Source organism: Oncorhynchus nerka, linkage group LG4 (assembly GCF_034236695.1).
Source record: "Oncorhynchus nerka isolate Pitt River linkage group LG4, Oner_Uvic_2.0, whole genome shotgun sequence".
NCBI classification, from domain to species: domain Eukaryota; kingdom Metazoa; phylum Chordata; class Actinopteri; order Salmoniformes; family Salmonidae; genus Oncorhynchus; species Oncorhynchus nerka.
The window spans coordinates 40,242,300-40,529,568 of NC_088399.1; the positions used below are offsets into that span (position 1 = coordinate 40,242,300).

General features: G+C 43.0%; 16 protein-coding genes and 1 long non-coding RNA gene across 35 annotated transcripts; 3 read left to right on the forward strand and 14 right to left on the reverse strand.

Annotated features, from left to right (window-relative positions):
- Positions 1-3,977: 3,977 nt before the first annotated feature.
- On the forward strand, positions 3,978-16,903 carry slc20a1b (solute carrier family 20 member 1b). The gene is made up of 11 exons (XM_029653557.2): positions 3,978-4,246; positions 5,987-6,675; positions 6,829-6,969; positions 7,137-7,222; positions 7,528-7,624; positions 12,042-12,161; positions 13,384-13,629; positions 13,761-14,298; positions 14,460-14,645; positions 14,772-14,856; positions 15,042-16,903. Exons 2-11 carry the CDS (start codon positions 6,315-6,317, stop codon positions 15,195-15,197), a joined length of 2,016 nt encoding a protein of 671 aa, XP_029509417.1. The 5' UTR covers positions 3,978-4,246; positions 5,987-6,314; the 3' UTR covers positions 15,198-16,903.
- A 6,210-nt stretch (positions 16,904-23,113) lies between these two features.
- Positions 23,114-29,013, reverse strand: LOC115124212 (prenylcysteine oxidase 1). The gene is made up of 7 exons (XM_029653597.2): positions 28,770-29,013; positions 28,269-28,413; positions 27,814-28,020; positions 27,527-27,701; positions 27,194-27,405; positions 26,558-26,710; positions 23,114-25,399 (listed from the first exon to the last, which is right to left on the reverse strand). The coding sequence occupies exons 2-7, from the start codon at positions 28,381-28,383 to the stop codon at positions 24,729-24,731; spliced, it is 1,533 nt and encodes a 510-aa protein (XP_029509457.1). The 5' UTR covers positions 28,384-28,413; positions 28,770-29,013; the 3' UTR covers positions 23,114-24,728.
- Positions 29,014-29,026: 13 nt separating this feature from the next.
- On the forward strand, positions 29,027-30,601 carry LOC115124224 (protein FAM136A-like). 2 transcript variants are annotated; one of them, XM_029653607.2, is made up of 3 exons: positions 29,027-29,325; positions 29,515-29,655; positions 29,760-30,601. In XM_029653607.2, the coding sequence occupies exons 1-3, from the start codon at positions 29,239-29,241 to the stop codon at positions 29,946-29,948; spliced, it is 417 nt and encodes a 138-aa protein (XP_029509467.1). In that variant the 5' UTR covers positions 29,027-29,238; the 3' UTR covers positions 29,949-30,601. The 2 variants fall into 2 exon arrangements, with proteins under 2 accessions (XP_029509467.1, XP_029509474.1); XM_029653614.2 differs by having other exon boundaries at positions 29,239-29,325; positions 29,476-29,655.
- Positions 30,602-30,698: 97 nt separating this feature from the next.
- On the reverse strand, positions 30,699-38,031 carry LOC115124189 (germ cell-less protein-like 1). Of its 4 annotated transcripts, none has more exons than XM_065017514.1 (16): positions 37,670-38,031; positions 35,876-36,065; positions 35,447-35,570; positions 35,247-35,343; positions 34,525-34,622; positions 34,254-34,366; positions 34,094-34,159; positions 33,766-33,822; positions 33,597-33,681; positions 33,390-33,480; positions 33,125-33,265; positions 32,958-33,027; positions 32,421-32,496; positions 32,153-32,298; positions 31,865-31,952; positions 30,699-31,735 (listed from the first exon to the last, which is right to left on the reverse strand). In XM_065017514.1, exons 2-16 carry the CDS (start codon positions 36,049-36,051, stop codon positions 31,595-31,597), a joined length of 1,569 nt encoding a protein of 522 aa, XP_064873586.1. In that variant the 5' UTR covers positions 36,052-36,065; positions 37,670-38,031; the 3' UTR covers positions 30,699-31,594. The 4 variants fall into 4 exon arrangements, with proteins under 4 accessions (XP_064873586.1, XP_064873587.1, XP_029509448.2 ...); XM_065017515.1 differs by having other exon boundaries at positions 35,876-36,070; XM_029653588.2 differs by lacking the exon at positions 33,766-33,822 and having other exon boundaries at positions 37,670-38,030.
- Positions 38,032-38,298: 267 nt separating this feature from the next.
- Positions 38,299-123,450, forward strand: LOC115124271 (prosaposin-like). 4 transcript variants are annotated; one of them, XM_029653703.2, is made up of 23 exons: positions 38,305-38,588; positions 38,922-39,128; positions 39,512-39,585; positions 40,978-41,056; positions 41,200-41,306; positions 41,410-41,557; positions 41,704-41,995; positions 46,050-46,183; positions 46,275-46,436; positions 47,464-47,594; positions 47,768-47,891; positions 49,622-49,839; positions 69,097-69,165; positions 117,564-117,619; positions 119,640-120,323; positions 120,422-120,535; positions 120,659-120,727; positions 120,830-121,013; positions 121,123-121,265; positions 121,352-121,432; positions 121,557-121,649; positions 121,822-121,892; positions 121,974-123,450. In XM_029653703.2, exons 15-22 carry the CDS (start codon positions 120,237-120,239, stop codon positions 121,855-121,857), a joined length of 807 nt encoding a protein of 268 aa, XP_029509563.1. In that variant the 5' UTR covers positions 38,305-38,588; positions 38,922-39,128; positions 39,512-39,585; positions 40,978-41,056; positions 41,200-41,306; positions 41,410-41,557; positions 41,704-41,995; positions 46,050-46,183; positions 46,275-46,436; positions 47,464-47,594; positions 47,768-47,891; positions 49,622-49,839; positions 69,097-69,165; positions 117,564-117,619; positions 119,640-120,236; the 3' UTR covers positions 121,858-121,892; positions 121,974-123,450. The 4 variants fall into 4 exon arrangements, with proteins under 4 accessions (XP_064873589.1, XP_064873591.1, XP_029509563.1 ...); XM_065017517.1 differs by having other exon boundaries at positions 38,299-38,588; positions 121,557-123,450; XM_065017519.1 differs by having other exon boundaries at positions 38,299-38,588; positions 41,410-41,995; positions 121,557-123,450.
- LOC115124305 (sorting nexin-24-like) lies at positions 52,129-60,408 on the reverse strand. 6 transcript variants are annotated; one of them, XM_029653714.2, is made up of 7 exons: positions 60,220-60,408; positions 59,642-59,725; positions 55,348-55,452; positions 55,111-55,205; positions 54,958-54,987; positions 53,983-54,047; positions 52,129-53,803 (listed from the first exon to the last, which is right to left on the reverse strand). In XM_029653714.2, the coding sequence occupies exons 1-7, from the start codon at positions 60,286-60,288 to the stop codon at positions 53,733-53,735; spliced, it is 519 nt and encodes a 172-aa protein (XP_029509574.1). In that variant the 5' UTR covers positions 60,289-60,408; the 3' UTR covers positions 52,129-53,732. The 6 variants fall into 6 exon arrangements, 4 of the variants coding, with proteins under 4 accessions (XP_029509574.1, XP_029509592.1, XP_029509584.1 ...); XR_003862758.2 differs by having other exon boundaries at positions 53,770-53,803; positions 53,983-54,579; positions 55,115-55,205; XR_003862759.2 differs by having other exon boundaries at positions 53,770-53,803; positions 53,983-54,579.
- On the reverse strand, positions 60,559-72,215 carry LOC115124253 (protein-lysine 6-oxidase-like). Its single transcript, XM_029653655.2, has 7 exons — positions 71,316-72,215; positions 71,023-71,131; positions 67,035-67,166; positions 63,739-63,892; positions 63,448-63,543; positions 63,093-63,208; positions 60,559-62,912 (listed from the first exon to the last, which is right to left on the reverse strand). Exons 1-7 carry the CDS (start codon positions 71,950-71,952, stop codon positions 62,906-62,908), a joined length of 1,251 nt encoding a protein of 416 aa, XP_029509515.1. The 5' UTR covers positions 71,953-72,215; the 3' UTR covers positions 60,559-62,905.
- LOC135571401 (uncharacterized) lies at positions 73,543-76,025 on the reverse strand. Of its 2 annotated transcripts, none has more exons than XR_010463773.1 (3): positions 75,872-76,025; positions 75,411-75,531; positions 73,543-75,277 (listed from the first exon to the last, which is right to left on the reverse strand). It is a non-coding gene; the product is annotated as an uncharacterized LOC135571401 (long non-coding RNA). The 2 variants fall into 2 exon arrangements; XR_010463774.1 differs by having other exon boundaries at positions 73,543-74,626; positions 75,872-76,023.
- On the reverse strand, positions 85,179-90,697 carry LOC115124236 (eosinophil peroxidase-like). Of its 2 annotated transcripts, XM_029653626.2 has the most exons (13): positions 90,490-90,697; positions 90,076-90,235; positions 89,388-89,572; positions 89,115-89,247; positions 88,774-88,903; positions 88,432-88,638; positions 87,925-88,288; positions 87,487-87,647; positions 87,011-87,269; positions 86,716-86,886; positions 86,277-86,514; positions 85,880-86,156; positions 85,179-85,800 (listed from the first exon to the last, which is right to left on the reverse strand). In XM_029653626.2, exons 2-13 carry the CDS (start codon positions 90,231-90,233, stop codon positions 85,786-85,788), a joined length of 2,298 nt encoding a protein of 765 aa, XP_029509486.1. In that variant the 5' UTR covers positions 90,234-90,235; positions 90,490-90,697; the 3' UTR covers positions 85,179-85,785. The 2 variants fall into 2 exon arrangements, with proteins under 2 accessions (XP_029509486.1, XP_029509496.1); XM_029653636.2 differs by lacking the exons at positions 90,076-90,235; positions 90,490-90,697 and adding an exon at positions 89,756-90,073.
- LOC115124262 (S-adenosylmethionine synthase-like) lies at positions 122,708-136,395 on the reverse strand. 2 transcript variants are annotated; one of them, XM_029653666.2, is made up of 9 exons: positions 136,087-136,395; positions 126,932-127,009; positions 126,590-126,712; positions 126,347-126,459; positions 126,076-126,219; positions 124,923-125,141; positions 124,557-124,739; positions 124,222-124,355; positions 122,708-124,033 (listed from the first exon to the last, which is right to left on the reverse strand). In XM_029653666.2, exons 1-9 carry the CDS (start codon positions 136,175-136,177, stop codon positions 123,931-123,933), a joined length of 1,188 nt encoding a protein of 395 aa, XP_029509526.1. In that variant the 5' UTR covers positions 136,178-136,395; the 3' UTR covers positions 122,708-123,930. The 2 variants fall into 2 exon arrangements, with proteins under 2 accessions (XP_029509526.1, XP_064873588.1); XM_065017516.1 differs by lacking the exon at positions 122,708-124,033 and having other exon boundaries at positions 124,218-124,355.
- Positions 136,396-138,756: 2,361 nt separating this feature from the next.
- LOC115124335 (inositol polyphosphate 5-phosphatase K-like) lies at positions 138,757-158,337 on the reverse strand. The gene is made up of 13 exons (XM_029653753.2): positions 157,635-158,337; positions 152,239-152,862; positions 150,130-150,237; positions 149,837-149,945; positions 149,589-149,705; positions 147,466-147,641; positions 143,303-143,414; positions 142,832-142,941; positions 141,791-142,001; positions 141,468-141,605; positions 141,278-141,343; positions 141,026-141,130; positions 138,757-140,864 (listed from the first exon to the last, which is right to left on the reverse strand). Exons 2-13 carry the CDS (start codon positions 152,856-152,858, stop codon positions 140,394-140,396), a joined length of 2,343 nt encoding a protein of 780 aa, XP_029509613.1. The 5' UTR covers positions 152,859-152,862; positions 157,635-158,337; the 3' UTR covers positions 138,757-140,393.
- Positions 158,338-160,744: 2,407 nt separating this feature from the next.
- LOC115124346 (smoothelin-like) lies at positions 160,745-173,117 on the reverse strand. Its single transcript, XM_029653763.2, has 8 exons — positions 172,560-173,117; positions 168,236-168,399; positions 168,061-168,136; positions 167,765-167,890; positions 167,534-167,588; positions 167,284-167,404; positions 161,506-161,657; positions 160,745-161,233 (listed from the first exon to the last, which is right to left on the reverse strand). The coding sequence occupies exons 2-8, from the start codon at positions 168,377-168,379 to the stop codon at positions 161,086-161,088; spliced, it is 822 nt and encodes a 273-aa protein (XP_029509623.1). The 5' UTR covers positions 168,380-168,399; positions 172,560-173,117; the 3' UTR covers positions 160,745-161,085.
- Positions 173,118-173,474: 357 nt separating this feature from the next.
- LOC115124362 (solute carrier family 35 member E4-like) lies at positions 173,475-189,499 on the reverse strand. 2 transcript variants are annotated; one of them, XM_029653782.2, is made up of 3 exons: positions 189,301-189,499; positions 181,927-182,540; positions 173,475-177,985 (listed from the first exon to the last, which is right to left on the reverse strand). In XM_029653782.2, exons 2-3 carry the CDS (start codon positions 182,519-182,521, stop codon positions 177,468-177,470), a joined length of 1,113 nt encoding a protein of 370 aa, XP_029509642.1. In that variant the 5' UTR covers positions 182,522-182,540; positions 189,301-189,499; the 3' UTR covers positions 173,475-177,467. The 2 variants fall into 2 exon arrangements, with proteins under 2 accessions (XP_029509642.1, XP_064873592.1); XM_065017520.1 differs by lacking the exon at positions 189,301-189,499 and having other exon boundaries at positions 181,927-182,557.
- A 9,973-nt stretch (positions 189,500-199,472) lies between these two features.
- LOC115124372 (oxysterol-binding protein 2-like) lies at positions 199,473-227,094 on the reverse strand. The gene is made up of 14 exons (XM_029653792.2): positions 226,346-227,094; positions 224,512-224,717; positions 211,588-211,838; positions 211,174-211,342; positions 209,797-209,920; positions 209,447-209,516; positions 209,145-209,279; positions 207,853-208,098; positions 205,472-205,592; positions 203,937-204,040; positions 203,452-203,547; positions 203,138-203,322; positions 202,721-202,941; positions 199,473-202,561 (listed from the first exon to the last, which is right to left on the reverse strand). The coding sequence occupies exons 1-14, from the start codon at positions 226,504-226,506 to the stop codon at positions 202,419-202,421; spliced, it is 2,232 nt and encodes a 743-aa protein (XP_029509652.1). The 5' UTR covers positions 226,507-227,094; the 3' UTR covers positions 199,473-202,418.
- Positions 227,095-244,705: 17,611 nt separating this feature from the next.
- Positions 244,706-254,509, reverse strand: LOC115124381 (V-type proton ATPase 116 kDa subunit a 2-like). 2 transcript variants are annotated; one of them, XM_029653802.2, is made up of 20 exons: positions 253,986-254,509; positions 253,209-253,287; positions 252,269-252,369; positions 251,894-252,031; positions 250,905-250,999; positions 250,672-250,798; positions 250,475-250,557; positions 250,259-250,352; positions 249,808-250,020; positions 249,549-249,699; positions 247,939-248,078; positions 247,670-247,827; positions 247,423-247,513; positions 247,121-247,239; positions 246,786-246,996; positions 246,523-246,642; positions 246,316-246,435; positions 246,110-246,227; positions 245,820-245,991; positions 244,706-245,585 (listed from the first exon to the last, which is right to left on the reverse strand). In XM_029653802.2, the coding sequence occupies exons 1-20, from the start codon at positions 254,100-254,102 to the stop codon at positions 245,483-245,485; spliced, it is 2,550 nt and encodes an 849-aa protein (XP_029509662.1). In that variant the 5' UTR covers positions 254,103-254,509; the 3' UTR covers positions 244,706-245,482. The 2 variants fall into 2 exon arrangements, with proteins under 2 accessions (XP_029509662.1, XP_029509669.1); XM_029653809.2 differs by lacking the exon at positions 253,986-254,509 and adding an exon at positions 253,488-253,595.
- Positions 254,510-255,851: 1,342 nt separating this feature from the next.
- On the reverse strand, positions 255,852-257,922 carry LOC115124399 (NF-kappa-B inhibitor-like protein 1). Of its 2 annotated transcripts, none has more exons than XM_029653821.2 (4): positions 257,301-257,922; positions 257,071-257,183; positions 256,843-256,954; positions 255,852-256,769 (listed from the first exon to the last, which is right to left on the reverse strand). In XM_029653821.2, the coding sequence occupies exons 1-4, from the start codon at positions 257,572-257,574 to the stop codon at positions 256,189-256,191; spliced, it is 1,080 nt and encodes a 359-aa protein (XP_029509681.1). In that variant the 5' UTR covers positions 257,575-257,922; the 3' UTR covers positions 255,852-256,188. The 2 variants fall into 2 exon arrangements, with proteins under 2 accessions (XP_029509681.1, XP_029509692.1); XM_029653832.2 differs by having other exon boundaries at positions 255,852-256,766; positions 257,301-257,920.
- A 12,775-nt stretch (positions 257,923-270,697) lies between these two features.
- On the reverse strand, positions 270,698-273,036 carry LOC115124408 (apelin receptor B-like). Its single transcript, XM_029653841.2, has one exon. The coding sequence runs from the start codon at positions 272,966-272,968 to the stop codon at positions 271,730-271,732; it is 1,239 nt and encodes a 412-aa protein (XP_029509701.1). The 5' UTR covers positions 272,969-273,036; the 3' UTR covers positions 270,698-271,729.
- Positions 273,037-287,269: the final 14,233 nt, after the last annotated feature.

Sequence of the window (287,269 nt, forward strand, 5' to 3'; positions counted from 1 at the left end):
ATAATTTTCTTCTTATCAACTATAATTGCAGCATTATTTATATAACTCAGGTTGCTTACCTCGAGTTGCATTCCAAATTTCCCAGTCAGAAACAAAGTTTGTTGCATGGAGTGCATGATGGCACAGGCACCAGAGAAAGTAATATTAGTGAGCACACAGTGGGAGAATCACACGGATTACCTATTTTGAAATTAAAATCTTGAATATCCTCAAAAAGGGGCAAGTTTGTACCCCTGCAGGTAATGCTCCCTATATTTTTTATGCATTTTTCCACTATAGGTGGGTAAATGCTTGCAAAAAAATAAATAAAAGGTATATAAACAGGGTTTTCGTGCGTTTCCCCTCTACTACACCACTAATCAGAACACTCCCTCCCTTGTTTTGGGCCACATGCTAAAGGCTGGATAAAATAAATAAATAAACATCCTGGAAGGAGTAGCTTGCCATATTAACTTTGATGCAGGAGTAAACAGCACACGGCTGATAGGAATGACTCCTGGGTCCCCAGGGGGAAAATCTGTGATGGCCCAAAATCTGAATCTTGTACATCTACCTCTCTGTCAAATTTGGTGCTTTTATCATCAAATGAACGATCAGTGTGGATATTTGAGTTTAGCCTCCCCACTACACTTCACAACAAATACTGTAAGATTTGAATAAGTATTAGTCTGAGCTGAAATGTAAGCTGACAAAGAAGGGATGTGACTCCAATGCAGATCAACCAGAAGGAGAATTGTCTATTTTCATAAAATGCATATCACAATTGCTTGAGAAATCATAATCTCTGCCTATCAAGTTGCAGTGATAAATTGTGATAAATAAAATTGTGATAAATAAAAAAGTATACCAGTCATTTAGGGACCCAAAAAATGACAGCTATGCCATATACAGTGCCTTGCGAAAGTATTCGGCCCCCTTGAACTTTGTGACCTTTTGCCACATTTCAGGCTTCAAACATAAAGATATAAAACTGTATTTTTTGTGAAGAATCAACAACAAGTGGGACACAATCATGAAGTGGAACGACATTTATTGGATATTTAAAACTTTTTTAACAAATCAAAAACTGAAAAATTGGGCGTGCAAAATTATTCAGCCCCTTTACTTTCAGTGCAGCAAACTCTCTCCAGAAGTTCAGTGAGGATCTCTGAATGATCCAATGTTGACCTAAATGACTAATGATGATAAATACAATCCACCTGTGTGTAATCAAGTCTCTGTATAAATGCACCTGCACTGTGATAGTCTCAGAGGTCTGTTAAAAGCGCAGAGAGCATCATGAAGAACAAGGAACACACCAGGCAGGTCCGAGATACTGTTGTGAAGAAGTTTAAAGCCGGATTTGGATACAAAAAGATTTCCCAAGCTTTAAACATCCCAAGGAGCGCTGTGCAAGCGATAATATTGAAATGGAAGGAGTATCAGACCACTGCAAATCTACCAAGACCTGGCCGTCCCTCTAAACTTTCAGCTCATACAAGGAGAAGACTGATCAGAGATGCAGCCAAGAGGCCCATGATCACTCTGGATGAACTGCAGAGATCTACAGCTGAGGTGGGAGACTCTGTCCATAGGACAACAATCAGTCGTATATTGCACAAATCTGGCTTTTATGGAAGAGTGGCAAGAAGAAAGCCATTTCTTAAAGATATCCATAAAAAGTGTTGTTTAAAGTTTGCCACAAGCCACCTGGGAGACACACCAAACATGTGGAAGAAGGTGCTCTGGTCAGATGAAACCAAAATTGAACATTTTGGCAACAATGCAAAACGTTATGTTTGGCGTAAAAGCAACACAGCTCATCACCCTGAACACACCATCCCCACTGTCAAACATGGTGGTGGCAGCATCATGGTTTGGGCCTGCTTTTCTTCAGCAGGGACAGGGAAGATGGTTAAAATTGATGGGAAGATGGATGGAGCCAAATACAGGACCATTCTGGAAGAAAACCTGATGGAGTCTGCAAAAGACCTGAGACTGGGACGGAGATTTGTCTTCCAACAAGACAATGATCCAAAACATAAAGCAAAATCTACAATGGAATGGTTCAAAAATAAACATATCCAGGTGTTAGAATGGCCAAGTCAAAGTCCAGACCTGAATCCAATCGAGAATCTGTGGAAAGAACTGAAAACTGCTGTTCACAAATGCTCTCCATCCAACCTCACTGAGCTCGAGCTGTTTTGCAAGGAGGAATTAGGAAAAAATTTCAGTCTCTCGATGTGCAAAACTGATAGAGACATACCCCAAGCGACTTACAGCTGTAATCGCAGCGAAAGGTGGCGCTACAAAGTATTAACTTAAGGGGGCTGAATAACTTTGCACGCCCAATTTTTCAGTTTTTGATTTGTTAAAAAAGTTTGAAATATCCAATAAATGTTGTTCCACTTCATGATTGTGTCCCACTTGTTTGTTGATTCTTCACAAAAAAAATACAGTTTTATATCTTTATGTTTGAAGCCTGAAATGTGGCAAAAGGTCGCAAAGTTCAAGGGGGCCGAATACTTTCGCAAGGCACTGTAGATTGCAAAAAAGTTGGGAAGAGATTTTCAATGTACCGATTCCGAGGCACATGGTTATAAACTGACACGCAAAAAACCACCGGATTCAAAACTTTAAATTGTTCAATTATAATTATTATACACAATTCTTGCAACCAATATAACTTTTTATATATATGTATCCCCATATATGGGGATACAACCGTCCCAGCTATGCAGATTTTGCTGCGAAGAGACAGAATCATTAGACCATTTGTTTTGGTACTGCCCATATGTAGCTTGTTTTTGGTTGCAGATCCAGGAATGGTTGAAGAATTGCAACATTTACCTGGAGCTAACTCTGCAAAAAGCACTGTTGGGTGATTTGAAAAGTCATATTCAATCGATCAATAATTTAATAATACTTTTAGCAAAAAAATGTATCTTCAATTTACAATCTGTAGAAACAATGAGAATAGAAAGGTTCAGAAATTTAGTGAAACAGCATAGTTAAAATTATATGGCAAATAGAAATCAAACTGGATCGTCTTCAGAGATAGATGAGAGGGGTTGAGGGTATCTAAAGGATGGGATTAAAAACAAACAGGGGTGATAGGGTTAGGGAAAATAAGAAAGGAAAATGTATTTTACAAAATATATATAATGCAATTTCATTGATGGAAGCTACAATCTATCTACCCCCTAAAATAGATATATACAGTACCAGTCAAAAGTTTGGACACACCTACTCATTCAAGGGTTTTTCTTTATTTTTTCTATTTTCTACATTGTAGAATAATAGTGAAGACACCAAAACTATGAAATAACACATATGGAATCATGTAGTAACCAAATAAGTGTTAAACAAATCTAAATATAATTTATATTTGAGATTCTTCAAAGTAGCCAGCCACACTTTGCCTTGATGACAGCTCTTGGCATTCTCCTAACCAGCTTCATGAGGTAGTCACCTGGTGTGCATTTCAATTAACAGGTGTGCCTTGTTAAAAGTTAAGAAAAACCCTTGAGTGAATAGGTGTGTCCAAACTTTTGACTGGTACTGTATAAAACATTTTTAAAAAGTTGCAGTCACGGGAAGTAATGCATTTTTTATGAAGAAGAAAAAATAATCTTAATGAAAATGTTGTGATTTTGAAAAAGATAGGCCTACTCCACTGCGGTCATAACAGTGATTTTAGAATGAGTTCAATTAGGCCTCCCACATGCTATTGGAAAATGTGGGTCTTGCCCATTTTGAGTTTGTACAATCTATAACATTGCACTTTATTGCGTGGGATGCTGCCATGAAGGCCGTCATTGTAAATAAGAATTTGTTCTTAACTGACTTGCCTAGTTTACATTTTTTTTTTATTAAGAGCCACACAACAGAACACTTTTCATCAATGAATCATGAGGTTACAGTGTAGGTCGATGATTGACAGGTTTTCAGGATGGGGCTGGGCATGACGATGGGTGTTACCAAAGCGCCACCCTCTGATGCTCCATAAAGACTAGCACCCGAAATGTATAAATGCGTCTATAACGGCTCTTGACGCAGTCAAACTCTGTTTTTACAGGAATATAACATACTAAACGGCAAGCGGTACGTTAATATACATTTTTTAATTTAGTTATATAAATATTTTAAAATTCAAACCAGTCGTTTTCCGTGATTGTTCGTTTCCTGATCCCGCGCGCGCTACTGAGCAAGTTATGCGCGGGCTGAACATGTCCTAGTCTTCTTCAACATTGACAACTAAAATGTGGTAAGTTAAACTTGTCATTATTTTTTTAAAATAGTGCGGTTTTAATTGGTAACTAATTAACGTTTTCGTAACGTTGGTTACGTTACTGTGACTGATATTTTTGTAAATAGCTTGCCGGCTAACGCTAGCAAACGTTTGTTCAATCATGATGATACTAGCTAATATTAACAAAAAAATAGTTCCTTACGTTACATCGTAAGGATTATAAAGTCAGCTACCGAGCTATACTTAGGTTAATTGTCATTCATTTATAATAACGAAGCGTCGCTAACAATAGATAGCTAAACTTAGCTTTCTAGTATAGCTTATATGGCGGGTATTGACTATTACATTGGTAAACCTAGTTAGGTAGACGACTGGCAATCGCTAAGGTGAGGTGGTTACGAACATTCGACATTGCCGGTCATGTTGCGGTGCGAGTCACGATTGAATGAATTCTGACACGTGCTCTGTGCGTCGTAGTTAGAATTAGATGTCTCTGCAGTTTTAACATATTACCAACTTTAGATAACTAACGTTGTTACCCATGTTAAATGTCTAGGCAATAGTTATGAACTTCACGATACCCGATGTTGAGTGCGGAGGCGATTCGTTTTTTGACCGAGTGTAACTTTAGCCTACCTCTGACTATAATTGAGTCGGTATCAGTCGATACTTTAGGCAGGCCGGCCTGTATGTAAATTATTGCATTACTATCGTGTAGCTCACTACCTATGTTTGTCCTGTGTAGTTGCAATATTATTCGTTGGGTGCTGCAATCCGTATTTTAAAAAATATATATATTTTAAAATCTACAATTTTACACGACCTCGGCTAAAGGAGCCGGCGTTATTTAACGCCGAATGGACAGCCCAGTCATCGCACGGCGCAATTTATAAGGTCACAAAGTTATCAAACTACGGATTGCAGAACCCAAAGAAAATAACTCCACTAGACACCGGACCAACAAGGGGTACAAGTTAACGTTGCGTATTAAATAATGGATATGTTTTACTGCAAGTATCGACTGATACCGACTCGGATGTAGTCGGAGGTAGCCTACACTCCGCCAAAACTCACCGCCTCCGAAGTCAACTCCATCGGTCATTGTGGAGTTGCGAATTCTTGGCTATCTAGCGTTAGATGGCTAGTGTTATGTTGCATTGTCATGTATACATTTCTCTGCTACGTTGGCAAAGAGTACATTGTCAATTTATGTTATGTTGTCTAGTTGCCTTTGGTTAGTCTCATCCTGCGACATCCCCCCCAAAATGGCTTCCTTATTGCATTGTCTTCAGGCAAGACAGACTGTATCTAGAGCGGTACCCATTCAGTCATTGCATGAAACATCCTGGGAACGACGTTGCCTCAATTGCAGACATAGTAGCTCATTTTGCTAAGTAGCGAGCGATGTTTTGGCGTTAAAAGGTGTTTTTCTTTATTGTTCACTGAAATTCTTATTGAATGACCAGGCCACACTTTAATTTCATATGAAGTGAATATGGTCAGGCTCCAGGTTTGCTATTGTTACTACTGCTGTTTTGAGTAGTGTTGCAAAATGGTTAACCATGTGTGTTTTTTTCGGGTTAGTGGAACCCTAGTTGCTGTGGTAGGATTTGACCATCATATATTTACCTGCAGCTGGTCTCTGATTTTAAGATTGTATATCAATTAATAATCTGAGGTACACTGTTATTGCTTTGTGAAGTTGGAAGAAGGGATGTTTACTTAATTTAGACATTTCTCCCTCTTATCTTTCAGGATGTTCTGTCATTCACCTACAGTGACTGTTGAGCAATGTGTGTCTGTTCAGTCTGTATGATTGCCCAAAGCCAAATAAACCCTAACAAAGTTGGTAAAATTACAGTATAGCAATACTTCACACTACCTCACCATTCATTTTATTGTTGTTCAGTCAGGGACAGCACATAGGCTACTCTCAGTAGGTTCGGTTAACCCTCAACCTTGAGGGTTAGGGTATACACACATTAATACCTAATTTAATTTTTCTGCTAGCAAATATCACATTTATTTTTGATATACATTCCCTTATCGTGACATCAATCTTTAGAGTAATCAATCACGCACAATGGTTTCGACAACTCTTGCCACCCTTACCCTGGTGGGCACCACACTAGGGATCACGGCCCAGGTCACTGGTGAACCACTGACAGACTACATGTGGCTTCTCATAGTTGGCTTTATCATCGCCTTCATCCTAGCCTTCTCTGTGGGTGCCAATGACGTGGCCAACTCGTTTGGCACGGCAGTGGGCTCTGGAGTGGTCACCTTGCGGCAGGCCTGCATCCTGGCCACTATCTTTGAGACCGTTGGATCTGTGCTTCTGGGAGCCAAGGTCAGCGAGACCATCCGCAAGGGCATCATTGACGTGGACATGTACAACGGCTCCGAACACATGCTTATGGCTGGCTCTGTCAGTGCCATGTTTGGTGAGTGAAACAAATTATTATAATACCATTTTGTAGGTAAGAAAATTATTTATTTCAATTTGGACATCTTGTATATGGTTGTACTATGATCTAACGTTGAAATGGAGCTGGAACTGTTTAAATGGTCAAGTTGGCTTTTATGCCGCTTCTTAGGTTCTGCTGTATGGCAATTGGTGGCCTCTTTTCTCAAGCTGCCCATCTCAGGGACCCACTGCATTGTTGGTGCTACCATTGGCTTCTCTCTGGTGGCCAAAGGTCAACAGGGGGTCAGGTGGCTGGAACTCCTTCGGATTGGTGAGTCAGCAGCTTCCGTTGACCACGGCTTACTTTGTGATCCCCGTAGGAAAATTAATAGCTTCTATTATGTGCAATGTTTTTATTCAGACAACTTTGTACGAGTAATGCAAGTGTCTGGTGTTCCTGAGAGCACTATGCAATGCTAATTTTTGTAATCTCCACAGTTGCCTCCTGGTTTCTCTCCCCCCTTCTGTCTGGCATCATGTCAGGTGTCCTTTTCTACTTTGTTCGTATGTTCATCTTGCACAAGGTAAGCTGACAAATCTGCTTCTATCTAAATCTAGATGTTCTTAAATTGTAGGAAGCTTCTTGTTGGAAATGGTTGTAGTCTGTGCCAGACCATAGATGTCCCAGACATCATAACAAGGTCATTATATTAAACAAATAAAGACACTCCTTGTTCTTTGGACAGGGGTAATATTCGCAGTGTAATCTCACAGGCCATTATGTTAGATAAAATGTACTGACACACCTTCTATTCTGATATCAAATGTAAGCTGACAGTACAATGGGGTGGTGTTTTGGTGTTTTTGATTTCTGTTTGTCCCTATGTAGAAAGACCCGGTGCCCAATGGTCTGAAGGCCCTGCCTGTCTTCTATGCTGTCACAATGATGATCAACCTATTCTCCATCATCTTCACTGGAGCTCCAAGTGAGTATCGTTGTCCCAGTCTACCTTTACCATGCATGCCTGCCTACAGCCTAAAATAATCTGCTCCCTTAGCCAGTCGGATACCTACACTTTTTTTCAAGACTGAAACGGACTGCTTACTGTTCTCGGAGAAGGCCTGTTATTTTAACCTGTTGTGTTTTGGGTCTTTTCTTGAATGTTTATGTCATCATGACATAATTAAATTACAGAGAGGAGCACTTCACAACAGGGAGCTGGAAATAGGATTTCTCATTATTCTTGACGACAGTGTATGTCCCTTTCCCACACAGAGGAGGAAAAGTGGAAGTAAAGAGGTTGTTAACTCTGCAACTGTGTCCCTTGCCTCCGTCAGTAGTCTCGTTGAGTAGGGCCATATAAAATCTGCGTTTCGGACAGACTCCAGACCTTAAAAAAATATAAAGTATGTGTGTAATTAATCAGAAGAGAAACAAAATGCAACAGTGATTTGTATTTTCCTGTGACTTTCTGAAACAGCAAAAATGCCCCTGTCGTCAGGTTGTATGTCTGGTCTATACTTTGTGTAGCGGTTAGCGACAATGCTAATGATATCTGTCTGTTGGTAGATGGCAAGACACTCCCCAAAACTCCCACTTAAATGTTAGCTACAATGTAGCATATGCCTACATAGCAGAATGAAATCATGATTACTTGCATCAATCCTTTGGCTATTTGTTTTGTAAACTCTGCAATCATGAGTGCTATAGAAACACTGCTAACCAAACAACGGTCTCTAGCTGGTGCACATTTGCATAAAAGGGTAATTACACCCACATTTCTTAGCTATTTCTTTCCTTAGACACCAAGTAGTTTACTGATGTGGTTTAAGCATTGGTGTGGACTTAGAACATCCAATTGAGTTTTTTTCTATTAAAAAGTGTGCTTTCTGGGAGCAGAAACCTGGAAGAAATTGATTTCATAGGACCCTAATTGAGAGCACTGTGAATATTAAGGTCTGTTATATTGTTCACTTTTTAGCTTTGAAACTCTAATTAAATGAGCAACTTTTGCTCCTTGTTTTCTTCTACCTACAGGACCGAACAGTTCAAGAATTCAACTGGCCTGGGCCATTAAATGAAGGCTACAGGCCAGAGTATGACTTGATGTGTATATACGCACATCTGCACACCCACTCAGAGGAGACCACATGCACTCACTCACATAATGTACTGTTGTCAGTCACACCTACATGTGAGTGTACTGTACATGGGGACCTTTTACTCTGGGGTACCTCACATGAAGTTCCATACAGAGATTGCATTCCAGGAATTCTGCTCAATATATTCCCACACAACTGAGAAGAGCTCAGGGAGTGATTAATTGGAGAACCAGATATTACATAATGATATGTAGGCCTACTGTATTAACACACGCACTGAGGAGGACGTATCTTTACACATACTGGCACACTTTTAGACTCTGGCCACTGCCTGTAACTGGAGCTGGCTTATTACGAGGCTAATCCTGATCTTTAGCCACTTGGTCGGTTAGTCACTCACTCATGTTATAAGCACCTGGATTAAGAATTCAAAACAAGATGAGTCTATGATTAGCCCCTTCCCCCACTTCCCTTTTTTTCACAATTCATTCAGGTGCATTGTATCCAAATGGGTTGTACTATTTCAGAACACATTTCAACTGTCCTCTTGTGAGAATCTTTTGAACCACAGAAATCACAGGATAAGTAATGGATTATGTCACCTTTTTTTGGCTGTATTTGGCTCTGGAGTTGTGTAACAGTAGTATAGTGGTGACTGATCTGCTAGTCTAATACAACTCCATTTAAACTCAATGGGTGAAGAGGAAGGTGGCCAAGACAGGGAACTGTACATTTTGTTTCCTGTTTTAGAACTCTTGTTTCTTTTGGTTTAACATGGTGGTGTGAAAGCACTCAGGCAATCCCCCAAGCGCGTTCCTATACACAATATAGCCAATCTTAGTGCCAGAGAGCTCAGTTGGAATGGGTGAAAAAAATGAATGCATCTCAGGCCTGAGAATTGAGGTCAAGAGTGGATAATTTATAGAAGAATTTATAGAATCACCCAAGTTATTTTAGCACAGCTCTATTTAGTCATTAGGAAGCTGTACTATAGAATGCTTTGCTGACAGAGGAAAGGGCAGTCACCATTTTATGAGCATGTCAACGTTTAGCCTACGTTTGATTTGTAGAACCAACCAAGCAAATACTGGTCCCCTCTAGTTAGAGAATCAAATATATTTCTTCACTCACTTGGATAACCTGCCTGGCCTTCACTACAAACTATTCACTTTCAAACAGTGGACACATCCCGTGTCCCTACATTTCAATATGCTTTAGCTAGAAGGCTAATTTTCTGCTTCGGTTACCCTTTGGAAAACAAACAGTGGGTGGCTTGGTTGCTTAGGTTACACTAAACAATTGGGAAAATGGAGATGACTGATCACAGTGGAGCAGCTGAGAAGAATGGGTTTAATAAACTGAACTCAGTATACACTGCATGCCAGAAATACGACAGTCTCTAAATGTCTGAATGGTACATCTTGATAATGCATATTGCCTGTTTACACAGATTAAACTTTTTGGTGGTGCTTAATAAGCGGACACCAGTTCATTATCGGAGTAAACGGCAATTGAGAGATTAGTTTATAGTTTTCTGTGGTATATGGCCCTTCAAATTACTGATTTTAGAACATGATAGATTCTGATAGGCAAGCAATGCTAAATGCAACATAGTTTTGAGTAGCCTACTTTTATGTTTTTAGTTAGGAAAAGTTGTGCTTTGACTTTTTAAAAATCTGGTTACTTTTTAGTTTATCAACATTGTTTATTCTACTAGTGGTAGGAGTGACACGAACTGGGACCATAAAGAGGATAATTGGCCAAAGCCACCCATCCCAACTATACAATTAACGGTCATGAGTGCTGGGGCTGAAATGCTCTTGGGGGAAAAACGACTAACCATATTGTGTAATGTAGGCCACGGGATGCAAAGGTTTAGAAGGGAGGGGTTTGGAACGCAGCAGTTGTTAAATTCCACTTCCTGCGACCTCCATTATTCATCCCACTGGATGGAGTGGTGTAGACTTGCCCCTTTTTTGTGGGTGTGTTTATTTTACGACTGGCCTGTTGCTAGTTTTTTTGCCTATTGTAAAAAAAATCTCTGGAAATGTAATCCACTATAGGTCATCAACACGTACTGTCAGCAAATGTCCCTCAGCACATACTGAATACAGACTCCATTCTCCTCTTTCAGGGACATATTTTTGCCCACTGTTAATTTGGCACCAGCCACTCCCTCCTACCCCACACAAATGTCTACTGGCCATACCTGTTTTGGGCTGTCCCACGGTCACTGAGTCATTCTAGACTAGTCTAATGGAAGAAGCCTCCGCTGTTCTTAGAAGAAAAACATTCTAACACCCCCTTCCCATTTCCTCTCCTCTGCCTCTCCCCTCCTGGAGGGGGTGAGTTTGTTGCGTAACTGAATACTCATTGCTCATGTGGCACAGCCTGCAAGCTAGTGCTGCAGCATGTGAGGATGAGTCAGTAGACTACACAGGAAAGAGCATGATGGACTCTGCCCTTCAATGAACACCACGATGAGACACCGTTATCTCAGGGCCCTGGCCTTCCATTTCCTTTAGTTTTTCGCATCCCAGCATAGTTAATTTTGATTAATGCGCGGTCAAGGTAACCGCAAACGTGTAGCTTTAATTTTAGTGACACTTTTGTTATTTACTCTTGTCTATGTTGCTGACTTTCCAACACGTCGTTTGCTACCCCCCCCCCAAACACTATCGCTCAGTCTTGGCACACAGATGTCTGTTATGCTACTGCGAACACTTAGGCTTCCTTCTGTTTAAGTCCTCTCCTAACCTTTTTTAAGGCACTCGCTGTGAATGCAACATCCCTCGTCATTCACATGCTCCTCACCCACAGCATTGTGTAACTTCAGATCTGTTGGCACGCTACCGTGCCATATTTAACTGGAACATGTGCCACTTGCTGTGGCCCATTCTTGTAGCTAGTGGTGAAGGTGTGTGTTTTTGGGTGATATTTTCCCTGGAAATATGACCATGTGCAATGAGTAGATAACCATGGATGTCCAAAGGAGCATTCTAGCATTTCACCCTCTTAAAATGTTTTTCTCTGTACTCAATATGTAAATTTGTTATCCTATTGAATCATTCTTTACTGTTACGGTTGATATTGTATAATTTAGATTTTTTTTTTTATGTGAATATTTATAATAGGAATGGGCTACTGTAATTCTACCAACTATAGATGAGGAGCCAGGTCCAGATAAAATATTAGTCTGAAGACTTACTGTAAACCTTTAGAAAGGTAGCTTCTGCTGCCTTGTTTTTCAAAACCATCTTTCCTCTCTTTCTCCTGTCTGTCACTGCTTGGTTACTCCAGTGCTTGGATTTGACAAGATCCCATGGTGGGGCACACTGCTCATCTCTTTGGCCTGTGGTGTGCTGACCGCCCTGTTGGTCTGGTTTATAGTCTGCCCACGCCTCAAGAAGAAGATTGAACGTAAGTACATTTTCTTTCTCATGTTTGGCACACCTTTTACAAAGCTGCTAATTTATGTTTTTATTTGATTAGAGAATTTGAAGTACTCCTTTCACGGTCTTACCTGGAAAATATGTTTGCTTGGGTGCTGTTAAACTGCTGCCTTACATTTGGGCACGGAAAGTGTCATAGGGATTAATACTGCATGTGTCTGTGGCTTCAACCGTTCACGCCAAGGTTTTAATCCAGCAAATGGATTCAGGGCTGCAGATATGTTGTTTTACACTAATTCTGTGTTCTGGCTTTTCTTGGAAGTACTCAAGTCTGATCTTTTTAAAACAAATCTGCATTGAGCTTAAAATGCAGTGTGATAATTGTGCTGGTCAAAAGTAGACCTGTCTATTAATAGTGAAAAGGAGTCTCATCACGTGGTCTGAAATCCAGGATGAAAAAGTTAACCCTTTTCTTAAATAGCCTCCCTTTTAAATGGGTACAAAAATGAAAAGTTAGATTTTATATTGTCTGTATTTTTATCTTAACTTCACTATGGGGCCAATGGTGGGTCTTGTGAAAGGTTAATATATTTGCGGATGATGTACAGCTGAAATATCCGTGATAGATCTGTCTGGTAGGGTCCTATTCTACTAAATAGAGGCTCTTAATTGGTTCATAGTGATCCACTCATTGGCCTTTACCTCAACTAGAATAGCCATGGGTTGACTTAAAGTATTGACGTGAAGTTGGCACTGAGTCACAGGGTTAAGACGGCAGGTGACTACTGACGTGGCTCAAGTCGAAAACAAACTGCTGCCGCCTCGACTCCTGTCCTAACTAGTTTGGATGACGCAATCAGGTCAACTGGCTAGATAGCAGACCAAACCGTTCTTAGGACTCACGAGGTGGACATATGTTTGCATTGAGTATCTGAAACTGCAAACCAAAAGTCATACAGGATACATCCACTTTCAGACCTTATCTACATAGGCCTACATGTAAAGGTTTTAGTCGATGGCACAATGTAAATATGCTAAAATTAGTACAGTCATTGGCCCTTTTTACCTGCTCTTATGAACATTTTGTCTCTCTCAAATTTGAATGCGTTTACCCCTATAGTAAATGCTTTTGTTTTTTCTCAGCTTAAATGTTGAGGTGTATACGAACCAAATGTGCATGTTTCCTCACTGTACCGTATTCTTGTTTGGTCTCAAGCCCAGGCAGTCTAACGCCACTCTTCCTCCTCCAGGAAAAATCAAGTCTTCCAGCCCCTCTGAGAGCCCCCTGATGGAAAAGAGGGAACTGAGGGAGGGGCCTGTACCCTGTACCATCCTGAAGCCTGTCCCTGAGGAGCCCCCTTTACCCCCCTCCCCTGCCTCCCACGCTGACCCAGACACCCTCTCCCAGCCTCCCCAAGAGGAGCGCAGGGTCACCTTTGGCATTGGAGATTCTGATGATTGCGACAAGGAAGGCAAGGAGTCTGAGACCGGCAATGGTGAGTCATGGGGAGGTTCTGGCTGCCTTGGTAAATGTGTTGGGAAAAGTTAGAAAATGGGATAAATATTCTGTGAATACTAATGGTAATCCATGACACTATTGCTTACTTTAAAGTCTATTTTTAATCAGTCCCAAAAGTGCAGTTCAGCAAGGATGTGCAGTTCAGTAACGGCCCGGCCCACATCCCCAGTAACGGTTACAGCCAGTACCACACGGTGCACAAGGACTCCGGACTCTACAAAGACCTGTTACACAAGCTCCACCTTGCCAAGGTGGGCGACTGCATGGGCGAGGCAGGCGACAGACCCATTCGCCGCAACAACAGCTACACCTCTTACACCATGGCCATCATCGGCATGCACGGGGACTTTCGGCCCAAAGAGGGCGAGTTCCACGCCAGCGAGGACAAAGGTACAGAGAAGAAGCGTGTACGCATGGACAGCTACACCAGCTACTGCAACGCTGTGGCTGAGCACGGGGCTCCTGAGGGCCTGGGGGAGGCAGAGGTGACTCTGGAGATGGGAGAGGAGGACGCTGGCAGCAGCCGCAGCTCTCTGGAAGAGGATGGCCATGACCATGACCGCCCAGAGGTCTCAGAGCTCTTCAGGTTCCTCCAGATCCTCACAGCCTGCTTTGGCTCCTTCGCCCACGGGGGCAACGATGTCAGGTAGGGAGATGTTCCATCTTGGATGATTTGTCAAGATGAATAGTCATTTTATTGCTGTTTAAGTGTTTTTGGACGAGTAGTTTGGTTGCTGCTTGTATGTTCATGTGAGGAACTTTTTGTACATAGTTTGTATTTGTGTAACCTAGTCTCTTCTCCTGCAGCAATGCCATTGGTCCATTGGTAGCGCTGTGGCTGGTGTACAATAGTGGTTCTGTGAACTCCAGTGCCCCCACACCCATCTGGCTGCTGTTGTACGGAGGAGTTGGCATCTGCCTCGGGCTCTGGGTGTGGGGTCGCAGGGTTATCCAGACCATGGGAAAGGACCTCACCCCAATCACTCCCTCCAGGTATGAACCGGACTGACAAATCCAAGTCAGTCAAATGGCACCTTTACAACATAATATTCCCCACAGACCTGAGACTTGGACAGACAACCAACCGTTCACTCAATTCTGGATTTCTTTTCCTTGCAGTGGTTTCAGCATTGAACTTGCCTCAGCCCTGACCGTTGTGGTTGCCTCCAACATTGGCCTGCCTGTCTCCACCACCCACTGCAAGGTAAGCTGTTCTTTTTTGGCAGTTCAAACTGGTTTTAATTTCCACTTTAAAACACTGAAAAGCAAGATAAAAACAGAATCCAGTCAGCTACTGTTAGGGGGAGTGTTGTCCATGTCTTAATGCGCCATGGTTCCTAAGTGTTTAACAAAGGTCAGTGCGTCAATCGTGTGTGTGTGTGTTGCCAGGTTGGCTCTGTGGTAGCGGTTGGCTGGCTGCGCTCCAGGAAGGGTGTGGACTGGCGTCTGTTCCGGAACATCTTCATGGCCTGGTTTGTGACTGTGCCCATCTCTGGTCTGATCAGCGCTGCCATCATGGCCCTCTTCTTCTATGTTATCCTGTAAGCCCAGGGCTTCCTGCACCCCACAACAGGGGAGGAGAAAGAACAAGCGCCCACTCGCACCAGGGGAGAGGGGGAGTGAAAAGGAGAAGGGGTTGGAAGGCAATTATATGCCCCTAACCAACATACCCGAAGGTAGAAATACATAAAGAAGAAATGTTAATGGAAAAAAGGATGTTGTGATATTGGCCTGTGGTTTTTGGCTGCGTCATTCTCAACCTTAAGTGATGGTTGTTGGTTCCGCCAGATTACTTCCAATGGGACATTAATTTTTTCCGACTTGGCTGTATTTTTTTTGCTTTTCAATGCTCATGATCTTGTAAATAACTAATCAAAGCATTTTTTGATTCTCCACTACTTCCATTTGTTTTATTGTGTAATTATGTACATACTACCATGTTCCTGTTCTTTAAAAAAAATCTTATTTTACAAGTTTGTATGACACAATTACAATGCAGTATTTGCCTTTATTGAAAGATCTTTCTCCTGACCTACATATTAAAAAATGCTCAAAGTAACCTAGAATAAGCAGTACTTTTAGGTTGAAAGTGAAGTTATTGGGTGTTCTCCACCTTTACATGCCATTGTCAAATGTGTTTGCGTGTCTTTTTGTCACTAAGTTTTAAGAATTGTGTGTGGAATTGGTTTTCCTCATGTGCAGGTGTGCTTGTTTTCCCCTCGCCCTTTCCTGATCGAACAGAGTTTGACTGTCATTCAGCCATTCAACAGAACCCTAGCCTGTAGAAGTACAAGAAACGATGCGCAAGCCCCTCTGAGCTGATTGTCTGAACTTGTTACAATGGTCCCTCAGATTTTCCGCTATTTTTTTAGGTCAGTCATTGGCTCAGCATTTATTATAATGCAATAGATTGCTTTGTGTCAGACTACCTAATTTAACTGAAATGTGCTCAACATGAAACCAGACTGAGTAGACTCCTTTGTTCCCCTACTTACATATGCTCTTTGAGCACAGAGCAGGTGTTACGGGACCTGACCTCACCTAGCTCTTACCACACTGGCTGGTGGGACAAATGATAATTTATTCTTTGGGAAAATGGCACATTTTTCTAAGTAATGTTTTGTGGTCTGAAACAGTCACACTTTCACATGGCTAGTTATTTTAAATACAATTGTTTTAAAGGCATTGTTCAAAACAATCTGGTACCATACATCAGTATATATTCTGAGTCAGCTTTGGCATTATTCATGGTGATAGCGGACCTCTGAACATGAGGTTACCTGAACAAATTTGCTGGTGGAATGTTGGTGAGGGGAAACACTCAAATGAAAAGACCATATATTTCCTGTTAAACTTGATTGCATCAAACTAGATGGTGCAATGTGTTAGTTCTGCTCAAGCCTTCTGTAGTCTCTTTGTTTTGCAATTTAACATCAGAAATGTTACTTCCCTGTACTCATGCTCTGTGGTATGTACACTTGCATACACATCGGGTTACTCTTGCCACGCTCTCTCAGCTAAATGTTTTTATATCTGGTTGATGAGATTAGTGTGGCAGGTTGCTACCCTAAACCTGGTGTGGGGACCTTGACCAGAGGCTCTGTTAGAAAAGGGGGGCTGTGATGCCACTGAGCGTTGCATAGATGCTTTAGTTGCCTTGTTTTTTTTAGGCACCAAAGAAAAGACTTGGTTTGTTAAGCACAGACAGTACTCAGACTGGACAAAGGAAAATAAATACAAATTGAAAGCTATTACCTTGTATTTTCATTTTCTATCTGTATTTAAGTTGTAATGTGCTTTGAAAGACTCACTTCTCATAAACCATGACATTTCAAATAAAGACCTATTGCATAAGGATAGTCACACAGCAGTGTAATAGAATGTTAAATGTTTCTCTTTATTGACAGTACTGTTCTGCTGCAGTGTTCCTCGGGTTCTGTAATGGGTCTGCAGGCTCCGCCTCCTCACATGATGCCTCCTGCAGGCTCACTCTACCTCAGCTGTGATACAGAGAGTGAGAATTGCTTCCTTTAGGTTATCTGACCATCACACACGTGTCCTACTCCCCCAGGAGTCTCAAAGCCACATGTATGACTCATCAACCAACCCCCATCGTCTCCTGACCTGAATCATTCTAGCACCGAAGCAGTGAAAAGTCATTGATACAGAACATTTGGGCTCCTTTTATGCCCAGTAAAGGGTAACCCCATGATCGAGAAACTAGTTGTAAATGATTACAATACATAACCATTTATTTTCAGGGATCAAGACCCAAAGCCTAAGATGGACTGAGCATGCAGACAAAGACCTTGGTCCTATATTTTGTCCAAAATGTGCCTTCGTTGACTCATACAGGCTAGGAAAGGAATGGTGCATCTCTGGTCCATAAATAACGCAGGACACAGCAGATGATGCAGAACTAATCAAGCACAGATGAGCATCTGGGGATAGGTGTCTTCGAGTGCCCTGGATTTCTGTCCTAAAAAGTCTAAAAGCAAGGGGGCCAATATTCAAACAAACAAATGTCGCTTCTGCTTTCAATGTCCTAGAAGTTGTGCAGTAAAACCTAGCACTTGTAGTTTAACTAATTCAACTAGTTTATTTTGTGACTTGTTCTAGGACAGTCTCTCCATGGAGTGTTTTGGTCATGAGGCTACTAATAAAGTGGTTTTCCCCATGAACTCAGAGAGAGGAAATCTTGACCATATAAAGAATGCTTGACAACCGGTGTAAAACGTTTATATTTTTTACAGTGACTCAGACTGGCTGGCATAGTTCACTTTTTTCACTGTCTTTTTGCAAAAGTAGCTTGTTAACTATTCAACATATGATGTTGATGTGCTCACTACAAAGCACAGTTTTTAGGACAACAAAGATGTCATTACTTGTTTGTATGAGTGTAATAAAAACATGTTTTCACTGCCAGGATGCTATTCTACAACTGTGGTAAATTTGTGCTTACTGTGTGTTGTAAGATTTCAGTTTCAACAGACTGAAATGTAGAGGGTAACTAGAGGGTAAACCGATGAAGCTCATTCCTTACCCGTCTATTTCATCCCACTTGGGACACAGTCTTTTCTGAATCAAGTTAAACCCCAGCATCCTCACATTTTATGAGTGGAAATATTCAACAGCTAGAGCAAACACATGCAGGCACACACACATTTTAATGGAACATGGATACTAGAGGGGTCAAATTAGGAAATGATCACCTTTGTCTCAAAAAACCATTGTCAGTTGTTCAAACTATGACATGTACTAACAAGTAGATATCGGTCATATCCTACCTAAATTGCCCATTTCATTGGCTTCAATGTTGGCTTCAAGGTATTCTAGGAAGGGACAGAAGACTTTAAAATCGTATTTTTAACACAAAATGTAATACCAGTGAGTGATTGGCTAGTATTGGTTTCAAATGTGTTGTGGATATTTTGTGTTACATTGGATATAATCATCTTCTCTGAGTAACTTGAGAAAACATGAGACTCATACCTGTGAGGAAAAAGGTAACCCAAGGTTATGAGGGTATGTGTTTTTACATGACACACTATATACAGTGCCTTTGGAAAGTATTCAGACCCCTTGACTTTTTCCACATTTTGTTACATTACCTTCTTATTCTAAAAATTGATGAAATAAAAAATTAAATCCTTAGCAATCTCAAATCAAATTTTATGTCACATACACATGGTTAGCAGATGTTGGTGCGAGTGTAGCGAAATGCTTGTGCTTCTAGTTCCGACAATGCAGTAATAACCAACAAGTAATCTAGCTAACAATTCCAAAACTACTACCTTATAGACACAAGTGTAAGGGGATAAAGAATATGTACATAAAGATATATGAATGAGTGATGGTACAGAGCGGCATAGGCAAGATACAGTAGATGGTATTGAGTGCAGTATATACATATGAGATGAGTATGTAAACAAAGTGGCATAGTTAAAGTGGCTAGTGATACATGTATTACATAATGATGCAGTAGATGATATAGAGTACAGTATATTCGTATACATATGAGATGAATAATGTAGGGAACATTATATTAGGTAGCATTGTTTAAAGTGGCTAGTGATATATTTTACATAATTTCCCATCAATTCCCATTATTAAAGTGGCTGGAGTTGAGTCAGTGTGTTGGCAGCAGCCACTCAATGTTAGTGGTGGCTGTTTAACAGTCTGATGGCCTTGAGATAGAAGCTGTTTTTCAGTCTCTCGGTCCCAGCTTTGATGCACTGTACTGTACTGACCTCGCCTTCTGGATGATAGCGGGGTGAACAGGCAGTGGCTCGGGTGGTTGCTGGCCTTGATGATCTTTATGGCCTTCCTGTGACTGCCGAGTTCTAAACTGCCTCTGGAAGCAATGTTAGCACAATAACTGTTCAGTCAGTATCTGACTGAGCGGGAGCTTCATGAACTGGGTTTCCATGGCCGAGTAGCTGCACATAAGACTAAGATCACCATGCGCAATGCCAAGCTTCGGCTGGAATGGTGTAAAGCTCGCTGTCATTGGACTCTGGAGCAGTGGAAATGCATTCTCACGCTTCACCATCTGGCAGTCCGACTGACAAATCTGGGTTTGGAGGATGCCAGGAGAACGCTATCTGTCCGAATGTATAGTGCCAACTGTATAGTTTGGTGGAGGAGGAATAATGGTCTGGGGCTGTTTTTCATGGTTCGGGCTAGGCCCCTTAGTTCCATTAAAGGGAAATCTTAACGCTACAACATTCAATGACATTCTAGACGATTTTGTGCTTCCAACTTTGCTGCAAAAGTTTGGAGAAATCCCTTTCCTGTTTCAGCATGACAATGCCCCGTGAACAAAGCGAGGTGCATACAGAAATGGTTTGTCAAGATCGGCGTGGAAGAACTTGACTGGCCTGCACAGAGTCCTGACCTCAACCCCATCGAACACCTTTGGTGATGAATTGGAAAGTAGACTGCGAGCCAGGCGTAATCGCCCAACATCAGTGCCCAACCTCTCTAATGCTCTTGTGGCTGAATGGAAGCAAGTCCCCGCAGCAATGTTCCAACATCTAGTGGAAAGCTTTCCCAGAAGAGAGGAGGCTGTTATAGCAGCAAAGGGGGGACCAACTCCATATTAATGCCCATGATTTTGGAATGAGATGTTCGATAAGCAGGTGTCCACATACTTTTGGTCATGTAATGTATTTTGTTAAAGATTAAGAGGTAAATACTCGCCATCTACATCCTCATCAGACTCGGACTCTGTTGGAAAACGGGAGAGTTAGGCTTATACATATACCTACATGAATCTGAAATATATAATTTTTATAATCTACAGGTGTCTTTGAACACCATGCATTCAACCCTTCCTTACCCTCATGGTCTGCATCAACGTTTCTGTCTCTGTCTGCTGGAAAACGACAGGAGTAAAGTTATGTCATCTGAACAAACTAAACAAAAACCACATGCCCATCAATAACTCATTTTTGTCCTGAGAGTTTTGTAATAACATGTGCCACATGCTCTTACCCATGTCCTCCTCCTGAGTGGAATTCTGCTCTGTATTTTTTTTAAATAAAATAAATTATGACACAGCACACATTTACAAAATCGTATGGTAAATCAAATTTTATCTGTCACATGCTTCGCAAACAACAGGTGCAGACTAACAGTGAAATGCTTGCGGGTCCTTTTCCAACAATGCAGAGTTAAAGATGAAAAATAAAATAGAAAAATAGAAATATGGTTGATTAATAAGTATGCATATGCATACAGCAGACTACAGTGCTTACCAGTATTTTCATCTTGAACAGGCTAGGCTCTACAGTAGACATATGAAAAATAACATTTGTTAAAAGAAAACAAGAGGTCAAATCGTACCATTTCACAATCAATAGGCCAAATGCACAAAAAGACAGATAATGGCTCTGATGTCCCCTTATTTGTTTTTAGAAGGGTAGGATTCCCTTACCCAAGTAGCATACATCTGCACTATGTGCATCCTCTGTAGATGGAAGGAAATATGGAAATGATTGTTCCTTCATCGTATTAATTCAAATGAATACAAATCATATGGCGAGGCAATTTCAGACAGGTCATAGACTTAAACCATTGCCTGTGTCACTGTCTTACCATTCATTTGCGCTGCTTCGAACTCCTCAGGATCTGTGGACAGAGAAATGCAGGGAAATGATTTTTGCTTAATGCAGAGAGAGAAGTATAGTCAAATGAATTTGTTGTTAACGATAAGGCAGTTGCTCTGCATGGAGCAGAAGCTCCTTTATCTTTGAGATATGGATCATTGTACCTCTCCTTTGCAGGTCACTTAGCTGCTCCAGCTCCACTGGAAAAAGTCAAAAACCTATGAGTTGACAGGAATGCACTCAACATCATCATCATTATCATCCTCATTGTCATCATCCATAATGGGCTTCCTCACCATCCTCTGCAAATGTGTCCTTTTTTCTGCCGATTCCAGGGATGCAGTGAGAGCTGGGGATGTCAGAAAGCAATTTATTATCACATTTGAATATTATATTATTATATTATCCAACACAAATTATATGTGATTATATACCATGTTATCCATCAAATGTAAGGATTCAATAGAAACCCAATCACATAAAAATAGGCTATAGGCCTTATTTACATTACCATTGCATAATACATGAAACAGCATTCATCTCAGTACAATACTTCATCAAATGACACAACTGAAGGATATGTAAACACATATATTGGACATGTTATGAAATTAAGAATATAAACCACACAATTATCATACCAGTATGGAATCCTGTTGCGGCCAGAAAGAGGATTATGGGCACCTCGACTCTCATCTTGGCTCCGTGGTTGGTTATAGTAGGTGTTATAGGGTCAGTCCAAATTGGGTATTGTTTTTTTGTCGGCCAGTGGCCCTTTTATACTGTCTCTCCCATCACATGCTTTGCATGGACAGGCGGCTGTGGTACCATTGTCCCTACCTACCTGTGGGCATCTGGGTGGCATATCCCGGCCACAACACAACAGACGTGTCATTATTCAGGGTGTGAATGCAACCCATTGTCAGCTTCTCTGTCAGATGCCCCTTTATTTGGGGTGCTGGTGTGTGATTGGAAGGGGAGGGTGTTTGTAGGACGGTCTGTCCATGTTGTCAAAAGCAAACAATTTATTTTCTGGAATAAAAATATATATTTTTATTGTGTATCATTGACACAGTGTTCTGATGTGGGGTACAGACCACCTCAGAGACACAATTCATCCATTGTGCACAGACCTGATATCATTTTTGGTACAGAGCATTCTGTTTTAATTCTAATTTGTTTGGGAAGAGTGAATAACATCTGTATGACATTTTAACCCCTCAATAATCTCTCACAATATCATTGCTACTGTACCTTTTTTCAATAGTTTTGTTATGTAGCAATGTCATGTTTACTTTTAGTGACCAATTTCAAAATATAAAGCAACTTTCAAAACATAGTTTACAAGGCTGCCAATTACTTCACACTGGAAGGTAAAGCTACCCTTGAGAAATTGTTACTTTTAAAAAAGTATTTCACTACATCAAAACTACCTCATGAAAAATGAGATCTTAAATCTTTAATGTCATATAATACAACGTTATGAAACATGACTTCAAGAACACATCACTCTGGAGTCAATGTTAACAATGCAATGAGATCAGTGTGACAACCAGAGTGAGTGTGTGTTGACTTAGATTTAATGGGTAGTTGAAGTAGTTCTACTACCGAAAACACTACGTTGAGTTTAATTTAGTTAACTACTGCCAAGCTAATGCAGAATGCAGTTAAATTACTAATTGAACTACATGTAGTGGAACTACTCCACAGCACAGGGCAAATGTCGTTATCTGCAAATAAGAAAATGTGGTTTGGGCTTCCAATGTCCAGTTTGTTGAAGAACATGTGGCTATTTGCACCTTTGGGGCCTGGCAGAGCATGTATTGTTTAATTAAAGATGACATTCATCACTTCAGTGTGTTATCTCTTTATTCTGAATGTAAACATTGATTTCAAGTCTCCTATTTACAAAAAAAAAAAAAAAATGGACAAAACAAGATTGAAGTCATTTAATCTTTCCTGGAAATCCATAGAAGACTATGTCAAATAGAGCATAAAACACATCGCAATTACAAACTCTGATTTCAAATGTGTTTACAAAAGCTTGCATTTCCGTGCCAACATTTGGGAGTCAAATCAGCTGATTTCAAAATACTGTCCCTCTTCAATCAATATAGTTCATGTCTAAACGTATGGGAATTTTGCTGTAATATTAGTCATATTATTCTATATATCAAAGTGCACCATTTTCTATGGTTGTACAGTATCTAGCACATTATCAAACGCACAGAAACCCTAAAAACCTCAAAAAGTGTGTTAAGAAAGGCTAAACCAACAACGATTATTTTCAGAGTCATTCTAGACAAATTACAGAGACACATGAAATTAACCTCCCAGAATAGAAGACAATATTTTCTGAAGGATACTTGTCACTCACAGTAAAATAGATGTACTTTGTGTTCTTATATTTCACTTTGGTCACAATGGAAGACTAGTTTCATGGCACAATTTGCTCATCACATAGATGCCATAAACATACCAAAAACAGAGACTAAATAGTTTCTGAAAGTAGAAAGGAGGATTCCCAGATATAAAAACCATTGCTTAGTAATTTTAAAAAAGGCACAATTTAGAAATATGTAAATAGACTACAGTACATTTTCAAATGACATCAAATGATCAGTGCGAATAGGGGTTTGTTCTTCATGGGTGTATTCATAATTGTATAACACCAAAAACTTTGCAATTACCTGTTGGCCAATTTTCCTTGCAAGAACTATTCAATTGCACAACTGCTTACATTTCACCAACCAATTTGCTTTACAACCTTTTCAACACTACGCCAGAGGTAGAGAGCTTGAGACGCAGCATGAATACATGCACACATACACCACCTTCCGGAGACACCTGAAACCCCACCTCTTTAAGGAATACCAAGGATAGGATAAAGTAATCCCTCTCACCCCCCCTCCCCCTGAAAATATTTAGATGCACTACTGTTCCACTGGAGGTCATAAGGTGAATGCACCAATTTGTAAGTCGCTCTGGATAAGAGCGTCTGCTAAATGACTTAAATGTTAAATGTAAATGTGGTCTAGAGGAGCCACAGGGTACATTATCCAGATGTTTTTGACACATTTAGAAACGCAGAACACCATCTAGTGCAGCTATATATGTGAAAACCCAATGCATGCATGTATTAAACAATAATTGTACTTTTACCCTGCAGTATAGCATAGCTTGCTATGCTATTGTCACAGTGATCATTCTATTCAGCACAGTATAAGAATATCTGATGAAAATGATGTGCTAATGTTGCAGTTGATATTATTTCAGTTGAATTTTTCAAATCAAAATATATCAATATAGTGGGTCAATGGATATAGCTTCATAATTGGGCAGAACACCCAATACTACTGTTGACGTACGCAGGAGTGTTTTAGTGTGAAATATCTCTGACTGATATTATTGCTTTATATTATTACTTTTCTCCACCTCTGTTGTCCCTCCCTCCCTCCCTCCCTTTTCAAAGCTCTCCTCTCAGACGTGTGTGGAGGTCCTCCTGGTCGACTCTGCCCACCTGGGAGTTCCAGCGGTGATGTGCCAACAGTGCCAGGTTCCTGGCTGAGATGGCGCTCATCTCCATGGCGCTGGCTGCCCACTCCACAGCGTTCAGGTAGTATAGGCGCTCATGGAGGATGAACGGAGGGGTCCTACGGTGAGGTGGATTATAAGCGGGGTACGCCAGCCACTTAGTTTCTGAGGTGGAGTCCCATGATAGGAACATGTCCCGGAGCTGCTCCTGGGACAGAGGCTGAGGAGAGAACACCTTCCACATCTTGCTCTCGCTGGCTGGCGGGCGTGAGTAGCTTGGTGGGATGTGAACAGGGTCAATAGAGCTCAGGCTGTTGATGATGGAGCCCTTGGTGTCTGTGGTGAGAACGTCTGACACACTGAAGGTAGAGGGCTTCTCCGAGGTCCCCAGGTAGGACACATTGAGGAGGCCGTGGACCAGGGTGGTGACAGTCTGGTGGTAGCGCCCAGGGTATTGGGAGGGGATGGGCGGGGAGAAGCCTGCAAAGGTGATGTCAGACTTTCCCTGATGGAGAGGTGTGGCCACAATCACTATGTCATACAGGGAATGGGCGGAGCCAGAGTCCCCAACATAGTTTACCTCATAAAGACTGGCTGTGATACCTGTGAACAGGAAAGAGAGACTGAAAAGATTTGGCATGGGTCCTCAGATCCTCAAAAAGTTCTACAGCTGCACCATTGAGAGCATCCTGGTTGCATCACTGCCTGGTAGGGCAACTGCTCCGCCTCCGACCGCAAGGCACTACAGAGGGTAGTGTCAAAGACCCCAGCCACCCTAGTCATAGACTGTTCTCTCTGCTACCGCACGGCAAGCGGTACCGGAGCACCAAGTCTAGGTCCAAAAGGCTTCTTAACAGCTTCTACCCCCAAGCCATAAGACTCCTGAACATCTAACCAAATGGCTACCCAGACTATTTGCATTGCCCCCCCCCCCCCCCCTCTTTTACACTGCTGCTACTCTCTGTTTATTATCTATGCACAGTCACTTAAACTCTACCTACATGTACATATTACCTCAATTACCTGGACTAACTGGTGGCAGCGCACATTGACTCTGTACCGGTACCCCCTGTATATAGCCTCTATTTTTTACTTAACACTTACTTTTTCTTAAAACGGGATTGTTGGTTAAGGACTTGTAAGTAAGCATTCCACTGTAAGGTCTACACCGGTTGTATTCGACACGTGACAAATAACATTTGATTTGAGTAGACCCTTAGCAGCTACAGAACAAAATTTATATAACTTTCAGATTTATGTACTAAGTACCTGTGCTGTTAGTTACTTAAGGCATTTGTGTGTATATATATATACACACACACACACACACACAATTGCACCCCCCTTTGCCCTCAAAACAGCCTCTATTTGTCAGGGCATGGACTCTACAAGGTGTACAAAGCATTCCACAGGGGTGCTGGCCCAAGTTGACTCCAATGCTTCCCACAGTTGTGACAAGTTGGCTGGATGTCGTTTGGGTGGTGGACCATTCTCGATACAAGGGAAACTGTTGGGTGTGAAAAACCCAGCAGAGTTGCAGTTCTTGAAACCGGTGCACCTGGCACCTACTACCATACCCCGTTCAAAGGCATTTAAATATTTTGTCTTGCCCATTCACCCTCTGAATGTGGATTTAACACATGACATCAATAAGGGATCATACTGCTCTTTCCATGACATAGACTGACCAGGTGAATCCAGGTGAAAGCTATGGTCTTTTATTGATCTCACTTTAGTTATATTGGCCCAGAGAGCATGTACCTGCTTTAGATGGTCGCAACTTGACAGCGATAGCGGTGACTCGTGCTGGGATGAGCTCGGCCTTGCTGTGGTACAGGAGTCCTGAGCACACCTTCTTATTACCTCCGTCCACTGCCCACAGGCCTGGGTCTGCCCCTGCTAGAGACACCGCCCCTGGAGACAACATTACACCACACATTTCACAAGGATTAGTTCAGTTTCCTTATGTTTTATTTTTTTTCCTTTTAGCCCCTTTTTCTCCCCAATTTCGTAGTATCCAATTATTATTAGTTACTATCTTGTCTCATCGCTACAAATCCCGTACGGGCTCGGGAGAGACAAAGGTTGAAAGTCCTGCGTCCTCCGAAACACAACCCAACCAAGCCGCACTGATGATTCTTAACACAGTGCGCATCCAACCCAGATGCCAGCCGCAGTCGCGTCCGGCTGCGAAGGAGCCTGAGCGCGAACCCAGAGTCTCTGGTGGCACAGCTGGCGCTGCGATGCAGTGCCCTAGACCACTGCGCCACCTGGGAGGCCAGTTTCCTTATGTTTTCAAGATAAAAAAACATTTGATTGGATGGCCACATAAGAGCACTCAGAACCACTTATCACACCACTTTGGTGTGCATTTCTTTTTGTTACCTAAAAACCTACCCACAAATCCATTGATGCGGACACTTTGGCCATAGTTCACACGGGTGACAGGTGCCACAAAGTCGTTGAGGAAGCTCTGAGAAAAGCCCTCCCCCAACATGGCCTCCTCCAGTGTCTGATTGGCTAGTGTGAGAAAATCATCACCACCCATTGCATGCAGGAGCTTCTCCACACTGGTGAAGGAGTAGCCAAACTGCTGGTACTGGTAGATTCTAGAAAAACAAGAACCAAAACATCACATACCTACAATTAGCACTCTTCTCTCATTAATGATTTTCAAATGTTTTGACTGCTGAGTTGTAAATAGACAGGTAGCAGAAACTAAAGTCTCACCTCATGAACTTATCAAGAACACTTTCCACCCACATCTGCATCCGCAGGAAGTTGAACCCGTACCGCCAAAGCAGGCGCAGGAAGTTCACAATAAACCAGTCACTCTCTTCAAAGATGAGCTCTTTTCCATTGAAGATGGCCATTTTTCCAGGGACATCTCGCCTCTGGGAAAGGCCTAAGAGAAACAGGGGAGAAATAAAGATGTGTGTCATTAGACTGTCTGTGCATGTGTACTGCACTCTTTCAGGAACAAGCAAGTGTATATCTCACAAGCCAACATGTCTCACCTAGTCTTTCAAGGAAGTGCTTCATGTGCAGATTTAGAGGGTGGATAACTGCGCCCCCCATCTCGTACTCATAGTCCCCCATGTTGTGGGTGGCCAGTCGTCCCCCCACAGTGCCTGGCTCAAACACATCGATCTTCACCGCTGCCCCAAACTCCTGTCTCAGGAAGTAAGCTGTTGCTGTGCCACCGATGCCAGCTCCAACCACAGCTGTTCATAGAATAAAACCGCAATGTCATTAGAAGTCCAAGGGGAGTAAAATGAACAATTCATAAGTGAAAGCATGTGTGTCATGTAAATATGGGTAATGTGAAATAGAAATGCTCTCTGGGCCAATATAACTAAATTCATGGAGATTTGTGAACACACCTATGCAGAACTGATGTACTACTGCGTAGCCACACAACACTGGGTGCCATTGACAATGGAATGTGGAGTCTGGACTAAGATTGGTTTACCTATCCTCTTGGGTGGATCTTTGACTTCTGGAGCTGAGGCTAGACTCCTCTGTCCAGCTTGAAAGAGCCCCAAGAACAGGAGTGCCCTGATTGACATGGTCCTTGAAATCATCATGGGTATTCAATTTCTTCCAAGAAAGGTTATCTGAGTAGAGATAAAAAATAAAATGTTCAATTACAAAAATAACATAGGCTACACATTCACACCTGATCAGTAAGTCAGAAACATGTCACTTTAATATGATTGTGTGAATTGCTGGGTCAATCAAGGACAGACAGCAGACTGCTGTTGGTGGTGGTGACGTGTACTATCAGTGTGTTAATCTCTCTGGGTCAAAGAGCAGCACACTTGATCTTTTGAGGAGCAGTCTTTCATTGTGATTGGCATTTTTTTTTACTGTTTGATATCTTAAAAACATAAATGATATCACCCCTCTAAGTTATTTGGCTAAAATCAGACAATTAAAAAGGTCTGATAACTGATAAGTGTACACTGCTCACCATTTCAAATGTCAGTAGAGGTGAAGACTTCTCAAGGAGTTCACAATCAAGTTTTACTAGCTACGAGTTTACAAATGATTTTTAAAACGAAGCAAGCTATTTACTTATCTAACTCGTAATTTGGTCAAATAAGTCGATGAGAAACAAATGTAGATCCCGCACAGTGTTGTACATTTAAAGTTAGGACTTCAAAGCGGAGACATCGGTCACGTCGGTACTATATTGGGAACCGGAAATTACCAAGCTAATTCCGGAAGCTGGAGTGGATGTGACGTTGTTTGTATTAGAACGAAGAAGCATGCATTCACGGAGGTGACCTTATGTTGAAACAGTAATGTAACAAGGCTTCTAATCTTGCAATAACTTACTATATGTAGCTGGTGTGGCTGTTATTCAGCTGTGCATCGTAGCTAAACGTTATCTTCTAACAGTTCAGTTTAAATAGTCACTACTGAGAGCAACATTTGAGATGGCAGAGGCACATCAAGCTCGTGTACTGAAAACCATAGAGGATATGGTTCAAAGTTTAGAACGGTACCACATTCGCAAGATGCAAGTAAGTGGTCATGTAAATGCAATTTCAGCTATGTTCAATACATCCAATATAATCCAGTATATTGTGCAGTGCATTATCTACAAATCACCCTCTCTTTCTCCATGTGTACATCATTTGCAACCTGTAATTGTCAACACTTGGGCTTATCAGGTGCCCAGTTCAAATCTTTCTTGTGCATAATGTACCAAGGGTCTCATGTTCAAGTGCAGTGCAGAGTGCTGCGAGCACTCCGTAGACTCCATGTCACAGGTGCACAATTGTATTGAACGCTGCCACACCCCTCTGGCTCAGGCCCAAGGACTAGTGACCAATGAACTGGAGAAATTTCAGGTGAGTATTTTTTGTTTTAGTTGATAACAACTTGAATATCTTGAGACAGCCGATACAGAGAATGTGTAACTTGATTGTGATTATTTTTGACTCCCCATGCCCAGGACCGGCTGACCAGGTGCACCATGCACTGCAATGACAAGGCCAGGGACCTGTTGGACTCTGGAGCCAAGGAGCCAGCCGTGAGGGCCCTGATGGAGAACTGCGTGGGCAGCTGCGTAGACGACCATGTCAACCTGATCCCAAGCATGACACACAGACTCAAAGAGAACCTGAACTCTATTCCACAGTGAGAAGGGGAGAGCGTACTGCAGATGCACGAGACATCTTGGGCTACAGTGACAAAGGGGTTCATAAAGTTCTCTGACTGTAATAACAGCAAGGAAGTCTAAACAATTGGAAATGCAGTGTTTCCCCTATATGCATTTGTATAATAATGCATAGATGTATGACCAAGGAAGACCCCATAACCCCCCTCTCCACACTAACTGCTAGAAAAAAATCGAGGCGAAACACTGAAATGACAGATCCAATGCCTCAGTGAGGGAAAGGGACATGTGGGGTTTACAGCTTGCAAGGGTGAGATTTGAGTCCATGTCAGCGAGGGTGGGGTGGATATACCGCTGCTCAGTCAGAAGAAACTACAGATCCCTTGCAAACTGGTTGGCCTACATGTTTCTGTGTGGAGCACTTACTGTTTATTGGTTTAACTTAGACCAGAGACATGTCAGATGAATGTTCTCAGCAGGCCTGTGACATTACAGAATTGTCTAACATCAAAATACTGCTATATGTGAACTGTGTGTGAGGGTAATTTATTACATTTCCTGATAACCTAGCTGTTGTATGATTGTCTTTATTCTGCCTCAGTGACTCTTCTTAATATCTGCAACCCATTCTGTGATTCTCCTCAGTTTTTATATAAAAATGTCAATGGTAAAAAGGGTGGAATTGCATTGGTAATATCTTTCAGCCTGAAATTCTTATTCTAGCTGTGTCTTTTGGCAATTAATAAAAGTGTGAATAGTAATGCAACACACACCTTGTACAGCTTTTGAAAACACCAGTTTTAATAACTAAGCATGTACAGCATAGTGAAACCTGTATAATGTACAAATGTATGCACAGACACTAATGGTGAACTAATTGACAGCATTTCAGTGAGGATATTACAGCACAAGTTAGTCATATGTACAAGATACACATGGTATACACTGTCCAACAAAATGCTTACTTGCAGGTTCCTTCGACAATGCAGCAATACGAATAGTACGATATGAATGACTGCAAAGTGTAAAGGTAAGACCCCACTGTTGAGGAAACTGACAGATCAGTAAACTATTTTGTCAAAGACTGCCATGCCACTTTGGTCCAAAATAAATCAATTTGCCCAACATCTTACAATACATTAAGGCAGGTATATTACAATTATCCAAAATGTAGACTAGAAATTAAAGTAACTTTGAAAGTTTAAAAGCAGCACCATATTCTGCCATAGGTATTTGAAATTCACATCTAATTCGGACCCACTAGTAGCCAACATACTCAATTAGCAATACTGTATGCGTTAGTAATTACATAAGAGGATAGTAATGGATGTACAGAACTAGTAACTGATAATTCCCTGTGAGAGATGACCATGGTCACACTTCTGATAGCACCACAGCCCACTGGTGTGGACTATTCATTGGCAGTGTACGTTTTTTTTTTTCTTTAATAAAAAAAGCCAAATAAATAATATAAAAAGGCATATCAAATGAATGAAATCAAATATTAACCATGACAACTGAAGAACAATTAATATTTTTGAAAAACAACGTACCCCAAAACACAATAGATTGGGCTAAAGAGCATGCAGATGCCAGGGTTGTGTGGGGTAGAAGCTGTGGGCCACAGCCTGTGGTCAGAGAGGGGACTGGTTGAGGGTGTGGAGCTGATATCAGGATACACTGCGGGTACTGCTCTCTGGTTCAGGGGCATCAGGACGGCGGTCCATATGAGGAGATGTGTACTGGAAGTTACAGCACACGTAGAGGGGGAACGACAAGAGCCGACTGTCCAGGTTCATCACCACATACTCCTGGAAAAGAAACAGGAACAGAATGTTCCATAATTGTTTCATCCGTTTCAGGCAATACTTAAGACCAAGGTGTTCATTTCAAGAGGGGAGGAAAGTTTCAGAACATGGATTGTGTGTGGTCTGACTGACCTGGTCTTTCTCCAGGGTGAGAAGCTGGTAACCAGTGGATCGACTACACACCAGCTTCCCACTGTTATCAAAGGAGGCCAGGCGTAACCTGAACATAGACGAACAGCGAATGACAGGTGAGGGCTAGTCCTGATAGAGCACAGGTAAATCACATGGCAGTTACACAGAACATAATTATACCATTACTACTACACACATAATGCATTGCCAACCTTTGAAATCTGTAGCTGTCCTATGCGTGTTGTGCTGATCACAGCCTAGGTCCTGTCTGCAGCGTGGAACACTAACCTGTATGCTAGATGCCTCCGAGGCTGCAGACTCACAGCTCCCCCACATGGCTGGCTCAGTGTATTCCTCTTGAACACTATGAAGCGGTTGGTGTAGGTCACTAGCAGGTCAAAGCCAAAGTTGAAACCTGTCCACCGCCAACAGTACTAAGCAAGAATAAAAAGTTAACATCCTGTTATTTTATCTTTGCTTTTAAGTGCTTATTATATGATTTAGAATAAATCATAAATTATTTCCTTATTACACAGAGACTAATGGTTTGACTCACATCTCCATCTTTGGTCAGTTTCCTGCCACACCTCATACTGCTTGACTCAAACTCCTCCTTGTTGGCATCCTGTGGACTACAAACACACGTCTTACTAGAGAAAGAAATAGTAATGGCGTCTTTTTGTAGGCACCAACTCTGCCATGGTTCATTGGACAATGCCTACGTAGATTTTTTTTTTTTTTGGTTAAACGTGGAAAATAAGGTCTGTGGTATATGTTTTGTTCTGTGAAATTATCTTCGTCAGCTAACGTCACTTTTTGTGAATTATGAAGCATTTATGTAATAAAAAAACAAAGCACATAAAGGTCATAATGAATAAAGCTCTGATTATCTCAGAGTTTATTCCAAAACCCTATTCTTTCCCCATTAATTTCCGCCATAGGGACGTCCGAACGAACCAGAGGTAACTCATTTCCGGGTTTTAGGACTACAAGCTGGCGAGCTCTATTCTAGCGGAAATATATTTTCAGTAACTGAAAGTGGCAGATTGGCATTAATGTTGTCATGTTGCTGGTTTGGAGCTCCAGTTCTCACCCATTGTCATTGTCGTGCTCCGTCCGTAGCATGGCAAACCACTGGCTCTTGTACACGGAAGTCAGCCAATCTGTGGTATGAGGCGTTGTACAGAGTAGATCAAAAATTACTACAAAAACAGTTAAGTGAATGTGAAACATAAACCACTAGCCAATCATCAACCTTACCGGGTGGGAGAATATTGTCTCTCTCCAGGATGCGTGCAGATGCCAGGTCGTTGATGATGTATTGAAGGCGCACATGTCTGAAGACGGGAGTAAAGGGAGCGCCGTCCTCTGTTTTTAAGAAGGGCTCCTCCTCTCCCAACTCTGCAACAGCATGCATGTAAGGTTCATTAGAAAAGACTGGTCAGCCAGCGTCTGTCTATTCTACAACCCCTTGTTCAGATAGGCTTGTAGCTCACTGTGACATGCACTGTGGAACAGAACGTACCAGTTCTACGTTTGCAAAGCCAGGTGTCAGCGTCAGCCAGCAGTTGCTTGATGGGACCGTCCCAGGATGGATTGAGCTGCAGGAACATCCACTGAGGAGAGGCAGAGTTACAAAGAGAGGGTATGAATGAGAACGAAAGAATGGGGAAGGGGGAGATAAATCAACGGTCTTCCTTACAGTAGACAGCCCAAAAGGCTGCAGTAGTACCTTTTTCAGGGCTGTGTAGACGTCCATCTCCACCTGCATGACGAAGAGGTCAGACGACTGGATCAGCGGTTCCATCACGTCCGCTCTGCAGATACAGCACACACCCTGCTCACTGACCACACAACACGTAGCCTCTATTACCAGTATGTACAACAGTTCTTGTGCTTACGTTGCTTCCCGAGGCAGCTTGGAACTCGGTAGTGACTTACAGTTGACCGGGGTAGCTCTAGCAGGGCACAAATTTGATGAACTGACTTGTTGGGAAGGTGTCATCCTATGACAGTGCCACGTTGAAAGTCACTGAGCGCTGCAGTAAGGCCATTCTACTGCAAATGTTTGTCTATGGAGATTGCATGGCGGTGTGCTCAATTTTATACACCCGTCAGCAACAGGTATGGCTGAAATAGCCGAATCCACTAATTTGAAGGGTCCACATACTTTTGTATATATAGTGTATAAGCCTTAGGGAAAAATATGAAAACATTAAAGAGACGCACCCTAGCTCCTTCATCAGGTCAACATTCTGATGGGTCATGAGGTTATTGAGGAGCCATTCCTGACACCTGCAGGAGACACACAAGCATAAGCATGTAGAGCGAGACAAAAATAATTAAAATGTGTAATATTATTCAATAGGAGTGTAATGATGGGGCTTACTTCTTCATAACAGAATCCAGGCCGTAGATGCTGGCAGAGGAGTAATAGCCACACACAGTCTTGACACTGACGTTCTCTTTCATTGTCTCGCCACATTGCTGGATCAGACCATCCTGCAAAGACACAAAGGCATGGCTTTGATTATCTATTATCATTCAGAAAATTCAATTCCAGCAACTTTCAACTCACACATATCACCATCATCACTACATTGTATACAGTTACATTCCATGTAAAATATACTGAAGTGTGATAATGACCATCTACTGACCAGTTGGAGCATACAAGCTGCTGCTAGGATACTGACCACCCTGCTGGGCTTGATCAGAACATCATCCCGGTACAGAGATCCAAACACTACCTGCAGAGCTAAAAACACACACAAAAGACAAATGTGTATAGTAACTGCAAAAAAGAAGTTCAGTGACATAAACAAAGCGATGTGTAGTATTTTATTCCTGAAAGAAGTATTGTAGTACTCGAGTCCGACTCGAGCCCGATTTTCATGACTTGTGACTCAACCATTAGTGACTGGGATTCTCCTTTCACGTGACTTGTATTTGCACTTGGACTGGCTACTATGATAAGCAGAATTTTAGCAGCATTGGGTGCACATATCTGCAAAGGTTCTGTTCTCTAGCAGTGGGAAGGATGCGCCACACGCAGTCGACATCAGCTGGTGAGCTGCAGGGCAGCAAGTGATGATTGTGGGCAGACAAGCAGCAGGCTCCGCTTCGATCATTGGCTAAGCGACACATCGCGCAAACGACTGTCTTGCTTCCCCGTAAGCACCAGTCAACTGTTTAGCTTTGCCTGGTTAAGAAACACAAAGTGCTTTAAGAAATTGAAAACAATACTAGTATCGAGTTTTAACTTGTGACTCGACCATTGATGACTCGAACTCCAGTCATAGGGACCTCTAGACTCGACATGGACTCAAGGTTTAGTGACTCGACGACAACAACACTGCCTAACTGTGACTTAAGTCCTCACCCTCTGTGTCGATGTTCTGGTCTGGGATCTCTAACGGTATGACCATCATGTTGGACTCCTTCCAGGATCCACTGAACATGCTGGAGAAATACCCCGACTACATAATTAAAACACAGGGAGGAGAGAGGGAGTGGAATGAGTCACAGGCATTGGCTTTGTTGAGACTTCAGTGTGTAGTGTACACAGAACAGTGCACTAACCTGGCACAGGTAGACTTTGTGCAGGTTCCACTCCTGCCCAAGGGCACAGATGCGGATGTCACTGTTCTCCCCGTTCAGGAACAAGGTCTGATAGATGTACTTAGAAGTGCTCTTTAGCTTCTTCCTGTTACAATTCCAAAACAAACCAGCAGAGGGCAGGTCAAGGTTAGAAACAGGCTGGCCATATGAAAGACATGAAAGATGTGTGAATACCTCGCCTGTGCTGTGAAGGGCTCTCTACACAGTCTACACAAACAGAGTAGACTGCATCGCGTTCCAAAAATTCTGCCGCACACATGTACGTGGAACTATGTAGAGCGTGCCGCAAACGGGGCTCCGTTTGTATAGACCTTTAGTGTGTTTTTCTCTTACTCAGTTTTGCTGTGTGTGTGTGTCACCTGTGTTCATGAAGTTGTGTGTGGCTCTTACCTCCGTGGTGTGTCCAGTAAGGCATCTTCCTCATCAGGCTCACTGTCACAGTCACAGTGTGCAGTCCGTTTCCTCTTTCTGCACTCGCATCCATGCTTGCCACTGGCACATGCAGTCTCAACTTCTTCCTCCGGATCCTGGGAGGAGGCCTGCATGCGGCTGCCCAGGGTGCCCATCTCTCCCCTGCACACTACACTCAAAACAAGACCGTCAGGATGGATGCATTGTAATTCACGAGCTTCCCTACTCAGGGGTAAACTACATTAGGTCACTTTTTTGTTGATGAGTAACTATTTCTTAAAGTTATCTAGGTTCAGACCTGGAGAACTTTCGCAGTTATTTATATACACTACATGACCAAAAGTATGTGGACATCTCCAGAACATCTCATTCCAAAATGATGGGCATTCATATGGAGTTGGACCCCCCTTTGCTGCTATAACAGCATCCACTCTTCTAGGAAGGCTTTCCACTAGATGTTGGGACATTGCTGCAGGGACTTGCTTCCATTCAGCCACGAGCATTAATTAGGTTGTACACAGATGTTGGGCGATTAGGCCTGGCTCGCAGTCGGCGTTCCAATTCATCCCAAAGGTGTTCAATGGGGTTGAGGTCAGGGCTCGGTGCAGGCCAGTCAAGTTCTTCCACACCGATATCAACAAACAATTTCTGTATGGACCTTGCTTTGTGCACTGGGGCATTGTCATGCTGAAACAGGAATGGCCTTCTCCCAAACTGTTGCCACAAAGTTGGAAGAAAAGAATAGTCTAGAATGTCATTGTATGCTGTAGCGTTAAGATTTCCCTTCAAGGGGTTTAGCCCAAACCATGAAAAACAGCCCCAGACCGTTATTCCTCCTCCATCAAACTTTACAGTTGGTACTATGCATTGTGGCAGGTAGCATTTTCCTGGCATCCGCCAAACCCAGATTTGTCCGTTGGACTGCCAGATGGTGAAGCGTGATTCATCCCTCCAAAGAACACGTTTCACTGCTCGAGTCTACTGGCGGCTAGCTTTACACCACTTCAGCCGACGCTTGGCATTGCGCATGGTAATCTTAGGCTTGTATGTGGCTGCTCGGCCATGGAAATCCATTTCATGAAGCTCCTAACGAACAGTTATTGTGCTGATGTTGCTTCCAGATGCAGTTTGGAACTTGGTAGTGAGTGTTGCAACCGAGGACAGACAATTTTTACTCGCTACACGCTTCAGTACTCGGTGGTCCCGTTCTGTGAGCTTGTGTGGCCTACCACTTCGTGGCTGAGCTATTGTTGCTCCTAGACGTTTACAGTTCAATAACATCACTTACAGTTGACATTGGCAGCTCTAGCAGGGCAGGAATTTGCCTAATTGACTTGTTGGAAAGGTGACATCCTATGACAGAGACACGTTGAATGTCACTTATTTCTTCAGTAAGGCCATTCTACTGCCAATGTTTGTCTATGGTGATTGCATGGCTTTGTGCTCGATTGTATACACTTGCCAGCAACGGATGTGGTTGAAATAGCCTAATCCAGTAATATGAAGGGGTGTCCACATACACTATATATACAAAAGTATTTCGAAAGCATAAATGATCATTAAGTCCTGTCCTCTGACATCAACAATATTGCGGTAGCTAACTGCGGTAACTAGCTAACAACCTCAGGCACTGTGTCCAGCTATCATTGTTTTTGCCACAGCTCCTTAGCTAGCTACCTACACAACACAGCTAGCTACTTTAGCGTACGACCGGGTAGCTAATAAATGTAATAGCTAGATAGATCATTTACAATATACAGAAACTTAACTTACCTGATATATATAACAAGGCAACCCCGTCGTCTAGCAAGCTTAGTTGACAATTAATTTAAACACGCCTATCTATGTTGCTAGCCAGCTCAGCTGTGACAGGTCACAGACGTAATTTATCTACTGTTAGCTAGTACAGTATTTAAACAACAAGCCTTCTCAGCTAAAAAACAATTGGGACAAAGAGGTAATTTAGCACCAGATATTGCGGAGCTAGTTAATCCGGCCAAATACGATCTACCAATAGCCTGAACATCATTAGTAATGTTTAAAATGATATTTCAAGAACCATTGTCAAATTGTCTTCCTATTTTCCATAGGTAAAACGATGCAGATACCACAGGCTCACAATTTGTCTTCTTCTAGCCTGCTAACTATGATGTGTCTCACACGCTTCGGCGCATTATTGCCATCTACTGTACTATAGGTGATATGCAGATTTGGACAGGCTAACTGTTGCTAGCTAGTGTGGGAATATGTTTATATTGGATTATTGTTCAACCAGATTTATATATTAAAAAAATGTGTAGGTGACCAATGACCACTCACAGAAACAATGCAATGTTATTTCAGGAGGTAATTTAGATTTGTTTTATTAACCATCTACAAAGACCATTCTCATCCCAACCGCTGTCGTCATATCATTTCCAGATCCCCACTAGCAGTAGTAGATGTGTCTCGTGAAAAAAAAACAATAGACGCTGAGCACGGTTTCAGGTTCCCAGTCGATTTTCCAGACAGCCTTTCTTTGAACACGGGCTGACACGTACCCAACTGTTTACTTGTGTTGAAAAAACTCCCTAGGAAAAGGAGGTACCTTCTTCTGCTAGGTTGACATCCCTGTCCATATATCTAGTGTTTTTTTGTGGTTGCATAACCGAGTTAAGTATGGAGGCAGGGGCGTGCGACAATGCTGCTGCAGGTATGTAACAATTGTTGCTTTGTAGCTCTGCTTTCAGTAAATTGTTACACTGTTTATAGCAAGGTGAGATTTAGCTTGAGTAATACGTGAATTACGGTGAGTGAGTTGCATTACATCCTTATACGTGCAACATACGCAATGAGTTTATAATCAGGATAAACAATTAAGTGTTTATATTTATATTGATTGTGTCTTATGGTTTATAGTGCATTGTGGAATTTACATACAGTACACAACACATACCTATTGCATTCTTGTGAACAGTAGGGTAAAGATGTTTCTCTTATGAAGTGTGAATTGGCTTAGGTGCTCCTTTCATTGAGTAGTCTTCAGAACAGGGGGACTCTTCTGGGAGTAGTGATGAAGGGACCATGGACAAGGACACGGCACCAACAGCAGAGAGGGTAATGGAAAGTGAGAGCAGGATGAAGCATCTGTTTGGGTTTGAGAAGGAGGACCTGTCCTCCTGGCATCACCTGGTGTATCTCCTAAACTGCCCGACTGACCCTGCTTCTCTGGGCATCTTCCACTTCCTGTTTGGTGAGCTGTCAGTCATTTTCACTAAGCTTAGTTATCCTGAGTCAAAAGGGCTGCAGGATCTGTCATTTTAATTTGTGCCTGAGAATGCTTTAGCCACCTGGAGTGCGCTTCCCTCTCTTCAACTTCCTGCAGCCGTTGCCTCTTGATTATATGTACCTGGTCTATGTGATGATTCTCTTTAGTAGGTCAAGTTCTGATTCAGTGATTAGAACAGCAACTGTATGCTATCCCCTTTGTGTGTGTGTCTTTTAATGAGAGCATCAATGTTCAATTTCCATGTTTGGGTCTTCTTTATGGGTGCTGTGGGAATCATGCTGGGCTGTTTCTACCACCTCTCCTGTCTCATGTTCATATCCACCTACTGGTACATCTGGACAAAACAGCATGGAACAACCACTCTTACCTTTACGGCCTCATTGGCTTCCAGCTGACATTCATGGGATGCCAATAGATATTGGTGAGTAGTTAACCTCTTATGAAACCATTGTACTAAAGAGCTGTTAGGTATAATATATTTGGTTGATTGACATTCTTTTTTTTCAGTGTGTGTGTGTGTGTCAGTGTATGCACACTTATGTACATACGGTACCAGTCAAAAGTTTGGACACACCTAATCATTCAGGAGTTTTTCGTTCTTTATTATTTTCTACATTGTAGAATAATAGTAAAGATATCAAAACTATGAAATAACACATGGAATTATTTTGCAACCAAAAAAGTGTTAAACAAAAATATATTTGAGATTCTTCAAAGAAGCCACCCTTTTCCTTGATGACAGCTTTGCACACTTTGCATTCTCTCAACCAGCTTAATGAGGAATGCTTTTCCAACAGTCTTGAAGAAGTTCCCACATATGCTGAGCACTTGTTGGCTACTTTTCCTTCACTCTGCGGTCCAACTCATCCTAAACCATCTCATTTCAGTTGAGGTCGGGTGATTGGAGGCCAGGTCATCTGATGCAGTTCCAGATGGGATGGCGTATCTCAGCAAAATGCTGTGGTAGCCATGCTGGTTAAGTGTGCCTTGAATTCTAAATAAATCACAGTGTCACCAGCAAAGCACCCCCACCCCATCACACCTCCTCCTCCATACTTCACGGTGGGAACCACACATGCGGAGATCATCCGTTCACCTACTCTGAGTCAGTTGGAACCAAAAATCTCAAATTTTGAATAATGTGCATTGCTCCTGTGTTTCTTGGCCCAAGCAAGTCTTTTCTTCATATTGGTGTCCTTTAGTAGTGTTTTTTTATGCAGCAATTCGACCTGATTCACTCAGTCTCCTCTGAACAGTTGATGTTGAGATGTGTCTGTTACTTGAACTCTGTGAAGCATTTATTTAGGCTGCAATTTCTGAGGCTGGTAACACTTGATGGTTTTGGCGACTGCACTTGAAGAAACTTTAAAAGTTCTTGACATTTTCCGGATTGACTGACTTTCATGACTTAAAGTAATGATGGACTGTCGTTTCTCTTTGCTTATTTGAGTTGCTCTTGCCATAATATGTACTTGGTCTTTTACCAAATATGGCTATCGTCTGTATACCATCCCTACCATGTCACGATACAACTGATTGGCTTAAACACATTCATTAACTTAACAAGGCACACCTGTTAATTGAAATGCATTCCAGGTGACTACCTTGTGAAGTTGTTTGAGAGAATGCCAAGAGTGTGCAAAGCTGTCATCAAAAAGTAGCCACCTTTTTTCATATGTGTTATTTCATAGCTTTGATATCTTCACTATTATTCTACAATGAAGAAAATAGTAAAACTAGTAAAATAGTAAAAACCCTTGAATGAGTAGGTGTGTCCAAACTTTTGACTGGTACTGTATATTATTATTTTCAGGTCAATAGATGGATTACGTAATCCTAAGAAAAACAATGCCCAAGTGCCACTTTGGAACTGTACTCTTCTGAGGGTTCAGGTCTGTGCCAAATTCATTATATTGAATCCATGGAAACTTGTCTTCATTACTACTCTATTAAGAGTATATGCCTAATTACATATGTGTGATAAACTTTTAGGATGCTCCTATAATATGAATATCTTGATCTATGTCCTTGGCAGATTTCCATAGTACACTTCATTGCTGGAATCAAGAAATTGGATGCAGACTGGGTGGGGAATATTTCATGTCATACTTGGCACACCATTGGCTTTTTTTACCCTTTCAGGTTAGTTAAACAGGGCCCTGCTCTGTCATGTTTTGCACGGCTTATCAAACTGCCCCAATCTCACAAGATTGTATGTGTTTTATCCTGTGTGTTTGTCCCACAGGATGATTCTGCCTAATGAAACGGTGAGTCTACTGGTTGTCCACGGAGGTGGTCTTCGTCTGGATCTGTCTGCCGGCTGTCTGCTGTTTTTTTTGGCATTTTCTTTGTCAGTTACTTTCACTGTATGAATTCCCAACTCTTCAGCATCGGTGAGAACCCATTGATTAATTGTATTTAGTTATCGTAACGAATGATCAAATATTATAATTCAAAGTACAAAATGATAATAATGATCCACTATTTAAGTTAATCTATAATCCCCTATTGATCACATTGTCCTTTATTTTATCTCTAGGTATGTTTGCCTACGCCATGCTGGCCATGAGTCCTGTCTTCTGCTACCCCGACTGGCCCAGGAACTTCTTTAGTCGCTTCCCAGAGTTCTTCATGCCAGTGCTGCCACTCACATCTCCTTCCCCACAGCCCAGCATCTCCTGTGTTTACCCAGAGACCCAAAACACCTCTGCAGGATCCATTCTGCCCCCATAGCCTTCAAAACACGGTTTAAACACAAGCTGGCAACTCTGTTCACCATTCTGTACCTGGCTGAACAGTTCTTCCTGGCTTACTCTCACTTCATCACACAGGTACTACTCCTGTTGAAATGGAGGATGAGTTTGTGATAAACTTGTAGTCCTTTCCATGTATTGAATTAAGAAAAAGCCCTGATTTGATTGTCACAGTTGGGAGTCACTGAGTGTACTGTCAGCTAAAGTTATTTCCCAACTCTACGGGTTACCAGAATAATTGCTCAATCAGTGTCAACACTGCTATCCGTCAGCACCAAACAGTAGCGTAGACTAGCTTGAGTCAGCAGAACGATGGGAGTTGCAGAGGGGTGTGGAACGAGGTTTTGTAGAAGTAAAACTGGTCCATACATTCTGCTGTCCTGATCTGGAGTGCAGTTCTGTTTTTTATTTAACTAGGCAAGTCAGTTAAGAACAAATTATTTTTGTCAATGACAACCTAGGAACAGTGGGTTAACTGCCTTGTTCAGGGGTAGTAGAAAGGGATCTTATACTGTCCCTTATAATATTCCTTACATACAGCTGAAGTCAGAAGTTTGCATACACCTTCGCCAAATACATTTAAAGTCAGTTGTTCACAATTCCTGACATTTAATCCTAGTAAAAATTCACTGTTTTAGGTGTTAGGATCACCACTTTATTTTAAGAATGTGAAATGTCAGATTAATGGTAGAAAGAATGATTTATTTCAGCTTTTATTTATTTCATCACTATGCCAGTGGGTCAGAAGTTTACATGCACTCAATTAGTTTTTGGTAGCATTACCTTAAATCATTTAAACTTGGGTCAAATGTTTTGGGTAGTCTTCCACAAGCTTCCCACAATAAATTGGGTGATTTCTGGCCCATTCCTCCTGACAGCTGGTGTAACTGAGTCAGGTTTGTAGGCCTCCTTGCTTTTTCAGTTCTGCCCACAAATTTTCTATAGGATTGAGGTCAGGGCTTTGTGATTGCCACTCCAGTACCTTGACCTTGTTGTCCTTAAGCCATTTTGCCACAACTTTGGAAGTATGCTTGGAGTCATTGTCCATTTGGAAGACCCATTTGCAACCAAGCTTCAACTTCCTGACTGATGTCTTGAGATGTTGCTTCAATATATCCACAAAATATTCCTACCTAATGATGCCATCTATTTTGTGAAGTGCACCAGTCCCTCTCTCAGCAAGCACCCCCACAACATGATGCTGCCACCCCTGTGCTTCACAGTTGGGATGGTGTTCTTTGGCTTGCAAGCCTCCCCCTTTTCCTCCAAACATAACGATGGTCATTATGGCCAACAGTTCTATTTTTGTTTCATCAGACCAGAGGACATTTCTCCAAAAAGTACAATCTTTGTCCCCATGTGCAGTTGCAAACCGTAGTCTGGCTTTGGAGCGGTGGCTTCTTCCTTGCTGAGCGGCCTTTCAGGTTATGTTTATATAGACACGTTTTACTGTGGATATAGATACTTTTGTACCTGTTTCCTCCAGCATCTTCACAAGGTCCTTTGCTGCTGTTCTGGGATTGATTTTCACTTTTTGCCCCAAAGTACGTTCATCTCTAGGAGACAGAAGGCGTCTCCTTCCTGAGCGGTACCCCTTCAGGCGTTTGGAAATTGCTCCCAAGGATGAACCAGACTTGTGGAGGTCTACAAAAAAAAATTCTTAGGTTTTGGCTGATTTTCCCATGATGTCAAGCAGAGGCACTGAGTTTGAAAGTAGCCTTGAAATACATCCACAGGTACACCAATTGACTCAAATTATGTCAATTAGCTTATCAGAAGCTTCTAAAGCCATGACATCATTTTCTGGAATTTTCCAAGCTGTTTAAAGGCACAGTCAACTTAGTGACCAGAAAATAGCTGTGCAGTAACGCTCCCCATTCAACCTGACAGCTTGAGAGGATCTGCAGAGAAGAATGGGAGAAACTCCCCAAATACAGGTGTGCCACGCTTGTAGAGTCATACTCAAGAAGACTCGAGGCTATAATCGCTGTGCTTCAACAAACTACTGAGTAAAGGGTCTGAATACTTATGTAAATGTGATATTTCAGTTTTTAGCTTTGTCATTATGGGTTATTGTGTGTAGATTGATGAGGGGAATTTTTTTTAAATACATTTTAGAATAAGACTATTATAACAAAATGTGGAAAAAGTCAAGGGGTCTGAATACTTTCCGAAAGCACTGTGTGTGTGTGTGTCTGTGTACATTGAGTATACAACAAATTAAGAACACCTGCTCTTTCAAGACAGACTGACCAGGTGAATCCATGATCCCTTATTGATGTCATTTGTTAAATCCACTTCAATCAGTGTAGGTGAAGGGGAGGAGACAGATGCACAAAAATATATATATATATTTTTTCGTCTGCCATTCAAAGAGTGAATGGCCATTACATAAAATTGAAGTGCCTTTGAACTGGGTATGGTATTAGGTGCCAAGTGCACCAGTTTGTGTCAAGAACTGCAGCGCTGCTGGGTTTTTCATGCTCAACAGTTTCCTGTGTGTAGGAAGAATGTTGGCTGAATGGACATCCAGCCAACTTGACACAAATGTGGGACGAATTGGAGTGAACATGCGCCAGTATCTCTGTGGAACGCTTTTGACACCTTGTAGATTCCATGCCCCAATGAATTAAGGCTGTTCTGAGGGCAAAAGTGTCGGGGAGTGCAATTCAATATTAGGAAGGTGTTCCTAATGTTTGGTATGTTCAGTGTGATATATACTGAACAAAAATATAAACACAACAATGCAACAAGTTCAACGATTTTCCTGAGTTACAGTTCATATAAGAAAGTCAGTCAATTGAAATAAATAAATAAAGCCGTAATCTATGGATTTTACATGACTGGGCAGGGGTGCAGCCATGGGTGGGCGCAGCCATAGGCCCACCCATTTGGGAGCCAGGTCTCAGCCAATCAGAATGAGTTCTTCCCCACAAAAAGACAGACGGAAAGAAAGAGACAAATACTTCTCAGTGTCATCAGCTGTCTGGGTATCTGGTCTCAGATGATCCCGCAGGTGAAAGAAGCCGGATGTGGAGGTCTTGGGCTGGCATGGTTACACATGGTCTGCGTTTGGACGCACTGACAAATTCTCTAAAACAATGTTATGATGAACACTGGATAAGAGCGTCTGCTAAATGACTTAAATGTAAATGTAAACATTAAAATCTCTGGCAACAGCTGTGGTGGACTTTCCTATAGTCAGCATGCTAATTGCAAACTCCTTCAAAACTTAAGACTTCTGTGGCATTGTATTGTGTGACAAAACTGCACATTTTAGAGTGACCTTTTATTGTCTCCAGCACAAGGTGCACCTGTATAATGATAATCCATCCACCGGACAGGTGTGGCATACCTAGGTAAATGAGAAATGCTCACTAACAGGGATGTCAAAAATATATATAAACACAACATGTAATGTGTTGTTTCAAGAGCTGAAATAAAAGATCTATGAAATTTTCCATATGCACAAAATGCTTATTTCTCTAAAATTATGTGCACAAATGTGTATATATATTGCTTTTTGACCTCGGGCTATAATGGCCTGTATGGGTACTCACTCTCGCTCCCACCAGCATGTCAAGATCACCTACCAAGATGGAAAAACAGGAGAGGTTGGATACCTCAACCCTGGGGTGAGCCACTGAACCATAACACCAATATAGAGTCATAGGAAAGGTCAGAAAGCAAAAGTGGAAAACATGGGGAATGTGACACTGAGGAGTATAAGCTCAAGTCGATTCATTAACCATTCAACATCCCATCTGAACAATGATGGCACGCTGGGTCTGATTTTAAGTGAACTACATACAGAGTCATCAGCCCTACATACAGTAGGACCTCAGAGATAAGAACACGTTGTGAATGGAGGTCGCCCATAATGTTCATTCATTCACTTAACACCTTTCTAGAAAATATTGATTGCGTACATCTTATTTAATTATGAACTTTTCTGTGACAGTATCTGGGAGAAGGCGGATCTGAGTACCTCATACTGCAATACTCATGAAGGTGTTATGACTGGTTCCATAAAGGTGTTGTGAATGTCTTATGTATACCCCATTCATGTGGTGTTCATGTTTTGTGTGTGTGTAATTACATGTTCTGAAATAGTTCTGTGGTGCACCTGTAGGTGTTCACTCAGAGTCGGCGGTGGAAGGACCATGGGGACATGCTGAAGCAGTATGCCACCTGCCTGAGCCGCCACCTGCCTCACTACAACATCTCTGACATCTGGGTGTCCATCAATGAACGCTTCCAACAACGGTACAACATAGCCTTTTTGTGATCTTTCACATCCTCCACATGGATAGAAATGTTCTTCGCAGTTTGGTCTTGAATTCTCTTTTCCCTTCAGTTAGGATCTTTGACCCCCATGTGAACATTGTGAAGGCAGACTGGTCACCATTACGCCCAAATCCATGGCTCTGTTGGTGGACCTCTCTCCCTGGAGGACAAAGTTTCAGGAGATAAGAGGACTCTTTGGACAACCAGACAATCTTCATCGCAGACTTCCCAGGTTTGGGGTCTCCCCCTCTCCCTCATTGTTTTCCATTGAGAGTAATTATATTTTAGTAATTTAGCAGACTCTCATCCAGAGCGACTTAGTGCATTCATTTTAAGATAGCTAGGTGGGACAACCACATCACAGGCATAGTAAATATACCTTTACTCAAGGTGAGGAAGGAGGGGGATTATTTAAGATACTCTTTGATGAGGTAGGGTTTGAGGTGCCTTCAGAAGATCGGCAGGGACTCAGCTGTCATAGCTTCATGGGGAAGCTGGTTCCACCATTGAGGTGCCAGGACAGAGAAGAGATTGTACTGGGCTGGGGCTGAGCGGGAGCTGCCCTACTGTAGGAATGGGAGGGCCAAGAGACCAGCGGTGGTGTAGGGTTTGAGCATAGCCTGAAGGTAGGGAGTGGCAGTTCCTCTTGCTGCTCTGTTGGCAAGCACCATGGTCTTGTAATGGATGCAAGTTTCGCCTGGAAGCCAGTGGAGTGTGCGGAGGAGCGGGGTGACATGGGAGAACTTGGGAAGGTTGAAAACCAGGAGGGCTGCAGCGTTATGGATAAGTTGCAGGGGTTTGATGGCACAAGCTAGGAGCGAGTCACTGCTTTGATGTTTGTAGAGAACGACAGGGTGTTGTCCAGGGTCACACCAAGGTTCTTTGCACACTCAGAGGCTGACACTGTGGAGTTGTAAATCGTGATGGAGAGGTCTTTCAGCGGGCAGGCCTTCCCCGGGTGGAAGAGCAGCTAAGTCTTGTCGAGGTTGAGCTTGAGGTGGTGGGCCGACATCCAAGCTGAGATATCTGCCAGGCACGCAGAGATGGGTGTCGCCACCTGGGTGTCAGAAGGGGGAAGAAGGAGAAAAGTAGTTGTCATCCTCATAGTAATGATAGGAGAAACCATGTGAGGATATGACGGAGCCGAGTGGCTTGGTGTATAGAAAGAATAGGAAAGGGCCAACATGGTGGTTACTGATTCCTTACCCAAAGTACATTTCAATCCTAATCATGCATGTGTTTGTTCGTCTTGCCTCTAGGTCTCCACCTAGATAACTATGTCAGTGAGGACCTGGGCAACACCAGTGTGCAGGTGCTGCAGGGCCTGCTGAATGTTGAGATAGTGGATGAGAAGGAGAACTACACGTTCCAACCTGGAGAGCAGAAGCAGGTATGCTCCTTCATCACCCTACCTGCTTCAGCCATCCTGTAATAACACCCTTCAGTGGATGACAGCTGTACTGTAGTCATTATAATGGTGTGGAACTTACTGCTAAACATAAGTTTCACATTCCAGTTGCCATGATGTTGTTAGGAGTACTCATTGTATGTGTGTGTGAGCAGCTTCCTGCTGGGGCTGAGGAGCCGTCCTGCTACATGTACATCTACGGCAACACCACAGAGGCAGCGCTACAGAGGAACTTCACTAAGCTGTTTGAACTGCAGGAGTGGGTCCGCAACGGAACAGGTCAGGGCTTAAATATACAGCGCATTCGGAAAGTATTCAGACCCCTTCGCTTTTTCCACATTTTGTACGTTACAGCCTTATTCTGAAATTGATTCAATAAATGTTCCTTAAAAATATACACGCTACCTCACAACGACAAAGCAAAAACAGTTTTTTTGTGTGCCATTTTTGCCCCTTTATTAAAAATTAAAAACTTATTTACATAAGTATACAGTCTACCTGTGGTCAATTCAATTGATTTTGAATTGAGTCATGAGGTCGAAGGAATTGTACGTAGAGTTCCGAGACAGGATTGTGTTTTGGCACAGATCTAGGGAAGAGTAGCAAAACATTTCTGCAGCATTGAAGGAGCCCAAGAACACAGCGGCCTCCATCATTCTTAAATGAAATAAGTTTGGGACCACCAAGACTCTTCCTAGAGCTGGCCGCCTGGCAAAACTGAGCAATCGGGGGAGAAGGGCCTTGGTCAGGGAGGTAACCAAGAACCCGATGATCACTCTGACAGAGCTCCAGAGTTCCTCTGTGGAGATGGGAGAACCTTCCAGAAGGACAACCATCTCTGCAGCACTTTACCAATCAGGCCTTTATGGTAGAGTGGCCAGATGGAAGCCACTCCACAGTAAAAGGCACATAACAGCCAGCTTGGAGTTTGCCAAAAGGCACCTAAAGGACTCCCAGACCATGAGAAACAAGATTTAACTATTTGGCCTGAATACCTAGCGTCACGTCTGGAGGAAACCTGGCACCATCTCCAAGGTGAAGCATGGTGGTGGCAGCATCATGCTGTGGGGATGTTTTTCAGCGGCAGGGACAGGGAGACTAGTCAGGATCGAGGGAAAGATAAACGGAGCACAGTACAGAGAGATCCTTGATGAAACCCTGCTCCAGAGCACTCAGGACCTCAGACTGGGGCAAAGGTTCACCTTCCAACAGGACAACGACCCTAAGCACACAGCCAAGACAACGCAGGAGTGGCTTCGGGACAAGTCTCAATGTCCTTGAGTGGCCCAGCCAGAACCCAGACTTGAACCCGATCAAACATCTCTGGAGAGAGCTGAAAATAGCAGTGCAGCAACGCTCCCCATCCAACCTGACAGCGCTTGAGAGGATCTGCAGAGAAGAATTGTACAAACTCCCCAAATACAGGTGTGCCACGCTTGTAGCGTCATACTCAAGAAGACACGAGGCTGTAATCTCGGCCAAAGGTGCTTCAACAAAGTACTGAGTAAAGGGTCTGAATACTTATGTAAATGTCATCTTTTTACAATTTTTTTAATACATTTTCGAAAATTTCTACAAACCTGTTTTTGCTTTTGTTATGATGGGTTATTGGGTGTAGATTGATGAGGGGGAAAAACTAATTTAATCAATTTTAGAATAAGACTAATGTAACAAAATGTGGAAAAAGTCAAGGGGTCTAAATACTTTCCGTATGCAGTGTACATACAAATGGAACTAACACACACAATAGGAACTAGCACGCAACACAAAGGAAGTGCTAAGCCAGTGTTTCCCAACCCTGGTCATCCTGTACCCCCAACAGTACACATGTTCGTTGTAGCCCTGTACAAACACACCTCATTCAACTCATTAAGGGCTTGATGATTAGTTGACAAGTTGAATCAGGTGTGCTTGTCCAGGGTTATAATAAAATGTGTACTGTTGAGGGTACCGGAGGACCAGGGTTGGGAAACACTGTGCTAAGCTAACACATTGTCTTGCCTCCACAGAAACAGAGCCCCTGCTTCCAGAGCTCCTGCCTCCAGAGCTCCAGCCACTCATCACTGGAGACAACGATGAGGGGTCAGAGGTCAATGTGACGGATCCCGTCGTCCGGCTGTTTCTACGCCGACAGTGACGAACTAAGGAAGTGAAGAAGCACAGGGAAGCCAACATGTTCGAAAGGCTGAACCGGTTTACTGTGAAAGTACTACATGCTGCGGCAAACGTGAGTGTTTTGTTTTCATTGCAACTACCAAAACCCATGACAAAACTCGTACTTATGTCTGTATTTGTCTCAATGTCCTTGTCCACAAACAATTTCCCCATGAGGATTATAGTCATTATCCTGTCTTCTCTTAAACCCATGCGATTCCTCCACTTTCCACTGGTATTGTGCACCAGCTTGGCGCGTTTCTATGTTTTGTAGTAAAAAAGATAAAGAGAAGCGTTTCCAATGACATCATCGGTATGCATCATATGATTTTAACCAATTGTTGTCACTTACAAATTACAAAAACTACAAATTTGTTGTCACTTATCTTTTTTTTACTACAAAACATAGAAATGTGCCATTTTCACATACATTACATGACCAAAAGTATGTGGACACTTGCTCGTCAAACATCTCATTACAAAATCATGGGCATTAATATGGAGTTGATCCCCCTTTGCTACTATAACAGCCTCCACACTTCTGGGAAGGCGTTTCACTAGATGTTGGAACATTATTGCGGGGACTTGCTTCCATTCAGCCACAAGAGAATTAGTGAGCACGGGGGCATTGTCATGCTGAAACAGGAGTGTCTTCCCCAAACTGTTGCCACAAAGTTGGAGGCACATAATTGTTTAGAATGTCATTGTATGCTGCAGTATTAATATTTCCCTTCACTGGAAATAAGGGGCCTATCCTGAACCATGAAAAACAGCCCCAGACCATATTCCTCCTCCACCAAACTATACAGTTGGCACTATGCATTCGGGCAGGTAGCGTTCTCCTGGCTTCCGCCAAACCCAGATTTGTCCGTCGGACTGCCAGATGGTAAAGCGTGATTCATCACTCCAGAGAACGCTTATCCACTGCTCCAGAATCCAATGGTTGAGAGCTTTACACCACTCCAGCTTACGCTTGGCATGGTGATCTTAGGCTTGTGTGTGGCTGCTTTTGGCCATGTAGTGTATCTTAACACCTCTTCTTCAATTTTCACCTAAAATGACAGACCCAACTCTAACTGCCTGTAACTCAGGACCTGAAGCAAGGATATGCATATTCTTGATACCATTTGAAAGGAAACACTTTGAAGTTTGTGGAAATGTGAAATTAATGTAGGAGAATATAACACATTAGATCTGGTAAAATGTTTGTTTTTTTTTTGCACCCTTGTTGAAATGCAAGAGAGGCCATAATGTATTATTCCAGCCCAGGCGCAATTTAGATTTTGGCCACTAGATAGCAGCAGTGCATGTGCATTGTTTTAGACTGATCCAATGCACAGCTGTTCAAAATGTTGTATCAAGACTGCCCAAATGTGCCTAATTGGTTTATTAATACATTTATGTCCTGGGATTATTTTGTTGTTGTTACTTACAACCTTATGCTAATCACGTTAGCTCAACCGTGCCGTGGGGGCACCGATCCCGTCAAGGTTAATGTTCAGATGGTGCTGGAGATTAAGTTTAAAACATTTGGAAACTGAATTCTATTTAATGTAGACATTAGCATTTTAGGAAGGAGTACATGTCATATATTTACAATCTAAGGAACATATCTTTGAGGGTACCATGAGCTCTGTATTGTAGGTTTCTGATGACAGCCATAGCTATGCGTAACCTGGCAGTGGGCCTCCCTCCACCATGAAGGAACCAGAGACAAATCAGGACGAGGTTGGCCACGATGAGCTCTAGGAGTATTGTGTGTGTGAGAAAATGTATTAGTAAATTAATGAATGTGTTTGAATGACAGCGAGAAGATGCTAGACTGTCAAGTTTGTGTTACAAAAAAAAAAACATTCCAAGGTTGTTTAATTTTTAATATTGTCAAATTATCGATTTTTCATAAATTAAATCCAAATAGACCTTCACAAAAGGTCTCTTTGCTATGCCTAACTTTTAATGAGGTCATTTGATTGAGGGTAATAATTTTGTTTACTTGATAGGTACCTACACAGCTAGCGAGAATAAAATGTTATTAACAAGAAATTCATTAAAAGGCTTAAAAGCAAAACAAATAAAGTTGTCTAGTAGTGGTGTAGCTGAACTTCATATGCTAGCTTTACTATGAAACCTATGGTATCAATGTTTGACTTGTCACCATTTGCATTCCAAAATGCAGCTGGTACTTTTCTAATAACATGATACAATATTCGCATTCTCAGTGTTTTGAACTTGAACGCTCATGTAAGTTTCAGATTTTGGGTAAACCTTAAACGGGGGAAATGTAAAAAGTTTCATGAATATGTAGTCCACACAAATGCCAGGAAGTTTCACTTATTAGTTGAGAAAAAAAGAGAAACCGGTATTGAAGTGTCATGCTTTATTGCGGTCTGTCTTAATCATGATATTTTACAGATTACTGTGCTCTGCCTAAAGTGCTACAGTACAACACCACAGTGTCATTAATGGTAGGGTGTCATGGCACAAGATACATACTGTACAGGACATACATATGCTATATACACAAGATTTTTTTTAAATAATAATAATTAAAAATCATTGGATTTGTTAACACCGGGCATGCTTTTCTCAGTTGAAGTGGACAATTCTATACATGACTTAAATGAAAGGTAAACTTGGGTTAGTTTAACAAATGAAAAATGATTCACTAAGTGTGCTAGTGTCCACCTGGTCTCAATTCAGAGAACACATTGGATAGAAATAAAGGATGGCAGAGAATTCTAGTCAATAGAATGCCCAGACCATCCTCATATTTTAGAGTATCTATAGTATTAACCATCCATAATTGTCTAACGAATGACAAGTGCAAAGTAAATGTTAGACCAACTAAACTCTTCAAAAAAGTATCCACTGTGAATTACGCACAGTGGAACATTACAGCACCGCTAAGAGTTTAGCTCTGGAGTGCTTCAGTCGCTAAGTTGGATCAAAACTCTGGCATTTTAAATGGCCCTTTGTTGTAGGTTTACAGCAGCAGTCCCACGTTTAGAACGAGTAACAATGAACCACATTGTTCTTCTTTACAATAGAGACACACTAAGATAAGGCAGACAAACAAAATGCATCTTATTACACAGACAAGTTCAGCTTCCCTTTTTAACCACGCATTTGATCGGCTGCCCTTCATTAATTCATAGCTAATATAGAGTTAAACCGTTTGACCTATTAAAAGGTTATTTCATCAACATATCACAGTGTAAAACCGCGAGGTCTCACCTTCATTTGAAGGGAAATACCATTAGTAGATGCATACAGCCTGCTGGTCCATAAGGCTGAGTCTATATGCATATGCCTTAGCTCCATTTTCATTAACGGGGTAGTGTACCTAAAACTTTGAGTGTTAGTATAGTATTCATTTTATATATCTGTGTCCATGAGTTTCCTGTGGATGGACCAATGGTTCAAGATAAAATAGCCTAGTTAATAGAAAAAAAAGCATATTTAATATTAAACACCAATGTTGTTCACTAAATTGATGGTTAACATTTAGGATAATCTTTGACAGCGTTGTCCTAATTTTTTATTTTAAATGTGATAAGGCCACACAGAAGGCCAGAGATTAGACACCTGTGATAATCTGATGTACCCAAATGGGCCACTAGATGTCTTGTAGTAGATTAAATAAAATCCTTGAAAATTACCAAATTCTGGTAGTTTACTGGTAACTTTTAAAATGTTCAGTAATATACCCTCCCTTTGCAACCATGTTATAGTAGTGTTCATCTTTGAGTAACAATACTTCCGAAAAGGCATCTATCATCAACATATCCATTAATGCTGGGAAACAAACTACAAAATGACTATGAATAGATAAATGGTATATATCCACACACACAACTTTTAGAATAATGTTCACAAAATTGAGACGCTTACAAGTTGTACATTTCTGAGCCATCCCTTTGTCGTCAAGAGTTCGTAGTAAGTCCTCCAAACTGGCGTACACTAACTCTACCTTGGTTGAAGGTCTGGGTAAAATATTCCATGTATCACTCCTTCTATGACAACATTTGAAAATGTATCTATGAAGAGAAAAAAAAAGTCAAACTGATTTGTTCTATACAATATTGTGTTTCCCCTTCAAATGATTAGCTGTTGTATTTACATAATTAAATATTACATAAAGAGATCTCACTTTAATATTGCAACGATATTGATTGTCTATTCATGGGCAGTGTGAAGATGTGTAAAGATATGTTACCGTGGGTGGATGGGAGCAGGTAGGGGTCTCGCTGGTAGATCATGGTTGGCTGATGGGTCAGTTTACTACAGAGAGACCAGGGAGGAGAAGGAGAAGTTAAGGGGGTTAAGGATCACAAGCCTGATAAAGCCAGACCTCTGACAACATTATGCTGAATAGTTAGCTATTTTGACATTATACTTTGGAATTAACCTACATCACAAACTACTATAAACTAAATAAACTATACAAAAGGTAAAATCCACTAATTCACACTGTTAAATAACACTAATATGTGAGAAGAATATTATTTGAGAACAAATGTTTCATTTTGGCGTTTATAACAAGGTTGGTAGAAGCATAAGAAAAATCGCTGTGGAAATCCGTTGCAGCTCAAGTCGATTACAAAATCCACAATGCAACGCTCTGACTAACGGCTAGAAAACGTAGTGACACACAATAATACCAAAGACAATATCAGCATGTAATGGAGCTAGTTAGCTGTAAAAATCGCCTAAACTGCACTACCAATTTAGGAGTATACAATCTCACCATGTTCAACCTGCATTCCCATCTCCTTTCTATAATATCTCTGGCAACTGCACCATACAATGCAACCTGGACCAAAGAAGCAGACAAATAGGAAAAATGTGCTAGACCCTCGATTAAATTACAAATATCTCGAGGTAGGAATATCACTAAAATATGGTCAATGGCTCACTTGAGAGAAGACATCTTCCCGAGTTATGAAATCAGCTAGTATTGAAATCGGACAACGTATGATAGGTTTTCGCAATCTAAAAGTGGTATTCCTATTAACTTCCAGTGTAGTGAGAGCAACCATTACGGTGCTACGTAATACCGGACGGATTGCTGCCTGTTTGAACGGCAATAACACAGATACACATGAAAACATTAAATGAAACAGGGAATTGATAGGAACAAATACAATATAACATTCAAAATGGATGAACCTTTCAAAATCACTTAACAAACCTTGACTCTTCAGATTCCATTTCAAATGACCTTTAATGAAAGAAAAACATACAAGATTCAGAATCAGTTTGGGGATTTTTACATAAAGGCAGGAACTCTATTCTTGCGGAGAGGAGAGATGTTCTATATAGGGCACACTGTATAAAAACTCACCCACAGCTTTCTGTTTTTGGCAGCGAGGGAAAGTGGCGGATGTTGAGGAAATCCAGGAATATCTTTGGGAGAACTTCATTCTCCATAATTATAGTCTGTTAAATAACGGACACAAGAAACAAAAGCAAATGGAAGTTGGGGAACAAAATGTAATTGTACCATTTTAATGAGCTGTATTGATACAAGATATGGGTTCGAGGAAATGGTCCGTGTAAACCTGTAGGTGTTCTGCATTACCTGTAGGTAGAGTTCCAGACCATGTCTTCTCTGCTCCAGAACTTTGGGAACCCAGTTACGTACATGCTTAGAGGGGATCTCAGGCAGCTTTATGCTCTTCTTCAGCTGAAAGAAGCAAATTTCAAATTGAGCATAGTCACAGGGCATGGATTAGGGTAGAGGAAAAATTAAAAGCCTAGCTCAAGCCTAATTCCAGCCATTATGATTTTCATATCCTTCACCCATAGACTAAGGCTATTCCACTAATTATCACCCCACTAACCTAGTCCAGCCGTATAACATTATTGACAATGATGGCTCAATATATGTTCTGAAAGTATTGTGGGCTCAGTTCTTGCATCAGGAATATACACTATATATACACAAATGTATGTGGACACCCCTTCAAATTAATGGATTTGGCAATTTTAGCCACACCCGTTGCTGATGGGTGTATTAAATCGAGCACACCACCATGCAATCTCCATAGACAAACATTGGCAGTAGAATGGCCTTATTGAAGAGTTTAGTGACTCATTGGATGCCACCTTTCCAACAAGTCAGTTTGTCAAATTTCTGCCCTGCTAGAGCTGCCTCTGTCAACTCTAATTCAAATCAAAGTTCATTCATCACATGCGCCGAATACAACAAGTGTAGACTTTACCATGAAATGCTTACTTACAAGCCCTTAACCAACTGCGCAGTTCAAGAAGAAAATATTTACCAAGTAGACAAAAATAAAAAGTAATAATAAAAAGTAACACAATAAGATTAACGAGGCTATATACAGGGGGCACCGGTACCGAACCAGTGGTAGAGGATAGTTGAGGTAATCTGTACATGCAGGTGGGAGCGAAGTGACTATGCATAGGTAACAACAAACAGCAAGTAGCAGCAGTGTACAAAAGGGGGGGGGTCAATGTAAATTGTCCGGTGGCAATTTTATAAATTGTTCAGCAATCTTATGGCTTGGGGGTAGATGCTGTTGAGGAACATTTTGGTCCTAGACTTGGCGCTCCGGTACAGCTGGCTGTGCGGTAGCAGATAAAACAGTCTCTAACTTGTGTGACTGGAGTCTCTGACAATTTAATGGGTTTTCCTCTGACACCGCCTTTTATATAGGTTCTGGATGGCAGGAAGCTTGGCCCCAGTGATGTACTGGGCCGTTTGCACTACCCTCTGTAGCGCCTTATGCTCCAGATGCCGAGCAGTTGCTACACCAGGCGGTGATGCAACCGGTCAGGATGCTCTCGATGGTGCAGCTGTAGAACCTTTTCAGTCTCCTGAGGGGGAAAAGGTTTTGTCGTGCCCTCTTCACAACTGTCTTGGTGTGTTTGGACCATGATAGTTTGTTGGTGATGTTGACACCAAGGAACTTAAAACTCAACCCGCTCCAGTACAGCTCCGTTGATGTTAATGGGGGCCTGTTCGGCCCTCCTTTTCCTGTAGTCCACGATCAGCTCCTTTGTCTTGCTCACATTGAGGGAGAGGTTGTTGTCCTGGCACCACACTGCAGGTTTTCTGACCTCCCTATAGGCCATCTCATCGTTGTCAGTGATCAGGCGTAGCTACCACTATTGTGTCGTCAGCAAACTTAATGGTGTTGGAGTCGTGTTTGGCCACGCAGTTGTGGGTAAACAGGGAATACAAGAGGGGACTAAGTACACACCCCTGAGTGGCCCCAGTGTTAAGGATCAGTGTGGCAGACGTGTTGTTGCCTACTCTTACCCCCTGGGGGCGGCCCGTCAGGAAGTCCAGGATCCAGTTGCAGAGGGAGGTGTTTAGTCCCAGAGTCCTTAGCTTAGTGATGAGCTTCGTGGGCACTATGGTGTTGAACGCTGAGCTGTAGTCAATGAACAGCATTCTCACATAGGTGTTCCTTTTGTCCAGGTGAGAAAGGGCAGTGTGGAGTGCGATTGAGATTGCGTCATCTGTGGATCTGTTGGGGCGGTATGCAAATTGGAGTGGGTCTAGGGTGTCCGGGCCATGACCAGCCTTTCAAATTACTTCATGGCTACCGACGTGAGTGCCACAGGGCGGTAATCATTTAGGCAGGTTACCTTCGCTTCCTTGGGCACAGGGACTGCTTGAAACATGTAGGCATTATAGACTCGGTCAGGCAGAGGTTGAAAATGTCAGTGAAGACACTTGACAGATGGGCCACGCATGCTTTGAGCACACGTCCTGGTAATCCGTCTGGCCCAGCGGTTTTGTGAATATTGACCTGCTTAAAAGTTTTGTTCACATCGGCTACCGAGAGCGTTATCACAGTCATCCAGAACAGCTGTTGCTTTCGTGCATGCTTCAGTGTTGCTTGCCTCGAAGAGAGCATGAGAGACATTTCTCTCGTCTGGTTGGCTTGCGTCACGATTTCCCTTTGTAGTTCGTAATAATTTTCAAGCCCTGCCACATCCGACTCAATCTTAATTCTGTATTGATGCTTTGCTTGTTTGATGGTTGGTGTGAGGGCATAGCAGAATTTCTTATAAGCGGCTGGATTATTCTCCCGCTCCTTGAAAATGGCAGCTCTAGCCTTTAACTTGATGCGGATGTTGCCTATAATCCATGGCTTCTGTTTGGGATATGTACATACAGTCACTGTGGGGACGTCGTCGTTGATGCTCTCATTGCCATTGGATGAATCCCGGAACATATTCCAGTCTGTGCTAGCAAAACAGTCCTGTAGTGTAGCATCTGAGTCATCTGACCACTTCCGTATTTAGCGAGTCACTGGTACGTCCTGCTTTAGTTTTAGCTTGTAAGCAGGATCAGGAGGATAGAATTATGGTCATATTTGCCAAATGGAGGGTAGGGGAGAGCCTTGTATGCATCTCTGTGTGTTGAGTAAAGGTGATAGATTTCTTTCTCCCCTGGTTGCACATGTGACATGCTGGTAAAGATTTGGTAAAACTACATTAAAGTCCCTGGCCACTAGGAGCGCCGCTTCTGGGTGAGGATTTTCTTCTTTGCTTATGGCCTTATAGAGTTGGTTGAGAGCGGTCTTAGTGCCAGCTTTGTTTTGTGGTGCTAAATAGACGGCTACAAATAATACAGATGAGAACTCCTTGGTAGATCATGTGGTCTACAGCTTATCATAAGGTACTCTACCTCAGGCGAGCAGTACCTCAAGACTTGTTTAATATTAGACACCAGCTGTTATTGACAAAAAAAAGACACACCCCCACCCCTCGTCTTACCAGAGGTAGCGTCTCTGTTCTGCCGGTGCATGGAAAATCCTGCTAGCTCTATTGTCCGTATCTTCATTCAGCCACAGTTTAAATGTCCTGTTGGTAGGATAATCTTAATTGTAGGTCATCAATTTTATTTTCCAATGATTGCACGTTAGCGAGAAGAATGGAATTTAGTGGGAGTTCTCAGGATGCCCGATCTGCGTCCTCTTTTCTGGCGTCTTTTCTTCATGCAAAAGGCGTGGTTCCAGTGAAAGCAGGATATCCTTCTCGTCAGACTCGATAAAGGAAAAAGTTTATTCCAGTCCGCGGTGAGTAATCGCTTTTCTGATGTCCAGCAGTTCTTTTCAGTCATAAGAGACGGTAGCAGCAACCTTGTGTACACAAAACACACAAAAATATTACAAATAGCACAATTGGTTGGAAGAATGTAAAACGTCAGCCATGTTCTTCGGCGCCATCTTAGAATGGCGTGTTATTGTGGAAAAGCGTTCTCTGGAATGATAAATCATGCTTCACCATCTGGGTTTGGCGGATGCTAGGAGAATGGCACCTGCCCCAATGCATAGTGCCAACTGTAAAGTTTGGTGGATGAGGATTAATGATCTGGGGCTGTTTTTCATGGTTTGGGCTAGGCCCTTAGTTCCAGTGAAGGGAAATCTTAACGCTACAGCATACAATGACATTCTAGACGATTCTGTGCTTCCAACATTGTGGCGACAGTTTGGGGAAGGCCCTTTCCCGTTTCAGCATGACAATGCCCCTGTGCACAAAGTGAGGTACATACAGAAATGGTTTGTCAAGATCAGTGTGGAAGAACTTGACTTGCCTGCACAGAGCCCTGACCTCAACCCCATCGAACACCTTTGGGATGAATTGGAACACCGACTGCGCCCAACATCAGTGCCCAACCTCACTAATGCTTGTGGCTGAATGGAAGCAAGTCCCCACAGCAATGTTCCAACATCTAGTGGAGAGCCTTCCCAGAAGAGTGGAGGCTGTTATAGCAGCAAACGGGAGACCAACTCCCTATTAATCCCCCATGATTTTGTAATGAGATGTTCAACAAGCTGGTGTCCACATACTTTTGGTCATGTAGTGTAAATCAGTCAGTGGTACACACTCACTATTTTATGCAGATTATGGAATTCACTGTAGCGTTTCTCCACTGTATGCTGTCTACCATTCATTAGTACCTCAATTTTAAAGACCTGGTGATGAAAAGAAAGTGATCATGGTTAGGAAATGTGAACGTATAGAGATATGCCTTGAATCAATTCACAATCGACAGTCATGGCCATTTAAAACAACATTTTTCAACAAAATACATTAAAGTACACCAAACTGCTCTTTAGTAACTTTGCTATCAAGGAAAAACCGGGAGGTCAGGGAACGTGTTTAAGCAGTTGATTGATGTTTCACATCCTGTCAGTGTTATCGTCAAAAACGTTTTTGCTGTCTGTAAAATTGGTGAAATGGAATGGATCGCGCCAACCGGGTCTTCTCTACTCTCACTCGGTCTAGTCACGTTAAATAAACGTTAGTTGACAGCATTGGTTGACAGTTTGCCTTGAGAGTCGCTAACAATACTCAAAGTTAATAAATATGCTATTGGTTTGTTTTCAACCATTTGTTGTAAATTTGCAATGTTAGCTATGATTGTTGTTTTTCGGAGGCTTACTGGTGCATACATTCAATATCTTACCGTGTAACCTTTCTCCATCGGATTGTCCTCTGAACGGAACGATGGAATGGAAATCCTGACGTTATGCATTTTGGCAAAACAAACCCGAACCTAAATGCATAAAATCCCGAGTTATATATTAATTTGCAGACACATAGATGGGCTTTGGTAGCTAGCTACGGCTAGTGTTGGAATGGATTCTTCTTCTTGTTTCTGTAGAGTATGGAAGAGGCAAAAAAGTCACACTGCTCCCATCTACTGGGGTGGAAAGTTATTACAACGCGAGACGACCAATATGTTTCTAAAATCAATCAACTGCGGGAAAACCTGCTTGAAAATCAATATTTTTGAAAAACAAAATCACAATGAATGTCAATGATTTATTCAAGTAGATTTCCTGGAATACATCAAAACGTTGCAGTTATCTTCTTTCATTGCATAAATATCAAACAGGATAAAAGAGACCGCTAGCAGACTAACCATAAGCACAAGCATTTCACAACACAACTAATGTTTTAGAGCACGGGCGCAGTATGTACTTGCTTATATCTAATCATTTTCAAACCCTTAGGGTCATAAAAATATTCAAAAGTAACCTTGAATTTAAGTTGTAAACATACAGTTGAAGTCAGACTTTTACATACACTTAGGTTGAAGTCATTAAAACTCATTTTTCAACCACTCCACACATTTCTTGTTAACAAACTACAGTTTTGGCAAGTCGGTTAGGACATCTACTTTGTGCATGACAAGTATTTTTTCCAACAATTGTTTACAGACAGATTATTTCACTGTATCACAATTCCAGTGGATCAGAAGTTTACATACACTAAGTTGACTGTGCATTTAAACAGCTTGGAAAATTCAGAAAATATCATGGCTTTAGAAGCTTCTGATTGGCTAATTGACATAATTTCAGTAAATTGGAGTTGTACCTGTGGACGTATTTCATGGCCTACCTTCAAAATCAGTGCCTCTTTGCTTGACATCATGGGAAAATCAAAAGAAATCAGCCAAGACCTCAGAAAAAAAATGTGTAGACCTCCACAAGTCTGGTTCATCCTTGGGAGCAATTTCCAAACACCTGAAGGTACCACGTTCTTCTGTACAAACAATAGTACGCAAGTATAAACACCGTGGGACCACGCAGCCGTCACACCGCTCAGGGAGGAGATGCGTTCTGTCTCCTAGAGATGAACGTACTTTGGTGCAAAAAGTGAAAATCAATCCAAGAACAACAGCAAAGAACTGTGAAGATGCTTGAGGAAACAGGTACAAAAGTATCTATATCCACAGTAAAACAAGTCCTATATCGACATAACCTGAAAGGCCGCTCAGCAAGGAAGAAGCCACTGCTCCAAAACCGCCATAAAAAAGTCAGACTACGGTTTGCAACAGCACATGGGGACAAAGATCATACTTTTTGGAGAAATGTCCTCTGGTTTGATCAAACAAAAATAGAACTGTTTGGCCATAATGACCATCGCTATGTTTTGAGGAAAAAGGGGGAGGCTTGCAAGCCGAAGAACACCATCCCAACCATAAGCAGCATCATGTGGGGGTGCTTTGCTGAGGGAGGGACTGGAGCACGTCACAAAATAGATGGCATCATGAGGCAGGACAATTATGTGGATATATTGAAGCAGCATCTCAAGACATCAATCAGGAAGTTGAAGCTTGGTTGCAAATGGGTCTTCCAAATGGATAATGACCCCAAGCATACTTCCAAAGTTGTGGCAAAGTCAAGGTATTTGAGTGGCCATCACGAAGCCCTGACCTCAATCATAAAGAAGATTTAGGATACAAACCTGACTCAGTTACACCAGCTCTGTCAGGAGGAATGGGCCAAAATTCACCCAACTTATTGTGAGAAGCTTGTGGAAGGCTACCCGAAGTGTTTGACCCAAGTTAAACAATTTAAAGGCAATGCTACCAAATACTAATTGAGTGTATGTAAACTTCTGACCCACTGGGAATGTGATGAAAGAAATAAAAGCTGAAATAAATCATTCTCTCTACTATTATTCTGACATTTCACATTTTTAAAATAAATTAGTGATCCTAACTGACCTAAGACAGTGAATGTTTACGAGGATTAAATGTCAGGAATCGTGAAAAACTGAGTTTAAATGTATTTGGCTAAGATGTATGTAAACTTCCGACTTCAACTGTACAAGCTACTAATCACAAGCAAATGTATATAATAATATTAACAATAACAGGGTGAAAGTGATGAGATGTTTGATGATATGTTTGACATAAAATGATGAGGGAAATGGCATGGTTGAAATCTGCATCTTACTATGCACATTCTGTGCTCTTAAACCAAGCTGAAGAAAAATTGCATACAATGTGGTGCTGAATATTTTGTAATTGATATGTAAAAACAAGCAATTTCTCACTTGTGAGCTTTGAACGTCTGAAATTCCATTTATTTGATTTACACCATTTAAAACATGTCTAAACTATTGTAATGTAGTATAATGAAACCTATAAATGCAATTATTACTTTATTGCACTTATAGAATGGCTTGAGAAAAACATGTTTAATGAACCTGAAAAACAAAGGCCAACTTAACAAGAGTATGACCATTCTTACACATTTTCAGTTAGCCATGCGTGTCCACATTTTGTTCAAGATGTTTTCTTGGCTGGCATGGAGTTTTTACAGAAATGCTTCAGTGGTTTGGAGAATGACTTCCCCCTCTTAATATCTGAGAAGAAAATAAGAAAGCATTTCGTCACACACAGCATAATATATCTTGTAATGTGAGTTATGAGAAATCACGTGTTGAAGCATCATGGGCCCGTTTCCCAGACCTATGCCTAGTCCTGACTCCTGCACTAAAAAACATGCACAATAGTTTGTAGAATGAGAGAGTTTTAAGACTCACTGTGAGATGTGACATCCTGAAACATAGGCATAGTTGCCAGTATAGCGAACTTCACAGCGCACAATGTTGTTGCTGTAGTCAGACTCTGGAACCTGATAGCTGGGGTTCACACTGATCTAAAACACAAAAGAAAGGGGTGAGAGTACAAATGTTCCATATTTCATAAAGACAATGAAAATGTGGTCTAAAACAGTTGCAACAGAGTCGTAACAGGGGACGGATAAACATTGATTCCGAACACAGTCAAGGAATTTCAAAATCAGCCTTTTTGCTTCTCAGAGCTGGTGTTTGAATACCTTGGGACACGTTGTTCAGCACCAAAGTGCCAATAATGTCATCTGTTTTTGTGACAAACCTTCAGGACGTAGTTCCCAGGTTTCACATCTGTAATATCGATCCACTGGCAGTCGATGTCTGCGTTATAGGTATCATAACATCCTGGACTCAGGCCCTATGATTAGAAAACAGTAAGCAGCCCTCTCATGCCATTACAGACAGAGTATTCATCTGTAAGTAAGCATATCTGCTGGATATCATAGCCTGGTTCTGAACAGCCATATAATCTATAGAAAAATAGTAAAAGTTGGATGTCCCTTTGATTCGATTGGTCAACATGACATAAAGCAACACGTGCTGTGTCGGTAACCTGGGTGTGTGAGGTGCAGGCAAAGCGTCTGTAGTAGCCGTAGTCACAGGAGCTGTCCTCCAGGCAGAAGCTGGCCTTGTGTCCCTCAGCCACACTCCTCCCACCGGAATCCAGCAGGTCATAGTGGCTGAACTCATCCATGCTGTGGTAATGCCTGGAGAGAAGCAGGACAATGGCGTTTGATCAGTGTTTAAATAACTGCTTCAATCACTCTGTCATCACTTTGGCTGGCATTCAATCAAACATGTAGGTAAAAAACTGAGAAAATAATGTTGTTCCAATGCAGAGCAATACATCAAATCAAAGTTTGTCACGTGCGCCGAATACAACAGATGTAGACCTTACAGTGAAATGCTTACTTACAGGCTCTAACCAATAGTGCAAAAAAGGTATTAGGTGAACAATAGGTAAGTAAAGAAATAAAAACAGTGAAAAGTAACAGTAGCGAGGCTATAAAAGTAGTGAGGCTACATACAGACACCGGTTAGTCAGGCTAATTGAGGTAGTATATACATGTAGATATGGTTAAAGTGACTATGCATATATGATGAACAGAGAGTAGAAGTAGCGTAAAAGAGGGGTTGGGAGAAGTCCAGGAAGCCATTTGATTACCTGTTCAGGAGTCTTATGGCTTGGGGGTAAAAACTGTTGAGAAGCCTTTTTGTCCTAGACTTGGCACAGTACCGCTTGACATGCAGTAGTAGAAAGAACAGTCTATGACTGGGGTGGCTAGGGTTTTTGACCATTTTTAGGGCCTTCCTCTGACACCGCCTGGTGTAGAGGTCCTGGATGTCAGGCAGCTTAGCCCCAGTGATGTACTGGGCCGTACGCACAACACTCTGTAGTGCCTTGCCGTCGGAGGCCAAGTAATTGCCGTACCAGGCAGTGATGCAACCAGTCAGGATGATACTCTTGATGTTGCAGCTGTAGAAACTTTTGAGGATCTCAGGACCTATGCCAAATCTTTTTAGTTTCCAGAGGGGGAATAGGCTTTGACATGCCCTCTTCATGACGGTCTTGGTGTGTTTGGACCATTCTAGTTTGTGATGTGGACACCAAGAAACTTGAAGCTCTCAACCTGCTCCACTACAGCCCCGTCGACAAGAATGGGGGCGTGCTCGGTCTTCCTTTTCCTGTAGTCCACAATCATCTCCTTAGTCTTGGTTACGTTGAGGGATAGGTTGTTATTCTGGCACCACCCGGCCAGGTCTCTGACCTCCTCCCTATAGGCTGTCTCCTTGTCGGTGATCAGGCCTACCACTGTTGTGTCATCTGCAAACCTAATGATGGTGTTGGAGTGGCACTTGGCCATGCAGTTGTGGGTGAACAGGGAGTACAGGAGGGGACTGAGCACGCATCCCTGGGGGGCTCCAGTGTTGAGGATCAGTGTGGCAGATGTGTTGCTACCTACCCTCACCACCTGGGGGCGGCCCGTCAGGAAGTTCAGGATCCAGTTGCATTGGAAGGTGTTTAGTCCCAGGATCCTTAGCTTAGTGATGAGCTTTGAGGCTACTATGGTGTTGAACGCTGAGCTGTAGTCAATGAATAGCATTCTCACATAAGTGTTCCTTTTGTCCAGGTGGGAAAGGGCAGTGTGGAGTGCAATAGAGATCGCATCATCTGTGGATCTGTTTGGGCGGTATGCAAATTGGAGTGGGTCTAGAGTTTCTGGGATAATGGTGTTGATGTGAGCCATTGCCAGCCTTTCAAAGCACTTCATGACTACGGACGTGAGTGCTACAGGTCTGTAGTCATTTAGGCAGGTTTCCTTTGTGCTCTTGGGCACAGGGACTATGGTGGTCTGCTTGAAACATGTTGGTATTACATACTCAATTAGGGACATGTTGAAAATGTCTGTGAAGACACCTGCCAGTTGGTCAGCACATGCCCGGAGCACACTCCTGGTAATCCGTCTGGCCCCGCAGCCTTGTGAATGTTTACCTGCTTAAAGGTCTTACTCACGACGGCTACGGAGAGCGTGATCACACAGTCGTCTGCAACAGCTGATCCACTCATGCATGTCTCAGTGTTGCTTGCCTCGAAGCGAGCATAGAAGTGATTTAGCTCATCTGGTAGGCTCGTGTCACTGGGCAGCTCGCGGCTGTGCTTCCCTTTGTAGTCTGTAATAGTTTTCAAGCCCTTCCACATAAGATGTGCGTCGGAGCCGGTGTAGCATGATTCAATCTTAGCCCTGTATTGACGCGTTGCCTGTTTGATGGTTCGTCGCAGGGCTCAGTGCGAATGTTGCCTGTAATATATGGCTTCTGGTTGGGGTATGTACGTACAGTCACTGTGGAGACGACGTCCTCGATGCACTTATTGATAAAGCCAGTGACCGATGAGGTGTACTCCTCAATGCCATCGGAAGAATCCCGGAACATGTTCCAGTCTGATAGCAAAACAGTCCTGTAGTTTAGCATCTGCTTCATCTGACCACTTTTTTATAGACAGAGTCACTGGTGTCCTGCTTTAATTTTTGCTTGTAAGCAGGAATAAGGAGGATAGAGTTGTGGTCGGATTTACCAAATAAAGGGCGAGCTTTGTACGCGTCTCTGTGTGTGGAGTACAGGTGATCTATATTTTTTTCCCCTCTGGTTGCACATTTAACATGTTGATCGAAATTTGGTAGAACTGATTTAAGTCTCCCTGCATTAAAGTCTCTGGCCACTAGGAGCGCCGCCTCTGGGTGAGTGGTTTCCTGTTTGCTTATACAGCTGACTGAGTGTGGTCTTAGTGCATTTTATACGGTTTCAGGTACAGGTACAGTCAATGAGGCTGAGACAAACAAATCAGTTGTACAAAAACAAGCTGCAGGATGTAGGTCGATTATGTACCCCATACTTGATGTTGGTACAGTATGTGACTTACTTCAGAGTATAGCTATGAGCTGAGGTAATGTGAAATGCAGACTTCTGTGGAATCAAGATACTTTTGAATGTATTCATTAAGACAAGGTTAGAGACTTTTCCCTCTGAAGGTTCTGGCTACACATCCAGCATCACATTCCTCATATGCAGCAGAAGTTATGGGTTGGAGTCAACTATTTTGAAGTGGAAATTGGAGTCAAAAACATTGACAGAATTTTGCATTGCTATATATTGCCAGACAAATCTGTCTGATGAGACCAGTATGTTGCTGATCAAAATATGGACATTAATCCACTCTGTGAGAGAAGAAATAAGAGAGTGAAAGAAAAACAGTGTTTGTGTAAATGGCAGACAGAGATGGAGACAGAGAAACACACATTTCCAGAGCAAGGTGGAAAGGCATATAGACAAATAGACATTGAGACTCACTGATGACAACTGTGCCATTCCCAGGAGTAGCGGGGTCTGCTTGGCAGGAAGTCAGCCGTCCCCTGGTTCTTCACACGTTGTGGGAACCTCAGCAGCATCCGGGTGTCATAGTCTCTGGCGCTGTAAGCCGAACTGCCCCCCCAAAACAACAATACACTTGAATACAGAACTGAATACACTTTGGACACAGAATGGGATCGAGTGCATTTATAAGCCATATACACTACCTCCTTTTTAGGAAAGCGTATGATCTTACATTTCTGGGAAAGGTTTGGAAGAGGGAGGAGTGGTTCCTTTCAAAAAGGATATGGCTGTTTGGGTTAGTTTTGATAATGAGTTTACAGTCTGGGCTAGTGATGATTTTTCCATGTAAACTGCAGAGCGTTTAAATGATTTGTTGAATTCTACCACTCCACCCAATTGGTGGCAGGATTCTATTTATCCACAAAATGCATCCCACTGGGCACACCATGTAATTTCAACATGGACATTTGGGTAATATTTCATTGATGTTGATCAATGAGATTTCAACCTTTTATTCACCCACTCAAAAATACAAACAGAAGTTTGCCGAGTTCCCAATGTTTTATCACAATGCTTTCAACCATCTATAAGCACAACCAAATTCCAATAGAAAAACAATGTTTGATTTTTGGTTTAGTTGTCACTTAAAATGTGCTATCACTGCACTTTCAACCATTTAAAGGCACAACAAAGTAAAATGGTAATACGGTAATACAATGTCAGTTATTACAACAACTTAAAGGGACAGTTCACCCAAATTACAAAATGACACATTGGTTTCCTAACCCTGTAAGCAGTCCAAGGACAATGTATTACAGCAATTCATGCTTTGGTTTAGTGTCCTTGGCACTGTTATATCGGTCCCATGACTTGAATGGGATTTGTGCAACAAATGTTAAAATGTTAGCATGTGGAAACAGTGCCAGGGAAACTAAACCAAAGCATGAATTACTTTCATCATGATTGCTGTCATAGACTTACCTTTTCTAAGTCAAGATCAGTTTCTGAGTCAAAATGCAAGCTGAGATATAACGCTAAGATTTTTTATTTTACATAACTTAAAAAACGTAATCCTATGACACATTAACCTATTAAAAACAGTAAAACAGTTCTGTAGCAATGAGGTTTGTGCATTACGCTATAGGCCCAATACATTATCACTGCATATTGGCTTTGCTTGAAATGCCCTGCCAATGCGTTGTAGTTCGCACAATTTTTAAAAATTACATATCAAATTTGAGGTAGGCTATATGATCACATTGGTAATAGATCAGTTGTTGTATTACTTGTGAGCGGACATTTTAATATTTACTGGGCTGATGATGCCTGCATCTGATGGTCAGTCTCAGTGGAGGGAGAGAGTAGGAGACTGGAGTCCGCCCCCCCTTTCCTTTGCGGACACTGACCAAAAAAAGTGTGTCTTCCAGCTGATAGCGAAACTCGAGTCCCACCACATTATTCCTGCCTCATACACAAATTCATGGTGTTACTCCTATGAACAGCGAAAGTTAAATATTAATCTAATAATAACGCAAGCCTATCTATACACTTTCCTACTCATTACAGCTGCAGTGTTGGTTGTAGTGCGAGTGGAAGTAGGAAGAGCACGCATTTTGATAGCCTATAAAAGTGTTGGATAAAAAGTGTTGACAGTGCTGAGTAAGAACTTAAACTCACTCAAAACAGCAGCTATTTGCTGTGTTCGTTGAGTCTCTCTCTAGTCATGGTTTTAAAAGATTTGTAATCTAAGTGACAATTTTGCTGTAGCTTTCTTTTAAGCCTGCTACTTTACTGCAGACATGGTAATCTGAGCCATCTGATTGGCCAGCGGTAGGCCTATAGTGCACTTGATTTGTTCTCTGGGCCTGCTGAGAAGGTAGAGTTTGTACCTTCAGACACATGAAATGGTTCAACATTGGATCACTTCACCTATCCGGAGCGCAGGGAAGCTGAATTGGGTGCATCTACCGCCAAGAGCTCGAGACAAATACAAAAAAAAACAGGAACCTAAGGTGTTATCTTTGTTGTTTTTTTACAGAAATATTTGGCAATCGATTAGGAATGCCTTGGATCGCGATCGACTGGTTGGTGACCACTGGCTTACAGGGTAAGGGAACCAATATGCAATTTTGTAATTTGGGTGAACTATCCCTAATAGCACAACCAAATGACCTGTATAGCAGTTGTGATTACATTAAAAGTACATGGTGCAAGGGATCAATGCTGTTCAAGATTATTACAGCAATTGTGAAGGTCAGACCTACGACCTTTGCATGATATCTCGAACATGCACACCTATGATTACATAAGACATTTATAGTTACAGTAGGCTAACCTCAATGTGGTCATGGATGTATTACTCATTTTAAGGTAGAATAAATACTGTTATATTAGTTTGTAAGAGTCTCACTTTAAGGCTATTTCCTGTATTACAAAAATATTATTGAATTGTGTCTTGTTGACAACACTACCAAATACCAACATTTAAAGGATATCTAATGCTTGGATAGTTTAATCTGAGCCACTGGCTTAATCCTATTCTTTATCTTTTATTTTTGGTTTACTTGGAGACTTGAATCCAACATGTAATTTGTTAACTTGTATTGCAGAAATGATATTGTGTTGTTGTCAACAAATTCCAGTATGTCTACAAATTAATCATTTATATGTTGAAGTCACGTCTCCATCTCAACCAAGAATCACAGTTAAAGAAAATGAATAAAATCAAATCATACTTTATTTAAAGTACATTTAAAGCTTGATTTCATTTGAGTTAGTCCTATTCACCATTTTTGGTTGCGATGAAATTATTCATTTGTAAACAAACTGGAATTGAAGGCAGAATAGATTAGTGGCAGATATGGAACTATCCAAGCAGACGATACATCTCCTTCAAATGTTGATATTTAGTTGCATTGACAACCAAACACAATTCAATATCCAGTTTGTCTCCATCTCAACCAAAAATGTAAGTTAAAGAATAGGATTAAATCTAATCAAACTTTAAATGCACTTTAAATTAAGTTTGATTTAGTACTATTCTTTAACTTTGATATTTGGTTGAGATGGAGACATGAAACCAACATATTAATGATTAACTTGAAGATTAGATTTGAAATCAACAAATGCTTAAAACCCTTGGCCTATATACACTGAACAAAAATAAAAACACAACATGTAAAGTGTTGGTCCCATGTTTCATGAGTTAAAATAAAAAAATCCCAGATATTTTCCATATGCACAAAAAGCTTATTCAGCTCAATTATTTTGCACAAATGTGTTGACATCTCTGGTAGTGAGCATTACTCCTTTGCCAAAATAATCAATTTACCTGACAGGTGTGGCATATCAAGAAGCTGATTAAACAGCATGATCATAACACAGGGGCACCTTGTGCTGGGGACAATAAAAGATCACTCTAAAATGTGCAGTTTTGTCAGAAAACACAATGCCACAGATTTCTCAAGTTGAGGGAGCATACAATTGGCATGCTGACTTCAGGAATGTCCACCAGAGCTGTTGCCAGATAATTAAATGTTAATGTCTCTACCATAAACTGCCTCCAACGTCGTTTTAGAGAATTTGGCAGTAGTCCAACCGGCCTCACAACCGCAGACCACACAAGCCCAGTACAGCCCATTTATACTTAAGTAAACTGACACTTAAATATATTTTTAGCAATTACATTTACTTTTGATACTTAAAACGAATATTTTTACACTTTTACTTGAGTCATTTTCTATTAAGGTATCTTCACTTTTACTCAAGTATGACAATAGGGTAATTCTTCCAACTTTGAAATTACATTCAATTAGATTCAACCAGTTAGCGCCCAGTGGGATGTGTATGCTGCTCTAGGGTAAACCAAAACCGCAAACACTCAAGTGTTACGATTCACACATTCTGACTCACAAGTTGTTGGACAATAACCTTCTTTAAATCCCAGAGTTTGTTCCAATAATACCTTGACAAGCAATTCTCTTCGTTTGCACATCTGAGGTTGTACATTGGAACTCTCTGGACATATACGGAGGCTTGAATGTAGTATGCGTCTGGTACAAGATCAGGCAGACCTAGAGGGGATGCATTTGTTTTAATCACAAATTATTGTTATATCAAGAAAAAACTGACACAGACCGTATATTTTTAATCTTTTTACAGCTACACGTGGGCTACTGGACAAAATATTCCGGCACTGCAGCAAATGCATTCCAAATTCCAACCCTTCAAACACGCTGTCCAATCGTCCAGTCTTACCGTTCTGATGGTACCTTGTGCCATATCCAGGTCTCTCTCTGCGCCTGGGACTCTCGTACACGTCATAGTAATTGTAGTAAGGATTATCTGAATCTGAATCGGAGGTCTTGTATGGGTTGTAAGGATCATCCCCTGCCATCACGTCTTCTCTTCTCGGCGAAGGGGACGGTTTGTCCTGTGTCCCATTCGTCGTGCCATTTGCCTTCGTTTCTGCATGGCCACTTGGATGGACATCCTGATGCTGGTGCCCCTGTCCCCTCGGGGGCTTTGGAACTTGAGGTGGTAGCCAGCGCGGGCGCGCTCCTGCACGGGACACTGTGTGGGTAGACGAGAGAGACGGTCTTGAGGAGTCAGAAGGCTTGTTAGCTTCCCCATCTCTAATGATGGTGACAGGTCTCTCCTGCTCTTTATTGGCGCCTTTTTGCTTTGGTGGTCGATATTCCGAGCCGTGACTCAGAAGGCTAAAAACGTTACCATTGTGCGCCCATTGTATTGTCTGCCGTATACCTGGCACTTGGTTATTTACTTGTCGTCTCGTCTCTGGTGGATGCCGCTGAGATTGGACAGTTTGCAGTATCCAAATTAATAAACATACGTGCCCACACGCATAAAAAATGCCAAATTTACACGCGCCCATAATACAATTAGTTCAACTAAATAGATGACTAATAATTACAAATATTTTAATTTCTGTGGTCTAGCATTTGTACTTTGAAACTAAAGTACATTAAAGTAAGTCTAATTTACACCAAATTCAATCCTGAAAAACTTGCACCAGTATTGCTATGTTCGCCACGCAACCTCACATCGTTCTGTTCGGAGTTTTGCAGATGCGCTAAGAGTAGGGAGGAGTTGAACATTTGAAGTTTCTAATTCGGTTTTTAGACAAGCCCGGTGCTCATGTAATAAATAGACAGAAAGGCTACTTGACACCGGCCCTCCAAATGGATCTGCTCCAGAGTTGGATAACAGAAAACCATGTGTTATGCTTTTTCTTGCACTGTCTGAAGTTATATAACTGTCTGACATAAGGCCTTGTGTAATGTAATTAGAAAGAGGTGAGGATGTGTAGCCTAAATACTAACCATGGAGTAAAATGACAAATATTCAGCATTTATAAATTAAATATGAATGTTTAATTTTCTTTTAGATACATTTATCTAGGATACATAGTGGCTCAATGAATCGACATTTCAACTGGTCCCTCAGTAAATACCTATGTCACCCTGATATATTACAAATACTTATATGTTGAGACCTATCTGGGTAATCAAGGTGGAATCACTGATGTGTAGACTTTCCTAATGACTGCTTCTGTCTTGGAAAAGCACATCACAGTCACAATGCCTTTCTGCAATTACCCCACCTAGGAATAGAAATATCCTGGGAGAAAACACAGCGCGCACACACACACACAGTATTTTATAGTCAGACATTAGTTGGGAAGATTCTGATGGCCTTTTATTCATAGTATGTGATAAGAAAATAAATTCCTCTGCCAGATCAACAAAATCTTATGACAAATAGCACTTACTCGTCAGATGAACTCTGACGAAAGTGCAACCCATTGTGCCAAAATCTCAGCACATCAACTTTCTCATAGGAGGAGCTCTGAAATGTAAACAGGAACGCATGATGGGTTTACATGTCATTGGAACATCCACTCCCAAGTTCCATAAACCTAAACTGAACAAAACATTCCAGTTATAGTTTTCCAATACCCTCTTTCTTTTTGGCCCTTCTTTGGCAATGTGATTATCTTATTTTCAAGCTTTGCAATATGATTTTATGTAGCAGTTATTTTATGCAATAAACACATTGAGGTCTGTGTGTTCTTTCAATTGGGAGTGTTTCATTGTGCCTTCTGGTTGCAGTATGACCACGTTGACCCCTAAAGCCCTGGACAAATCTAAACCTTTACTCTTCTCTTGCAGTATGCCAATGAAAACACTTCCCTGTTGTTAACACTAGGCCTAGGGACATAATACATGGTTGGGAAATCTTAATCAATGGTTTTCATTTCTCTGTCTAGCCGTCTTTATATGACTGACCACAGTAGCCACGACTGCACTGCAGTACCAGATGAAAAAACATTAGAACACAACACAATCTAATCTCTCAATCCACAGCCAACACTGCTGTACACTATCAAAATACACAACGTACAATGTACACTAAGAATCCTGAAACTAAGGGAGCAATATTATATCCACACGTGACACTAGGGGACAGATTGTAGCAAACCAATATAATGCTTTTTAATTTAAAAAAAATCTTTCACAGTTTTGTAATATGAATGTTTTCCATTGGACACTGGACACTTTCTTTTAGTCATTAATTCAACAGTATTGCACATTGCAGATTGATTAGTCTATGTGTCCACAAAGCTCTTTTCATCAACCACATAAAAAGACCAAATATGTGAAATATGGAAAGCACTTGTTTTTAACCTCCTAAAATTATAATAAATGAACATTGTATTTTTGCATAGATTGCCATATAATTTGTCATTGACCTAACACTGTGGAAAAATCCAACTTTATAGAATAGGCCAGCCAGTAGTGAATTCTAAAAGTCTGCTTTGCACATCTGCTTTCCGACAAGCGTCACATGACTTCACATCATCCCTTGTGTAAGCTCTCTAAAGGCAAATCAGAGCCAAGAGGCATTATTTGACTTCCCTAAAATGTGCCCTCCAACCGTCTTGGAATTGAATAGCAGACATTTGATCCCGTGAAGTAGAGTAGCCATTGGATTTAGTTCAATCTAAAATAAGCAACAAAGACAACTATGGGGATAAAATGAACTATTTACATTTACAGGGCTCTCAAAAGGAACAGTACACTTACTGAAAAAATAGGCTTCTAACAAACAGTTGTGGCAAACCTTTGGCCAATTTGCAGCAAACTCAGTACAAATATGCAAATTAGATCACATAGAACTTTAAATGAACTTGCTTCTCACAGAGAAAACTGAACATACTAAACGTACAAAATATACTAAACAACGTATTCAATGTCTTAACAGATACAAATAAATCCAATACAACTTGAAGTCATCAGCATGGTAATGCAGAAAAGAGCAAAGACTGGATCGTCTCCACATAAATTGACCGTAGGATGTTTAAAGGGGCAACTACAGAATTTACATGAGCCAAGTGATAACTGAGCAATAGCTTTCAACCAATGGAAGTTTAAAAGATCATTAACACTGAAATAATTCAAACAAAAAATTCAAAGCCTGTTCAGAACTATTGACTTTTTTGAGTGAACTTGAGAACCCTTTCGTCCAAAACTTGTTGAATGCATGCACTGAAACATTCAGAAAACACAAAAGAAAAACACAATTAGGATACTGAAAACATTTTCTATTTTGGCATCTTAAAAAGGTAGACTCAGCAGCTAATGAGCGGGTTCGGCTTTTGAAAAAACGGAGTCAGCTGTTACGAAGTTACCTTGGTGTTGGTATGCTTCTCACTGAAACTAGATTTCTATATATTTTTCAGCAAAGAAACAATGTTTCTGCCATTTACAAATGCTATATAAACAAACGATGTAGCTAGCATAAACTGGGACTTAGGCCTACTAAATGTCCCTTTAAATGTGTGGCCAACTGTTCCTTAAGGAAGGCACAGTATACACGATTTTACTCCAGCCAAGCCTCAGCATAATTGGTTCAAACTAATCAACTAATTATGATAATCAATCTAGACTGGGGACTTCATCATTTAGAGACAGTTGTCTACTAGTTGTCTTTGGTTCCTGACTCAGGTGTATAAGGCTTGCGTGGAAGAAAACTAACCAAAAATGGTGTTATGCCTAATATGGCAATTCAAAAATGAATTTATGATAGCTTTCATTTCAAAGCCATGTGTGCAAGAAGCTTTGACTTTGAACACATCATTCTCTGTCCTCAGATTGATTGAAGGCCAAAAAAATGTTTTGTCTTGTAACTGATTGCTTCTAGCAAGAGAGAAAGAACACATGATCAAGATGTGCTAGCTACTAGTTCAAAGCAATAAAATATCTAATTGTTACAAAGAATAAATGTATTGGCTACATTTATGAGAATAACACATGCATTTGCATTCCTTACCAAGCTTGAAGAGGACACGCTCATTTATCACTCAATAAAAGCGTTATGAGGGACTGCACCACAAACATCTTTGCAGGGAGTTGATGCAGCCTCTTCCAACACAACGGGTAGGGGTATCCATCTGCAAAAAGTAAAGTCTTGCTTTGACGTCAAATCAGCTCATATTGTTGTAACCTTAACTGTTGTGCTAGCTAACATGCTACTGAACAGTGAAACTAGCATATTGACATCCATATTGGCATTAAAAGACAGAAACGTATTCGCCTAAAAATAAGTGTTTACGCAAATCATTAGTTAGCTATCACATTAATTGTGCAAAAATACGATAGCTAACGTTAGATAAAAACTGGTATCAACAAAATGTGTTTCACTCTATACCATAAAACACGACATTGCTAACTGGGGATCAATTAGACAACAATGTTTTTGTTTATAGGAAGTTTAATAAGTTAGACACTCACCTGAACACTTTGATAGGTAGCAAGCTAAATAGTTTGGTTTCCATTTTCCAAAATATTTTTCTAATCTCCCTGATTGGTCGTCAACGGTTACTTGTCTTGGAACTCATGATGACCAGTTTGCCTCTAGTGGCAATAAAGGTTTTCCGCAGATTCACCAGTAGTGGCAAACATTTGCAAACTTGGAATATTTTGTGGCACACTATTTACAGTGCCTTCAGAAAGTATTCACACCCTTGACTTTTTCCACATTTCGTTGTGTTACAGCCTGAATTTTAAATGGATTAAATTGAGATGTGTCAATAGCATACACACAATACCCAATAATGCCAAAGTGGAATGACGTTTAGAAAGTTTTACAAATTAATAAAAAATCAACAGTTTAAATGTCTTGAGTCAATAAGTATTCAACCCCTTTGTTATAGCAAGTCTTAACAAGTCACATAATAAGTTGCATGGAGTCACTGTGTGCAATACTGTTTAACATTATTTTTGAATGAGTAGCTCATCTCTGTACCCCACACATACAATTACATTTAATGTCCCTCAGGCGAGCAGTGAATTTCAATCACAGATTCAACCACAAAGACCAAGGAGGTTTTCCAATGCTTCGCAAAGGGCAGATAGATCAAAAAATGAAAATAAAGTAGACATTGAATATCTCTTTGAGCATGGTGAAGTTATTATCAATACAGCCAGTCACTACAAAGCTACAGGAGTCCTTCCTAACTCAGTTGCCAGAGAGGAAGGAAACCGCTCAGGGATTTCACTCTGAGGCCAAACAGTTAGAGTTTAATGGCTGTGATAGTTTGGATCAACAACATTATGGATCAACCACATTATAGTTACTTCACAATACTAACCTAAACGACAGATTGAAAAGAAAGAAGCCTGTACAGAATACAAATATTTCAAAACATGCAGCCTGTAAAATGTGGCAAAAAATGTGGCGAAGAAATAAACTTCATGTCCTGAATACAAAGCGTTGTTTGGGGCAAATCCAACACAACACATCACTGAGTACGACTTTTCATATTTTCAAGCATGGTGGTGGTTGCATCATGTTATGGGTGTGCTTGTCATCGGCTAGGACTATGGAGTTTTTTGGGATAAAAATAATGGAATAGAGTTAAGCACGGGCAAAATCCTAGAGGAAAACCTGGTTCAGTCTGCTTTCCAACAGATACTGGGAGACTAATTCACCTTTCAGCAGGACAATAACCTAAAACACAAGGCCAAATCTACACTGGAGTTGCTTACCAAGATGACATTGAATGTTCCTGAGTGGCCTAGTTACAGTTTTGACCTAAATTTCCTTGAATATATATGTCAAGACTTGAAAATGGCTGTCTAGCAATGATCAACACAAAACTTGAAAGAGCTTGAAGTATTTTTAAAAGGATAATGTGCACATATTGTACAATCCAGGTGTGCAAAGCTCTTAATAAAGATGTACTCAGAGTTACAGCTGTTATCGCTGCCGAAAGTGATTTTAATATGTATTGACTAAGGGGTGTGAATACTTACATAAGACATTTCGGTATTTAATTTTCAATAAATTTACAAAAAAAATCTGTTTTCTTTATGGAGCATTGTGTGTAGATGGGTGAGAAAAATAACAATCTAATCCATTTTGAATTCAGGCTGTAAAACAACAAAATGTGGAATAAGTCAAGGGATATGAATACTTTCTGAAGACACTAATTTGGAGCAAATTTGCAACAAACTTGCGGGAGGTTTGTCACAACAATTAACTTTCCTGTCTTTGGAAAGTACATCAGTGTCAAATTATGTTAATTGGAAAAACAAAAGCAGCCTCAAAAGACATGTAAACAATGGTAAATATGTTTTATTGTTCTCACTGGAGCAGGCTAGGACTCTTATCAACGTGGTTTTCCATTCACCTGTTAAAGCATTCAAATATAAAATGTTGTGTCTTTTTCAGTTAAGTTATATATGCTATAGATTTATTATAAGTAGAGTCCTATTTCCAGTAAATCGAACAGATGGTCTATCTTTCCAGAGAAAAAGGAGGAAGGAAATGTTGATTAGTCATTTGAACAGGATTTGATTAGTTGGCTGTAATTGCCAATACTTTTGATTCAGCATACCAATAGTTCCCCAAAAAGTGAAAATATGCGTAGTTGTTTCTGGGTTGGTCCCTCTGTTCAACCGACCAGAAGAACCATCTGTACTGGCCACAGTTGTTTTTTGAGTAATTTTTTGAATCGCTCCATGCAGACTCCTCTCTGGTAAGGGCAGCACAGTGTTCCTAGCCAGTGGAACCACATATGCAAGCCATTAGCCAAGTTCCTTTGTCCACGTGGCTTGAATTTTCGCTTTCCGACTTTGGGCACAGACAGCCTTGTGGACACGCTACGAATTATTCAAAGACTGCCACTTCTAAAAATGATTGTATAAGAATCTTCTGTCAGCAGTAGGAAATGAGGCAGCAGGAGCTGACATCAACTGCATCCCAATATCTCAAGCAAACAACTTCAACTGGTAGATCAGAGCCAGCTTGGATATAGGCTATGGCAGAAATATACCAGTGTTTGATTTTTTTTTCACCTTTCAATATCAAGACAAAGATATCCCACTGGGCAAAAACTGGTTGAATCAACATTTACATGTAATACAAAATAATATATATATATATATATATATATATATATATATGTGATGAGTGAAAAACTTGAGACATCACTGTAAGGGAATGCATTTTTTAAAATCCAACTTTTAACCTAAATCCAATGACATGGTTAAATGTTTTACATTTTACTTTGAATTCACGTTAGTTGATAACTCAGACAAATATAAATCAAAACTAGACATTAAAATTACGATTTGCTCTGCTTAGTATGGGCTGCTTAGTGGTGATGATACTATTTTGTCTTCCTCCTGTCCCTCACATACACCCCAACACAGTTTATTATTTTCCTCCCTCAATTATTTTATCCAGTCACCGTTTCCCAATCCACATCCCCTTTGCAATATTAGTCAAATGATCTTGTGGTCATAATTTCCAACACCAAGTATTTGAAACTAGGCTTCCACTTCTATACTGCAGACAAATAAACATCAAGATTGACAATTTCTATGTTTTTTCTTTCATAAACTGCTGGTTTCAATTACTCAACTCAATTTAAGAGTATAGAACTGCATCTTGGCAGCACACACATATACACATACCACAGGCTACGTGGCATTCTGCACGTGTAGGCTTCCAAATATCAGTAGGCCTATACACAGCATCCAGGAGGAGGAGCCCCTAACTGAGGCAGAGAGGAACCTCAGAGACCCCCACACTGTACTACCCCAGCCCACAACGGCACTGGAGCTGCTAGTTTCATTCCAACTCCATAATGATCAGTTCTTTTCAACCTCTTAAAGTCTGGCATCTGAAATACATGGGAGTCAGTCTGTGGCTTAAATTGAACCCTGGACTTTTGAATGTTGGCAAATACTAAACGTGTAATGTAATGATGTCTCATTAAGTTATCTTCTTCCCAGGACAATCACCATAAACTGTGTGCATTGTCTGGGTAATATGGAAGCAAAGATTCAAAGAAATGGACAGGATGTAGTAAAATCAAGAAAGACATGTGAGGGGGGAAGAGCGATATAACAGAGAAGCCAGGTCAGAATGTTAATCTGAAGCAAAATTACACTTAAAGATATTTCAAGTTTCCTTTTTGTTGTCCTGTTCAGTTCTATAACTGCCACTGCATTAGCAGTGGTCATAATTTGCGGTCACTACAGCTCACTTCACCAAAGCTTATGAATAGCACACTGGCACCATCTACTGGGCATATAATATATTGCAGCCAACCAGCAAACAGGTGGTGGCCCTTTATTTTGGAAGTTATTGGGTGTGCAACACTGGCATTTATCTTGTTGAAGATGTTGCACAGAGAACCAATAGTATCTTGGTGGACATTTTACAGAGCAGTTGCATTTTAAAAGACCTACAAAACATTATTTGTGTGTCTCTAGTAGTGTAGTCTCGCCTTGTATTGAGGACGTGTAGAATATGTTTGTGTTCTCCTCTGACCCTTGGCTTGCAGTCAGAGGCACATCCAAGAAACACGTTAGGGACAGAAAGCTAAACGACAGGTAGCTTTAATCGTAATAGGTTGTCTTGCAAACACAGTGCCTTCTCACCCACCCTAAAACAAATCCAGTGAAATTGCACATGCAACACTGTACAGCTACTATTTGAACACAGCCTTAACCTTCAACAAAGGGTAGCCTCTATCAATCAGAAACTGTCCAGGTAGGAGGTAGCACATTTCCCTTTCTTTCAAGGCTATGTATGGGATAGAAACAACAAAATGCAAGTCCAGGGCATAGGTACATTCATAGCTATCCTTTATAAGATATGACCAAGGAAGAAAACACCAAAATTGAGCTGGCCAACAGTGGAGGTAAAACAATATAGGACAATCTATCAGTGTAGGTCATCATTGAAAATAATAATTTGTTCTTTTAATTTAATTAAGGATCTGGCTGTTTTTTTTTGTACCATCATCTTTGAAATGCAAGAGAAAGGCGATAATGTATTATTCCCACCCAGGTGCAATTTAGATTTTCCACTAGACGGCAGCAGTGTATGTGCAAAGTTTTAGACTGGTCCAATGAACCATTGTATTTCTGTTCAATTTTGCATCAAGTGTCACGGCAGATTTCCTCCTCTTCCTCTGAAGAGGTGTAACAAGGATCGGACCAATATGCAGCGTGGTAAGGTGTCCATGTTATTTAATAAGAAAACTCAACATAAACACACATACAAATACAAAATAACAAAGTGAACTGGCAACGAAACAGTCCCGTGACGCATATACACAGACACAGGAAACAATCACCCACAAAATACCCAAAGAACATGGCTTCCTAAATATGGTTCCCAATCAGAGACAACGATAAACACCTGCCTCTAATTGAGAACCAATCTAGGCAACCATAGACTTACATAAACACCTAGACTAGAAAACACCCCATAAACATACAAAACCCATAGACCAGACAAAACACATAAATCCCCCATGTCACACCCTGACCTAACCAAAATAATAAAGAAAACAAAGATAACGAAGGCCAGGGCGTGACATCAAGACTGCCCAAATGTGCCTAATTGGTTTCTTAATACATTTAAGTTCATAACTGTGCACTCCTAAAACATTAGCAATGGTATTCTTTCACTGTAATAGCTACTGTAAATTGACAGTGCAGTTAGATTAACAAGAATTTAATGTTTCTGCCCATATCAGATATGTCTATGTCCTGGGATATTTTCTTGTTACTTACAACCTCATGCTAATCACATGACGCATGTCTGGTCAATTCAATGTCTGGTCAGAACACCTGTTTCACATTAGAACACGGAATTCTCTGCCCGGAGAACCGACACCCTCAACGTCCACAGTGCCTGGAGAAGCTTTACAGACCCCCCCCCCCCCAGACAGCAGATTACTTGATGGGCAACCAGCAACAGCCACAAACTGAACACTCCCATGACACGCACAGAACTCTGCTATGACATACTTCACTAAACTGATCAATGCACACAACACATAGCCCAGGGACCTTAGAAACAGCTACTTAAGAACTCTGAAGATGTGTTTGGTTAAGCTGCCACCCCAAACCTTAGCTGTGTTCGAATACTCATAATAACCGCAGTATTTGTGACGTGAATGGAGTATATGGTATGTTTATTGGTCATAGTATGGATATAGTTAGAATGCCAAAAGTTCCCAGATGACGTACTAAATACTCCAAAACAGGAAGTACGCATGCAGTGGACTCTATTTCCGTGCTTTTAGGGTCCATAATGCAATTCTTCAGAAAATGAGCGGGGTTTCAAAACTTTTCAGATTTGAAGATAATGGCAGAAAATAAGTCAGACGGCAGCGGATAAGTGTATTGCTTTAACCAATTATGACAAATGTTAAAATGCTGAGCTGTCACATTGGTACAAATGGTCAGGAGACAGGCGCAGGAATGCGTAATAGTTTTTTACAGCGTGCCATGTAAAGGCAAGGGGGCGAAGAGCAAACAAACACGTATTACAAAACACAGGGTTTGAGACCCAAACAAAAGAGCGAGGAGTACCTCGAATAAATACACGGGACGAGACCCGAAAACACAAGCGCATAATGATACAACACAGGACGAGACTCGTAATCATCTGCACAATACAAGCGGCACGAAAGCCAAAACAACAAGGCACAGATACTCACACGACCAACGGACATTGGAACAAGAATTAACAAGACAATAGTGAACAAAGGGCACATTTATACAATTACTAATCAGGGGAGAATATGAGGAGTTCAGTTTCTAGAGGCTGGTGACGTAGACCTCCGAAACTGGTGCAGCAACAGTACTGGAGGCATCCGTGACATGAGCAATGTAATAAAGTAAAGACTTTTCAAATAAGTTACTATACAGTTGTTGTATATGTTGGCTGACAATTTGTTAGCTCTGCTATCCTTACTAACCCCATAGCATTACAGAAGTATGTAGCAGTGTGTTAGCTAGTTACCTAACTTTCATTGAACTTACATCGAACTTGCCAGGCAGTATATTAACTACCTGCTAACTTACTACCCAACGGTTATTGACTTGATTATTTACATCATTCTTAGCTAAGTGGTATAGTTGTACGTTTCAATGGCTATCTACTGCGATTTCAGAGCCCTCTAGTGCATAATAACTGATAGATTTACGAAACATCTGGTGAATATGGCCGGTGTCAGTAAATGTCAGCAAAATAAGTTGTTGCCAGCAGCACAGTTACAGTCACCAACACTCTGGATAACATGAAAACAGTCTAAACAGCTCTGCTAGGGCGAGTAAAATGGGCAGAGTGAGGTGTTCTCTCATTTGTGTCTGGAAGTAGCTAGCCAATGTTAGCCAGTTAGCGTGGGTGCTTGGCTGCTGTTGAAAGCTCGGATCAACCTTACTCCTCGGCCAGTGTGCCCTCTGAACGCTCCGAGAGCGAAACGCTCTGGATTTACCAACGGACAATCTGACAACGCTCTGGATTTACCAACGGACAATCTGACAACGCTCTGGATTTACCAACGGACAATCTGACAACGCTCTGGATTTACCAACGGACAATCTGACGACGCTCTGGATTTACCAACGGACAATCTGACCACGCTCTGGATTTACCAACGGACAATCTGACGACGCTCTGGATTTACCAACGGACAATCTGACGACGCTCTGGATTTACCAACGGACAATCTGACGACGCTCTGGATTTACCAACGGACAATCTGACGACGCTCTGGATTTACCAACGGACAATCTGACGACGCTCTGGATTTACCAACGGACAATCTGACGACGCTCTGGATTTACCAACGGACAATCTGACGACGCTCTGGATTTACCAACGGACAATCTGACGACGCTCTGGATTTACCAACGGACAATCTGACGACGCTCTGGATTTACCAACGGACAATCTGACGACGCTCTGGATTTACCAACGGACAATCTGACGACGCTCTGGATTTACCAACGGACAATCTGACGACGCTCTGGATTTACCAACGGACAATCTGACGACGCTCTGGATTTACCAACGGACAATCTGACGACGCTCTGGATTTACCAACGGACAATCTGACGACGCTCTGGATTTACCAACGGACAATCTGACGACGCTCTGGATTTACCAACGGACAATCTGACGACGCTCTGGATTTACCAACGGACAATCTGACGACGCTCTGGATTTACCAACGGACAATCTGACGACGCTCTGGATTTACCAACGGACAATCTGACGACGCTCTGGATTTACCAACGGACAATCTGACGACGCTCTGGATTTACCAACGGACAATCTGACGACGCTCTGGATTTACCAACGGACAATCTGACGACGCTCTGGATTTACCAACGGACAATCTGACGACGCTCTGGATTTACCAACGGACAATCTGACGACGCTCTGGATTTACCAACGGACAATCTGACGACGCTCTGGATTTACCAACGGACAATCTGACGACGCTCTGGATTTACCAACGGACAATCTGACGACGCTCTGGATTTACCAACGGACAATCTGACGACGCTCTGGATTTACCAACGGACAATCTGACGACGCTCTGGATTTACCAACGGACAATCTGACGACGCTCTGGATTTACCAACGGACAATCTGACGACGCTCTGGATTTACCAACGGACAATCTGACGACGCTCTGGATTTACCAACGGACAATCTGACGACGCTCTGATTTACCAACGGACAATCTGACGACGCTCTGGATTTACCAACGGACAAACTGACGACGCTCTGGATTTACCAACGGACAATCTGACGACGCTCTGGATTTACCAACGGACAATCTGACGACGCTCTGGATTTACCAACGGACAATCTGACGACGCTCTGGATTTACCAACGGACAATCTGACGACGCTCTGGATTTACCAACGGACAATCTGACGACGCTCTGGATTTACCAACGGACAATCTGACGACGCTCTGGATTTACCAACGGACAATCTGACGACGCTCTGGATTTACCAACGGACAATCTGACGACGCTCTGGATTTACCAACGGACAATCTGACGACGCTCTGGATTTACCAACGGACAATCTGACGACGCTCTGGATTTACCAACGGACAATCTGACGACGCTCTGGATTTACCAACGGACAATCTGACGACGCTCTGGATTTACCAACGGACAATCTGACGACGCTCTGGATTTACCAACGGACAATCTGACGACGCTCTGGATTTACCAACGGACAATCTGACGACGCTCTGGATTTACGAACGCCCAGAGCGCACTTTGAATTTTATGAAAACACCCGAAATCGCATTTGTTATGCAAACATGCTAGCAAGAGGTATCATAGCAACAGCATCAACTTCACGGTAGACAGGAGAACCTCTAGTTACCGAAACGATACCGTTCATTTACAGTATACTAAAATGAACTAATAGTATGTAGTATATACTCATTAAGTATGTAGTATACAGTATGTTGGTATGGATATTCGAACAGAGCTCCTGTCTTTGTAGTATTGTTGTTTTGTATATATAGCATATTTTACATTGTATTATATTAAAAGTGTTTTGCTAGTTTAGGATTTCACTATTTTATCATTCTTTATGATTGATGATATGATTGTAAATTGGTGTACAGTTTAGTTTAGGACTGCGAGAAACCAATCAAATTTACTACAAAAATAATCTGTACATGCGTTTGGACAAGTGACAGGCAACTTCCAATGTATTCTTCTATGCTACAATGGCGTTCTGCAAACAAATGTTAGAGGTGCATTTTTATTTTTATTTTCTGATGCAGTACATATTCATACAATTAGACATATTCAACATATGTCAATCAAATGAAATAGTTGTTAAATAAACCATAAAAAGCATTAAAGAAAATAGGAATGCAGTACACATTTAAATCATTACACAATTCAGGAAGTGTGCTTCATTTAACAAAGTCTGATGATAACTGACTTGAACGTATGCTACGAATATAACCAAATATTGTTACATTTGTTGATAATAAACTAATTACAATTATACAAAATGTGCTACTAAAACTACTAACTGATTTACAGTAGTCCTACATGTTCACTGCCAATGTATTTTTTGAGGTGGTGTGTATAGAGGAATTTAGCAGTAGTTTCGCTTTCTGTTTAGTAATACCTTAGCTTTTGAATTTGTAAACATTTTGATCAAATATTTTGCATTCCTTTGCACAAATCAATGCATTGCAATTCATACGTTTAGGCTACTCCTTGGATTTTTGCCTCGGAATGAATAAACACAAAAAGTAACAAAAGTTGTCGGCCAGCTGGACAGAGATGGCGGAGGGCTGCTGGATGGCGTTGCTGCTGGGCCCCTGGGATCCGGGGGGGGCCTCACTTCAGGGGGATCTAGAAAGGAATACAGAAAAAGAGGGTGATTTTTAGAAAGAGGGGTCGATGGGTTATTAACTGATTTTGAACCAATTACCTTGTTATCCTGGTCTGACTGCTCCGCCTCCTGTTGCGGCTCCAGGTTCTGGTCCTGCTGTTTGGTGTTAGTTGGTCTCACAATCCAGGCTTGGAGGTTGAGTTGTGGGATACGGTTGCAGTTGATGATACCGTTGGTCTTACGATTGGGGATCTTGAAGGGGTTACTGGTGACTTTTAGAATGCCAGTGTTGTCACACATGATCCGAGCTAGAGAGGCACATCTAAGGGCAGCCCTCTGTGCCGAGGTAAAGACGCCTGGGTTTTCATACCACAGCCTGTGGATCAACAAGCATGATGAGGACATGAAACACACATGCATACTCTGACTGACAAACAACCACTCCCTCACACTCAAATACGCAAGCTTGCACACACACAGAGACACACACACACACCTGTCTCCCTGGCGAATCCTCTGGAACTGGGTGGCTATGAGGCAGGCGAAGAGAGGCCCGACGCGGCCTCCTCTTACAAAGGGTTCAGCCACGCCCCCCATCCACACGTCAATGTTAGCTGGGGTGCCGTAGAGCTGCAGTAGTCTGCGGGCCAAGTCTTTGTTGTTCAGAACCACAGCCAGCTGAGTCTGGTTCGTAGGAGTTGAGAGTCCACAGAATTTACGCCAAGCATTGTAGCCTAGGTTGGGTGACAGAAAGAAAATAATTAGTGCATGGAACAGATTGATAGAGCTATATTGAGGAAGAGAGAGAGATGAAGGACATTTTAGAGTTGGTGTTTACATGCGTAAAGGATAAACTGTAATATGAGTATAACGGTATAGATGCATTTATCTGTGGTATCAGTATAGTTTGTAGAGGGGATAAGGCAGGTGTGTACCAGGCAGGCCATGGTCGCGTCCACGCTGCATGTTGAGGGAGCCCAGGTCCAGAGCCAGGTGTTGTACGAACTGGAAAAGTCTCTCCCTCAGAGCGTCCACCATCATGTGATCCTGGGTGTTCAGCTTAGCAGGCCGACCCACCAGACCTCGGATCAGAGGGTCGATGCCACCTGAAAAAGGACAGAGAGAGAACTGAATATTTAAATGTTTATCCTTTTGTACCATCAAAGTGAATTAGTTAGCAATTGGCAAGGGGTCTACATAGCATCCCTATGATTATCTCCCACCACTCACCCTCAAACACCAGCCTCCAGGGGGTGAAGAAGGCCTTGAACAGAGGCACACTGGGGAACTTGGCATGTTCCTTGTAGTTGCTATCCAGGCGGGACAACATGGGCTGGATGGCCAGGTGGGCAAAGCGGTAGGCTGCTGTAGCAAACACGTTGGCAATGCTGGGATCAATCTTCTCATCGTAGCCAGGGTAACGGCCGAGCTGGCGGGCCATGGTGTCTGGGCCCACAATGTGCGGCAGGTAGTGCCGGAACACAAACACCTAGGAGGGATTGAAAGGAAGAGCGAGAGAGAGACATACATTTGTAGATGTGTATGTGATAGGGAAGCTGTGTCTGTGAGAATATTCAGGAATATTTACGTGTAAGAATGAGAAGCAGAGTGAAAGAGAGTGTGTGTTAGAGAGTATACACTGGACGAGTAGTGGAGAGAAGGAACTCACACTCTGAGTATCAGTGATATGTGTCTATTTGTGGTACCTGGGTGTAGGCACCCATGATCTTACGGGCCTCCTGATAGAGTGTGTCAGCATCCCATTGTGGGTTGAGACGACGCAGGGCACGGGCCAGACGGTTGTGCTCACGCATGAACATTGTATGAATAGATGTCAAGGCTATGTTCTCATCCACACGGGCATCACCTGGCAGACAGAGAATGACTTGTTTGTCTGTGTCTGGGCAGCTATTGTACACGACGTTTAAAGAATTTCTTTCATTAAAATGTGAAGTTACTGGAAGAAAATGTTGAGCAGTGGACTCACTCTGATCTTTAGACTTTAACTTAAATATACTGTACATTGGTCTATACTCCTCAAACAAACAGAGTTAAAACGCTAACCTGCAATGAAGCAAAAGGGGGTGCAACTCAGTATTAAGAAGATGGTCTACTCTTCAGACAAACAAAGTTAAAAGGCTAACCTGCAATGAAGCAGGGCACCTCCTTGGCAATGGTTTGGTTGGTGACTCTCTGACGGGTGGCACACATGTTACCCGTCACTTTCGTGAAGGGCAGCAGTTCACGCCCATTGTCTGTGAACTCTTTGTTGACACGCAGCAGGCCCCCATCGTTGGTAAGGTCCCGGAGGTCACGCGCCAACCCCTCCTCAGAGCCGTACACCTGCCCCAAGTCCAGGAAGGCCGTAAGGGTATTGATCTGCTCCCTCTTGTTGGCCACGCCACCGAAATTGAAAGCAGACTCTCCTGTGCCGCACACGGGCGCTGATCGGAAGACTGGGATGCAGCTGTCTCGGCCAGTGGGCAAGCGTGGGTCTCTGGGAGGAATCTGGTCATGGAGGAAATAACAGACGTTGAAGACCTAATAATCCATGGACCATGGATAGAAAAGGGCAAGATATACAGAGATGGCTGTATAGTCGTAGTGCTGTAAGTCAAGGCTGTGGGATGTGATGTGAGACGGTGACTGACCTGGATGGGGAAACAGGGTTCGGAGCGTTCACAGCTCTCGTCACAGTCCAGGCCGTTGCTGTAGGAGCGAATGCTGGGAGAGAAGGGCGTGAACGTTAGGTCATGGTCGTTCCACTGGCCAAAGAGGGTGACCATGTGTGTGTACTTGCTATCGCACTTAACACCAGCATCATTGGTTGCCAGGATACGGTTAGAGACCTCCCTTACCTGCAAACACAAAGGGAAGGAGAGAAAGAGGGCAGAGGGAGAAGGATAAATACAATTATTACTTCATACATAACTTGTGGTAACATAGTGGTAACATAGTAGCAGTTATTCCCACTATATTTTTTGTCATCATACCAGAGGGAGCATAAAGTTGTTGAAGCGTGTGTTTCGGTCCCAGCCTTTGGGTTGAGAGATCCCATCGTCATACTGAGCAGGCAGCCAACGAGTGAAGGGTGTATTTGAGGCTCCAAGACGAGGGTACTTCCTGATAAGCATGAAGAAAATACACAGAAACTTCACTTGAGAAACTCGAGGGATATGGCTACATCTCCTGAGGCCTATGCACTCAGCCGACCTCAGACATAGTGTGCACTAACATGAACTTCCCCTTACATTCCACTCTACACAACTTCTATGTGCAAGGCTTTCAGATTGTTGCGTGAAGTATTAAACCCGCCATGCCCTGGTGCTCTTACAGGTTGTTGCAGATGCTAGTGGCTGTGCGGTACTTGTTAATGTTGGGTGTGGTGTGGCAGGAGGGTTTGCTGACACGAGCTGCACAGCCAGTTACCCGGACGATGGTGTCTAGCTCCTCAGGTGTGAGCAGGTCTGAGAAACAAGAGAGAGGGATAACAAAGACTTGTACATGTACTTATTACAACGGTGCGTGTCTATATCTGAGTGAATATGTATTCTGAATTCCTCACAGAGTGAATGTGTGTGTATGTATGACAGTGTGTATTACTGACCTGTTGCGTTGAGCGAGCGTTTGTGCAACCTGTGTGTGCTGTGGACTTTCTCATGGATCAGTCTCAAGGTGTTCTCCAGGTAGTCTGCAGACCGCACAGCAGAGCGTGTGTCCCTGGCAGGCTGCTTCAGGAGATGCAGGACATCTGAGGGCCTGGTGGACTGCCCACGCACTCTCTCCAGACTCCTGACATAAAGATGAAGTTATGAACAGAAACATGCTCCTGAAGTTGAATAAAATCTCAGTACAGAGGCAGATTTAGTACTAATGCCATAGAAATGTAATTAAATGTTTAACAGATGCCCCTCTTCCCTTCATCAAAAATAAAATACAAATCTGAAAAATGTAAAAGTTTTACTGAAAACTTACATGGTTATGGCAAAAATTCAGTCCTAATTCTTCCATTGAAAAGATACACAGCTTCCTCTCTGATTGTGACAGAACTATACCTCTTTTCGGCTCCCTCAAGAGGCTAGTATTTCTTGATTAGGTTGCTCATGAGAAATTGAAATGATTAAAACCATTATTTTCTAAAGGAAATACAAAAGTAAAATAAATGCAAAATAAAGAGGAATAGAAAGACTTCCCTAGTGCAAATCCATCTGTTCGACTGAGTGAGACAATTATGCTAAATGCACACAGTGACACTAGTGCTGCTATCTACAAAGACAATTGTCAGATTCACTCACTTTTCTCTGGAGTACTTGTAAGCTTCATCTACGAGTCTCTTTGCCTCCTCCACTGAACTTTGAATGAATGGGCTACTCAAGCTTTCCTCTGTAGACAGGTCTGGCTGGCTGAACATCAGGCACAACCCCAATGCCAGGAGGGAGGGAAACGGTTTCATCTCTGAAAAACAAAAAGGGGTTCATCAGATCATCTTTTGAAAAACCATGCTGCAATCTGAAATTTCATGTGGCCCGTAGCTGTTTTTCAGATTGTGTGAGAGAGAACTTTTCACAAAATACTACTTTTACACAATATTAATAACAGATGCATAGCACATGGATCAGAATTACCATGCATAACAGAGAAAAAAATGGAACCTGATTAATAGACAAGATTGAAACATACTGCATAAAAAGTGTATACAATTGTCTTACCTTTGTTTTAACCACTGTGGTTGTGAAGTCTTGTTGAGAAGTCAACACTTGTCTGAAGATGTATGGTGCTCTCTCTAACTATTCTATTTATAGATAATTTTGCAAAGCCTCGCCTCCTGTCATCTGTCATTTCTGAGGTGTCTGACTGAATTATGCACAGTGCCTTCAGAAAGTATTCATACCCCTTGATTTATTCCACATTTTGTTGTGTTACAGCCTGAATTCAATCTACAATCTGCCCATCTACACACAATACCCCATAATGACAAAGTGAAAACATTGTCACGATCATCGTATGGGTGGGACCAAAGCGCAGCGTGGTGTGAATACATTCTTTATTGAATGAAGAACAAGAAGAACACTTAAACAAAAAACAACAAAACGATTAAGATGAACGTGACCGCTATATAAACAATGTGCAAACATGCAACATAACATGGACAATAACCCACGAAATACCCAAAGAAGATGGCTGCCTAAATATGGTTCCCAATAAGAGAAAACGATAAACACCTGCCTCTAATTGAGAACCAATCTAGGCAACCATAGACCAACATAAACACCTAGATGAAAACAACCCCATAAATCTACAAAAACCCCTAGACAGTACTAACACCCTAGAATAAGACAAAAACACACATATCACCCATGTCACACCCTGACCTAACCAAAATAATAAAGAAAACAAAGAATAACAAAGGTCAGGGCGTGACAGTATGCCCCCACAAAGGTGCGGACTCCGGCCGCAAAACCTAATCTAAAGGGGAGGGTCCAGGTGGGCCTCTTTTCCCGGCGTCGGCTCGGTTGCTGGACGTGGACTTCACTCCACCATAGTCTTAGTCCGCTTTTGTGGCCTCCTAGGAACGGCGACCCTCGCCGCCAACCTAGGACTGGCAACCCTATTAAAGGGCCCCACTGGACTGAGGAGCAGCTCCAGACTGAGGGGCAGCTCCGGACTGAGGGGCAGCTCAGGATTGAAGTGTAGCTCCTGGCTGGTTGACGGCTCTGGCAGCTCCTGGCTGGCTGACTGTTCAGGACAGACGGGCGGCTCTGGCGGCTCAGGACAGACGGGCGGCTCTGGCGGCTCAGGACAGACGGGCGGCTCTGGCGGCTCAGGACAGACGGGCGGCTCTGGCGGCTCAGGACAGATGGGCGGCTCTGGCGGCTCAGGACAGACGGGAGACTCTGGCGGCTCAGGATAGACGGGAGACTCTGGCGGCTCAGGACAGACGGGAGACTCTGGCGGCTCAGGACAGACGAGGCGCACTGTAGGCCTGGTGCGTGGTGCCGGCACTGGTGGTACTGGGCCGAGGACACGCACCCCAGGGCGAGTGCGGGGAGGAGGAACAGGGAGAACTGGGCTCTGGCGACGCACAGGAAGCCCGGTGCGGGGGGCTGCCACCGGAGGGCTGGTGCGTGGAGATGGCACCGGATAGACCGGACCGAGAAGGCGCACTGGAGATCTGGAGCACCGAGCCTGCCCAACCTTACCTGGTTGAATGCTCCTCGTAGCCAGGCCAGTGCGGCGAGGTGGAATAGCCCGCACTGGGCTGTGAAGGCGAACCGGGGACACCATGCGTAAGGCTGGTGCCATGTATGCCGGCCCGAGGAGACGCACTGGAGACCAGATGCGTAGAGCTGGCTTCATGGCACCTGGCTCGACACCCACTCTAGCCCGGCCGATATGAGGAGCTGGAATGTACTGCACCGGGCCGGGGACACTGTGCGCTCCACCGCATAACACGGTGCCTGCCCGGTACAACACCCTCTCTCTCCACGGTAGCAGGTCTCCTACCTGACTTCGCCACACTCCCCGTGTGCCCTCCCCCAAGAAATCTTTGGGGCTGCCACTCGGGCTTCCAGCCGCGCCGCTGTGCCGCCTCCTCATACCGGCGCCTCTCTGCTTTCGCTGCCTCCAGCTCTGCTTTGGGACGGCGATATTCCCCTGGCTGTGCCCAGGGTCCTTTGCCGCCCAGAATCTCCTCCCAAGTCCTTTCATTGCTGCTGCTGTTCGTTACCACGCTGCTTGGTCCATTGTTGGTGGGTTATTCTGTCACGATTGTCGTAGGAGGGGACCAAAGCGCAGCGTGGTGTGAATACATTCTTTATTGAATGAAGAACAAGAAGAACACTTAAACAAAAAAACAACAAAACGATTAAGACGAACGTGACCGCTATATAAACAATGTGCAAACGTGCAACATCACATAGACAATAACCCACGAAATACCCAAAGAAGATGGCTGCCTAAATATGGTTCCCAATCAGAGACAACGATAAACACCTGCCTCTAATTGAGAACCAATCTAGGCAACCATAGACTAACATAAACACGTAGATGAAAACAACCCCATAAATCTACAAAAAACCCTAGACAGTACAAACACACAAAAACACACATGTCACCCATGTCACACCCTGACCTAACCAAAATAATAAAGAAAACAAGAATACTAAGGTCAGGGCGTGACAAACATGTTTTTAGAAATGTTTTAAAATGTATTGAAAATGAAATATTAGAGGGTTAGGGTTTACATACAGTAAATATTCACACCTCTGAGTCAATACTTTGTAGAAGCACCTTTGGTGCATCTGTTAGTCTTTTACATCTGTTAGTCTTTTTGGGTACGTTTTTAAGAGCTTTGCACACCTAGATTGTATGATATTTGCCCATTATTTGACCATCACTTAAAAATGTTGCAAGCTTTGTCAAGTTGATTGTTGATCATAGCTAGACAGCCATTTCAAGTCTTGCCATAGATTGTCAAGCAGATTTAAGTCAAAACTGTAACTAGGCCACTCAGCAACGTTCAATGTCGTCTTGGTGACAAGCATAGCCACAATATCATGCAACCACCACCAAGCTTGAAAATATGAAGAGTGGTACTCAGTGATGTGTTGTGTTAGATTTGCCCCAAACATAACGCTTTGTATTCAGGACATGAAGTTTATTTCTTTGCCATATTTTTTGCAAGTTTACTTTAGTGCCTATTTGATCATGGTATTTGATTCCCTGCAGGATTATTGTCTTGCTGTAGCAAGATGGCTCAAATTAAGATCCTACATCTATGTATGGCTTTAGTCTGTTGTCATCATGCTTTTGCTTAATGCTGTTTCCACACAGAAACTTTTACTTGAGAAGGGAAGTAAGAACATGAACTCTTAACATGACTAAGGTAATTAACACGACTAAGCTAATTAACATATCTAAGGTAATTAACATGACCAAGGTAATTAACATGGCCAAGGTAATTAACATGACTAAGGAAATGAACATGACCAAGGTGATTAACACGATAAGGTCATTAACATGACAAAGGTAATTAAATGATGACAGTAATTTACATGACAAATGTAATTAACATGACTAAGGTAATTAGCATGACTAATGTCATTTGAAATAAAACAGCCACACCAATGCTGTGGACCTGGTTAAGAAATTGAAATATTTTCATCCTGATTTCAGAGAGTGACACTTATTGATGTTATCATATGGAAGGTGCCAAGACTTAGTAGTTTCTTCATTTGGTAAAGTTACATTAGCCTAGACTCACAGGGGTATTCAACTCTTACTCTACGAGGTCCAGAGCGTGCTGTTTTTCTGTTCTATCTGATAATTAATTGCACCCACCTATTGTGCCAGGTCTAAATCAGTCCCTGATTAGAGGGGAACAATGAAAACAAGCAGTGGAAACGGCTTCGAGGTCCAGAGTTGAGTTTTAGGGGTAGAGGATACTTTGCACCATCACACATGAAGAAGAATTTATGGTATGTAGTATGCCATGTATTTTTTCAACCCAAGATTCTATCAGTATAGAGTAGAAGAGGTCAACACACCATGAACATAATGTAGCTATCTTAGTTATTAGTGATGCAAGGGTTGACTCATAACCCGCAGTCGGTCAGGTTTAGGGTCATGAAATATTATGTGGATGAAGGGCGGGTGGGTGGCGGCTGGGTTGAATAAAGAGAAAACAATACCTTGAAACAATCCATAAATGTATAATTTTTAGGCAATTTATAGTCTACATTGAGGTTTTTCTTTCGTTATTTTAGGCTAACTGGCATTAGTACCTAAGCCTACACATTATTAGGGCCTAAAGGCGTTGAATGCTTTCCAGTCGAAACAGTTCAGAAGAGATTGTACATATATTATGATGACATGTTGTGACATTATTGTTCGTTTAGGACTTCAGGCACACACCATTTTTTCTTGGACCAACCCGAAGTCGGTAGCTGAAGTCTAAGACCATTTCTTTGCTGATTGGTGAACAGTAGGGATTCTTCAGTAAAGTCTTTATTGTCATTCAACGAGAGATGACTCATTTTCATGCACATTTTTAATTGAGAAATACTGCACATAACATCTTAGTTAGATGTAAAATTGTGTGACTAAGATCTCTGCAAAAACGTCAAAATTAATGACAGCTTTCTTGAGTAGGTTAGATTAATTATGACGTCATCTCAAAATAGAAAAACAATACTATTGCCGCTTTTCTCTCTCTCGGGAATATGCTAGCACACTCCTTGGGTTTGCATAGCTGACTTCGGCTAGCCGCCAGCCGAACTGAAGCATACCTTAAATGTAGGCTATGTGCACCAAATATCCTACATGCAAATCGCCAAACACTTTAGGGAATGGTGTCACGGCTTTCTTCTGTTGAAGGAGAGGCGGACCAAAACGCAGCGTGGTTATTGTGATACATCTTTAATGAAGATGATAAACGAACAATATACAAAACAAGAAATGTATAACCTCTCACTCTCTATAACCTCTCACATTGCCTTAATATTAACTCCTGCAGAATTATACATTTCTTGCATAAAATGATACACCAAATGCAGGCAAAATTTGGAATTGGGAACAGGAGTGGAGAAAGATGATTGATTTCTTTCAGCATCTTGCGAAGAATGCAAATACACAGTTAGATACCATCTGCAGAGGTGCTACCTTTATCAACATCATAAAAGCTGATAGTAGACTATTTCAACCACACAATTTATCCTATGCATCCAAGCCGAACGTAAATCTTATCAGAAACATGTTGCATCGTTTTTACAGCTTTCTATTTCCTTACAACCGGTCAAAACTTTGCACGGAAAATCATTCCTGTTTTTCTTTTAGTTATTGCATTTTGTCACCAGGCCTTTGCTCTGTGAAAGAAGCAGAGATGACAGAGAAAACTTTAAAAGTGTCAACTGGATTGTAGCATTCATTCTATCGATTTATGACATTGTTCTGGTATTAATATGGAGTTGGTCCTCCCTTTGCTGCTATAATAGCCTCTACTCTTCTTGGAAGGCTTTCCACTAGATGTTGGAACATTGCTGCGGGGACTTGCTTCCATTCAGCCACAAGGGCATTAGTGAGGTTGGGCATGGATGTTGGGCGATTAGGCTTGACTCGTAGTCTGCGTTCCAATTCATCCCAAAGGTGTTCGATGGGGTTGATGTCAGGGCTCTGTGCAGGCAAGTCAAGTTCTTCCACACCGATCTCGACAAACCATTTCTGTATGGACCTCGCTTTGTGCACGGGGGCATTGTCATGCCTAAACAGGAAAGGGCCTTCCCCAAACTGTTGCCACAATGTTGCAAGACCAGAATCGTCTAGAATGTCATTGTATGCTGTAGTGTTAAGATTTCTGTTCACTGGAACAAAGGGCCTTAGCCCGAACAATGAAAAACAGCCCCAGACCATTATGGCTCCTCCACCAAAGTTTACAGTTGGCACTATGCATTGGGGCATGTAGCGTTCTCCTGGCATCTGCCAAACCCATACTTTTACACGGTATGCATTTCCACTTCACAATAACAGCACTTACAGTTGACCGAGGCAGCTTCAGCAAGGCAAAAGTTTGACTAACTGACTTGTTGGAAAGGTGGCATCCTATGACAGTGCCACATTGAAAGTCACTGAGCTCTTCAGTAAGGCCATTCTACTGTCAATGTTTGTCTATGGAGATTACATGGCCGTGTGCTCGATTTTGTATACCTGTCAGCAACGGGTGTGGTTAAAGTAGCTGAATCTGCTAATTTGAAGAGGTGTCCATGTAGTTTTGTATATATAGTGTATATAAACCCTGGATTGTTGATGCTATGTATTGGCCAGTGAGAGGCTTTGAAGGTACCGATTGGTCATATTGGCACCATAGCCGCGGGAAGTAGGGGTGATGAGGGTGCTCCAGCACCACCTAAAAAAATGTGAATTACAAAATGATATATTTTGTATTTTTTATTATTTTTTTAAAGTAGTGCACTGGGCCTTTACTAGTTCTGTACTAGCAGACCAGCATAGCTTCTGTAGCATCGGATACTTTTTTGTCAGCACCCCTCCTCACCCGGTGAGAATTTTTTATTTTTTAATCGCATTACCCTCAGTCCCAAATTATATACAGTGCATTCGGAAAGTATTCAGACCCCTTGACTCTTTCCACGTTTTGTTACATTACAGCCTTATTCTTTAATTGATTAAATTGGTTTTCTCATCAATCTACACACACCCTATAATGACCAAGCAAAAACAGGTTTTTAGAAATGTTTGCTAATTTAAAAAAAAACTGCAATATTACATTTACAAAGTATTCAGACCATTTATTCAGTTTGTTGAAGCACCTTTGGCAGCGATTACAGCCTCGAGTCTTCTCGGGTATGATGCTACAAGCTTGGCACACCTGTATTTGGGGAGTTTCTACCATTAGTGTCTGCAGATCCTCTCAAGCTCTGTCAGGTTGTATGGGGACCGTTGCTGCACAGCTATTTTCAGGTCTCTCCAGAGCTGTTTGATCGTGTTCAAGTCTGGGCTCTGGCTGGGCCACTCAATGACATTCGGAGACTTGTCCCGAAGCCACTCCTGCATTGTCTTGGCTGTGTGCTTAAGGTTGTTGTCCTGTTGGAAGGTGAACCTTCACCCCAGTCTGAGGTCCTGAGCACTTTGGAGCAGGTTTTCATCAAGGATCTCTCTGTACTTTGCACCGTTCATCTTTGCCTTGATCCTGACTAGACTCGTAGTCCCTGCCGCTGAAAAACATCCCCACAGCATGATGCTGCCACCACCGAGCTTCACTGTAGGGATAGTGTCAGTTTTCCTCCAGATGTGACACTTGGCATTCAGGCCAAAGAGTTGAGTCTTGGTTTCATCAGACCAGAGAATCTTGTTTCTCATGGTCTGAGAGTTTTTAGGTGCCTTTTGGCAAATTCCAAGCAGGCTGTCATATGCCTTTTACAGAGGAGTGGCGTCGGTCTGGCCATTCTACCATAAAGGCCTGATTGGTGGAGTGCTGCAGAGATGGTTGTCCTTCTGGAAGGTTCTCCCATCTCAACAGAGGAACTCTAGAGCTCTGCCAGAGTGAGCATCTGGTTCTTGGTCACCTGCCTGACCAAGGCCCTTCTCCCCCGATTGCCTAGTTTGGCCGGCATGCCAGCTCTAGGAAGAGTCTTGGTGGTTCCAAGCCTCTTCCATTTAAGAATGATGGAGGCCACTGTGTTCTTGGGGACCTTCAATGCTGCAGACATTTTTTGGTACCCTTCCCCAGATCTGTGCCTTGACACTGTCCTGTCTCGGAGCTCTATGGACAATTCCTTCCACCTCATGGCTTGGTTTTTGCTCTGATATGCACTGTCAACTGTGGGACCTTATGTAGACAGATGTGTGACTTTCCAAATCATGTCCAATCAATTGAATTTACCACAGGTGGACTCCAATCAAGTTGTAGAAACATCTGACGGATGATCCGCGCAGCCCAGTCAAAACTGTTCGCTGCTCTGGCCCCCCAATGGTGGAACAAACTCCCTCACGACGCCAGGACAGCGGAGTCAATCACCACCTTCCGGAGACACCTGAAACCCCACCTCTTTCAGGAATACCTAGGATAGGATAAAGTAATCCTTCTCTGGTACTGGGCCGAGGACACGCACCCCAGGGCGAGTGCGGGGAGGAGGAACAGGGAGAACTGGGCTCTGGCGACGCACAGGAAGCCCGGTGCGGGGGGCTGCCACCGGAGGGCTGGTGCGTGGAGATGGCACCGGATAGACCGGACCGAGAAGGCGCACTGGAGATCTGGAGCACCGAGCCTGCCCAACCTTACCTGGTTGAATGCTCCTCGTAGCCAGGCCAGTGCGGCGAGGTGGAATAGCCCGCACTGGGCTGTGAAGGCGAACCGGGGACACCATGCGTAAGGCTGGTGCCATGTATGCCGGCCCGAGGAGACGCACTGGAGACCAGATGCGTAGAGCTGGCTTCATGGCACCTGGCTCGACACCCACTCTAGCCCGGCCGATATGAGGAGCTGGAATGTACTGCACCGGGCCGGGGACACTGTGCGCTCCACCGCATAACACGGTGCCTGCCCGGTACAACACCCTCTCTCTCCACGGTAGCAGGTCTCCTACCTGACTTCGCCACACTCCCCGTGTGCCCTCCCCAAGAAATCTTTGGGGCTGCCACTCGGGCTTCCAGCCGCGCCGCTGTGCCGCCTCCTCATACCGGCGCCTCTCTGCTTTCGCTGCCTCCAGCTCTGCTTTGGGACGGCGATATTCCCCTGGCTGTGCCCAGGGTCCTTTGCCGCCCAGAATCTCCTCCCAAGTCCTTTCATTGCTGCTGCTGTTCGTTACCACGCTGCTTGGTCCATTGTTGGTGGGTTATTCTGTCACGATTGTCGTAGGAGGGGACCAAAGCGCAGCGTGGTGTGAATACATTCTTTATTGAATGAAGAACAAGAAGAACACTTAAACAAAAAAACAACAAAACGATTAAGACGAACGTGACCGCTATATAAACAATGTGCAAACGTGCAACATCACATAGACAATAACCCACGAAATACCCAAAGAAGATGGCTGCCTAAATATGGTTCCCAATCAGAGACAACGATAAACACCTGCCTCTAATTGAGAACCAATCTAGGCAACCATAGACTAACATAAACACGTAGATGAAAACAACCCCATAAATCTACAAAAAACCCTAGACAGTACAAACACACAAAAACACACATGTCACCCATGTCACACCCTGACCTAACCAAAATAATAAAGAAAACAAGAATACTAAGGTCAGGGCGTGACAAACATGTTTTTAGAAATGTTTTAAAATGTATTGAAAATGAAATATTAGAGGGTTAGGGTTTACATACAGTAAATATTCACACCTCTGAGTCAATACTTTGTAGAAGCACCTTTGGTGCATCTGTTAGTCTTTTACATCTGTTAGTCTTTTTGGGTACGTTTTTAAGAGCTTTGCACACCTAGATTGTATGATATTTGCCCATTATTTGACCATCACTTAAAAATGTTGCAAGCTTTGTCAAGTTGATTGTTGATCATAGCTAGACAGCCATTTCAAGTCTTGCCATAGATTGTCAAGCAGATTTAAGTCAAAACTGTAACTAGGCCACTCAGCAACGTTCAATGTCGTCTTGGTGACAAGCATAGCCACAATATCATGCAACCACCACCAAGCTTGAAAATATGAAGAGTGGTACTCAGTGATGTGTTGTGTTAGATTTGCCCCAAACATAACGCTTTGTATTCAGGACATGAAGTTTATTTCTTTGCCATATTTTTTGCAAGTTTACTTTAGTGCCTATTTGATCATGGTATTTGATTCCCTGCAGGATTATTGTCTTGCTGTAGCAAGATGGCTCAAATTAAGATCCTACATCTATGTATGGCTTTAGTCTGTTGTCATCATGCTTTTGCTTAATGCTGTTTCCACACAGAAACTTTTACTTGAGAAGGGAAGTAAGAACATGAACTCTTAACATGACTAAGGTAATTAACACGACTAAGCTAATTAACATATCTAAGGTAATTAACATGACCAAGGTAATTAACATGGCCAAGGTAATTAACATGACTAAGGAAATGAACATGACCAAGGTGATTAACACGATAAGGTCATTAACATGACAAAGGTAATTAAATGATGACAGTAATTTACATGACAAATGTAATTAACATGACTAAGGTAATTAGCATGACTAATGTCATTTGAAATAAAACAGCCACACCAATGCTGTGGACCTGGTTAAGAAATTGAAATATTTTCATCCTGATTTCAGAGAGTGACACTTATTGATGTTATCATATGGAAGGTGCCAAGACTTAGTAGTTTCTTCATTTGGTAAAGTTACATTAGCCTAGACTCACAGGGGTATTCAACTCTTACTCTACGAGGTCCAGAGCGTGCTGTTTTTCTGTTCTATCTGATAATTAATTGCACCCACCTATTGTGCCAGGTCTAAATCAGTCCCTGATTAGAGGGGAACAATGAAAACAAGCAGTGGAAACGGCTTCGAGGTCCAGAGTTGAGTTTTAGGGGTAGAGGATACTTTGCACCATCACACATGAAGAAGAATTTATGGTATGTAGTATGCCATGTATTTTTTCAACCCAAGATTCTATCAGTATAGAGTAGAAGAGGTCAACACACCATGAACATAATGTAGCTATCTTAGTTATTAGTGATGCAAGGGTTGACTCATAACCCGCAGTCGGTCAGGTTTAGGGTCATGAAATATTATGTGGATGAAGGGCGGGTGGGTGGCGGCTGGGTTGAATAAAGAGAAAACAATACCTTGAAACAATCCATAAATGTATAATTTTTAGGCAATTTATAGTCTACATTGAGGTTTTTCTTTCGTTATTTTAGGCTAACTGGCATTAGTACCTAAGCCTACACATTATTAGGGCCTAAAGGCGTTGAATGCTTTCCAGTCGAAACAGTTCAGAAGAGATTGTACATATATTATGATGACATGTTGTGACATTATTGTTCGTTTAGGACTTCAGGCACACACCATTTTTCTTGGACCAACCCGAAGTCGGTAGCTGAAGTCTAAGACCATTTCTTTGCTGATTGGTGAACAGTAGGGATTCTTCAGTAAAGTCTTTATTGTCATTCAACGAGAGATGACTCATTTTCATGCACATTTTTAATTGAGAAATACTGCACATAACATCTTAGTTAGATGTAAAATTGTGTGACTAAGATCTCTGCAAAAACGTCAAAATTAATGACAGCTTTCTTGAGTAGGTTAGATTAATTATGACGTCATCTCAAAATAGAAAAACAATACTATTGCCGCTTTTCTCTCTCTCGGGAATATGCTAGCACACTCCTTGGGTTTGCATAGCTGACTTCGGCCAGCCGCCAGCCGAACTGAAGCATACCTTAAATGTAGGCTATGTGCACCAAATATCCTACATGCAAATCGCCAAACACTTTAGGGAATGGTGTCACGGCTTTCTTCTGTTGAAGGAGAGGCGGACCAAAACGCAGCGTGGTTATTGTGATACATCTTTAATGAAGATGATAAACGAACAATATACAAAACAAGAAATGTATAACCTCTCACTCTCTATAACCTCTCACATTGCCTTAATATTAACTCCTGCAGAATTATACATTTCTTGCATAAAATGATACACCAAATGCAGGCAAAATTTGGAATTGGGAACAGGAGTGGAGAAAGATGATTGATTTCTTTCAGCATCTTGCGAAGAATGCAAATACACAGTTAGATACCATCTGCAGAGGTGCTACCTTTATCAACATCATAAAAGCTGATAGTAGACTATTTCAACCACACAATTTATCCTATGCATCCAAGCCGAACGTAAATCTTATCAGAAACATGTTGCATCGTTTTTACAGCTTTCTATTTCCTTACAACCGGTCAAAACTTTGCACGGAAAATCATTCCTGTTTTTCTTTTAGTTATTGCATTTTGTCACCAGGCCTTTGCTCTGTGAAAGAAGCAGAGATGACAGAGAAAACTTTAAAAGTGTCAACTGGATTGTAGCATTCATTCTATCGATTTATGACATTGTTCTGGTATTAATATGGAGTTGGTCCTCCCTTTGCTGCTATAATAGCCTCTACTCTTCTTGGAAGGCTTTCCACTAGATGTTGGAACATTGCTGCGGGGACTTGCTTCCATTCAGCCACAAGGGCATTAGTGAGGTTGGGCATGGATGTTGGGCGATTAGGCTTGACTCGTAGTCTGCGTTCCAATTCATCCCAAAGGTGTTCGATGGGGTTGATGTCAGGGCTCTGTGCAGGCAAGTCAAGTTCTTCCACACCGATCTCGACAAACCATTTCTGTATGGACCTCGCTTTGTGCACGGGGGCATTGTCATGCCTAAACAGGAAAGGGCCTTCCCCAAACTGTTGCCACAATGTTGCAAGACCAGAATCGTCTAGAATGTCATTGTATGCTGTAGTGTTAAGATTTCTGTTCACTGGAACAAAGGGCCTTAGCCCGAACAATGAAAAACAGCCCCAGACCATTATGGCTCCTCCACCAAAGTTTACAGTTGGCACTATGCATTGGGGCATGTAGCGTTCTCCTGGCATCTGCCAAACCCATACTTTTACACGGTATGCATTTCCACTTCACAATAACAGCACTTACAGTTGACCGAGGCAGCTTCAGCAAGGCAAAAGTTTGACTAACTGACTTGTTGGAAAGGTGGCATCCTATGACAGTGCCACATTGAAAGTCACTGAGCTCTTCAGTAAGGCCATTCTACTGTCAATGTTTGTCTATGGAGATTACATGGCCGTGTGCTCGATTTTGTATACCTGTCAGCAACGGGTGTGGTTAAAGTAGCTGAATCTGCTAATTTGAAGAGGTGTCCATGTAGTTTTGTATATATAGTGTATATAAACCCTGGATTGTTGATGCTATGTATTGGCCAGTGAGAGGCTTTGAAGGTACCGATTGGTCATATTGGCACCATAGCCGCGGGAAGTAGGGGTGATGAGGGTGCTCCAGCACCACCTAAAAAAATGTGAATTACAAAATGATATATTTTGTATTTTTTATTTTTTATTATTTTTTTAAAGTAGTGCACTGGGCCTTTACTAGTTCTGTACTAGCAGACCAGCATAGCTTCTGTAGCATCGGATACTTTTTTGTCAGCACCCCTCCTCACCCGGTGAGAATTTTTTATTTTTTAATCGCATTACCCTCAGTCCCAAATTATATACAGTGCATTCGGAAAGTATTCAGACCCCTTGACTCTTTCCACGTTTTGTTACATTACAGCCTTATTCTTTAATTGATTAAATTGGTTTTCTCATCAATCTACACACACCCTATAATGACCAAGCAAAAACAGGTTTTTAGAAATGTTTGCTAATTTAAAAAAAAACTGCAATATTACATTTACAAAGTATTCAGACCATTTATTCAGTTTGTTGAAGCACCTTTGGCAGCGATTACAGCCTCGAGTCTTCTCGGGTATGATGCTACAAGCTTGGCACACCTGTATTTGGGGAGTTTCTACCATTAGTCTCTGCAGATCCTCTCAAGCTCTGTCAGGTTGTATGGGGACCGTTGCTGCACAGCTATTTTCAGGTCTCTCCAGAGCTGTTTGATCGTGTTCAAGTCTGGGCTCTGGCTGGGCTACTCAATGACATTTGGAGACTTGTCCCGAAGCCACTCCTGCATTGTCTTGGCTGTGTGCTTAAGGTTGTTGTCCTGTTGGAAGGTGAACCTTCACCGCAGTCTGAGGTCCTGAGCACTTTGGAGCAGGTTTTCATCAAGGATCTCTCTGTACTTTGCACCGTTCATCTTTGCCTTGATCCTGACTAGACTCGTAGTCCCTGCCGCTGAAAAACATCCCCACAGCATGATGCTGCCACCACCGAGCTTCACTGTAGGGATGGTGCCAGGTTTCCTCCAGATGTGACACTTGGCATTCAGGCCAAAGAGTTGAATCTTGGTTTCATCAGACCAGAGAATCTTGTTTCTCATGGTCTGAGAGTTTTTAAGTGCCTTTTGGCAAATACCAAGCAGGCTGTCATATGCCTTTTACAGAGGAGTGGCGTCGGTCTGGCCATTCTGCCATAAAGGCCTGATTGGTGGAGTGCTGCAGAGATGGTTGTCCTTTTGGAAGGTTCTCCCATCTCAACAGAGGAACTCTAGAGCTCTGCCAGAGTCACCTGCCTGACCAAGGCCGTTCTCCCCCGATTGCCTAGTTTGGCCTGCGTGCCAGCTCTAGGAAGAGTCTTGGTGGTTCCAAGCCTCTTCCATTTAAGAATGATGGAGGCCACTGTGTTCTTGGGGACCTTCAATGCTGCAGACATTTTTTGGTACCCTTCCCCAGATCTGTGCCTTGACACTGTCCTGTCTCGGAGCTCTACGGACAATTCCTTCCACCTCATGGCTTGGTTTTTGCTCTGATATACACTTTCAACTGTGGGACATTTATGTAGACAGGTGTGTGCCTTTCCAAATCATGTCCAATCAATTGAATTTACCACAGGTGGACTCCAATCAAGTTGTAGAAACATCTGAAGGATGATCAATGGAAACAGGAGGCAACTGAGCTCAATTTTAAGTCTCATAGCAATTGATGTGAATACTTATGTAAATAAGGTATGTCATTTATTTTTTCATTTTTTTGCAAACATTTCTTAAAACCTGTTTTGGCTTCGTCATTATGTCTAGATTTCTGAGGAAAAAATGTATTTAATCTATTTTAATCAATTTTAGAGCAAGGCTGTAACGTAACAAAATGTGGAAAAAGTCAAGAGGTCTGAATACTTTCCGAAGGCACTGTATTTCCCACGGCTATGATTGACACTCCCCAGAAGAAGTAGTCCTCTGCAATATTTGAGTGACATTTTTCATAAACAAAATAACACGTATTTAAGTATGATTTTGATGTAGATGGGAGATTAACATTAGAACTTTAAAAATAATACTTTAAGGAAAATGTTTTAAACATAGTTCTTATTTGTTTTTATATTTAGCTCACATAATATAATTTACAAGTATCTGTAATAGATAACATTTGTCAAAAACAAATGTAGACAGTAATAAATGCATTTCTATATCTTCCATGATATGTTTTTTAATGGTTGGAGAGTGCCAAGATGGAGGTGCGGTGTCTTCAAAACCCCTATCAGTCATAGTGTATATACAAATCATTAGTTATTAGCAATTGCAGGCAGGTGCGTGTGAACAGCTGACCAGTGTACCACAATTAGTTACATCATTTTTATGTTAATTTTCTGATGCAGTGTATATTTATGCAATAAAACACACAAATACAGTATTTCATTCACATAAAATATTAGAAAAATAAACCATTAAAAAAAATACATATTTGGATACAGATGCAGTACACAATTTAATCAGTACAAAAGTGTGTGCAGTACAAAAAGTGTGCAGAATCTTTAATTTAAAAAGTCTGGTCATAACTGACTTGAACATAGGCTAGGAATATAACCTAATACAGTTACAGTCGTTGATAATAAACAAATTATATTTTTGAGGAATTCAGCAGTTTCTGTTTACTAATACATTTACTTTATAAAGTTAAAACTTTTTGCTATTTTTTCTTCTGTTTGGATTCTTTCACACAACTCAAATACATGACAATTCTTACAGCACTCCTTGATTTTTTTGTTGTCATAGAATAAATCAACAACACCTAAAACACCAAGTGATCAGTTTGCAGAATGCAAAGAAATCTTTTTTAAATCCTGTTCAAAATGACAAGAAGCCTTACTACTGTAGTTAATTGACCTTGTGCATCAGATTTCCTGAGAATCAGCTGGTTGACAGAAGGGCATTGACACAACTGATTGTTACGCCACAGGTCCGCTCTACGAAGCGCTGTGCAGAAGAAGGGAAAAGTGGTAGATACCAGGTATTGTGCAGGTGGTTAATAACGCCCCTGTTAATAACGCCCCTGTTAATAACGCCCCTGTTAATAACGGTGTTGTAAACAACCTGGCAGACTACTGTAACGTTGTTAAGTGTGAGGAAGTTGTCGGCCAGCTGGACAGAGAAGACAGAGAGCTGCTGGGTCCTTGGGGTCCGGGGGGCCTCACATCAGGGGATCTAGAAAGGAATACAGAAAAAGAGGGTGTTGTTTGGAGAGAGGGGTGGATGGGTTCTTGATGGATTAAATGTCACCTTGGTGCAGAAGTATTGATTTATTAACTGATGTTGAACCAATTACCTCGTTGTCCTGGTCCGACTAGTGCTGATGCTGTTGTTGTTGTTGTTGTTGCTGTTGCTCCTGATCCTCCTCCTGGTTCTGGTTCTGCTGTCTCTCTCTCCAGGCTCGGAGGTTTAATTGCGGGATACTGTTGCAGTTAATGGGTTTGTTCTTGTCTTCGGGTTGGCTGAATGGATCATTGAACACGACTGTAATGCCAGTGTTGTCACAGATGATCTGAGCCAAAGAGACACGACTCAGGGCAGCCCTCTGTGCTGAGGTAAAGACACCTGGGTTTTCATACCACAGCCTGGGGATCAACAAGCAAGGGACATGAGAAACACGTGCATGCATACTCTGACAAACACATGCTGGAACAACCACTCTCTCTATTTCTCTTGATTTGCTCTCTCGTTCTCTTTATTATTTCTTTCTTTCTCACTCTCCTTCTATCGTTCTTTCTTGCTCGCTCTCCTTCTATCTTTCTTCCTTTCTTTCTTGCTCTCCTATCTTTCTTCCTTCCTTTCTTTCTTCCTCGCTCTCCTTCCTTCCTTATTTCCTTCCTTCCTTTCTTTCTCGCTCTCTTTCTTTCGCTCTCCTTTTCTCTCTCTCTCTCTCATTCAATTTCAATTAAGGGGCTTTATTGGCATGGGAAACATATGTTTCCATTGAAATAGATAATAAACATAAGTGAAATAATAAAAAATGTACAGTAAACATTGCACTCATAAAAGTTCCAAATAATAAAGACATTTCAAATGTCATATTATGTTTATATACAGAGTTGTAAAGATGTGCAAATAGTTAAAGTATGAAAAGGGAAATAAATAAACATAAATATAGGTTGTATTTACAATGGTGTTTGTTAAAACGGCCAGATTCAGTCAGCTGATTCTAGCCATCCCTTCTCGTTAGTTCTAGTTGGATATCTTAGTCTCCCATTCAGAGGACCCCTACTTTTGTTAGAGTCTTATTGGTCAAGGTCACGCCAAATACTTATCACCGCATCTCCTTGAGCCTATTAGTGGCCTGATTCCTAGGACTTCAGTTTTAAGAGCTTTGCACACCTAGATTGTATGATATTTGCCCATTATTCATTTAACAATTCTGCAAGCTTTGTCAAGTTGATTGTTGATCATAGCTAGACAGCCATTTCAAGTCTTGCCATAGAATTTCAAGCAGATTTAAGTCAAAACTGTAACTAGGCCACTCAGCAACGTTCAATGTCGTCTTGGTGACAAGCATAGCCACAATATCATGCAACCACCACCATGTTTGAAAATATGAAGAGTGGTACTCAGTGATGTGTTGTGTTAGATTTGCCCCAAACATAACGCTTTGTATTCAGGACATGAAGTTTATTTCTTTGCAATTTTACTTTAGTGCCTATTTGATCATGGTATTTGATTCCCTGCAGGATTATTGTCTTGCTGTAGCAAGATGGCTCAAATTAAGATCCTACATCTATGTATGGCTTTAGTCTGTTGTCATCATGCTTTTGCTTAATGCTGTTTCCACACAGAAACTTTTACTTGAGATGCGGCCTACATAGGGAAGTAAGACCATTAACTCTTACCATGACTAAGGTAATTGACATGGCCAAGGTAATTGACATGGCCAAGGTATGGCCAAGGTAATTGACATGGCCAAGGTAATTGACATGACTAAGGTAATTGACATGACTAAGGAAATGAACATGGCCAAGGTGATTAACATGATAAGAGGGGAACAATGAAAACAAGCAGTGGAACCGGCTTCGAGGTCCAGAGTTGAGTTTTAGGGGTAGAGGATACTTTGCACCATCACACATGAAGAATAATTTATGGTATGTAGTATGCCATGTCTTTTTTCAATCCAAAATTCTATCAGTATAGAGTAAAAGAAGTCAACACACCATGAAAATAATGTAGCTATCTTAGTTATTAGTGATGCAAAGGTTGACTCATAACCCGCAGTCGGTCAGGTTTAGGGTCATGAAATATTATGTGGATGAAGGGCGGGTGGGTGGCGGCTGGGTTGAATAAAGGGAAAACAATACCTTGAAACAATCCATAAATGTATCATTTATAGGCTACATTGAGGTTTTTCTTTCGTTATTTTAGGCTAACTGGCATTAGTACCTAAGCCTACACATTATTAGGGCCTAAAGGCGTTGAATGCTTTCCAGTCGAAACAGTTCAGAAGAGATTGTACATATATTATGATGATATGTGACATTATTGTTCGTTTAGGACTTCAGGCACACACCATTTTTTCTTGGACCAACCCGAAGTCGGTAGCTGAAGTCTAAGACCATTTCTTTGCTGATTGGTGAACAGTAGGGATTCTTCAGTAAAGTCTTTAGTTAGATGTAAAATTGCGCAACTAAGATCTCTGCAAAAACGTCAAAATTAATGGCAGATTTCTTGAGTAGGTCAAATTAATTATGACGTCATCTCAAAATAGAAAAACAATACTATTGCCACTTTTTTCTCTCGCGGGAGTATGCTAGCTGTAACGGTTCTCTTCTATCTCCTCCTCTGACGAAGAGGTGGAACAAGGATCGGACCAAAATGCAGCGTGTAGATTGCGATCCATGTTTAATCAACAAAACGTAAACACGAATCAATACAAAACACTACAAAACAAATAAACGCACCGAAAACCGAAGCAGCCTATACTTGTGTCAACTAACACAGCGAACAGGAACAAAGACACTAAGGACAATCACCCACGACAAACTCAAAGAATATGGCTGCCTAAATATGGTTCCCAATCAGAGACAACGATAAACACCTGCCTCTGATTGAGAACCACTCCAGACAGCCATAGACTTTGCTAGATCACCCCACTAGCTACAATCCCAATATATACACACCACATACAAAAACCCATGCCACACCCTGGCCTGACCCAATACATGAAGATAAACACAAAATACTTCGACCAGGGCGTGACAGAACCCCCCCCCCCCCCCTAAGGTGCGGACTCCCGAACGCACCTCAAAACAATAGTTAGGGTCCGGGTGGGCGTCTGAGGGACGTGGACCCCACTCAGTCAATGTCTTAGTCCCCTCTTCTCACGTCCCTGGATAGTCCACCCTCGCCGCCGACCATGGCCTAGTAGTCCTCACCCAGAACCCCACTGGACTGAGGAGCAGATCGGGACTGAAGGGCAGCTCGGGACTGAAGGGCAGCTCGGGAGTGAGAGAAAGCTCGGGAGTGAGAGGAAGCTCGGGAGTGAGAGGAAGCTCGGGAGTGAGAGGAAGCTCGGGAGTGAGAGGAAGCTCAGGCAGGTAGATAGATCTACCAGATCCTGACTGGCTGGTGGTTTCAGCAGATCCTGGCTGACTGGCAGATCCTGGCTGACTGGCAGATCCTGGCTGACTGGCGGATCTGGCGGATCCTGGCAGATCCTGGCCGACTGGCAGATCCTGGCCGACTGGCAGTTCTGGCAGATCCCGGCCGACTGGCGGTTCTGGCAGATCCCGGCTGACTGGCGGATCTGGAAGAGTCTGGCTGACTGGCGGATCTGGAAGAGTCTGGCTGACTGGCGGATCTGGAAGAGTCTGGCTGACTGGCGGATCTGGAAGAGTCTGGCTGACTGGCGGATCTGGAAGAGTCTGGCTGACTGGCGGATCTGGAAGAGTCTGGCAGATCTGGAAGAGTCTGGTTGACTGGCGGATCCTGGCAGACTGAAAGATCTGGCTGCTCCATGCTGACTGGCGGCTCTGGCTGCTCCATGTAGGCTGACAGCTCTGGCGGCTTCTTACAGACTAGCAGCTCTGGCGGCTCTGTGCAGACTGGCAGCTCCTTGCAGAGTGGCAGCTCCTTGCAGACTGGCAGCTCTGGCTGCTTCATGCAGACTGACAGCTCTGGCTGCTCCATGCAGACTGACATCTCTGGCTGCTCCATGCAGACTGACATCTCTGGCTGCTTCATGCAGACTGACAGCTCTGGCTGCTTCATGCAGACTGACATCTCTGGCTGCTCCATGCAGACTGACAGCTCTGGCTGCTCCATGCAGACTGACAGCTCCATGCAGACTGACAACTCTGGCTGCTCCATGCAGACTGACAGCTCTGACTGCTCCATGCAGGCTGGCAGCTCTGGCTGCTCCATGCAGGCTGGCAGCTCTGGCTGCTCCATGCAGGCTGGCAGCTCTGGCTGCGCTGAACAAACAGGAGACTCCAGCAGCGCTGTAGAGGAAGAAGGCTCTAGCTGCGCTGAACAGGCAGGAAACTCCGGCAGCGCAGGAGAGGAGAAAGGCTCCGACAGCGCTGGAGAGGCGAGGCGCACTGTAGGCCTGATGCGTGGTGCTGGCACTGGTGGTACTGAACCGAGGACATGCACAGGAAGCCTTGTGCGGGGAGCTGCTACCGGAGGGCTGGGGTGTGGAGGTGGTACTGGATAGACCGGACCGTGCAGGCGCACTGGAGCTCTTGAGCACCGAGCCTGCCCAATCTTACCTGGTTGAATACTCTCGGTCGCCCTGCCAGTGCAGCGAGGTGGAATAGCCCGCACTGGGCTATGCAGGCGAACCGGAGACACCGAGCGCAAGGCTGGTGCCATGTAAACCGGCCCAAGGAGACGCACTGGGGACCAGATGCGTAGAGCCGGCTTCATGGCATTTGGCTCGACGCACAATCTAGCCCGTCCGATACACGGGGCTGGAATATACCGCACCGGGCTATGCACCCGCACTGGGGACACCGTGCGCACCACTGCATAACACGGTGCCTGCCCGGTCTCTCTAGCCCCCCGGTAACCACAGGAAGTTAGCGTAGGTCTCCTACCTAGCGTAGCCCTACTCCCTGTGAGCCTCCCCCCAAGACATTTTTGGGGCTGGCTCTCGGGCTTCCATCCGCTACGCCGTGCTGCCTCCTCATACCTGCGCCTCTCAGCTTTTGCCGCCTCCAGTTCTTCCTTGGGGCGACGATATTCTCCAGGCTGAGCCCAGGGTCCTTTACCGTCCAGTTCGTCCTCCCATGTCCATTTCTCCAGGTAGTGCAGCCTCTCCCACTGCAGCTGCTGCTGCTCCTGCTGCCTTTGTTGCCTCTCCTGTGGCTCCTGCCTGTTGACACGCTGCTTGGTCCGTTTGTGGTGGGTGATTCTGTAACGGTTCTCTTCTATCTCCTCCTCTGACGAAGAGGTGGAACAAGGATCGGACCAAAATGCAGCGTGTAGATTGCGATCCATGTTTAATCAACAAAACGTAAACACGAATCAATACAAAACACTACAAAACATATAAACGTACCGAAAACCGAAACAGCCTATACTTGTGTCAACTAACACAGCGAACAGGAACAAAGACACTAAGGACAATCACCCACGACAAACTCAAAGAATATGGCTGCCTAAATATGGTTCCCAATCAGAGACAACGATAAACACCTGCCTCTGATTGAGAACCACTCCAGACAGCCATAGACTTTGCTAGATCACCCCACTAGCTACAATCCCAATATATACACACCACATACAAAAACCCATGCCACACCCTGGCCTGACCCAATACATGAAGATAAACACAAAATACTTCAACCAGGGCGTGACACTAGCACACTCCTTGGGTTTGCATAGCTGACTTCGGCTAGCCGCCAGCCGAACTGAAGCATGCCTTAAATGTAGGCTATGTGCACCAAATATCCTACATGCAAATCGCCAAAGGCTTTAGGGAATGGGCAGAAAAAGTTCAAGTTGATCAAGAGGGGACAATGTCAGAGTTTAATTCAATAATAGAAAAGCTGTGAAATGGAGAGTTAAAAATAAAGAGAGGGAATGCCATAAAAGTAATGTTTGTAAAAGATTTGGTGAAGTGGTAAAAGAGATGAAAGCAGTGCCAGCTATGTTATATTTGATGGTTGTGAGGGCTATACAAATTATACAGTCACAACAGGAGGACTTCAAATAGGCCTATGGCACATCAAGGGAACTGTATGTAGGGGAACTGTATGTAGGGGAACTGTATGTAGGGGAACTGTTCAGATGGGTTAAATGGAAACTGAAATTTGGACACTGACTGTAGGTCTATAACCTCTCACATTGCCTTAATATTAACTCCTGCAGAATTATAAATTTCTTGCATAAAATGATACACCAAATGCAGGCAAAATTTGGAATTGGGAACAGGAGTGGAGAAAGATGATTTGATTTCTTTCAGCATCTTGCGAAGAATGCAAATACACAGTTAGATACCATCTGCAGAGGTGCTACTTTTATCAACATCATAAAAGCTGATAGTAGACTATTTCAACCACACAATCTAGCCTATGCATCCAAGCCGAACGTAAATCTTATCAGAAACATGTTGCATCATTTTTACACCTTTCCATTTCCTTACAACCGGTCAAAACTTAGCACGGAAAATCATTCCTGTTTTTCTTTTAGTTATTGCATTTTGTCACCAGGCCTTTGCTCCGTGAAAGAAGCAGAGATGACAGAGAAAACTTTACAAGTGTCAACTGGATTGTAGCATTCATTCTATCGATTTATGACATTGTTCTGGTATTAATATGGAGTTGGTCCTCCCTTTGCTGCTATAATAGCCTCTACTCTTTTTGGAAGGCTTTCCACTAGATGTTGGAACATTGCTGCGGGGACTTGCTTCCATTCAGCCACAAGGGCATTAGTAAGGTTGGGCATGGATGTTGGGCAATTAGGCTTGACTTGTAGTCTGCGTTCCAATTCATCCCAAAGGTGTTCGATGGGGTTGATGTCAGGGCTCTGTGCGGGCAAGTCAAGTTCTTCCACACCGATCTCGACAAACCATTTCTGTATGGCCCTCGCTTTGTGCACGGGAGCATTGTCATGCCTAAACAGGAAAGGGCCTTCCCCAAACTGTTGCCACAATGTTGGAAGCCCAGTATCGTCTAGAATGTCATTGTATGCTGTAGTGTTAAGATTTCTGTTCACTGGAACAAAGGGCCTTAGCCCGAACAATGAAAAACAGCCCCAGGCCATTATGGCTCCTCCGCCAAACTTTACAGTTGGCACTATGCATTCGGGCATGTAGCGTTCTCCTGGCATCTGCCAAACCCAGATTTTTACACGCTATGCATTTCTACTTCACAATAACAGCACTTACAGTTGACCGAGGCAGCTTCAGCCAGGCAAAAGTTTGACTAACTGACTTGTTGGAAAGGTGGCATCCTATGACAGTGCCACATTGAAAGTCACTGAGCTCTTCAGTAAGGTCATTCTACTGTCAATGTTTGTCTATGGAGATTACATGGCCGTGTGCTCGATTTTGTATACCTGTCAGCAACGGGTGCGGTTAATCTGCTGATTTGAAGAGGTGTCCACATACTTTTGTATATATAGTGTATATAAACCCTGGATGCTATGTATTGGCCAGTGAGAGGCTTTGAAGGTACCGATTGGTCTTATTGGCACCATAGCCGCGGGAAGTAGGGGTCCTGAGGGTGCTCCAGCACCCCCTGAAAAATGTGAATGACAAAATTATATATATATATTTTATTAATATATATTTTTTAAATTAAGTAGTGCACTGGGCCTTTACTAGTTCTGTACTACCAGACCAGCATAGCTTCTGTAGCAAGGGATACTTTTTTTGTCAGCACCCCTCCTCACCAGGTGAGAAAATATATATTTTTAAATCGCATCACCCTTAGTCCCAAATTATATGCATTCGGAAAGTATTCAGACCCCTTGACTCTTTCCATGTTTTGTTACATTACAGCCGTATTCTTTAATTGATTAAATTGGTTTTCTCATCAATCTACACACACCCTATAATGACTAAGCAAAAACAGGTTTTTAGAAATGTTTGCTAATTTATATAAAAAACTGCAATATCACATTTACAAAGTATTCAGACCATTTATTCAGTTTGTTGAAGCACCTTTGGCAGCGATTACAGCCTCGAGTTTTCTCGGGTCTGCAAACATTTCTTAACACAACGTGCCTTTGGAACACAAGAGTGATGGTTGCTGATAATGGGACTCTGTACGCCTACGTAGATATTCCATTAAAATATCTGCCGTTTCCAGCTACAATAGTAATTTACAACATTAACAATGTCAACACTGTCTTTCTGATCAATGTTCTGTTATTTTAATGGACAAAAAATGGCTTTTCTTTCAAAAACAAGGACATTTCTAAGTGACCACAAACCTTTGAACATTAGTGTACGTCTGAAAACTAATAGAGCGAGATACTGAGGTCCAACCACCATAGCTGCTGTCATTTTAGTTGTACCGCATATATAGACGATAACTTGCAATAATAACTGGCAACTTGCTGTAAAACTGATACAATCACTGCCTCCAGGAACTGATATGCATGGTTTATTACTGTGAAATAAAGTTATGGCCAGACTGGGCATTCAGTGACGACCGAAAGGAATGTCTTTGTTCAGGGCCAGTCGAAAACAATTCCTCTTTATTTTGAGCAAAACATTGTGGAGCATACAAGAATGTCAGTGTAGGAGCTCCTTGAGTTTTTATGCTCCATGCAACTCGAACTACATAAGGTGTGTAAACAACCCTTTTGTATAGTGGTGGGTTAGGTCTATTTTGAATTCATGATTTGGTCTCACATCAAAGGTCCATAAGAAATTCTCCTCAATAGCAAATACTACAAATCAATACACTTCAAAGAACATCAGGCATCAAGTGAGACATATCCATTCATTGTAATATCTTATATCCTTTGAAGTTCATACTCACTTTGCCTTTAACTCAATATGAATTCAGATAAAAAAACAGAATATCCTGCCATGTTGGCATTGTTACTTGACATCAAATCAAATCAAATCAAAATGTATTTGTCACATACACATGGTTAGCAGATGTTAATGCGAGTGTAGCGAAATGCTTGTGCTTCTAGTTCCGACAATGCAGTAATAACCAACAAGTAATCTAACTAACAATTCCAAAACTACTGTCTTATACACAGTGTAAGGGGATAAAGAATATGTACATAGGGATATATGAATGAGTGATGGTACAGAGCAGCATAGGCAAGATACAGTAGATGGTATCGAGTACAGTATATACATATGAGATGAGTATGTAAACAAAGTGGCATAGTTAAAGTGGCTAGTGATACATGTATTACATAAGGATGCAGTCGATGATATAGAGTACAGTATATACGTATGCATATGAGATGAATAATGTAGGGTAAGTAACATTATATAAGGTAGCATTGTTTAAAGTGGCTAGTGATATATTTACATCATTTCCCATCAATTCCCATTATTAAAGTGGCTGGAGTTGAGACAGTGTCAGTGTCAGTGTGTTGGCAGCAGCCACTCAATGTTAGTGGTGGCTGTTTAACAGTCTGATGGCCTTGAGATAGAAGCTGTTTTTCAGTCTCTCGGTCCCAGCTTTGATGCACCTGTACTGACCTCGCCTTCTGGATGATAGCGGGGTGAACAGGCAGTGGCTCGGGTGGTTGATGTCCTTGATGATCTTTATGGCCTTCCTGTAACATCGGGTGGTGTAGGTGTCCTGGAGGGCAGGTAGTTTGCCCCCGGTGATGCGTTGTGCAGACCTCACTACCCTCTGGAGAGCCTTACGGTTGAGGGCGGAGCAGTTGCCGTACCAGGCGGTGATACAGCCCGCCAGGATGCTCTCGATTGTGCATCTGTAGAAGTTTGTGAGTGCTTTTGGTGACAAGCCGAATTTCTTCAGCCTCCTGAGGTTGAAGAGGCGCTGCTGCACCTTCTTCACGATGCTGTCTGTGTGAGTGGACCAATTCAGTTTGTCTGTGATGTGTATGCCGAGGAACTTAAAACTTGCTACCCTCTCCACTACTGTTCCATCGATGTGGATAGGGGGGTGTTCCCTCTGCTGTTTCCTGAAGTCCACAATCATCTCCTTAGTTTTGTTGACGTTGAGTGTGAGGTTATTTTCCTGACACCACACTCCGAGGGCCCTCACCTCCTCCCTGTAGACCGTCTCGTCGTTGTTGGTAATCAAGCCTACCACTGTTGTGTCGTCCGCAAACTTGATGATTGAGTTGGAGGCGTGCGTGGCCACGCAGTCGTGGGTGAACAGGGAGTACAGGAGAGGGCTCAGAATGCAGAGGGCTCAGAACACATGATGTCACATCAATGGTTTATGACCTTTCAGGAACTGATTATGGCTTTATTGCAGTACAAAGCATTACTTAGGAACAAGTAGTTTTCCTGGTACACTACTAGTGGTGATCACCACTAGGCACATACCTTTCATCAGACCAGCAGAGAGCGTCACTTCAGCCCTCTGCAGCCAACCTCAACCTAACACAACATCCAAGCTGTGGCAATAACATCATATGGCACTGAGGTGCTGTTGAAGAGGCTAAATTGACCCTAATTGAACCTACCACCAGCATTAGTCAATGATGCTCCTATGCATCTGTGGTGAGTTAAGAGGGTCTACACCAGAAGTGAATGGTTATTTGTAGGAGAAATGTATATGGTAGAGGCAATTCAACTTGGAATGTACTGAGTGCAGATGATCATATGTTGGCAGGCACTGATAAGGGTGGAGAGCTGTGGATTAGTGAGGAAGGGGGTACATATTAAGTATATTAAGTTTGAAGTTGTCCATGAGATTTAATAGGTTCATTTAGAACCTAACACTTTCAAGCATTCAGTCAGGGGTGTCTAGTTGTAAATTTGTTTTGTTAGAGGATCCACATACTAAAATTACAGCTTCTATTGAATTGGGACCAACATTACGTTTGTACAACTCAGTTCCGCAATACCAACGAGAATACAAAAAGCTTATCACACTTTTCTGTCAAGCTCTGATTGGTTAGGGCTTTATGTGGCAGGTGGACCCTGTCTATACCCCAGTTCTACGTTGAGAGGGTATTCATTTTTCAAGTAGAGTCTTAAAGGGAGAGTCTGACTTATGATGGCATTTTTCAAGCTTGTATTCGTTGTCTTAATTGCTTACCAGAACACAGGTACGAGTCCGCTATACAATTGCACACATTTTAGGTTGTTAACTCTATGAATGTGATGTTATAGTATTTTTTATTCAATGGACATTATTGACATATAAATTAATGTTTCAATTAAATTAAACATGTAATTAAAATGTGTAATCTTGTTCATGAGACTTTTAGAACCATAAATGGAGTGCTCAATTATTTAACAATCTTTTAATATTTCCACAGCTCTGGCGAGGGTTGTCACTGGGGAGGAAACACAAAACGCCTGGGACAAGCTGAACGTAAGAACTATTGTTATTTTGGAACAATAATTCCCCCATTTAACCCCCAAAATATAGCCTTAGTGTATGCAACATATTGTGTGTGTGAAACATATTGTGTGTATGAAACATATTGTGTGTGTGCAATATATTGTGCTGCCTACTGTACTAACAACCAACTGGCAAGGTTCAAAGCAGAAAGCTAACAAATATGGAGAGAAAAAACAGAAGTGTATTACTGGGAGAAAATTACCAGATAATGTGCTCTCTCTCTCTTATATATATATATATATATATATATGGGTACTTGTATATACATATAATTCAAGAAATATACAGTACCAGTCAAAAGTTTGGACACACCTACTCATTCCAGGTTTTTGCTTTATTTGTGCTATTTTCTACATTGTAGAATAATAGTGAAGACATCCAAACTATGAAATAACACATATGGAATCATGTAGTAACCAAAAAAGTGTTGAACAAATATATTTTATATTATTCAAAGGAGCCACCCTTTGCCTTGATGAGAGCTTTGGACAGTCTTAGCATTCTCTCAACCAGCTTCATGAGGTAGTCACCTGGAATGCGTTTAAATTAACAGACGTGACTTGTTAAAAGTTCATTTATGCAATTTCTTTCCTTGTTAGTACGTTTGAGCCAATCACTTGTGTTGTGACAAGGTAGTGGTGGTATACAGAAGATAGCCTTAATTGGCAAAAGAACAAGTCCATATTATGGCAAGAACAGCTCAATTAAGCAAAGAGAAATAAGAGTCACTCATTACTATAAAACATGAAGGTCAGTCAATCCGGAAAATTGAAAAAACTTTGAACATTTCTTCAAGTGCAGTCGCAAAAACAATCAAGCACTATGATGAAACATGCTCTCATGAGGACCACCACAGGAAAGGAAAACCCAGAGTTACCTATGCTGCAGAGGATAGGTTCATTAGAGTTACCAGTCTCAGAAATTGCAGCCCAAATAAATGCTTCACAGAGTTGAAGTAACAGACACATCATCAACTGTTCAGAGGTGACTGTGTGAATCAGGCCTTCATGGTCAAATTGCTGCAAAGAAACAGGATCAATGGACATTCGTCTGGTGGAAATTTGTCCTTTGGTCTGATGAGTCCAAATTTGAGGTTTTTGTTTCCAAACGCTGTGTCTTTGTGAGACGCAGACTAGGTGAACGGATGATCTCCACATGTGTGGTTCCCGCCGTGAAGCATGGAAGAGTAGGTGTGATGGTGCTTTGCTGGTGATACTGTCAGTGATTTATTTAGGATTCAAGGCACACTTAACCAGCATGGCTACCACAACATTCTGCAGCGATATGCCATCCCATCTGGCTTGCGCTAAGTGGGACTATAATTCGTTTTTCAAGAGGACAAGTACCCATCACACCTCCAGGCTGTGTAATGATACCTCCAGGCTGTGTATTGACCCCTCTAGGCTGTATAAGGGCTATTTGGCCAAGAAGGAGAGTGATGAAGTGGTGCATCAGATGACCTGGCCTCAACAATCACCCGACCTTAACCCAATTGAGACGGTTCAGGATGAGTTGGACTGCAGAGTGAAGGAAAAGCAGCCAACAGCTCAGTATATGTGGGAAGTCCTTCAAGACGGTTGGAAACGCATTCTGGGTGAAGCTGGTTGAGAGAATACCAAGAATGTGCAAAGCTGTCATCAAGGCAAAGGGTGGCTCCTTTGAAGAATCTAAAATATTTGTATAAAGACATAAAGAATTGTTTAACACTTTTTTGGTTACTACATGATTCCACATGTGTATATTCCAATTTCATTTCTGTATTCTTGTAAAAGAATAAGGTAGAAAACAGTCAGTTTATAAAAGACAGGGAAATGTTTTGCAACACGAAAGAACAGTTAATCCTAATCAAGCACTGCTTTTCAGGCGGTACATTTTCAGGAATAATATAAATGTCCACTTATATACTGAGTAGAATAAATGGAGGTCTTTTCCTCAGTATCCCACCACAACTTTGTGTTAGCATTCTTCTCTTTTCCTCTCCTCCGCTCAGAAATGGGACAGCTGCCAGGACTGTACCCAAATAATTGAACTCCTTACAGGCCTTCTCTCCAATCCAGACATTCAGGTGAATATATCAGCAGAACACCCCTGAACCATACATTTAATAATTCATAAAAACACCCATAACCATCAGATCACTACTATTTGCATTATGATGTCCATTCACCTGGTTCAGTTTTTGTTCCTGGTTGTCGAAGTAAGGTTGAGGATAGAGTCTTGAGGTTTCTTTTGAGCAAACCAGAAGGAAACACAGACGTTCAGTTCCTGATATGGTTTTCACCTGTAACACCCCTATAACGGCCATCTCAAACCCTCATTCTACACTAGAAGTGGTACAGTATGTGTGCGTTTCTGTTCTGCACTGCTGTGGTATTAGAGACACCCTGTTTTCTATCTAAACATGAAAAGAAACTACTAAGTATTTTACTGTAGCTTTTGATACTTTCTTTAATACGTGTTAATGATTACAGAACACAATAAATATACTTAATGCATCTCAAAGTGATTTCAGGATCTTTCTCAACCTCTGCCACTCCTCCATCCCCAGACCAAGATCAGGAGCGAGCTGGAGAAACTGTGTGACCACATGCCAGGTCCTGCAGCACCTAAACTGTGCCGGGAGCAGGTGGATAAGAATCTCCCACTGTCCTTCGCCTTCTTGACCAGCTTCGCCGTAAGTGTTAGTGGGAGGTTGAGAAAGATCCTGGTTGGTACTTCTTCAAATAATTCTGACTGAATGAGCCTAAATTAAGCTTCTCTCCTCTCCCACAGAAACCAGCTAAGGTGTGCTCCGTGTTGGGACTGTGTGGCTCCCAGTCAGAGGGCCAGCAGCATGACCTGCTGAACAATCACATTCAAGACACTCTGAAGTCAGCCATGACAATGGTGAGACAGAAAGAACAAGATGAATGCTCTCTCTCTCTGACCTATTCTGTGTCCTGCTGACTGTTTTTGTCTGTCTGAACCTGACTGTGTCTGTCTTCATCTTGTTTTCCTTCTGTCTACCAGGTGCAGTTCTCACCACAATGTACGTTCTGCGTTTATCTCATCAAGATACTGAAGAATATGCTGCCAAAAGTAAGGCATGCCTTAGAAATAAAAGTACTGTAGTGATTCCATTTATTTAAGGCATGCGCACACACTAACACACACATTCCCTGTATTGGTTTCCCCTCCCAGATGGCTGTGATTGATATGCTGGGGAAGGTGTGTGGCATTCTGCCCTCATCTTACAGAGATCAGTGTGAGAACCTGATAGAGAAGTATGGTAAGATGCTGATGGACATGCTCCTGAGCTACATCAACCCTGAGGCCATCTGCACCCTCATTCAAATCTGTCATGGCATGGAGACGCTTGTCAGTGGTGAGTTGATTACCACTTCCTCGTTAAGCTCTCCTGCCCTGCACCACTGTATAGTCACTTTTCTTTCTCCCTCTCTCCATTTCCTCATTTTGAAATGACTTTCTCTCAGAGAGTGCTCCTCTGTCTGACTGTGACTCCTGTCTGACCCTGGCGGTTTTGACTCATCTACAGCTGGGCTCCAATGCTTCAGAGCCCCAGACCGCCTCCTTCCTGGGCTCTGTCTGCCAGCTCCACCCCAATGCCATCCCCAAGGTCAGCCCTGCCCCCTGGTCTACATCACCCCTCATCTCGCGCCTTATAGAAGCCTCTGGGCTCATGTCTTATTTCTCTCTTTTCAGTGTGACGGCTTCACCAAGCTCCATGGCCACCAGCTTAAGGGGGTTCTGGGTAAACCAGAGTCTGCCCTTAATGTGTGTGAGGTGTGTCATATTTAGAGTCACTCAACTACATACTGTAACATAACATGAAAGTCACTTAAATCCACATTTCTATGGGTTGGGTGGGGATGTACTGTAAGAGTAACTGGAGACATTTGTTTCTCAGAGGGTGGGTCTGTGTGGGGGAGTGAGAGAGGACCCATGCATTCTGGGCACCAGCTACAGGTGCCGAGACCTCAAGACTGCCCTGGAATGCGGGGTAAGGCCACCAAACAAACCGTTTTATTTGACCTTTCTTTTAGCAGGAAGTCCCATTGAGACTAAGGTCTCTTTTTCACTACATACATTACAATATAAAATACAAAAAGTATAGTACTGATTTCGTAACAACAAAGTTGTTTAAATCTTGCTATACAATTTGTCTCATGCAGACAGTGTCCTTCTGCCAGAAGTTTTTGTGGAAGTAAGAACCGTCACCCAGCACCTACTCACAAAGTGGACGGTAAGTTGACATACAATATTTGTTTCAGAAAACTGGTTTCTACACACAACTCTGGTAAATGTGGGTCCACTCTCTTTTCAGACTGACAATCCCAAGATTTAGAGCCTGAAGCCTTTGCTACGATGAATGATCCCAAAGCTTTCAACATCAAATTGTAAAAACTTGATATTTACTGTGTCAATATCAGAGAACATGTCCTGCAGACATGGACATTGATTGCACGGAGTATTTTGCAATGATATTTTATAAAGCTCTTTTGTCCTTATCTGCTGTACACACTCTATGAACTCCACAAAGCAAGTCAATGAATTCCTAGGGCTGGGGATTTGTCAAGAGAACACAATCGAGATATTGAAACTAGACATTCTTTATATTTGCTGTAAAGGTGGCCTAGAAAAGGTACTGGGGAAATGATAAATTAAACTAGGGCTGGAGGTGTTGACACACCAACGATATGAAGAACTACTGACTTGCAACGTGTATGCTTGCGATTTTAGCTGTACATGTAGTCATAAAATCCTTCTCAAATATATTAGTGTTCATGCCCATTCTCATTGTTACTGAAATGTTAAAAATAAGGAGTGATCAAAGCTAAACAACTATATCAATTTACTCAAATAATAAAAAACCGTTTCCTTTACAGCGACTGACCCTTTTGTCTAAATGGTGCAGTGCATTCCAAACACTGTACATTATTGTCCTCATACCTCTCCCAATTCAGTTGCGTCGCTGTTACAGTGCCCATGGACGTTAGTGCTGCAAGAGTAGCATGTTGACCAGAACAATTTTTTTTTTATAGACACTTACGTACAGAATGCTAGAATATACTTTTATTCAGACTTCCCATGTGGGGCAGCGTTTCTTTTGGAAATGGAACGTTTGAGAAAAGGGAAGGGGTGTTTCGGGGTCAAGAGACAGGCTATATCACATGTGATGGGATGGTTAGCAGTAGGCAGGGTTTGGGTGGCGAGGGTGGGAAAAGACTAGAAAAGGCACTTTTTCACCTTCAGTAACCAGACTGACAAGAAAGTAGAGAAAATAAGACCCAGTCCACACAGACCCAGAGAGCATTGTAAACAAGGCTGGTTTCTCTGTACAACACCAGCCAGACTTTTGCTTCCATCTGTGGGCCTATGAGAACAAAAATATTACATTTGTTTTACTTCTGGGAGGTCAGTCATCTCACAAACCCTCGTCGCTGAAATATAAATAACACTGGCGAATGCTTAGAGCACCACCTTGTGGCCGCAACCCGAAGTTTATGTAGAACACTTTAAAGATAGCTCGTCACTCCTGATGAGGGGCTGAGTTTCTCTGTAACCACAGTCTAAGGAGGGGGAGTGCCTCACATTACATCTTCAAGTGACAAAGAACGAGATAGAGAACTAGAGACACGGAAGGTACATCCCAACAAGCCAGAGGTCATTAGCAGCTTCTGACTCTGTAACACATCAGAAAACATGGTCTGAAGGGATTACACTTCCAAACAAGGTACCATATTTTACCACAAACTCACGTTCCTCTTCACCAATTACATTTTTGGTTACGTCTAACAAAATGGCAAAAAGTTTTCCATTTTTATAATAATAGCTAAGGGGGACAAGAGTTGCAACCTAACTGCCCAATTACTCCTAGCAATCTTCAACCCTAAATGTGCCATGAATTATTTGACCCAATGGAGAAACATTGGGTGGGGGTTAGGTACAGAGAGGGAAGGGGGTAGTCTTTAGCTAACATTCCACTCCTTGGCACATGACATGGAGTACAGGGAGTGGATTAGCTAAAGATATGGGTAGACAGGCTAGGGTGAGAATATATTTCTGTGAAGTCAAATCACTACAGAACAGTCAGAGGGAAAGACAGGGAAATGGAATTCAAGGAGTGTGCAAGCAGTTTCAAGTGGGTAAAGAGGGGACAGAGGTGTACCATTTTTCAATAAGGGAGTAGATAGCGTTTTGGGAGGGGGAGCATTCTTCCCTCCCAGAATGTGTTGGTTTTTCTGTAGTACACCTACAGCTCTGGGTGGGAAGGTTGGGGTTCAGTATTTGAGCTTTTTGGGGACCTCCCAAGGGAAGGCCTCCCGCCCAAAGTGGCCATAGGCAGCGGTCCTCTGGTAGACAGGCTTTTTCAGGTCCAGCTCCCTGGAACAGAGAAACACAGTAAGGTGTTGGGTAAATAAATAAATGCATAGATTACCAGAGGGCAAACCAAGCTGTGTAACATCACCATTTAAATGTAGAACCCCTCCGCCAACAAGAACCAGCTTTGACCCCATGGGACCCCTTGCTGACAAAAAGTGTTGCCGGCGACCACCATTGTTCCACACTACCTGACAATGACACCAGGGCGGAGGTCAAAGTTCTTCTTGACAATGTCCAGCAGCTCCCTCTCGCTCTTCTGGGAAGTCCCATAGTGGAAGATGGAGATGGACAGGGGATGGGCCACTCCAATGGCATAGGCTACCTGACAACACAGCCACAAACAGGATCAAGATTTACATGACAGGTAATTATAACATATGCTACCTTTACTTTTCATCTCATTGCGATGCATAACAGCTAGAAAGTGAATGACTCTTATAGCATTCAAAACCTGACTCCACAAGCCGAAGACCACAAAACAAAAGGCAAACGGTTAGGTAACAGCCATTAGCTCATTCCTCACCTGGACCAGTACACGCTTGCAGAGCTCAGCCTTCACCAGGGACTTGGCCACCCAGCGGGCAGCGTAGGCAGCAGAGCGGTCCACCTTAGTGTAGTCTTTCCCAGAGAAGGCCCCTCCACCGTGGGCCCCCCAGCCTCCGTAGGTGTCCACAATGATCTTACGTCCTGTCAGGCCAGCATCACCCTGTGAACAGGAGAGGAAGAGTAAGCCAAGTAGCCCAGGACAGCCTTGGAAGTGGCTGTATCTTGTGTTGATAAGAGTGCCTACTTTTTAAAATCTGACAGATAATTTACCTACTTAATCACATCTCTAAGGATATATTTTTTTCTTCCCGTACATTGTCTATGGGTCTAGAATATATCTCACCTGAGGACCTCCGATGACGAAGCGGCCGCTGGGCTGCAGGTGGTAGATGGTGTCGTCGTCCAGGTACACGGTGGGCACCACTGCCTTCACAACCTGCTCCTTCAGCGCGTCGCGCATCTCATCCAGGCAAATGACCTCGTCGTGCTGCACAGACACCACGACAGTATGCACACGCACTGGAAGCATGGCCCCACGGTCCTGCCTGTACTGAACAGTCACCTAGAGAGGGGGAGACGAGGTATGAAATGTAATTTAAAGTGTACAACATGTCTTACAAGGTAAGGCACGAGGATATCTGCATACGAGTGGAGATAGCTGTGCCTCAAGTGTGCCTGAAAGCACTGCTTTATAAACATACTTCTGGACAAGGAATTTCCATGAATTGTTTTGTGAACATAGCCGTAAAGGGTTGCCCTATCACCCGGGGCAAGTGACCCGAGGGGTTGTGAAAGTTGAGCCTGCTCATTTGCCCCATTGGTCAGGAGATATATTTTTTTACCTGATTACAGCCAAAATGCAAAGAATCCACCCCTGTGTACGGACGTATTTTTAGTTATAGATTATTTTATAAATAGATGTCCTTTTCTGGCCAAGTGAACATAATCTTCTGGCAACCAAAGAAATACACCCGCCTTGCCCAATTGGTGAGTGCATTTCAGACCTTAACCCATAAGAGTCTAAACCAGGAGCGGTGGGGGTACTACTAAGCTATATGGAATGGTTAAGGTTATACCAAGGATCATTTTGCTATTTGATTTAGAATTGTAAGACTCATTTAAGTACTTTTTTTTTTTTTAAATATAAAAAAACTTATTTGATGAAAAACTATTTATGGCCTTATTGCTATTAGCCCATACCAAAACCTTGAATAACAAATTCACTAAATGGAACAGATCGTCCCCCCAAAAATGTTCTGAAGAGTCTGTCCTATATCTGAGAAGTAGAAGATCAGGAATGTTTAAAAAATATATATATATTTTTAAATACATGTATTTAACCCCTTATTTTTGACACTAAACAGTCTAGGCAGGGGGTTCTACTAAGCTATGTAGAATTGTTTTAAGAAGGTCATACCAAGGACAATTTTGCTATTTGATTTTGAAATGTCAATCCCTGCCATTCTTGGTGTATAGACTGCGGTGCTGAATCTAACCTGAGTTTTGGAGTCTGGTCTCAGCCAGGGCAGGGTTCCGTTGCGGCGCAGTTCAGCCATCTTGGCATTGAGCTTGTGGGCGAGGACGATGGTGAGGGGCATACACTCCTCAGTCTCATCAGTGGCATAACCAAACATCAGACCCTGTAACGCAAAACAGTCAAGCACTTGGTGTGGAGACTAAAACCATAAACACTGATATGCAGTTGAACACAAGGTCCAGTCGATTAGTCACTGACTCACAAACGGTCAACGACAAGAGCCTTCTAACCTGGTCTCCAGCCCCCACATCCTCCTCTTTGCGGTCCAGGTGAACACCCTGAGCGATGTCAGGGGATTGCTGCTCCAGGGCCACAAGGACGTTGCAGGTCTTATAGTCAAAGCCTATGGGAAGTGAATAGAGTCAAACCTCAGTGTTACTTACGGTCTGTATATCTTTGCCAAAGCTAACCCTGTGACATCTTAAAACAATGTATTCAAATCAATGAAATTAGAGGCAAATTTGCCATAATACCCTTGGATGAGTCATCATAGCCAATCTGCTTGATGGTGTCCCTGACGACCTTCTGGTAATCTACGTTGGCCCTGGAGGTGACCTCCCCTGCCAACAGAATCATCCCAGTCTTAGCCACCGTCTCTGAAAAGATGCAGAAAGAAAGCGAAAGCACGTGAGCAAGACTGGGGACAGATGGAGTGAAATCAAGTGAAGGAAAGTGGGTGAGAGACTAAGGTAAACGTGTGCATTAGCTAACTAGGATGGGGGAGGGGCAAAAGGGCATATTACAGCATCAGACAGTGCAACATGGACAAAGCTATAGAAACATTTTCTTTGTTTATAGATGTGATTGATCCTTACCACATGCCACTTTGGCATCAGGGTCCTGCTTGAGATGCGCATCAAGCACAGCATCGCTGATCTGGTCACAAAGTTTATCTGTCAAACAAGAGAAACAAGAGTTATGGGGTGTATCCTGTAGCAAAATAATATCCTGCTAAACAATTCCCCAGACAGGTTATACCTGCAAAACCAAGACCCGTAACTTGCAACACAAGCCAGACTCCGCAGCCAAGTATACAGTGCATTCGGAAAGTATTCAGACCTCTTGACATTTCCCACATCGTTACATTACAGCCGTACTCTAAAATGGATTAAATTGTTTTTCCTCCTCTCATCAATCGACACGCAATACCCCATAATGACAAAGCAAAAACCGGTTTAGACATTTTAGTCAAAAAAACAGAAATATCAAATTTACAGAAGTACTCAGACCCTTCACTCAGTACTTTGTTGAAGCACCTTTGGCAGCGATTACAGCAGCAAGTCTTGTTGGGTATGACACTACAAGCTTGGCACACCTGTATTTGGAGAGTTTCTCCCATTCTTCTCTGCAGATCAAGCTATGTCAGGTTGGATGGGGAGTGTCATTGCACACCTATTTTCAGGTCTCTCCAGAGATGTTCGATCGGGTTCAAGTCTGGGCTCTGGCTGGGCCACTCAAGGACATTCAGAGTCTTGTCCCGAAGTCACTCCTGCGTCGTCTTGGCTGTGTGCTTAGGGTCATTGTCATCAGTCGGAGGTCCAGAGCACTCTGGAGCAGGTTTTCATCAAGGATCTCTCTCTACTTTGCTCCGTTCAACATTCTCTCAATCCTGACAAGTCTCCCAGTCCCTACCGCTGAAAGACATCCACATAGCAGGATGCTGCCACCATACTTCACTGTAGGGATGGTGCCAGGTTACCTGCATACGTGACCCTTAGCATTCAGGCCAAAAAGGTCATTCTTGGTTTCATCAGACAAGAGAATTTTGTTTGTCATGGTCAGAGCCCTTTAGGTGCCTTTTGGCAAACTCCAAGCAGGCGGTCATGTGCCTTTTAGTGAAGAGTGGCTTCTGTCTGGTCACTCTACCATAAAGGCCTGATTGGTGGAGGCCTGCAGAGATGGTTGTCCTTCTGAAAGGTTCTTCCATCTCCACAGAGGAACTCAGGAGCTGTCAGTGACCATCAGATTCACCTCCCTGACCAAAGCCCTTCTCCCCAGTTTGCTCAGCTTGGCCAGGCAGCCAGATCTAGGAATAGTCTTGGTGGTTCTAAACTGCTTCTGTTTAAGAATGGAGGCCACTGTTCTTGGGTACCTTCAATGCTGCCAAATCTCTAATATTCTTCCCCAGATCTGTGCCTAAACACAATCCTGTCTCGGAGCTCTAGACAATTCCTTTTGACCTCATGGCTTGGTTTTTGCTCTGACATGCACTGTCAAATGTGAGACTTTATATAGACAGGTCTGTGGCTTTCCAAATCATGTCCAATTTACCACAGGTGTACTCCAAGTTGTAGAAAAATCAAGGATGATCAATGGAAACAGAATGCACCTGAGCTCAATCTCGAGTCTCATAGCAAAGGGTCTGAATACTTGTTTTTCTTCATACTTCTGCAATAATTTCTCAACCCGTTCTCTATGTCATTATGGGGTATTGTGTGTAGATTGACGAGAAACAATTAAATAATCAATTTTAGAATACGGCTCTAAAGTAACAAAATAGGGAAGGCGTCAGAATACTTTCCGAATGCACTGTATGAGCGACCGCTGCAAAGTACTACAGTTGCCACATTCCTAACAGCAATACATTCACACCCTGGCCTGCAGCCCTGCAGGGAAACCGGTGCAGTTATTGGATCAAGCCTCTACAAGACCTCACAACACCATGTTGACTTCAATTTACCGGATTATCATGTGCGCTGTATCGTTACCACAGTGACCGCTTTCTCAAAGCAGTTTCTTGTGCCAAAAGGTACATGCGACAGGCTGCCCACAGTTGCACTGCAGTCCCTGGAGAAGAGCCCTAGGCCTATATTAAGAATGGAGATAAGGCTAGATAATCATCTGCAATGAAGCGGTCCTCCTCCCCCATATGTGGAGTGAGCACGGCACTTAAACTTGCACTGGACAGCTGTAGCCAGAACACCTGGTTAGCTACTGTAATGCAAATGTAATTTAGTGGACTGACTTAGCATTAGCAAAGACAAAAAAATGCAAAAACAAGTAAAACATTTTTTTTATTTTTTTATAAATAAAATAAAATAAATTAAAATTAAAATCCTTGTTCACCTAAGTACTCAAACCATTTGCTATGAGACTCGAAATTGAGCTCAGGTGCATCCTGTTTCTACAATTTGATTGGAGTAAACCTGTGGTAAAATATATTGATTGGTCATGATTTGGAAAGGCACACCTGTCTATACAAGGTCCCACAGTTGACAGTCATGTCAGAGCAAAAACCAAGCCATGGGTTCAAAGAAATGTCCGCAGAGCTCCGGGACTGTGTAGGCACAGATCTGAGGAAGGGTACCAAAACATTTATGCAGCTTTGAACATCCAAGAACACAGGGGCCTCCAACAATCTTAAACAAAAAGTTTGGAACCACCAAGACACTTCCTAGAGCTGGCCACCCAGACAAACTGAGCAATCGGGGGAAAAGGGCCTTGGTCAGGGAGGTGACAAAGAACCCGATGGTCACTCTGTAGAGATGGAAGAACCTTCCAGAAGGACAACAATCTCTGCAGCACTTCACCAATCAGGCCTTTATGGTAAAGTGGCCAGACAGACACCACTCCTCAGTAAAAGGCACATGACAGTCCATTTGGAGTTTGCCAAAAGGCACCTAAAGGACTGCCCATGAGAAACAAGATTGAACTAATTTGCTTGAAAGCCAAGCTTCACACATCTGGAGGAAACCTGGCACCATCCCTAACAGTGAAGCATGGTGGTGGCAGCATTATGCTATTCTCACATCAACACCATTACCCCAGAAACCCTAGACCCCACTCCAATTTGCATACTGCCCCAACAGATCCACAGATGACACAATCTCTATTGCACTCCACACTGCCCTTTCCCACCTGGATAAAAAGGAACACCTATGTGAGAATGCTATTCATCAACTACAGCTCAGGGTTCAACACCATAGTGCCCTCAAAGCTCATCAACAAGCTAAGGACCCTGGGACTAAACTCCCTCTGCAACTGGATCCTGGACTTCCGGATGGGCCGCCCCCAGGTGGTAAGGGTAGGTAACAACACATCCACCACACTGATCCTCAACACAGGGGCCCCTCAAGGGTGTGTGCACAGTCCCCTCCTGCACTCCCTGTTCACGCATGACTGCATGGGGGGGGGCACAACTCCAACGCCATCATTAAGTTTGCTGATAACAGTGGTAGGCTTGATCACCGACAACAACGAGACAGTCTATAGGCAGGTCAGAGACCTGGTCGTGTGGTCCAGGACAACAACCTCTACCTCAACGTGATCAAGATAAAGGAGATGATTGTGGACTACAGGAAAAAGAGGACAGAGTACACCCCCATTCTCAATGGGGCTGCAGTGGAGCAGGTTGAGAGCTAAGTTCCTTGGTGTCCACGTCACCAACAAACGAACATGGTCCAAGAACAGCAAGACAGTTGTTTAGAGGGCACGACAAAAACCTATTCCCCCCCAGGAGACTGAAAAGATTTGGCATGGGTCCTCAGATCCTCAAAAGATTCTACAGCTGCACCACCGAGAGCATCTTGACTGGTTGCATCACTGCCTGGTATGGCAACTGCTCAACCTCCGTCAGCAAGGCACTACAGAGGGTAGTGCGAACAGCCCAGTATATCCCTGGGGCCAAGCTTCCTGCCATCCAGGACCTCTATACCAGGCAGTGTCAGAGGAAGGCCATAAAAATTGTCGAGGACCCCAGCCACTCTAGTCAGAGACTGTTCTCTCTGCTACCACACAGCAAGCAGTACCGGAGCACCAAGTCGAGGGCCAAGAGGCTTCTAAACAGCTTCTACCCTCAAGCAATAAAACTCCTGAACACCTACTCAAATTGTTACCCAGACTATTTACATTGCCGCCACCCCCCCCTCCAATCTTGCAACCTTACAGTTAACTAGTCCAACGCTCTAACCACATGCACTCCACGAGGAGCCTGCCTGTTACGCGAATGCAGTAGAAGCCAAGGTAAGTTGCTAGCTAGCATTAAAAACAATCATAATCTCTAGTTATAACTACTAATCCAGGTTAGCAGGCAATATTAACCAAGTGAAATTGTGTCATTTATCTTGCGCTCATTGCACGCAGAGTCAGGGTATATGCAACAGTTTGGGCTGCCTGGCTCATTGCGAACTAATTTGCCAGAATTTTACATAATTATGACAACATTGAAGGTTGTGCAATGTAACACGAATATTTAGACTTAGGGATGCCACCCGTTAGATAAAATACCGAACGGTTCCGTATTTGACTGAAATAATTAACTCTTGGTTTTCGAGATGATAGTTTCCGGATTCGACCATATTAATGAAGGTCCGTATTTCTGTGTTTTATGTTATAATTAAGTCTGATTTGACAGAGCAGTCCGACTGAGCAGCAGCAGGCTCGTAATCACTCATTCAAACCGCACTTTCGTGCGTTTTGCCAGTAGCTCTTCACAAGCACAGCGCTGTTTATGACTTTAAGCCTATCAGCCTAATGGCTAGTGTAACCAATGTGAAATGGCTAGCTAGTTAGCTGGGTGTGCACTAACAGCATTTCGAACGTCACTCGCTCTGACACTTGGAGTAGTTATTCCTCTTGCGCTGCAAGGGCCGCGGCTTTTGTGGAGTTATGGGTAACACTGCTTCTCGTGTGGCTGTTGTCGATGTGTTCTTGGTTCGAGCCCAGGTAGGGGCGAGGAGAGGGACAGAAGCTATACTGTTACACTGGCAATACTAAAGTGCCTATAAGAACATCCAATAGTCAGTGCCTTGCAAAATATTCGGCCCCTTGAACTTTGCGACCTTTTGCCACATTTCAGGCTTCAAACAAAAAGATATAAAACTGAATTTTTTTGTGAAGAATCAACAACAAGTGGGACACAATCATGAAGTGGAACGACATTTATTGGATAGTTCAAACTTTTTTAACAAATCAAAAACTGAAAAATTGGGCGTGCAAAATTATTCAGCCCCTTGACTTTCAGTGCAGCAAACTCTCTCCAGAAGTTCAGTGAGGATCTCTGAATGATCCAATGTTGACCTAAATGACTAATGATGATAAATACAATCCACCTGTGTGTAATCAAGTCTCCGTATAAATGCACCTGCAGTGTGATAGTCTCAGAGGTCCGTTAAAAGCGCAGAGAGCATCATGAAGAACAAGGAACACACCAGGCAGGTCCGAGATACTGTTGTGAAGAAGTTTAAAGCCGGATTTGGATACAAAAAGATTTCCCAAGCTTTAAACATCCCAAGGAGCACTGTGCAAGCGATAATATTGAAATGGAAGGAGTATCAGACCACGGCAAATCTACCAAGACCTGGCCGTCCCTCTAAACTTTCAGCTCATACAAGGAGAAGACTGATCAGAGATGCAGCCAAGAGGCCCATGATCACTCTGGATGAACTGCAGAGATCTACAGCTGAGGTGGGAGACTCTGTCCATAGGACAACAATCCGTCGTATATTGCACAAATCTGGCCTTTATGGAGGAGTGGCAAGAAGAAAGCCATTTCTTAAAGATATCCATAAAAAGTGTTGTTTAAAGTTTGCCACAAGCCACCTGGGAGACACACCAAACATGTGGAAGAAGGTGCTCTGGTCAGATGAAACCAAAATTGAACTTTTTGGCAACAATGCAAAATATTATGTTTGGCGTAAAAGCAACACAGCTCATCACCCTGAAAACTCCATCCCCACTGTCAAACATGGTGGTGGCAGCATCATGGTTTGGGCCTGCTTTTCTTCAGCAGGGACAGGGAAGATGGTTAAAATTGATGGGAAGATGGATGGAGCCAAATACAGGACCATTCTGGAAGAAAACCTGATGGAGTCTGCAAAAGACCTGAGACTGGGACAGAGATTTGTCTTCCAACAAGACAATGATCCAAAACATAAAGCAAAATCTACAATGGAATGGTTCAAAAATAAACATATCCAGGTGTTAGAATGGCCAAGTCAAAGTCCAGACCTGAATCCAATCGAGAATCTGTGGAAAGAACTGAACTGCTGTTCACAAATGCTCTCCATCCAACCTCACTAAGCTCGAGCTGTTTTGCAAGGAGGAATGGGAAAAAATTTCAGTCTCTCGATATGCAAAACTGATAGAGACATACCCCAAGCGACTTATAGCTGTAATCGCAGCAAAAGGTGGCGCTACAAAGTATTAACTTAAGGGGGCTGAATAACTTTGCACGCCCAATTTTTCAGTTTTTGATTTGTTAAAAAAGTTTGAAATATCCAATAAATGTCGATTAATCGGTATTGGCTTTTTTGGTCCTTCAATAATCGGTATCGGCTTTGAAAAATCATAAATCGATCAACCTCTAAAGTCTACCTACATGTACATATTACCTCAACCGGTGCCCGAGCACATCAACTCTGTACCAGTACCCCCCCGTATTAAGTCTATTGTTATTTTACTGCTGCTCTTAAATTACTAGTTACTTTATATCTTATCCATATATTTTTAAACTGCATTGTTGGTTAGGGGATCGTAAGTTAGCATTACACTAAGGGCTACACCTGTTGTATTCAGCACATGTGATTAATAAAATTTGATTTGATGTTTTTCAGCAGCAGGGACTGGGAGACTAGTCAGGATCAAGGGATAAGTTAATGTAGCAAAGTAGAGAGATCCTTGATAAACACCTGCTCCAGAACGCTCAGGACTTTAGACTGGGGCGAAGGTTCACCTTCCAACAGGACAACTCCCCTAAGCACACAGCCAAGACAAAGCAGGATTGGCGTCGGGACAAGTCTCTCTGAATGTCCTTGAGCTGCCCAGCCAGAGCCCGGACTTGAACCCGATCGAAAGTCTCTGGAGATACCTGAAAATAGCTGTGTAGCAACGCTCCCTATCCAACCAAACAGAGCTTGAGAGGATCTGCAGAAAATAACAGGAAAAACTCCCTAAATACAGGTGTACCAAGCTTGTAGCGTCATACCCAAGAAGACTCACAGCTATAATTGCTGGCAAAGGTGCTTCAACAAAGTACTGAGTAAAGGGTCTGAATACTTATGTAAATAAGGCCTAAGTTTGTTTGATTCTCATAAATTTGCTAAAATGTCTAAAAACCTGTGTTTGCTTTGTCATTATTGGGTAGTGTGTGTAGATTGAGGGAAAAAACAATTGTGTACATTTTAGAATAAGGCTGTAGCATAACAAAATGTGGAAAAAGGTGTGAATACCTTCCAAATGACCGGTATTTCTATGCTTTGGTTATGTACACAAGCTTCAAACAACTTAACATAAAAGTATTTTCCATAACCAAACATATTGTAAGTGGTTTAGATGGTATAGTGATTCACTATACTTGCTTTTTTTTGTCAAACTGAAATTAGGCTAACTATTAGAATAGTAGCAACCAGGAAATGGCAGAGCGACTTTAATACGTTTTAGTTATTTTGGATAAAATTCCTCTCGTTTTAATTCCCACTAACGTAAGTTGAAATTTAACTGTTTTAAACTTCTGGCTTTCCACTATATTGTGTTTTTGTGAAGCCCAATACAATAGGGTAGGGTGTCCACTCCCACTGCCCAGTGGGCACTACCAAGACATATGATTCTTCATGTTCTGAATCATTCAGTGTGGTCTCCACATTTAATTACAATCATATCCCAAAAGTCCGATTTCATAACCTAATATATACAATAAGCACCGGGTTCCTGAGTGGTGCAGCAGTCTAAGGCAGTGAGAATTTTAAACGTTGTAGTGACTGCAAAGTTGTTTCCGCCGGTCGCAAAAAGACAAATAACTTGACAAACTGAATTAAATGTAAATGGTACACTGTGCTCCATTGACATTTCACAGAAATATGCTTGCTTTTGTAAAAAAAAAAAAAAGGAATTTCATGTGCATAATGTGAAAAACATATACTAAAATACTACATGCGCTGTATCAAAATCAATATCTATGTTATCTGTATATTTGTTTATGTTCTCCAGATTCGAGAAGATTAGTTCAGCCGTAAGCCTGTCCATTTATCCTTAATTCTTGCACAGCATCCAGCCTCACTGACAGTTTTCCAGAGTTTTGACCACTTTTCTCTAGTTGGCCTCCATTGATTTAGTCACTAATTTTAACCATCCTACAAGGGTAAGAACACCATTACCATTTGAACGGATTATGATAGAGACATGCAGTTTGGACCATTGGTTTTCTTAGAGTATCTACACAATAATTGTTTTTAACATTGTTCAAAAGATGCGTTTTTGAACGGATATCCTAAATAGGGAGCAATGTTGTCGTGTAAATACACCAGCGTTATTATGTTACGCGGCCCAATGCTTCTGCCAATCAAAATGTCACCGACAACTGAACCGCACTGTAATGAACTAAGATACACAACGACAGTACTGACCGTTTGAGAGCTCAGCTAACCCAGTGACCAGATGATAACAACCTACTGTACTCATCACGCGCAGTCGTGAAAGATGTGTCACTAACGGGCTCTCTGTCTATTGATGCAACACCTGTGTTCGACTCGGGCAAATGTACCAACACATTTACTGTAAGAAACGAATATATAAAAACAATATGGCATACATGTTCCGTTTTTCAACGAACCTATCAGAGGTGGTTTAACAATCCAGACAAGTAATTTAGTGACCTACTTTTCTGGATTAGCATTATCGGCTACTAGCTAGCTAGCTTGACACAACATGCTAGGGCAAAGGCATCCCGCGTGGCCTGAACATAAACTGGAAAGAAATGGGTCTGACCCGATCGCGTGTTCCCCATTCATAACATCGTTCGTCTCAAAGATCAGAAAATGTGAAAACATTGTCAATTAACTAGCTGGCGAGCCATACAAACAGTATATTAAGTAACGTTATGCGTGTTCGTAAAAATGACTGGCACCCATTTTTTAGCACTTTGTTACTGTAGTTGTTACTGAATCTACGCCATGACCTTGTGTCGAAAAATAGAAACTAGCGAACGTTGCCGAGCTAGCTATAAATAAATAAGACCGAGGCATTGCAAACTCACCTGGATGACCTTCCCCAACAGATTCAGAGGTGAACAAAAAGCAGTCATCTTCAATGAGCGAGTTATGGAAACCATTCAATTGCCGGTTCATTTTAAAGGAATTGTTATTTGCCGAGCTATAACTAGCTACCTAAAATGTGTCAACTGTGGTTTAACAAAATATGATTTCTGATATTAATTATAATTCCCAATAAACAAAAACAAAAAGTACCAGGCTCTGAAGACTTGTTATTTGGCCGGTGTTCTCGGAAAAACAAATTGGTGGTGTTGGTATTTATCCTTTTTCTTGCGTCTTCTTCTTCCGGATTGGGTTGGCGGATCGCATTCAACTTTCAAGGTGCATACACTGCCACCTACTGGGGTGTAAGGCCAGTCACAGCCTAACTACATAAAATCATCTTCTTTAATCATGTTCCTCTAAGAAAGTAAAATAGAGCTCCTAGACACCACTTTCCTCCACCACTACACCACCCAAACCCCAATCCAGCCTCTCTAACCCTTTCACACAGTCGTTCACACAGTCTACATCATCTACATCATACAATTCACAAATATCAACACGTGCTCCACCGTTTCCTTCTCTAAACACTCATCACACAGACCTGTTTCATGTCTCCGTATCATCCACAACATGGCAATCAAACCTGTACTCCCAAACCATAGTCTACTCCACACAACGTCCTCTCTAGTACATCTCATACTGACCGATGCATGCAATACAATTGCCTCCCCTTACTACTAGTGTCCCATTCCCTGCCAAAGATTGAGCCCGTTTGCCCAGATTAAGCAGTTGACTTCCCTACGACCAAGTGGGACCTGAATAGCACAGGAGGTTGATGGCACCTTAGCTGGGAGGATGGGCTCGTGGTAATGGGTGGAGCGGAATGAGTGGAATGGTATCCTGGTTTCCATGTGTTTGATGCCATTCCATTCGTTCTGTTCCAGCCATTATTATGAGCCGTCCTCCCCTCAGCAGCCTCCACTGGTTCATACCCAGCTTCTTGCCTATTCAACATGCTAAATTCCATAAAATTATGTCATGGCTTTAGAAGCTTCTGATAGGCTAATTGACATAATTTGAGTCAATTGGAGGTGTACCTGTGGATGTATTTCAAGGCCTACCTTCAATCTCAATGCCTCTTCGTTTGACATCAAGGGAAAATCAAAAGAAATCAGGTAGGTACCACATTCATTTGTACAAACAACATTAAGCAAGTATAAACACCATGGGACCACGCAGCCGTTATACTGCTCAGGAAGGAGACGCGGTCTGTCTCCTAGAGATGAACATACTTTGGTGCGAAATGTGCAAATCAATCCCAGAACAACAGCAAAGGAACTTGTGAAGATGCTGGAGGAAACAGGTACAAAAGTATCTATCTCCCTCAGTAAAACGAGTCCTATATCGACATAACCTGAAAGGCTGCTCAGCAAGGAAGAAGCCACTGCTCCAAAACCGCCACAAAAAAAGCCAGACTACGGTTTGCAACTGCACATGGGGTCAAAAATCACACTTTTTGGAGAAATGTCCTCTGGTCTGATGAAACAAAAATATAACTTTTTGGCCATAAAAACCATTGTTATGTTTGGAGGAAAAGGGGGGATGCTCACAAACTGAAGAACACCATCCCAACCATGAAGCACGGGGGTGGCAGCATCATGTTGTGGGGGTGCTTTGCTGCAGGAGGGTCTGGTGCACTTAACAAAATAGATGGCATTATGAGGAAGGACAATGATGTGGATATATTGAATAAACATCTCAAGACATCAGTCAGGAAGTTGAAGCTTGGTCGCAAATGGGTTTTCCAAATGGACAATGTCCCCAAGCATACTTCCAAGGTTGTGGCAAAATGGCTTAAGGACAACAAAGTCAAGGTATTGGAGTGGCCATCACAAAGCCCTGACCTCAATCCCATTGAGAATTTGTGGACAGAACTGAAAAAGCATGTGCGAGCATGGAGGCCTCTATCCCTACTCAGTTACACCAGCTCTGTCAGGAGGAATGGTCCAAAATTCACCCAACATATTGTGGGAAGCTTGTGGAAGGCTACCCGAAACGTTTGACCCAAGTTAAACAATTTAAAGGCAATGCTACCAAATACTAATTGAGTGTATGTATACTTCTGACCCACTGGGAACGTGATGAAAAAAATAAAATATGAAATAATTCTCTACTATTATTCTGACATGTCACATTCTTAAAATAAAGTGGTGATCATAACTGACTGAGTTTAAATGTATTTGGCTAAGGCGTACGTAAACTTCCGACTTCAACTCTATTTACAAAAAAATATATGTGGGATTGGAAATGATGCAGACAATTACGTTGATGGAATCCATAATCTATCTGCAACATTAAAGTTGATCTCCCGCAAAATAAAAAATACTAATAACATCAGAAAAATTTGGAACATAAGTAGGTTACACCGAACATTGTGTGACAGACTGTGTGAAAAAGAAGAAGCTGACCAGGAGATGGCATTTACAGTTATATATTAACCTTCTAGTTTGCTGAAGATATGATGACAATGAGTTGAACCTCACATGTGCAATATGAAAATATCTAGATCATTGTTACAAAACCTGTGGACTCTTTGCACATAATAATTATGAGCTGTCCAATTGAATGTTCTGTGATAATGATAATACAAAATCAAGTCTCTTTTTCATGTTGTTCATTTTATTTTCTTCAGACACCCTCACACAACCAATATTTCAACAACCAAAACAAACCACTAAACCATTAGAAGTCTTAACTCTGAAAATAAGACAATATTTTTTTCTCAAACATGTACAGTGCTACACATATACACACACAAGATGGGAAGATTCAGAAACAAACCACTTTAATAGAAATTGGAGCTTGGGAGTATAGAAAGACAGATATAATACCACACCAAGTGATCCAGGCCGATAGGTAGAGCATATTTACAGACATCCCTTCAATTTACTATAGAACAACAATAATGTACATTGCAGATTTACTCTTGCTTTGGTTTTACATTTGTGTACATACAGTATTGATATGAGTCTGTATAGCACTTGGGGTAACGCTTAAACTTTTAGCTATTTGGACTAGCTCCCTACATGATGGAGTCACTGATAAGTAGATTGCTCTTAGATGTAAATTGATATTTAGGGGACTTTGAGCAGTTCTGGACCGATTCCGAACAACATTTTTGTGTATAGAGCGCTCTGTGAACGGCACAACATAAATTGCTGTGAACTCCGTGAAAGCTCTGGTTGTCTCCGCCCTCAGCTGACATGCAGTATGTGAAATTGCATGTGAAACGGAGAGCCTAGCGATGGCAGATAAAGCAGTCTCATCTCGCTGTAATGTTCTCAGGTGGATTTAGAGCTCACAACATGAAAAAATACAAAATTATTTCGTAGAATTGAAACAATGTCACTTTCTCTTGGTCACATAGGGACGAAATCACTTTGTGCTTAAAGCTGGCGTCACGAGTCTGCTGGAATTTGAATGGCGTCTCTGCGTCTCTCAGAGGATGTTGGGTGAAAAGTCTCTGCCGTCAGTTATTTGAAATGATGCCAATTTTGTATAATCATATTTATTTTAGTTATAAGGTGAAATCTTAGAGTAAGTCGTTTATAATTTCATTGTTACTATATTTTGAAAGCATTTCAATAATTAAAATCCATATTTCCCCACTTTTGTTGAATAGGAAAACAAATACACACATACATATATATGATGTTTCATATTTGCACTGTGTACTTGAGCTTGTATCCTCAGCTTGTATTATTGTATCCTCCTCCTTGTATCCTCAGCTAAGCATTAGCTGGTATTGTTTATGGCCCTCTCATAATAAATAATTACTTTTGGGTATGTCTATTTAGACGGAAATCTACATTTTGACATTACATTTAACAGGTTTTAAGAAATAGAGACAACTGGTTGACCACCATGTGGAATGTTGTAAACTACAACTCGTACAATGCACTGCTTTTATGAGTGCAGTGACAGTGTGAGGTCAGATCAGCATAGAAATAATGGACCATATCAGCCCTAGATACTATCATCATATGGTGTTTACTGGCCCTCATTTCAACAGTCTTATTTTAGGGCTAGATTCAATCTGTATCGCAGAAACCAATTTAAGGGTAATTTCCTATTGAGCCGACATGCAGCGTTTTCCGTGAACACAGTCTCCGTGAAAGCGGGAACATTGCCTTTAAATTTCGAGCTATAATGCGGATCTTCCACAATAATTCTTCGATATGGATTGAATTCAACCTTTAATGTCTCTGCATATTCATGACCCCACAGATAGTGTTGGTTGGGATCCTCATAAACGTGTCTCTCCAGTCTTGCCTGGTGACCTGCCCCCTGTGGGGGTGACCTGAGTTGGTCTATGCTCCCCCAGGATGGCAGCGATTAGAGCCTCTGGGGCTGAGACCCCACCTCCAGGGGACACAGGGCTGCGGGGGGAGAGCGGGCTGATGGGCGATGGCAGGGTGTCCTGGGTGGACACCAGGCGCTCCTTCTTAGCAGCAGAGCAGGGCGAGCGGCTGCTTGGGAGCCCCTCTAGGGGACGAGGGTGCAGGCTGAGGCTCTGCAGGGAGGGCATGGGGGTGTTGGAGTGAGCAGGACTGTGGCTGCGGCGGTGGCGATGGTGGTGTTTTATTTTTCCAGGGCTTGGGCTGCGGGAGCTAGCAGGGGCCAGCAGGACCAGTGTGCTGTCATCCTCCGAGCTGACGTCAGAACTGTCTGAGCGGCATACTGTTGTGGCTGTCGGGCTGCGCACAGGAACATGGATCTACAGGAGATGGAGGAAGTTTGGGTAAGAGAAAAGTGTGGTAGGGAACAAAATTAGGAGAAAAGTAGAAATATCCAGCAGAACTGAATGGCAGACAGCAACTGCTTTATTCTCTGTTCATTGAACACCACAGGAAGGAAAACGTCAGGAAGGGTCCTGACCTGAAAGGGCGATGTCACACCGATAATAGTGTTCATGTTATTACTGTAGAAACCCAAAATGTATTCCCCTGCATCCCTGGGTAAATCCTCCTCTGTAAATGTCACCTGAGAGAAAGGGGAAGAGAGTGAAGAAAACTACAAATAGAGAAAATGGAAACATAGTCAGTGGATGTGTGGATAAATGTTTTCTCATCTCAATGGATGTCTGAGGTTGAGTTTGTGGGAGTATGTTAGTCAGGCTTTGTATCATACCTGTGACCCATGATCTGCTTTGGCCCACACATATGTTACATAGTCCTTGTGATGTTTGAACCCAACCTGTGTAGACAAATCACAGACTTCAATTGACCATGGAACAATTATGCATAGCCCTAATAAACTATAGATATTGTGTGAGAGAAAATATGAAATCGCACTGCCTTGAAGTTGAAGTCACAGTTACCTTGTATATTGCAACCCAGTCCCATGAGCTGCGCTGGACGTTGGACATCACAGTGAATCTGACTGTAGCGTCAGAAACCTTAGTCCACTCCTTCACATACTCTAACGTTACAAGAGGAAGGTCCACTTTAAATGGGAACTGAGGGAGAGAGCATGAGAGTGAAAAATAAACAGAGATAGAAAGATCATTTCAGAGGGTGATTCTTATGTGATGACTTTCTAAGGCTATAATGTAAAAGTAAAGGTTTTTCACCATATCTGGATAAACATCAAACACTGACTGCTGGGGTGAGAGTCCAGGGGTCACAGGGAGGTTGGACTTACATGTAATGAGAAGACAGCAGAGACAGGCTTGTGATCGCTGCAGGTGTAGCCCATGTGACTGCGGTAGGAATGTTGCACCACCTTGGTTGCCCCACCCAGCCAAGAGGTCAGGCCATGCTGCAGCGCAGCATTGTGGCTAGGAACAGGGGAGCCCGTACAACGCAGACGCCACAGGATACGGTCTGTCCATGCTGGCTTTCGCTTCTTACTGCTGTGAGAGGAACAAAGAGAGAGATAAGTGGGAATTGGAGGTCAGTGAATCCGTCAATAGAGGTGTTAATATGAAACCAATAACTTGACAACTGATTTTGCTGCACTCATTATATCTAAGGCAAGGTCTGTAACCTGATTTGATGTGTGCATAAATGTGAGAAGTAAGCGTATGTAACCAGGTGTTGAATGCATGTACCCAGGATACAGAAACCTTACCTTAGGTTCAGGGTCACCTCAGTCATGACTCCCATGATCGGCCAAGCTGATTAGTATACGTTCAAAGTGGTAACCCAAAATAAATAAAAACAAAAGAAAACTACAAAGAATGTATGAATGTTTACGTATATATATATGTATATGGGTATATGTATGTATATAGATATATATTTACCCCAAAAATATATGGGGGATTGGAAATGATGCAGACAATTACATTGATGGAAGCAAGAATCTATCCGCAATATTAAAGCTGATCCCCCCCCCCCCCCCCCCAAAAAGAAAACTACAAAGAGGCACGCCTAAAATAAAGAGGCTAACTAACACAAAACAACACCAAACACTGACAGGCTGAGAGGCATCTGGTCACACACACACACACACGTCATCCTTATTGCTCACACCCGTCAACTTCTCCAGGCTTCCTGGCAGAGCACAGCCCTTGACCCGGTTGGTGCTGCCACCTGGGGATGGAGTGTGGACGTGTATCCTGGTGGTGCGTTGCCTAACTGTGTCCTAACACTAAACTACCCCCTATATCATAGCAAGTCATTAAAAAGGGAGCGTCACATCAATCACACACCATTTATTGCTCTACACAGTATCACATACCTGGTGTCGTATGTGTGTGTCCCCACATCAAACTTATATGTGGGGGGGAATTTGAGAGGGCCTTCTAAGAAGCCGTCTAAGATGGACTCACTGTTTTTGGCTATGTTGAGCTGCAAAACAAACATGTGAGAATGAAGAGAAAGAGAGCAAGGGAAAGAGAGACATAGACAATACAATTGAATCATCAAAATAGTTTGCTTGACTTGATGCAGCCACTGTGATTGAATATTATTGGGTGTAGGTTCATTTTTGTTGTTGCTATAGCTATCTCTGCTGATAATTAACCAACAGTCATTATTTTCAAAGATAAACATATATTCCATTTGGTACACTGTTTTCAAAGATAAACATGACTTCAATTTGGTACACTGTTTTCAAAGATAAACATGACTTCAATTTGGTACTCTGTTTTCAAAGAAAATTCCATTTGGACTCTTTTTTTTAATGTCAAATAACTGACAGATTTCTCACCTGGTCTCTCTCCCACAGCAAAGGTAGTTTATTGCTGTCAATGGCACTCTTCACCACATGAATGTCATAGTCCTCTATGCGGAAGTTAAGATCTCCAAACCAGAACACCACGCTGGGAGAAGAACACAGGACCATTTCACCACTCTATGAGCCAACAACTGATCATCAGAACACCAGGCTCAAAGATGTCGTCGGAGGGTAGGGCTGCCGTCTTATAGGCTCTTAAGCAACCATGCTATTTTGTTAGTTTTTCCGCATTGTTCGTAACTTGTTTTGTACATAATGTTGCTGCTACCGTCTCTTGTGACCGATAAAAGAGCTTCTGGACATCAGAACTGGGATTACTCACCTCAAATTGGACGAGGAGTTATTCTTCAATGAGTCGGACGCGAAGGATATACTACGAACACCTGACCAGGCCCAGATCCCTGTGATTCGCTGGAAAAGGAAATGTAGGTTTCGCGGAAAGAGATCAGGATGCCTTGTGAGGATCAGGCGACGAGTGGCTAATCTGCCCTTGCCTTCCATTATGCTAGCTAACATTCAATCGCTGGAAAATAAATGGGACGAACTGAAAGCACATATATCCTACCAACGGGACATTAAAAACGGTAATGTCTTATGTTTCACCCAGACGTGGCTGAATGACGACATTAAGAACATACAGCTGGCGGGTTATACACTCTTTCGGCAGGACAGAACAGCAGCCTCTGGTAAGACACGGGGCGGTGGCCTGTGCATATTTGTAAAGAATAGCTGGTGCATGATATATAAGGAAGTATCAGGGTTTTACTCGCCTAAGGTAGAGTATATCATGATAAGCTGTAGACCACACTATCTACCTAGAGCGTTTTCATCTGTATTTTTCATAGCTGTCTACATGACACCACAGACCGAGGCTGGCACTAAAATCGCACTCAATGAGCTGTATTCCGCCATAAGCAAACAGGAAAATGCTCAGGCGGCGCTCCTAGTGGCCGGGGACTTTAATGCAGGGAAACTTAAATCAGTTTTACCTCATTTCTATCAGCATGTTAAATGTGCAACCAGAGGGGAAAAAATTCTAGACCAGTTTTTCTCCACACACAGAGACACGTACAAAGCTCCCCCTCGCCCTCCATTTGGCAAATCTGATCATAACTCTATCCTCCTGATTCCTGCTTACAAGCAAAAATGAATGCAGGAAGCACCAGTGACTCGGTCTATAAAAAAGTGGTCAGATGAAGCAGATGCTAAACTAGAGGACTGTTTTGCTAGCACAGACTAGAATATGTTCCCGGGATTCCTCCGATGGCATTGAGGAGTACACCCCATCAGTCACTGGCTTTATCAATAAGTGCATCGAGGACGTCGTCCCCACAGTGACCGTACGTACATACCCCAACCAGAAGCCATGGATTACAGGTGACATTCACACTGAGCTCAAGGCTAGAGCTGCCGCTTTCAAGGAGTGGGACTCTAACCCGGAAGCTTATAAGAAATCGCGCTATGCCCTCCGATGAACCATCAAACAGGCAAAGTGTCTATACAGGACTTAGGAAAAATCGTACAACACCGGCGGATGTGGCAGGGCTTGCAAACTATTACAGACTACAAAGGGAAGCACAGCCGAGAGCTGCCCAGGAACACAAGCCTACCAGACGAGCTAAATCACTTCTATAATCACATCGAGGCAAGTAACACTGAAACATGCATGAGAGCATCAGCTGTTCCGGACGACTGTATGAATCAAGCTCTCTGCAGCCGATGTGAGTAAGACCTTTAAACAGGTCAACATTCACAGGCCACTGGGCCAGACGGATTACCAGGACATGTACTCCGAGCATGCACTGACCAACTGGCAAGTGTCTTCACTGACATTTTCAACCTCTCCCTGTCTGAGTCTGTAATACCAACATGTTTCAAGCAGACCACCATAGTCCCTGTGCCCAAGAACACTAAGGTATAACCTGCCTAAATGACTACCAACCCGTAGCACTCATGTCTGTAGCTATGAAATGCTTTGAAAGGCTGGTCATGGCTCACATCAACACCATTATCCCAGAAACCCTAGACACGCTCCAATTTGCATACCTAATCCAACAGATCCACAGATGATACAATCTCTATTGCACGCCACACTGCCCTTTCCCACAAATTAACAAGACAGTCGTGAAGAGGGCACGACAAAACCTTTTCCCCCTCAGGAGACTGAAAAGATTTGGCATGGGTCCTCAGATCCTCAAAAGGTTTTCCAGCTGCACCATTGAGAGCATCCTGACCGGTTGCATCACTGCCTGGTATGGCAACTGCTCGGCCTCCGACTGCAAGGTACTACTGAGGGTAGTGCGTACGGCCCAGTACATCACCGTTGCCAATCTTCCTGCCATCCAGGACCTCTATACCAGGCAGTGTCAAATGAAGGCCCTAAAAATTGTCAAAGACTCCAGCCACCCTAGTCATAGACTGTTCTCTCTGCTACCGCACGGCAAGCGGTACCAGAGCGCCAAGTCCAAGAGGCTTCTAATCAGCTTCTACCCCAAGCCATAGGACTCCTGAACAGCTAATGGCTACCCAGACTATTTGCATTGCCCCCACCCCACGCTGCTGCTACTCTGTTATTATCTATGCATAGCCACTTTAATAACTCTACCTACATGTACACAATTACCTCAATTACCCCCCGCACATTGACACATTGATTCTGTACCGGTACACCCTGTATATAGCCCCGCTATTGTCATTTACTGCTGCTCTTTAATGATTTGTTATTCTTATCTCTTAATTTTTTAGGGATTTTCTTAAAACTGCATTGTTGGTTAAGGGCTTGTAAGTAAGCATTTCACTGTAAGGTCTACCTACACCTGTTGTATTCGGGGCATGTGACAAATAACATTTCATTTGATTTGATAATTATGACCAGGAGTATTTCCTGACCACACATGACCGAACCACCTGACCTGACCACCTGACCTTGACCACATTAAAAAACTATTAGATTTTTTTTTTAAAGTGTGAAACTTTACTTGAAACCCAGTTTCATAGCACGTTATGACACGGGCATAACCATGTCATAACTTGTCATAATCTGTCATAATATCGTTCTAACATTGTCATGACATATTTTTACACATATATTGCGTTATTGTATGGCTGGTTATGACACCTACATAAGTGTCCAAACCCATATTTATTCAAAATATTTTTTTCCCTGCCAAGACGTTTCCTTTATTTGAAAGTTTGTTTCTTAAATCATTTGTTGTTGTAATTAATGTTTTTTCATCATATTTTAAATAACTTGTAGAAAATACACTTTATGACACTCATGAAACATTATGACCACCCTGTGTCACTTACTTAGACTAAGAAAATACAATTTATGACACTGTCAAGAAGCATTATCACATATATCCTCTCTAGGTTTCTTCCTCAATTCCTGCCTTTCTAGGGCGCTTTTCCTCGTCACCGTGCTTCTACTGTACATCTGCATTGCTTGCCTTTTGGGGTTTTAGGCTGGGTTTCTGTATAAGCACTTTGTGACATCTGCTGACGTAACATGTATAAATACATTTGATTGATTGAGATAGGCCTGTCACGTAAATGCTCTTATGTCAGTCATCAGTCAAAAAGAGGATGTCTTGTCCTGCTCCTGAAATATACTCCTGTATTCATCCCAGTCATCAGCAACAGTGCATTGGGGTAGGTGAATGTCTGATATCAACGGGGTGCGCATATACAATGCTAATTTAATATGGTCCAAAAAATAATAATGATATAACATAAACATACTGTCGACATGTAGGATGTGGTGTAATGGAATGTTTTGCCTTGTGTGGTAGGTTATGTGGGTTTTACACTCTTATGTAGGTGTCATAACCAGCCATATAATAACTACTGTGCTTGGTTTTGTGGGTTTTGACAGTCTTATGTAGGTGTCATAACCTGCCATAAAAAATGCAATATATGTCACAACAGGTCTAAATATATGCTATGACAGGTCTAAATATATGCTGACAAGTTATGTCAGCTTTTATTACATGGTTATGACTGTGTCATAATGTGTTATAATGCTGGGTTATCAAGTAAAAGGTCACCAAAAAAACTCCCATAGGTGGTCAGGTGGGATAAACTCCTGGTCCTAGACATACTGTTTACATCAGCCCTCTCCAATCAAAATGACCCACTCGTGGTCCAGCACACCCGAGGCGGTCCCGCCCTCAAACTGCTGTTGCTGCAGAATGCTTCCAAAGTCCTCCATGCGCTGCTCCAGGTTCCGCATGTGAGCCGGCAGATGACAGTTCAGGAAACACACCGGGTGGCCGAACATCGTCATCCTCGCACTTACACCCCCTTTATTACCCTGGGGGAGGGGAATAGAGAGAGAGTATGAAAATGTAACATACACTGATGGATAAAAGATGGATGCTCTACCAGCCTTTAATCAAACATCCACTGTGATAAGGATGAAAGGACAGATGGCATTTTGGTATCGTCTGCATCACAGAGCCAGACAGTCCTGCTGCACTGACCTCAGGGAGAAGGAGACTGCTCCGGCAGCCAGAACTGATGCTGACATCAACACGCTCAGGAAGGTCACGTACGCACACGCATGCACACACACACACCTCTTTTCTCTCTCCCTGGCATATTAACATATTTTGATGCAATTTAAAAGCTACAGTGCATTCAGAAAGTATTCAGACCTCTTAACTTTTTCCATATTTTGTTACGTTACAGCCTTATTCTAAAATGGATTACATTTATTTATGTCCTCATCAATCTACACACAATACCCTATAATCACAAATCAAAAACAGTTTTTTAGAAAGTTTTGCAAATGTATTACAGATAAAAAACAGATACGGTATTGACATACACTTTGCTATGAGACTCAGATGCATCATGTTTCCATTGATCATCCTTGAGATGTTTCTACAACTTGATTGGAGTCCACCTGTGGTAAATTCAATTGATTGGACATGATTTGGAAAGGCACACACCTGTCTATATAAGGTCCCACAGTTGACAATGCATGTCAGAGCAAAAACCAAGCCATGAGGTCGAAGGAATTGTCCATAGAGCTCCGAGACAGGATTGTGTCGAGGGAAGGGTGCCAAAAAATGTCTGCAGCATTGAAGGTCCCCAAGAACACAGTGGCCTCCATCATTCTTAATGGAAGAAGATTGGAACCACCAAGACTCTTCGCTGTTCGCCCGGCCAAACTGAGCAATCGGGGGAGAAGGGCCTTGGTCAGGGTGGTGACCAAGAACCCGATGGTCACTCTGACAGAGCTCCAGAGTTCCTCTGTGGAGATGGGAGAAGCTTTCAGAAGGACAACCATCTCTGCAGGACTCCACCAATCAGTTATTTATGGTACAGTGGCTAGACGGAAGCCACTCCTGAGTAAAAGGCACATGACAGCTCGCTTGGAGTTTGCCAAAAGGCACCTAAAGGACTCCCAGACCATGAGAAACAAGATTTAACTCTTTGGCCTGAATGCCAGGCGTCACGTCTGGAGAAAACCTGGCACCATCCCTACTGTGAAGCAAGGTGGTGGCAGCATCATGCTGTGTGGGTGTTTTTCAGAGGCAGGGACTTGGAGACTAGTCACGATCGAGGGAAAGATGAACAGCTCAAAGTACAGAGAGATCCTTGAAGAAAACCTGCTTTAGAGTGCTCAGGACCTCAGACTGAGGCAAAGGTTCACCTTCCAACAGGACAACGACCCTAAGCACACAGTCAAGACAACGCAGGAGTGGCGTCGGGGTACGTTTTTGAATGTCCTCGAGTGGCCCAGCCAGAGCACAGACTTGAACCCGATCAAACTTTTCTGGAAAGACCTGAAAATAGCTGTGCAGTGACACTCCCCATCCAACCTGACAGAGCTTGAGAGGATCTGCAGAGAAGAATATGAGAAACTCTTCAACTACAGGTGTGCGAAGCTTGTAGCATCATATCCAAGAAGACTCAAGGCTGTAATCACTGCCAAAGGTGCTTCAACAAAGTTCTGAGTAAAGGGTTTGAATACTTATATAAATGTGATATTTAAGTTATTTTTTATAAATTTGCCAAAATGTCTAAAAACCTATTTTTGGTTTATTATTATGGGCTATTGTGTGTAGATTGAAAAACAACAACAATTTAATACATTTTAGAATAAGGCTGTAACATAACAAAATATGGAAAAAGTCAAGGGGTCTGAATATTTTCCGTATACACTGTACGTATTTGTGAACAAGGGTTTTTGGACTCTACATTTAACAACAAGCTCCTATTTTAGAGCAGGGGTTGCCAGGGTGACACTCACCCAGTAGCCCCCGAGGCCTGTACGTGTTTTTTCTGTCTGCAAACCCCTCAGAAATGGAAGATGACAACATTTTGAGAACACCAGCAACAGCACCCCCTGCATACGCTGGGACGTCACCTATAGCGATAGAGGGGGAGGTGAGAGGGAGAGAGAGAGAGGGAGAGAGAGAAATAGAGAGTAACTGTATCCACAGAGATTGAGACAGTGGACTGGCCTGGCACAACATTGCGAGTTAACTCTTTACTGACCAGCACATATCCAAATCGACTCAGTGTGTCCATGCAGAGTTCACTCCACTGGTCGGTGAAGAGAGCATCCTTCAGCCGCTTGTTAATCATAGAGTTCACTTCCTGTAGCCTGAGTGGGGAGGAAGAGAGGAAGAACAACTCATAACTCAGTGGGAGGAGAAGAGGAATAAGGAGAATGTTTGGATGATTAGATGAGGTGACATCAGTAGTAGATGAGAGATCAGAACAGTGATAGAGGTATGATGGAGGAGACATTGAATGCTGGCAACATTTTGATTGGAGCAGAAGCTCACCCAATGATAAACATGTCTGTGCTCCCATCGCCAGCATGCGGCCCAAACAGAGAGGTGATGTCATCAGGAGGAAGAGCAGAGCCCACATTCCATGTGACAATGTGAACCCTATCAGAGGACGACACAGGGGGTAATGCACATCCTACATTATCAGTAAAACTACATACATTAGTTAAAATTTACATACACTACATGCCCAAAATTATGTGGATACCTGCTCGTCGAACATCTCATTCCAAAATCATGGGCAGTAATATGGAGTTGCTCCCCCCTTTGCTGCTATAACAGCCTCCACTCTTCTGGGAAGGCTTTCCACTAGATGTTAGAACATTGCTGCGGGGACTTTTATTTATTTTTTATTTTACCTTTATTTAACTAGGCAAGTCAGTTAAGAACAAATTCTTATTTTCAATGACGGCCTAGGAACAGTGGGTTAACTGCCTGTTCAGGGGCAGAATGACAGATTTGTACCTTGTCAGCTCGGGGGTTTGAAACTTGCAACCTTCCGGTTACTAGTCCAACGCTCTAACCACTAGGCTACCCTGCCGCCCCACTTGCTTGGGCGATTAGGCCTAGCTCGCAGTCAGCATTCCAATTCATCCCAAAGGTATTCGATGGGGCTGAGGTCAGGGCTCTGTGCAGGCCAGTCAAGTTCTTCCACACCGATCTCGACAAACCATTTTTGTATGGACCTCGCTTTGTGCACGGGGGCATTGTCATGTTGAAACAGGAAAGGGCCTTCCCAAAACTGTTGCCGCTAAATTACAAGCACAGAATCATTCAGAATGTAATTGCATGCTGTAACGTTAAGATATCCCTTCACTGGAACTAAGAGGCCTAGCCCGAACCATGAAAAACTGCCCCAGACCATTATTCGTACTCCACCAAACTTTACAGTTGGCACTATGCATTGAAGAAAGTTGCGTTCTCCTGGCATCCTCCAAATACAGATTTGTCCGTCAGACTGCCAGATGGTGAAGCGTGATTCCTCACTCAAGAGAACGTGGTTCCACTGCTCTAGAGCCAACTCTTGGCATTGCGCATGGTAATCTTAGGCTTGTATGCGGCTGCTCGGCCATGGAAATCCTAACGAACAGTTCTTGTGCGGACGTTGCTTCCAGAGACATTTTGGAACTTGGTAGTGAGTGTTGCAACCGAGGACTGATGCTTTTTACGCGCTACGCACTTCAGCACTCAGCGGCCCTGTTCTGTGAGCTTGTGTGGCCTACCACTTCGCTGCTGAGCTGTTCTTACTCCTAGACGTTTCCACTTCACAATAACAGCACTTACAGTTGACCGGGGCAGCTCTAGCAGGGCAGAGATCTGACGAACTGAGTTGTTGGAAAGGAGGCATCCTATGATGGTGCCACGTTGAATGTCACTAAGCTCTTCAATATGTGCCATTCTACTGCCAGTGTTTGTCTATGGAGATTACATGTCGGTGTGTTCGATTGTATACACCTGTCAGCAACGGGTGTGGCTGAAATAGCTGAATCCACTAATTGGAAAGGGGTGTCTACATACTTTTGTAGTGTAGATTTGCAATCATAACTGTGCAGTAATGTAATTATTGTGTAATAATGTATAGCTCAATGTTAAGTGTTGAACCCATACTGTACTCTTACTTGACTCAAAATGTCAAGTGACCAGTGAACATATTATAGCCAATCCCTTGACCCTAGGGTAAATGGAGACTATAAACTGCACCTACAGGAACAATCCAATCTAATATCAGTAAAAGTGGTTGTGAATGAACAGAAGGGGAGAGAGAGAGAGAACTGTCTGGGACCTCTGTCAAGGAAATGTGCAGCCTGTATGCATTCTGTCTAGTTCAGATGGTTCTTACTGAGATGAATGGCATTTGATTCATATGACACATTCTGGCTCATATCAACCCATCATCCTGCAAATGGCTTCTATACCGGAGGCTGGGTTCTGCCTAGCTCGTTTGCCATGCCAAGGACGGAAAGAGAGAACAATCTCCATGGAGACAACAACATGTTACTGTATTTAGTCAGGGAGTAGAACAAAAACTTTAGAACAAATGTAATATACGGTGGGCATGCTACTGAAATAGTACTTGGCGTCATCATTCGTGATCTGTCTCACCTGAAGCCGTAATCTGTTTCTCCTTCAGTCTTGTCAGTCTGTAGCTGGTTCTTCACAGCGCCCCCATGGGATCTGGTCCCCTGGGGTTGTGGACTGGAGCCTGGTTTGGGGCTGAGGCTGGATGGTGGGGTGAGGCAAGGCTGAGGCAGGTTAGGCTGTGGGATGAGGTAAGACTGGCTGGTGTAAGGCTGAGTGCTATGAGGACTCTGAGGACTGCGGGACAACTGGGAAGACTCTGTGGGGGACTGGGACAGGGAGATGGGGCTGTGTGGTCCAGGAATGCGGTTTGGAATAAAGGCCTTATCCTTCATATCAGCCTCTGGACCTCTGGAGGAATTCAGTGCAGTAGGTCTGGGACGGCTGATGTTGACTGGAACTGCAGCACTGGACCCAGGCTGTACATGCTCCGGCCTCACCGGGTCTAGCATCTCACGTACACCTGAGGCCTGAAATGGACCCATTCCTGGGAGTTTCCCAGATCCCACTATGGGACAGGTCATAGAGGTGTCCCGGGCTGTTGGCTGTAGGGGTAGAGCAGGTCCTGGAACAGCATTCAATCCAGGTTGTCTAGAGACTCTTGCTGGATCTATACTGCTTTGTTTCTGCTGCATTTGATCCATCAACCTGATTAGTAACCACAAATCACGTGGAAGGGATGGGAGAGCGTTTGTTAGATAAAGAGATTGAACAGATGGGAGAGCAATTACAAGAGAGAGGAATGTGCAGTCTGCTGAGCTGGTTGTGTAACCGATGCAAATGTAGAATGAGAAGATGAGAGACCTGTGTTTGTTGACCTCATCCCCCTCTGGTCACAGACTGTCTCCATCTAACACCGAACCCTGTGGCCTGACTGGGAGGGGGAATTGGCATGGAGCCAGAAGGGGGTAGGGGAACTGGCTCACACGGAGTACCTGTCCACCTCCTGCCCCCAGTCCCCAGACATCACAGCTGACATCATAACCATACTAAACCATAGGCATTCGGTGGGAACCAACTTTCTACCCCAATCCATGTCTACTTTCCTGTTGCTTAGCAACACATTTCAGTCCCCTAGTCCAACCCCATTTCTATCCCATTACTCCCTGCTCATTTCCCTCCTTGCATCTTCCCTTTCAACTACTGTATGTTATGGAGGGGAAGGGTGGACTTTTCTACTCTTCAAACTAATCTATCGTGCCCCTAAGAAAATGCAGGTAGAACAATGTATATCTCTAAACACACTCTAACACACACACTATGTGTGGCAGCGAGAGTCTCAGACAGAACACTAAGCCACTGCAGCAGTAGATATAGCACAAGAACACAATGGGTCACATGACATTAAGTAGGCTACATAGTAGCCCTCACTCTATGAGAATCAGCCTATAAGATGCCAGTGGCAGCAAGAACAGCTCACTTACCAAAACATATTGTTTGTCCGCCAACCTCCATAAATTAAATACCTCCCCTGATTTATTCAAGACATTCAGAGGTGGCTCTGGAAACGGAAGGGTACATGTGACCACTTGAATGTGCAAGGGTAGCCTAAACATAATAGATTGTGGTTGTGGTCATGGAAGGTGTGTCATTGTCAATAAAGCAATATATTGGAAAGAAAAAAGCCATCACAAATGTTGTTGTTAGTGGCTATATACATGTTGATTCAGCCATTGAATGGACAGCCATCGATCACGTGACACCAATCATTACTATGTGAAGACTCAATAGCACATTGAAGCCAAATGGTGTTGGTTAAGATGGCATCTCATGGATACATAACATGCACAGTTTGAGGTACTCCAGGAAGTGCCGTTGCAGGCTAGCTCAGTGCTACCCTTTCTCATTGAGTAACTCAAGTTGAAGGTGGCTGGGGTACTGCAGGCTGCTAATAGAAATTCAATAATCCTTATCATTTATCTTGTGTGCAATTTTGAAATAAATCGGTTGAAGAGCATACATCTGGTGTATTAGAAGCAATTACGTGCCATGATTGTCTTTGATTTCTTTTTTTCCGCAAAGATTGCCATTTTCCCATTCACTACAGTGTTTGCTGACAATGCCTGTAGTACCGTGGTCGGCCTTGAACATCCGTGGCTTCAATGAGAGGGAAGCCACGGAAGCCCTCGTTATCCCCTAGTTTCAGAAGAGGTGGAGTCATATAGGTGGACTACAAGTGACCTACAGCAGCTGCAGGAAAGCCTGTCCCTTTAAGAACTCAGTGATGATGTCACAGCTATCACAAGCTGGCAGAGTGTTTAGTTCATTACCAAGCAGAGCTTGCCACCTACAGCTGTGAACACAACTCTCAGTTTTGGACATTATTTATTTTATATTTGCAGACGAAATCCTGAGAAAATCCAATCAGGAAGTGACTCTTATTTTGAAACCCCTGTCTTTTTATGCATCCCTATTGCCCATTGAAAGGGATATCAACCAGATTCCTTTTCCCGTGGCTTCCCTAAGGTGTCTACAGCCTTTAGACGTAGTTTCAGGCCTTTATTTTGAAGAATGAGCGTAAACGACTACGTTCAGTAAGTGGCCAGCTGAGGGCTCTGAGTGATTCTTGCGTAAAAGACAGAGGTAGTCATTTTTCCTCTCGCTCCTACTGAAAAGCCAATTGTCCCGGTTGATATATTATCGAATAGATATTTGAAAAACACCTTGAGGATTGATTATAAAAAACGTTTGCCATGTTTCTGTCGATATTATGGACATAATTTGGATTTTTTTTTCAGCGTTGTTGTGACCACTATTTCCGGTGGATTTCTCAACACAAGGTGACCAACAAAAGGAGGTATTTTGGGTATAAAAATAATCTTTATGGAACAAAAGGAACATTTGCTGTCTAACTGGGAGTCTTGTCAGTGAAAACATCCGAAGATCATCAAAGGTAAATGGTTAATTTGATTGCTTTTCTGATTTGTGACAAAGCTTCCTGCTGCTAGCTGGACATAATGCTATGCTAGGCTATCGATAAACTTACACAAACGCTTGTCTTGCTTTGGCTGTAAAGCATCATTTCAAAATCTGTGATGACAGGGTGATTAACAAAAGGCTAAGCTGTGTTTCACTATATTTCACTTGTGATTTCATGAATATGAATATTTTCTAGTCATATTTTTGGACCGTTGCGCTATGCTAATTAGTGTAGTTGATGACAATTGTCCCGGATCCGGGATGGGTAGTTCCAAGAGGTTCTCCAATCAACATTAAAGAATCCTAAACTGAGGAACTGTCTCTCTCACCATCTCTCTAATAGGAGTACAATCTCCATAACTTCACCTACTCAATCACTGAATAAATTCCAGAGGCATCATCCTCTAATTCATGGTCCTTAGAGTTGGATTGAGTAAACAACCTGAAGATATGGATCCGACACATACGGACCCATCCAATAAAGACATCCCCTAGCTCACCTGGGTGATTATGCTGTTGAATATCTCCCCACCACTCAGGCACCCCCATCATTAGGACAAAGGAGTAGTCGAGCGGACGGGTGCTATCAGATCCAGATAAAGTGCCAGCTTATCAGTGAGCCGCTTCCCAGATCTATCCCACTTCCAAGCAGCTATGTTGGAGGAAAGAATGAAGCTCATGGAGTTTAATGACCTACAATGCCAGCTAGAGCAAGATCACAACATCGACGCGTAGCAGCCGAAGCCAGAGAAGCTCAGCGACAACAGGAAGAAACTCAGCGTCGACAGGAGGAAGCTCATCGGGCCGGAGAAGCAATAGCTACACAATTGAACAGGCAGCGGCATCTACAGAAGGTAGCTAATGAGCTAGATCTAACCAAGCTTGTCACATCCTTTCTTAAAGAAAGAGATGAAGGTGTTGATGCAGCCAGAACCCAGATGACTCAATCAGAGCAGAGGAGCCCCTCACCAGCACTGTCTGATGAATCATGTGACAGCTTTGCGTCTATCCCACTCACACAACCACAACACGCCAACCTAGGAGAAAGAGGCGTAGCCTATGAAGACTCATATCATCTTTCCCTGCCTACCCGGGGCACTCATCAGCAGCTCCTGTGGTTCTGCACCTTTCTCCATCTCCTGTGGTTTCGCATCCAGCTCCTGTGAGTCTGCACCCTGCTCCAGCTCCCATGGTTACTCTCCAGCTCCCATGGTTACGCACCCTGCTCCTGCTCCCATGGTTACGCACCCTGCCTTAGCTCCCGTGGTTACGCACCCTGCTCCAGCTCCCGTGGTTACGCACCCTGCTACAGCTCCCGTGGTTACGCACCCTGCTACAGCTCCCGTGGTTACGCACCCTGCTACAGCTCCCGTGGTTACGCACCCTGCTACAGCTCCTGTGGTTCCTCACCCAGCTCCAGCTTCTGTGGTTCCGCACCCAGGATCAACACCTATGGCTCCATACACCGGACCAGCATCCGCAGCGCCATATCCTGCACCAGGATTTACACCATACCCTGTTCCAGGTGAACCCTACTTAACTGTGGGACAAAGCATACCTTATCCAGTCCCAGCAGCACCAGGCTTCCATCCAGGTTTAAGCGTGCCCTATCCCAACCGATCAGCGAAAGTAATGCCACAGGCTGTTCAACAACTTAACCTCAATACTAAGCCTGAGACCTTCACCCTCAGGACAGTTCGACAAGACGTTGTGCAACTGCAAGGTGCCTCAGTTACCTTTGACGTGTTTCCCCTGCTCAATCCTTTCAAGAAGTATCAGATATGACCGCAGACAACCTAGGTCTTTCCAAACACTCCCACCAAAAGCAATACGACCACCTCCATAAGCAGCCTTTGCCACGGGTAGCCCAAGCTCAACCTCTGCTGCTGATTGGTTCAGACATGCCTCACCTCCTGATACCCCACACAGCTACAGTGTACAGGCCCGCCTGGTGGACCCATTGCCGTCCACACCGAACTCGGCTGGTCCTTGCAAGGCCCTACTAGCTTAGTCCACACAGCACCAGCGGATTTAGTTTTTTTTACATAAAATATATTTGTGGTCATATTTGCAGGGAATATAACAAATTAAATGCCTATTATTATTGTTAAAAATGTGTTTGTGAAAAGTAATGTCAAATTCCTTATAACACCATTATACTTCCTAAACTGTTATTTATTTTTGGAAGAAAAAATGATCTAAAAATAAATATTCTCTAAAAATAAAGAATTTAAAACAATTCACGGACCACCTGCAGTACCCCCATGGACCACAGGTTGGAAACCACTTGACCTAGAGATTATTTTCTACTCAACTGTCACATATCAGAGATTACATATGATCTATAATATCACTTGATACAGGTCTACTCAGCCATGCACCTCTTTGCTATGGCACTCTGAACATTTAAAAACAAGAATGCATGATCAATCAACATGCAATAATAATCACATACAGACATGCTGTGGGGTTGCGCACACTCTCTGTGACAAATAATTTACCTTTCATCTGCAAGGTGAAATGCTTCGCCAGTGAATCGGTCTCAATCTGACGCAAGGCAGGGCATGATGAAATACTTATCCAATTGAATTAGTCCATGATATGGGACATATCTACAGGTTTTCAATCGTCAAAACACCAGCACTTTACGGTTAACGGCTTTCTTCTAGACTCATCTGAAATATACTACGCCCCGGGGAATGACAAGTCGATACCCTGGCGAATGACAGCCCGTGAGTGACACTAGCGCGACCTGTCAAAGGTGAAAAACCGGGCGCTGTTCCCGGTACGCGAGTTTAGTGTCCTAAAACGTGAAAACCAGTAGATTCGTGCCTGATGTCCAGTAAACACAGCATCCTTGAGATAGACTACTGATGGAGCTTCTGTGCGCGTGATACCGACTGTTCAATTTACGGGACAGTTGCCTGCGCCTCGATCCTGCTTACCTGCCATCTGACCAGTGCAACTGTTTTCCTAGAGAGGAACCAACATCACTTACACACCGTCTGATTAAGAATAGAGTCAGAGCTGGCGACCGTAATAAAGGAACCCAAGATGAATCTCAAACCCCCAAATTCAGTTTACATTGAGACTAGGATTACACAAATGAATTGAGCATCTGTCGTGTCAATTATGTAATTAATCCGAGAGTTAGTCTTACACCACCATACAGAGAATTAAAATGTCACAACGTCAGGCAGGTTGCTAGGCTACCTTAAAGCGCAGACTAGTGTAATGATATCGTTATTACAGGACACTGCGCAAGAGCGCCCGGAATTGGTGCCCCACGTGACCACTATGCTTGAGCGCAGTTAATCATATTTCAAGTAAAATCATTATGACAGGATTGGCAGAGATGACATAACTTTGCTGTTATGTGAACTATGATTGCCCGTTTAAACCGTAAAATGTAGGCTACTGGGATGGATCTGATTTATATCTCGTAAAACAGAGTAGGCTTATGTCATTAAACAGATTTTCAACATGTTGATGCTACCTTTTATAATTATATAAAATATATGCAACAAATTGTTCACCAACAGGTTTTTGTGACAATGCACCACACAACCAATAAGCAAAGCATGCGGACTTCGGGCACTTCAACATAATTGTTTGCGTTTTCACCACCAACATAATCAAATAGACTATGTAAATTTCAACAAACAGAAACTACATCCCTCCCTTGTACCCAGTATCAAAGGCTTGGTTTGACAATCTCTTGACTTCATATTTTTTGGTGTTTTGTAACAGATTTCTATTTTCTATTTCCATTCATCAAATGACGTTTGGATGCTGGAATTATATTTTGGACAAAAGTGCGCAGGTAACCTACAGGAGACTTTTGAAGTAGCCTAATCAGATTAAAACATGGTTACTGGTTGTGTTTATGCCACACATAAAAGGTAATACATTTTAAATGTGAAATGACAAATACTTAGGCTATATTGAATATTTAGGTTCTAAGGTGCTCAAGGAATTGCCTCAGAGGAGGCAAGAGCCTGATTAAAGGAACATTCCACTCAAACTTTAGGTATTAGTTTCATTAGTATCACAGTACGATGCTTTTAGCACTTTCTGTATTTTGAAAGTTCTATATCTAGAATATTGATTGCTGATAACCAAAACAATGTGGGACTGTATCAATACTGGACTAATGAAACAAATACCAAGAGTGATATTTTCCTATAAAGATCCAATGCAGTCGTTTTTACTTCAATATCAAATAATTGAAGTACCTTACTGTAATAGTTTTCAATAACAATTGTTTAAAAAAAAGAAGTTTAAACAGCTTCTTTGCAAAGAGCAATTTGTCAAGCAAGAATTTTGCTAGGACTGTCTGGTAGTGATCTGAGTGTCACCAGGCAGGCCAAAACAGGCTGAAATTTCAGTCCGCCTTTTAAAACAGCTCATGCACTAATAGAGAATTATAATAATTTTCACAATTTCACAGTATTATTCAAACCTCAGAGTGTGCAAATATACATAAAACACAGGAACATCTAGATTGACTTCACTGGGCCTTTAAGCTTTACTGAATAACTGGGCCTTCTGGGAGGATATGTAAACACATTATTATAGGACGACTTGTTGGGAGAATGATGATTTGCAACAGACAGTGCATTTCAGTATCACAAAATCAAAATACAGCCAGACTGGCCTGCTACAGTCCCTTTCTAGACCTTATAAACTGTCAAGGGTACACCCACAACTGATCCAAATGGAATAAAACAGTCAAATCACAGGGCGTTGTGCCATTATTCAAATTACATTTTTACTGCAGTTTACAGCTTAGAGTAGACTTTTGTACTCACCATAATACAAGTATTCATTGCATTGTGGCATTCTAGGCTACACTAGTTACTTTTATTGTCCCTCAACAAGATCATCAGGGGAGCTTTTGAGCTGCATGTGTCATGTCTTCACTGTTCTTTCATACACAATGACACACCTGGCCTCTTCACTGCCAATCAGCTATTCCTCCTTGTTCTTGTGGATTTATATTGAAAATGTATGCAGCTTTGAATATTTGTCTAGTTAACCTATTGCAGATCAGGACAAACGATCCACCTAACACTATTGTCACTATGAATGGTAGATAGAGGGCAGGATATACAGTTCGACTTGGAGACTATATTAACCTGTGGTATAGTTAGCTGGCGGAAAAGTACCAAACCACCTTGCTAGAGGAGGTGCATGCAAGCAGAAGAGTAAATGACCCTCCCCCGTGCCCAATAAAAAAAACACACAACTCTCCCCAAAACAAAACCCTCCCCTATTTTGCACCCCCCAACCCATTCACAATGAAAATAAAGATATTGCAACTCTGTGTTTATATAGTATGATTCTAGTCTGTTCCTGAGCACATGGTGTTCCCGAGTAGTTTAGAATTAATCAGTCTTACTGTGAGCCACAGCCTTAGAATAGACTTCAGTGATATTTGCCATTTTTTGACAGTTACCAAACACGGTAATGATTGGGCAACAATCAGGCTTTCAGGCTGAAAATGGTATGGGTTCCCCATAATAGAAATGTGGTAGGTTAGGCCTACTCTAAAATGTGATCAGAACAAAATAAATGTTCACAAATCAAATCATTCACATTATATTTGACCTCATGCACAGTATCTTTAATCCATACATAGCCTACACACAAAAAGGCATGATAGTCAGGGCACAGCACCTCAGCACCCCAAAAAGCCATTCACAGATTCCCTATGGCTCTGACTGAGATTAATGTAGATGTGTAATCTTAGTGGAATGTACAGATCCTAAGTGCCAGCTGTCTTCTGAAAACATACACAGTAAGCTCACACAAAACAATAAAAGAAGACAGAAATAATCCAAATCCCAGCTATGTGTTTACAAGCTGCTGCAGCAAATTGCAAACTTTTATATCCCCTCCCCATGGCACGTGGACGCAACATGTATTTAAGTATACTGTGAAACAGTGTATTTAGAGTTTCTTTTTAGTTTTAACTAGGCCTTTCTCCACCAGGCATCGGTAGAACTCCTGGATGTATGTGTACACACACTTCCAGTCAGGCTCACGCATCCGCAGCAAGTCTTCAACGTCCAGCAGAGGGGGGCAATCTGCCAGCCTCCTGCAGCCAAGAGAGAGAAGAGAAGAGGAGAGAGACACAGGCCTGAGCAATCACAATCCGTATGTCCCCAGGCAGGATCTACTGGCAGCTGAGTTAGAGGACACTACAGGGGAGTTCTTTTCAAAAGCGTTTTTGCCAAGTATAATCTATCCCTGCACAGCCCTTGGGGCCTTCATGTGCATAAAGTAGGAGAAGGCGCATTTTGTCAGAGTAGGTTTCTGTGGCTATGTGTGTGTTTCAATGTTTGTTTAGAACAGAAATAGGGAACTTACTCTGCAGTGCTGAAGGCCAGCTCAAAGTTGTCCTTGCGTGCGTTGGGGTTGAGGATGGAGTACTCAAATGCATCTGGGAAGAACCTGTGCACCAGCGCACAGAACGCTATGCCATCACTCCAACTGGAGGAGAAGTTGTGGATTTCCACCCCCTGCATGGAATAAGGGAGGAAGGGACAGGGAAAGAGAAAAACAAAGAGAGCAGGGAGAGTGGATTTACAAAGATAATTATATAGTGAAGTAAGGTTGGTATGCTGGGGACACAACAGAACCTTCATGTAGACATAAGATGGAGAGTGTACATATTCCCTGCCGTTCTGGGTGGCATCCTGCTTATGCACAACATTTGCATATCCTCCGGTGAGAACCTGCCTGAACTTGTTGAGTGCTCAACACATTTCCCCCTGGTGCACCTTGCCTTTTGTTGTTTCCTTACTGATAATAACTTTGTACATGTGTGCGTTCATGCAACAACCACACACACACCATTTGCCATTAGACATAACTGTCTGGAACTGGAGTTGTTGACATCTTTTGTATGACTAGCAACAGTTAGTGAGCATATGCTCCTTTACAAGTGGTCCCTAGAGACGGATTAGTACATCAGCTGCACTAAGGCTTACTCCAGTGACTATCATGACGGAAAACAACGGCCAACACAGAGTCCCCGTCCCAGCAGGGCCCGATGAGTCCGACACATCTGGATGACTATGTGTTGATTTTCTCTCCACATCAAGGGCTCCCGAGTGGCACGGTGGTCTAAGGCACTGCCTCTCAGTGCTAGAGGTGTCACTACAGACCCTGGTTTGATTCCAGACTTGTTTTTTAAACAACTAATTGACCTACGTTGGTTCAATTATTTGAATTCCATTTCATTAGTTTTTTTCCTGTAAGCTCAATGTGCAGTCTCTCTAGAGACAAATCAGATCATGCCCGGACTGTGAAACATAGTAGGGAGTTGTAGTTTCCAACAGGCCAATATTCTAGATTGTTTAGTGCATAAACCGTTTTATGCACTAACGTTGTATGGGAACGTTGTAGGAACATTTCTCTGTATCAGTTGTCAGTACAACGCCTGATGGAACCAAAGAAACGTTCTCCCCAAAAAAGTAACATGCCTTGTTACTGTTGCTGAGCCAATCAAGGCCCTGATTACTTTTTGGGGGAGAACGTTTCTTTGGTTCCATCACGTGTTGTCCTGACAACTAATACAAAGAAATGTTCTTGCAATATTCCCTTGAAATGTGTCTAGAACATTATTATCTTATATTCTGAGAACATGGCAACCATGTTCTGTCTATGTTTGATGTGACGTTGATGGAATATTCTCGTAACGCTATACACATGTTCTTGCAAGGTCCCATAAAAGGCATATAGAACATTAACATTGTATATTCTGAGAACATTGTAAACAAGTTCTCGATAACGTCTACTTGACATTAAGGGGATGTTCTCCTAACGGCAATGACAAAACATGCTAAAAAGGATCTCAGACGGTTTTTTACTAACATAGATAGAATGTTCCCCTAACTAACGGAAAACTGGACACTCAAACATTAGGGGAACATGACTGGTAACATTGCAAACATGTTCTCTCCCCCTAGAATTGTTAGCTGGGCAAATCCTTCCAACGCAGAGGAACTCTTTTTCACAGCCCTTACCTATACCTAACCAGCTCCATTGTTGGTTGAGTTAATCATGTACAGCCCCCCAGAACTCTGTGGGAACTTTACATTTAATTACAATGTGCCTGTAATTGGGGGCAGCTGTATAATATTCCCTGCTCTTCTAAGTGCTACCTCACTCACCTGTTTCTGTGCATGAGTAGTTTTGTCCCATGGAATAAATGTTGTGGATCTTAATGTTTTTCCTCATAATCCTGGACTATCGGACCACCATTTTATTACGTTTGCAATTGCAACAAATAATCTGCTCAGACCCCAACCAAGGAACATCAAAAGTCGTGCTATAAATTCACAGACAACACAAAGATTCCTTGATGCCCTTCCAGACTCCCTCTGCCTACCCAAGGACGCCAGAGGACAAAAATCCGTTAACCACCTAACTGAGTATCTCAATTTAACCTTGCGCAATACCCTAGATGCAGTTGCACCCCTAAAAACTAAAAAAATTTCTCATAAGAAACTAGCTCCCTGGTACACAGAAAATACCCGAGCTCTGAAGCAAGCTTCCAGAAAATTGGAACGGAAATGGCGCCACACCAAACTGGAAGTCTTCCGACTAGCTTGGAAGGACGGTACCGTGCAGTACCGAAGAGCCCTTACTGCTGCTCGATCATCCTATTTTTCTAACTTAATTGAGGAAAATAAGAACAATCCGAAATTCCTTTTTGATACTGTCGCAAAGCTAACTAAAAAGCAGCATTCCCCAAGAGAGGATGACTTTCACTTTAGCAGTGATAAATTCATGAACTTCTTTGAGGAAAAGATTATGATTATTAGAAAGCAAATTACGGACTCCTCTTTAAACCTGCGTATTCCTCCAAACCTCAGTTGTCCTGAGTCTGCACAACTCTGCCAGGACCTAGGATCAAGAGAGACGCTCAAGTCTTTTAGTACTATATCTCTTGACACAATGATGAAAATAATCATGGCCTCTAAACCTTCAAGCTGCATACTGGACCCTATTCCAACTAAACTACTGAAAGAGCTGCTTCCTGTGCTTGGCCCTCCTATGTTGAACATAATAAACGGCTCTCTATCCACTGGATGTGTACCAAACTCACTAAAAGTGGCAGTAATAAAGCCTCTCTTGAAAAAGCCAAACCTTGACCCAGAAAATATAAAAAACTATCGGCCTATATCGAATCTTCCATTCCTCTCAAAAATTTTAGAGAAGGCTGTTGCGCAGCAACTCACTGCCTTCCTGAAGACAAACAATGTATACGAAATGCTTCAGTCTGGTTTTAGACCCCATCATAGCACTGAGACGGCACTTGTGAAGGTGGTAAATGACATTTTAATGGCAACGGACCGAGGCTCTGCATCTGTCCTCGTGCTCCTAGACCTTAGTGCTGCTTTTGATACCATCGATCACCACATTCTTTTGGAGAGATTGGAAACCCAAAATGGTCTACACGGACATGTTCTGGCCTGGTTTAGATCTTATCTGTCGGAAAGATATCAGTTTGTCTCTGTGAATGGTTTGTCCTCTGACAAATCAACTGTAAATTTCGGTGTTCCTCAAGGTTCTGTTTTAGGACCACTATTGTTTTCACTATATATTTTACCTCTTGGGGATGTTATTCGAAAACATAATGTAAACTTTCACTGCTATGCGGATGACACACAGCTGTACATTTCAATGAAACATGGTGAAGCCCCAAAATTGCCCTCGCTAGAAGCATGTGTTTCAGACATAAGGAAGTGGATGGCTGCAAACTTTCTACTATTAAACTCGGACAAAACAGAGATGCTTGTTCTAGGTCCCAAGAAACAAAGAGATCTTCTGTTGAATCTGACAATTAATCTTAATGGTTGTACAGTCGTCTCAAATAAAACTGTGAAGGACCTCTGCGTTACTCTGGACCCTGATCTCTCTTTTGAAGAACATATCAAGACCATTTCGAGGACAGCTTTTTTCCATCTACGTAACATTGCAAAAATCAGAAACTTTCTGTCCAAAAATGATGCAGAAAAATTAATCCATGCTTTTGTCACTTCTAGGTTAGACTACTGCAATGCTCTATTTTCCGGCTACCCGGATAAAGCACTAAATAAACTTCAGTTAGTGCTGAATACGGCTGCTAGAATCCTGACTAGAACCAAAAAATTTGATCATATTACTCCAGTGCTAGCCTCTCTACACTGGCTTCCTGTCAAAGCAAGGGCTGATTTCAAGGTTTTACTGCTAACCTACAAAGCATTACATGGGCTTGCTCCTACCTATCTCTCTGATTTGGTCCTGCCGTACATACCTACACGTACGCTACGGTCACAAGACGCAGGCCTCCTAATTGTCCCTAGAATTTCTAAGCAAACAGCTGGAGGCAGGGCTTTCTCCTATAGAGCTCCATTTTTATGGAACGGTCTGCCTACCCATGTCAGAGACGCAAACTCAGTCTCAACCTTTAAGTCTTTACTGAAGACTCATCTCTTCAGTGGGTCATATGATTGAGTGTAGTCTGGCCCAGGAGTGGGAAGGTGAACGAAAGGCTCTGGAGCAACGAACCGCCCTTGCTGTCTCTGCCTGGCCGATTCCCCTCTTTCCACTGGGATTCTCTGCCTCTACCCTGTTACGGGGCTGAGTCACTGGCTTACTGGGGCTCTCTCATGCTGTCCCTGGGGGGTGCGTCACCTGGGTGGGTTGATTCACTGTTGTGGTCGGCCTGTCTGGGTTGGCGCCCCCCTTGGGTTGTGCCGTGGCGGAGATCTTTGTGGGCTATACTCGGCCTTGTCTCAGGATGGTAAGTTGGTGGTTGAAGATATCCCTCTAGTGGTGTGGGGGCTGTGCTTTGGCAAAGTGGGTGGGGTTATATCCTTCCTGTTTGGCCCTGTCCGGGGTGTCCTCGGATGGGGCCACAGTGTCTCCTGACCCCTCCTGTCTCAGCCTCCAGTATTTATGCTGCATTAGTTTATGTGTCGGGGGGCTAGGGTCAGTTTGTTATATCTGGAGTACTTCTTCTGTCCTATTCGGTGTCCTGTGTGAATCTAAGTGTGCGTTCTCTAATTCTCTCCTTCTCTCTTTCTTTCTCTCTCTCGGAGGACCTGAGCCCTAGGACCATGCCCCAGGACTACCTGACATGATGACTCCTTGCTGTCCCCAGTCCACCTGGCCATGCTGCTGCTCCAGTTTCAACTGGCCTGGGCCCTAGGACCATGTCCCAGGACTACCTGACATGATGACTCCTTGCTGTCCCCAGTCCACCTGGCCATGCTGCTGCTCCAGTTTCAACTGTTCTGCCTTACTATTATTCAACCATGCTGGTCATTTATGAACATTTGAACATCTTGGCCACGTTCTGTTATAATCTCCACCCGGCACAGCCAGAAGAGGACTGGCCACCCCACATATGCTCTCTCTAATTCTCTCTTTCTTTCTCTCTCTCTCGGAGGACCTGAGCCCTAGGACCGTGCCCCAGGACTACCTGACATGATGACTCCTTGCTGTCCCCAGTCCACCTGACTGTGCTGCTGCTCCAGTTTCAACTGTTCTGCCTTATTATTATTCGACCATGCTGGTCATTTATGAACATTTGAACATCTTGGTCATGTTCTGTTATAATCTCTACCCGGCACAGCCAGAAGAGGACTGGCCACCCCACATAGCCTGGTTCCTCTCTAGGTTTCTTCCTAGGTTTTGGCCTTTCTAGGGAGTTTTTCCTAGCCACCGTGCTTTTACACCTGCATTGTTTGCTGTTTGGGGTTTTAGGCTGGGTTTCTGTACAGCACTTTGAGATATCAGCTGATGTACGAAGGGCTATATAAATAAATTTGATTTGATTTGATTTGATATGTTGTTGCATATCCTTCGGTCAGAACCTGCCCAAACTTCTTGAATGCAGCAACATATTTCCCACCGGCGCACCTTGCCTTTTCTTGTTTCCTTACCGATAATAACTCCGTACACGTGTGCGTTCATGCAACAAAACCACACACACAGACTTACTCACAGTATTCAACATCATTTGCCATTAAACATCATAACTGGAACTGGAGTTGTTGACGTCTTTCCTAACTAAGATTGAGGCCAGCTTTTGTTTGACTAGCAACATTTAGTGAACGTACACTCCTTTACAGAGAGACCTCCGATGCTTACCTCATATGGTTCGGTTTTGGCCCTGCACCAATCCAGTAACATCTGCTTGACATTTTTCATGTTGGATGCTGCAGCGACAGGGGAAGACTGATGGGCTGTTGCGATAGCTGGGTTGGCCATGCTAGGGAGAGAGGATAAACACGTTATTTAACACATTCTTAGTGCCACCATGCTGAACAGACGTAGACATGCAGAATTTGATCAATCACACGTGAAGCATGGTTGACTGTTAGCTCAATGACTCACTCACCTGCTAGTTGTCTTAGACAAGGAGCTGGTGGTTGACGCAGGAAATTGGCTGTGCACTGTAGAGAAACAGAAGGGGATAGCAAGAAAGAGGCAGGGAGTGATTTTGAGTAGGGGAAAAGTTAATCTCTCACAATTCCACTTTGATTTGAAAGCTTGAAGCTTGAAGTGTGTGTGTGTATGTGGCATGCATGTGTGTGTGTGTGATGTGTCCTGGTGAGGATATGATACTCACTGTGGGATTTAGGCTGGTGATTGCTGGTCTGGCCCCTGTTCATTCCCATTCGTCCTGTGCCTGCTTTACTCAAAGCCTGCTGTCTCAGGTCATCTTGCCGTGACCCCCGCTCTTTCTCTCGCTTCTCTTTAGAGAGGAGAGATGTAGAGGGAGAAATAGCATTGTAGTATAGAAGAAGGACAGCGAGTAGACATGATACATTATTGTCAGTAGTTATAGGTACTAGAGGAGCTGTGAGTGAGAAACAAAAGATGTGATCCTGTCAAATTTCACATTGAAGTTCTCTCTGACCTTACCTCTCTTCTTCTTGAGCAGGTCCCTCAATGCAGCGCGGATCATTCGCCTTTCATCAAAATCCACAGCCTTATCCAACTGTCAGAGGTAAACACACGTAAAAACCAATAGATGAGAAGGCCAAAATCAACCCAACTACTGCACGTCTATGTGAAGTACGCACCACGAGTGCCCCACCAGTTTATTCAGCACTTCTTCATCCTCAATAGCAGCTAGCTGCTGACTGGTCAGTGTGCCTGACGACGTGTCGCTGGGGGTCGTCTCGGAGGCCTCGTTGGCAGACGCAGCCCCCACTGCTCCCTCATCAGGTCCCGCCTCCATGTCCAGTATACTGTATGGGGCTGATAAAGGAGGTGGATAATGGAGATAATAAGGGGGCTCCAATGGCAAGAACTCCTACACAAATATCTAAAGAGCCAGAGCGAATAACATTGTTAGTTTGATTATCATCCATCATTGATGGATCCATGGAAAGCAGTTGCATAGTTGGCAGACGTACATGGGCCTACATAAAACATAGGATCATCCATCTCTCTTTTCCCATGTGGCAAGACACGTGGTCAGAGGAGGAGGACAAAGTATAATCATTTGGTGGGGGCTTATATTGGTCCTCTTTCACACATGCACAATTGTGTATTAATACACCTGTGAATTGGAAATATCCCAGAGAGACCCTCAGAGTGGGGTCAGAACCTGGGTCTGCCATTATCAATGGTGACCCTGGAGCAATTAGATGCCTTGCTCTATGGAACATCACCAGATGTGCAACCTTTTGGTTACTGGCCCAACACTCGTACCGCTAGGCTACCTGCCACTCTGTTAGTGTGACACGTGTGGGTGTGTGTGTTTACAGTATTTGTGTGCTAGAGAGGAAAAAGATGTGTAGGTGTGTGGAGAGGAGAGGGATAGTTCTATCTATAGTAGCCATTATCAGTACATACTGTACCATCATTCATAAAATATAGTTTAGAATTACCTCTATAAAACTAACAGGGTGAGGCAGCATTGGCATTTTAAGTTTCAACTCCCAGTGAAGTGCAGAGAGCAGAATTGTCATAATGTAAATGCGTAACACCATCTGTTCAACAATCTGAACATAAACACACAGTCTAAACCCGTTATTTTACCAGGTACGTTGACTCAGAACACGTTCTCATTTACAGCAACGACCTGGGGAATAGTTACAGGGGAGAGGAGGGGGATGAATGAGCCAATTGTAAACTGGGGATTATTAGGTGACCGTGATGGTTCGAGGGCCAGATTGGGAATTTAGCCAGGACACCTGGGTTAACACCCCTACCTACTCTTACGATAAGTTCCATGGAATCTTTAATGACCTCAGAGTCAGGACACCCGTTTAACGTCCCATCCGAAAGACGGCACCCTACACAGGACAGTGTCCCCAATCACGGCCATGGGGCATTGGGATATTTTTCTGACCAGAGAAAAGAGTGCCTCCTACTGGCCCGCCAACACCACTTCCAGCAGAATCTGGTCTCTCATCCAGGGACTGACCAGGACCAACCCTGCTTAGCTTCAGAAGCAAGCCAGCAGTGGTATGCAGGGTGGTATGCTGCTGGCCAGGACCAACCCTGCTTAGCGTCAGAAGCAAGCCAGCAGTGGTATGCAGGGTGGTATGCTGCTGGGAACTGGATGCTGCTGACATAAACCATGCTGCTCTCGAGAACTGTTTGATTTAACTCTGAAGTGCCCTTCTTATTCTCTCAGCAACCGGCCTAGAGCAGCACACAAACAGTATAAAACAAATATAGTAATAATATGTACAAATATAGTAATTGGCTTCGCTCATTTAAACATCGATCATCCATGAAATTTGAACAAGTACATAGAATGAGAAAAATAGATGGATAAATCACAGACGCACAGACTGACATAAACATCCAAAAAGTAACTACACATACAGTACACAAAGCATAACGTCAAATCATATAGAGGAAGATAAACCCACTGGGCACACCACGTTATTTCAACATGGATAATTGGGTCATATTTGGTTGAGAGGTTGATCAATGAGATAACAACCTATATTCACCCACTCAAAAGAGACAGCCAAAAGTTAGTTGTATTCCCAATGTGTTATCATTATGCCTTAAACCATCTTAAAGCACAACCAAATTCCAATGGTAAAGCAATGTTTGATGTTTGGTTAAGTTTTCGCTGTGCTTTCAAGCAAGTTCAAATGGGAATAAAATGTCAGATATGTTGTTTATCACTGTGCTCCATCTAACAGCAGAACCAAATGACATGGTGCAAGTGGTCAAGAACATTTGAGATACTGCACAGATTATAACAGCAATTGTGAATTTCTCCATACTGCCCTACCAAGCAAAAAGGCATTAACTGCTCATTTGGTCGAAAATGAGTTGTAATGTTCCTACATTAAATACATGCGTAATCATGTGGACATGTATCCGTCCTCTGTTGTATGGGGGTCATGTTAGCAGTAACTGCATAAAGGTACTGTGAAACCAAGGTATATAAAAGCCATTTTTCTCAGTTCCCCTCTATGAGCAGTTACTGCCTTTTTGATTCGTAGGGCATCATAGACCTGCGATGACCTATGCATGCTGTCTTGAACATGCCTGCTTTATATGATTACATAAGAAGATTTATAGTTACAGTAACCTCAAAATGTGACCATGGATGTGTTACTCATTTAAGGTTCAATGTTTCATTTGTTTGTAGTTTGCCTTAACCTCAGGCCTTTCACTGTATTAAAAAAAGTAATATTGAATTTGGTTGTCAACGCAACCAAATATCAACGTTTTATGGAGATTCATCTTCTGCTTGGATAGTTCCATCTATAGCACTGACTTAGTTTGGCTTTAATTCCAGTTTGTCTACAAATTAATAATTGATATGTTAGATTCAGGTCTCCATCTCAACCACACATCTAAGCCCTTTCCTGCAGTCAATGACCAAAATCACCCTCTTTGGCCTCATGGGTGGAATGTAATTCATATTCTTCATCATTTTATAATGAATAAATATATATTAACAATGAATATCTGGTGTTTCTATGTCAAACAGTTTAGTTATATTTCAGTCTTCTGTGATGTAGTATATAAAGTGTAATATTGAGATGCAAACTCAACATTGAATACATTTGAACTCTACATCTGACATAGTAAACGTGTCTTCTTTTCATAAGCCCGTAACCATGTGTGAGGTGTATACTTTTGTTTCCAAATACATTTGTTGAAGACCCTGATTTAGCCCACTGCAGTAAAAAGTATCGGACTAAATCAAATCAAAGTTTAAATCCACATTAAATGCTACTATGTATATAGGCCTAAATAGCATCATTGATGATCTATGAGTGGTAAAGTATGGTCACATTTCATTTGCTCTGTTAACCCTGCCCTTTGGAATGACTTAAAATAGCAACAATTAATCTATTTAATTCTTAAGCAGAGGTTTCACAACAATCATTCTCCTCATAGAACATTGGCAATAATCCGTGTTAAACATCATGCTAAGCAGGGCTGAGTTTGGTTAAAACCCTGGACGGGAGACTAAATGGTACTATAGCTGTAGATATATACATTCTCCAGTAGGTGCTTCTCAGCCTGTAGTTTTTTTATGATAGTGGATTTAACGTTGAAGATCTGACATTGATGTAAAAGGTACAAATTCAACATATTTTTTGCAAAACGTAACCACCTGCAACCACAGGGCTCTCCAGAGGTTGGTGCGGTCTACCCAACGCATCACTGGGGGCAAACTACCTGTCCTCCAGGATACCTACAGCACCTGATGTCACAGGAAGGCCAAAAAGATCATCAATGACAACAACCACCGAAGCCACTGCCTGTTCACCAGTACAGGTGCATCAAAGCTTTGACTGAGGGACAGGAGAACAGCTTCTATCTCAAGGTCATCAGACAACTTTTAAGCAGCCATCACTAGGCGGCTTCCACCTAGGTTACGTAACCCTGCACCTTAGAGGCCGCTGCCCCATATATATAGACTTGAAATCACTGGTCATAATGGAACACTAGTCACTTTAATAATGTTTACATATTTTCATTTACTGTCTATGCCACTCTGACATTGCTCATCCTAATATGTATATATTCCTTAATTCCATTATTTTACTTTTAGGTTGTGTGTATTGTTGTGAATTGTTAGATATTACTGCACTGTTGGAGCTAGAAACACAAGCATTTCGCTACACCCGCAATAACATCTGCTAAACATGTGTGTGACAAATACATTTGATTTGATTTTGATTTGATTACAAGGTTTTTCTATGTTGACATTTGGTTACCATGACATAATCCTGTGGTTGAAATTTCACCCTTAAAACAACCATTGCATTTAAAAGTTTTTAAAATCCATATATTTTTTCACAATATGTTGACAAATGACATGGAAACAATGTTGATTCAACCAGTTTGTGCCCAGTGGGAAGGCTGTTATAGGAATTGAGACTAGAAGAGACAGAATGGGAGTTAGAGTGAAAGTGTTACAGACCTACCTGTTCACTGGGTTCTGTCGGTGTCTTTAGGGGACACAGCAGCAGCTGTTTGCGGCAGGTGATGAAGACTTGCGTTTCCCCTCGATGTTCAGTACCCCTGTCCCGCTCTCTCCTCTTCCTCAGACTTGCACAAGGGAGTGCTGAGCCCTAACACCACACCCCCTGCCTCAGCGTTGGACCAGAATGGATGTTTTGGGGGGGGAGGAGAGGGGTACTGGTGAAAATAACTACTCAGGGCAAGGAGGAGGGAGGGAGGAGAACAGACTGAATCGTGGGACTGTCTGTCCTCCCTTCTCTTACTACTTCCTTCAAAGCTCTTCTCCTCAATTGACTCTTATGTCATGTAAAACTTTATGAGGCTTAACTAGATAGATTACCATGTCTTTGTAATGACACTGTTTTGACACAAAGCTGTTTATCAACTCAGGGGAGTGAGTGAAGTGTTGTTTAGAGAGCCCTATATACAAATGATGTGAGAGTAAGCGAAAGGGTGAAATGCTGAGCAGAAGGGGGAGCAACAACACTACCTTATTCAGGCAAAAAGCCAAGGAGTTGTTCAGCGACATCACTCTGTTTGCAGAGCCAAGACATCCCTGTATGGGAAGAAAGAACACACACATATTTGGCAGAGAATTTAGATAGAAAAAATAATCTACTCTCATTATGTTATTTTCATACAACAAGGTTGACTGGGGGATTTTGAGGTCAAACATATCAGTAACCAGGGAAATGGCCCCACCATGTATGTGGTAAACTGAATAAAATTCCTACAGTATTGTATACCGGTAGTCTGGCTATTTATTTTACGACAGTGTGTTTGGGCTGTTTGTTCAACTGTACTTTGTGTGTTTGCTTAATGTGTCTAGACATGCCATTGTCCATTTTGCTAAACTAAAATAAGACCGGAGACACATATGTTTTTGAACCAGTATATTTGAGCCAGCCTTCCATGATTGTAAAATCAATACAATAAAATCATTATTTACATGTAACGTTTTCAGACAACATCAACATATACATACATATACATAAGAGCCATACGCTGTAAAGGCAGCATTTCCATAACTCGTCAGTGCAATTTGTGCGTTGCTCTGCCCTTATAGCCAGTCAAAGACAACCTCTGTGTGAACAAGCAGCCTGACTAGTCAAACCCAGAGTTGTCAAACTGACTCAGTCTGACAAATCAAACGCAGATCTGTGATGCTGGTACAGTTTAAATAGGTATTCTAAGGGCTGTGTGATTAAAAAGTATCTTATCATAAATTCAAAGTTGCTAAACAAAATTGGCCTTTCGATCAGTAGGCTATTTAACAAACAGATTATAACAGTTGACCAGGAGACAAACCGTGGTTGTGGGCAGACATGCTTTCAGCTATTTGATCTCGCTTCAACTGCCAACTTACTTAATTCATTAAACAAATGGTCTGCAACAAACTGTTGAAGACTGAGGTATTTAACTACCATCAATAACATGATCCTCTCATTAGAACTCTGTGTTAAATTTTTTTGGGGAATGGCATTCATCTTATCTTCATTCAAATTACTAATTTATCAGGTTGAGGTTGGAACAAATCATTATGTGTCTACTGCTGTGCATATGACAACATATTGGGGGAAAAACATCAGGCGGGTATAACAAAAAATATATAACAATTTCCAAATAGTCTATCAAAGGCTAAGGGGGGCGAAGTCTCACACCTGAAGGTTCTTTGACTGGGAAAGGAAGATTAGAAACAACTTCATTCAACATCTTCATAAGGTCCTTTCAGTAGCACTAGCCTTAAGATGGGTGTAATTGAATGACTGTATATGAATGGACAAAGCCATTGATCACGTGACACTATTCATTCCTATGTGAAGACTCAATAGCGCATTTGAAGCCAAATTAACTTCTTGATGCACCCATCCCATTAGCGGGATAATTTTCGTCAACATCCTCTGAATTGCAGAGTGCCAAATTCAAATTAAATTACTAAAAATATAAAATTTTCATGAAATCACAAGTGCAATATAGAAAAACAGCTTAGCTTGTTGTTGATCCACCTGGCGTGTCAGATTTCAAAAAAGCTTTTTGGCGAAAGCATACCAAGCATTTATGTAAGGACATCTCTCAGACAAAACATTACAAACGGCTAGCAGCCAAGTAAATTGGTCACGAAAGTCAGAAAAGCAATAAAATGAATCGCTTACCTTTGATGATCTTCAGATGTTTGCACTCACGAGACTCCCAGTTACACAATAAATGTTTATTTTGTTCCATAAAGATTATTTTTATATCCAAAATACCTCCATTTGTTTGGTGCGTTATTTTCAGAAATCCACAGGCTAGAGCGGTCACGACCGGGCAGACGAAAATTCCAAATAGTATCCGTAAAGTTTGTTGAAACATGTCAAACGTTTTTTATAATCAATCCTCAGGTTGTTTGTACAATATATGATCGATCATATTTCAACCGGACTGTACCTTCTTCAATAGGAGAGAGAGAAAATGAATGAATCTGGTTGATATCCCTTTAAATGGAGCGAAGGCAGGCAATGGAACAGAGAGCTTTCAGGAAAAACAGCACTTCCGGGTTGGATTTTCCTCAGGTTTTTGCCTGCAATATCAGTTCTGTTTTACTCACAGACAATATTTTGACAGTTTTGGAAACTTTAGAGTGTTTTCTATCCTAATTATATGCATATTCTAGATTCTGGGCCTGAGAAATAGGCAGTTTCATTTGGGTACGTTTTTCATCCAAACATCAAAATACTGTCCCCTACACTCAACAGGTTGAGTCAGTTAAAGGGCCTCCCGAGTGGCGCAGTTGTCTAAGGCACAGCATCGCAGTGCTAGCTGTGCCACTAGAAGTTCTGGGTTCGAGTCCAGACTCTGTCGCAGCCGGCCGTGATCGTGAGACCCATGGGGCGGCACACAATTGGCCCAGCGTCATCCAGGTTAGGGGAGGGTTTGGACTGCAGGGATGTCCCTGTCCCATCGCGCACTAGCGACTCCTGTGGCGGGCCAGGTGCAGTGCACACTGACGCGGTTACCAGGTGTACAGTGTTTTCTCCGACACATTGCTGCGGCTGGCTTCCGGGTTAAGTAGGCATTGTGTTAAGGTTGAGTTGTGTTTCGGAGGACGCACGGCTCTCAACCTTCGCCTCTCCCGAGTCCGTACGGGAGTTGCAGCAATGAGACAAGACTTGGGGAGAAAAAGGGGTAAAAAATATATTTAAAAAATTAAGTCAGTTAAGATGGCGTCTCATGGAAACATATCATATCATATCTATTCTGGTTAGAGCCAGTTTGTGCTGAAGGGAGTAGCTCACAGCGTTGTACGGGATCTTCAGTTTCTTGAGAATTTCTCGCATGGAATAGCCTTCATTTCTCAGAACAAGAATAGACTGACGAGTTTCAGAAGAAAGTCTTTGTTTCTGGCCATTTTGAGCCTGTAATCGAACCGTCACATGCTGATGCTCCAGATACTCAACTAATCTAAAGAAGTTAAAGTTTTTCTTTCAAAAGCAAGGACATTTCTAAGTCACTGCAAAATGTTGAAAGGTAGTGTACATTAGTTGGCCAAGTGACAGACCAGTTGACTAGACCTCCAGTTACTGAGTGACTTCTGACCTATGTCAGTGCTCTGGACACATCATGTAAGAGCTTTCCAACTTCAAATAAGTAGTTTTAGTTTCTGATCAAGGTCAATTCTGGTAAGAGACATACTACAGCTTTTGTATTCAATTTAGTAAACAGAAATCCAATAACTTCCTCTTTGTACTGTGTAAGAATCATAAACAGGACAAAAAATAGTGTTACTTACAGAATAAAAAATAAATGAAAGAAATAACACTGCATCATAAATATTCAAAAATTCAAATGGAGTTACAATAACACTGTCCAGCAGAGGTCAGTTATAAAGACTAAATGTAATGTGGCACCTTCTGAGTGGAGAAGACATTTCTGTTCGAGTGGCGGTAAAGGAGAGAATGATGAAATACTTTTTATGGAGTGTGCTAAAGATGAGTGAGACTCCTTAGAGAGTGGATAGGCCTTATAATAGACAGTGAGAACTGCAGTGAGAACTGCTGTAAAGGTAGGAGGTTATTAAAATGATTATAATAGGTTCCTTTTATTAAGAGGAAATGAAGGGAAATGCAATAAGGGGTCGTTGAGTGGGACAAGCTGGCTCCCCTCAGATCTATGCCTCACTATGCAGTAGATTAATAACATTGTGGCTTATTGGCCGCCATGCCTACAAACAGCCAGGAGATATGATATGCTGAACCTGTTAGCTTGAATGTTTGTAAACTTCATCTAGACAAAAGCTATAGCACTATAACAAATGCGGAACACCCATTTTAAGATCCCCAAATAAAAGCTGCCAGAAAACCTCTTTCCCAGTGATACGAGACCAGGGGAAGGTTAGGTAACATTACCATACGTTTTTAAAACGTATTTGTTTCTATCCATAAGAGCAGTGTTCCTAGTCCTTCCCACCCAACCATCCCACTGAGCAGTCACTCAGAGAGAACATTTTCACAGTGTAGTAGTGTGAGTAACAGTGCGTGATATCTCATGAGATGTATCACATAGTTTGTGTGCTCATGCATGCATACCAGTATGTGTGCATGTATGAGTATTAGAACAGTACAAACTCAACTGTCACTTTCCTAAAGGCATCTGTTTTTTTAGTCAGCTGACTTCTGTTCCATGAGACCATGGCTGAAATAAATACATTGGCACAGTGAAGAGGTAAAAACGACCCAACCAAACAAGTTCTGTCACTCATGTCGTCATCATCAACTATGACATCATGAGGTCACAGACCATTTCCTGAACCTCTCCACAGAACCACCTGACTTAACTAACCCTAAGGACAGGAAATCTCTCTCTCTCTCCCCCCCCCTCTCTCTCTCTCTCTCTCAGTCCATCTTGTCCTCTCGTTTCCCGGCAGCGTCTACCCTCTCCTGCTGGTTTTGGGGGGGCGGTTGGAATGCAATATCCTCCTCCCTCACTCGGCTGAGCTCCCTGGCTTTAGCTCGCCGTGCATCCAGGTAGTTGGAGATGAACTCAGAGTTCTGGTAGATGAGCATGCCAGAGAGAGTAAGAGCCACACCGGCACAGCTGAGCGCTGACATCTCGTTGCCGAACAGCAGCTGGGAGAGCAGCAGGTTGCCCACCACACTCAGGTTGCCCAGGATGTGCAGGGTGACGGCAGAGGTGAGGGTTATGACGCAGCAGCTGGCCAGGTTGTACATGACAGAGCCCAGGCAGCTGAGCAGAATGAAGAGCCACAGGTTGTGGTCGTAGTGCATTGGAGACTCCAGCACGGCCCAGTTCTCCAGGGCCAGAGCAGCTACGGCCAGGATGCAGAAACTGGGGATAGACATCAGGTACAGCAGGAACACAGAGTTGATTTTCTCTTCCTGGAGCAAGATACCTGAGAGACACACACAAAGAAAAGCACATAGAGAGAAGCAGAATACAAAGTAGGCTTAAATACAAAGTAGTCTCATGACAGACTAAACATTATAGCGCAAACACAAGGTTTGGTTTTGGGTGGCGGGATTAAATACAAAGATAAGAGAGGATAGAGAGAAATAAAACAATCATACAAAACAACACTGTAGTTCCACATTCATATCATTGAGATGTGTTATATTTGTGAAACAACACGTCAGCTAATTGCATGGATACCAAGGGAGTGAGCCTCCTTTAGCAAAATAACAAGACACGTGCACCACTGATGTGTGTCATATAAAGTAAACAAGTGAGACCTTTACGAGGGTAGTTTGAAAATAGCTGCTGAAACACGACACGACACCATCCAACAACATTGGTATTTCAGGGTGGTGGTTCTGAGTGAGTAGAAAATATTTTAACATAATGTCAAATCTGCCATGTTCAGAGCATGGACATAGGTTTGTTTACTTAGAATGGATTTCACATAATGAGACTAGCAGGTTCATTATCAGTACAGCACTATACAGTACACTAACAAAACAAGTAGAGAAAATATATTAACAGATTCATACTGTTCAAATACAGGAAGGAAATTAAGGAACTCTCGAGAGTTTTAAACTATATTTTTCATAGCTGTCTATTTAGCACCACAAACCGATGCTGGAACTAAGACATAAACAAACGAGAAAATGCTCATCCAGATGCAGCGCTCTTAGTGGCCAGTGATATTAATGCAGGTAAACTAAAATACATTTTACCTCATTTCTGGGGCTGAGCTCCCTGCCATCCAGGACCTGTATACCAGGCCGTGTCAGAGGAAGGCCCTAAAAATGGTCGAAGATTCCAGCCACCCAAGTCATAGACTGTTCTCTCTGCTACCGCACGGCAAGCGGTACTGGTGCACCAAGTCTGGAACCAACAGGAATCTGAACTGCTTCTACCCCCAAGCCATAAGACTGCTACATAGTTAGTTAAATAGTTACCCAGACTGCATAGACTATCTACATTGACCCTTTTTACACTAACTTTTTTGACCCATCACGTATGCTCTGCTGCTACTGTATATTATCTGTCACTTTATTCCTAGTTATATGTACATATCTACCTCAATCACCTCGTACCCCAGTACATCGACTCGGTACTGGTACCCTGTGTATATACAGTAGCCAAGTTATCGTTACTCATTATGTATTTATTATTACTTTTATTATTATGTGTTTTAGTCTTCTATTATTTCTGTATTTTCTTTCTCTCATCATAGTTGGGAAGGGCCCGTAAGTAAGCATATCACTCTTAGTCTACAGCTATCATTTACAAAGCATGTGACATAATATTTGATTTGAAAGTATGACAGTAACAAAGTGATAGGACTAATTCCTGGTAAACAGGATGGAACTCTACCTGTCAGGAATTAGTCCTTTTTGATACGTTTTTATTGGGTCAGCCCTGTCAGTAGTTTTGAAAGTGTCCTTAGCAACAGGCAACACAACACCTCTAGCTAGACTGGGTGTGTTACTTGGTAACTCAGGGCACCAGTAAAAATGTCCAGCACTGACTGCAGTGTGGGAAGTTTATATGGGATTGGAAGAAACACCAAATATACACTCTGACTGATGTCAGAGAATTTCGGTTAGGGGACATATTTTCCACTCTTTTGAAAGGAAAGTATTTAAGTACACAGGGACATTTCTGATTTGTCCTCCAAAATCTGATAGCACCCATATGTTCATATTGCTTAGGGGTCGTTCCATATAATTCCCATGACTTCTGACTGCACCCCTTTTGATTTGAACAAAACCTTCCGTACATGTTTGCTCATGGTAGAAGTAGTCAGAAAGTGACTTTTTGGACCTGAATACCCAAAAAAATCAAGAGAAAAGAGGTGCTTAAAGTTGACCCATTTTGCATACCCCACCCTAACATGAGACATGATGTCTTCATCACTGAAAAAATGTAATGGTTGAGTATAATATCATTTGAAAATGTACAAACCGGGTTGTCAAATGTTTTAAGCTTTAATGTCAATTATCTAAAAAAGCGTAAACTAAGATTGTGTTTATATACATTTTTAGCTTAGACCATATTTTACATCATCTGCGGTGTTTGTGTTGTGCCTGCCATCAGTTGAGACACAGCATACTCTTGACTACAGGGTGAGTGTCATGTTTTGGCTGATAATGTACTAAAATGTGAAAAAAAGTTTAAATGTAAACTTTCAAATGGTAGAGTATCAGAAAGATGATAAAAGATCATAAAAGCACAGCCTCCCCTATTCCCTACTAAAACGTACAGCACACAACGAACCATCGAACATTGTCCAAATAGTATTGTAGGCCTACGTAAATCCATGACTCTTATATTTACCATGCGACTCACATAGACCTACACATAATAAACCATAGGCCTATAATTAAAAGACTATGAGACTAGAACATAATTGAAATTTGAACACATCAAATAACGTTGACTTGAGTGAGAATGTCCATTGTTATAAATTAAATGATCAATCTTCCATTGGAAACCTATTCAAATCCTAGAAATATAGATAATAGGATAGACATTCCCATTCAAGTTGACATTCGACAGTGGGTGGACCATCAGCCATCTTACTGGTAGTAATTAGAAGTTTCAATTCAATTTGAATGTCAATTGTGTTGCAGCTAAATTGTAGCAAAGATGGTCTATTATTCAGTATTAACAAGATATTCGAGTGACCGCTCTAGCAATGGAAATACATGTCCTCAAACATAGAAAGCAGGTGAGAACAGGTGGGACCATTCTAGCCAATGAGAGGGCAGATATGTGTGTGACTACCAGGCCAAAGAGATTACTCATCTTTCTGTGTGCCATTATAGCATGGGCGGTGCCATTGAGGCTAGCTATCTCCATTTTAAAGAAGTACATTTTCTTCTCCATTTGCTGATTGCTCCCAACTCATAGGAATCCCCACCCAGTGGACTCCTTTAAAATGGGAGAATTCCTCAACGGCAATGTCCATGCTAAAACAGATTATATCCATGATGAGTCCTCTATCTCTCCCTCTATGACAACATGCACAACTCCAGTATAATGTTTCTTTCAAATTGCCACATGCGTCCACCTATATCAGTGCATTCGTAACTAACAACCAAGCCATAACAAAACGTATATTTGCTCCAATAAGCCTCACATAGCAAATTAGCAATTACATTTTCCTTTGACCAAATTCAACACTCTTTCACTGACCTCCATACAAAAATTCCTCACTTCGTGGGCTTATTTTCTTGGACAGATTTTGGGTGGAGTAAAACCTTTCTCTTTGTGTCTTCTGATTGCAGGGGTCTGAAGGGATAGGTCAATTCTATTAATTATATTTCTATGATTGAAATTATACCCAAGAGTATGCTGTCTCTCAATCGATGATGGGCACAACACAAATACTTCAGATGATGAAAAATAGGGTCTAAGCTACAACATTAGTGAAAATGAGAAACATCTGAGTTTACACGTTTTTAGATAATTGATGTTAAAACTTTAAAATGATTTTTTTATATTTCTAGAAATCATAAAACAGTTTGACAACCCTGTTTGTAAACTTTTAAATTATATCAAACTGAATCTTTTTCAGTGATGAAGACATGGTAGGGTAGGGTAAGCAACATGGGTAATCTTTGAACACCTAATCTCCTAAATGTTTTGGCATTCAGGCCAAAAATGTAACTTTCTGACCACTTCCACCATCGGCAAACATGTAAGAAAGGTTATGTTCAAATCAAAAGTCAGAAAGTGATTGAAATCCTTAGGAACGACCCCTAGGGTGACAACAGAAGTTTATTATACAGTTCAACATTTATAAAGTGATGACCAATATGTCAACCACCATCAGAGATGCAACATAACTATCATAAAGACAAGTTGAAGGTAGCAGCTGTGACTCACCTTGCTGGATGGATTTGACACCTCTCAACATTGTCGCAGCGAATACGAAGAAGCAGCCTGTCTGGTCGTACTGGACCTCGCCCATGATGCTGAACGAGGCTCCCAGACAGATGGGCATCATGGCTGTGTATTTGAGGATGTGGTGTTGCTTGCCCAGGATCAGAGTGGAGATGGCCAGGGTGAAGATTGGCGTGGTGGTGTAGATCATTTGGGCAAATGACAGCTGGACATAGTTCAGACCCACGTTGCCAAATGCGATGCTGGCACAAAATGTCAAGCTCAATAGAAACACCTTGCATTTGGCGCGGGTGGTAAGGTCCTTCTGGTTGTCAACCCCACCGTTTTGCTGGAGCATTCGCAGTTTAATAAGCCCAAAGTCCACCACTATCGCTGTCAACATGTGCAGGGCCGACAGCAGTAAGGGGTACCTGAAGTTGTACACTGCAAAAATCCATTTGTTAAGACTGGAGATGGTTGTCCCCGTCACAAGCCAGACAATGACAGCGGACAGAAGGTGCAACAACTCCGCCTGTGGCCTTTTCCCAGTCTCGCGCCAGGTCGCCTCGCATTTAGAGAGGCCATCGGTGCTAATCATGTTGATTTCATCCTCGTTTCTGTAAGGCAAACACATCTTGACTTGGTTAAGCAATAACTAGCCAACTAAACTCCACTCCATGATTCACGATGGAGTTGAGCAGTGACTGTGTGGGCGGGCTGGAGCTCCAACATCACATAAAATTAAGTTTTTATCAAAAACTACTGTTTTCAGCACCCAAAGAATAGCCCGCAATTACACAGAACAATGTTGTGTGTAATTGCAGACTATTCTTTGGGTGCTGAAAACAGTCGTTTTCGATAAAAACTTAAATTTGTCATTCAATCTTTCTCGGAGGAAGATTGAAAAAGTAAAGTTTATTCCCTTGAAATACAGTGCCTTCAGAAAGTATTCACACCCCTTCACTTTTTCCACATTTTGTTGTGTTAGAAAGTGGGATGAAAATGGATTTAAATGTTTTTAGTTTTTATTATCTACACACAAAAAATCTAACATTTGTAAAAAAAAAAAAAAAAAGATAAGAAAAATAAAACACTCATGTATCTTGATTACATAAGTATTCAACCCCCTGAGTCAATACAGGTTAGAATCACCTTTGTCAGCAATTACAGCTGTGAGTCTTTATGGGTAAGTCTCTAAGGGCTTTGCACAACTCGATTGTACAATATTTGCACATTATTCTTTTAAAAATGATTCAAGCTCTGTCAAGTTGGTTGTTGATCATTGCTACACAGCCATTTTCAAGTCAATTTAAGACAAAACAGTAACTAGGCCACTCAGGAACATTCAATGTCATCTTGGTAAGCAACTCCAGTGTATATTTGGCCTTGTGTTTTAGGTTATTGTCCTGCTGAAAGGGGAATTTGTCTCCCAGTGTCTGGTGGAAAGCAGACATAACCAGGTTTTCCTCTATGATTTTGCCTGTGCTTAGCTCAATTCTGTTTTTGTTCATCATAAAAACTCCCTAGTCCTTGCCAATGACATGCATACCCATAACATGATGCAGCCACCCACCACCATTCTTGGAAATATATAGAGATGTGCTCAGTGATGTGTTGTGTTGCATTTGCTCCAAACAGAAAGCTTTGTATTCAGGACATAAAGTTCATTTCTTTGCCACATTATTTGCAGTTTTACTTTAGTGCCTTGTTGCAAACAGGATGCATGTTTTTTTTAAATATTTGTATTCTGTACAGGCTTCCATTTTTTTCACTCTGTCAATTAGGTTAGTATTGTGGAGTAACTACGATTTTGTTGATCCATCGCCAGATTTCTCCTATCACAGCCATTAAACTCTGTTACTGTTTTAAAGTCCCCATTGGCCTCATTGTCAAATCCCTGAGCGGTTTCCTTCCTCTCTGGCAACTGAGTTAAGAAGGATGCCTGTATCTTTGTAGTGACTGCGTGTATTGATACACCATCCAAAGTGTAATGAATAACTTCACCATGCTCAAAGGGATATTCAATGTCAGCTTTTTTATTTTATTTGACCCATCTACCAATAGGAGCCCTTCTTTGCAAACCATTGGAATACCTCCACGGTCTTTGTGGTTGAATCTGTGTTTGAAATTCACCGCTCGACCGAGGGACCTTACAGATCATTTTATTTGTGGGGTACAGAGATGAGGTAGTCATTCAAAAATCACGTTTATCAATATTATTGCACGCAGAGAGAGTCCATGCAACAAATGACGTGACTTGTGAAGCAAATGTTTACTCCTGAACATATTTAGGCTCGCCATAACAAAAGAATTGAATACTTATTGACTCAAGACATTTCAGCTTTTCATTTTGTAATAATTTGTCCAAATTTGGAAAAACATCACTTCTTTATGAGGAACTTTATGAGTCAAAATGCAAGCCGAGTGCAATTCTCTGCAGGGCACAGGAGATCAACTGCAACTACAATGTATTGTGTGATATCAATTCAATGCATGGGCGGCGTTATAGTGGGCAAAGTTCGATTTCCAATAAAATGACAAAAAATTATAGGCTCATTACATTGACTGGAAATAAATGGGCAAGACAAAATACTTATTAAGGTGCCTTTGAATGGAGTATGTTAGTAGTTGCCAGGTGCACCGGTTTGTGTCAAGAACTGCACCGCTGCTGGGTTTTTCACGCTCAACAGTTTCCCGTGTATCAAGAATGGTTCACCACCCAAAGGACATCCAGCCAACTTGACAAAACTGTGAGAAGCATTGGTGTCAACATGGCCAGCATCCCTGTGGAATGCTTTCGACACATTGTAGAGTCCATGCCCCAACGAATTGAGGCTGATCTGAGGCTGTTCTGAAGCTGTTTAACTCAATATTATGGAAAGGGGATACCTAGTCAGTTGCACAACTGAATGCATTCAACCAGAATGTATCTTCCGCATTTAACCCAACCCCTCCGAATCAAGGTGTTCTTAATGTTTTGTACACTCGGTGTAGTGGCGACCCGTCCTTCAGGGCAGGTGGAGTTGCCTGTTTTGCGTGTTATTTTGGCATTAAAAGGTCCAAATTTGACTGTCAGTTTGCAAACAATGTAAAATAAAATAAAAAACATTGAGTTAATAAAGCCACATACAAACATGGTCTATTTTTTGCTTTCTTGAAAATTCAAGCCCATTGGGTGCTGCCATAGAGTTACATTAGGAGTGCCCATCCAAAAAGGCTCAAGGCAAACACCACACACAACAAAACACCACTCCAACGAGTGACCACGGGCAGACGGCGCTGTGAGTGGAATTAATTACTCTCACAGCAAGACCAGCAGCAGCTACCCTCCTGTACACGATGAGAGAGAAACCCGTTCTTCCAGAACAGTCGTAATGTTCCTGAAGCTGAAAGGAGAGGAAACTGAGAAGTTAACACGGGAGATACTGGAGCTATCGGAAGAGCTAAATTAATCAGCTTCAATTGGTCCGAAACAGTTCAAGCCACTAACTACCCAGGCTGACTCGCAACAATAAGGATGGAGCCTCACCTTCATTAATAATGGCCAACTCACCGGCCACCCATAGCAGGCACATCTCGACTAGTCAGCCTGAGTGGGCAAAGCTGGTGACAACCAGAGATGATAACCTGCAGTCACAAAGGCAGTGTGATAAGATAGAGCAGCTCATTGAAAACCTTAGGATCAGTGTGAGTGGCCCCTGTTAGTCAACCAAACAGGTCCTTTGACATTCACAGAGCCTTCACAGCTTAAGAGTTGGGCATTGCACCACATACCTACCGGACAAATGCCTACCCCTTCAACTGCTGGATCAGGTGCAGCCATTAATGAACATCAGATCAAACTATCCCCATCTAATCACCCCAACAGAACCAGTGCATTTGGGTCACCCTTGCAAAGCTGCCACCATCAAGACTCAGCTCAGATGGACCCTTTATTTCACTAGACAAATCACTTAAGAACAAATTCTCATTTACAATGACAGCATGTTGGTTAATTGCCTTGTTCAGGAGCAGAACAACAGATTTTTACCTTGTCAGGCTGGGGATTTGATCCAGCAACCTCCCGGTTAGTGGCCCAACGCTCTAACCACTAGGCTACCTGACACCCCTTCAAGGGCCTTCAAAGGGTCTTCAAACTTCCACAGATGTCTCAGGTCACACTACTAAGGTTTTACGTCATGTATTCACGTCTTCAGTGATGCCTCAGAACATGCGTACGGTGCCGTCACGTACCTCCGTACTGAAGACACCAATGGAAGGCTCCAATTGGCATTCCTTGCAGCAAGATCAAGAGTGGCCCCAAAACGAGAACAGTCAATGCCAAGACTCAAGCTTTGTGCTGCACTCACCGGTGCCCAGCTGGCCGTGGTCATCAGAAAATAACTCACCACAAATCCATGAGGTCATGTGTAACCGATGTGAAATTGCTAGCTAGTTAGCGGTGGTGCACACTAATAGAGTTTCAATCAGGTGACGGCACTTGCTCTGAGACCTGAAGTAGTTGTTCCCCTTGCTCTGCAAGAGCCGCGGCTTTTGTGGAGCGATGGGTAACGATGCTTCAAGGGTGTCAGTTGTTGATGTGTGCAGTGGGTCCCTGGTTCGATCCCAGGTAGGGGTGAGGAGAGGGACGGAAGCAAAACTGTTACTTATGCATGTTTAGGTGCTTGCCTTGGACCCAAATAGCTGTTGGTACTATTTTTAGGTGCCAGTGCCATTTATATTTAGGTGCAGGAGCTCCACAATACTAGGTTAATACTTTTGAGATAATATTCTATTATTCTATTATTCTATAGGAGCAGAAACTCATGCAGAAGACAATTTGAGGTGCCGGTGCTCAGTTCCGGTGAGCTCTTGCCCAAGTCAAGTACAGTGCTTAAGTAAAAAGACAAATAATGTCCCATTTAGAACACTGACAAGTAGAACATAAATTTTTTTTGTTTTTGTTTTTCTTGCTCAGTCTGCGCCTACACAGTCCAAAATCTCTATGTCAGAGTTTACACTTCTTGTTCCATTTATAATGTGGGGAGGTCAAAATAACAAAAAACGATCTACCAAATATATTAATTTTTAAATGCTGATAACCTCACCTTGCCATTATCATTCAACTGATGATAAGACATGCAGGGCCGGCTCTAGCCTTTTGGAGACCCTAAGCTAGATTTGGTTGAGGGGCCCCCCACCAAGCGGAGGGAAACATTTACGTTTTAAAGTACATTTCCTGCAGTTCTACACATTTTGCCATGGGGCGGACAAAATATTCTGCAATTTTATAACACATTTCATGCAATTCTACCCATTTTGCCATGACTTGTGCCATCTTAATATCTGAGTGAGAGTGACAAACAAAATCAACGGGGGCCCCGTGGAGGTCAGGGCACCTGGGCACATGCCCGGTGTGCCAGGTCGGTATTCGACCATGATTACTACTGTACAAGTTTAGATAAATGGATAGCCTAACTTACCAATCTACAAATTGTAAGCTGACATGGCCAATTAACTGACTGTCAGGGACTTACAAAAGAAGAGAAAAACTGCTGATGCACAATCACATTACAAACTTGCACCTTGTGTATTCTACTATTCTAAAAGCCAATTTAGGCTTGATCCAAACATGTATGGAGGGTGTGATGCAATTGCGGAGCCATGCAGAGGCCAGATCAAGCTCTGTACCGCATCGCTGTGCACCTCTCAAATTTGGTAAAAATGCAGGGGGCTCCGTATAGCTCCGCCTTGGTAGATTGTAGGTGGGGGCGGTACATCCTGTATAAACACAAACTTCCTTCCTTGACAACTCTCTTCACAATAGCTCTGCTAATTGCAAGAAGTATGAAAGCCCTGAAGTCTACATCACAGTATTAATTTTATCTTTATTTAACTAGGCAAGTCAGTTAAGAAAAAAAATATTATTTTCAATGACAGTCTAGGAACTGCCTTATTCAGGGGCAGAACGACAGATTTTTACCTTGTCAGCTCAGGGATTTGATCTTGCAACCTTTTGGTTAGTAGTACAACACTATAACCACTAGACTACCTGTCACCCCAAGGCTACCTGCCGCTGTACGGCCACTTCAGACGTTGGATTGGCCATGAAAAGCATTTTACTCTCAACAGTAAGTTGAGAACCGACTGAGTTCCTAAAAAAATAATTATATATATATGAATGTAGTTTAGTGAGCCCCATAGTGGCCAGGGGCCCTAAGCGACCGTTTGTCGCTTATGCCTGGAGCCGGCCCTGAATACATTATTGGGGGGTCCCTGGGTCACCAGTTTGCCTGGGAGGGGGTTTCCTGGGCAAGAAAAGGTTTAAGACCCCTACCTTATAAAACTCCCGACTCTTCTACTTCCTCTACAGGTGAGTCTGTAATTGGTTACAATTTCAAATCCAAAAGTTATGACAGAGAAAAGTTTCCAAAGAGTATTGCATTTGCTACATTCAGCTGCATAGCCAGCGGTGGGGATGCTGTAAATATTTTTGCCTGAGCTGGCCTTGCAAATTGATATCTGTCCTTATCTGTCAGCTAATACAGGACTATTAAAGTCCCAGTGGCAATTTGTTTTATTAATAATATTTTTTCCCCCCCGATTTTTCAGAGGGCACCATTACTTCCCGCGGCTATATTTAGCTGGCTACATATCTCCTACTGTTGTTAGCCAGAATGAAGTCGCCAGCCAGGAATGTAAGCAAGCCTCCGCTCTAGCAGCTGCAGTCGCAAGTACCTATCGAAGATTAATTCATGCGAGGGGTCTCATGATTAAATAGTAGCAGAACTACGGCGATTCATTTAACCCGCTCAACAGCTAGGCTACACATGAGACATGAATCAGAAGGGGATAATTGTTCACTTCATTGACCGTGGGTCATTACGATGCAAATAAATGGTTGTCGGCCCCGCAGAGTCCTACACAGCGTATTTAGTGCACGGATCTAGCTTCATCATGCTTTCCTTCATCCAGCGCGAGCCCGGTGTAGAAAATCATGATGTGTCTATCAACTGAAGTTATTATAACCTACTCTGTCCTATCCGTATACACAGGGCGGCAGGTAGCCGTCCTAACGGTTAAGAGCGTTGGACCAATAACATGAAGGTCACTTGTTCAAATCCCCGAGCCGAGTAGGTACAACATCTCTCGATGTTCCACGGAGCATGGCACTTAACTCCAATTGCTCTGGATAAAAGCGTCTTCTAAATGATGTACATGTAAACCTAAAACGAAGTCGGAATAAAATAGACCTGATAAACGACGAAACACAGAATCGTCAGCTACCACTGCAATGACAGACCAGATTAAACAGCAAGTGAAACATCCTCACCATACGCACATTTAACATCACGCGGCAGCCTAACGCTATTGCCTATGCTTTTTGGTTACATTTACCTCTTTCTTTGCGGATCTTTGGCTTGGTAACATCACAAAAACATCCCGGGCGCACATAGCGGAATGCTTGTCTGCCTCGTTATCGCCCGATCAGCTGTGCGGTCACGTCACTGCAATCACCCTCTCTTCATTCACTGGGACAGTCACTAAGAAAAGATGACCTCGGCTAGGACAAAAGCTGACCGCGGAAGAAGAAGCATTACTCTATTATGCAGTGTAAAGCACACATGGCACACCTCTGAAGGCGGTTGTTTTTATATAACACTTCATAAAACATGTCTGCACACATTTGAATTACATAACCTAAAGAGAGCACTCAATGTACACAGTGAACAAATGTTGACCTACTGCTGACTACCAATTACAAATTGGTAGATTGCTATGTAGAGAATCAAAATGAGTTATTTAAGTTATGTGTATTTCCATTAATTAATGATGAAACAACTTGATAATGTATTATTCAGTGGATGCTACAACCCCTAAAACAACACCAGACTCTACTTTAGCAAAAGGGTCTCTTTCAGTGTCAGTGGGACATTTTAGTAAATGAACTGGGACACTATTTTCTCATTAGAAATACATTAGTGTCCCCACTTCATCTCACACTTGTTGTGATTTCATCAATATGACTTTGTAGAAGCTTGTAGATAACACATTGTGAGGGAATTACACTCCTATTTAACTAGTCTGTGACTCACTGAAAACCTTTCCTGGTCAGAGGAATAAGGCAACCTCCCATCTTTTCTATCATTTACATATTACATTTACATTTAAGTCATTTAGCAGACGCTCTTATCCAGAGCGACTTACAAATTGGTGCGTTCACCTTAAGACATCCAGTGGAACAGCCACTTTACAATAGTGCATCTAAATCTTTTAAGGGGGTGAGAAGGATTACTTTATCCTATCCTAGGTATTCCTGAAAGAGGTGGGGTTTCAGGTGTCTCCGGAAGGTGGTGATTGACTCCGCTGTCCTGGCGTCGTGAGGGAGTTTGTTCCACCATTGGGGGGCCAGAGCAGCGAACAGTTTTGACTGGGCTGCGCGGGAACTGTACTTCCTCAGTGGTAGGGAGGCGAGCAGGCCAGAGGTGGATGAACGCAGTGCCCTTGTTTGGGTGTAGGGCCTGATCAGAGCCTGGAGGTACTGAGGTGCCGTTCCCCTCACAGCTCCGTAGGCAAGCACCATGGTCTTGTAGCGGATGCGAGCTTCAACTGGAAGCCAGTGGAGAGAGCGGAGGAGCGGGGTGACGTGAGAGAACTTGGGAAGGTTGAACACCAGACGGGCTGCGGCGTTCTGGATGAGTTGTAGGGGTTTAATGGCACAGGCAGGGAGCCCAGCCAACAGCGAGTTGCAGTAATCCAGACGGGAGATGACAAGTGCCTGGATTAGGACCTGCGCTGCTTCCTGTGTGAGGCAGGGTCGTACTCTGCGGATGTTGTAGAGCATGAACCTACAAGAACGGGCCACCGCCTTGATGTTAGTTGAGAACGACAGGGTGTTGTCCAGGATCACGCCAAGGTTCTTAGCGCTCTGGGAGGATCCTATCCTCCCTTTGTTATTACATCTCATTGTGCTTCCTTTCCTACCCTTGTTATTCCTCTCTAATTTCTTCCACGGTCATCCTATGCTGTTTATTTGCTATATAACATCTACAATTGTTTCAGAGATCTTATGAACAACTAAAACTACACATTTCAATGTATTTTAGAATATCAAATGAATGAAAATACATTTAAATTGATTAAAGGTTCATTTTGTGCATTTTAATAGCTGAAATGGTCCGTGTCCCACTATCCAAACACCATTCAGGGGAAATGGGACAGTATTCTCCATCTGATTTAGTAGTGTGTGTGGCGTACAGCAGGTCAGCCACCAGGGAGAGACTCGAGTATACATCACGAGGCGATGGCTCCATCTGCTGGACGTGCTAGGTCTCGACGGACTCTCCAGCCAGGACTAATTGGGGCTGATTGGGGATTGGTGGGTAATCAAGGGCTGATTGCTCACCAGCTGTACAAGTTCCATAAAGCTGCCATAAGTGCAGCACACAGGGAAGAAAGGACTCCCGTATAGTTGGTACGAGACGGTTTTAGGTTTACCTTTATTTAACTAGGCAAGTCAGTTAATAACAAATTCTTATTTTCAATGACGGTCTAGGAACAGTGGGTTAACTGCCTGTTCAGGGGCAGAACGACAGATTTGTACCTTGTCAGCTCGGGGGTTTGAATTTGCAACCGGTTACTAGTCCAACGCTCTAACCACTAGGCTACCCTGCCGCCCCAACAGGTAACAGGAGGGTTTTCAGTTTTTGATCCCCACAGGATACAGCAAGACCCGGAGCCCTGAAAACGGTATCCTGGATGGGGTCTCTTGGGGGAGACCTATTATTTTATTTTGGACTATTATTTTAATAAACACCTTTGAAACTAATCTTACTCTGTCCGTGTCTGATCTGTGTAAACGTTTTGACCCAACCCTCTGGTCTGCCACATATGATAACTGTTTACATTAATTATTATAATATTTTAAAACCACCAATTACTATTAAGTTTAACACCAACAGGTAGATTGTTGAATTATAATTGACAGAATTACAGCCATATCATTATAGCGCAAGGTTTCATATGTAGTGTTTTTTTCACGAGTTTCAACTGGTTACCCCATGTAGGAAACCTGACCACACACACTACAATGATGTCACACTAACCAAAACCATTTTTCAAGCACAAAACACATTCAGCGACAAGTCAATAAAATTGGTTGTGATTGGGTTGCAAAATGATCACAATATAGTACCCTCAAACACAAAAGTACCACTACACCTGATGTCCCACTAATGTCCCAAAAACAAATGCAAACTGGATTGCATGACACTGCCTCAGTTTGGAACATACAGTACATTGCAGATATGTCATATAGTCAGGGAGCACGATCAGCTTCGCTTTTATTTACACAAACAGGCCTACGTAAATGCATTTGCCACAATGGTGTACTTAGGCAGTTTACAGTAAAGACAACTGAATTGCAGGGCATCTTACATAAGATACTAAACGCATAAAAAACATTACAATGTGATCTACCCCATTCAATGTCCGTTTAAAAGGGTAATCAGCTAAAATATGTGCTAACTTTCAGATAAAAGTACTGTAATGCGTAATTTCAAAATATCTTTCATAAGAATACATACTAATACTGGGATATTCTATTCTCTAAATTTATGGTAACCATAGATTGTGAATCCTCAACTCTGAGGATTACATAATTCTGTGCCATATCAATGAGGTAACATAAGGTTGTGTATGTACAGTACCAGTCAAAAGTTTGGACACACCTACTCATTCAAGGGGTTTTCATTATTTTTACTATTTTCTACATTGTAGAATAATAGTGAAGACATTAAAACTAACCCATTTTTTAAAAACAAATTAGTAGCCACCCTTTGCCTTGATGACAGCTTTGCACACTCTTGGCATTCTCTCAACCAGCTTTATGAGGTAGTCACCTGGAATGCATTTAAATTAAAAGTTAAGTTGTGGAATTTCTTTCCTTCTTAATGCATTTGAGCTAGTCAGTTGTGTTGTAACAAGGTAGGGGTGGTATACAGAAGATAGTCCTATTTGGAAAAAGACCAAGTCAATATAATGGCAAGAACAGCTCAAATAAGCAAAGAGATATGACAGTTCAGTATTACTTTAAGAAATGAAGGTCAGTCAATCCAGAACATTTCAAGACCTTTGAAAGTTCTTCAAGGGCAGTCGCAAAAACCATCAAGCACTATGATGAAACTGGTTCTCATAAGGACCGCCACAGGAAAGAAAGACCCAGAGTTACCTCTGCTGCAGAGGATAAGTTCATTAGAGTTAACTGCACCTCAGATTGCATCCCAAATAAATGCTTCACAGAGTTCAAGTAACAGACACATCTCAACATCAACTGTTTAGAGGAGACTATGTGAATCAGGCCTTTATGGTCGATTTTGCTGCAAAGAACCACTACTAAAGGACACCAATAATAAGAAGAACCTTGCTTGGGCCAAGAAACACGAGCAATGGACATTAGACCAGTGGAAATCTGCCCATTGGTCTGATGAGTCCAAATTTGAGATTTTTGGTTCCAACCGTTGTGTCGTTGTGAGACGCAGAGTTCCCACCATGAAGCATGGAAGAGGAGGTGTGATGGTTTTATTTTATTTAACCTTTATTTAATCTTTATTTAACAAGGCAAGTCAGTTAAAAACAAATTCTTAATTACAATGACGCCCTACCAAAAGACAAAAGGCCTTCTGCGGGGACGTGGGCTGGGATTAAAAATAAAAATATACAACAAAACACACATTACGACAAGAGAGAAAACACAACACAACATAAAGAAAGACCTAAGACAACAACATAGCATGTCAGCAACACATTACAGCATATGTTGTCAGCATTGTAGCGGGTTGTAGTGTGGGGGTGCTTTGCTGGTGACACTGTGAATTATTTAGAATTCATGGCACACTTAACCAGCATGGCTACCACAGAATTCTGCAGCGAAACGCCATCCCATCTGGTTTGCGCTATCATTTGTTTTTCAACAGGACATTGACCCAAAACACACCTCCAGGCTGTCTAAGGGCTATTTGACCAAAAAGGAGTGATGGAGTCCTGCATCAGATGACCTGGCCTCCAAAATCACCCGGCTTCAACCCAATTGAGATGGTTTGGGATGAGTTGGACCAAAGCGTGAAGGTAAAGCAGCCAACAAGTGCTCAGCATATGTGGGAACTACTTAAAGACTGTTGGAAAAGCATTCCTCATGAAGCTGGTTGAGAGAATGCCAAAGCTGTCGTCAAGGAAAAGCGTGGCTACTTTGAAGAAACTATACAAATAAAGAGAGTTGCACACTACATATATAAACTCCCAGTAATTTATTGGGTAAATCACCAACATTTCGGCATCACTGTGCCTTCTTCAGGTGTCACGCCCTGACCTGTTTTTTTTGTTTTGTTTATAATTTTGGTTAGGTCGATGTGTGACGAGGGTTGTTTGTATAGTTTTTGTATTGTCTAGGGGTTTTTGTATGTCTAGGGTTTTTTGTATATCTAGGTGTTTATGGTTGCCTAGATTGGTTCCAAATCAGAGGCAGCTGTTTATCATTGTCTCTGACTGGGGACCATATTTAGGTAGCCATATTCCTTGGGTATTTTGTGGGTTATTATCTATGTGTAGTTATCTATGTCAGCACTCGTGTTTATAGCGTCACGGTCGTGTTGTTATTTTTGTTAGTTTGTTTAGTGTTCTTCGTTTAAGTAAAGAAGAATGTATTCATCTCACGCTGCGCCTTGGTCTCCTCGTTATGACGAACGTGACAGAACAACCCACCAAACAAGGACCAAGCAGTGTGAAAAGGAGGAACAGCACATAATGGGGAGATGGACCTGGGAGGAGATATTAGATAGAGCAGGACCCTGGACACAGCCGGGGGAGTATCGCCGTCTTAAGGCGGAGTTAGAGGCAGCGAAAGCGGAATGGCGATACTACGAGGAGAAATACAGGAGAATAGAGGAACAGCGAAGATATGAAGGTACACGGCTAGCACGGAAGCCCGAGAGGCAGCCCCAATATTATTTTTGGGGGGGCACACGAGGAGATTGGCTGAGTCAGGTAGAGACCTGAGCCAACTCCTGGTGCTTACCGTGGGGAGCGTGTAACTGGTCAGGCACCGTATTATGCAGAGATGCGTACGGTGTCTCCAGTACGCTATTCTAGCCCGGTGCGCTCTATTCCAGCTCCTCGCATTTGCCGGGCGAGAATGGGAATCCATCCAGGACGTATTGAGCCAGCTCTATGTTCTGGATCTCCAATGCGTCTCCACGGTCCAGTGTATCCTGTGCCTCCTCCCAGCACTCGCCCTGAGGTGCGTGTCACCAACCTAGTACCACCAGTTCCAGCACAATGCTTCCTGTGCGCCTCCAGAGCCCAGTACGCCCTGTTCCTCCTCCCCTCACTCGCCTTGAGGTGCGTGTCAACCAGGCCTCCAGTGCGCCTCCAGGGTCCAGTACGCCCTGTTCCTCTTCCCCGCACTCACCATGAGGTGCGTGTCACCTGCCCGGTACCACCAGTACCAAATCAAATCAAATCAAATGTTATTTGTCACATACACATGGTTAGCAGATGTTAATGCGAGTGTAGCGAAATGCTTGTGCTTCTAGTTCCGACAATGCAGTGATAACCAACAAGTAATCTAACTAACAATTCCAAAACTACTGTCTTATACACAGTGTAAGGGGATAAGGAATATGTACATAAGGATATATGAATGAGTGATGGTAGAGAGCAGCATACAGTAGATGGTATCGAGTACAGTATATACATATGAGATGAGTATGTAGACAAAGTAAACAAAGTGGCATAGTTAAAGTGGCTAGTGACATAAGGATGCAGTCGATGATCTAGAGTACAGTATATACGTATGCATATGAGATGAATAATGTAGGGTAAGTAACATTATATAAGGTAGCATTGTTTAAAGTGGCTAGTGATATATTTACATCATTTCCCATCAATTCCCATTATTAAAGTGGCTGGAGTTGGGTCAGTGTCAATGACAGTTTGTTGGCAGCAGCCACTCAATGTTAGTGGTGGCTGTTTAACAGTCTGATGGCCTTGAGATAGAAGCTGTTTTTCAGTCTCTCGGTCCCAGCTTTGATGCACCTGTACTGACCTCGCCTTCTGGATGATAGCGGGGTGAACAGGCAGTGGTTCGGGTGGTTGATGTCCTTGATGATCTTTATGGCCTTCCTGTAACATCGGGTGGTGTAGGTGTCCTGGAGGGCAGGTAGTTTGCCCCCGGTGATGCGTTGTGCAGACCTCACTACCCTCTGGAGAGCCTTACGGTTGAGGGCGGAGCAGTTGCCGTACCAGGCGGTGATACAGCCCGCCAGGATGCTCTCGATTGTGCATCTGTAGAAGTTTGTGAGTGCTTTTGGTGACAAGCCGAATTTCTTCAGCCTCCTGAGGTTGAAGAGGCGCTGCTGCGCCTTCTTCACGACGCTGTCAGTGTGAGTGGACCAATTCAGTTTGTCTGTGATGTGTATGCCGAGGAACTTAAAACTTGCTACCCTCTCCACTACTGTTCCATCGATGTGGATAGGGGGGTGTACCGGCACCACGCATCAGGCCTCCAGTGCGCCTCCAGGGTCCAGTACGCCCTGTTCCTGCTCCTCGCACTCGCCCTGAGGTGCATGTCCCCAGCCCGGTACCACCAGTGCCGGCACCACTCACCAGGCCTACAGTGCGCCTCGGCAGTCCAGAGCGACCGGCGACAGTTCACAGTCCGGAGCGTCCGGCGACAGTTCACAGTCCGGAGCTCCCGGCGACAGTTCACAGTCCGGAGTGTCCGGCGACAGTTCACAGTCCGGAGCGTCCGGCGACAGTACCCAGTCCGGAGCTCCCGGCGACAGTTCACAGTCCGGAGCTCCCGGCGACAGTTCACAGTCCGGAGCTCCCGACGACAGTTCACAGTCCGGAACTCCCGGCGACAGTTCACAGTCCGGAGCTCCTGGCGACAGTTCACAGTCCGGAGTTCCCGGCGATAGTTCACAGTCCGGAGCGTCCGGCGACAGTTCACAGTCCGGAGCGTCCGGCGACAGTTCACAGTCCGGAGCTCCCGGCGACAGTTCACAGTCCGGAGCTCCCGGCGACAGTTCACAGTCCGGAGCGTCCGGCGACAGTTCACAGTCCGGAGCGTCCGGCGACAGTTCACAGTCCGGAGCTCCTGGCGACAGTACCCAGTCCGGAGCTCCTGGCGACAGTTCATAGTCCAGAACGTCCGGCGACAGTTCACAGTCCGACAGTTCATAGTCCAGAGCGTCCGGCGACAGTTCACTGTCCGGAGCTCCCGGTGACAGTTCACAGTCCAGAGCGTCCAGCGACAGTTCACAGTCCGGAGCTCCCGGCGACAGTTCACAGTCCGGAGCTCCCGGCGACAGTACCCAGTCCGGAGCTCCCGGCGACAGTTCATAGTCCAGAACGTCCGGCGACAGTTCACAGTCCGACAGTTCATAGTCCAGAGCGTCCGGCGACAGTTCGCTGTCCGACAGTTCATAGTCCAGAGCGTCCGGCGACAGTTCACTGTCCGGCAGTACCCAGTCCGGAGCGTCCGGCGACAGTACCCAGTCCGGAGCGTCCGGCGACAGTTCACAGTCCAGAGCGTCCGGTGACAGTTCACAGTTCGGAGCTCCCGGCGACAGTACCCAGTCCAGAGCGTCCGGTGACAGTTCACAGTCCGGAGCTCCCGGCGACAGTACCCAGTCCGGAGCTCCCGGCGACAGTTCATAGTCCAGAACGTCCGGCGACAGTTCACAGTCCGACAGTTCATAGTCCAGAGCGTCCGGCGACAGTTCGCTGTCCGACAGTTCATAGTCCAGAGCGTCCGGCGACAGTTCACTGTCCGGCAGTACCCAGTCCGGAGCGTCCGGCGACAGTACCCAGTCCGGAGCGTCCGGCGACAGTACCCAGTCCGGAGCGTCCGGCGACAGTACCCAGTCCAGAGCGTCCGGTGACAGTACCCAGTCCAGAGCGTCCGGTGACAGTTCACTGTCCGGAGCTCCCGGCGACAGTTCATAGTCCAGAACGTCCGGCGACAGTTCACAATCCGACAGTACCCAGTCCGGAGCGTCTGGCGACAGTACCCAGTCCAGAGCGTCCGGTGACAGTTCACAGTCCAGAGCGTCCGGTGACAGTTCACAGTCCGGAGCTCCCGGCGACAGTACCCAGTCCAGAGCGTCCGGTGACAGTTCACAGTCCGGAGCTCCCGGCGACAGTACCCAGTCCAGAGCGTCCGGTGACAGTTCACAGTCCGGAGCTCCCGGCGACAGTACCCAGTCCAGAGCGTCCGGTGACAGTACACAGTCCGGAGCTCCCGGCGACAGTACCCAGTCCAGAGCGTCCGGTGACAGTACCCAGTCCGGAGCGTCCGGCGACAGTTCAAAAAGGTCCAGAACCTCCAACGACGGGCCACAGATGCAATTTCCTTTTTCCATTCATGTGTATAGCCTAGCCCATTAATACTTGTAATTCAATTATTAGACTACCTGAATACTGAACTTGTAGCCACACCAATCAACTCAATAAAAAACTATTCTTGGACAAAAAATGGACACGATGACCATAGATCTGCACTCAAAGGCATGCAAAAAGTCTGTACAGTGCCAGTTAATTTCTTACTGTAGTGGGCTAAATTAGGGCCATACAGAGTGATTCTTAGTAGTCTTCAACAAATCTACATTGAAACATAACCTCACAAACATGGTTATGGGCTTAAGAAAATAATACATCTGTACCCTGTCAGATATAGAGTTGAAATGTATTCCATTTTGAGTTTGCTTCACAATATTACAGTTTATATACATCACAGAAGACTGAAATATAAAAATAAACTGTTTGACATAAACACCGGATTTCCATTGTTAGAAAAATAATATATATTTATGAATACATTTATGAATAACATTCCACCCAAGAGGCCAAAAACGGAGCTTTCGGTCATTGACTGCAGGAAAGGGCTACACCCCCCAGATTAGATTAGCAGGTACTTTCTTACTGTAAGTGAACATTTCATTACAGCAGCAATATTAGAATATAAACTATGTGGCATCTGCTGTATGTAAGTGCTATTGCAGCAACAAATACATATTGGGTGGGTGCTTATATTTGTCCTATTTCACACATGTAAAAGTGTGTAATATGCATGTGTGAATTAAGGAAAAATATGTTTTTGCATATCACAATTCTCCTTGAGACACCCTCTGAGTGGAGTCACGACCAGGGTCTGCCATTATCAACGGAGACTCTGGAGCAATTAGGGGAAATTTCAACATTTTCACATTCATCATCTCCATCACCACCCCAACATGTCATTGGAAACTACATATATCTTTTTATTTACGACAAAACATAGAAACGCACCATTTCTTCCACATATGTAGATGTTGGAGTGGTGCTGGAGAGGATGAATATAAAGTTACAAATTGTGAAATGTCCCTTTAAGTGCGTTGCTCATGGACACCTTTGACAGATTTTTTCACCTTGTCGTCTCGGGGAATAGAACTAGTGGCCCAACACTCTAACCTTCAGAGAGGTCAGTTGAGGGTTAAACATTGATCAAGATAAGCCAATAAAGTGCACATAGGTCGATTTATTTGGGTTTATTGAGTGTTACACCTTGAATACATGTGTGTGCTAGAGACAAGGTGACATCAAACAAGTAGCCTAAAGTGGAGTGTGCAGCCCTCAGTGTCCTTTCACTACCCCATCATGAGACCCCAGAGCTTCTGCTGCAGGCCCACATCAGACAGATAGTCCCCGTGGAAATCTCCTCTTGGCTTTGGGTCTTCAGGGGACATCATCCTTCCTGAAGGCTTATCTCATTTATTTCTCATCATTGTCTTGATTTGAGAACTGACACCAAAGCCGATTACAACATTATAGACCATCTCTAATGACATTGCGAGTGTTTGAAAGACAAAAAAAAGAAAATGTATTTCCGAAGGTCTAGGGCACAAAAGGTGAATTCACATGATGTTCTTCTGTGAATGAAGTCTAGAAACAACTAATTGATACTAATTAATGCCTAATTAATACTAGATAACAGTGTATGAGCACACTAAACCATGCATGAGCTACACGTGGTGCCACAACACTCGTTTGAGTTCATTGATGGTGCATGTTTAAATGCCTGCAGTCAAACACAAAGATGTGTAATACTTGAATTACCCACCTCAATTGCACTGTGAAACTCGCCATTACACATGTTATAGTATAATTCATATGATTTCTTAATATTTAAAAAAATATAAGACTTTGAAACATTTCATCGCACAGGGAGGAATCATGAAACAATTTAAAATTTTGTCTGTACACAATTAGGCGCTCAAACGAGTGCCTAGTGAAAGTCTACATACCCCTTGTAAAGTCTTCACATTTTGCTGCCTTAAAATACAGTACATCTAAAAATGGATTAAATTGGGGTTTTGTTCTTACTGATGTACACAGCCCACTCCACATTTCCAAAGTGAAAGAAAAATGATAGAATTTTCCAAAATTACAAAAAAAAAAAAACTAGAACAAAAGATGTCCTGATTGTGTGTGTCTTTAGACCCCAGAATTAATACTTGGTGGAAGCACCTTTGGCAGCCATTACAGCTGTGAAACATTTAGAAAAATATTATACCAATTTTGCACAACTAGGGCAACATATCCATGCTTTGTCAAAATTGCTTAAGCTCAGTAAATTTGGTTGGGAGTCGTTGGATGGACAGCGATATTCAAACCTAGTCTTAGATTGTTAAGCACTCCTCAGTCCCTGCCAGTTACCAGCATACCCATAACATGATGCTGCCACCACAACACTTGAAAATAGAAAAGGATCAACAATATTGCATTCACATCCACATTACTGACCTGTATGACAAAGTGAAAACAATAAAGCCTGTTTTAAAAAATCCACTCCAAATCATCCATTCTGTTTGCAACAAGGCTGTTAAGTAATACTGCAAGACAACACAGCAGACATGGACTTTTTTGCCTAAATTAAAAACTACAGGCTTGGGTCAAATCCATTACAACACTGAGTGAAACCCTCAGTTTTTTCAAGTGGTGGTGGCAGCATCATGTTATGGGTATGCTTGTCAAAAACACCAGAATGTATTTCTAAGAGGTGTGGACTGACTTAAATTTGCTTGAAAATCAGAGGTTTGAATATTGCTGTCCATCAATGACTCCCACCCAAATTTATTGAGCTTGAGCAATTTTGACAAAAACAATGGATAAATGTTGCCCAAAGGTGCTTCCGCCAAGTATAAACTCTGGGCTGTGAAGACATACGCAATCAAGACATCTTTGTTTTTTATTTAGTATTCATTTGGATATTTTTCTAGAATTCTCTTGAACTTAAAATGTGGATAAGGTTGTGTAGATCGGTAGGAAATAAATCAAATGTATTCCCTTTTGAGATTACATTTTAAGGCAGCAAAATTAATTCACAAAATGTGAAGACTGTGCAAGAGGTGTGTAGACTTTCACTAGCGACTGTATGACCAACATTTGAGAAATCAAGACATTTGAGCAAAATCGATATAATCGTGGGTAGCTTGTTACAACCTCAAAATTCCCCTAACTATTTTAGGTCTGTACTAATCTCTTGTGGACAGACACACGTAACATAACCGGTATAGATTTTAGTTCTGGATCTCAGAGATTATGTCTGTACAGATATTAAATCAAAAGTACCCATAGTGATACCAGCGTCCTCTACACCTGTGTTTTCATGCACTGCAGAAAAGCAGTTTGTTACAAACCTGGGGAGTGCCTAGTTGTTGCATGGAAGGAAACATAATGTTACATATAGATATGTAAAGTATATTGGAGATACTTGAAGTAGAAAATAATGTCTGTTCTGGTTACTCTATTTCTATGTGCAGCTTTTTGTTTCATAACCTTTCAGTTAGACAAACCTGGGGGAACTTTATCTCCTGACATTCCTATTGGCCAGTGCAACATAAATGCAGGCCCTTATATCTCCAGCAGGAGGAACACTCTGTTCCTAACCAGCTCAGAGGAACAGGACATCTTATCCTAGCACCAAAACACAAACGTTCACTTTCCTTCTGGCCTCTGCCTATTATTGTATAATATTATATACTTACGGTAGTTATTACCTTATTACCAGATCAATGGGGCACCAGGCACCACCATACACACCAGCTCAAATAAATATGGTTTTCCATGCATTAGCTATTTTCTAACTCTTTCCCTCACACTCAAAATATTCTGTCATAAATAGTTATTTGTCTCATTCACTCACGCTGTTGCACACACACTCACTCAGTGTTTGATTAGAGAACTACATCGGGGAGCGGGACAGATTATGTTTATATCTCAGTTCTTGAAGTATGGGAAGTTTACATTATTCTCAATGGAGGGCTTTGTCTTTCTGGAACACACACAAATACACATACACAGACAAAGAGCTGTCCACATCTCCATGTGTCTTCAGAGTGTGGATCCTCCCTCTGCTTGTCAATCAGTCCCTCAGCTCGGCCCTCCAGTGATGATGTCACAGTCCCAGGGGCGGAGTCTTAGAAGATATCAGGGCATTGGCTCCAGTCCTGTCTGTCTTTGGACTCCCAGTATCCACCCCTGTACACGTAAGTGCTCTCCCCCGTTGAATCATCTGTCCTCCTCTCGAACCACAGTGGCTGGAAACCCTCAAAGTCTTGCCCTAAGGAGTCAGAGACACAAACATACACAGATGTTCCTCAATATGGGTAACATTTTGCTGACATACACTGTATCACAATTGTCAAACTTCCTCTTCCTAGTTTCTATACTGTAATCTCTCTTGAGATGTCTTATCTAGTCCTTTCACACCCCTCCTCACCTTCTTCCATGGCCTGTGTGGCCTGTGCCTCCCTCTTCCTTCTCTCCAGCCTCTGTCGTTCCTCCAGACGCTGTTTGTGGGCGTTGGCCTCGTCCCATAGCCCCGACTCCATCAGCCGTTGGTCGGGCCTCAGGCGGCTGTCAGTGGGGGCCACGCCCTCCTCAGGCTCGTTCAGGGTCAAGGCCAGGGAGGAAAAGAAGTGCATGTTCTCAGCATTCTCCCTGGTGGGTGGAGAAGGCACTGAGGTGAGACGGATAGGATGGACAGAGAGGGAGAGGGCGAGTAGCAACGGGTAGAGAGGTGGAAGTAAGATAATGTGCCAGGATGCAAGAGGAATCAAATAACTTGTATAAATAGGTTAGCTTGCATTATGTGCTATAAGGCTGACTTCATAATATGCAGGCAGGCTGATCTTACGGAAGTGGGTATTTCTTCCACAGCAGTTTGGGCTGGAGGGTCTGGTAGACAGTCTTTTGTTTTCCCTCTGACCCTCCACATCCCCGGCTGCTTTCTACTATCTTGGCACTCTCCATCTTCTCGTCCCAGGTCCCAGACAGGATGTGGTGGGCCGTGCCCTCGCTGTCTGCTACCACACCTGTCACCTGGAGACACAACACCAGAAGAGGGAGAAGACATTGAAGATGGTAAGGACTGCTAGTTTGTTTCTACATTAGCTTTTTTAATTGGTCCGCATGCAGCACAGAGACCCAGAGGGCAAACCATGGATTCACCTTGCGTGGGAGGTCTCTGGAGAAGTAACTGTAAGGGACAAACTTGAGGTGGCAGGTGTCCTTGGTCCTGTGGTTGACTATTTCAATGTCCCCAGACTACAGAGAGAAAAATACAGGCTATTTATCCCAAGCCTCAGGCTGATGATTCTCCTAGCTTTAGCATTATTTACATACTGTCTACAACATGTCAAATGTCCACAACATGCAATATTTCTAGTTTATCAATGTTAGCAGTCTATCGTAATCATTTACTATGGATGTCAATAATCACAGTACGGGACACTGTTAAGAGTGAGAATAGCAAAGCCGTACATAAAGGGATGGAGACAAATGGGAGAAAACAGATACAATGAGTATTGCCGACATAATGAGAGACAGTAGAGGAAGGCAGAAACCACGGGGCAGATTCTGCAAAACACCGCACACATCTACAAACAGATCAAACACACATATACAAATACACATTAAATATGAGAGACACACACCTGGTCAATCCACAGTTTTCCTACGATGATGTTGTGCACCGTGGAGGTGACTTTGCCCCACACATAGTGATTCCCACTGGAGTGGAACTGCAGGTGGATACAGCCTAGAGAGAAAGAGATAATTAAAATAATCAGCCAGTGGAGGCTCATTTGAGGAGGAAGGAATGGACCATCCTCCTCTGGAAATTTCTTCTTAAAAAAATAATAATTGTGAAACATAAACAAAGTTATCTGTTTTAGATAAAACTATACTAAATATATTCAAATGTCACCAAATAATTGACTAAAAAACACTGAAGGTGTACAGTAGCCTCAACAGCACTCTCTGGGGTAGCACCATGGTGTAGCTGGAAGACAGCTAGTTTCCGTCCTCCTCTGGGTACATGGACTTCAATATAAAACCTAGGAGGCACATGGTTCACACCCCCTTCCATAGACTTAGACAGTAATTATGACAACTTCCGGAGGACGTCCTGTAACCTATCAGAGCTTTTGCAGCATGAACTGACATGTTGTTCACCCAATCAAAGGATCAGAGAATGAAACTAGTACAAAAATCATAAGCTACAGCTAGCACTGCAGTGCGTAAAATGTGGTGAGTAATTGACTCAAAGAGAGAGAAATACAATAGTTGAACAAATTCATTTCAGAGAGAGAGAGAGAGAGAGAGAGAGAGAGAGAGAGAGCTATATTTTGCCTACTCAGCTATGTTGACTATGACATTCGCTAATATGGTATGTAGCGATGTAGACTGTGTAGCAGTTAGCGGTTATGATATGAAGGATTGGCTTGGAGAGGTTTTTTTTCTCCTGGTTACAGACACAGCTGTTGTGTTGGGCAATGAGTGAAGTGAAGGAAAAAGGTGAGCGGAGGAGAGAGCGTAGAATCGAGAAGGAATTATACAACGAGCAAAGTGATCATGCTGTTCTGTATGTAGCTGCTATGAAAGTGAACTGTGTTTGCGGGTGATCAGGGGTGTATTCATTCCGTCGATTCTGTTGAAAAACGTTCCTTAAATGGAAACAAATGGAACGGGGATAAACATACCTGAATTTGTCCAATAGAAACACTCGTTAGCAACTGTTTGGATTAATGATTACACCCTAGGTCAACTAGATGCAGGCAAGCGTGTGCAAGGCGGTATTGAATGTGTCACTGTTTGTCATCTTGATTACTCACATTTTTCTCTCGACCTGTGAACCTACATTGTAAACTTTCATTCGTAGGCTAGGTTGTAACAACCTCATAATGGGTCTAGGGAATATTTGAGTATCATGTACAGTAGTAGCCTAAACCTATCGATGTTACATTGAGCTGGGTGAATGGAATATGAATGGCAATCATCCAATATGCTGTAATAGAAATAAGTCCATGCTCATTAAAAATACATTTGTCCTCCCTAATCTTAAACGGCACTGACCATCACTTGCAAAATGTGAATATTTTGAAATAGCTGTGTGACATGCTTTTGTATGTGTAACCAGCAATTATTGCATATCGGAGGAACATTCATGTACTGGGTATGCATGGCTCACCTAATGGCATGACAGAAATGTATTTCCCTCTGAACTTGCTGTCGATAGTAATCTCCTGCCACAGGGTCCAGCCTCGCTGTGACATCACATGGTGGGCGGCGGCTGGGGGGTGGTGACTGACCTGAGAGAGCAGGAGGAGGATGACATCGTCGGTACGTAGGGGTGTGAACATTGAAATAAAATTGGGATCCTTAACATTAAGAAAAATCTCTGAAAAACTGAAAAACAATGTTTTTTTTTTTTTTCTCCCAGCAAATCACAAAACATCATTTTCCGTGTTATAGCCCAACTAGACGATAAGCTATAAAGGCCTGGGGAAAGTTGTGTAATTTAAATAAAACCAGAGAGGAAGAGGTGAACTTCAGGCTACTTTGGTGAATTTGCGAGGCTTCCAAGACATATGCCCCTTCTTCTCTCTCCCTCGCTCTGGCTCACCTGCTCTTTCTCTTCACTAATGATGCGAGTGTGTGTTCAGTCTTCAGTCTTGCGTGTAGAATATCCTATTCATTGATGCATGCTTTACTGAAGCTGCGAGCCAAGAAATTGCGGAGTTACAGCATTCCATTACGAGATACTGGTTTTGATTACCGAAAGATATGCCTAGTGAATGGTCCTGACTCAGTCTGCCTGGTGGCTGACCTGCCTATACTGTGCGACTCCCTTCTCTCTATGAAAGATGCGAGGGTTTGTGTTCTCGAAAGTCTGGCAAATAATCTGTCTTCTCCGTTCCAAAAACACTGAATCTTAGCAGTCGATTCCTAGTGCAATCGAATCTTGACACTCAGAAATGAGAGTCGATGTGCACAGAGTCGAAGAATCAATTATTTTGGCGTCGACTCTCCACCAATACGTCATCGTCGTTAAGAGTTGGAAAAATGATAGAGAAAGGCAAGCGACAGCAGCGAAGTCCTGTATGGCAATACTTTGAGAAGTTAAATGAGATGGAGATGAAAACTTTGCGAGGTGGAATTGACGTACAGTAATGGTAGTACAGGTGTTACAGCATTTAATACGTTATTGATAAAAAATGTCATGTCATTACATTAAGATAAAGGGGGATCACAGCTATATTCAATAACAGTCACGAGTTGATTTAAAACCTGTTTAACCCTTTATCATGGTGGGTGATTTGATGGATTTTAACAAAATTGGATGACATAAAACATGACTTTTCTGTCCTTGCATTTATGGCAGTGTAAGTTGTCATACATGAATATCATACATGAATCATTAATCAGTTAAATTAGACATTGAACTTGAACCCTGTAAGAATCCTGGATCTAGCTGTCGGACAGTTTTGAAAGTAGTGAAAACAGTTTTCTTGGGCACACAAATCCGAAATAATGTATGCAATTGCAAAATCGAAGTCACCTTTCCTTGATACTTGATACTTAAAACCTAAATCGATACTGTCATTAACGTGGTTCTTCAATAATTATGCATAGTACTTGTTGGATGTGCATTTGATGTCCAGCTGATTAGTTACAGCGTGAAGATTCCTTCCTGATCCAGGGTGAATCTTCCAAATGACAGTCAAGTGACAAAAAGCTGTTGTGACAGCACAAGTGCTGGAAAAAAGGTGTTCGCGAAGAATGTCCAGAATATTTTGGTGTCTCATTCCTTACGCTGGTGAAGACAGTTGTGGCTGGATCCACGCTGGATCTAATATCCCCAGCGAATTGATGTTGGTCATCTGTTATTTTCTGCTTGATTTACAGCAGGGTTAGATTTATCAGGGAAAGCATCAAGGTAATGAGTTTGTGTTTTCATGTTTTTGTCTACTGTGCGCAATTGTTAGGATTGACTCTAATCCTATTCATTATTCTGGATATATTGACAACAAAATAAATATCCTAGTGGGCTTATTCACAATATGATCTGGTAAGGTAATAACAAAATTCAAGTACTAAAACAGACATTTCCTCAATTTGGTGCTTAAAGTTCTTGTAATTATTGTTGCCAATTTATACGTTCTCCTGCTCCTTTATAATTATTCATGATTTCATTTTTATCTGTTTTTGTGAGCGATGTGGCCACTTTCATTTGTTTCCCGCAACTTCAATATTGTCGTCCTCATATTAAGTGCTTGAAAAAGTTCCATGAAGTCCTTGAATTTGACTTACCAATGTCTGTATGAACTCTGCTTAAAGGATGTATAGACCTTGTTGTATAGGTGAAGTTATCGGCCAGTTTGGATATATTTTCACTTTTAGTACATGTGGAACTGCATGAAAATCCTTTTTATTTTCATTTCGAACCAATTAGAAATTGTTATCCCAATGTCACCCATTGGCCCCATTATTTATAGAAAGATCCCTCTGTGCACCTCAGACATATGTTTCAGAGAGAGAGAGAGAGAGTCTGTGTGCGTTGTGTCTGACCTGCTCGCAGATGGAGCGGTAGCCAAAGTCGTCCAGGCGGTCCAGCTCGTAGGTCTCCCCCAGCAGGGGGTTGAAGGGCTTGGCAGTGCGGTGGATGGTGGTGGAGTAGGAGGACACAGAGAAGGCTGCCACCAGACACATCTGCTCCAGGGACGATTCGCAGCGAGCCGCCCGGTCCAGCAGGTCACTGTACTCCAGATCCTCAGTCAGACGCTGCAGCATCGACAGGGGCTCGTTGAAGTTCACCTGAGGTTACACACACAGGAACGCACGCACGCACACACACACACACACACACACACACACACACACACACACACACATTGGAGTTAGACCCAATCGAGTTGCTGAACTGTTCCACCATCTATAGTCGTCAAATTCAAATCTGGACTTGGAAGCAGGTTCCACTGCTTTGTTTCATTATTCTCCTCTAATCAGGGTCTGATTTAGACCTGGGACACCAGGTGGGTGCAATTAATTATCAGGTAGAAAAGAAAACCAGCAGATTTGAATACCTGTGCTCTATTGCCACTATGGTTATTATTTTAACCTGCTGGTCAACTATGAACCAGTCTTTAAATCTCCAACCGGTACAGCCAGAAGAGGACTAGCCACCCCATGGAGCCTGGTTCCTGCCTTCTACAGTTTTTCCTAACCACTGTGCTTCTGCATCTGCATTACTTGCTCTTTAGGGTTTTAGGCTGGGTATCTGTAAAGCTCTTTAGGGTTTTAGGCTGGGTATCTGTAAAGCTCTTTAGGGTTTTAGGCTGGGTATCTGTAAAGCACTTAGTGACAACTGCTGATGTAAAAAAGGCTTTCTAAAATAAATGTGATTGAATGCTAGAGCTTGCATTTCAAATAAAATCAAATCAAATTTATTTATATAGCCCTTCGTACATCAGCTGATATCTCAAAGTGCTGTACAGAAACCCAGCCTAAAACCCCAAACAGCAAACAATGCAGGTGTAAAAGCACGGTGGCTAGGAAAAACTCCCTAGAAAGGCCAAAACCTAGGAAGAAACCTAGAGAGGAACCAGGCTATGTGGGGTGGCCAGTCCTCTTCTGGCTGTGCCGGGTAGAGATTATAACAGAACATGACCAAGATGTTCAAATGTTCATAAATGACCAGCATGGTCGAATAATAATAAGGCAGAACAGTTGAAACTGGAGCAGCAGCACAGTCAGGTGGACTGGGGACAGCAAGGAGTCATCATGTCATGTCATTTAATGCGCACACACTACATAGTGCAAATACTAGTACAGACCGCAGAATCACTTCTCGTTTCTCTTACAGGCATGGGAATCTTGGACAGCTCCTTGCCGATGCAGTTCTTCATGATGCTCCACAAGTTGAGGGAGTAGTTGGGTTTGTCTGGGATGCGGCTGCGTCTAACTCTGCGCCGCTGCATGTTGTCGGAGCCAGGGTCCTGAGAACAAATACATGTCAAACAGTCAGGTAGGCTGAGGTATTATAGGATAGATCTCACCATTAAATATTGTATCATACACTCCCTAAGGTAAGATACAGTTGTCCATGGTTTACTACGGCTGGGTATGTAAAGGTGTGGTAAAGAACAGAAGCCTGCAGACTCACCTTCTCGTCGTGGCTCCATTCATTATTGGGTAATCGTCCGCTCATGATACTCTGGTTACTGGCTGAGCGTCTGAAACACAAACACACTATGACTGCTGTATACACAAAACACAGTATGATGAATTCATTAGACATCAAGAAGTATAATGAATTATACTAGCATCGTCATATTACATAGCTATATGAATGAACTCTACTTGGCCCCATGATCAGTAGAAATGAGGTCAGCGACCTTGACTGAGAAAAGAAAAGCCATATACTCTCACAGTTCCGATGCAAAATACATGAAACTAATGTTTCAACGGCAAACCTTCCTTCAACAGGGTTTCATCCCAGCGACCCTGACTGACCTGTGCTGGGTGTGGTCAGTGGCAGTCACTGTGATGAAAGCAGGGGAGTCCTCCATGGCATCAAAAAATTCTGTGTCCTCATTCTCATCACTGGCATCCCCCTCCCGCCTCCTCTCACCCCCGTCTGCCAGGGACACAAGATCATTCAATTAAAATCAAATCAAATTATATTGGTCACATACAATTGAAGTCGGGAGTTAACATACACCTTAGCCAAATACATTTAAACTCAGTTTTCACAATTCCTGACATTTAATCTCAGTAAATATTCCCTGTTTTAGGTCAGTTAGGATCACCACTTTATTTTAAGAATGTGAAATGTCAGAATAATAGTAGAGAGAATGATTTATTTCAGCTTTTATTTCTTTCATCACATTCCCAGTGGGTCAGAAGTTTACATACACTTAATTAGTATTTGGTAGCATTGCGTTTAAATAGTTTAACCTGGGTCAAACTTTTCGTGTAGCCTTATACAAGCTTCCCAAAATAAGTTGGGTGAATTTTGGCCCATTCCTCCTGACAGAGCTGGTGTAACTGATTCAGGTTTGTAGACCTCCTTGCTCACACAGACAGCGTGTGGGTGGACCATTTCAGTTTGTCCGTGATGTGTACGCCGAGGAACTTAAAACGTTCCACCTTCTCTACTACTTTCCCGTTGATGTGGATGGGGGGATGCTCCCTCGGCTGTTTCCTGAAGTCCACAATCATCTCCTTTGTTTTGTTTTGTTGACGTTGAGTGAGAGGTTATTTTCCTGACACCACACTCCGAGGGCCGTCACCTCCTCCCTGTAGGCCGTCTCGTCATTGTTGGTAATCAAGCCTACCACTGTAGTGTCATCTGCAAACTTGATGATTGAGTTGGAGGCGTGCATGGCCACACAGTCATGGGTGAACAGGGAGTACAGGAGAGGGCTGAGAACACACCCTCGTGGGGCCCCAGTGTTGAGGATCAGCAGGGTGGAGATGTTGTTTCCTACCCTCACCACCTGGGGTCGACCTGTCAGTGATTCTGCGGTCTGTACTAGTATTTGCACTATGTAGTGTGTGCGCAGAAAGTCCAGTTGCACAGGGCGGGGTCGTGTTTTGTTTGTGTAGATCTGATTTTCTAACCTGAGTGTGTGTATGATATAAATGAAATTCTGAAAGACAAACCAAAGACATACTCAAACTGATACAGTGCCAACTTTGCGTGCAGTGCCAGGGATGACCAGAGGAGGGCCAGCTTCTTGTGAGATTCCAATCCATACCAAGCAATAAACTGCACCAAACTACCTTCATAGTAAGAGCTTAAACCATTGACAGTGTTTTCCAATCAGTTGCACTATCAAATATGAGAGGAGAGAACAAACTGCTTGTGTGTGTGTGTGTGTCTCTGACCTGGGTGTGTGCTGGGAGCCTCTCTCCAGGCCCTCTCCAGGCTGTTGTGTTGCTTGGCTAGCTGTTCAATAGTCTCCTCCAGGTGGTGGCGCTGTTCTCTCTCATACTGCAGGGCTCTCTGCCACTTTCGGCTGTGTGTCTCTGCTACGTCCAGGAAGTCCCGACAGGCCTGCAGCCACAGAGGTGACAATACATCCATAACACATCTACATCTACAGAGCTTAGCTACACCACACAGTCAATATGTAATAAACACTTCTATTGATCATGGCATTGAGAGTTTTTAATTGTTGTATTGATTAAAGCATTAGATTGACTACTAGCATTGGTCATACAGAAAGATCGATTGAAGTAGCCAGTAGGCGTTGTACTGAAATGTTAGCAAAGTGTTAGCAGCAGTGAGTCGGTCCTCACATTGATCATAGCATTGGAGGTGATGCGGAAGAGCGTGGCACGCTCGTTGACGGTCTTGAGTTTGTCGGTGCCGTCGGTGGCCGTGCGTAGGTCCTCGAGCTCGCTGAGGGATCGCTGCAGGGCGGTGCCGTGTTTGCCGATTAGCTCGTTGCAGGTGCTCAGATCGTCCAGCTTACTGGCCAGGGTCTTTAGAGCCCCCTGGGTCAGGGCCCGGTCTGGCTGGGGCACGGGGGCCTCATCTCCAGAGTCATCTGCAGACCAGCCACAGTGGAAGGCAGAGTCAGAGGGTGCAGCACTGAGTTACCATGCATTCAGGCATTTGCTTACGAAGCCAGATTCTTAGAATAGCACTTATAGCTTGATTCAGTCTGTAAGTGGAAGACATTATGATTGATTTTGAGGGTGGAAAGTGTTTTTTTTTTTCATGCCGTAGGACGGTCACACTCATTTAAGTTTCCATTATGTACCAAGAAGGTGAGGCATAGATACTGTGGACACTTATAATTGTGACGCACGTAGATATAAAACAACTTCACACTGACAAATAGACATGGAGACAAAGGAAAGGGAGGGATCGATGGAGATCTATTACGTGAAGTCATGTATGGGAATAGATGGAGAGAGTGTGAGGGATGGAAAGATATATTAACTCTACACACTGTCGTTGCCCCCCCCACCGGAAAGCTGTGAATGACATTTCCACCGTTGCCGTGGAAACATAGGCCCATGCTGTTGCAGGGCTGGGTTATTTTTAGCAGCAGGAGGGAGAAAAAAAAGATGACGCACTTCACTTCCCTCCGCTCCTCCCCGTGTTGGTATGAACGGGGCCATCAGTCACAGGCAGCTGAGAGGAAATAAATAGGCCCGTAGCAGCAGAGACAGACATAATCCTGGGGAGGGATCATTATATGGACCTTAAGGCACCCAGAGACAGGGAGAAAGGACTTCTCCGTGAGAGAAAGAGCAGCAGTGTTACAGTCATCTAAGAGCTGCTGGAGTCTGGTGTCTGACGACCCGCCACGGTCACCTAGGTCCCCCCGACCTTACCATCTGCATCCGACAACAACAACAGCGTCACCTGGAGTCTACATCATTGACACCTCAAAACTCTTACATATTAATGACACTACAAGCGATATCTGCAAATAATGTTCTAAAACCATGACACTTTAAATAGAGAGATATAAATAGTAGGCTTCTCATTTCCATAGGGATATTTCTACAACTGGATCAAACTGTTGTGACTCCAATGGTTGTGAGTAAATTTGAGCATAAACAATGTAAGTCTCTCAAATGCCTACAGTAGATCCTACTGGGCTAAATCCATCAGCTCCTGCATTTGCCTGCTTCACATGACACATGTATTCATATATAAGCTACAATCTCCCATTCAGGCAGGTAGATTTTCTGAATCTAGGTCAGTGTCAGGCAGAGCAGCCATGGAGCTCCAGTGCACAGTGAAGAACTCCCATGGTGTCCAGATCACCAAAAAACTAACATGGTCCAAGTACACCAAGACAGCCGTGAAGAGGGCACGACACAACCTATTCCCCCTCAGGAGACTGAAAAGATTTGGCATGTGTCCTCAGAAGCTAACAGTGGGTTAATAGGCAGTTAACCCGCTGTTCCTAGGCCGTCATTGAAAATAAGAATTTGTTCTTAACTGACTTGCCTAGTTAAATAAAGGTAAAATAAAATAAAAATCCTCAAAAGGTTCTACAGCTGCACCATCGAGAGCATCCTGACGGGTTGCATCACTGCCTGGTATGGCAACTTCTTGGCCTCTGACCGCAATGCACTACATAGGGTAGTGCGTATGGCCCAGTATATCACTGTGGCCAAACTTCCTGCCATCCAGGACCTCTATACCAGGCGGTGTCAGAGGAAGGCCCTAAACATTGTCAAAGACTCCAGCCACCCTAGTCATAGACTGTTCTCTCTACTACCGCACAGCAAGCGGTACCGGAGTGCCAAGTCTAGGTCCAAGAGGCTTCTAAACAGCTTCTACCCCCAAGCAATAAGACTCCTGAACATCTAATCAAATGGCTACCCAGACTGTTTACATTGCCCCCATATTTTACACTGCTGCTACTCTCTGTTATTATCTATGCACAGTCACTTTAATAATTCCCTCAATTATCTCGACTGACTGGTGCCCCCACACATTGACTCTGACAATGTCAGTGACACACACACAACCACACACACACACACACGTACCTCCGACAGCTACTCGGCATGGTACTGCTATGACACCAGGTAGTTTACAACTGCATCTACATAGTCACCAAAACATGTCTGTATGAATAGGCACACCCCTGCTAAGACTGATATAGTAGTCTAAATGGACTGTGAGTAATATCTGCGATACAGTAGGACAGGAGGAGGGCTGCATGGTATGTTTGTGTGTGTGTGATCGTTAAGTACCCATCATCACTGTCATGTGTACCATCATCACTGTCATCTGTCATGTGTGGGTCAGAGGAAAACACGTCAGCAGATAATTGTTCGAGATGGCCCTTGTTGGCCCTGATTCTGAGACATCTCTCTATGATCCACCCCTGCAGCTGATGGAGAGGGAACCCACAATAGGGACGGCGACAGAAAAGATGCCAGGAAGAGGAGAGACAGCTACTGTTACTAGAATACAATAAGACCCTGACAGATGATGGAGATCGCAGCAGAGCTACCATCCAGTTAAAACAACTGGCGTGCCAATCTATTGTCACCTATGATGTCATTACTGAAGACCTCTGTAGTTATAATAATCAATCACCCAAAAGCCGATCACACGCAGACACACACATAGCCCATACAATCTCTCGCTCGCACGTACGCTCGTACACACACACACAAATGACTTCAGTAAACCCAAATCTGGTGAACTTCTGATGGGACAAAACAATATTAGAACAATATCAGTCACTGTTAGGATGTACAACTCCTTAATATGGCGGCAGCTCTTTACTGGTGCCCAACCTCATTGACTAGGGAATTAAGAGCAGAAACCATAAGACTGATACTGAATTAAAATCCACAGCTTTGGTAGAGTAATGTAGTTAGTTACCTTTCAGTCGGTCAACTCGGTATAACACAGCTTTGGAAGTGTAATGTAGCTAGTTCTCTTTCAGTCGGTCAACTCGGTATAACACAGCTTTGGAAGTGTAATGTAGTGTGGACGGACCACTAGAGGGCAGGCTGGGCTCATGGATAGTTGCCCAACAGAGCCTGGGAGACAAGGTAACCAGAGTCAATTAAGCACAGCTGACGGTACTAATGAGATACTCTCCTTCCCCTATAAAAGAGAGAATGGAACCAGAAGAGAGAGGGGGAAACTATCTCTGGAAGATGGCCACCGAGAGAGAGAAGCTGTGCTGAAAGAACCACTAAGACGGTGACAAAACCGTGATTTATGTTTGTTGTAGTTTAAAGATTATCCTATTGTGTTCTTGTTTCATCTGGAGAAGAAGATGTGTGTTTTTCCTTGGAAGATTTTTCATTGATTATGTTTGAATGTTTTTGTTGACAAAATACTCTCAATAGAGAACCGTGTTCAATCAGAAAAACCTTTTTCCTGACTCGTTTATTCCACCTTCCCGCTTTAGAGTGACACCCAATTACTTGGTACGCTCACATTGGTGGAGGATGCGGGCATTAGGTGGACGAGTGACACAAGGATAAGTGAGTAAATCAAGATTCTTCCAGTAGACCCGGAGGAACCATTCAAGAACGATGGATAACGCCCTACTACAACAATTGTTCACAGCACAGCAGACAACCATAGAACTCCTGCAACAACAGCTGAGCCGACTAGAAGAACCTAGAGTTAAGCCAAGAGCGGCTGCTCACGCCATCTTACCTCGTCTCTCCAAGGAGGATGATATTGAGGCCTTCCTCATGACCTTCGAAAGGACGGCCACCTTGGAAGAGTGGCCGCCCACAGAATGGGCGAGCGCATTAGCCCCTCTTTTGACCGGGGTGGCTCAGGAAGCCTATTTTGACCTGGATTCCCGCGAAGCTGCGGACTATGGGCGACTAAAAACCGAGATCCTGTCCCGGTACCAGCTGACTGCCAGAGATAGGGCTGTAAAGTTCCATCAATGGACCTATACAGCTGATCAACCCGTCCGTGCCCAGATCTTCGCCTTAATACGACTGACGAAACAGTGGCTAGAACCTGGAAAGGGAGTAGGACATGTGATAGAGACTCTCGTAGTGGACAAGATATTGAGAGAATTACCCAGTGACTTAAAAGGGTTGTGGGGCAAGCCAACCCGTTGTCAGCCGACGACATAGCCCAGGCGGTGGAAACATATCGGTCTACAGGGGAGTTGTTAAAAAGTGACAAGGAGGAACGGAAGGAGTCTTGCAATCCCGTACCACGACTCACCCCGGCGCGCTCGCCACCGAAACGTCCAAGCCCCTCCCGGAGGTGGGAGAAGTCAGCCACCACACAGCAGGGTCGGTGTTATAAATGTCAGTCTCCCAACCATTATGCTCCACAATGTCCTAGCAAGGATGAGCCCATGGTCACGGAGTCATCACTGCCTACCCCCACACATCCCGTTTTGAGGGGGCAGGATCAACACTGTTGGTTAGCAGAGATAGCCCCAGCCTCAGAGATTCCGGTGCAAGTCGAAGGACAAGATGTGGTAGCTATTCTCGACTCGGGAAGTATGGTTACGTTAGTAGAGGAGCGGATGGTGACCTCCGCAACACTGCTACCAGACAAAGTAGCCGTATCCTGTATCCATGGAGACACCCACTATTACCCCACTGTGAATCTGCCTATTCTCACTCCAAAAGGAAGGTGTACAGTCAGGGCCTGGAAAGTGCCGCAGCTGAAGGTGCCATTATTGATCGGGAGAGACTGTCCCTTATATAAGGAGCTTCGGCAGATGACGGTATGCACGGGAAGAAGGGGGACAGGAAAGAAGAGAAAATCCAAGCCCGAGGTAGTAGTCCTACAAGGAGACGTAGCCGCGTCCTCGTCCTCTGCAGCAGAGGAAGAAATAGCGACCCAACGTTTACGACAGATATTCCAAGAAACCACCGATGAAGACACATGTGAAGGGCTATACACAACGCAGGAAGGAAGGAGCAACCAGGCGCTAAGGGATATATTTGAAGCTCCATCCGAGGAGGGAACCTGGAAGGGATTCTCCTCGGTCACCCCTGATGGGGATGTGGAACAACCTCCACATCCTCTACCGAGGTCGACCTGCCCCATGAATTAAAGGGACAGTTCGGCACCTCGCAGCATAGAGACCCAGACCTAAGGGAGGCCATGAGGAAGGTGAAGGTGATCGACGGGAGGAACGTCGACGGATCAGGTGAGCCCCCTCTTCCTTACTATGCAATCAGGCGGGGTCTCTTATACTGGGTCGTACGACGAAGGGGGGAAAACCAGGAATTACTAATGGTGCCTAGGCCATACAGAGATACAGTTCTACAGTTAGCCCATTCCCACGTCCTAGGAGGACACCTGGCACGAGACAAGACTATTGACAGAATCATGCAGAGATTCTATTGGCCCCGGGTCACCCGGGATGTGGCCAGGTATTGTAGGACGTGTGATCAATGTCAACGTACAGCCCCACGGCCACACCTACGTAACCCTTTGATTCCTCTCCCCATCATAGAGACTCCTTTGAACGCATAGCTATGGACCTCGTAGGACCCCTCCCAAAATCCGCCAGAGGACACGAGTACATCCTAGTGGTTATAGATTACGCTACCAAGTTCCCGGAGGCCATACCCCTGCGTAACATGTCGTCAATTGCCAAGGAGTTATTCCTGATGTTCTCTCGTGTGGGCCTCCCCAAGACTATCTTGACTGATCAAGGAACCCCGTTCATGTCCCGGTTGATGAAGGACTTGTGTCGGTTATATCAGGTTCAACAGATACGTACAAGCATATTCCACCCTCAAACAGACGGGTTGTGTGAACGCTTGAACAAAACGATAAAAAGCATGTTGAGAAGGGTGGTGTCCCGAGACGGGAAAAACTGGGACATGCTTCTCCCACACTTAATGTTTGCCCTGCGAGAAGTACCCCAGGCATCCACTGGATTCTCTCCGTTTGAATTGCTCTATGGCAGACCCTGTCGAGGAATCCTCGACTTAGCCAAGGAGACCTGGGAGACCCAACCATGCCCCTTTCGATCCACAATAGAACACGTTACCCTGATGAGAGACCGCCTGTCAGCAGTGTGGCCCATAGTCAAGGAGCATATGGAGAAGGCCCAAAGGACCCAAGGCCGGGCCTATGATAAGTCTGCGACCCCCGTGAGTTCACCGTGGGAGAGAAAGTGATGGTGCTTGTGCCCACGGCCGAACATCGCTTGCTGGCGCAGTGGAGGGGGCCCTACGAGGTAATGAAAAGGGTCTCACCGGTCAATTACCTCATCAAGCAACCTGACAGGAGGAAGAAGGTCCAAATCTATCACATAAACCTGCTGAAGACATACCATGGACGAGAGGAGGAGGTGGCTTTGATGGCCCTGGAGAGCAAAGGAAAAGAGGAGGCTCTACCACAGGTGCGCCGTGGCCAAACTCTCCTACCGGAGCAGTCAAGACAGCTAGACAAGCTGATTATGAACTTCGGTCGAATATTCTCTCCATTCCCAGGACAAACAGATGTCCTGTTCCACCATATCCACACTGAACCCGGCAAGAAGGTGCATATCCGCCCTTACAGGATTCCCGAGGCTCGCAGAGTCATCGCTAAGAAAGAGGTGAGGGAGATGTTGAGGATGGGCGTGATCGAGCCCTCGACGAGTGAGTGGTCCAGTCCCATAGTCCTGGTCCCCAAATCCGATGGTAGTATGAGACTCTGCAACGACTTTAGGGGCGTGAATGCCATCTCTACATTCGATGCGTATCCCATGCCCCGCGTGGATGAACTCTTGGAGCGCTTAGGAAAGGCCAAGTTCATCACTACCCTGGATTTGACGAAGGGATATTGGCAAGTGCCGGTGGCTCCGGAGGATCGCCCAAAGACTGCCTTCGCCACTCCAGAGGGGCTTTTCCAGTATGTGAGGATGCCCTTCGGACTGCACGGTGCCGCTGCAACCTTCCAACGCCTCATGGATGCCATTCTACGGCCCCATCAAGAGTATGCAGCGGCGTACATAGACGATGTGGTCATCCACAGCGAGGACTGGGATAGTCACCTCCTGCGATTACGGGCGGTGCTCGTGAGTTTGGAAGCCACAGGGTTGACAGCCAATCCAAATAAATGCTGCCTGGGTTTGTCCGAAGCGGAATACCTGGGGTACACCGTGGGGAATGGGAAAATACGCCCACAGGCAGAGAAGACCAGGGCAATTCGTGACTGGCCTCGACCCCGGACCAAGCGAGACGTTCGGGCCTTCTTAGGGATAACAGGATATTATCGCCGTTTTATCCCGGGATATGCAACCATTGCCAACCCCTCACAAACCTCATCAGGAAAAACCTGCCAAACCAGGTAGAGTGGAAAGACGAGACGGAAGAGGCCTTTCAATTGTTAAAAGATGGCCTGTGTTCTGATCCCGTTCTACAGGCTCCGGACTTCTCACAAGAGTTCATTGTGCAGGTCGACGCCTCGGATACAGGGCTCGGGGCCGTACTAGCTCAGGGTAAAGGTGAAGCAGAGAAGCCGATTCTCTTCATTAGTAGGAAACTCAGCGATCGGGAACAGAGGTATGCGACCGTAGAGAAAGAGGCCTTAGCCATCAAGTGGGCCCTCGATTATCTCCGGTACTACCTACTGGGTCGGAGGTTTGCATTAGTTACTGACCATGCGCCCCTCACGTGGATGGCTGGTAAGAGAAACAATAACAACAGAATAGCCAGATGGTTTTTGTCTTTACAACCATTCTCTTTCCATGTCATCCACAGGGCCGGATCGAGGAACGGGAATGCAGACGCGCTGTCCCGACGCGACCAAGACGGTGCGTCTGGCGCCCGACCCTCCGGTTCGGTCCTGGGGGGGAAGGTATGTGGACGGACCACTAGAGGGCAGGCTGGGCTCATGGATAGTTGCCCAACAGAGCCTGGGAGACAAGGTAACCAGAGTCAATTAAGCACAGCTGACGGTACTAATGAGATACTCTCCTTCCCCTATAAAAGAGAGAATGGAACCAGAAGAGAGAGGGGGAAACTATCTCTGGAAGATGGCCACCGAGAGAGAGAAGCTGTGCTGAAAGAACCACTAAGACGGTGACAAAACCGTGATTTATGTTTGTTGTAGTTTAAAGATTATCCTATTGTGTTCTTGTTTCATCTGGAGAAGAAGATGTGTGTTTTTCCTTGGAAGATTTTTCATTGATTATGTTTGAATGTTTTTGTTGACAAAATACTCTCAATAGAGAACCGTGTTCAATCAGAAAACCCTTTTTCCTGACTCGTTTATTCCACCTTCCCGCTTTAGAGTGACACCCAATTACTTGGTACGCTCACAGTAGCTAGTTCTCTTTCAGTCGGTCAATTCGGTATAACACAGCTTTGGAGGTGTAATGTAGCTAGTTCTCTTTCAGTCGGGTCAACTCGGTATAACACAGCTTTGGAAGTGTAATGTAGCTAGTTCTCTTTCAGTCGTCGGTCAACTCGGTATAACACAGCTTTGGAAGTGTAATGTAGCTAGTTCTTTTTCAGTAGGTCAACTTCGTATAACACAGCTTTGGTAGTGTAATGTAGCTAGTTCTCTTTCAGTCGGTCAACTCGGTACAACACAGCTATGGGGAGTTTGCACACTGGCGCCCTCTACTGAAGAACATTAGAATCATGCCTGACAAGGCCAATGAACACCGTACCTCACCGGAAGCCCCGGCTTCCACAGGTGATAAACCCACTTCAGGGTCTACAAATTCAGAATGCTCACAAACAACCGGTTGTTCTTGTCAGCGGTTGGTTCATCTCCATCGTCCTGTAGGACGAGTACTGTCATGTGGCCATGTATCCCCCTCACAGGAAAGTTCCTGAGGTTCTATTTCGAGGCTGTAGCCTACGAGTTCTGTTCCTCCCTTTTGGGATTTCCCTCTCGCCTCACACTTTCACTAAAGTCTGCGGCTCAGCATATTGGACTACCTGATCAAATGGCTGGTGGTAGCGGAGTCAAGGGAGCATGTGGTGTTACATGCATCATTGCTGGTTTCTCATGTTCAGTCTCAGGGTTTCATAGTGAATCAAGAGAAGAGCTGTTTGACTCCATCTCAGCGCATTCCGTCTCTGGGTATCGAGTTAGACTCAGTCGAGAATCATGCCCTCGGTTTCCGGCTTTGCTTGGTCCAATTTTGGCTAGGTCACCTAGTGCATTTTCACCAGTGCCTGCATCTATTAAGGATGATGGCATCTATGATAGCAGTGGTTCGCTATGGGCTGTTGCGACCCTTCCAGCAGTAGGTGATAGACACTCTCTTGGACGTATTGCGCCATCTAAACCGCTCACCCCGTCATGCCTACAGGCTCGGTGGAGGGACCCAAGGCTGTTGTCACTGGGGACCCCCATGGTTTGAGTTATATCCCTCAAGGTGATCATGACAGACGCATCCCCTCGAGGGTGGGGTGCGCTGTGCGAGGGAAGCTTAATTTGGGGGTTGTGGACAGGGTCACAGAGCGTTCTGCACATCAGTTACCTGGAGCTTTGTCCCATTGTTGGCCGGCCAGTAGGTGCTGGTGAGGACCGACAGCGGGACAGGTCAACAGATGGGGAGGGGTGCGTTTTCGTCCCCTCTTATCCTTAGCTCGCTCCCTACTGCTGTGGAACAGTGCACACTTTCCCTCGCTCCCGGCGACGCATCAACGCGGGTGCGAATCTGAAATCTAAGTTGGGTGGAGGGGGGTTCAGTTCTCGGGGGTCTCCCAGATATGGGAAATGTTTGGCAGGGTCGATATAGACCTTTGCGTATTGTTGGCTGTTTTTCTCAATAAGGGACCTGAGTGTTCTGCTGGGAACAAATGCTCTCGCGCACCAGTGGCCTTGGACCCTCCTTTGCACGTTTCCCCAAGTTGACCTGATTCAGCCCACGCTGGAGAAGGTGAGTCTGGAGGGCTTGTCGTTGATCCTTGTGGCTACACATTGGCCCAAATGACCGTGGTTCGCGGAGATCATTTGCCTTTTAGAAGGGGACCGGTGGCAACTCCCATTGCGCAGGGACCTGTTGTTCCAGGCACATTGGCAGGTCTGGCACCAGCAGCCAGAGATTTGGAGTCTGGGGGCTTGGTCCCTTAAAAAGGTCCAATCTGATGGCAAAGGGATTACCTTTGAAAGTTAGCACATACAGTCCGCAAGGGCACCCTCCACAAGAGGGTTGTATGGGTATACGTGTTTGAGTTTTGGTAACAAAATAAAGGAATTGTTTCTTTTCAGAGCTCTCTAGTGGACATTTTTATGTTTCTACAGGGCATTTTCGAGCAGGGCAGTTTATTCTCCACCCTGAAGGTATATATGGCAGCTATTTCAGCATATCATGTGAGAATCGATGGTGCCACTCTAGGGGCTCATCCCCTGGCGATGCAGTTTTAAAAAAAGGTGTGAGCTGTCTGAGGCCGGTTTGTAAACCTATTGTGCCCACATGGGATTTGGCTTTGGTTTGGGATGTGCTGGGTGAGCCCACTTTCAACCGATGGAGTCTGTATTTGAAGATCCACTCCTACAAGACCCTCCTGCTCATGGCTTTGTCCTCGACAAAACGCTTTGGAGATCTCCAAGCATTATCCATTCACCCCTCCTGTATGAAGTTCGCCCTTGGCAACTTGAAGGTGAAGTTGTGTCCTAATGCGTCCTTCGCCCCTAAAGTCATGACTATGTCCTACAGGTCTCTAGCTTTTGAGCTTTTCGCTTCCTCAGTATGCTTCTGAGCAGTGGAGGTTACATGCCCTGTGTCTGGTACAAGCGCTACACATGTACATTTACTGGTCTGGGGTGTTCCGTGACTAACTTTTTGTCTGTTTTGCTAAACTGACTCATGGTAGAGTACTTTCTAAGCAGAATCTCTCCCACTGGATTGTGGAGGCCATTTCTCTGGCATATGATGTATCCACTGGCATATCAGTGTCCACTGTACTGTAAGCACTTTGAGCCATGGGCAAATGTAAAACCATCTAAATGGGCTCAGACCCTTCAAATCCTGTTGACTTAAATAATAAATGGTGAAATGGTTAAATAAATAAAATAAATAAAGGTTGAATAAAGAAACAAAGGACTTTAAAGTTTGAACCCATGTTCATAAACACACAAGCATACAGAGACAAACAAACCGTCCAGAGGGTAAGACTACTGGGGACAGAGGCAGAGGCCCACCCCTCTCCTATGAATGCAGAGCCTGAGAAAATCTGTCCTAAACCCTATCTGTAGAAAAACATACTTTACATTTAATAGACATATTACCACCATCTGTCATATTTAGGTCAGTTCAAATCAATTAGGAGGAAAAAGAAAGAGCTTCGACTCAGCAATTCCGCCAAGAAAAGCGAACATATAAAAGATGCCAAGTAACAAAGTAGCAGGTAAATCACACTTGTCCCATTGTGCAGCTGAAAAATTGAATAAGAGGCCCAATGAGGTTGATTGGTGTTCAGCTCATCAATCTTGTGAAACACTACTGGGAAATCTGTCATAGTTCATAAACACACACGAGTAAAGTCCCATCCAGAAATAAGCCTACCCCACTTACTGTCAAAGTGAATTAGCATGAGGACAAAAGAAAAACACCTTACATTACAACACAGGGCATTCATTCACACACACACACACACACACACACACACACACACACACACCCCATTATAGCTTACTTGACATTTCTGTCCTCAATATAATTATAGCAGGTAATCAATACTTACAGAGGAAAATTCATTACAGAGGCTGCATTCAATCTCTTTCTCTTCTCCTTACAGTGCAGACGGAAAGAAAATTCTCTCAATGAAAATATGAAGCAACCCTCCCTCTTACTCCCCTGCCTCTCTCTCCTTCACCTTCTCTTGCTTCCTCCTCTCTTTCCCTCTCACTCTCCATAGCAGAGTGGGAGGAGTTCAAATGCTGGAGGATCACTTCATTCAGCTCTGGCTGTCGTCATATTCAGAAAAAAGGGAGGGGGAGGGAGAGAGAGGGGTAGAGAGGAAAATAGAGAGCAAGTATGTGAGGGAAGATGGAAATGAGATGTGAAAGAGTGAGTAAGAGAGAGATAGAGAGACTGGGCCGCCATTACAAACTGTACCCTTGCACCATCCTTGGCAGTCACCCTCATTTCCACATGCCCACGAAGTGCAAATCAGAGACCTGGACTGAGACCAGCAATTGGTGGAGACATAGCTCAGAATTAGACTGTTCAATCAAGCCAATTTATTTTAAAGGACCCTAGAGTAGTGTGCCCACTTAGCAATGCAATGTGCAGAAAGGCCACATGATAGCACTGGAAGATTTTAAGAGAACAGACAACAAACCGCCAAAGTAAAATTATATTTAAATGTTGCGTTATACGTATATAGAGAAAACATGGTTACTTGTTCCATTTGTTTAGCACGTGCACCACCTTGTGGTTGATTCATGAATAACACTGGTAACCTTGACATTGAAACTACACTAAGATTTGTTTACCTCGGGTCCTTAACCTTTTAATTTTCAGAAAAGTAGTGGATGCTCTAAAGGTTAGTCAACGTCGCAAAATACATTCTCACCTTGAATGAGAAGAAAGCCCAAAGGTCAAATATTCCAGTGAGTTTCATATTGGTTTGATATAACCTTTTCATAATTTATAGTCCAATTCCTTTCAACAGGGTCACAAATCACTGTGTTCTGTACAGTAGTACGGCCACAATTCCTACAGTTTTGTCCTACTTACGTTATTTCTAAATATATACGAAGCTAAGAATTCTTTATCCACTCTCCCATTTAAAACCTCCCAATCCACCCAAATATGATTTTACTCTTGCTCGCACCTGATTGGTGCATCATGTGAGTGGTGTTGGCCTTAGCCTGTTGGAGAGCCGAGACCCAGCGCTGACTCTCCCCATCGGAAGTGGCCTTCAGGTGGTAGTTCCGCCCTCCGCTGGTCAGCACCAGGTGGCAGGTGTCACCCACCTCAATGTGTGCCGTCGCCAGGGTGATGGTGCCACGGCAAGTATGGGCCATCTCTGCCTGAGTCCTAATGCACAGAGACACATTCACACACAGACACACGTACACACACAGAGACAGGGGAGAAGAGGCTGCTGACTAAATCTAGTTCTACAAAGACAGAAATGATACATAACAGGGCATGCATACTCTTGCACACATACAAATCCACACACATGCAATTGTTTAATATTTCATAGCAGTATCTCACTTGAGCATAGCTGATGTGAGTGCTTGGAAGTGTGTTCGTATGTGCGTGTCGGTGCAATGTGCATGCGTTGGTCAGGGCATAAACTCTTTATACAGTGGTAGTACTCGAGAGTACAGTTACATAAACACACATGCCACAGAGGAGAGGGGAAAGAGAGGGAAAGTAGAGTTGAATCTACAAAGGAGCAGTGCATAAAACCCATTAGGCTCTATAAAAACACAGTGAACAAAACAGCTCCTCCATTAGGCTCTATAAAAACACAGTGAACACGACAGCTCCTACATTAGGCTCTAAGTCTAATGTGTTCAAACGGTATGCGCCCCACAGCCTTGGGGAGGCTACAGCTGCTGGAGTATGTCTGTGGTACTGAATGACTGAATGGATGTTTTTGCATTCACCACCAGTCCTTGCCTCTATGCTTTTCAGTTTCTCTATCTGTGTCCATCTCTCTTTGTTGTGAATGACGTAACAGCAGAGCTGTGCATTCCCACCCAAGACTGTAGGGCAGCCTGTAGGGCAGCCTACACACACACACACACACACACACACACACACACACACACACACACACACACACACACATGCCTCTGACTAATGCCTCACAATTAAAGTGCATAACACTGACTGACATCACTCACTATTCACTGGTTTTAGGGAAATGTGCCTAACAACTGGCCATTACTGAATCAGTGGACCACACATTTTTAAAGCATCATGATGCATCAGGTAGATCATGTCCTACATTATCATCATCATAATGAAATGTTAGGACCTATATAGATCCTCTACTTGTTAACGTACATAGAGCATACTACACTACATACAATGACAGTCGTTCCTGGAATAGAACATATCTAGGCCTAAATAAATCAAGTATATGTTCCAAAATATGATCTAAAATAGTATTCACAGGTTCATCTATAACAATTCTCTACATGACATTGGCAAAAAATATCAATGACTACATCATATAGGCGAAAATATATATTCACTCATTTGGAGTCTGATACGATTCTAGCAAACTAGATATTTTGGGGGGTTATGCTAATTGTGTCCAGCTAGCTCATTCTGCATTTATGCCATGTCATTGACTGTGACTAGAGAATTGCCTTCCTGTGGGAATGGGATGGATGAAGCTCATGGCATGCAGTTCTTAATTGCCACATAACGTTAGCTAAACATATTAAGATACTTGTTTTGATGAGTAATATTGGTCTAACTAGCTAGCTAGCTATGTTAGTTAAAAAGCCACGGCATTTATGTAAATTATGAACGTCAACCACATTCTATAGACTGTCAACTACACGTGTAATCTAAGATAACAGTCACTGTGGGATTGGTTTGATACAGCACTTGATTTTGCCAGGATTCATGCAGAGCTAGCTAGCCTGACTTGACATCTACAGTAGATAGCTAGCGCGTAGCTAGCTGCTAGCAAATATTACCTGTAATATGACAGAAGGCCGTTGCTAAGGACGAACCACCGGCGTTGGTAGCCCTTCAAGTAGTTTGTCCATTTATACAGCCAGCCTTTGTAGGTATCAGACCCCGCAGGTTGCCCCCCTGAAGAAGTAGGGGAAGGCAAACTCTTCACCGGTTCACTCATTTGCCCCACTGTCAGCGGTAGATGGAGTCAGAGCAAAGGAATCAACACAGCTGTAGGTAGCTCTGTGTGGAGGGACGATACAGCTAGCTAGCTTGCCTATGATTCATAGTACGAAAGACCAACACCGCACCTGTTTTACCCATCATGTAACGTTAACGCCGATGAGGTAACCCACTGTAATAGCTATTACTCGTTCAGCTAGATGGGGGGGTTGCCACGGGGATGGAGAGCGTGTTTAACCTTCTCCCTCTAACCTAGTTGAGCCTTCATCACGGGTCCTGATGAGAGGAAGGGGAGCGTGTGACGCAAATAGTGGATGGGGAGTCGACTCAAAAAATAATCGATTCCCCGACTCCTTGACCGTCGATTCCCGTTGTCGACTTTCATTTATGGGTGTCAAACTTCGATTGCGATAGGACTCCTCAACTCCTAACATTCATTATTTTTGCAACGAATGAAACTATTTACCGTAGTCTACTTCGAGAACACAAACTCTAGCATCTTTCACAGCAAAGAAAAAGCGAGCTAGTGATGGAAAGAGCGAAAAGGGAGAGGCACAGCCAGGAATGTCAGCTGAACTATTCTACGCAGAAGAGCACAAGAGCGAAGACCAAACACACACTCGTTTTTTTTATAGCGAAGATGAAGTGGAGCAGGCGAAGGAGAGAGAGGATCGGGGCAGGACGGGAGACAGCCAGAACCCGAGGGAGAGAGAGGATCGGGGCAGGGAGACAGCCAGAACTGTGCGCATAGTCTATATCTTGGTAATCTGTATCTAGCAATACTTCGTAATTTTACAAAAAGTATATTAAAGTATATATTCGTCTATCGATGAGTATTGCTAAGCTATCCTTCATAGTGCCAGAGGATTGAAGTTGAACATCTCCAAATGCATCAGTTTAATTATGCCTAAATGTGCAATAAAAATCATTGTCTATATCTTATTTAATGAAACCCCCTCTAAACTTTTTTGGAAATGACAAGTTCACTTTCTCATCCATAAACATAGCCAGGTGCAAATACGGTTCAGCAGCTCAAATCAACAGGATGTGGTGCATTGTTATTAGGAATGACGTTTACTATGGAGGGATCTCTAAAATAATGAATATAATCACACTTCATCAATTTAAATATTATAGGGAGACCTATACATTTAGCAGCTGGTCAGTGTAGCCTATTATCGTCTAGGCATGACGTTGAAATATATTCACGCCTACAGTAAAAACATCCAGGCTTCCATCATAAAGGTACATTTTTACAAAAAAGTAAGAATGACAGGGGGCAGTAGGGAAAACGAATCCTGTGTGAAACATCCTCTGAAATATGTACATACTTGGATAATAAATACAAAACCAACATCTCGGAGGGGTGGGGGTTATATCCCATGGGATCTGTCAAGGCTGCATACAGCAGAAATACCACTGAAATATTCTAGTTCCTACACATCACCTTCTTAATCAAAACAAAATATACCTTTTATAGGCAGCACCATTTGGGCTCCCGAGGCATCACTAAAGACCCTAGTTCAATTTCAGGCTCTATCACAACCGGCAGTGATTGGAAGTCCCATATGGCGGTGCACAATTGGCCCAGCGTTGTCTGAGTTAGCGTTTGGCCGGGGTAGGCATCATTGTAAATAAGAATGTCTTCTTAACTGACTTGCCTAGTAAGATAAAGGTTCAAAATCATGCTCATGTCAGTCCTCTAGAATGCAAATGTCTTCCTAATAGGACTCTGTAGTAATGAAATGGTTATCAATCAAATTGATTTATGAAGCCCTTCTTACATCAGTTGATGTCACATAGTGCTGTACAGAAACCCAGCCTGGAAACCCCAAACAGCAAGCAATGCAGGTGTAGAAGCACGGTGGCGAGGAAAAACTCACTAGAAAGGCCGGAACCTAGGAAGAAACCTAGAGAGGAACCAGGCTATGAAGGGTGGCCAGTCCTCTTCTTGCTGTGCCGGGTGGAGATTATGACAGAACATGGCCAAGATGTTCAAATGTTCATAGATGACCAGCAGGGTCAAATAATAATAATCACAGTGGTTGTAGAGGGTGCAACAGGTCAGCACCTCAGGAGTAAATGTCAGTTAGCTTTTCATAGCCGATCATTCAGAGTATCTCTACCGCTCCTGCTGTCTCTAGAGAGTTAAAAACAGCAGGTCTGGGACAGGTAGCACGTCCGGTGAACAGGTCAGGGTTTGATAGCCGCAGGCAGAACAGTTGAAACTGGAGCAGCAGCACGACCAGGTGGACTGCGGACAGCAAGGAGTCAACAGGCCAGGTAGCCAACCCAGACAGGAAGATCATGTCAGTGACTCAACCCATTCAAGTGACGCACCCCTCCTAGGGACGCACCCCTCCTAGGAGCACCAGTAAGCCAGTAATAGGGTTTGAGGCAGAGAATCCCAGTGGAGAGAGGGGAACCGGCCAGGCAGAGACAGCAAAAGCGGTTCGTTGCTCCAGTGCCTTTCTGTTCACCTTCACACTCCTGGGCCAGACACTCAATCATAGGACCTACTGAAGAGATGAGTCTTCAATAAAGACTTAAAGGTTGAGACCGAGTCTGCGCCTCTCACATGGATAGGCAGACCATTCCATAAAAATGGAGCTCTATAGGAGAAAGCCCTGCCTCCAGCTGTTTGCTTAGAAATTCTAGGGACAGTAAGGGGGGCCTGTGTCTTGTGACCGTAGCGTATATGTAGGTATGTACGGCAGAACCAAATCGGATAGATAGGTAGGAGCAAGCCCATGTAATGCTTTGTAGGTTAGCAGTAAAACTTTGAAATTAGCCCTTGCCTTAACAGGAAGCCAGTGTAGAGAGGCTAGCACTGGAGTAGGATGATCACATTTTTTGGTTTTATTCAAAATTCTAGTAGCTGTGTTTAGCACTAACTGAAATGTATTTATTGCTTTATCCGGGTAGCCGGAAAGTAGAGCATTGCAGTAGTCTAACCTAGAAGTGACAAAAGCATGGATTAATTTTCCTGCATAATTTTTGGACAGAAAGTTTCTGATTTTTACAATGTTACGTAGATGGAAAAAAGCTGTCCTTGAAACAGTCTTGATATGTTTGTTCAAAGAGAGATCAGGGTCCAGAGTAACGCTGAGGTCCTTCACAGTTTTATTCGAGACGACATCAAGATTAATTGTCAGATTCAACAGAAGATATCTTTGTTTCTTGGGACCTAGAACTAGCATCTCTGTTTTGTCCGAGTTTAAAAGTAGAATATTTGCCGCCACTTTTAGTGAGTTTGGTACACATCCGGTGGATAGAGAGCCATTTATTATGTTCAACATAGGAGGGCCAAGCACAGGAAGCAGCTCTTTCAGTAGTTTAGTTGGAATAGGGTCCAGTATGCAGCTTGAAGGTTTAGAGGCCATGATTATTTTCATCAATGTGTCAAGAGATATAGTATTAAAAAACTCGAGTGTCTCCCTTGATACTAGGTCCCAGCAGAGTTGTGCAGACTCAGGACAACTGAGCTTTGGAGGAATATGCAGATTTAAAGAGGAGTCTGTAATTGGCTTTCTAAGGATCATTATCTTTTCCTTAAAGAAGTTCATGAATTTATCACTGCTGAAGTTATCACTCAATTGCACTCCACATTGTCCTTTCCCACCTGGACAAACGTAACACCTACCTGAGAATGCTGTTCATGGACTACAGCTCAGCGTTCAACACCATAGTGCCCACAATGCTCATCACTTTACTAAGGACCCTGGGACTAAACACCTCCCTCTGCAACTGGATCATGGACTTCCTGACGGGCCACCCCCAGGTGGTAAGGATAGGTAACACCACATCTGCCATGCTGATCCTCAACACTGGGGCCTCTCAGGGGTGCGTGCTTAGTCACCTCCTGTACTCCATGTTCACCCACAACTAAGTGGCCAAGCACGACTCCAACACCATCATTGAGTTTGCTGACGACACAACAGTGATCACAGACAACGATGAGACAGCCTATAGGGAGGTCACAGACCTGGCAGTGTGGTGCCAGGACAACAACCTCTCCCTCAACGTGAGCAAGACAAAGGAGATGATCGTGGACTACAGGACAAGGAGGGCCGAACACGGCCCCCATTAACATCAGCAGGGCTGTAGTGGAGCGGGTCGAGAGTTTTAAGTTCCTTGGTGTCCACATCACCAACAAACTATCATGGTCCAAACACACCAAGACAGCCGTGAAGAGGGAACAACAGCTTTTCCCCCTTAGGAGACTAAAAAGATTTGGCATGGGTCCCCAGATCCTCAAAAAGTTCTACAGCTGCACCATCGAGAGCATCCTGACTACTTGGCATCCAATCATAAGGTGCTACAGAGTGTAGTGCGTACGGCCCAATACATCACTGGGGCCAAGCTTCCTGCCATCCAGGACCGATATACTAGACGTGTCAGAGGAAGGCCCAAAATATGTCAAAGACTCTAGTCACCCAATTCATAGACTACCGCACGGCAAGTGGTACTGGAGCGCCAAGTCGAGGTCCAAAAGGCTCCTTAACATCTTCTACCCCCCCAAGCTATAAGACTGCTGAACAATTAACCAAATCGCAACCCAGACTATTTACATTGACCCCCCCCCTTTATTTTTTACACTGCTGCTACTTGCTGTTTATTATCTATGCATCGTCACTTTAGCCCTACCTTCATGTACAAATTGCCTCGACTAACCTGTGTCCCCGCACATTGACTCCATACAGCCTCGTTATTTAATTTTGTGTTGCTTTTCATTTTTATTACTTTAGTTTATTTAGTAAATATTTTCTTAACTCTATTTCTTGAACCTCATTTTTGGTTTTGGGCTTGTAAGTAAGCATTTCGTGGTAAGGTCCTGTTGTATTTGGCGCATGTGACAAATAATTTGATTTGGTGTGTATGTATCCTTTTCGGTGTGTTTTGGGAGTCGAGCAAGAGTAGTGTAACGGTTCTCCTCGTCATCTGAGGAAGAGTAGTCAAGATCGGACCAAAATGCAGCGTGGTATGTGTCCATGTTAATATTTAATAAATCAACTGAACACTGAATAACAAAACAACAAAGAGATTGAAAGAAACAGACCTGTGAGGTGAAATACAAACACAGAACAGAAAATAATCACCCACAACTCAAAAGTGAAACCAGGATACCTAAATATGTTTCTCAATCAGGGACAATGATAAACAGCTGCTTCTGATTGAGAACCATACCAGGCCAAACACAGAAATCCCAAAACATAGAAAAAGGAACATAGACAACCCACTCAACTCACGCCCTGACCGTACTAAAACAAAGACATAATAAAAGAACTAAGGTCAGAACGTGACAAGTAGACTCTTTTCGACTCCAGTCACAGGAGTCGGAGTCGACTGCAAAACTCTTGGAGTTGTATGTCAAACACTGGTATAATAAAAATTCCAACCTAAATTAAGCTGTGTGATAAACAACTCAATTCCAGTCACATTTCGGCAAAATTAAGGATACTGCATTCATTGCTTCAAATGAAGAAAATCAACCATGACAAGAATGCTTTATTGCATTTCCAGTGTATGAAGCATGATGTTGCCATAGGATAAGAGGAATCAATATATGTAGCCTACAACTCATTTGAGTAAGCATATGCCTAGGATCCCAACCTAGTCTCAGAGCATTTCATATTATTCTTTACGTAAAATCAGGGACACTCCACTTCAAAGGGAAAGGGAAAGGGGGTACCTAGTCAGTTGTACAACTGAATGCATTCAACTGAAATGTGTCTTCCATTTAGTATGATATGTTAAGTTTTGTATGGTATGTATTAATTTGTGGATGTTCATCACTCATTCCGTATGATATGTTCCAACTTAAAATTCGTATTATGTGTTACGAAAATGCAAAACATACAATATTTTATGAATTTGCAAAATGTACAATATGTTCTGATTTCTAGCTAGGTTGCTACGGGTTAGGGTTAAGTTTAGGAGTTAGGTTAAATGGTTAAGGTTCGGGATAGCTAAAAAGGTTAAGGTTAGCTAACAGGCTAAGTAGAGCCAAAGTAGCTTGAAAGTAGTTGAAAAGTTGCTAATTAGCACAAATGCTAAAGTTGTCCGTGATGAGGTTCAATCTCACAAGCTTTGTGTTGCTAGATGTTCACATTATACGCCCACCCATTAACCATCAGTCTTATTTAAGTGCTAATTGGAGTGGCCCGGATTTAAAACATAATAAAACTAAATGCTCTGAGACCAGGTTCTGCATAAATTCTGCATAACTATTACACATTCAGTCCATAGAGAGCTCATAACCAGTTAATCCACAATATTCCATTAAATCTTGAGTGAAAAAAATTATAATTCCATTACTAAACCAGTAATACCGACCCATCCTTTTCCGATAAAAGATAAAACCAGCGACTATATTTTACTTTTTTTTATTCAACATTGTCAGAGAAGGGAGGGCATAAAAGGTTTAAAAAACATTTGCTTATCACAAGGTTTCACAAAAACTAATCTCCCACAATGCATCTGTACATGAGACTGCATGTATTTGCCACCAGTTCACAAAATGTTCAACCAGATCCCCAACATTTTTAAATAACACTACTGGTATAAAATAAAAAGGTTGCTGATGTTTAACTACCGAGACATCAAATTCTCACCATTAACCATTTATAAATATTGAGTTACAAGTTGAAAAGTTGAAAAAAAAATGTAACCTGTATGACATGAGAATTTATGCAAGCGTTGCATCCTTCAGTAGGGACGGTCTCTGCTGTCCTGGCAATGGTCTCCCCTGGAGAGGGAATAAACATTTCTGTTAACACATTTGTCCGATTTATTAACCTACATCTTTCTGATTTTGTATTTTCCTTGTTGTTCACAACTGTGCAATCGAGTCAGGACTGCTTACAGTGCTATCAATGCCATACAAAACATTCAAAACTCTATGGGGGGGTTAAATGTGAGAAGCCCAAGTGTCCATTAGAAGCTGGCTTGTTTGATGGGAGCTAGCTGAGGATGTGGATAATTCTTCACTCACTTAATTTCCATCAACTTGCCGGGGGGTCCCATACCCACCCTGCCTCGGCCGCCCATGTCATCCATGGGAGGGCCACCATGGCCCCTGCCTCCGAAGCCTCCTCTTTCCATGCCACCAAGTTTTGAGAATGACACAAATATTAATCTCCACAAAGTTTCCTGACCATGGACCCAAAATATCAATGTTTTGTTCCCCGAGCTACTTAGTTATCACTTTTTCCTTATGGCAAGGTGCTCCATCATGCTGGAAAAGGCATTGTTCGTCACCAAACTGTTCCTGGATGGTTGGGAGAAGTTGCTCTCGGAGGATGTGTTGGTACCATTCTTTATTCATGGCTGTGTTCTTAGGCAAAATTGTGAGTGAGCCCACTCCCTTGGCTGAGAAGCAAACATGAATGGTCTCAGGATGCTTTACTGTTAGCATGACACAGGACTGATGGTAGCGCTCACCTTGTCTTCTCCGGACAAGCTTTTTTCCGGATGCCCCAAACAATCGGAAAGGGGATTCATCAGAGAAAATGACTTTACCCCAGTCCTCATCAGTCCAATCCCTGTACCTTTTGCAGAATATCAATCTGTCCCTGATGTTTTTCCTGGGGAGAAGGGGCTTATTTGCTGCCCTTCTTAACACCAGGCCATCCTCCAAAAGTCTTCGCCTCACTGTGCGTGCAGATGCACTCACACCTGCCTGCTGCCATTCCTGATCAAGATTTGTACTGGTGGTGCCCCGATCCCACAGCTGAATCAACTTTAGGAGATGGTCCTGGCCCTTGCTGCACTTTCTTGGGTGCCCTGAAGCCTTTTTCACAACAATTGAACTGCTCTCTTTGAAGTTCTTGATGATCCGATAAATGTCCTTGCCTGTAAAGCCCTTTTTGTGCAAAGCAATGATGACAGCACATGTTTCCTTGCAGGTAACCATGGCTGACAGAGGAAGAACAATGATTCCAAGCACCACCCTCCTTTTGAAGCTTCCAGTCTGTTATTCGAACTCAATCAGCATGACAGAGTGATCTCCAGCCTTGTCAACACTCACACCTGAGTTAAAGAGAGAATCACTGACATGATGTCAGCTGGTCCTTTTGTGGCAGGGCTGAAATGCAGTGGAAATGTTTTTTGGGGATTCAGTTTATATGCATGGCAAAGAGGGACATTGCAATTAATTGCAATTCATCTGATCACTCTTCATAACATTCTGGAGTATATGCAAATTCACGTCATACAAACTGAGGCAGCAGGCTTTGTGAAAATTAATATTTGTGTCATTCTCAAAACTTTTGGCCTCGACTATAGTTCATACATGTATCATCTATGAGCAGAATGACTGTCTTACCTCAATTAGCCCCGAAATCCCTAGTTTGAAAGCAACTGTTTTCTGGATGCTGTGCAGCGCGATTGTCCATACATTTACCCCCACGTGGGCCAGCTCCTTAGCAATTTGAGTTGCAGCCAATGAACTTCAACCTGTTGTCATTTGAGTGACAGCTAGCAAGACGCACACACAGTGTTGCATGGTATACCGAAACCTCTGTACTTTTTTGATACTAGAACATTAAAAAAATAGTTTGGTACTTCTGTCAAATGTGTCTCACGGATCAAGCCTATCAGCTCAGCCGGCCCCTTATTGGGCAGGACAAACCAGTTTTGTTGATTTTTGAGATCATCAAAATAAAATCAACTGCAGCACATTGTTGGACTCATTCAGCAGTTTCTTACCTGATTAAGTTCAATACCAATGGAAATGAATGTTGAAAGGTAAATTTATATTCCTAAATGCTGTGGCTGCTTTGTGTTGAGAAGACATTTTGACGAATAGCCCAATGCTAAAACACAGTTAACTTGTCCAACTCAACCAATATGCAGAAACAGTTTGTGATATATTGAAATCTAAACATAAAATGTACCATCTACACATGCATGTGCAACAATAGTAATCATATTACTTATATGTTTATGTTTTTTTAAACAAACACCATATCTACACACCAAAAACCCTTGTTTGACAAGTGGCAATAAATCACTGAAATCGATTAAGGGGGGAAAATTAGGTTGTATACGCTGTTGAAACGAACACACAAAAAAAGAAACTGGAGAAATATGTTTTTAAATGCGTCACTGGTTAGACAACAACCTGCAGAAGACAGATACATTTTGGAGTAATGCATTTTGATACAAGTGCGTCGCCAATGCGGTAAGTGTAACGTAACCCACATTGGACTCTGGAGCAGTGAAAATGTGTTTTCTGAAGTGATGAATCACGCTTCACAATCTGGCAGTCCGACGGACGAATCTGGGTTTGACGGACGCCAGGAGAATGCTATCTGCCCGATTACATAGTGTCAACTGTAAAGTTTGGTGGAGGAAGAATAATGGCCTGGAGCTGTTTTTCATGGTTCGGGATAGGCCCCTTAGTTCCAGTGAAGGGAAACCTTAACGCTCCAGCATACAATGACATTCTAGACGATTCTGTGCTTCCAACTTTGAGGCAACGGTTTGGGGAAATCCCTTTCCTGTTTCAGCATGACAATGCCCCCGTGCACAAAGAGGTCCATACAGAAATGGTTTGTCGAGATCAGTGTGGAAGAACTTGACTGGCCTGCACAGAGCCCTGAACCTCAACCCCATCGAACACCTTTGGGATGAATTGGAATGCCGACTGCAAGCCCGACCTAAATCGGCCAACATTAGTGCCCGACCTCACTAATGCTCGTGGCTGAATTGAAGCAAGTCCCCGCAGCAATGTTCCAACATCTAGTGGAAAGCCTTCCCAGAAGAGTGGAGGCTGTTATAGCAGCAAAGGGTGGACCAACTCCATATTAAAGTCCATTATTTTGGAATGAGATGTTTGACAAGCAGGTGTCCACATACTTTTGGTCATGTAGTGTATAAGATCTCCTAATCCTGTGTTAACATCAGACCTTATTTTCAGCGTTAATCCCAAAACCTATTCTTTCTCCATTAATTTTCACCATAGGTGTGGTTGAATGAACCAGAGGTAACTCATTTTTAGTTTTTTATGACTACAAGCTGGAAAACCGGCCACGTGAATAACGTCCACGTGAATAACGTTATTACTCGTTAAAGAGAGTGCATATATTTTTAAAGAAGCTACTTCTAATGGGCTCCTGAGTGGCGCAGTGGTCTAAGGCAGTGTATCTTAGTGCTAGAGGCGTCACTACAGACACCCTGGTTCAAATCCAGGCTGTATCACAACCGGCCATGATTGGGAGTCCCATAGGGAAGCGCACAATTGGCTCAGAGTCCGGGTTTGGCCGGTGTAGGCTGTCATTGTAAATAAGAATTTGTTCTTAACTGACTTGTTATGTCTTTGTTTTAGTACGGTCAGGGCGTGAGTTGGGTGGGTTGTCTATGTTCCTTTTTCTATGATTTGGGATTTCTGTGTTTGGCCTGGTATGGTTCTCAATCAGAGGCAGCTGTCATTTGTTGTCCCTGATTGAGAACCATACCACACTTTTGAGTTGTGGGTGATTATTTCCTGTTTAGTGTTTTTGTCTTTCACCTTACGGGACTGTTCGTTTGTTATTTATTGTTTTGTTAAGTGTTCTAGTACGTCATTAAAAGCTATGAACACTTACCACGCTGCGCATTGGTCCTCCTCTCTTTCTCCCAACGACGAACGTTACACTTGTTAAATAAATGTTGACCAGTACAATAAAATAGGTTGCAAATGGAAGGGAAACCAATTGTCATCTGTAGCCCCGTGAAAAACAGCCAAAACAAGCTTGACAACTCAATTATTGCACCTTCCTAATAAATATGCATTCACCTGTAATGTGGATAGGCCTAGACTACATCTTGATTTACCCAGTTAATTAATAGCGATATACCATTCAAATAAATGACCATTACATTGTTATGTAGTTAGATTGTTTTTAACAAAGTCAAATGGATTGTATGATTGTATAATTGATTCATTAACGCATACATGGCTGTCTCAGAAAAATGTTTAAAAAAATATACACATTTTAATGTTGAACTCAAGATGCCCAACGATTAAACAGAGCAGTAGCTGAGTTTGTCTAGAAACTGCCATTCTGTGACTGGCTAATAAGTCTTCTTTCTTTGCTGTGTTACCGTGAAGGTATTGAGTATTGGGATACTAAACCTGGTATTGTGATAACATTAAACACACAGTAGAGTAAGAGAGTCAGTCACTAGCTTCATTAATAAGTGCACCGACGACATTATCCCCACAGTGACCATACGTACATATCCTAACCAGAAGCCATGGATACAGGCAACATCCGCACTGAGCTAAAGGCTAGAGCTGCTGATTTCAAGGAGTGGGTCACTAACCCGGATGCTTATAAGAAATCCCTCGACGCCCTCCGATGAACCATCACAGACAAAGCGTCAATACAGGACTAAGATCGAATCCTACTACACAGTCTCTGACACTCGTCAGATGTGGCAGGGCTTGCAAACTATCACAGATTACAAAAGGAAACCCAGTCACAAGCTGCCCATTGACGCAAGTCTACCAGACAAGCTAAATGCCAGCAACACTGAACAATGCATGAAAGCACCCGCTGTTCCAGACGACTGTGTGATAACGCTCTCCATAGACGATGTGAATATGACCTTTAAAAAAAGTTAACATTCACAAGGCAGCAGCGCCAGACAGATTACCAGGACACGTACTCAGAGCATTCGCTGAGCAGCTGGCAAGTGTCTTCACTGACATTTTCAACCTTTCCCTCATCCAGTCTAATACCTATGCTTCAAGCAGACCACCATAGTTCCTGTGCCCAAGAACACCAAGGTAACCTGTCTAAATGACCATTGCCCCATTGCACTCACATCTGTCGCCATGAAATACTTTGAAAGCTGGTCATGGTTCAAGTCAACACCATCATCCCAGACCCACTCCAATTTACGTATCTCCACAGATTCACAGATGACGCAATCGCTATTGCAGTCCACAATGCCCTTTCCCACGTGTACAAAAGGAACATCTACATTAGAATGCTGTTCATTGACTACAATTTTTGGGGATCACCTTTGGCTCATGGGTGCTACTTTCAGAACTACTGGCTAAAAAGTATACAAAAATACTAGAGAATGTCTTTAACCTACTGGAGAGTACTTTATCCTTGATGAAGTAGAAATTGTTAACAAAGCATTTACCTGGAGGGAGGAAACGTGGGGGTCCAAAGCCTTCTGGTTTGGGTGATTTACACTCCATTCTCCAGGAAAAGTTTTCATTACCACAGTCCCTGCGATCATAAGCCTCAGTCAGGACTACCCCAAACCACAGAGAAAGGGAGTCAATGACTCAACTATGAATTATTTTTTTCCTTTTGTTGTTAGTATTTACGCATTAGGGCATTCCCAGTCTCCTGCTCTCTTGTGCACGTTGGCCCCTGAGGGCCCACCTCTGCCCATGCCACGAGGACAACCCCTGAGGATAAAGCCTCCGCGCTCCCCATCTCGACCACGGCCCATCATTCCTGGCCCAGTGTGTGACCGGGGGAGGACAGTGTTCAGAATGTTACACTAAGTTAGAGATCTATCAACTTTAACCACCATCTACTAATTGCCAAGTATATGTCTCAAATGTATTTATGTACCAAGATATCCTAAAATGCTGAAACTGTTAGAGTAGGTTGGATATGTCCATTTCAGATGTGTGGAACAGGATTGGCAGATTCATCATGCTTCCCTTGTCACCCCTCATGGGCATGTCTCCTCGCATCATCACGTAATGGGCTTATGGTGAGCCTTCGACACCTTCAGCTTCTTTCCCTGAAAGTCTTTGCCTTGGTAGGAAAACGGGAAGAGGTGCATATTCAATAAATATTCATAGAAAGAACATTGCCAAGACTATGCATGAAGCCCTATTGATTCTTATCAAGGGGCTATCAGAGGGCCTCCATTACTACCCAAAGTAAAATAGCAAAACGACACTCACCATCAAACCACTCCACTGCCACTTTGGCGCATGGGGGCTCCTCATAGCAGCGTACAACCGCCCTTTGGTTTCCCAGAATCTTTGTCTGTGTAGATGTTGATAGCAGGCAAACCTGTGCCCTTGTTGATGTGAAAGACAGAAACCAGTTAATCACCCAATTCATCCATCCCTTACTTTTCAAAAGTCTGTTATAACATTTAAGGAAGCTCTCCAAACTGTATCATAGTCAAGTACCAACCCTGATTATTCCACTGTGCTTGAAAAAGTCAGCGTTGCGTTCTCTGTCAGGCCAGTGATGTAAATGGTGCTGTTCTCAGTCATCCTGCTCCTCTGGGCGTCCTGTGGACAGAGTTAGGCTGTTAAGCATTTTATTTTCACATTGATGCACACAAATATGTTGCTGGGTTTGTTACATGGCATGCTGAACTTACCCATGTCTGGATCTGGTTTTGTTGCCCATCCACAAAGAGGAGAGAAGACAAGAGATCCAACATTAGTATGCACATTTGCCTGATCATCTACCCCATGCATGCAGCAGTTTGACTTTACCCAGGCGCACATGCTCCTCTGAGCGTTCCCTTTTGCTTATGATTATATTCCTGAAACCCAATGTATCATGAATAAAAAAAGTGGTTCCAAAACCCCTGAACACACAAAACACCAAAGGCTGAAAAAGCCTAATTTGAAAGTTGTCGATCAAAAGACCATATTACTAAAGCAAGGAAATATTTAGAAAAGTCTAATGGCTTGGGGTTGTATACCATGAACATATCAGTGGGAACACTGTACAACTTGGAAGTAATGTCATGTATTGTCATGTTATGTCTTGTTCCTGTTCTTTCTCTTCTCTTCGTTTCCCCCTGCTGGTTGTATTAGGTTACCTTCTCTCCCTTTCCTTCCCCCAGCTGTTCCTCATCTCCTCTAACTACCTCGTTTACTCTCTCCCACCTGTTTCCTTTTTTCCCTCTGATTAGGTCTCTATTTCTCTCTCTGTTTCGGCTTCTGTCTTTGTCAGATTCTCGTTTGCTTCACCCTTGTCCTGTCCTGTCGTAATCTGCCTCTTCATCAGATGCTACGTGTGATCAGGTACCTCTGTCCTCTACAACCCGCGCCTACCCGGAGAGACCAGCAGTCTGTCGGCGCTAACCCTGCTATTCTCCTCTGCTGCTAGAAGGGGACTCTCCTGTTAAGATCAGAGGACTTTATAATTTGTTTGTCGCCCTCTCTGCGGGTTGTCTATGTTGTATATCGATACATCTGAAGAGGATCTATGTCTTCCCTGTGTTTTGACATTAAAAGACTCTGTTTCTGTTAAAGCGCTTTTGGGTCCTCACTCACCTGCATAACAAGTAATTGAGTGGATGCCAGACACTGAAAGATTGAAAATACCGTCAAAGCATCGTGTGTGAAACACCCAAATGAACTGTCAATGTCATATCTGCTTTGTTTTGCCCCATTGGCTAGAAAATATTTAACGACAAGTAGAGAAAACTATCTAAACGTATAAGGTGGTCTAGTGTGTTATGGTCTTGTAATTGTCATTAAACTCATTAAACCACCAGGCTTACTGAAGCCACCTCTGTCCCCAGCGATGCTGGGGGAATAAGTGTAGATATGGAGACAATTTCCCTTTAACAGACACTTTTGTGGGCACAGTTCTGAGTAGCTCTCATTTAAAACTCCCAAAACAGACTAACTTCGCTCTAAAGCCACTTTGAATCTTAAAAGGAACTAAAGAATCTTAAAAATGGGTAGGGGTCTATACAATGTTTGTGGTCTATGGGTTCCCTTGCTGAACACAATATTCTTTCTGAATGCAAAACTAGCATAACTTTATAGGAGTATCAATGTTTCGTATAATGGGGTGGCTTCAATCTTTATTACCTCTGGAGTAGAAAACCCCTGACTTTTACAGAACAGGAAATATTGGAATTGTTTCAGATGCAGCTCAAGTTAAATACAAACTTCTCAGGCTTAGAGGACGAGGTCAATATACAAAGTAAAATTCACGCTCCCCTTTCCCCACAAAATGCCATAACATGTATGTCAGTGTTCTGCTGAGGCCTTTACTATTCAGAGCTGTACCTGAGACAGTTGTTACAAAGAACTTGAATGATACATGCAGCCATTTCATGTAAAAATGTAGCCAATTAACACATTGTTTTACACAAGGAGATTATTTGATTCAAGTTTTTTCCCCCACTACCAATAATTTATCAAATTACATTTGTTCAAAAACAGTGTTTTTGTCCTCTCGATGACATTGACAGACATTTGACACCACCGATTATGTCCCCTTTTCAAAAGGCTGCCGGCCCAGACTCAGAACTGAGAAGTGGTACTGTAAAAGTATTGGTGTGTTTACACGGCTCTCACTTTGTTACATGTGGCATAGAAATGTGACAAAGCATGTTAAAAGTGCACTTTAGCAATACATTAAGTTACCATTGCACACTTATTTGTTTCTTACCTGTGAGTAAGAAAAGTGAATGCAATGCACTTGTGGATACTGCGGTAATTAAACCAATTATTTTAAAAGTTCAAACTAAGAAAATGTGCTTCTGTTTTGACCAGTACAATAACCGCACGGGTAGAATCCATACATTTATACATGGCCTTAAAGTGACAAAGCAATGCATTCACCTTTAAAAAAAAATGAAAAAATGAAAAAAAATAACCTCCCAAATCTGAAAAGTTTTATGGCTTTAGACCACTTCACTCTATAAATGTTTTATTGATATACCCATCTACTAATTAATATTATTAATACCTAACATGGCTAAATAATTGTTACTGTACGTTTGCAGGATTGGAGCTATACGTTCCCGAAGTGGATGTACGGCTCACACACTGTATTTATCTGTATTGTCTACATCTTGAATGTTTGTGAAGTCTTGATTGTGGTTGTTTGAAATGTTTGTGGTTGTTTGAAGCGTTACAGCGTTAGCTAAATGGGGATCCTAAGAAAAATCAGACACACACACAACTTCAGTATTGTATTTGCTACTTAAAGGGGTAGTGCCAAAGTTGGAACACAAATGAAATACCTTTAAAATGTAGCCAGGGTTTATGCAGGACCCCTATAGCAATTATTTCCAGAATTTAAAAAAATTAACCAGGGAACCCAATGACTACCTGAACCTCCCAAAATAAACAAAATCTCTGGTTCCATGACCTCAGTGTTTATTATCCCAACTGACTTTGGCGCCTTTTTAAATCAAACTTCTACAGGCAAAAAAAAACGTTCTACATCTCTCTGGGTAGCCAAACTGGTATTTCACTGACATAGTTCAGTTGAGTGTGTCTAAGGGGCCAAATTAGAAATGTTTGCCGATGGTCTTTAGCTTGTGGGTACCTTCTTACCTTTAGCCATACAGTCAATTAAAATGTATTTATAAAGCACTTCTTACATCAACCGATGTTACAAAGTGCTGTACAGAAACCCAGCCTAAAACCCCAAACAGCAAGCAAATGCAGGTGTAGAAGCACGGTGGCTAGGAAAAACCAGGCTATGTGGGGCGGCCAGTCCTCTTCTGGCTGTGCCGGGTGGAGATTATAACAGAACATGGCCAAGATGTTCAAATGTTCATACAGTTGAAGTCGGAAGTTTACATACACCTTAACCAAATACATTTAAACTCAGTTTTTCACAATTCCTGACATTTAATCCTAGTAACATTCTCTGTCTTGGGTCAGTTAGGATCACCACTTTATTTTAAGAATGTGAAATGTCAGAATAATAGTAGAGAGAATGATTTATTTCAGCTTTTATTTCTTTCATTACATTCCCAGTGGGTCAGAAGTTTACATACACTCAATTAGTATTTGGTAGCATTGCCTTTAAACTGTTTCACTTGGGTCAAACGTTTCGGGTAGCCTTCCACAAGCTTCCCACAATAAGTTGGGTGAATTTCGACCCATTCCTCCTGACAGAGCTGGTGTAACCGAGTCAGGTTAGTAGGCCTCCTTGCTCGCACACGCTGTTTTCAGTTCTGCCCACAAATTTTCTATGGGATTGAGGTCAGGGCTTTGTGATGGCCACTCCAATACCTTGACTTCGTTGTCCTTAAGCCATTTTGCCAAAACTTTGGAAGTATGCTTGGGGTTATTGTCCATTTGGAAGACCCATTTCCTACCAAGCTTTAATGTCTTGAGATGTTGCTTCAATATATCCACATAATTTTCCTACCTCATGAGTTCATCTATTTTGTGAAGTGCACCAGTCCCTCCTGCAGCAAAGCATCCCCACAACACGATGCTGCTACCCCCGTGCTTCACAGCTGGGATGGTGTTCTTCGGCTTAAAAACCTCCCCCTCTTTCCTCCAAACATAATGATGGTCATTATGGCCAAAAAGTTATATTTTTGTTTCATCAGACCAGAGGACATTTCTCCTAAACATATGATCTTTGTCCCCATGTGCAGTTGCAAACTGTAGTCTGGCTTTTTATGGCGGTTTTGGAACAGTGGCTTCTTCCTTGCTGAGCGGCCTTTCAGGTTATGTCGATATAGGACTCGTTTTACTGTGGATATAGATAGTTTTGTACCTGTTTCCTCCAGCATCTTCACAAGGTCCTTTGCTGTTGTTCTGGGATTGATTTGCACTTTTCGCACCAAAGTACGTTCAGTTCAAGGAGACAGAATGCGTCTCCTTCCTGAGCGGTATGACAGCTGTGTGGCCCCATGGTGTTTATACTTGCTTAATGTTGTTTGTACAGATGAACGTGGTACCTTCAGGCGTTTGGAAATTGCTCCCAAGGATGAACCAGACTTGTGGAGGTCTACAATCTTTTTTCTGAGGTCTTGGCTGATTTCTTTTGATTTTCCCATGATGTCAAGCAGAGGCACTGAATTTGAAGGTAGACCTTGAAATACAGCCACAGGTACAACTCCAATTTAGTCAATTAGCCTTTCAGAAACTTTAAAAGTCATGACATCATTTTCTGGAATTTTCCAAGCTGTTTAAAGGCACAGTCAACTTAGTGTATGTAAACCTCTTACCCACTGGAATTGTGATACAGTGAATTATAAGTGAAATAATCTGTCTGTAAACCACTGTTGGAAATTACTACACAAAGTAGATGTCCTAACCGACTTGCCAAAACTATAGTTTGCTAACAAGAAATGTGTGGAGTGGTTGAAAAATGAGTTTTAATGACTGCAACCTAAGTGTATGTAAACTTCTGACTTCAACTGTAAATATTTAAATCCTGTGAAATTTGTCTTGTCAGCAGTAGCACCTAACATTTCACATTACAACAGTAAGACTAGTCATCAGTGAAAATGCTGACTTTTATTGTACAATCATTTCTGCATTGTTATTTGAAAAGTGCTCTGTGGCAATGTCGTTTGCAAAAATACATAATTGAGCTGTCATCTTTTATCTTCTCAGGAATGCCACATGGTGTATAATAACAGGAGAAACATCATGATCTACAAGTATACAATTCATTATACAGTACTATATGTCCAAAGCTGTCTTCACATGGATAAGCACTGTGAAAAGCTGTGCAATTAGCAGCCGTGGTATTCACATTTGTCATTATCGGTAAGAAATTGTTATGGCACTAGAAATCCCGATATTTGATATGCCCTCCTGTCCTTTATGTGTTGCTTCTATAACATGTTTTCTGTACTTTATGGGATAAATATGAGTTTTAAGTAATAAATTAACAATAAAAAAACAATCTTTCCTACAAAAAGCTAATAAAATGGTTGGATCCACAAAATTGGCTTAATGTGGCCATTATATGAGATGCATCACTTACTCCAGAACAGTACAAAGTACTTATCAACAGACCTAGATGGACAGTTTTGAATCCCACTGTATTCAGGAATTGAGGTTAGCTGATGTGGACATATTTATGATGTAAGGCAGTCAATGCAGCCAATAGTGTCAAAAGCCGTATGCTGAAAAACTTTGCTACAAGTCATCCCAGCACTGCTCTGCAGTTTCTCCTCTTCATCAGTGTGCCATCTTGCTCTAACTCATAGCATCCTTCCGGGTACATGTTTTCCTGTTCAAATCCAGTGAATCTGGTTGTCGCTGGTCACAGTAAACCGTCCTGCTCAAAAACTGAGGGCAGGGTGGAGAAGTCGAAGGGTGAAAACTTGATACCTGTCCCATGATAGAACTTATTCTGGAACTCCACCCTAGGAAAGGAGAGCATTCACATACAGAATGTAAACAACCAGTATGAATGCATGTGTGAACAAATTCCTAAGTGAATGATTAAAAGATACTGAATTATACTGAGTAGGTGACCGCTGGGGAATGAGAGAGCGTGTGAGAGTAGATGAGGGATTATTAACAGAGAGTAATTGATTGACTGGCTGAATGAGTCAGTCAGTAAGGCATCACGTAGTTTAGTGTAAAGACTGACTCACCAGTGCAGCCGGAGGGCATGGAGGAAGGCTGAGAGCCCTTCCATGACCAGCAGGATGGACACAGTGAGCACAGCGAACAGGCTGAACACTGGTACCAGAAACAGCACCCCCAGTCTGGAGGTCATCCTGAGGCCCAGACGCATCACCATGGCCCACAGTACCTCCGAAAGCTCTGACAAACATATAGATGGACACACAGTAAGAGGAAGATGTATGGATCAATATCTGAACATAGAGACAGTAATTGCCCCCTTGTGGCCTTTTAAAGGTGTAGTGAGTCCGATACTTACGAGCATGGGCCAAACTGAGGGCCCAGAGACGTAGGTAAGAGGCCGTGTTGGAGATGCAGCCCAGGCAATACTCTATGGTGTGGATGGCTTGGTGCAGGAATACATCCCCAAAGTCAAACTGAAAGATGAAAAACACATTGATTAGACAGAAACGCAACAGTGATGTACTCAAATGTGTATATGAGATGCACAGTTGTGGTTCTGACCTCCTTAGGCTGGGTCTCTCTGCTGGTCATGAGGTCATCCAATCCCTCTTCCTCATCATCATCGTATGCTGGTGCTTGGGACATATCATCCTCACTCACACGCCGAACTCTCTCATATCCCTAACAGACATTAAAATGTGCACATATATTATTTACTGAAAACACATGGGTAACAAGCTCATACATGACTCTTTCCACCATACTCACCCTGCGCAATCGCAGGCCCTTCCCTCCACGGTGCAGCCAGTAGAGGTAGACTGGTTTTCCTAACAGCATCACAGGCACAGACAGCAGAGCCACCACCACCAGGAAGACTTGCACCCCAGTCTGTGGATCAAAATACACACAGTCAAACACAGAGCCACATGGACAGATGGTCAAAAGAGACATTCAGAGATTTAGATACAGATGCTGAGAACCCCAGACTCCGGGGGGAAACTCAGAATCATGACCCCATCCCCAACACCCACCTGTCCAGGGTAGAGAGGGGTGTTGTCCTCTCCCTGCATGAGGAACATGTTGATAAAGTGGATGAGGATGCTGGGGGCCAGGCGGGAGTCACGTGCACCGAACGCCAGCCACTTGTAGAGGATCATGAAAACCAGGTAGCCAAAGAGACATAGCAGGAACAGCAACTCAGGGAGGAACAGCAGGTAGATGTTGAAATTATGTTTGAAGTGCCTGGATAAATGGAAGAGAATAGGGAAGGGGAGGAAAGGAAAGGACGGATTTACATTTAGAGAAGCCCTTTCTGAACATTTCAACTTGTGTGACTACTGTTAGGAACCACCAACTGCTCACTCACAGATGGTTGAAGACACTGAGCACAACCCCAAAGCTCATGTGCACGACCCCTATGATGACGGACATCTTCATCTTGTAGGAGTTCAGGAAGGACAGGCGATTCACTGCCATGTTCCATATCTGTGGGTGTGATACAAAGCATAACATGAACATAACGTCAGACAGTGCCAATCTCTGGGATTTGGGAGCAGGGATTTGGAAAGGCTTGAGAAGGGACATGTGAGAGTGCGTGATTGTGGGTTTGTGTGTTTAGCATCTGAGAGCATTGCTTTGTGTCCGTGTGTCGTGTGTATGTATACTCACAGGATCGATGCCAAAGGGGTATGGCCCACTAAAGACACCAGTGACATTGGGATCAAGGTTGAGCAAAGCATTCGTTTGGAGAGTTTCATTCCTGGAATAAGAGGTGAATATGAGTACAATAACCTCAGTCAGCTACAGCTAAATTAAAACGATATGTTCACATCGACAGGTACACTGACCATCTATTCTGTGCATACTGTGCTTGGGAATGTAGTAATATGCATGTGTGTTCGTTTTGATCACTCACGTCCACTGCTGATCTGTGAACATAGCCCTAACACTCCAGCCTGAGCCAAATATGTTGAGTGACTTTGAGAAGCAGTCATTGTAGATCAGCCCCGTGTACACAGAGAAAAGGCCCATCATTAGTATGATATAACGTCCCTCGAAGAACACTGTCCAGATCTGAGGACAACACAGAAACCAAGACCAACATTCATGGCAGTTCATCAACATCAAGACAACTACAAAAACACAGTTCGAATTTGATAGAATTTACACTTAAAACGCTCTCACCTCATTATCAGAGCGCTTGCGCTTGTGGCTCTTCTCTTTCAACACCATCCACAGGGCAAAGCATGCCATGACCACACCATGACCAAGGTCCCCAAACATGACCGCAAACAGGAAGGGGAATGTAATGATGGTGTAGGGAACTGCCAAGCAGAGATACATTTAACATTTTAGTCATTAAGCAGACACTGTTATCCTGAGGGACTTACAGGAGCAATTAGGGTTAAGGGCCTTGATCAAGGGCACATTGACAGATTTTTCACCTAGTCGGATTGGGGATTCGAACCTGTAACCTTTCAGTTACTGGCCCAATGCTAAAAATGATCAGCATGGACAACTAGCTTTCATTTATTCCTATAACTGTGCTCAACCTGACTAGTCTGCATTACATGTATTCGTCCTCACGAAACCCAGACAAAAACGATTTGGGGGATTTTCATGAAATTTTATCCATACAATAGTCCTTTGGAGAAAGGATTGTTGACATATATTTTACATGTGTATTTAAAAGCCTAAATGAGAAATAATTACTCAAGGTTGGCGTATTTATGACCTTTTGGCTTTACCCATGCCTCCTTTAAGACACCATAATGTTTTATCTGTAGATGCTACATAGCAAAAATTGGGGTCATTGAAAATATGATACTGGCAAATTTTTGTATATATTGTTGATCATAATTACCTGTACTGACATATCAAAGTTCCAGAGTGGGATCTCTGCTAGTTTTTAAATTATGGCCCATTTTATACAGAGAAATTGGCATAAACGACAATGTAACCAATCATAGCCCTCCTTTAACCTTTATCATTGCACACTCTGCAAATCACCAGCCGAGGGCGGCCATTTTGAAACTATTTTCACATTCATTCTGTTGGTAATGCATACAAATTGGATCATAATTCTAAAAGTAGGAATGATGATCCCACTCTGGAACTTTGATATGCCAGTAGAGTATATTATGTTCAACAATATCTTGAATACTTTTCCAAATCAAAATGGGTATATTTTCAATATTCATGTTTATATTTCTCAATATTAATTAATGTAAAAAAAAAAAAGTTTTGAAATCAAAATACTACTCACATTACAGAGCAAGCGGTAAAGCTTCATATGACACCAATGTTTGCTTTGCAGCACCTGCAGATGAAACACTATGGAGTCTTAAAGGAGGCCTGGGTAAGGCCAACATTGAATAAATATGCCAACTTCATTAAATAAGATAGATAAAAATATCAAATATATTTCAACAGTGCTTCCTCCAAAGGCCACATTTCGTGAATATCCCATAATCATGGTACAGTATTTCTTTGTCTGGGTTTCATGAGGAATCACTCTAATAGTGCTCACCTGAGCTTGCCTAAATGTTGTGTCTAAAGTGTTCCAAACTAGCCTACCTGTAGGTTTGTCTGTCGACTGCACAGGAGGTTAGGCACCTTAATTGGGGAGGACGGGCTTCTGTTAATGGGTGGAGCGGAATTAGTGGAATGCTTTCAAATACATCAAACACATAGTTTCCATGTGGTTGATGCTATTCCATTGATTCCGTTCCTGCCATTACTATGAGCCATCCTTCCCTCAGCAGCCTCCACTGGTGTATTGAATCTGTACTCACCTGGACTAGCCTCCCTGTAGTCTCCAACCCCGTAAGCCTCCACAATACTCTGAAAGCCGGAGGTAAACTTGTTTGTTCTCAAGAGCGTAGGTGGTGTGTCGTTGCTTGGGATTCGGTTTACAAAGGATGGTACAGTGGCATCACCTTTTCGCTGAAAAGGGAAAATAGCATTTATTACATTTATACACACTACTGCCAGATTTGACAAAACAAACTACTGTATCTGTAGGACTATGGTATCCTCAACAGCCTCACTCACCGAGCCTTCCTCCAACGCACCCCGCAGGTTGGTCAGGTCATTGACAGGGCACCACACCTCAGCTATGAGACACTTGTTGGTGACGTCAAAGCTACTCAGGTTGAGGATGTGGTAGATGGCCTTCATCTTCTTCACTTGCACTACCCAGGTGAAGGCTGACTCTGAGGCCTTCTGCAGCCCCTGCCTCAGGTACTCCTCAGTGCGGTGGAGCACCTAGTGGTGCCAGGGGACAGTTAAAGATTTGACATGTTCAAGTATTTGCAAAAGGTCTTATAACTAGTGTCTATGCAAATGTGGAACATGGAGAGATGTCATCCAAGTATTATCTAGCCAACATCTATCATACATTGTTTGGGCCGTGCCTTTATAACATGACATACAAATAGACAGACAGACAGACAGACAGACAGACAGACAGACAGATGGGTAATGCCCTGTCAATTGCCCGCACATTGTTCAAGTCCAGGATGCGTGTCCTTAGGCTGTCCATTACATCTGCCCTCTCCTCGTCATTCTCAGGGTGGGGGTAAAGGTGACAGTGGTAACTGGAAGAAAAGGATACAAAAATATCACTGATACATATCAATGAGAGACACAGGCCTTAGAGATTAAGAAGTGTGCATGCAATGGATGATTTTGTGTTTTGTGCTGGCAAAAGCATAGATACCAATCGCAGATCTTTTGGACCTTCTGTCCAATCTGGTCTCCCCAGAATGAGATAAGGAACACAACATTTTTGCTGATCTCACCCTGTAAGGTACACACACAATACATATTATATGTGTCTTATTCCCCCCCCCCCAAAAATGACATGACGGTAGACATAGATTTCTGAAATCCGTATTGCTTTCTATTTCTACTCACCGTGTCCAGGTCAGCAAGGCTCTCGCCCAGTTCTGCATAGCTGAGGATAGTGTAGCCCTTACACACCCTCCACAACATGCGCTCAAATGCCTCCACCTTCACCCGGTGGATTAGGCCTGACACAAACCTACAGTCAAGAGGAAGACTTTACCACTCAGGACTCACCACTTACTCAAACTGACACTCAGTGACACATTATGTTTCTATTATACATGTTTGTCTGTGAAACTCACCCCAGCTTGGCTCCCAGTCTCTGCATGCCAGTGCAGCCTCCAGAGTCTGACTCAATGGATTGGAACTCTTCATACTGGGGGGCAAGGGCCTCATGCTGCATACAAGGAAAGGCCAGGTTTGCATGATCAACCCAAAAATACCAGTAGCCTTTGATTTGAAAAAAGGGTAAGTCTTAAAGTTGTACTTAAGTAGTTTATAAACTGTGAATTATTAGTTTATAGACCTTTTGTAAATCTGTAATAGCAAAGATATTACGTAATGGTTGAAATTCATTGCTACACGTATTGTCAAGTGTAGCCTATTACAGGGATCATCAACTAGATTCAGCCGCGGGCCAATTCTTTGTTCAGCGGATGGTCGGGGTACCGGAACATAATGACAAATGATTTGTAGACTGCAATTTGACCACAAGAAGCCTGAACAGATATAATATGTGACTAAAACATAATAATTGTGAACCTTGCTTACATTTGTGTACAATCACGTGTCTATTATGCGTCGGAATACTTGGGAATAGATTTACAAAATGAAAATCACTTGGAGACGATTTCCTGGTGTTTTTACAGTCTTTTATGTCCACATTGAAAATTCAACCAACATTAAAAAAATGTAATTCTCAGAAAACTTGGGGGGCGAATAAAAATACAATTTGCTGCCAGTTGGGGAACCCTGGCCTATAATCTACAAGATAAATAAAACATGCATCATTGACTGTGGAATCACATGACCAAATGTTCATTGTTCAAAGTCAGGTGATACTCATGTGTGGTGATGAGGATATTCAACGCATGAAGAGAGGACAGAAAGACCCAATATATGGTGTCACAGTCAACTGACAGTTGTGTCTGGGAGGGCAATCGAGCAAAGGGTGAGTATGATAAGTGTATGTGTCACTTAAATGGCATTAGGCAGTTATGAGGCGAGGTTATGTGATAGTAATGTGTATGGTGGGAGTCATAGTTGTGTAAATAGACATGATGGCACTAACCCGGGAGCGGCTGTGTACGAAGGTGTGTGTGATCCTCAGCATGTGCGTGTACTCGGTCAGCTCTAGAAGATTCCGCTGCAGCTTCTCTTTGTTCCTGGCCACCTCGCTAAGCTCCACCTCCAGCCTTTGGAGCTGCTCCTGGGGGACCACAGCAGACAGACCACACACGGTCAACACCCCTTAACCACAGCAGACAGACCACACACGGTCAACACCCCTTGACCACAGTAATCATATGGGAATTAGTTCCCCTCAACCATTAATAACACACAATCAATACCCTAAACCAAACATTTACCAACTCAGCAATTCATCCACAGTGAACATCAACCACAGCACTCGTTCGTTACATGACAAACAGAATCTCAGACCTACCATGATTTCAAGGACATGTTTGGGGGGAGGGGCGACTGGACAGATTTCATAATCTTCTGGCACAGCAATATTTGCCTTTTGAATCTCCCTCAAAAGGTACCCTGTACAAAGAAAACAAAAAATGATTTATTTATTTATTGTTTAATCAGATAAACAAACACTGACTGAGCACAAAAAAACACACAATCATCATGGGGATCTGTTGACACATCCAGAGTATTTACAGTTATAAAATCCAGACACGTTTGGTCAAAACATAAAGAAGTCTTGCTAAAATTATCTGTAGAAGAACAACTGAGATCTATATCTAGCACAAAGACATTCTTTCACAGTGGAATGACTTGTAATTCAATCCCACTGCTTTGCTGTTACCAAAAGCAATATGTATTTCTCTGTAGAGGTAACCAGAGCTTGATCAAACCCCACCAGTAAATCAAAGGTACAGATGTAGGATCTTAATTTGATCACTCTTTTATTGATGAGAATTTTCCTATACTGCAGGGAAGGCAAACTTGTAGTGTATTTTAGCTTTAAAAAGACTTCTAAAGATTGTAATTTCCACTTTGAAATGTCAGACTTGATTTGCCCTAATAAAAAATGTATCAATCCCTACAAAAATGTACATTCATTATAATACACATAATAATTCACAGGATTATTATGGGGCAGCAGGTAGCCTGGTGGTTAGAGCATTGGACTAGTAACCAAAAGGTTGCAAGATCAAATCCCAGAGCTGACAAGGTAAAAATCTGTTGTTCTGCCCCTGAACAAGGCAGATAACCCACTGTTCCTAGGCTGTCATTGAAAATAAGAACTGACTTGCCTAGTTAAATAAAGGTCAACTAAAAGATGATGCAGGATTATTTTCCTGCTGTAGCAAACTGGCTAAAATTAGGATTCTACATTTGTATTGGTCTAGTGTCCATCTCATTGACCTCACCCAGAATTCTCTCCATCTCTTCACATCTCTTGATTTCGCTGACGAAGCGTCGCTGGAACAAGTTGACACTGGGGTTGATCTGAAACCAGAGGAGCACAGTGGTCAGTGACAATGCCAGTGGCCCAATGCTCACATCCTGGAGTTCATGAAATAGATTCCTTTCCAGTAGATGTTTTTGTGCAGAATGTATCATTTAAATATCAACATTTCATTTTGAAAGGTCCAAATCCATTTGCTTTTGAAATCTAGGTCAGGTCACAACAACGAAATTAAACAAACCCAGTGAGCAAGGTGCCTGGGTAACAGGTTTTTGGAGCCCCAGAATTATATAGACAAACAGACCATATGCAGTTGCATAGAGACCTCCATCATGACTACCAGACAATCACAGAATAGGGGGATATGTGATCAGATAAGGCTTTTATTGATTTACTTAATCAGTTTGTGCTACATTGTATATATATATATATATATATATTTTTTGCAAATAATTGATCCACGAGTAGCACATTAACTGGACTGATAGACACACTTAGGCATAACCCTGGGTGCACTGGTAGTCCGATGCAGACAGACAGACACACACACACACACACACACACACACACACACACACACACACACACACACACACACAAAGAACAGTTTTGGTCCAGACATATAATTGACAACTGACAGACACTGGGTAGGCCTAACTAACTGATATACACTATGCTTCTATTATTGCATTGCAAGTCTCCACATTGGCTCGACAGACAAGTGGAATAGCCTACTTACATCTCGAAACTCGACCAGACCCATTTCTCCAAGCTCACTTATGCAATCGTATGCTGAACCGGACTGAAGAAATAACTGCGCCAAGCACATCTCTTCACTTCGGAACACCGACCCCATCTTATCTGCCACCGGCACCTTGCTGACGAAATCTCCTCCGGCCTATTAATTCACTCTACGACAACTGTAGCAGTAGTTGCAGCCAATAAATCATACCAACGCGAAATCACAACTCTGCCGGTGTCTATAATGCCAAGCTTTGCAATAACGTTTCCGAAAATGAATATATTGTATCGAGTATGAGCTCTAAATATGGCAAAATTACTCTGCCTATTAACGGGTTAGTTATTTTATCGATAATAACGCTCGAGCTCTTACACTAGATCATTAGGTCCCCTAAATTGTAAGAAAACAAACAATACACCCTCACCCTTCTATCGCTTCGCACATATTTTATCGAGCGTGTCAGATAATACGCGTCATCCTGTGTCGCTATCACAAAGAGTCAACTCTATCCCCGTCGCAATGCTATGTGTAAGATTGCTCATTACGTAAAATTAGAAAAGAAAAATATATTTCAGTCATGCCAGCAGACAATATGCAAAATTGTACATAAAAAGTACAAGTTAAAATGTGGGTAAGTATATAAATAAAATAATTTTCTTTAATCGCAGTATGTTGGATGCCTATATAGTCTGAGCGTGCCTGCAGGTTGCCAGATATTTATATTTTAGTCCCCAAATTGAATTTTGACACCCGAGAATACGCCGCTATTATCAAAAGTGTATAAAGGTATGGCCTACACCCACCGTCTATACACTCAAATAATAATACACTTTGATAGCGAAAGTACCAATAAGAAAATAACACATTATTTTCAATAAAGCCTATGACTCATAGGCTATGAGCCCTTGTGGCAATATATAAATAAACACAGCCATTAGGCCTAGTACACTCAATGTATGCTTCTATAACATTTCCAAAAACACAGAATTGTAGATTAAATCATATTTGAATGTGCATTTTTTTCTGCTAGTTTATATGGAGGGCGAAATTGCCTTACAGCCATTACTTAGTTTGGGGGTTTGTACAATATCTGGCAACTAGAGCATCCTTTTATTTATTCAGTTCCATCATTCAAATTAGGGTGAACCATCTGCCCTTTCTTTGTGTGTGTAGGCCTGTATAAGGATTGTAGGTTGTGGTAGGTTAATAAATGCTGTCCAATTGTTTCTCTTTTTAAATCAAGTCAAGTGTCAAACTGTTTACTTACTGTGATCTTTTTTCTTTTTACATTTTCTTACCCACTTTGATCTCATCAGCACTCTGACTTAGTCGAGTGTATTGTGCAGTTTGTGTCATCATGGTCCTTTTGATCCCCTTCCCAATCCTTAACCCAAATAGCTTCAGATTCTTTTCAGTTAGGTAACATGCTCAACTTGTGTGAATAAGGCAGGCCGGGTTCCTGACAACATCATAATAACAAGTGTCTTTTCTTTTGACTTTTCTCCTTGTTTATGCAGGGTTACCATGACATTATCAATATTATTAATGATGCTACTAACACTTACTAATGTAAAACCATTAGAATTTAATGCGTAAGTGTTCACTAAATATATATTTTGTCTATACACAGGCTTTGTTTCAACATTTGTGTATACAAATATTCTCAGTTCCGACAGCTTAAAAATCAGTAACATAACATGAAGATTGATGTCCAGTGTCCATCAATGATCCCTAACCAACTTGGCAGAACCTTTGCCAATAATGGATAAATGTTGCACCCCTAAGAGGTGTGCATAAAGATTCATGGCGGTTTGCTGCCAAATGTGCTTCCTCCAAGTATTGATTCAAGCAACACTTATGCGATCAAGATATCACAGGTTATTTATTTTTAATTAATTAGACAAATTTAACAAGGCAAACACATATTCCCTCTAGCAACATCATCTCTTACATCAGTGGAGTACACAACACAACACTGTGAAATATGTCATTCACTCAACACTTTGGCATTGGGACAAGAATAAGAAGCATAGCCAAGTTTATCCAAGAAATTAGGTGCTTCAAGTGGAAATGAGTTTTGACAGATCAAAATAACTGACCACCACTGCAAACATAACCACTGCCCTGCATGTACAGGACCGTGAGTGGCTAAACGACAGACTGTTCAACATCTCATAAGGTCCTTTCCAGTCTGACATTGTCACCTGAGGCTCTGAGCCAGTCTATTGAGCTCCTGTGAGAGAGCAGTGACAGTTTCCAGGATCCTCTGCTTGTCTCCCTCCTCCAGCCGGGTCCCACAGCGCTGGGCAAACCTATCCGGGTGCCAAACGGTCTGCTGGCGCCTGAGGAGTTTACGGAACACTGGCATGTCTTTCCTATCTGCACCATGCAGCATCACCTCCACCATCTCCTCCACTGAGCCCTTTGGTGCCGGCCAGGGGATGTCCCGATAACTCAGTTTTGTTGTGGCCACTGCTGCAGTGTCAGTGTTGAATGTATCTGCACATCGCTCCTCGTAGCGCCGCTTCTTCCCCTGGCGCGTTTCCTCCTCTTTCCGGGCGGCACGCGCCAGGTACTCTTCATGCTCCCTCTGTAGCCTCTCATGCAGCTCTCTGTTAGCCCGATCCTCCTCATCCGCCTCTTTCTTCCTCTTCCCATGAAAACCTGAGGATGCCAGTCTTTGAGCCTCTGCATGCTGTTTAGTGACATACTCCTGTCTAATTCTATCTGCCCAGTCTTGAAAGTCCTCCTCATCGGTATCTTCCGCAAATAAATCATCTGCTGAAGAAAAAAAAGATTTTTTTTTGACGATGTACAATTATTTAAATCAAATTATTCAAGAGTGAAATATTACCATCATATTGTCCAAATGTTTCAAAAAACTCATCCTGGCATTCCCCAAAGAGCTTCTCTTGCCACTCTTTCTCAGCGTCTGTTGCTTTTGAAGACTTTTCCCTAGGTGCAGTCTTTGGGAGAAAAGTAACATCAGAAACAGTTCTCAAGGATGTACACACCATACAATCATGTCCTAGCTCTCTCCTAAAACACATATTACACATGCATATGGCAGAGACATTCATACCTTCTCAAATTTCATCCATTGCAGCAGGTCCCGAGGTGTAATTCCTGCATTATTTGGTGCAACCATGGCATCTGGGCAACTCTTTTGAAGGGGCAAGACGAGGTCATCATAAACTACATAATAATAAAAAATAAGGTTAGAATACATTTAAATAAAAAAAATAAGGTTAGAAGGCATGTTATTATCCTAGCTGCTTCTTTTTGTTGTTAGTAATACTGGCAGACCTTCACCTCTTTTGCCATGTTTCAGAGCCTTGTTAGCAGCAATGTGTAGGGGCGTGTCCCCTTTCTTGTCTTTCTGAAGGATGTTGGCTCCATACTTCAACAAAAGCCGAAGGATGGCGTCATCACGGAGCGAGCAGGCCAGGTGCAGGGGAGTCCTGCGCTTTTTACCCTGGGAAAAGTTGACGTCGAGGTCTGAGTGTTTCCGGAAGTAGGACTTCAGCTTCATTAAACTGCCATCTTCCACGTATCTTATCATCTTTTTCTGTTTACGAGTCGCCATGATCTCCCTCCGTATGGAGACTTACTCTAATTCTAATTTACTTCAACAAAGATTTAACAGCTGTAACAATACATATCTAGCAGCTTCCAAAGTTAGTTAACCAACAACAATCAATAACGTTAGCTAACGTTATAGGTTGTCATAAAAGAGCACAACGGGTGTCGTAATCCTATCACCCGTCTTCGGTGCATACTAAAATGCTTTTGTCAGTTGATCAAGACAATTTCAATGTTTCGCAACCCCCATTAGTTAGCTAGCTTGTCGATTAGCTGATGTAACCTCGACCAAATTTGCGGAAACACGGACAAATAACAATGTAACACCGACGTCAATATGTTGTCCTGTCGTTAAATTCCCTTGTATATTTATTCGGAGTCTTCTAGTTCCGGTTGGGTTGTAATTCCGAATTCAATCACTAAGTGGCAGTATACTGCTGTAGTATACATGGCTTTGACTTGCAATGCAGTTCATTTAAATCTTAAACCCTTGCATTTATTTATCGTGTTAAAAGTTTAAACCATTCTTTCACCGAGTAAATAATGATGAAGCTAATGTCTGATTTTATCGTAAGTGATCATACTTTTCTAGGTAGACAGAGTATAAGGAGAAGCAGGGGGTAGAGTAGGTGACCCCTTGTGCTGGTTTAGCAATGTGAATCATAGAAACATTGATTGATAATTTGTAGGAACTATACATCTAATCTAAAAATTACATAAAACAATATTACTATGGGATATGTTGCTATGGAGGTAAAGTTTGTTGAGAACGTGTGTTTTTTACTTTTAAATTGTAGGTTCCCCTAAATTGTAAGTCCCACAAGATTTTCAGGGCCATTTTCCTGTAGGACAACATGCAGGATCCCTTCCTCATCCTTCATAGAGAATTTACTGTAGGACAATACACAGTTTCAAAAGAATGGACAGAAAGCACAGGAAACCAGATTGCATGACAATGTTATTATTCAATGCCGCAACAAAGGATGAGTTTTATTGTCAATTTCATAAAAGATGATTCCTTGGAGAATCGCCTGCATGGCCGTCCAGTGCTGCTGCCTGTGTTAGTCAGTCTCACTGTTGTTCATAGGCTTGGTCTTAACTGGGGAGGAGATTAAAGAGATTAGATGGCCAGCGTTCACAGGATGTAACGGCAGAAACTGTATGTGTGCGTGTGTGTTACATGAGGAACAGTGACAAAGGAAATAACAAGTAACGGTTAGGTCATACTTACCAGAATCGTACTTACTATCATAAATCGTACTCAATGAAAAGGGTCGTACTTGGAACAGCAACAAATTTGATCGTTATTAAACATGGTTATTAAGGCCAAATAGGCAATATTACTAATAGACTGTCAACTCAGTCACATAGGTAATGATTAGCCTATGTAATGATATAGGCCTACTATTAAACATGTTACAAAATAGCACTGAAGACATAACTTCGTTTTTACTTTTATTAAATATTGATATTCTCTTGTCTCTCTTATGCCGAAAGAAAAAAAGCACAACTCTTTGGTCCAAACCAGGCAAATGGCATCATTGAAGTGACAACACTACAAAGCTCAGGTGTTGTGGAGCCTTCCACACAAGGCTTCTTCCTTTCCAGATGAAAAAGTAGAAAAGCTGATCCCTGAGAAAAGTAGGAAGCAAAGCAAGGAGGTGTGTTATTATAACTGAATGAAAGGGTCATTTAGGGAAACGTAAGCATTTTTGTCTGAAAAACACAGAAGAAAAATGTATATTAACACGCCACTCTATATACATTGACAATAAACTATGTAAACCTATACCTAATGTGAAGTTTATGCTCATCTTTCACCGTTTCCCTCAGTGCTGCCCAAGGGGTAGAAAAGGTCAATGGGTTCACTAGAGTGTATCCTACTGTTTAGAATGAGCCAGAGCCACGCACAGACACCAAACACCGCAGAGAGGTTGCCTTGGTGGTAGTCAGGGAGCATCATACATGGTGTTAAGGGCCCATCTCCTTTAGTGTTCCTTACCATTTACAGCAGGATTGCAGGGTTTGCTTTTGATTGCATGCACGGCATCTTCCTAGGCATATGTCATCAAATGACAACACTGTGGTTTGAGTCCAAATATCACCCTGAGTCCTGGTACATTGGAAGAGAAGTAGAGCGCATAATCAAAATATTGCTTGCCATAAAACCACCTGTAAATGAGACAAGACCACCACGCTGAATTCATTTACTCAAATATTGGAAAGCCACAGAGTTTCGACACTTCTTACTTCTCTATAGCCTCCCCTGTTTAAATGGGATTTTACACAGGCAGTGCTTACAACATTTGCTGCTACTGGTGCCGGGTACAGTACAGTATCGATTGTCTACTGAAAGACATGGTTACCTCTCATGACATTGATATGGCTGAGATGTTCCTTTGAAAATATGTTATTAGGTTTGAACAATTGTATGGGAAATGTCAAGTCAGCTACAATGTCACCATACTTTTGCATGCACCTACATCTGTCCGAAACTGCGGACATTTGTGGGCTCAAAGTGCATTCATCTTTGAAAGTAGTAATGTGAGACTTGGTACCAGGACAAATAGTGGAAATGTTCAGTCTCTACCAACACATCCGAAGACTACTCACTATTACATTCACCACAGAATCAAACCAAGCTAGCAAAAGGTTTATTGAAGAAATATTAAGGGGCTACAAAGTCGCCAACAAATGTGAAAAAAATAATTGTATTTTTACTAGGGTATCCTGTTGCACAGAACCCTACATCAAGGGAGGCTTTTCTCCTTGAAGAATCAGATGTTACTTACAAAAAAAACCATGTACATTTCATCATAGAGCAATCGTTAATGGGAATCACATTTATTCCAAAACAGCAAGTACCTTATCGAAACTAGTAAACCATGTAGTGGTCACCCAACATGGGTCAGTGGGGATGGTCAGGTATTTTGTTGACGTAGGCAGTGAAGTGGGCTACGCGGTGATGACAACAAAATGCACAATAAGAGACTAAGAGACAGGAGGCACAGTCCTCTTGGATACTTAAAGAGATTGGCAATTCAAATTAGGTTAAATTAATCAAATGCACAGACATATGTACCACCTGTGTTTACCTGAAAGACATCCAAGGTGTACAAGGGAACTACATCTGTTTACAACCCAACAAGTGGGAGGTAGACTGAGAAAGGTTGGAAGCGTTAAACTTAACTATTTATTTATGTGTTATAAAAATGTATACAACTTTTTACATTGTATTTATACATTCAGAGTATGTCTGAATAAAGGTGTTTCTGGCTTACTGGTGCTCTTTCATGCCATCCCTAGGAGGGGGTTGAGTCACTTGAGTGGGTTGAGTCACTGATGTGATCTTCCTGTCTGGGTTGGCGCCCCCCTTGGGTTGTGCCGTGGCGGAGATCGTTGTGGGCTATACTCGGCCTTGTCTCAGGATGGTAAGTTGGTGGTTGAAGATATCCCTTTAGTGGTGTGGGGGCTGTGCTTTGGCAAAGTGGGTGGGGTTATATCCTTCCTGTTTGGCCCTGTCCTGGTGTATCATCGGATGGGGCCACAGTGTCTCCTGACCCCTCCTGTCTCAGCCTCCAGTATTTATGCTGCAGTAGTTTATGTGTCGGGGGGCTAGGGTCAGTTTGTTATATCTGGAGTACTTCTCCTGTCTTATCCGGTGTCCTGTGTGAATTTAAGTATGCTCTCTATAATTCTCTCTTTCTCTCTTTCTTTCTCTCTCTCGGAGGACCTGAGCCCTAGGACCATGCCTCAGGACTACCTGGCATGATGACTCCTTGCTGTCCCCAGTCCACCTGGCCGTGCTGCTGCTCCAGTTTAAACTGTTCTGCCTGCGGTTATGGAATCCTGACCTGTTCACCGGACGTGCTACCTGTCCCATACCTATTATTTGACCATGCTGGTCATTTATGAACATTTGAACATCTTGGCTATGTTCTGTTATAATCTCCACCCGGCACAGCCAGAAGAGGACTGGACACCCCTCATAGCCTGGTTCCTCTCTAGGTTTCTTCCTAGGTTTTGGCCTTTCTAGGGAGTTTTTCCTAGCCAACGTGCTTCAACACCTGCATTGCTTGCTGTTTGGGGTTTTAGGCTGGGTTTCTGTACAGCACTTTGAGATATCAGCTGATGTTCGAAGGGCTATATAAATAACTGGCAACATGATATATAAATGCATTATTACATTGACATTATTACATTGACTGAACTGTGGACCTACTGAAACCATTATTAATTGTGTTGGTATCTATCAAATAAAAGTAGCATACACTATATTTATTGCATGTAGACATTGTCATTTATACATTTTCTCACATCTGCTGAGTTGAAATGTTGTCTGATATTGCACTATATTTCAAAAGTATATTTTCTCTGTTGTCACAACATATCTCAAATCCTGTAGTTAACTTGAAATTGCCATATCCTGCAGCCAGGAATATCAAAATCCTGTTGATTTTGGACCTGCAGGATTCCTGCAGGAATGTACTTGGTCCTCCAGGAATGACCAAATCCTGCAGGAATATATATATTTTTTATTTTTTTTAATTGAACCGTTATTTAACTAGGAAAGTCAGTTAAAATGACGGCCTACCGGGGGAACAGTTGGTTAAATGCCTTGTACTAGAGAGGTATCAAGGTAAGACCCAGATGCAGACCGTGTCGAAGTAACAATGTTTATTACAGCAAAAGGGGTAAAGGTACAGGACAGCAGGCAAGCTCAGGGTCAGGTCAGGCAGAGGTTGTGCAAGGGTACAGGACGGCAGGCAGGCGGGCTCATGGTCAGAGGCAGGGGCAGGCAGAGTGGTCAGGCGGGTGGGTACAGGGTCAGGCCAGGCAAGGGTCAAAAACCAGGAGGACGAGAAAAGGGGGACTGGGGAAAAGCAGGAGCTGGTTGGCTTGACAAACGAGACGAACTGGCAACAGACAAATGGAGAACACAGGTATAAATACACAGGGGATAATGGGGAAGATGGGTGACACCTGAAGGGGGGTGGAGACAATAACAAAGACAGGTGAAACAGATCAGGGTGTGACTGTTCAGGGGCAGAACAACATATTTTTACCTTGTCAGCTCGGGGATTTAATCCAACAACCTTTCAGTTACTGGCCCAACACTCTAACCACTAGGCTACCCACCACCCCTGCAGGACCAAACTCCTGCAGAAACATCAGGGCTTTAACCTTCAGTATTTTGTCAATACTACAGAATTTCTGCAGGACACCTGCACAATTCATGCACAAAGGGGCAAATTCCTGTAGGATTCCTGTAGGAGTTCTTTGTAAGGGTTGCCCCCCCTTTATATTCATTTTTTTTGTCTGATCATCGCTTCTCGTCTCTAGTTCCTCCTTTCCTCTCCTTTGGGGTTGATTCTCTGCCATGAATCTGTTCTGGGAGTCCTTATTCAGCTTGCCACCTGTCAGGAAGAGGAGACAGTGTAGGCTCTAAGAGAGCATCTGTGTGTGTGTGTATGTGTGTTTTTTGTGTGGTGTGTGTGCGGGGTTTGGTTGGTTAGGTTGGTCGGTTGGTGGGTGGGTGGCAGCTAGTTGTTGTTGCAGGCACCAAAATCAATGGCGCTTGCAATAATAGAACCCAAATGCTGAAATGTGGAACAGCAAAAGTTTTTTACAAGAGCTTGTCTGTGTGTGTGTGTGTGTGTGTGTGTGTGTGTGTGTGCGTGTGCGTGTGTGTGTGCGCATGTGTGAGAGAATTTTTATATACAATGATTCTGTAACAAATTTTTATTCAGTTTGTATTAATCATACTGAAAATGTCTATACATAGAAAATAACGCATCTTTGCATTACAAACTTACCCTTTGATCAAATGAAGATGGAATTAGCTAATGCAACTCTTGACCTTAACTGTCTGTCTGTCTGTCTGTCTGTCTGTCTGTCTGTCTGTCTGTCTGTCTGTCTGTCTGTCTGTCTGTCTGTCTGTCTGTCTGTCTGTCTGTCTGTCTGTCTGTCTGTCTGTCTGTCTGTCTGTCTGTCTGTCTGTCTGTCTGTCTGTCTGTCAGTGTAGCTGTCAGTCCCTGAGATGGAGTAATGTTATGCTCAGAGGGCTTGAATGGGTCCAGCTGAACTGGCTCTATGCTGGGGCTGATGACAGAGGCTTCATTTAGTCCTCGGGTGGGCCTGAGAGAGGGAGATGGCTTCTGTGCAGAGAGCTCTGTGCAGAGGGCTCCCTCACAATGGGGATAGAGAAGGAGATGAAGGGCTGCTTTGTGCCCTAGAGAGGATGATCCGTTCAGGATAATTCAGTTCCTCACACCCGTAATTCCGGAGTGGTCCCCCAGTCAGAACCCCTTCTTCCCCCGTGGCTGTCGGAAACTACGTGACTCCCTGAACGATACTCTTCTTGTGTGAAAGGGCTCCACTATGTCACCTCAGGTGTTTGGGTCACATGCTCACGTCTGTGTGGAGACTGGGCTGAAAAGCGATAGATAGGCAGGGTGAGGGTGCATTCTTTGGTTTCTCACAGAAAGTCTATTTCAGCAGGGTGAGGTGGATCAACCCCCCCACCCATCCCTCCTATCCCACTACTCAATTGCCTCAGAGTGGGGTCGTGTGCCAAGTTTGATCAGATCCTATCACAGCGTTACGTAACTGCTCCTGCTAACACCCTGAACTCCTGTAGGGTCAGGTGAGGCGTGTGTCTCTCGCGCCAGGGGGATGAAGCGGAGCGATGCTGCTGAAAGACAGGATATCCCTGGACAGGAACCCCTACCTTGCCGCTTGTCTTTCCTGCCTGGCCTGCTGACTCTATCCTGTCCACTGAGGTCCATCACCCTCCAGAGAGGGAGGAGGGTAAGGCAGGCAGCAGGAAGGCAGGGGTCCTCCAAGACGCTCCAGGGGTCATCTCCCCATCCCGCCACAGCACGACCAGGCTTGGTCCAAGGTCCGGTTTGTGGCCTGGGCTACCTTCTCCCCATTGTTCAGATAGAGGAGAAACGTGCACACACTTCCTCTGGATCTATTTTTGCTTTTGCCTGGCCTGGTTTCTTCTGCTCTGATTTATGACAGCTGGAGATGTGTGCATGACAAGAGGCCTGACTTTTTTAATAGCATTACCCCATTGTGATTTTGACTCGGGTGACTCAATACAGGTAGAGGAGTTGTGGAGGTCTGTTGGGAGGGAGAGGTGTTTGGCTGAAATGGCTCATCTCCTAACCTCGGGTCCTAATCTAGGGTTAGAGCGTTATCTACAATGATTTTGAAACACAATCCTGCTAACAAACAACACATCAATGTAAGCAAAAGAAGGAACTCTTATTTGACCCACAATGTTCTGGGGTTGGTAAATATTCATAGTGGTTTGCCTGGATGTGGTAACACCTCCCATACAGTGTCATGGGCGTTTTGACATGTCCACTGGTGATAGCCATTAGGGCAAAGGATATAATAACTAGCACACTGCATCTCGACTTCTCTCCTCTAGTCTAATGACATTCTGTGGTATAATCACTTATTTTATAAAGGTGAAATGATTTCTATGCTGTTTGATATGTGTCTATGTTGTTTATTAAGTGTGAGGTGGTCTTTGCATAATGTGTATTGCACTGGAAATACCTGTAAGGACTTGATATTGATAAAAAAGATGGTCATATATTCTATTGCTGATGTTGATTTGACCTCTGAAATGACTATTATATATGTTTTCAAGTATTATAAGTACCATTGATGCTTGCCTTTAACTAGGTAGGGGCTACATTGGTCATCTAGATGGCTCAGTGGGGTGTTGATGTGTTTGTCTTGAAACAGGAGAAGTGGCTAACAGGGAGAAGATGAAAGAGCAGAGACACCAGTGCCACTGCAGAGCTGTCCCAGCTAGCACATAATGTTCTGAGAACCATATGTTTCTGAGAGCTTTGTGAGAGCGTGGTTGTCCAATGGTTATTTTGCAAACAACCTTCCCACAACTTTTTGGAAATGATGCAGGATAGTTGCTTGGCTTTGGAACATTCTCAGCACATTTAAAGGATTCAAGTTTTCAAGATATATAACTTACAAAATACAGAAATAAAGCCGGTATGATGCGTTTTGCATTATATGATGCTGCGTTTTGCTTCAGAGAACGTTTTAAGAATTTTATTTAAAAACATCCAAAACTTGATTGCTGACATAGAAAACATTTTGGGAGTACATCAACAATAGATTAATGAACTAAATACAAAAATTTGGCTTTGGGGTGGAATTATCCTTTAAGGAACTTGACAAAAAAAACATTATTTTCTTGGTATTTCATTACTTTAACAGAACATTACCTAAAAGTTCAAACATGGTTACATTTCATTTACATTTTGGAACGTTTGATATTAGCAATGTTCTTACATAGTTCAGAGAACATCAAGAAACAACGTTCTTCTGTGGGAATTTCAGTAATTCAGCATAATGTTTCCTACAGGTTTCCTCATGGTTCTATTTAAAGGTATGTTCTCAAATTGTTCCAAGAATGTTAAGAAACAACATTCTTCTGTGGGAATTTCAATACTTTAGCATAAAGTTTTATTCAGGTTTCCTTATGGTTCTATTTTAACTCATGTTTTCAAATTGTTCTGAGAACGTTAAGAACATTTTCCATAAAAACCACAAGAAAACTTTAGTACCGTTCCGAGAACGTTGTAAGAATGTTATTTGAAAACATACATTCCGTTCTCAGTATCAACAAAACTCTCTTTATCCTCTATCTTGTTATGTGTGTTCAGGTCTGTTGGCCGCGCCCACTAATTGACTACACTTGATCTCAATGAGGGCTTGTTTCCTTTGAAATGGGGTCTGTTTGAATAGACTAAAATGAACAAACATGGCATGCTAGTGCTATCCTGGTGGCGCAGTGGACTAATTCCATGGATTAAAAACAGAAGATCATGGGTTTGAATCTCACTGAGGCCATGCCACAATTAAAAAGGGATGTGTTTGCATGATTAATGCCTAAGCGAAGGAATGTCCATGTGTCCTATTTGTAGTTCAAAACAGTTAACCTAAGCTAGCAGTGTTATTAGACGTCTTATTGAAACATGTTCTCAGACCGTTATTTTATTACCTTCAAATAACCTATAATTTCCATTCTCAGACTGTTAATAAAACCTCCAGGAACCTCTCACTAAAGGCTTCAGTCATGAAAAAGTTATACTTAAATCTGAATTGGTTCTCCAGCAGATTAGTGTGAATGGCTCACCCCGTGATCAAAAATAGCCTTTTCCCCTTTAATTCAGATTACAATCTCTCACTTTTGGTTATTTGAAAATGAAATCATCTTCGAAATATAGCTATTTTTTAAACAAGCCATACAAAGCTGTTTGCAATTTCAGTTTTATCGACCGGAAAAGACAGAACAAATATTATGATTAAACTCAAATACACTAATTGATTAAAAAAAGACGGCTTCAAGTTTTTTAAAGCGGTTTAATCTTTGTTTAATGAGTTCGTAAATTCACTCTGGCTATCTACTCCGATTTCAGAACACTCTCCTCTGAGTGTGCCAGTGCGCAGAATAACTGAGGAATTTGCAAACATGCAACACCAGTTGAGCGAACTCCGACTCGCACTCTGACCACACTCTGAGTCTGAGCGCACTCTGACCACACTCTGAGTCTGAGCACACTCTGACCACACTCTGAGTCTGAGCGCACTCTGACCACACTCTGAGTCTGAGCGCACTCTGACCACACTCTGAGTCTGAGCGCACTCTGACCACACTCTGAGTCTGAGAGGACTCTGACCACACTCTGAGTCTGAGCGCACTCTGACCGTTCTCCGAGCGCACTCTGACCACACTCTGAGTCTGAGCGCACTCTGACCACACTCTGAGTCTGAGCGCACTCTGACCACACTCTGAGTCTGAGAGGACTCTGACCACACTCTGAGTCTGAGCGCACTCTGACCACACTCTGAGTCTGAGCGCACTCTGACCACACTCTGAGTCTGAGCGCACTCTGACCACACTCTGAGTCTGAGTGCACTCTGACCACACTCTGAGTCTGAGCGCACTCTGACCACACTCTGAGTCTGAGCGCACTCTGACCACACTCTGAGTCTGAGCGCACTCTGACCACACTCTGAGTCTGAGCGCACTCTGACCACACTCTGAGTCTGAGCGCACTCTGACCACACTCTGAGTCTGAGCGCAGTCTGACCACACTCTGAGTCTGAGCGCACTCTGACCGTTCTCCGAGCGCACTCCGAGCGCACTCTGAGTCTGACCACACTCTGAGTCTGAGCGCACTCTGACCGTACTCCGAGCGCACTCCGAGCGCACTCTGGCACTCCAGAGTGAATTAATGAACACACCCGATATCATAAATAGGACTGATGGAGTTATGTCACACATGCAGTTAACACAATAGAAAGCAGAAATATCTGCTCTATCCAAAATTACAACCAACTGATTGTAGCATTACCGCAAAACTGGAGGAGGAAAGTGGAAGGGGGAGAAGCTAAGGAACTTGTCTGTTGGCCCTGCAAGACCAAAATTAGTTAAAAGAAAATTGATAAATAAAAAAAGTATACCAGTTAAGGACAAAATAGTTGGGAAGAAATGTTAGATGTGCCGATTCCATGGCACAGGGTTTATGAACTGATATACAAAAACAACACCCGATTCAAAACAGAGTTTTTTCATTTAAATTATTATAAACAAAATGATTGCAGCCAATAGAATGTTGTGTACAGTATATGGGGGATACAACCAACCCAGCTCTGCTGTTTGTTTTGCAGAGACAGAATCATTAGATCACTTGTTTTGGTACTGCCCATATGTAGCTTGTTTTTGGTCACAGGTTCAGGAATGGCTGAAAAATCACAACATTTACCTAAAATTAAGTCTTTAAATAGCACTTCTGGGTGACTAGAAAAGCCTTAGTCATTCGATCAATAATATATTAATACTCTTAGTAGTCATGTTCATCTTTAATTTAAAATCAGTAGAAACTATGAGAATAGAAAGGTTCGTGACATTTGTGAAACATCACAGCACAGTTGAAAGATATATGGCAAGTAGAAATCAAAACTGGATGTTTTTTAGAGATAGATAGGAGGGGTTGAGGGGAGCTGAAGGGTAGGACTAATTGTTATTATTTTTAAATAAAAATACAACTATTTTAAAATGTACAGTGTCTGTGAAATGTATGAAGTATGTACAAGCCATCAGGGAACCATAATAAAATGTTCACAACCGTTCTCAGAACGTTTCAAAAACGTTCCGTTTTAACGGTCAGGAAGCATATGGCTTCAATCCTAGAACCAATGGGAAACCAAAAACGTACATTCCCACTATTTCCAAGGCACCAAATGTGCTAACTGGGGTGTCTTTATTCCTTAATCAATAGTTCCAAATTACATCATACAGTGTTCTTTTTCTCTCCTGTTAGAAAAAAACTACATTCATACTGGCTCAGCAAAGCTATGTAGATCAAGTTTGGTGTAGCTCAGTTGGTAGAGCATGATGCCTGCAATGTTGGTAGAGCATGATGCTTGCAATGTTGGTAGAGCATGATGCTTGCAATGTTGGTAGAGCATGATGCTTGCAATGTTGGTAGAGCATGATGCTTGCAATGTCTGCTAAAATGTAAAGGACCTATGAGACTAACATTTGAGCTCATTTCCCTTTGAGAAGACAAACTCTGTTTTGTCAACTTGTTTGTCATCCCATGCGAAGTCCATTAAGGGAATCAAATGAGAGGATTTTGAATGAAAAATCCCTATGGTAAGACTGCTGTCATAAATATAGGCCCACTTGAAACCCACACACTGTTATTATATAGGAATGTTGATTGGAAATCTCTTGTGTAATCTATTTTAAAAAGTGCAGGGACCAGAGGGACAAATGTCTCTCATGTTGCTATGGCTAAACGCCCTCTTTAGCTCAAAGAGAAGTTATGTTGCCCAGCATATGCAAGGTTCAGGCCGTGAAATCTGTATAATATGATCAAATTACCTCCATAAAACTGGAAAACCTTGGAGTATAATCTATTCAGATTGTCTTTCCCACTTTTCTCTGACCCTGCACAGTGGTGTCGGCAGATGGGGGGATAGGGCTGTGTTTTTACACAGAGCGATGCCAGGTGTGTCTGATGTGGACCTAGTCAAGACAGCTGCTGATGAGGAAGACATGGGGACTTGAAATCTCATGTCAGATAAATTAACTAACCATTCAATATCCTCCTTCTCTCGACTAAAGTCTCATATCAGGCATGAGATTAGTTTGTAGTGTAGTAGTGCTTGAGTTTAAATGCACGAGGCTCTGGAGCTGAGAAGAGAAGAGGCAGAATAAACATGTTTGCATTATTGGGTTTCTCAAACACACAGAGAATTCCATGATGAGGAATTCCAACATGGTTGTGAAATGATGGAGAGCACTGTTGAATCAGATTCAGGTTCCTTCAAGCCCAATGCATCATGTCAACAAAGGCAAATATTGTGTCACAGAAGGAGTGTGGTGTCTGTAAGTGGCCCAGAATTATTAGCCCACTCCTCCTACCCCCCGCTGTTACTGATTATGTCCAGAACAAAGCTCATTACAACCAAATCTGTTAATCATGGCGATGGTCTCTTACAGGTCAGTGAACTGCTGTACTGCTGTGAAGTGCTTGTCTGCAAATGACTCAAACAATAGTTCAATTATCTTTATTGGCTTAAACTGGTCTCAGTGCAAAGCATCCCAACAATGGAACAGTGAGTTGATAACGGTACACTACAATATTTTGACATTACACATGGGGAGTGAATCTTAGATATTTGCTTTAAAAGAAGCTACTCAAGCTTACATGTTGCTGAAGGGAGCGAGGGAGAGATGTGGTAGCAGGGTTACACTGGTTTACATGATCGACACAGTTCTCTGAGAAAGAATGCATTGTCCTCCGTCATTTTATCAACACATTGTCAACAAATTTCTGTTAATGGTCTGAAGGGGAACACTGTCATAAAGGAGCAAAGAAACAAACGTCGGAGTGGGAAATCAAACTCATATGTATTTCCTGTAGACACAGCTTTGATTCTGTTCTAACTGCACACATTGGGAGGGAGACTGTCACCCTTCAACTCGGTGTGCTACCAGGACAAACGCATGTCTACTGAATAGTGTTTGCATGACATCGTAACAAGTAACACAATGACACAAGAGAGGATTTTAGTTCATCAGAAAACTTTTTTATTTCAAATCATCACATGAAAGCATTGTACAGCATGTATTCACATCTTTGTCAAATAAAAACAAGTTAATTCATGCCTTCCCCAATCCTGATTCAATACACACACACACACACACACACACACACACACACACACACACACACACACACACACACACACACACACACACACACACACACACACACACACACACACACACACACACACACACACAAAGAGTTTAATCTGTCAGAGCAGCCACCTATAAGTTGGCTCTCCTCACTCGACAACATTTGTCAGCTGCCATCTGTCCGTCTGGGACCACCCCCCTCCCTCCGTGCCCTTATCTCCCTTTACAACTTTTTTAATCAAGCTGCAACACCTTTCCTGGACCTACACACACACACACGTACGTCATGACTGGGGCAGAGGAAGAGGTCTCACCTCCTTCCAATGAGCAAGTGCTTAAAAAAAACAAGAACAGCATGGTACAAATGCATGTATAATACACTCCTCCAGTGTTAAAAGCCAGAGCCATGGGACAACCCACCTAAGAACTTGTCTTAAGTCAACACGGAACACCAGGAGAACAATATGAGCTGCTTTGTCCCTTTGAAATACATTCAACTCTGTCCAAAATGTCTGGGTTCTGGTTTGCATCACCCTGGCATGGAGCTTGGCCCCCTGTATCAAGCAGTTCAAGGGGTTTGTACAAACTTCCTAATCACTGAGAGTGAGCTTGGAGGATGTCAGTGGTCATGATTACAGCCAGAAGACTGACTATCAGTTTCCTCAGTCACACAGTCTGGAGGACACGTACATTTGCACTCAGTCTGCAGTCCACATGCATGTGGCTGAATAGGTAATGATATCATTTTGCTGGATAGGTAATGATATCATGCACCTCTGAAATCTTACATTTACCTGTAGTGTTCAGGTGACGATGGAGGCAGGACAGGAAAAGGCAGCTAGAGACCTATTCCCTCTGGCTGGCATCCCTCTTCCATGCCCTGACCCCAGCATAAACGTCACACCTTAGTGGCCAGCGACTGGGCCTCTGTCTTCTGGGAGGACATGGAGCTGCCGGGGCTGGTGTGCATGGCCTTCTTCAGGTTGAGCAGACAGAGGCACTGGGAACGGAAGCGCAGGTCGAAGAAGGCATACAGGAAGGGATTGAGGCAGCTGTTGACGTAGGCCAGGCAGGTAGCATAAGGGTGGGCCAGCAGGAGGAAGCGGAGGAAGGCGCAGGTGTTTGGAGCCAGGTTCAGGTAGGAGAGGGCATCAGCGCTCTTCAGTACGTGGAAGGGCATCCAGCAGGCAGCAAACACAACCACCAGGGTGGTGATGATCTTCAGCAGACGCCTCTTCCTCTGGTCCTCCTTACGCAGGCTGTTGAAGTGGCGTGTCACGGTGCAGCCGATGAAGCAGTAGCACACCATCATGGCCAGGAAGGGTAGGAGGAAGCCCAGGGCAGAGGAGGAGATGCTGAGCCCTGCGATCCACATGGACTCCTTCTGCTTCAATTCATTTGATTGACTGATTGTTTGATTACCCCCACCCAACACCAGGCTGAAGTCCATGCCACAGGAGATGAGGTCGCTGCTCTCGTCATCCTTGGTGGTGCGGAAGATGAGTGTGGGGGCAGCCAGTAGGCCGGAGAGGAGCCAGATGGCTGTCAGGGAGGCCTGCATGTGGCCACGGGTACGCAGCTGGGTGCTGGACAGAGAGTGCACGATGGCCAGGTAGCGGTCAAAGCTCATGGCGGTGAGGCAGAAGACGCTGGCGTACATGTTGAGCAGCACCACGTAGCTGCTGATCTTGCAGAGGGCCACACCGAAGGGCCAGTGGTAGCCCAATGCAGTGTACACTGCCCACAGTGGCAGAGTCAGCACGAAGGTCAGGTCAGCCATGGCCAGGTTGCCTATGTAGATGTCTGCTGACCGGCGCTTGGCCTGAGCCCTCCACACAGTGAAGATGACCACACCGTTGCCAGAGAGACCCAGGATGAAGATGAGCATGTAGAGGACTGGGATGACTGAGTAGGAAGGCTTCCACTCAGAGTAGTCACACATGGTGCTGTTCTCCTGCTCTTCATAATCATAGTCATAGTATTCAGGGGTTGTCCACTTCTCCATTCTTCTTAGAGTATCCTTTTCTTCTTTAAAAATGTATATTATTTTATCAGGTAAAATAATGTTGATCAATGGATCAATAACGTTGATGAGGCAATTAGAAACTTGGTCCAAATCCGTGTGCAAGAAGTTCATAAAAAGCGCATAAAATAGGTCCTGACCAGTCGAGGGTGATTTCAGGTCTGGTGTCACAGCGCTGGGCAGGCTGCCTTTTTTAAACCCCGGCAGTTCCTCACACAACCCTCTGTCACCTCCTCCAAGGCCGATTCCAGCACCCCCCCTTTCCCTTTCCCTACCCACGCCCCCCGCGACTCCATAACGTTCGAGTGTGAAGAGAACTCTCCAATAAACGGTAAGCAGACCTCAATTTAAAAGCGAAAACGTAATGAAAATACAAATAGGGCATTGGAAGAACATTATTGTAACTCTTATGACGCACACGTTTAATACATGTTAAAGACTGTAGGCGAATTGTGGGATCTGCTCTACATGTTTTACAGCCTTCAGAAGTCCTAAAAAGTATAATTGAATTGATATGGAATTGATTTGAAAAATATTCGTTTTCCTGCCTGTCTAGGCAAGCCGGGGCAAGCACCTAGTCTAAAAGTAGACCATTACAATGATAAAGTGGCAGCATTTAAGGGGGAACCACGGCCAAAGTAGGCAATTGTACACTTGAGCACCCAAATTAGAATAATACATTTCCATGTCAATGATCGCACAATTGCACAGCACTGCATGTTCAAACATGTTGCGTGTGTCGTGTGCAATGTATCAAATAAAACATGTTATTACTGCAGTGCTATAGGGTGAGTATAATTTGGTTGTGTCCAACATAATTAATTTGGATAAATAATCAAATATCATGGTCCAGCAAATGAACATTGATAGAGAAAATTTGACCACGAAATATTATATTATAAATATCCTATTCTCTTTCTAATGGGAATTTGTTGTGCTGCATGAAATAGGACAAGAAAACATTATTGGCCTATGTTTTACATATATATATATTATTTACATGTTTAGCTTACTGTTTTCTTATCTGTCCATTAGATGTCCCAGGGTGGGGTTTGCCCTATGTTACTTATTTAAGAACAAGAACATATCATTTATTATAATTGACCAATAAAAAGCAACCCAAGATAGACAGCCAAGAGACTTGGCCCGCCGGGGTTCATTCCAGTATTCCCACATCCAGAACACTGTTATCGTTGACAATCACTGCCTGTTATTTCTTTAGGAAATACTGTCTTCATTCTATTCCATGAACTGCATTGTTGGTTAAGGGCTTGTAAGTAAGCATTGCACAGTCTCCACCTGTTGTATTCGGCGCATGTGACAAATACAATTTGATTTGATTTGATGTTAGAATTGTATCACTGCAGACTTTGTCATCATAACAAAGTAAAACCTTTTTTTCCCTGACTAATCTGGTGCTTAAAGGACAGTTAGACATGTCCTGTATCCTGTGGGTCCGTGTGTGACGTGGGATGAGACAAGACAGAGGTAGTGAGTTGAGACCAGGTATATGTAGACCTAATATTGTATCATTTAAATACAGGTGCTCAGTAGTTTGTCTCATATCCACTCAGAAATAGGAATCTGTCCAAATGGTTTAGTTGGTGAGAATCATCAGTTGACTGATGTAAAGTGAGTCTGATCTAGTCCCTGTGTATCCATGCTGAAGGAGCCCAGGTGGGAGGGCTCATTCTACACCCTCCTCTGTCTCTCAGCAGTGTAGCAGCAGCAGTGGCGCCAGGGCACTGACCTTCTCAGACACAACCATCACTCAACAATCTGCTCAGCCGGTCCCCTCCTCCTCCATCCCCTATTCCTGTCTCACCCACAGCTCTCTCTCTCTCTCCATCCCCCTACCCCTCTCCACCCATCTCTCTCTTCCTCTGATGATGAGCCAGACCCAGGCTATGTGGAAGTCTCTGGTTCTCGGCAGCACTAGTCTTCAAACGTCACTTACCCTATATTAAGCAGTTTGTTTTTGCTACTTGTTTTGGTAGTTTGTGTTGATTAAACCAATTTAATTGTGTTTCTCCCTCTGCTCTGTCTCCCGCCCCCCCATCTCCTCTGCTCTGTCTCCCCCCCCCCCTCCCTCTCCTCTGAGCTGTCTCCTGAGCTCTTTTGCAGGACATTTGGCAGCTCTGAGCAGGAAAGGAGCAGAGTGAGTTGAGTCAACGCAAGCTTCCCCTGTTCTAATGGGATTCTATTTATATGTGAGATTGTGTTTTGTGCGGCATTGTAAGGGCGTTGGAAGGATATGCTGGTCAAGGCAGTGAAATCTAAAGTTAAATCAAATATTACACCTAATCCAATTCACGCCCACCCACCATCCAGCACTAAATAAGTTATCAACCCTTTAATGAGCAGACAGGCTAATTTGACAGGGATCAGAGATAAGAAACAGATGGCTAATGCTGATGATTAACATGAATGACATCTTCCAATGTTCCAAAGGAATTTCAAGTCAGTCAATGTCATTTTGTCAGTCAGTGTGAGCACAGTTCTGTTTCTCCAACATTCCATTGGTGTTTTTGCTATTGCGCTATTTATTTTTGCTCTCATCCTCTCATGTGTGGCCTTGTGTTGTAAACCACACCCAGGTAGGACACCATAAATCTTCCTATACATGTACAGTATGTCCTGCTGCTGACCACATCACATCTCTTGTCATCTCCTGTTCTCACACCCAAGGTCTTCATCCATCATCCGTTGGTTTAGAGCAAGTAAAAAATAAACAATAAACAATATTGAGAGATATTGCATAACGACAAAACCTATTCCCCCTCAAGAGACTGAAAAGATTTGGCATGGGTCCTTAGATCCTCAAAAGGTTTTACAGCTGCACCATTGAGAGCATCCTGGCGGGTTGCATCACTGCCTGCTATGGCAACTGCTCGGCCTCCGACCGCAAGGCACTACAGGGGTGAGTGCGTACGGCCCAGTACATCACTGGAGCCAAGTTTCCTGCCATCCAGGACCTCTATACCAGGCGGTGTCAGAGGAAGGCCCTAAAAATTGTCAAAGACTTCAGCCACCCTAGTCATAGACTGTTCTCTCTGCTACCGCACTTCAAGCTGTACCGGAGCACCAGGTCTAGGTCCAAAAGTCTTCTTAACAGCTTCTACCCATAAGCCATAAGACTCCTGAACAGCTAATCAAATGGCAGCCCAGACTATATGCATTGCATTGCCCCCAATTACCTAGACTAACCGGTGCCCCTGCACACTGACTCTGTACCTGTACCCCCTGTATATAGCATCGCTATTGTTATTTTACTGCTGCTCTTTAGTTGTTTGTTACTTTTATTTATTTTCTTTAGCTATTTTTCTTAAAACTGCATTGTTGGTTAAGGGCTTGTAAGTAAACATTTCACTGTAAGGTCTACACCTGTTGTATTCGGCGCATGACAAATACAATTGGATTTGATTTGATACGAATGGAGACCACTCACAAGCACATGCACACACTCACGCTCAAATGCAAGATTATACGAAAACATACACACACACACGCTACACATATAGACATCTGTCTGCATGGCTGCTGAGAGCCCCTTTGATCTTTCATCGTCACATGACCTGCGTGTTGAAGTTTGTTTATGAGCCAGGGTTCTGTTGTGTCTTTTGCACCAAATGAGCAGGAGGTGATACGGCCGGTGTGATGTGTGATGTGTGAGAGAGAGAGGGAGAGACAGTTGTTTGATGTGTGTGTGTTAAGCTGTCAGAGACCACATGCATTGGTCCGCTGTAACTTACTGTGACAGCTGGCTCTGCAGGGATTGATTTGCGAGCTGACCAACACAGAGCCAGTCAGTCACTACTACAGCCAGTGACATTACATATCTGTTTTATAACTTTATATTGAGAGTGTACAAACACATTACACACAGTGAGGAAAATAATATCAAAGTCACACTAGTGAAGCACCATCAATGTCAAAATAAGATAGAAATGGTGTGTGGACTGTCTCCAAAACAAGCTACCCTTCCCAGTTGGAGAGTGCGAACATTTGGGCAACTTTATGGTCCATCCCACTGTCCTCTCCACCTCCCTTCAACCAGGGGGTTGAGATGATTGACACCAGCCTGCTAAGCACTGGAGCCACCAAGATGGACGAGGTTACACCTCGTACAGCCCAGCCCCCACTCCTCACCCCTAACAACCCTACTCATTCACATGGACCACTAATGGGGAGAGGAAGACCACATGATGGGCAGTGTGACCGTCTGTCTGGACATGTCAAACATCCTACAGCAAGTGGTTGACTGGACATGTCTCTGCTTCTGTGAGAGCTCAGACTGCCTGATACCGTTGGCGAGCGCCGGATGTTCACGCGAGAACATGTCATAATACCGTGGATGTGGTCTACCACACAAATCGCAACAAAACACAAACGCATGGGAATGCTCCAAAGATAGATGAGGGATGATCGTTTATGAATAGTCCAGGCAGTGTAATGTCATGTCATGCTCTTCGTGTCTAGAAGGAACGTGGATTACCTGTGAGAAACACTTGGACAAACTATCCAAAACCTGTACGTCTTGTGCCACTTAATCGGAAAGAACCCACAAGATAGTAGTCAGAGAGAGGGGATCCAAACCGCTGTGAATAACTGACCTCATAACAGGCCTCTCTATTGAGTTCACCTCCAGGCAGCTTTGAAGGGTTTTAAACATTTTAATGAATGCCAAAGAGCATAGTTACAATTAAATGTGCATCATTTCCTTATTTTCTTAACTGCTTCGTGCAGACAGAAAGCTAGACAGAAATCTACAAGCATGTTCTGTCCTAAATTGTGCTTTGTCCCACAGTGACCTAAGCACTTAGAATCCTGAATGAGCTTTTTGAGGCTCGTCTCCTAATTTCTTTCTCTGCATCTCTTCTGCATTTCCATTTCAGCTTTCTCCAGCGAGACTTTCCGTGCATTTACTGCAATCCATTATACACCCCAAACACAGACGTGTGGCCGGATGACAACACGCATCCAGACCTCCGGTCTTCATCGTCCTGACGACAGAGTACCGGTGATTATAAATCTGCGTGATTGGGGCCTTTCCCTTGGCCAATTAGATGAGGTGAAATATGGGAGGTCACGCCTGCTGTGGAGGCAGCATGCAACCAGCGCTCTGTTTACTTAAATGTCCCTTATCAGCCTCCATCAGAGGACCTGGGACACAAAGAGAAGGGGCCCAGAGTGTGTCCCTTTGTTCACAGAAATGTGCCCTTTCTACAAGATTTCCTCCCTTGCGTTTTGTGGCATTCCTTTAGCAATGGACATCGACATTGTTAAGATAAATAGAACAGTTGGATAATGGATGAAGATATTCTAAACTTTTTATATTTGTTATAGTTCATCAGATATTGACTGAATTATAGTTCGGGGATTCTGGTGGGAATTCAGGTATTCAATATATTGTCAAATGGCACTTTTGGGGGGGGGGGGAATGCACTCATATATACCTTTACTTATTGTATCAGGTATTTTAAAAATTATTGTATGTTAAAATAACGAAAAACTGATGTGCCTACTTTGCATAAACAAACTGGGTGGATTTGCATATATGAATACATTAACATGAAGGGGTGGAACAGGGCTGCAATGACCAAACACTTGCTCTGTCAACTCTACCTGCACTCACCTGCGCTGTCTAAACTGTCTCATAAATTACTGTTGTTGCCCCGTTCTGTTGCATAATTCAACAAGTGTGTCAATAGTTTGATTCAAAATCAACACACTTGGCTCTAGATTACACCTATCTGTACATACTTTATGTTGTTTGCAAGATCAGACGTAATATCGCTTTAATCCAAGTCTTAAATTGCTTTCGTTTCAGATAATCTAAATTGTAAACATTTCAACTGTATCTTTATTTTTATTGAACCTTTATTTAACTAGGCAAGTCAGTTAAGAACAAATTCCTATTTACAATGACGGCCTACACCGGCAAAACCCGGACGATGCTGGGCCAATTGTGTGTCACCCTATGGGACTCCTAATCACGGCCAGTTGTGATACAGACTGGATTCGTGTCTGTAGTGACGCGTCAAGCACTGAGATGCAGTGCCTTAGACCGCTGCGCATTAAATTATAACTTTTTTTCAAATCCACAAAAATGTGTTATCTTTCTATTGTCTCTTGTGATTTAAGTGTCAAGATGGTGCGTTAAATCCCGACGAAGCTCTACAGAAGGTTTTCACCAACAACGAATTTGGCAGGTGAAGAACCGCCCACATTCATTTTCAATGAGGGCAAGGGATTGGGGGAAGCAGTGGCGTTCGGTGACGTTTAAGATGAGGGAGGACGATTATGTATTTTATGAGCATGGCCTTATTTTTATTACATCATATTGGATGACTGTCATTGATATTCCATTCACCCAGCTCAATGTATCATCGATAGGTTTAGGCTACTACATGATACTCAAATTGTCCCTATACCCATCATGAGGTTGCTACAACCTAGCCTATGAATCAAAGTTTACAACGTAGGTGCACAAGTCGAAAGAAAAACTAGAGTAATCAAGGTGACAGACAGTGACACATTCAATACTACCTTGCACACTGTTGCCTGCATCTAGCTGATCTAGGGTGTAATCATTTGTCCAAAAGTTGCAAACGAGAGTTTCTATTGGACAAATTCAGGTAAGTTTCTCGTATTTCGTTCCGTATGCTTCCGTTTAAGAAACATTTTTCAACAGAATCGGCTGAATGAATACACCCTTGATCCCACGCAAACACAGTTCACTTTCATAGCAGCCACATGAAAACAGCATAATTATTTTGCTCATTGTATAATTCCTTCTTGCATCTACGCGCTCTCCTCCTCTCTCCTTTCCCTTCGCTTGTGGACTTCGGTGCACAACACATCAGCTGTCTGTGACCATGTGAAACCTTCATATCGTAACCGCTAACCGTTACACACAGCCTACATCGTTGTAGCCATATTAGCTAACGTTATAGTCAACATAGCTACTAGAACTAACGCTTTAGTAAACCCACTACAATCATGCAGTACAGTGTACAGTCAACATGTAGTTTAGCAGTTACACATGCGGACCCAGGTGGCAATAAATTAATAAAATCAAAAGCTTACCTTGACTTGGAAAAGTTCCAGTGTTGGATAGCCTTAGCCAGCTAGCTAACACAGAGTCCCTCTCTGAGTCAGGTGTTTGAATAGGCTAAACTAGCTAGTGAAAGTGATAGAAAAAAATACAAAATATAGCTAGCTCTCCCTCTCTCTCTCTCTCTCTCTCTCTCTCTCACTCTCTCTCTCTCTCTCTCTCTCTTGCTTCTCCTTCATTTTTAAAGAAATTAAATTGGTCAAAATTGTTCAACTATTGTCTTTCTCTCTCTTTGAGTCAACTCCTCACCACATTTTATGCACTGCAGTGTTGGCTAGCTGTAGCTTATGCTTTCAGTACTAGATTCATTCTCTGATCCATTAATTGGGTGGACAACATGTCAGTTCATCCTCTGAAAGTTCATCCTCTGAAAGTTGTCATAAATACTGTGTAATTCTATGGAAGGGGGTGAAAACCATGAGCCTCCTAGGTTTTGTATTGAAGTCAATGTACCCAGAGGAGGACGGAAACTAGCTGTCCCCCGGCTACACCATGGTGCTACCCTACAGAGTGCTGTTGAGGCTACTGTAGACCTTAATGGCAAAACTGTGTGTTTCAATCAATTATTTGTGACGGGAATATATTTACTATAGTATGTTTCACTGTTTTTATTTTTATGAAATTAACTGAGGTGTCTGGTCTTCCCTTTCCTCCTCTGAGGAGCCTCCAGTGGTGGGAAGGTGAGCGACGAGAACCCTTCTAGCGGAGCAGTAAAAAAAGTTGAGCTCTGCTCTACTTTATGCAAATGTTAAGTGAAGGAGAAGCCTTGGAGCGAACCATTGTCAAGAGGAGGCTCCGCCTCTGGTTAAAAGCCACTGTTAGTGTTCTTATAGATTCAATGGAAAGACAATGTATTCCATTGAGCCCATTTCAGCCATTACCAGGGTGTGTTTGACATTTCTGCGGTCATAACATTAATGGGAAAAAATGACAAGCAAAAGTTAGAGTTGCAGGGCTAAAATTAAAGCAATCAATCCAGTGAGATTTAAGTGGCGTGGATTTTGCACCCCTCAAACACAGGAAATAGATGGCTGAAGAAGACAGATCCTCAAGTGGGCGGGGTATGTGCTAGTGGAAATGGAAGTCCACTCTCAAGGAATGCATCGTTTTTTTGTCTCCTACTGAAGCTTTCTTATGGTGTGCTTGAGAACAGAGAGTGGATAGTGGAAGGGACAGCTCAACCAAGAAGTTTCAGTGATCCTAAGTGAAATTAGAGAAAATATATGTAATAAGTATAGTGGGGCAAAAAAGTATTTAGTCAACCACCAATTGTGCAAGTTCTCCCACTTAAAAAGATGAGAGTGGCCTGTAATTTTCATCATAGGTACACTTCAACTATGACAAAATGAGAAAAAAAAATCCAGAAAATCCCATTGTAGGATTTTTAATGAATTTATTTGCAAATTATGGTGGAAAATAAGTATTTGGTCAATAACAAAAGTTTATCTCAATACTTTGTCATTGCCAACAAAGGGTATATAACAGAGGTCAAACGTTTTCTGTAAGTCTTCACAAGGTTTTCACACACTGTCGCTGGTATTTTGGCCCATTCCTCCATGCAGATCTCCTCTAGAGCAGTGATGTTTTGGGGCTGTTGCTGGGCAACACGGACTTTCAACTCCCTCCCAAGATTTTCTATGGGGTTGAGATCTGGAGACTGGCTAGGCCACTCCAGGATCTTGAAATGCTTCTTACGAAGCCACTCCTTCGTTGCCCGGGCAGTGTGTTTGGGATCATTGTCATGCTGAAAGACCCAGCCACGTTTCATCTTCAATGCCCTTGCTGATGGAAGGAGGTTTTCACTCAAAATCTCACGATACATGGCCCCATTCATTCTTTCCTTTACACGGATCAGTCGTCCTGGTCCCTTTGCAGAAAAACAGCCCCAAAGCATGATGTTTCCACCCCCATGCTTCACAGTAGGTATGGTGTTCTTTGGATGCAACTCAGCATTCTTTGTCCTCCAAACATGACGAGTTGAGTTTTTACCAAAAAGTTATATTTTGGTTTCATCTGACCATATGACATTCTCCCAATCTTCTTCTGGATCATCCAAATGCTCTCTAGCAAACTTCAGACGGGCCTGGACATGTACTGGCTTAAGCAGGGGGACACGTCTGGCACTGCAGGATTTGAGTCATTGGCGGCGTAGTGTGTTACTGATGGTAGGCTTTGTTACTTTGGTCCCAGCTCTCTGCAGGTCATTCACTAGGTCCCCCCGTGTGGTTCTGGGATTTTTGCTCACTGTTCTTGTGATCACTTTGACCCCACGGGGTGAGATCTTGCGTGGAGCCCCAGATCGAGGGAGATTATCAGTGGTCTTGTATGTATTCCATTTCCTAATAATTGCTCCCACAGTTGATTTCTTCAAACCAAGCTGCTTACCTATTGCAGATTCAGTCTTCCCAGCCTCATTAAATATCGTACAATGTGATTTTCTGGATTTTCTTTCTCATTTTGTCTGACATAGTTGAAGTGTACCTATGATGAAAATTACAGGCCTTTCTCATCTTTTTAAGTGGGAGAACTTGCACAATTGGTGGCTGACTAAATACTTTTTTGCCTCACTGTATAAGTAAGACACTCAGATAAATATAGATATACAGTACATAGACGTGTATTTTGTATGTTACAATTATATGAAAGTTAACGCAAACATACCTGTTACTTTGTAAGCATATGCCATTTTTGCATTTGACAATACACCACAACATCATAGCATAAAGTTCACCCCTAAACTGAATCAAATGTTTGTGCGCAGTTGTACAGACAAAGTAATGTTGTGTGATGTCGAAACATCTGAGGATTTCAGATATTTATAATGTGTTGGGCCAAGATGTTGGATAGATATCTGAAGAGGTTACAGAAGATGGAGATGCTAAAAGTGTCCCACTTTTTCTGAATTAATTCAAATAACAGTACTAATATCAGTTCTACAAGAACAAATAAACAGGATATAGTGCTACAAGACCCAGAGCTCTGCCTAACCTAAGTACAGGGGGTCCCTAATGTAAACTGGATCTCTTTCCTCCATTGAAAAAGCCTATAAGACTGTCCTGCTTTAGTTGCTCCAAGTTGTCCTACTTTAGCTGCTCCATGTTGTCCCCACTTTAGCTACTCCATGTTGTCCTACTTTAGCTGATCCATGCTGTCACACTTTAGCTGCTCCATGCTGTCACACTTTATCTACTCCATGCGGTCCTAATTTAGCTACTCCATGCTGTCCTACTTTAGCTACTCCATGCTGTCCCACTTTAGCTGCTCCATGCTGCCCTACTTTAGATGCTCCATGCTGTCCTACTTTAGGTACTCCATGCTGTCCCACTTTAGCTGCTCCATGTTGTCCTACTTTAACTGCTCCATGCTGTCACACTTTAGCTGCTCCATGCTGCCCTACTTTAGCTGCTCCATGCCGTCCTACTTTAGCTGCTCCATGCTGTACCACTTTAGCTGCTCCATGCGGTCCCACTTTAGCTGCTCCATGCTGCCCTAATTTAGCTGCTCCATGACGTCCTACTTTAGCTATTCCATGCTGTCCCACTTTAGCTGCTCCATGCTGTCCTACTTTAGCTGCTCCATGCTGTCCCACTTTAGCTGCTCCATGCTGTCCTACTTTAGCTGCTCCATGCTGTCACACTTTAGCTGCTCCATGCTGTCCTACTTTAGCTGCTCCATGCTGTCACACTTTAGCTAGCAATGGTTGGTAAAGCAGGACAACAACAAAAAATAACTGAATAAAAACATTGAAACAAAATATTGGCAATTTTTTTAATGTATTTTAATGCACCAGGACATAGTATGCACATTAACATCACAGTTTGGCATAGTCAGTGCTTGACTTGGGCAGGAGCTCACTGTAGCTGAATACCGAGACGCCACATTTTCTACTGTTTGAGCTCCTGTTCATTTAATAGACTACTAGCTCTAAAGTATTGTAGAGCTCCTGCACCTACATATAAATGGTATTGGCAACCAAAATGTGTACCGGCATCTATTTCAGTCTAAGTCAAGCATTGGACACAGTGCATTATTTATGACAGTTTTATAGCCTTAACTTCAAAGCAGAAGAAAAATAACTATGTCACTGATCTTACCATGAGCTCCCTATCTAAAACTTGCTCTGCCCCCCTCTATGATGTCACAACAATGAAGTGATGTGATTTTGATCATGTGGTTTCTCTGCCAGGGCTTAGCAACAATAGTTTTAATTTTGTCTTTGTCAGACCAAGAAATAAACGCATCAGGATTAAGCTGTCCCAGTTTATATGATGTTCCACTCTTTCAGAATTCACCCTACATGTAGTTCAACTTGTAATTAAATTACATTTAGCAGTAGCTTGGTGGTAGTTAAAGTAAATTCAGATCTTGGTCGTGTTTTCAGTAGTTTTTTTGCCATGTAGTGGTGTAGCAAACTACTGGAACTACACTCTACTTTATTTGCTAATATAAAATAAATATGGGTGAAGTATGCAAGAATGTCCTTTCTTTTTCAGTATCAGACCATCTTAATTCTCACTTGAGAGATGTGTTTTGTGTTTAATAGGCTACATTACACATCTGACTCCAGAGGAATCTGCTCTTGAAATGTGTAGTCTAGATATCATTTAGATGTCGTCATATTTTTTTTTTTACAGTGACTTAGAAGTAGTGAATACGTTCATGTGGAATAGACAACCAGGTGAGGGGAGTTCCTTACTAATTACTCATTTGTGACCTTAAATCATCAATCAAGTACTCGGCCCTCCGTGGAATGAGTTTGACACGTGCTCTAAACCTTGGCTGACGCACCAGTGTCCGGTCTCTGTCTGTGGGTCACACTTCACTATGCTGGCCACCTTGTTCAGATAAATCATCCTCCTTTCACTCAGTTGTTGTTTTAATAAAGAGGGACTGTGCAATATGAATATTTAGAGTAAACGTGTGCACAAGAGGGAAAATCCCAATCCATTGTTTTCATAATGGGTATAAATAGCTAATACAACAGAGAGAATACAACAACCATCATATGAAGGTGGGGCCCCAACAAGTCTTATAAGCTGGAAGGAAGAGAGAGTTTAGACCCAAGAAGGAAGAGGAGATAGAGATTCAGAGCTAACAGGGTCTTCCTGTCTGGCACAGGATGTGGACCAGTGCTTCAGGCCATGACCTCGGTTTGGGTAAATAAGATGTTGTTGTTGTGAACTGGGGAGCACCCTACAGTATGTGATCATGTTTCCCAGAACAGTGTGATTGATACACTGTGATTGATCCAAGCATTGGCAGTGACGGTTGGCGGTAGGAGCACAGGAGGGGCAGGAAAGGGAGAAAGGATAAAAAGAAAGATAATTGCATTGAAATACTCAGGATGATGAGAACATGGTCTCTGTCTCAATCACTTTGGCCTCTTCCCCTGATTTGAGAATCCCGTCTGATTCATATAAACCTGTTCAGGAGGCGATGGAGATAAGGACCGGGACCTTGGCCCATGCTGTCTAAAACAACAACAACAGACCTACAATAAAGTGCCAGTGTTTTCCTCTTCCTATGGGTAATATCTGGCATTGTATTGGACCATGAGGCCCTTCCTCCCCCTGCTTTACTACTCTTCTCTCCGGGGTCTAATTAGGACCGGTATCGTTCCCACCATCTGAACTGGTGGGCAGGAGAAAGGGAGGAATTCCAACATTTTAACAAACTGTGAGGAGTATTCTAAATGTATGGTGAGATTAGTGGACCTCTGGTGTGTTATCCTCCCTATGTAACATGAGAATCGTCAAAGCCGTTTTATGATAGGTCTTGGTTTCGAGGCATTTTTGTAACCCAACCCTACATTTTATCTGAGGTGAAGTTCCAGGGAAGAACACGCGCGCGCGCACGCACGCACGCACGCACGCACGCACGCACGCACACACACACACACACACACGTGCTATGGAGTTTGTACGTAACACCCATGACCACACCGGTTGGAACACAATAAGCTATTGTACCATGAGACCAAAGGTCCTGCCGCCCATATGGTTTTGTCATCAGTCTCAATTATAATAGAGCTCTGAGGTCACTGCAGTTACCTCTCAGGTTCAGGTTCTGTATCTACCAATTCAACCCTTATATGCTCCCTGCTACACACATACACACACATGTATGACATCATGTACCATTTTGCATATTGTTTACTGTAAACAGAGTTAAACGCACTTCCTGTATGTGTATTCATTTCTCCCACAAACATTTGGTCTCTGTTCTACCATTGACCTACATATTCTCTGGTCAAGTAGTCTCATCCCTGGGAAGATAGTAATAGGAAACCCCTCTACTCTGTCTGTCCCTAACTCATTCTTATCACTGGCTCCTCTGCTGCTGTTGCTGCTGCTGCTCCCAATTCATATCGGCAAATGTCTGTCTGTGTGTGTCCCAGCAATTATACTGTATATCTATGGTCCCAGCTTTATCAGGGCAAGTGTTCCATGGTGCACACGACACACACACAGTCCCTATTCCCCTCTGTGCGTATGCTCTCTGAGCCCCTGGTTTCCTTGCTGGGGGAGAGAGGACTGGATGGACGGGAAAAGGGGAGACAGTGGGGATGTGACATAACAATGGCAGGAAGTGACTCCAGATCAAACACAGATTGGCGGCAAACACATAGACAGATAAACACAAAACAAACTTCCCCGAACGACAAATCAACAAAAAGCACACTCTCCTCTCACCAAATCACATCAAATCGTATTCATCACATGCAACTGGTATAGACTTTACAGTGAAATGCTTGTTTATAAACCCTGCTAACGATGCAGAGTTAAAAAGGAATACATAAAATTAAATAGTAACTAACACAAGCTAAATAAAATAAAATACATAAGAATGGAGCTATATACAGGGAGTACCAGTACCAGATCAATGTGGAACTGTATACAGGGAGTACCAGTACCAGATCAATGTGGAACTGTATACAGAGAGTACCAGTACCAGATCAATGTGGAGCTATATACAGGGAGTACCAGTACCAGATCAATGTGGAGCTATATACAGGGAGTACCAGTGCCAGATCAATGTGGAGCTATATACAGGGAGTACCAGATCAATGTGGAGCTATATACAGGGAGTACCAGTACCAGATCAATGTGGAACTGTATACAGAGAGTACCAGTACCAGATCAATGTGGAGCTATATACAGGGAGTACCAGATCAATGTGGAGCTATATACAGGGAGTACCAGTACCAGATCAATGTGGAGCTATATACAGGGAGTACCAGTACCAGATCAATGTGCAGAGGTACGGGTTACTTGATGCACATATGTAAAGGCAGGGTA

Coding starts and splice junctions, on each gene's coding strand:
- LOC115124262 (XM_029653666.2), bottom strand. CDS start 136,177: ATGAACCGGCAATTGAATGGTTTCCATAACTCGCTCATTGAAGATGAC. Junction 126,713..126,931: donor TGATGCCAAAGTGGCATGTG/GTAAGGATCAAT, acceptor GCATCTTTTCAG/AGACGGTGGCTAAGACTGGG. Junction 125,142..126,075: donor GACCAGACTCCAAAACTCAG/GTTAGATTCAGC, acceptor CCCCCTCTCTAG/GTGACTGTTCAGTACAGGCA.
- LOC115124189 (XM_065017514.1), bottom strand. CDS start 36,051: ATGGGCACCCTGGGCAGCCGCATGCAGGCCTCCTCCCAGGATCCGGAG. Junction 35,571..35,875: donor TTACTGGACACACCACGGAG/GTAAGAGCCACA, acceptor GAATTGTAACAG/GAAGAAGCTAAAGAGCACTT. Junction 34,623..35,246: donor CCAGAACATCGACACAGAGG/GTGAGGACTTAA, acceptor GTGTGTTTTTAG/CTCTGCAGGTAGTGTTTGGA.
- LOC115124224 (XM_029653607.2), top strand. CDS start 29,239: ATGGCAGAGGCACATCAAGCTCGTGTACTGAAAACCATAGAGGATATG. Junction 29,326..29,514: donor ACCACATTCGCAAGATGCAA/GTAAGTGGTCAT, acceptor TAATGTACCAAG/GGTCTCATGTTCAAGTGCAG. Junction 29,656..29,759: donor ATGAACTGGAGAAATTTCAG/GTGAGTATTTTT, acceptor CCCCATGCCCAG/GACCGGCTGACCAGGTGCAC.
- LOC115124305 (XM_029653714.2), bottom strand. CDS start 60,288: ATGCATAACGTCAGGATTTCCATTCCATCGTTCCGTTCAGAGGACAAT. Junction 55,453..59,641: donor TCCATAATCTGCATAAAATA/GTGAGTGTGTAC, acceptor TGCTTCTTTCAG/CTGAAGAAGAGCATAAAGCT. Junction 55,206..55,347: donor GTCTGGAACTCTACCTACAG/GTAATGCAGAAC, acceptor GTTATTTAACAG/ACTATAATTATGGAGAATGA.
- slc20a1b (XM_029653557.2), top strand. CDS start 6,315: ATGGTTTCGACAACTCTTGCCACCCTTACCCTGGTGGGCACCACACTA. Junction 6,676..6,828: donor CTCTGTCAGTGCCATGTTTG/GTGAGTGAAACA, acceptor GCCGCTTCTTAG/GTTCTGCTGTATGGCAATTG. Junction 14,646..14,771: donor ACCCCAATCACTCCCTCCAG/GTATGAACCGGA, acceptor TTTTCCTTGCAG/TGGTTTCAGCATTGAACTTG.
- LOC115124253 (XM_029653655.2), bottom strand. CDS start 71,952: ATGGGCGCGTGTAAATTTGGCATTTTTTATGCGTGTGGGCACGTATGT. Junction 63,893..67,034: donor GAATGGCACAGTTGTCATCA/GTGAGTCTCAAT, acceptor GCTTCTCTCCAG/GCATTACCACAGCATGGATG. Junction 63,209..63,447: donor CTGGGAACTACGTCCTGAAG/GTTTGTCACAAA, acceptor TTTGTGTTTTAG/ATCAGTGTGAACCCCAGCTA.
- LOC115124381 (XM_029653802.2), bottom strand. CDS start 254,102: ATGGGGTCGGTGTTCCGAAGTGAAGAGATGTGCTTGGCGCAGTTATTT. Junction 252,370..253,208: donor AGAGATGGAGAGAATTCTGG/GTGAGGTCAATG, acceptor TTCTTTGTACAG/GGTACCTTTTGAGGGAGATT. Junction 247,828..247,938: donor GCAAGCGCTCTGATAATGAG/GTGAGAGCGTTT, acceptor TGTTGTCCTCAG/ATCTGGACAGTGTTCTTCGA.
- LOC115124362 (XM_065017520.1), bottom strand. CDS start 182,557: ATGTGTTTGCCTTACAGAAACGAGGATGAAATCAACATGATTAGCACC. Junction 177,986..181,926: donor TGTCAAATCCATCCAGCAAG/GTGAGTCACAGC, acceptor TGTGTCTCTCAG/GTATCTTGCTCCAGGAAGAG.
- LOC115124346 (XM_029653763.2), bottom strand. CDS start 168,379: ATGGAGGCGGGACCTGATGAGGGAGCAGTGGGGGCTGCGTCTGCCAAC. Junction 168,137..168,235: donor AAGAAGTGCTGAATAAACTG/GTGGGGCACTCG, acceptor TACCTCTGACAG/TTGGATAAGGCTGTGGATTT. Junction 161,234..161,505: donor CTGGCCTTCAGCACTGCAGA/GTAAGTTCCCTA, acceptor TCTTGGCTGCAG/GAGGCTGGCAGATTGCCCCC.
- LOC115124212 (XM_029653597.2), bottom strand. CDS start 28,383: ATGATGATTTCAAGGACCATGTCAATCAGGGCACTCCTGTTCTTGGGG. Junction 27,406..27,526: donor GTTCTTGATAAGTTCATGAG/GTGAGACTTTAG, acceptor TTGTTTTTCTAG/AATCTACCAGTACCAGCAGT. Junction 26,711..27,193: donor CCGCATCAATGGATTTGTGG/GTAGGTTTTTAG, acceptor TGTTGTCTCCAG/GGGCGGTGTCTCTAGCAGGG.
- LOC115124399 (XM_029653821.2), bottom strand. CDS start 257,574: ATGGCGACTCGTAAACAGAAAAAGATGATAAGATACGTGGAAGATGGC. Junction 257,184..257,300: donor TCTGAAACATGGCAAAAGAG/GTGAAGGTCTGC, acceptor ATTATTATGTAG/TTTATGATGACCTCGTCTTG. Junction 256,770..256,842: donor AACATTTGGACAATATGATG/GTAATATTTCAC, acceptor TTTTTTCTTCAG/CAGATGATTTATTTGCGGAA.
- LOC115124335 (XM_029653753.2), bottom strand. CDS start 152,858: ATGGATCAAATGCAGCAGAAACAAAGCAGTATAGATCCAGCAAGAGTC. Junction 149,946..150,129: donor ACAGACATGTTTATCATTGG/GTGAGCTTCTGC, acceptor CTCCCCACTCAG/GCTACAGGAAGTGAACTCTA. Junction 143,415..147,465: donor TCGGGTGTGCTGGACCACGA/GTGGGTCATTTT, acceptor TTCTTCTCCCAG/CGTGGTGTTCTGGTTTGGAG.
- LOC115124408 (XM_029653841.2), bottom strand. CDS start 272,968: ATGAACTTCTTGCACACGGATTTGGACCAAGTTTCTAATTGCCTCATC.
- LOC115124271 (XM_065017519.1), top strand. CDS start 120,237: ATGCCAGGTCCTGCAGCACCTAAACTGTGCCGGGAGCAGGTGGATAAG. Junction 120,536..120,658: donor TGAAGTCAGCCATGACAATG/GTGAGACAGAAA, acceptor TCTGTCTACCAG/GTGCAGTTCTCACCACAATG. Junction 120,728..120,829: donor TGAAGAATATGCTGCCAAAA/GTAAGGCATGCC, acceptor TTCCCCTCCCAG/ATGGCTGTGATTGATATGCT.
- LOC115124236 (XM_029653626.2), bottom strand. CDS start 90,233: ATGAAACCGTTTCCCTCCCTCCTGGCATTGGGGTTGTGCCTGATGTTC. Junction 89,573..90,075: donor TACAAGTACTCCAGAGAAAA/GTGAGTGAATCT, acceptor TCTTTATGTCAG/GAGTCTGGAGAGAGTGCGTG. Junction 88,639..88,773: donor ACAACTTTATGCTCCCTCTG/GTATGATGACAA, acceptor TTGTGTTTGCAG/GTAAGGGAGGTCTCTAACCG.
- LOC115124372 (XM_029653792.2), bottom strand. CDS start 226,506: ATGAGTGAACCGGTGAAGAGTTTGCCTTCCCCTACTTCTTCAGGGGGG. Junction 209,517..209,796: donor ACTGACCACACCCAGCACAG/GTCAGTCAGGGT, acceptor TTTGTGTTTCAG/ACGCTCAGCCAGTAACCAGA. Junction 209,280..209,446: donor AATGGAGCCACGACGAGAAG/GTGAGTCTGCAG, acceptor ATTTGTTCTCAG/GACCCTGGCTCCGACAACAT.